Genomic DNA, 255,859 nt, shown 5'->3' with positions numbered 1-255,859 from the left:
GGTTTTGATATCAGGGTGATGGTGAATTCATAAAATGTCTTTGGGAATGTTTCTTCCTCTTCAATCTTTTGGAAGAGTTATAGAAGGATTGGTATGTTCTTCTTTGTATGTTTGTTAGATTTTGCCTGTGAAGCCATCCAGTCCTGGACTTTTGTGGGGAATATTGTTATTATTACAGATTCTATTTCATTTCTAGTGATTTGTCTGTTCAAATTATCTATTTCTTCTTGATTCAGTTTTGGTGGCCTGTATGTTTCTAGAGAGTTGTCCATTTCTTCTAGGTTGTCAAATTTGTTGGCATACAATTGCCCATGGTATTTTCTTATGGCTTTTTTTTTTTTCTTTTTTTTTGGATTTCTGTGGTATCTGTTGTGATTTCTCCTCTTTCATTTCTTACTTTGCTTATTTGGGTTTTCTCTCTTTTCCTCTTGATGAGCCTGGCCAGAGGTTTCTCAGTTTTGTTTACCCTTTCAAAGAACCAGCTCTTGGTTTTATTGATTTTTTTTCTATTTTTTAAATTCCTATTTTATTTACTTCTTCTCTGATCTTTATTATCTCCTTCCTTCTGCTGATTCAGGTTTTGTCCTTCTTTTTCTAATTCTTTTAGGTAGTGGATTAGGTTGTTTGAGATTTTTTTTTTTTAAAGAAGGCCTGTGTCATTATGAACTTCACTCTAAGACCAGCTTTTGTTGCATCCCATAGATTTTTGTATTGTGTTTTCATTGTCATTTGCCTCATGGTATTTTTTTAAATTTCTTCCTCGATTTCATTGTTGATCTATTGGTTTTTTGGTAGCATGTTGTTTAGTCTCCATGTAATTGTTTTTTTCTCATTTCTTTTTCTGTGATTGCTACCTAGTTTCATGCCATTGTGATTTAAAAAAAAAGATGCTTGAAATAATTTCTATATTCTCAATTTGAGGCTTGTTTTGTATTTTAGTATGTGGTCAACCCTTGAGAATGTTCCATGTGCACTTGAAAAGAATGTGTATTCTGCTTTTTGAGGATGTAATACCCTGAAGATATCAGTTAAGTCTAACTGTCCTGTTGTATCATTTAGGATTTCTGGTGCCTTATAGATTTTCTGTCTTGAAGATCTATCTGTCCCTTGATGTGAATGGGCTATTATAAGTCTCCTATTATTCTTGTATTCCTGTCAATTTCTCCTTTTATGTCTGTTAGTATTTGTTTTATATATTTGGGTGCTCCTATATTGGGTACATATACGTTGACCAGTGTAATATCCTCTCCTTGTATTGATCCTTTTACCATTATATAGTGTCCTTTATCTTTACAGCCTTTGTTTTAAAGTCTATTTTGTCTGATATGAGTATTGCGACCCTCACTTTCTTGTCATTTCTGTTTGCATGAACTATCTTTTTCCATTGCCTCACTTTCAATTTATGTGTGTCCTTTGCCTTTAAAATGGATCTCTTATAGGCAGCATATTGTAAGCTCTTGTTTTTCAATCCATTTTGCCACTCTATGTCTTTTGATTGGAGCTTTTGGTTCATTGACATTTAAGGTAATTAATGATATGTATTTATTGCCATTTTAAACCTTGTTTTCTGATTTTTAAAAATATTTCTTCTTTGCCCTTTTTTGTTTTTGTTTTTCCTTTTGTGGTTTGACTTTTTTTTGTATTACACTTATTGTGTTTTAATTTTTTTTTTGTGAATCTATTGAATGTTGATTTGTGGTTGCCATTTTTCAAGTATGTTAACCCCTTCCTATATCTACTTGCTTTGTGGGCCCAGCACACTCCTGCTGTGTGACTCTGCTTGCTATCTACTTGCTTTAGACTGACAGTCATATAGGTTCAAACACATTACAGAAAAAAAAAATCTACATTTTTTTTATTCTCCTCCCCAGGTTTTATGAGCTTGCTGCCCTCTTTTGCATCTTCATGTTCATCCTTTTTCTGTTCATGGTGGTTAAGATCACTTTCACAGAAATTTTCTGATTTTTTTTTTTTAATCCGTGTACTGGCTTTTTAAAGTGATTTTACTTTCCAGTTGTGATTTTCTTTCTTATAGATTCTTTGTTTCTATTTAGAGAAGACTTTTCAATATTTCCTTTTAGGATAGGTTTAATGTTATTGTATTCTTTTAGTTTGTGCTTGTCTGAGAAATTCTTCTTCTTTTTGGTATTTTTTTTCTTTTTACAGCAGCACCCTAGGCATATGGAAGTTTCCAGGCTAGGGGTCAAATCAGAGCTGCAGCTGCCATCCTATGCCACAGCCACAGCAATGTGGGATCCAAGCTGCATCTGTGACCTACACCACAGCTCATGTCAACACCATATCTATAACCCAATGAGTGGGGCCAGGGATTGAATCTGTGTCCTCATGGATACCAGTTGGGTTCATTACCTTTGAGCCATGATAGGAACTCCCTAAGAAATTCTTCTTTTCTCCTATTCTAAAGGATGGTCTGTTGAGTAGATTGCAGATTGTAGGATTGCTGGATTGCAGTATCCTAGGTTGCAGATCTTTCCCTTTCAGGATGTTGTCTATATCTTGCCACTCTTTTCGGGCCCATAGAGATTGTTTCATTAGGAAAATTAGCTGATAGGCTTATGGGGATTCCTTTGCAATTAACTCTTTGTTTTCTTCTTGTTGCCTTAAGAACCCTCTCTTTTTATCATTTGTCATTTTTAAGATAATATGTCTTGGTGTAAGTCTGGGTTTATCTCATTGAGGACTCTCTGTGCTTTCTGTGGATATGTATTCTTCTTTAGGTTTGGAAAGTTTTCAGCCATTATTTCTTCAAATATATTTTCAATCCCCTTTTCTCCTTTCTCTCCTCCTGGGATCCCTATTATGAATAGGTTGGCACACTTTATATTTTCCCAGAGTTCTCTTATATTGCTTTTATTTTTTTCATTTGGGTTTTGTCTGCTGTTCTAATTGGGTGACTTCTATTGCTCTGTCTTCCAGATTATTTATTAGTTCTTCGGCGTTATTCATTCTGCCTTTAGTTCAGCTTTTGTCTTTTCAAATGAATTTTCTAATTTTTCTTGCCTCCTTCTTCTAGTTTCTAGTTCTTTTTACAGTAATCTGCATCTCTATTGATAGCCTTTCTTAAATCCTTCAGTACTTACCTGCTTTTTGAACTCGGTGTCCAGTAGACTGAAGAGGTCTCTTTCATTGTTGTTCTTTCAGGGGAATTCTGTCCATCCTTTAACTGGAAGTGATTCCTCTGCTGCTTCATTTTACTTATCACTCTTGCTCTATAATTATAGGAGAAACAATTATCAACTGTGGTCTTGGAGGGCTATTTTTATATGGGAACATCCCAGTGTAGCCTGTGTGGGTTTAATATTTTTTGGTGTGAGGGCTATTTTTAGTATGGATGTTTGCCACCTCTTTTCTCAGTGTATGTTGGCCATTATCTCCTTGATAGGAGGTATAACTCCTGTTGTGGTGATCAGAGCCTGCCCTGGATATTGAGCAGGGCCTCCTCTTTGCTCTGCGGTTGTCATAGCCCTGCTGGGGTAGGGTCTGCTTCCTAATTGTTGGAGTAGAAGACCCTAGATCTATTTTTGAGCTATGCTTCTGAGTTGTGGTGCAAGGTAGGTGGGATTGGAGCACTCCCTCTGAGAGACATACCATGGAGTACTCCTCCACTGGAGGTTTTCACCCGTGAATGTGCTCTGTCACCTTTTACTCTTTATGGGGGTTCACAAAGTACACTATTGTTGGCACTTCCCTCAGCCCCACCTTGACGGAGGATATGCCAGCAATTTGCCCTGGTATCTCTCAGGTGTTGTTTTCACAGGGCTACCAATGCAGCCAATACCAGTCCTCTCCCTGGGGTCTGTCCTCTAACCCCCACGTTCTAGCACCCAACCTGGCCAATACCAGTGCATGTGCATCTCAGGCTGGGGTGCACAGGGTGATGGCACAGACTGTCTGTAAATGTCCCTCTCTGTTCTGTCTGCCAAAAATTGGCTGTTGTGTCTCCTCTGGGCCTCTGAAGCTCCCTTTCTCTCCTGGCTGATTTCCCTGCAGGTGATGGGCTTCCTAGGGAGCAAGAACTTCGCTCCTTCAGCTCCCTCCCAGTGGTGCAGGTACAGTCCTGCTTCCTCTTTTTTTTCTTTTTCTTTTCTTTTGTCCTACCTGGTTATGTGAAGATCTTTCTTGTCCTTTCAGGTGTTTGAGGTCTGCTAGTGTTCAGTAGGTGTTCTGTGAGGATTGTTCCATTTGTAGATGTATTCTTGATGCACTTGTGGGAAGAGGTGAGTTCTATAACCTACTACTCTGCTATCCAGATTCTGAGTTCTTTTTTTTAGGGCTACACCTGCAGCATTTGGAAGTTCCCAGGCTAGGGAACTGGAGTTGCCAAATTGGAGTTGCAACTGCGAGCCTATGTCACAAGCCACAGCAACAAGGGATCCAGATCTTGACTGTGAACTTCACTGCACCTCACAAAAACACCAGATCCTTAACCCACTAAGTGAGGCCAGGGGTTGAACCTGAGTCCTCATGGATACTAGTCAGGTTCTTAACCTGCTGAGCTACAACAGGAACTCCCTGAGCTCTTATATTTTACTCTTAAGGATGATGTTGGAGTTCCCACTGTGGTGCAATGGATTGGCAGTGTCTCTACAGCACCAGGATACAGGTTTGATCCCCAGCCCAGCACAGTGGGTTAAAAGATTGCAGCTGCAGCATAGGTTGCAACCATGGCTCATATCTGAGCGCTGGCCTGGGAATTTCATATGCCATAGGGTGGCAAAAAAAAAAAAAAATAGTGTTGGCTATTGCCTTGAGATAGTCTATTTTTTTAATGTGTTTTTATCACAAAAGAAAAATATGGTCAGGGAAAAAACTTAGAAAATACTGTTAAGCACAGAGATGGAGAGGGAAATGAAAGGCCATTCATTATTTCATTATCTCTAGGTCAATGTTTTGTTAACACCTTGGTATATATTCTTGATAATTAAGATTTTATTAGAATAATTATTGCTCCCAGAGCAGGCAGCATTTATTTATTATGTGTCAGGAACTCTGCTTAGTATAGGGGTGACGAGCCGTATTTTAGCAAATCCTTATGGAAGACCTCTCTGTCATGTAGATACTGGTATCCCCACTTTACAGTCAAGGAAACTAAGATTCTGAGAGGACTTTCCCAATTTACCTGTAGATCATGAGCTAATCCACAGCCATTAAGACTGAAACTGAAGGAGTTCCTGTCATGGTTCAGTGGTTAATGAATCCGACTAGGAACCATGAGGTTGCAGGTTCAATCCCTGACCTTGCTCAGTGGGTTAAGGATCCGGCATTGCCATGAGCTGTGGTGTAGGACGCAGACACGGCTTGAATCCCGTGTTGCTGTGGCTCTGGTGTACACCAGTGGCTACAGCTACGATTAGACCCCTAGCCTGGGAACCTACATGTGCTGCAGGAAGCAGCCCTAGAAAAGGCAAAAAGACAAAAAAAAAAAAAAAAAAAAAAGACTGAAACCGGGGTTCCCATTGGGTTCAGCTGTCTGACTAGTATCCATGAGGACGTGGGTTTGATCCCTGGCCTCGATCAGTGGGTTAAGGATCCAGCATTGCCATGAGCTGCGGTGTAATTCGCAGAAGCAGCTCAGACCTGGTGTAACTGTGGCATAGGCAGGCAGCTGTAGCTCCTATTCGACCCCTAGCCTGGGAACATCCATGTGCCACAGGTGCAACCCTAAAAAGCAAAAAAAAAAAAAAAAAAAAAAAAAAAAAAGAGAGAGAGAGAGAGAAGAAAGAAAAGGAAGACAAGACTAAAACCCAGGTCTCCCTCATGCCCAAGCTCTGGCTATTATACTCTATACTATCTCCTAATCCAGACCCACTTTTGCAAATAGATTTTAAAAAACTAAGAATCCTTCTGAACATATGATTCTGTTATCAGCTTTTATACCTAATATATTATTAACATCTTCCAATGTCATTTATTATTCTTCTACAAATTTAATGGCCACATAGTGTTTCAATATATGGAAATGTTTTATTTATTCTTAAATGGCTCTATATCAAAACAAGAAATAAAAACTGGTCATAAAATATTCAAACAATAATAGGAATATAAAGCAGAAAGTGCAAGCCCTCCTTTCTGTCCTGCTGAGCCTCACTCCTCAAAGGAAGTTGCCACTAATGGTGTGTGTTTGCTTCCTTATGGTTCTTCAGTGTAACTTAATATATGTGATATAGTTTATTTTCCTTAAAGGAATGGGCACACAAATCTCGTGCTTACCTTTCATACACAATACGTCGTGACCATCATTCCACATTTATCCATCCTTTTTTGTACATGATTTTTTAAATTGACCTTCAGTTGATTTATAATATTGTTAATTTCAGGTGTACTGCGAAGATTCAGTTATGCATATATATTCTTTTTCAGATTCTTTTCCATCATTTGTTAGTACAAGATATTGAATATTGTTCCCTGTGCTATAAGCAGGTCCTTATTTATCTATTTTACATATAGTGGTGTGTATCTTTAATTCCCGACTCCTAATTTATCCCTTCGCCCTCTCCTTTAGTAACTATGAGTTTGTTTTCTTTTTTTTTTTTTTTGTCTTTTTGTTGTTGTTGCTATTTCTTGGGCCGCTCCCGCGGCATATGGAGGTTCCCAGGCTAGGGGTCGAATCGGAGCTGTAGCCACCGGCCTACGCCAGAGCCACAGCAACGCGGGATCCGAGTCGTGTCTGCAACCTACACCACAGCTCACGGCGACGCCGGATCCTTAACCCACTGAGCAAGGGCAGGGACCGAACCCGCAACCTCATGGTTCCTAGTCGGATTTGTTAACCACTGAGCCACGACAGGAACTCCCCTATGAGTTTGTTTTCTATGTCCGTATGTCTGTTTCATAAATAAGTTCATCTGTATTATTTTTTAGATGCCATATAAGTGATATCTTATGATATCGATCTGGTTTATTTACTATGATAATCTCTAAGTCCATCCATGGTGATATAAACAGCATTGTTTCATTCTTTTTTATGGCTCAGTAATATTCCAATGTGTATGTGTGTGTGTGTACAGCACATCTTCTTTACCCATTCATCTGTTGATGGACATTTAGGTTACTTTCATGTCTTGGCTGTTGTGAATAGTGCTGCTATGACCACTGAGTGCATATATCTTGTCAAATTAGAATTTTTGTCTTTTCTGAAAATATGCTGAGGAGTGGGATTGCTGGATCATATGGTAACCTATTATAGTTTTTGAAGGAATCTTCAGACTGTATTCCTGTGGCTGTACCATTTTACATTCCTACCAACAGTTTGGGAAGGTTCCCTTTTCTCAACACCCTCTCATGCATTTATTATTTGTAGATTTTTTGGTGATCATTATTCTGACTGGTGTGAGGTAATACCTCATGGTAATTTTGATTTGCATCTCTCTAATTATTAATGATACCGAGCAGCTTTTCGTGTGATTTTTGGCCATCTGTCTGTCTTCTTTGGAGAAATGTCTATTTAGGTCTTCTGCTCATTTTTTCAATTGGGTTGTTGTTTTTCTGTTGAGGTGTATGAGTTGGTTGTATATTTTGGAGATGAAGCCCTTGTCGGTTGCAAATTATTCTCTCCCAGTCCATAGGCTGTCTTTTCATTTTGTTTATGATCTGCTTTGTTATTCTCCATTCTTCTAAATGCTCAAGAATTAAGAATTCACATTTCACCCTTGGCTTGAGAAACTGGGAGGATGGCAGAGCCATTTGGGGCGGGGGGGTTAGGAAGTAAAGGGAGGAACAGGTTTTGTGGTCAGATCAAACCTAATGCCAGGTGGACCTGTAGCCCCGTGAGGGGCTCTGGGAGCAGTGGAGATGGGTGTAAAAATGTGGGAGTCAGTGAGCAGAGGATGGATGGTATGGAAATCCATGGCAACCGTCCCTGCTACTGCCGGGGGAGCCACACCTTGACAAAGGGTGTGTGCTCTTCAGGTCCTCCCAATCCCCACTGCTCTCTCTGTTGTTTCTCAACACTGGGTCTGAGTGTCTTCAGAAGCTAGGCCTGCTTTCATCACTCACGTTGCAGCCTGGTCACTGATGATGATTCATGCTTTGCATTGGCAGGGGGTATTCAGAAAAATACCCAAACTTCAAATTAAGGCAAAAGGAGGCCAGCTTGTCATCCTAGCAGCCCCCTGGAGCCTTGCCAAGAGGATGGCCCTGGAACTATTCCATCATCTGGGGAATACATCTTTATTTGACTTGTCATTCACTATGTATGTATGTAGGCTGTGAATTACTTGCTCACTTGTGGATTTTGGGGCACCATTGCTTACGGTTTTATAGCCCTGTAGAGTATTAACCAGTCTTGCCTGTGGCCAGAGAATGACACACAGTCACACTGATTGGTCTCACCGTAACCCCACTCTTTCTTACTGGGATCTCTCACGAGACTGCCCACCAGGAAGTCTCAGGAATATCGGTCTCTCTGCTCTCCAGGGCCATGGCGCCCCGTCTCCTCCCTCAGTTCCATGTACTCAGCTGCCCCTTCCTGTTACTGCGCTCCTGGTTATGGCCAACCTGGATCCACACAGCACTGGCCACATTTGGGCATTTTCACGATGCTGTGCCCTGGAGGTTCTCTTTCCATCCAGTGTGTTGGGTTCTTTCATCTTGGATACCTCAGATCTTCCTTCAACTCTGGAAAATACGCTTTTTATTCCTTTGATTATTTTCTCCTTTTTCTTCTCTTCTTTTCCCCCCTTTAGAAATTGCTAATAGTTAGACATTGGGCCTCCCAGATTGAGCTTTTACATTTTTTTCTCTCTCACTCTCATTTTCTATTTGTGTATTTTGCTCTATTTTCTGGAAGAATACTTCAACTTTGTAGTCCATCAATTTTGTTGGATACTTTATTTTTGTAGAAAAAAAATCCAATAGCAACTATTTCATGATCTGAGTTTTTTTTTTTTAATAGCATCCTATTCTTGTTTTATATGCCTGAGGATATTATAGTTTGGTTTTTTGTTTTTGTTTTTGTTTTCTCTGTGTGTGTGGTTTTGTTGTTTTGTTTTAATGCTCTGCTCTTTCCCAGATTATCTCTAGTTCCTATTTCCTTTCATGGGCTGGTTGATTTGGCTTCTTTTAGAAGCTTGCTTGCTTTTTTTTAGCTGTTATATTTGCAAATGGGGGAATTATTGCCATTAATGAAGCACAGGTTGGGGAAATTCATATCTAGTTTCCTTTATTCACTGGAAGCTTCCTTAGCTGCCTGGGGAGTCTTGGCTGTGCTCTTTGCACATGTGTGTGCACGGGCCTAGGTCACATTCATTGCTGGATGTTGTTATAGTGATGCAGTCGTTGTATTGGGAAGTATCTGGAGGTCTTTTCTCTGAAGCCAGTTTTTCCAAAGAATGTTCCAGTCAGCTAACCTGGGGGACATGGTCATTCTGGGAGCCCTGAAGGCACCTGTGGGCTGGGCAATATTCAGGGCAGAAGTTCACTTTGTCCTTTCCCCTGCTTTCAGACCTATACCCCATAGAGCCCTCGGCTCTGCCAGAGCTTACCTGGTTCGATTCCTCCAGAGAATACATGTCTAGCTTCTTGCAAGGAGGTGAGGTATTCCAGAGGAGTTTCCTGGCTGAGCAGAACAGGGGGAGGAGGCTGGGGTCTGGTTCCCCTCTTTCCAACCTGGTGCCCTTGCTCTGCCTCCCCTCGTGCTGCCCCCATCCACCCCCAAGCCTCTCAGGGCCTCGTAGGGCTGATGGGCTGGTTTTCGGTTCATCTCTCCCTCTGCTCTGCTAATTCAGTCGGCATGCCTTCATCAACCTCCATCTGCCAAAGCTTTTCAAGTTCTCTTATACACTGATACCTCTTCCCACACTAATTCTGTCCTTAGGAGTGATCATCTTTTTAGTTCTTTCCTGTCAGTATCATGGTGTTTGCAGAGGAAAAGAGATAAATGCATGTCATCAACATACCCTATTTAATTAGAAGACTCCTTCTCTTAAAGAGCTAATCCGACTGATTCAATATTTATTTTTGAAACTTCCTGATAGTTTTTCTTCTTAGTAAATGTCTATCAGTGGGCTCTGGTTTTACTGCTTTAAGGTGCAGAATGTGACCCAAACTGTTTTTCTGGCCAACTTTTTGAGGTTTTGGTATCTCGATGTGTACAGTCAACTCTGGGTACTGTTCCAAGTATCCTCGAAAAGAAGGTGCGTTCTCTCTAGGGTAAGAGCTTGATGCATCCCTGCTTGTTAAACCTTATTAATTGTTAAAACCCTCTGGGTTCTTATTGTCTTCTTGATCTGTCATAAACCATTACTGGGGGTGTGCGTGTCTCAAATGCAACTGTATTTTTGCCAATTTTTTTTTCCCGTTGCCTTTCCAGCAGTTTCTTGCATTCTATTTGATGCTACTTAATCCACATTTGAAGGTTCGTGACTTTTGTACCTTCATGAGAAATGCCTCTGTCAACATGAAGTGATTTTTTTCTTCTGTTCCATTCATCGCTATTTCCTTGAATTCTATGTTTCTGTGGCATTGTCCAGATAGAAGGACCTGCTTGGGGACCAGGGTCAGTGGTAACAGAAGCATGGATTTAGAATGGACAAACAAGGTCCTGCTGTACAGCACAAGGAACTACACCCAATCTCCTGGGATAGACCATGATGGAAAATAATATTAAAAAAAGAGTGGGTGGGTGTTCCATCGTGGCTCAGCGGAAATGAATCTGACTAGCATCCATAAGGGCCCAGGTTTGATCCCTGGCCTCGCGCAGTGGGTTAAGGATCCAGCTATAGTGTGAGCTATGGTGTAGGTCACAGATGTGGCTCGGATTCTGCGTTGCTGTGGCTGTGGTGTAGGCTGGCGGCTACAGCTCTGATTCGACCCCTAGCCTGGGAACCTCCATATGCCATGGATGTGGCCCTAAAAAAAAATGTGTATATTTACACACACACACACATATGTATATATATATACACACACACAGTTATATAACCATATATATATATATGTCACTTTGCTGTACAGCAGGGATGAGCACATTGTAAATCAACTATACTTTAAATAAAAAATAATTAAAGCAGCATGGAGGGGGCCCAGGGTTTGGCAATAAGGTGTGATGGTGTGAGAGACAAGCCAGATTACAGAGGGCTGGGGCAAGAATGAGAGGTGGAGATGGCAGGTCCCTGCAGGCAGTACATTTTTAAAATGTTATCTGAAGGGAAGAAAACCCAGTCTGGAGCAGGTGGAGACTAGGTATTCTTTTTTGAATTTATTTGGCTGTGCCCACAGCATGCAGTTCCTGAAGCTCTAAGGCACCAGGGAATGCAAAGACCTGGTATTTTCAATGCTGTGCAAAGGAACGGTAGGGGCTGAAGAGTTAGGAGTCATGACAGCAGGGGTGGGAGTAGAATGCTGGCCAGGGGCTGACTGGGGAGGGATAGGGGCCAATTGCTCTCCTGCGGCTGCTATGCAGAGGAAGTGAGGGTGCGGTGGGGCGCCTGGCTGGTGGGGAGCCGGGGAAGGGTCAGAGGGTCATGGCTGGCATCTTCGCCTAGTGTGGTAGGCAGGTGACTCTAGGAGCAGGGAGTGCGTCTGGCTGGGTGGCCTGAGCAGAGGTCCCGGTTTGGCTGAGCTTTGGGGGAGGGGAGAAGGGCACCCACAAGGGCAGAGTCAGAGATGTTTTGTTGTCCTGCAGTGCTCAGCCATCCTGAGAGCCTGGGCTGGACCCAGGGCTGACATGGTCAGAGTATATTGTTGCGAGAAGGGCCGAGGGAGGAGAGACCACAGGGGCTAAGCATGATGGTTACGAAGACACAATGGTTTGGGAGGAAAGGACCTGTCTGAGGACGGTGATGCTGTGAGGCGGATGCAGGAGGGCTTGATGGGGAGGGGTCCTCACTGGAGATTGATAGTCTGCGGGGCCAGGATGCTGGGCGGGTGGGGGGGATGGAGGAGCAGAGTCAGAGGGGCAAGGGGCGGGCCGGCGCGAAATCAGTGTTTCCTATTGGCTGAGTGTTGAGGAGGGCCTGGGGAGCAGAATGCAGCCCTGGCACAGAAAAGGGGCAGACTTGGCCAGTGGCAGCCAGCAGCCGGCCCTGGCACATGGCTCCCTTATATCCCACCCCATACTATCAGCCTCCCCCTGGCTTCATGGGAAAGCACAGGAGCAGCCCAGGGCCTTCTCTGTGGGGATGCTGATGGTGCCACCCTGATAGGAGCCAGAGGCACCTATGCAAATGATAGAGCAGTGTCTCCAACAATTTGACCAGGTGTATCCCTGGCCGCTTGTCTGTGTCGTTTCTGAGGAGATACGCTGTGGCCTATACTTGTCCCCCCATGAGTAAAAAGGGGCTGCTTTAACCTTGAGGGGTTACTATGGTACCAGGGGTATGGCACCTAGGGGTGCAGCTGAAGGAGCTCAGGGGCTGGCCTGTTCCCAGCAAAGGCCTGGGTTCAGCCTTACAGTTGCCTCTGGTGCATGTGTTGGGGCTCCCCAGGTATCAGAAGTTTGGGTTTTAAGTCTAGTTCAGCCAGGACCTCCCTGGACCAACCTCTCTTCCCTCCTGGAGTCAGATTTCAGGGGATGGGAAAGTGCTTGGAGCAGGGTCTGGCAGCAGCTGGCATCCGCTGCACGGAGGAGGTGGAGGGGCAGGCCCCTGCCCAGAGCAGCCGCCAGGGTCAACCAAGGGCTGGGTCCCTGGGTAAAGAACTCAAGAGTCACCCCTGGAGAAGCTCCTGAGACAGGTGAAGGGAGAGGCGAGTCAGGCTTAAAATAGCTAAATAAATCTTTAATATTTCTAATTGCAAATGTACAGAAATTGCACAGCCACACAGTCTTAGAACACCAACAACTTTCTCTGTACATTATTACATAGAGTCACAGCTGGAGGGAGGAGCTCCGGCCAGGACTCCGTTTGCATTTTTTCCTTTTCACATACTTACAAAAGGGGGGGCAGGGAGGTGGAGTGGGGGCGGGGGGCAGCTTGGGGCCGAGTGTGTAGAAAAGAGGGGCTGTTTCCCTGGACAGTCTGCCTGCTGCAGACAGACGGGGTGTGGGGGGCGGGGGCGCACCCGGGGCAGATGCCCTGCCGGGTGGGGGCTCCTGGAGCTCTGGCCTTGGCTCCCCACCCCCCTCTGGGCAGTCAGAAAGAGTCTTCGCTTATAGGAAGTTTGGCAGTTTTCCTTCACCCTAAACATGAAAGTCAAGCAAAAAAAGTCAGGCCTCTGTTGGTAGGAGAGGGGAGGGGAGAGCCTTCTCCAGCAAGGCTGGGCCTGGGGCCTGGGGCCCCCCAACAGGGACTTGTCTTCCCTCGCCCACCTGCCCTCTGGGACGTGGGTACACGTCCCCACCTCACCCCGACAGCGTGCCGCAAAGCCAACAAATCAATGTCACATGCAGGGACGAACCCCCATGCCCAAATCCCCAACCTCTGCCTCCTGCCCAATACTGTTCTCTAGATTAAAAATAAAATAAAAACCATCGGAGAGCAGCGGTCCCGGGCAGCCCTCGGCAGCACCAGGACTAAAGGACTATGTACAACCATTAGGTTTTGAAATAGTTACATTACAGTCAAACACCAAGAACATTTACAAAAATTGTCAGACTTGCAATTCAGATAAAAATCTGTGGAGAGTCTGTACACTTTTACAGTTTTTGCACTAAGTAAGGCTCTTGGCCTGAGAACTCACAACCCAGGCCAAGGGCCGCCAGCACCGGCCCCAGCTGGCCTCCTGAGCCCGAGGGCCAGGCCCTGGGAACCTCCCCCTGTATTGCTAAGAGGCGCTGGGTCCGAGGTCTCGCGACGAGGCAGCGGTGGGGGAGGGGGGAGGGAGGAGGGGCGGGCGCACTGGGTAGCAGGGGCGAGACTGAACCAGAGGAGGGCGTCGCTGGGCCAGGCCCTGCCCCTGCGGCCGGAGGAGTGGGGCCGGGCCTCAGCCCCAAGGCCCTCCTTCCTGAGGTCTGACCCCAGGGGGTCCTGCCCTCTCCCCACCAGCAGGGCTCTGGCCTAAGGGACCTGCGGGCTTCATCTAAGAGCCCTGCCCAGAGCACAGGCCCAGGATGGGGTGCACGTGGGCCACTCCGCCCGCGCCCCTCTTCCAGTGGAGTCTCCAACCCCAGGAGCAGAAAGCGCCTCCTCAGCTTCGTAGGGCTGAGGCAAAAGGGGCAGCTCCCACAGCGGACCCAGCCCAGCTCCCCTGTGGGGCAAGCGCCCCAGCTCTTGCCGGGGGGTTCCCCAGGGCCAGGGGTGGGACCCAGGAGGGACAAGAGAGACCCAAGCTCCTGCCCACTTATGTCCCACAAGGGGGGCGGGGAGGGCTGACCAGCTACAGAATAGCCTAGCGCTGAGGGGGTGGGCCCCGCGCTGGGGTGTGCCCCTCCCCTGTCTGCAGCGCCTGGGTCCGAGGCTGGGCCCGGGAGGGGTGAGGCAGAGGCCGCCGCACACGCGGGCGGGTGCAGGCTGCTGCTGTCTTGGAGAGGGAGCAAGTCTAACATCCTCCAGGGCCGCTATTTCCCATGCAGTGCGCACGCTCAATTTAAAAGGCCCCTGTGTTCCAGCAAGCGAGCAAGCGGGCTTTTGTTTCTAATGCATACTGTGAAAGGAAAAAAAATCACAGTTATCCACCTTCTCAGGGCCTGTGGGTGTTAGAATTTTTTTTTAACCATCAATCAGGACAGCTCAGCCTGTCTCTCGGGGGCAGCACCAGCTGGCCACTCCCTGCGGGGCCACTGCACCCTGGTACACTAGCTCCAAGAGAAGGGCAGGCACCACGCGGTGCCTCCGGCACCAACTCTGCCCAGATCTTTGGCTGGGGGAGCCCCAGAGCATCAGCCCGCGCCCACATAGCAAATGACGGAGGCTCTGGAGCTGCCCGCAGGTACGAGGGCCCAGAATAAAAAAGGGCTGCGATCCCCAGCGGGTTTGTGTGGCAGAACAGGTTAGGAAGGGAGGGCAGAAGGGGGAAGGTGGAGAGTCTGGGACAGGTATGGGGGTGAATCCTTGGTTTCTCACGGCCAGGGAGGGTCCCCGCGCATGCAGTGACAGGTGCTCAGGGTGGAGACGGGTGGGGACCCAGAACTCTGGCGGCTCCATCCCCCGCACCCTCTCCCTGCCTGCAGACAGTCAGCTCCTGGAACTGAGGGGCAGGCCCACAGGGCAGGAGGCACGGGGAAGCCACGGGAACACGCCACGCGAACAGGCCCTGGGCTCTTCCACCCGCCACCTCTCCGGGCAGCTCCCTCCCTGGGGAGGAGGGGTTGGTGAACTCGGCCAGGTGATGCACGCCACGCCACATTCAACGCCAACAGAGACACGCTGCGGCAGGCCCCTGCTCCCCCCAGGCTGTCCCCACTCCCCAGCCTGCAGTCTCTTTGGCCTGCACCGAACTCGCTTCTCGGGGAGCGGGCCGGTGCCCCCGCTCTCGCTGCTCAGTCTCTCGAGGCTCCCTCTGCGGCCGCCTCCTGGACCTTGGGTGGAGGGGGAGGCGAGCCTCGGCCTCTCGCCCCCTGCGCTGGGGCTGCTCCTCCCCAGGCCGAGACCCCGCCCTGGGCCACCACAGTCCTCCCTCTCCTCGGGCAGGTTAACAATTGCTGCTGTTTCGGAACTCGCCGTTCTCGGTAATCTGCAATTTGGTGGGGTTGGTGGGGGAGATGCCGTTACGGGCTTGCATGCTGTACCTCTCTTTCAGCTGTGTCAGGGCGCTCATGAGGCGGGCGTTGGCTGCGTCCAGTGAGGCGATGCGCTTCTCCTGTGGACAAAAGGGGCGTTAGCTGGGGTCATGGGATGGGCTCCTGGGCCAAAGGGATCTCCCTGGGGCTGTGTACGCCTTTAAGAAGTGCTGGGACGGGGGAAGAAGGTGGCCTGGGGGACCCCGGTGGGAGAGGCACCGAGGTCCTGCTAGGGAGGAGGTGGCATGGCCATCACAGACCAAGACCTCCTCGAGCCTGCCCTCCTCCTGCTTCTACCTCGTCACCTGCTTCTCACACAAATGGAGCAGCCCAAGCGGTGTCAGGCACCAGCTCCTCGAGGCCCCGAGAGCAGGTGTGTGTGTGTGTCTGAATGTAACACAGAGGTCACAGCTCCTGGTCAGCCCACACAGTTTCTGGACTGAGCAAGGCCTGGCCCTTGAGAGGACAAGGGTGCAATGTGGGTGTAGAAAACTGGAGACCAGCGTCTCTTATGTTGGGAAGCCACAGCTCTGAATAAGAGCTGCCCAGCCTGCTGTCCCTGGGCTGTCCCCCAGCCCTCCGTGTTCCCCTCCCAACAGCTTCCAGTCTTTGGTCAGAATTCCCAGTGAAAGGCAGTACCCACCTAACTGCCCCCTCTCTTTTCACAGCCTATCCTAGTGAGCTTGTGGTCCACTGAGACCCTCAGCTCTGACTTCCTGGAGCAGAGATCCTGGTCTCCTATCCTTAGCTTTTGCGGTGGGGTGTGACTGAGGATGTGAAGAAGCCAAAGTCACCCCCTCCTTATCTCAGTCCTTTAACACCTGACCGAAAGGCCAGAGCCCCACACCTGGGCATCGATGATCTTCTGTTTGGAGTCTACGGCTGCTTGCATCTCCGCGTGATCCTTCTTCAGCTCCTCCTCTACTGACATCAACCTGCCACCAGAGACAATGAGTCAGCCTGGCATTTGAGGGAGCAAGCGGGGAGGTGGTGTGGGGCCTGGAGGACCCAAAAACTGAGGTGGGCTAAGCCTGCTCCTGCCTTATATTCCACCCCGCACCAGATTCTGTCCCCAGATCCCCAGACGGCCCTGGGGCTGCCCCTTTCCTGATGTTCTTTCAGGAGCCAAGGGGGTGGGGGTGGGTGTTAGATGCTCACCACACTCCAGAGCCAGGCAGGAGGTGTAACATGCTAAGGCCTGTGGTTTGATTGGGAAATGAAGGCCCTGAAGGCTCTAGAGCTCCCTCCACCCACTCTGCACTCAGGGAGGCCGTGACGGGCATGGGAAGATGAAGTTGCACGGAGCAGGGGCACAGGCAGGGCGACAGGGGCTGCACCCTGCACTGGAAGCTGGGGTTTGTGGGAAGAGAACAGGAAGTAGCTGCCTTGGGGAGGGGCGCACACTGAACTGGACAAGCGAGGGGTGCTGGTGGGGTGACGGGCAGAGAAGACGGGAGGACCACCATCTAGAGAGACCCTTCCGGGCCGCCTCGTTCTCGTCCCTCGTGTATGCTTCAGCCACGCTGATCGCTGCCCTCTTCCCCCCCCTTCCTTTTGCTTTTAGACCCCACACCCTCTGGGTCTGCACCCTAATGCCCAGACTCTGCAGACGCCTTGTCTCCTCTGCCCCAAAGACATCAGGGCTCCACGGGCCTCCCTCAGCCCTCCATTCTTCCTGCTCTACCTTCTTCTCAGACGGGCTCGCCTCCTGCTCTATTTCCATCTCCACCTGCGCAACTTGAGCAGCGCAGTGGAGCATCTAACCCTCAGGCGAGCTCTTAGATCGTCTCACACCAGATGCGCAGGGAGGTCAGTGGTGCAGGTACCACCCAGGGCTGTCATGAAAAGGCAATGGGAGTGGGGGTTGAGGAAGAAGGGGTGTGGGGTCATGCCAAGGGGTTCCCTGTCACAGAAAGGTAAGACACTGAACAAAGCCTCTAAGAAGGGGGCTGGAGATGTGGAGGAAGAGGGAGAAACTTCTGCTTCCAGCTATGGTGGAATAACAAGCACTTGATAATAACCTCCTGTCATTAAAAAACAAAACAGGAGTTCCCGTGGTGGCGCAGTGGTTAACGAATCCGACTAAGAACCATGAGGTTGCAGGTTCGGTCCCTGCCCTTGCTCAGTGGGTTAACGATCTGGCGTTGCCGTGAGCTGTGGTGTAGGTTGCAGACGCGGCTCGGATCCCGCGTTGCTGTGGCTATGGCGTAGGCCGGTGGCTAAAGCTCCGATTCAACCCCTAGCCTGGGAACCTCTATATGCCGCGGGAGCGGCCCGAGAAATAGCAAAAAGACAAAAAAAAACCAAACCAAACCAAACCAAAACAAAACAAAAAAACACAACTCAAAAACTGGACAAAGTGTGTGAAGTAAAGGTCTCTAGACACTGGACAGCAGGCAGTATAGTACAGTGACTCCTAAGGGAAGAGAACACACTAGGTGAGCCCTGCCCACTGCTGGGGGTGTCCAGGCAAGCAAAGGAAGGAAGTGACCATATGGGGTCAAGGAGGCCCTGGGAGAACCAGGCGGGGTAGGGCCAGGACTCCACTTAGCTCCTAAGGGGTCCTGGTGGGCTTGGGCTGAGGACTGGTCTGCACATTTGTGAGAAAATAGCCAGGCTGGGGCAAAAACCATTGGAAAGGAGTACAGAGAACAACCCCAAGGACAGTTATGATCCTTCCAGGCCGTAGGGAAAAAATGTACTAACAAAGGAGGCATCAAGTGGACCCCCCGGATTTCCCCACGAAACTGCTCTACAGTGGCGCCAGAATAGGCCTAAAGACCAGCCAGGACCCACCCCAGCAAAGCTTAAAGGCAAGCCTCAGAAGAATCAAACGGATTCTTTTAACCTCATTGTGTCCCAGAACGAAGCCCCCAACTACTGAAAGGAACACAAAAAAACATCCAGCAGCTGTGGAAAAGTGACAATGTCTGGCGTCCAACCCAAAATCACTGAGCACGTAAAGAAGTAGGAAAACATAACCCACAACCAGGAAGAAAATCAATAAAAACAGATTCAGAAATATCAGAGGATATAGCATCAGTAGACAAGGACCTTAAAACAACTGCTATAAATATATGCAAAATAGTCAAGAAAATACAGGAAAGCGTGAGCACCATGAGAAGAAAAATGGATGGGATTTAAACCAGACTGACAGCTTAGAGGCCAAAGGGAAAAAAAAAATCTTTAATGAAAATTTACTGGATAGGATTAATAGATTAGACACTGAAGAAGGAACAATTAGTGAATGTGAAGAGACTGTAACCTAAGATAAAACACAAAAAATGAAAGAAAACAACACAGCATCAGCAGAATATGGGACAACATAAAGCAGCCTAACACACGTGCAATAAGAGTCCCAGAAAACAGACTGGGGAAGCAGAACTGTATTCCACAGATCCAGGAGCTTAACAAGTCCAAAAAACAGGAAGAAAATATGCCAAGGCACATCATAATCGAACTTGCTGACAATCAATGATAAAGGAAAAAAAAAATCTTTAAATCAGCCAGAGAAAAAAGATACATGAAGTTCAGAGGAACAAAGACAATATCCGAGTCCCTCCTGTTACAGCTAGGATAAGGGCTAGAGTGGGCCAACTGCTAGTTTCAGTAATAGTCACACCACACACATACGCCTGCTAAAAGAGGAGATTTTCATAGCTGTGATAGACTCTGTATGGCCTGCAAAGCCTAAAATATTTATTATCTGTCCCTCTACAGCAAGTTTCCAATCCCTGCCCTAAGGTGACAACAAGATATAGCTAATATGCCAATAAAGGAGATAAAATGGAATCATAATATTCAATCCAAAAGAGGACAGGAAAAGGAACAGATGACAGTACAGAGATAGAAAACAAGTAGCGAAGTAACGGGTTCAAATATAATTATATTGACAATTACATTTAATGTAAAATCATCTACACTTTCCAATTAAAAGGTAGAAACTGTCAGATTAGATAAAAAGCAAGAACAAGAAGGTATCTGGAACAGAAACTCACTTTACATAGAAGGACAGAATTGGGTTAAAAGGGAAGGATGAAAAGGATATACCAAGCTAATACTAATCAAAAGAAAGGGCAGCTGTATTAATATCCAACAAAGTAGACTTCAGACCAAGGAGTATTATGAGGGATAGAGAAGGTGATTTTATAGTGATAAAGAGGTCAGTTCCTCAATTGCACATAACAAGCCTACGTGCATCTAAAAATAGAGTTTCTGTGCACATAAAGCAAAACCAACAGAAATGAATCCATCGTTATGATTAGAAACTTCAACGCCCCTTTCTCAACAACTGATACAAGTACAGTAAATGTACACAGAAAAGCCACTCTGGCTACACAAGACACAAACAACACTATCAACCAAATAGGCCCAATTGACATTGATAGTAGGGAGGAAATACACAGGATTGGTTAGTGAAAATAAATGTTAAGCCATGAAATTCAGGAGAGCATGTACCTCTCAAGAGAATAGACAGAATGAGAGGAGTTCCCGTCGTGGCGCAGTGGTTAACAAATCCGACTAGGAACCATGAGGTTGTGGGTTCGATCCCTGGCCTTGCTCAGTGGGTTAACGATCCGGCGTGGCCGTGAGCTGTGGTGTAGGTCGCAGATGCGGCTCGGATGCCATGTTGCTGTGGCTCTGGCGTAGGCCGGTGTGTACAGCTCTGCTTGGACCCCTAGCCTGGGAACCTCCATATGCCGCAGGGGTGGCCCTAGAAAAGGCAAAAAGACAAAAAAAAAAAAAAAAAAAAAAAAAAGGGAAAGAAAAGAATAAACAGAATGAGGAGGAGGAGGTCCTCAGGTTGAAAAATGTTTCCTTTCTTGGAACCACAAAGTGAGCCAAGAGCAGAGCTGGCAGTCAAGTGAACAGTGGGTTTCTAGTCACCCTGGTTATAGGCCCTCTGCTCATGCTAACCGTTTTATAAAGAACCAACCCGTAAGTAAATCAAGCAAACAATAATTAGGAGCAGAGAAACAGGTGGTCTAAATAAGAGGCATTAAGGAAGGATTTTTACAGTGGACAAAGCAGGAAGCCAGGTGGAGGAACATTCTGGCTTGGCATACCTGCCAAATCTAGCCTGATGACAGGCTCTTGCCCTGTGTAAACAAACTAGCTGTAAATCCACACTGTCTCCTCTTGCACCTGGTATCACTGTCATAGGAAGTAAACTCCACAAGCGGGACCTGGATGCTCCACCTTGACTATGCTCCGTGTTTGCAGACATGCAGGAGGGGGTATCCTCTACCCGTGGGCAGAGAGAGAGAGGAATCAACACAGAAATAAAGATAAGCCACCAATAAAGGTGAGAGTCGGCACTCAAGTCAGTGGTCCCCACGGAAATCTTCCTGCACAACCCACAGGCACCTTAAAACTCAACATATCCAAAACCAGCATCCTCTCGCTCCCTCTCCATCCAGCGATCTTCTTCCAAAGTCCCCCACCTCAGTTAACTGGCACCATGACCCATCTGGATGCTCCCGGTAAAAACCCACAGGTTATTCCGTCTACTTCTCTCTCACCTCCCACCTTCGCCCAACTGCATGTGACTGACATTCTTTCCTACTTTTCCTGCCCCGGACTGGGTCCTTGGTGTTTTTACTGGCACTCCCATCAGGCTCCCAAGCTCACCAAGGAAACTCCTACCTCCAGTGGCCCCAGGCCCTCTGCGAGCTCCTTGGCTGAGCTCCCTTCTTCCAGGCCACCTTCACACTCTACCTCCAACACACTGTCCTGTGTGGGCTCCAGGCCTGTGCCATGCTGTCCCCACTGCCTGGGACACCTTCTCTCTCCACGCCTGGCTCATCCTCCACCCTTGAGGCCTCCTGGAGGACAGGGTGCAGGCCTGCCCCTCTGTGCCTGCGGGGCCAGAACTGGGCCCGGAGCAGGACAGGCCACCCCACCTGCTGATGATGCCCTTCATCTGGATGTCCTTGTCCTCCTGCTGCCGTCGTAGCCGCTCCTCGCCCTCCTCCAGCCGTGCCTGATACTCTAGCACTAGCTTCTGGGTGGTCTCCTCCTGGCACTTGAAAAGGGTCTCATACTCCTCCAGCTTCTTGGTGGAGATTCGTAGCTTGTCCTGCAGCACTGCCAGGTCCTGCCAGGAGGGCAGCGTGCCATGGGCACAGCACCCAGGACAGAGAGCACAGCGTCGTGAGCCCGAGCAGGGGCACAGGGTTGGGGGTGGGGTGGGGGGGGAAGCCCAGCTCGGGATGCCCCAGGGGCCGTCACCAGCCTGGCCCACCTCACACATTGGGGAGATGCCCACAGAGCATCTCCTGTGCCCCTGGTCGGGGCTCTCCCACCCTGCAACCTGACCCTACAGGTATGAGGGAGAAAAGGACGCACACCCAGATCTCTGAATAAGGCTCTTGGGCTTTTCGTTATCAACAGAGGTTAAAAACCTCTTGAGTACATGAAGGCGATCTGCCGGTACTGAGAGGCGGGGGCTCTACTGGAGGGGAAACCGAGGCCCAGAAAGTGAGTGACCCAATCACGAGGGGAGGAGAGCGACTGACTCATGGGGGCGAGATCCTCCCAGCCTCGTCTGCTGTGGCAAGTTGCATGGGAGTGGTCCCGGGCTTTCTGGGTCTGGCTCGGCCCAGCACTCGGTCTTTGGGGAAGAGGAGGGGTGTGTAAAGTGGCAAGAGAAGCAGTGAGCTGGGAGGCTGTGCTGGACAGAGGGTGAGGCAGGGTCAACACTGGAATCAAGGCGTTGGGGGCCGGGAACCGTGAGAATACGCGGATGGGGGAGGCAGGAGAGCCTCTCCTGGAGTCTCGGGCAGTGGGAGCCCAAGTCACTCATGAGCAAGCGACTGCCCAAGGGTCAGGGGGCAGCAAGTCTAATTTCTGAAGCAAAGCGGACCCCAGAGCAGAGCCCAGCTCCAGGGGGACAGCCCCATCCTGGGTCTTCTGCTTGGAGAGGGCTTGGGAGGGCCCTCCCGGACAGAGGCGGGATGACTGAGGCAGGACCAGGGAACTCCAGGATTTGCCGTGAGGGTTAATAGCAAAAAGAGCAGAGAAACAGCAGCTCATCTGCCCAAGGAACAAGGAAAGAAGACACCCCAGCTGCAGCCTGACCCTTGAAATTGTTTAGAAAATCCTTGCAATTCTATAGATGGAACATAGGGTCAAAGGCGCAGAGGCTGGGTGAGGCTGGCCCTCCTTGCTCCCAGCCGAACTCCAGCCCTTGGAGGAGCATGCCCACGTCCCCTGGTCCCCTTCCCGTAATAATGGCGAAAGCAGGTGGAGGCAGTGGACCCAGGGGATGGTAGAGAAGGCAGGATGCAGCATGGACATGGACCTGGCCCCAGGCTCGGGGGAGGGAGGGGAGATACCCTGATCTCCGTGCCCTCGCCTGAGAGGCGGCCACGGGCTTTCCTGGGGCCAAGAGAGGTGAGGGCACCCACGGTGACGGAAGGAGGTGGCAGCTGTTCTGGGGGGGCCTTGCACTGGTCCTGTGTCAACTGGGGCTTTGGCCTCCAGGAGGAGATAAGAACCAGCCGTGGGGCAAGGGCAGCTGCCGTAGTAACAAAAGGACTTTGGAGAGTGAAGCATGCCATTGCCCACCAAGTGCTAGCTGTATAGCGAGGGTGGGATTTGGATGTTTTAGAACCAGTATTTTTCTCCTGGCAGGAAGAAAACATCTCAGCAGCAATCTGACATCACCCCTCCCTGGCCTCCTCCCAGACCTGGTGGAGACAGGGACTGGAGGAGAGCCGGGCCATGGGCAGGCACGATCTCCAGGGGCCTGGCTGGGGTGCCTTGCCCTGCTGCCTCGGGCACCCGTGCCTCTGCCTCTTTGTGCATGAAGCTCTTCCAAGCCCTGCATTCTCCTCAGGTCCCAGGTTCCATACAATTCCTAGGTGAATCACAGAGGCAGCCCATAGAGGAAACCTGAGGTTTAAGCTAAATCCTCCAAATTCCACTGACTCCCGTCCTCGTGTGGGACCAGGTGCAGAGAGGGAACTGGCCACTTTCAGGAACAAGCAGTGCCCCAGAGTCTGGGCTCCAGGGGGGGAGGAATTCTGCCAGCAACCTCGGGGAGGCAGCCCCAACTGCCAGGGTCTGGCGTTACCTTTTCGGCTTGGCTGAGCTCCTCCTTACTCCTTAGCCTATCCCTGTGGGGGGGGTCTGGGCCCAGGGCCTCGTCTTCTAACAACTGCGCGTTCATGGTCAAGAGCCAGGCGGCCGTGCGGTCCAGGGCATTGGGGCTCACGGGTGAAGGGCCCTGCGATGAAACAGAGCTGTGAGGGGCTGGAGAGGGGTGGGGAGTGGTCCCGGGTGAGCCACAGGGATGCGTGGCTCAGAGGGGGGTCTTTGGCCTACTGGGCACCTCTGAGGCAGCCCCGGCCCAGGGAATTCCAAACTCCTGGGCAGCAGCCCGTGGCAGAGTCAAGAGTCCGGGTGGCCTCCCGGGGGGGGGTGGGGGGGGGCTCTCTGCCACCCAGGTGAGAGCAGGGGAGCTTGGCCCAGTGGGCCGGCATCCAGCCCACAGCACATCTGTCATCCGCACTGCATGCAGAACCTGGAGGCCAGCTCAGAAGAGGAGGGGAGACAGGGGGGCCAAGTCAACTCCTACCCTGGGCGGGGCTTTAACAGGCTTGGAACTGGAGATGGACTCCTCCACCTTTGTCCCTGACCCCAGCTTTCTCTAAGGGAACTGGCAGAGGGATCTTCGGGTCGAAGTGTCCCTGGTTCAGAGGACTTAGGCCGGGGCCAGTAAGGCCGGGGGCAGAGGGTGGGATGGGGCCGAGTGTGACATCATTCAGCATGGGATGGCAGCTGGGTGTGGGTGGCGATGACATGACCGGGAGGAACAGCACGACAAGGGGTCCGACCACCCCCCAGGCGGCAGAACCCAGCCTACCCTCCACTGGCAGCACTGACCTGCTTGTGCACCGCACGAGGCTTCAGCTCGGGGCTGTCGCCCTTGGAGGAGGAGGACTGCTGCCGCAGCCGGGCTCCGGGGCCAGCCCAGTCGGGCGAGGCCGACGCCAGGGTCCCGCTTGAGGGCCGTGGGTACTGCAGGGTGCTCAGCAGGGTGGGTGGCGTCCGGCCTCTGGGGGCAGGAGGTGGTGGTGGGGGCGGGGGTGGCGGCTGGTCGATCCGCCGCTGCGGGCCGGCGCTGTTCTGCCGGGGCACCGTGGGCTGCCCGCCCTTCTCAGTCAGCGACATCTGCCTCCGTGCCAGCTCCCCAGGGCGCCGTCCGAGGTCCTCAGCAGCAGCGGCGGTGGCACTGCTGAAACTTCCCAGTTTGGCGGCAGCCGCCAGCTCCTCGCTGTTGCTATGGGAGCTCAGGGAGCTGTGGCCCTCGGAGCCCGAGTCGCCGAGGCCGCGGGGAGACAGCGGCAGGCCGGCCGCCATCTGGTACACAGGGTTCTGGAAGGAGAGCGGTGCCAACAGCTGGGGCCGGCCTGGTGCACCCTCCGAGGTGCCCGGTGTGGTCGGCGTCTGGCCTGCCCGCCGCACAGTGGCCAGCCCTGCCAGGCTCACTGGTGCTGCCCGGGCCGGCCACCCAGCCACCAGCTGAGCGGTGGGCGCCTGCCCATCGGCGGCGAGGGCGTCGGGGCCTGCTGGGGAGCCCGCCTCCCCGTCCAGCGCGCGGGCATCTTGGAGGTCCACCATGGACAGGCTCTTGCCACCGTTGGCCATCTGAAGATCGGGCTCGTTGGCTTCCGAGTAACTCGAGCTGCGGGCAGGTGAGGGCTGGACCCCGGAGGACCTTGTGACAAAAAACAAGTCCTTGTTTTCGGGGGTTGGAGACGGTAACCGGGTGAAATCTATCAGACTGCAGGGAGACAAGCACACACAGGGAAAGAAGGGGGAAGAGAAAAACTGTGAATGTGGCCGAGGCGGTCCCGACTGACAGCCCCCACCAACCTGCCGCCCAGCAGCCTGAGCCAGGGTTGGGGGAGCGGGGGGAGGGGAGGGAAAGCGGGGGAGGGGAGGTGCAGAGGTGGCAAGAGTGGGAGAGTCCTGGGGACCAGTGGCCCGGCCGCAGAACCAAACCACAGCTGGGGCAGCTGACCCTGGAAGAAGCCACCACGAGGGCCGAGGCAGCTCCTCCACAGAACCTCTGCTCTAGGAGCCAGTGCTGCCAGCGCCAGGCCAAGCTGCTTGGCAGGCCTGTCCCCTGCTCGGCTGCATCTTGGGGCCGTGAGTTCTGGGGCCTGGAGTGTTCTGGAAAATTCCCCTTAGCTAAACCCAAACCCAAAACGCAGTGGCTCTCTGCCCTCCAAGCATCCTGCACTGAGAACCCCAACTTCAAAGCCACAAAGGTTCTGCCTCTTCTCTCTTGTTCCTAATCAGACTGATAACCTGAGTGGGGGCCTGCACTGAGCAAAGCCTCTTGCTGAAGCCTCCTGCTGCCACCCCTTGTCTGACTGGCAGGCGGGGGCTGGAGCTTCTGGCAAAAACAAGGAGTCAGGAGGATCCTCCAGGAATGACTCAGGCAGGGAGGGTCTGCACCTGCAGTGGCCCCCCCCAAAGAGGTCTTCCGGCCCCACTCCGGACCCCACCTGGAAGCCAGCTCCTTGCAAGAAGGCACGTGGTGGGGCCAGGTGGGCTTTGGAGGGAGGGATGTGGGGGGAACAGGGCTCAGTGTGGGCGGGAGGCAGCAAGAACTTATGGGTTCGGCGTGGGCTTGGTATAGAGTATGGCTTAGCCTGGGCTGGAAGAGGAAGTGCCAGGCCCCAAGTGATGGGACTTAGGCAGGCAGGCTGCGACCACCAGGGCCAAAGCCCTGGTGGGCTGAGAAGTGGACAAGAGCAGCAGGCGGAGCTGGGAGAAACCCAGACCAACCATGAGCCTGGCCATCCTGCCACATGCCCGCGTCAGGTCTCTTAAGAACCCATGTGCCCAGCCACCTCTAGGGCAAAGCAGGTCCCCATCTGAACTCTTGCTTTGCTTCATTTGAAAGGCTGTATGAACAGCCCCCCTCAAGACTCAGAGGGATGCGGGAAGGGTGTCAGGTCTCCGCATCTCCGGCCTCCTGCTGGGCCTCCAGTCCCATGCGCCACACCCCAGGCCCTGACTCAATGCCCTTGCCTGCTAAAAGCCTGCTGCTGCTACTGCTGCCACCAGCCCAGCGTCAGACAGCTCCCACCTCTGCTGCTCCAGCCTCATGCCTGCTAGCGGGTCCCAGATGGCCCTGGGAGAGGAGCGGAAGGTATGATGGGGCATGACAGTCCAGTGTATATGCCAGGGCTTTTGAAGGAATGTCCTCATTTTGATGTCAACACTTGAGAACACTTGCCTTTCCCTCCACTGTGTGTACATGTGCTTGATTTATAGGCTCTTGCCCCAGGGCTGGGGGCTCAGGGGGCTGGGCCTCAGCATCTCTCTAGTTTCTGGGGCTCCCGGTCTCTAAGCCTTGCAGAGTCACCTGAGCACCTCCTGAAAACATATACCCTTGTGCACCACTTGTGGCGATTATGATTCACGTATAGGAAATATGAGGAAACAGGTATTTTTAACTCACAAACCAGTGATGCACAAGTGGTGGGGAACCGTAATTGTTCTTCAACAGAAGGTGTCGTTTCTCTAGGCTTTGTTTGTGCTGGTCCCTATACCTAGAATGTCTTTTCTACTAATGGAAATGTTACTTTTCCAAAAAAGCTCAAAACTGTAGCACCACCTCCTCCAGGAAGCCTTCTCTGATTTTTCCCAAATAGAAGTTCACTATTTGAACATCACTTAGGGCCTGCAGAACACAGTGAGTCTCATCCGGCTTGTTTTATAAACACCTGTGGAGGTATCCTCCTCCCCAAATGAGAACGCAGATGGGCTTACCGGTAAACCCCACAACTCGAGGCGTGCCTGACAATTCTTACCCAGAGAGATCGTTCTCAATCACCATCTTCTGAAGTCCAGCTGAGATGCTGCTGCTGCCAGAGCCAGGCGTGGAGGCCAAGTCGTTGGTCCCTGTGAGCTGCCCACTGCCTGGGGTGCTCAACGCTGTGTGGACGTCCCTTAGGATTCGTGGCAGAGGCCCCAGTTTGGATACAATGCTCTGCAAAGACAGAGCAACAGGCAGGTGTGATCCACTGCAGCCACTGTGTTCGAAAGTGCTGAGTCGTCAGAAATGCAGGCCCGCCGCCCCGCCCTGCAGTCAAATCCAGCAGGTCTGGGAAGCGGGGAATGAGCCTCAAATTACATTCCTACCAGTTCCTCAGACATTTCTGGGACAAGACGGGAGGTCCACGGGGAGAAATGCTCACCTTGTCCAAACCCTCCACCCTCACTGGTCCCAGAGAGGAAAGGCCACGGGGGACCCCAGAAGTTCCCCACCTACACCTCCCACTGGAGAGGCTTCTGGGACCCTGCCCCGTCAAGTCACCTACTCCACAGGGTGGGCTGGACCCACCTTAACACCTGAGCCCCCATGGCGATGGCCCAGGCATGGAGCAGGCACCACTAGACAGATTACAAATGGCTGGTCAGGCACAGCGTAGTGCCTGGGCTCATCTGAACCTCACTGCCCTGGTTCAGACTGTGGTGCTAAGGGTTCTAGGCCGGGGAAAAGGGACTCTGCCTTCACCTGCTTAACGCCCGGCTTCCACCTAGGGTTTTGTGCAAAAAGAAATAACTCACATGGTCAAAAGAGAAGAGACGTGAGCGGCCAACAGCTCAATTTTAAATCCTGCTTCAACGCTGTCAGCTGTGACGGCTGCTGACCGTCTTCCCTACCTCTTGCCTGGCCACACAGATATGGAGGACGGTGGCTGGCACAGGGGCTAAGTGGTGACAGCAGAGTGACCAGTGCTGGCAGCAGTGGAGGAAAGGGACTTGACCTCATTTCCATTTCTCCCTCCTGGGTCTCTTGCAGCCAAAGGGCAACAGACATAAAGGAACAGAAATGACTGCAACAGCATCTGTTTGTAGTGAAAAAGCTGGGACTGATCTGAGTGTCCAGAGACATAAACGGTGCAGTCATATGACTGGACAGCCTGTGGCCATTAGAAAGGTCACAGTGAAGATGCAGCAGGTACTGTGGTGGAAAGACGCCCACAACAGAGAAGTGAGAAATGCACATGGCACGCACAGTTCTCCCTTTAACAAAAAAGGGAAAGAACTCTGCCTATGTGTACTTAACATATGCACAGATATATCCAGAAGGCTGAACACCAGAGAGCCCTGAGTGGTCACCTGTAGGGATGGGACAGGAGCAGGGAGCCTTCCAGCCCTGCCTCAGCAGTAGCTACTTTTGTAAGATGATCTCAGAGCCCTGGGAAGCAACAGATGCTCTGGATGTGGATCCTGGGAGGCCCAGCCCTTGCTGCCAAGAACCTGTTAGCTGTGTGGGCTGGGGCCGCTGGGGGTAGTAGAGCCCCAGGCCACAGAGGCTCCCCTCCAGGTGGCTGCAGCAAGGTCGGGGGGTCTAGGAAATAACCATTTCAGCTGATGGTCAAGGGCAGTTCTGGAAAGGTTTGTAATATCCTGCCTGACATGTTGAGGGGCAGTATCTTCAGAGTCTATCTTTTTCATATCAGTGAACTTAAAACCCAGAGCAAAGACATTTTCGGAGAAGCAGCTAAATTCGATCACATTTCTTACAGGTAGGGAGCACACCTTCACCCGTGGACTCCACCCACGTGATGCAGTGTGCGTGCAGACACAGCTGCAGCCCCAGCACACAGAGTGGGCTCTCCGGGCGAGTGGACATAGCGCCCCCTCCAAGGAAGTGGCCCCGAGATCCCCTGGTGTCTGCCGACAGGGCTCGGGCAGGGCTGCTGATCCACGCCACACAGGTGACCCCTCTGACCTCTGTGGTTACGCTGTGGGAGGAGGCGCAGCCTCCAGCGCCCCCTCTGCCCTGTCTCGGCCCTGTGCGGATAGGCACCTGCTCCAGCTGGCTGACGGCCTCCCAGAGCAGCGAGTGCAGGCTGGAGAGCTCACGGCCCAGGTCGATGTAGCCCTCGAAGCCAGCTGTGTTGGAGATGGTCTCCGGGTTGGAGATCTCCAGCAGGAAGCGCTGCATGTTGGTCCACTCGTGCTCCAGGAACTGGTTCATGAACGACATGTACTCCTCCTTGCTGCCAAATCTGGAAGTGGAGCAGACAGGCTAAGCGCCCTGGGCCCCGCCCAGGAAGCCCCTTCTCTGAGACCCTCACCTCCTCAGCTCCCACCCCTCCCCGCCATTCGCGCCCCAGCCAACTAGTCCACTCTGACTTGGGGTCCTCCTTCCTCATGGGACCTGGAATGCTCCGCGGCCCTCGCTCCCCATTCGCTGCCGGTCACAGTCTCCATCCTCTTCCCCCGATGGTCAACGGCCTGGGGGCAGATGGCTCTCAATCCAGGCCTGGCCAGGTCTCTGCTCAGCTTTCAGACACGTACTCCGTGGGCACCTCCCTGTGTCCTCAGCTTGGGCAGGCCTGAGGTCGCCCCCGTCACCCCGCACTGGCCCCCTCCTCTAGGACTCGCTATCCCCAGTGTAGATGCTACAAGCCTGGCGGTGGTCAGTCAACTCCTCCTTCCTCCTCCCCCACAACTGGCCGAATTTATCTTCTAATCACCCTGACCCTGCGGCCACCCTGACCTAATACTGCCGCCACTGTGCTTTTACGGGAACCACAGCTTTGCTCTCCTCCCAGCCTCCTGGCTGCCAGTCCCGCTCCTTCTACCTCCCCTGCCCCACTGCTGCCAGGCTGACCTCTGCAGGACCCAGGACAGGTGAGGGTCATCTTCTCCCCTTGCTCAAAGCCCTCTGGCAGCTCCCAATGTCCTTCAAGTCCCTGCTGTCCCCTTGGGTCTCATCTGCCCCTCCCCCCAGCAGACACCTGACAATTCAGAACACGTATGGTGCCCAGTGCCTCCTGTACACAGCCCTCCCGGGCCTGCCTGCCTCTGTTCCTGCTGCCTTTCGCCCTAACACGCAGCTGGGGGAGCTCGTCTTCTAAGAGACCACCCTCTTTCCTCTCCGGGGAAGCTTAGGACCTCCTACGAGGCCGGGTCCCTCTCCGTCACGGCTCTCTCCTCTGTTGACATGCCGGCTCCAACAGGGAGGGGACCAGGTGTGAGTCACAGCCCAGCATGTCTCCACACCTCATGAGAGCGACTGGTTGACCCGGCCCTTCTGTTCTCACCCACTGGCTTCAAGGGGCAGTGGGAACACAGGTGCTTCATGAGCAAAGACGTCCTTGGCAGCATTGGACAAGGACAGTTGGAAACAAGCCGAGAGCCCGACCACAGGGGACGGGTTAGGGAGACAAGGGCCCTTCTCCCGGGAAGGGACGTTAGCCACTCACTTCAAAATGAAGCTTGTGAATGTTAAGTACATGGGAGAATCCTTATGATCAAATGTTCATGCAAAGAAGCAGAAGGAAAAAATATCTTGTCTTCTCACCTTTGAAAATTAAGGAAACATACCGAAATGAAAAGGACCGAGGGTGGCAGGGACTAAAGCCGGGCCTGTGGCACAGTCCAGCTCTGGGACAGACCCCACCATGGGCTCCAGTCTGTGCCCCGGCTCTGCCAAGGCGGCATGAGGCACTCACTTGGCGAAGTTGGCGAGGTTCTGGGTGACCTTGGCGATGAGGGTGAGGGTGCGGGCAGTGCGGTCGTCGGGGTACTCCTGCAGCAGGTGGAAGAGCGAGGGCGACATAATGGCCGGGCAGAGGAAGCGCAGAAACAGGGAGGCACTGATGAGCCGCTCGCTGATGTCGGGCCGGCCGCGGCTGCTGCATTCTTGTCTCCATGAGGCAAACACCTCCTTCAGCTCCCGCGGGAAGACGCTGCGCAGGAACAGATGAGGTATCAGGAGGGCGCCAGCACCACAGGGTGCAAAGCAGGGACCTGGTCCAGGTCCAATGGAACCCTGACGGCTGTGTGCCCTCGGCCTGCCACTGGAGTTCTGAGCCCACTGCACTCCTCCGGCCATCCTCAGGGCACAGGAAGAGCACAGGGCGGATGCTCGGCGAGTGCAGACACCCAGGCCAGTGGAGTGGGACACAGGCGCAGTGGAGCCAGAGGGGAAGCCAATCCCAGGGAGCTTCACCCTCCTCCCACAGGGCAGGCACCTGGATCTAGAGGAGAGTGAGGGAACCACGGCGGGAAGAGACCACTGCTCCTTGGTCCCCATCCCTGGCTTCTGAGACATACTCCCTTCAGGCAAATGATGTCACAGGAATCAGAGGTTTTCAGCAGAGCTCGCAGTGAGACCAGAAAGATGGGAGGATCCGAACCACCGAGTGAGACCACAGCTCTGCGCTTTCTCCACGGAGAGGGAAATAAGGCGGCGGCCTCCCACCGGCAGGTGTGGACAGGGTTCTCAGACCCGGCTGGGGGCCCTCTCCATGGGCACAACCCCACCCCCACCACAGTGAGGCCGACAGGGCAACCTTCCTATCTTTTCACCCTAGAGGATGTGTGCTCCCTGAACCCAGCCTATACCTGGCACTGTCACTAGCCCAGGGTGCTCGGTCCCAGGCCTGGCCACTCTCGGCTTCAGGTTCCTCACCCACAGGCTGAGAACGAGGAAGAGCTATCTTAAGGCCGAGACCCTTGGCCATGGTAACCCTGAAAAGCTTTTGTCCCACAAGCCGAGCACCCAGCCTGGCAGACTCAGGCCGTGAATGAGGCTGAACCAACAGTGACGTGGACTCGAGAGGAAGTGAGGGCAGGTGACCTTTAGTCCTGGCCCTGGAAGCACCTGGTGCAAGATTGGGCAGGGGTAGGCACTGAGCGATGACATCTACTGATGGCCTTGTTCAGAACTGAGAGGTGTCCCTGGGCCTGTGCAGACGTCACAAAGAGGAGATGGACGAGCACTGTGCGGGCACACGTCTCATTGCATGGCCACTGGCCGCCCCAGGAACATCAGGGCAGAGGGTGAGAGTGCTACCCAGCCCAGGGGGGAGTGTGTTCCAGAGTTCAGGCTCCCTGATTGCCTGATACCAGGGGTCATTTCTGGATCGGCCCAAGGGGCCACAATGGGGCAGAGGGACCTGGGCCGGGGGGCGCCGGCCCCACTGCCTGACTCTGGCCATTCCCTCTGCCCCCACTCAAGGCCGTCACTCCCCCAGAAGGCCTGCCTGGGCCTGTCCTTCGGGAGCAGCAAACCATTCCTAGGCCCTTTTGTGTGCCCAGCTCTGAGATGCTGCATCAGCTTGCCCCTAGGGTGCTTACAGTGTGTGCAGGAAGCAGACCTGGACACAGCACAACTCCATTCTCATGGAATCAGGGCTCCTGATGTGAGCAAGGGTGCCTGAGAGGGGTGAGCCGACCGCATCTGTGACGTGAAGGTGGCCACAGAGGGAAGCCAAACACAGGCCTAAGAGCAGGATGATGGGAAAGCACATGAGCAAAGAAACAAGGTATGGCTGGGGGTTGGGGTGGGAGTGGGGTCAGGAGAGTGACTTGGGTGGAGACGGGGAAGCAGGTATTAAGCTGGAGACTATCTGGGCAGCTCCGGTTGTGAAAATAAAGCCACTGCTTGGGACTGGCGGCACAGTCCCCTGGACAGTCAGGAGCAGCGGGTGCCTGGTTGTTACCTTCTGGCCCTGAGTACAGTCCTGTGTGAGCAGCCCACACTGCACACCTGTCTCCTTTCCGGGCCAGGGGCCTGCAGCCCTCTGCTCTATTTAAAGCGCCGTCCTCCTCCTTTGCTGTGTCCCAGCAGGACTCCTGCCCGGTGTCCAGGCACCCACACAAGCCCCTGCTGGGCCTGTTCCCGAGCCTGTAACATGAGCACCAGCTCCTTCGGACAGGTGAGCTGTCAGAGCAGGGCCTTGTCCCTCTGGCTCCCTGGCGCCTACAGCAGCGCAGTGCCAGCCAGGCCCACAGAGGGTGCCTGCTGTCAGGTTCAAATCCTCAACACTGTAGAAACCACATCCTGCAGATGGTCTCTGGCACACTCCTTATGTCTGAGCGCCCTAAAAGGACCAAGACATGGGCCTGGCAGCTCAGCAAGACCCAGTGGGGTCAGGCAGTTCCCAATCACAGGGCCACCGCCCCGAAGCTGTGAGAGGTGCAGGCGGCTCACCTATCCTGTCCTCATTAAATATCGGCCCTCCTGGCTGCTGGGTCAGGGCTGATGGAGTAGAGCCCCCTCGCTGAGCTGCCTGGAGGGACCAAGTGTACACGTGCCAGCACAGCGCAGGTGCCCTGACATCCACAGGAGGATGGGGAGATGCTGGGATGGGGGCCCTGGGCAGCTAAGCCGAGAAGGGTGTGCGGGCAGCACTGACCAGTAGGAGTTGATAATCTTGCAGAAGGCCAGCTCGCAGCACATCTTGAGGTTGCCCTGGTGCTCGGGGAGGTCAGCGGCCGAGCACTTGCTTGGGTCCACTTCACAGTTCTCGTCTGACTCATAGAGCGCTTTGATGAACTCGCCTGTGGCGGGGAGGGCAGAGAGGGGGCAGTGAGGACCCGGCGGCCACGGCCCACCCTCCGCCCCCGGCTGGCACACTCCCCCTACCTAGTGCGTCCTGCAGATACTTCTGGCCCACCAGCTTGAGGTACTCCTCGATGGCCTTGGTGGCCAGTGTGTTCTCCCGGAAGATGAGGTGCTCGTTTTCGCCGCAGCGGTCCACCTCGGACATCATCAGGTCAGTCAGGAAGTCCTGCGGAGCCGGGAGGGGAGGACAGTGGACCTGAGCAGACCCAGCCGGGAGGATCCTAGGATTCCAGCCCTGCTTCCTGGCCAGAAGCCCCTGCTCCTCCAGGCTGCTCTGTCACTGAGATGCCGGTACCCACCCTTAGGCACTGCCGGGGAGTGCAGGCAGGGCAGCCTAGTAAGGAAGATGCCTAGTGCTGGTGACATTAGGGCTGGGCCCAGGACTGGGGGCCGGGGGTGGAGCCAAGAGCATGCTACATGGAGCCTAGCCCCAGCATCACAGACAGACCCGAGGGACTCGTCCTTGTCCAGCCCTGCCCACGCCTGGCTGGGTGACCAGGGCCGAGCTCCCCTGCCCAGTGCCATTGGTGCTGACAGACTAGCTGCCACCACCCACCCCTTACTCCAAGGGATTCTCTCACACCAGACAGATTCGTTCTGAGCAGCCTCACAGGAAGGATGAGAGGAGGCGGAGGGGGGAAGGCGGGGCCCCATTCCCACTCACGGCAGCCCCTCACTGCCATGGGTTCCAGACTCAGTGTCTCAGTGCCATGTGCAGCTCTGTGGGGAGACCCAGGAGGGAGCCTGAGCCCACGCTTTCCCTCCTGACTGAGCTGCAGGGAACCTACCACGCAACCAGGTGGAAACTCCCTCCCAGGGCCCTGTGCCCACAGCCAGCCTTGTGACTTGGGGGAGGGGAGAGAACAGGAGGCAGGAAGTCGGAGACCCGGGGAGGGTGACCATCAGGGCAGGGTCACCCAGCACAGAGGCTGCAAATGGCCACCGTGGGCCAGGGTTTCTGGGGCTGTGGAAATTCCTCACTCCAACGTGCACAACTTTGGGGCCCTCTGAAACCACAAGCGGCCCTTGAAGTACAGAGCCTGAGTCCAGGCCCAACAGAGCCGGCTGGCCCACAGCGAGACAGGAAGGGGTGGAGGGAGGAGTGGCAGTGAGCCCTTCTGGGACCACAGAGCCCGAGGACCCCTCCCTGACAGCAGATGTCCTTGAGGGCCTCTAGGGCTTCTGAACACACGGCAGCAGAGACGAGCCCTGGGTGAACTGCTCTGCTCACGCCCATGGGCCTTCCCCAACTCCTGGGGTGGGGCGAGGCCCAGGCAGGGAAGTGAGGGGGGACAGTCACGGAATAGGAAGGTGACCTGTCCATGCCACACAGCTACCTAGGCCAGATCAGGCTAGAGTCTTGCTTCCCAGATCCCGTTCCTCCCAATGCATTGGGCGGGGGTGGGGTGGGGTGGGGGGGCAAGAGAAGCCCAGGAGAGCAGAGCCTGGAGAGGGGGCCGAAGGTGCCATATGCCCCCTTGCGCAGCCCTCCCCCAGGGCTGCAGGGCGCTGTCGAGTGAAAAGCGTCTCCCTCAGGGTTCAGAGCTCAGAGGCGGCAGCCTGCCTTCCAGTCTGTCCTTCCACCTGCTGCTCCCCATCCCCCGAGGGCCCTCTGGGGGGCTGGAGCCCACCTCCTTCACAATGAGCACCTCGATTCTGTTCCAGCCGTGAGCCTAGAGCAGAGGTCTCTTCAGCTTGGGGTCAGCCTCCCAGCCCAGGCCAGCCCTCGCGGGTGCTGGATGAACAGACACAGCGGCAGAAAGGATGCTGCTTGAGCCCTCGTTGGCTCCCTCACTCCCCCTCCAGGGCCAGGACTTCGAGTCACTCAGTTTCCAGCACCCCTCCCAGTGCTGACCAAGAAGTGAAGGACAGCACAGCCAGAGAGGGTCCTCCATGAAGCCTGGCCCGGTGGGAAGGCTGGGAGCAGGAAGGATGCAGTCCAGCAACACGGAGGACCGGGGCCCACACCGAGAAAGGGCCTCTCCTGGTCCCACACTGGTCACACACACCGTGGGCCCAACAGGCAGAGCCTTGAAGGGCATGGAGGAGACCAGGGCCTCCCGGGAACAGGTAGAAGGTAAGAGTCTTGGTGGAGCCGTGTGCCTGGGGCTCTGCCTGCGGACCCCCGACCCGTATCTCCCCGGACCCCAGGCCGAGGGCTCAGGACCTAGACCAAGGCAGGCCCTCCTCCCCACCGCAGGCCACAAAGCACACTATGTCCACAGGCAGAAGCCCACTCCCAGAGCCAGCACGGGGGGGGCTTCGGTGGCATGGATGGACCCCGCACCCAGCCTTTTCCCACTATACCCCCTTTGAACAGCTCCCCCAAGGGAGAGGGCAGGGCGGAGCACGCTCCACTGCGCTGGGCAGGCAGGCACGGGAACCTTCCAGAAGGAGACTCTTGTCTCCCAAACCAGGTGGGTGGGGCTGAGGCTTGGCTTGGCAGGTGGAAGGAGGTGGGGAGAGCAGGGCCTGCTGGAGGGCTTCAGACGAGCCCTGTTCCCGTGGCTGGCTGCCCTGTCATATGGCTGCGACAGTGACTATGCGACCCATGCGTGTGCATCTGGGAGTGGTAGGGGGCTGGGGCTCAGACAGCGGCTGCACCCTGGTGGTCACGTGGGGATGTCTGCCAAAGCCAGCGCCCCACTGGACACACGTGTCTGGGTCACGGGACCTGAGTGCTGGCAGAGGCGGGCCATGGGGGCCCCCAAACCCATCTCCTCACCCTAAGCCGCATGCCCATCCTCGGGCTCTGTGCCTGCCTCTGCCATCAGCTCCCACTGCGGAGGAGGAGCACGAAGGCTACCCCCACATCCAGCAGCTCTTAGGTTTAGGGAGCCCAGCTGGCTGTAGCCAGTGCCTCCAGGGGAGCTCAAGTCCAGGATGCAGACACGGAGACCGGCAGGTAACTGACTGTGTGTCGCCCAGCCTCCCCTGGGGCCCTGACACCTACCTTCACCTTGCCGGTGCTCTGCAGGATGTGCACCAGGGCTGAGGCCATCTCCTCCTTGGTCTTGGCGCTGAGGATGGGCTCGAGGGCGGCGCAGAGCCCCAGGTAGTGGTTGGTGATGTGCTCGGCGAACTCCTTGTACATCTCCATGGGCAGGATGGTGATGGTTTGGTAGCGCGCCTTGATGCGGATCATGGGCCCGGGGCCCTTGCCGCCCTTGGGGTTGGGCGTCACCACCGGGTACCACTTCTCCACGAACTGCCGCCCGGCCACCGAGGCGGCGGGCAGGCTCACCAGGCCCAGGTAGCTGTTGCGCTCCTTCTTCTTCTTCTTGTCGGTCTCCCGGTACAGGTGGACGGTGACGGTGCGCAGGGGCGGCAGGTTGTGGAACTCGAAGTGCTCGCCCCAGAAGACATTGTCTGTCTTGAGCTTGCCCGTGGTGCGTGCGTACAGCACGTCGTCCAGGCACAGCTCGCACAGGTACTTCTTCTTGGCCGGCAGGTCCTTGGCCTCGATGACCCACAGCTTCAGGATGTGCTCCACGCGCCGGCTGTTGTCCTGCACACGCACCAGGGGGGCCACGGTGATGGGGGGGCTCCAGCCGCCTGCCTGCCACCCACCCCCTGAGGGCCCAGGAAGGTGGTGGGGAGGACCAGGGATGGCCCTGGAGTCTGATGGACATGGGACTGGATCTCTGCTCAGCCTCAACCTGGCTCAATGACCTGGCTGAGTGAGGTCAGTGATCTTAGATCAACTGATCTAAGCCTCAACTCCTTTTTCTATCAAGAGAAAGCAAGTAGAGAGCGAGTAGGAGGCTAGCACAGTGCCTGGCACACGGCAGCTGTTAACTGGCTCTTCTGTAGTTTGCTGGTCTGTAAAGTCACTTCAGAGGTAACCACTGCTAAGGCCCTTCCTTAGTGAGGTCACGGTGACCAGGACTCAGCCCAGGCTGAGTCAGCCAAGGAGAGAATCACAGAAGCAGGTGGTTACAGCTGGGGCCCCAGGAACCTGCTAGGAGAGGTGCAGGGGCTGTGGGAACACAGGGGAGGGAAGCGGTTTGGGCTGGTACCTAGGCTGCAATGGGAGGGATGAGCAGGAATATGGTGGGGGTGGGGGAGGACACGAGAGTTCCAGGCAGGACACCGGCACCCAAAAGCTGGCCCTCAGCTCTCTGGCCAGCCTCCTCCATGTGCAGCTTCAAGGATGGCCGCTCGGGCCCTGGCTGCACACAGGCTGCCCCTCCAGAGACCGCTCCCTCATGCCAGAGTCCGAGCTCTGGCCCCCGGGGCGGGGGGGGACACAGGCCCACCTTGTTGGGATGCACTGCTCGCCGCAGGTTCTCCATCCACTTATCCCGCTCGGCCGCTGACCGGCAGGAGAAGCACTTGCTTCCCGACGACGTTGTCACCTGTGGGGGACCAGCAGGACAGCGTCACAGGGGAGGGGATAGCAGCAAGGAGGTATGCTGGAGGACCTCTGTGGCTTGGGGGACTTCAACAGCCAGGTCTGTCTGCATCACAGCCTCGGGGAGGAGGCAGAGCAAGACCCACAATGACCCCATATCACACGTTTGCAGGTGGTGCACTGAGACCTGTGGTCCCCAAGCAACACAGCGATAGGAGGGTGGTCCAGCCCTGCACCATCTGGTGCCTGCTCCTGTCTCCTCACCCTGCCGCAGTACCCTCCGTCCACAGGAAAGCATCCTTCTGACTCCAACATCTACCTTTCTCTCGGAGATGGAAGACAGAAGGCACGAGGCAGGGGGCAAGGTTTAACCTGAGTCTCCCCCTATTGGCGGAGCCACAGGCACCTGGGAAACAACCAGAGGAGGCACATGGGTCACCATGATCCTCAGCTGACACCTGCTGATGATGCTCCTCTTTTGCCAAGTGACAGTGACAACAATGTTGGTCACAGAAGCCCAACGTTTGGGGGTCAGACTAGAGAGCTGAGAACTGGCTGGCTGGGTGTGCTGGGCCGGAGGTGGGGGGTCCTGCCTGGAACCCCTCCCCTCTGCTGACTGATCTGCACTTCCTCCGGTTTCCTAGAGGTGAGGGAGCCTGTCCCAAGCTGCTCCTATTCCATTCCCCATCCCCAGCACCATGCCAAGGGCGCCACAGGAGGAAACCAGACTCCTTATCTAGCCATTCAAGGGCTTGCACGAGCCACAGCACCCCCTGCTGTGGACAAGAGGACAGGCACCATCTTCAGTCTGTCCCAGGCCAAGAAGTCGGAGCCCAGGAGTCCAGCTGAATCAGGAGTCCTGAACCAGAAAGAGCACCCGTGGGCACAAGGCGGGGCAGGTGCCAGGCACCACTCCACTCTTCCCCCGGAGGTGGGGGTGCCAGGAGGTTGCCACACTAGTCCCAAGCTCATTCCTCTATCAGAAAGCTCCCTTAATTATGCAAGACTGTTGGGGGTGGGAAGCTTCCCAGAAACAGAGGTGGGAAGAGAATATGCATGATGAAAGAAGCAATTAGGATGTCCCAGGAACACCTGAGACATTAGTTTCCTGGGCCGGGCATGGCGTCATGCTTGTTGGGTGACCTCTGCCAATTCCTTGCCTTCTCTGGGCCTCGGATTCCCCATCTACAGGAAGGTGCTGGACAGGGCATCCTGTAGATGGGTGGCCCTGTGTTCGCCAACTCTGAGTCACGGGATGCCGGGGCAAGAGAGATGCTGGCTCTCAACACAGAGAGATGGGGACGGGGCTGGAAAAGGGGACACTCCCCACTGTCCACCCCCTCTCCACCGCCCTGCACTGGAGGGGTTTTTGCAGGAGAGACACGAGCAGGCTTGAGATGGCCTCGACCCCTTTCCACCCCCCTCAGGCTGCTTGCCAGCAGGAGGGACGGTGCTGGTCCATGACACAGAGCCCACAGAGCAGGAATGAAGCCCCCCTCTCCCACCACCACCTGATTTCCTAGGAGCCAAAAGCTGTGACAAATTTCAGCCGCTGTCCCAGAGAACCTGGCCCGGCAGAGGCCACGGAGCACCCTGGGAGGAGAGCTGGCCTTGCTGGGCGAGGACACGGGTGCCAGCCCGGCCCTGGCGGACCCACCTCAAAGCAGTAGTCCTGGCCCAGGATGCTGCTGTGCACAGGCTTGATGACCACCTCCTCCTCCATGCTGAGGGCCAGCGCCTCCACCGCGCTGCTGGGGCTGAGCAGAGACTCGTGGGAGCGTGACTCCTTCAGCCTCGGCATCAGATGGGACCTGAGGGGCAGGTGGCAAGGGACGTCAGGCTGGGCCTGCCCTGTACCCCTCCCTCCCCCCCTCCTCAGGAAGCCCACCCACTCCCCTCGACCCCCACAGTTCTTTCCATCTTAAGGCAGACCTGGGGGTGGGGGCATCGCAGTGCTAGTGTCGCAGAGACCCGCCTTCTCCCCAAGGCAGAAGTCTGGGTGAGGGGCTCAGCCTCCAGGGCAGCAGGTGGCTGAGGATGAGGTCACTACCCAACCCAGGAGTTGAAAGTCAGCTTTGAGTGCAGGGGAGGGAGGAGTCTGGCTCCCGAGGAGCACGAGACCCACAGGTAAGAGCGGCCCTGACCCAGGCAGCCTTCTGGGTGTCCGGTGCCTTCCCCATGTCCCCTGCCCTCCACCCGGTCCCCATCGAAGACAGAAACAACATCCCAACAACTGTCCAGGACATCGCTGCCAACAGAGCCTCCTCTCACATACCGTCCCTCTCCATCCATCAGCCCCAGTGAGGCAGGAGCACCACAGGAACTCTGCTGCCCCTTCTTAGAGGCGAGGACCGGGAGGCTCAGAACAGAAAGGACACAGCTGTCTCTGCACAGCACCCAAGATGCCGAGACTCAGAGAAGGTCCACATGCTGGGGCTCAGGGGTACAGAGCACAGGTAGTCAACTGCACCTGGTGTCCAAGTGGAGCCCAGACCAGGACTGGCTCTGACTGACCTGGCCTTGGACCCAGGCCCAATGCTCACCTGCTGTGTGACCCTGAGCAAGTCACTTCACCCCCTCTGAGACTGTTCCCCTGGCACATTACACAGAAAGCACCTCAGACAGCACCTGTACCAATGCTTGGGAGAGTCCACCTCAGAGAGGTGAATGTCCCCTTCCAGAGCCAAGAGGACACAGCAGTGCCCCCTCCCACAGCCAAGGCAGAGGAAAAGCCAGAGGACCAGCCAGGCCTTGCCCTGGCCCAGCTTACCCACACCTCCTTTCAGCTCCTGGCTTCCAATGGTCCAAGGCTCAGTGTATCAGCTCTTCCTGTCTTGCCCAGCAAGAACCCTCCCTCAGGTCAGTGAGGCCCAGCAGGATCACCACATGCCTCCCTGCAGAGCACATACCCTGTGACCCATCTCCATGACCACCTGTGGTAAGGGGGCCGAGGCCCATGAGGTGTGGGCTCAGGAATCCAGAGCCGAGCTGGACGGGCCCTGCCTGGAGGGTTCACAGGCTGACAGAGGCTGCCCTCCAGCTCCTACCCTCTACATCTCTATGGAAACAGCCTCCTGAACAGAGTCCTGTGCTAGGCACTGCATGGGAGTCACAGCTGGAACTGGGACACCAGCCCTTGGGGATCTCACAGCCCGACCCAGGAGACCCAGCCAGGCCCCCAACTGCTCCTCAGGCACAAAGCTGGCACAGCGCAGGGCTCAGATCTCTGGAGCCAAATCGATACCCTCAGGCAGGAAAGCTGAGAGGAATGGACAGACCAGAGGGAAGCTGTAAGACAGGCTGACGTCAGGTTAAAGCCAGGCCGAACCTCCCCGACCCCTGCGAGGCCCAACGCCACTGGCGTGCACAGCTATGGCGCCTCTGCTCCTCCACCGCCCTCTCTGGAAGGCAGCATTTCACACACACACACACACACACACACGGGGGCCTGCCATCATTTTTCACACACACAAACGCGCGGGGGAGGGGGTACCCTGTCATGCCACTCTTGATAGGTACTGACTAGCCTTCCAGATCCTGCTGAATGGCTCGGCCCCCTTCCCCGCACAGCACTGACTGATGATGTGGGCGCGTCTGCCGTCCACTCAGGTGAGAGTCCTCCTTGGGCTTCCCTCCCAGGCTGAAGCTCCACACCTCAGAGCCTCGGATGCCAAGGATATTGCCCAGTCTCAGAAGGGCTGGGACCCAGAACCTCTAAGCCTGCTGTCCGGCGCTGAAAACCCAGCCTGCCAATCAAGATCAGGCTCCTTTCTGGCCCAGCCTGGAAACCCCTGCCAGGTTAAGATGCTGGGAGCCAGGGTAGTGGGCTGGGGCCGCCTCCCGCCTGAGGACTTGGCCTGCCCTGGGAGACCCAAGAGAGCCCTGGCCCTACAGCCCAGGAGCCCAGCAGGCCCAGGCCAGACGCCAAAGCAGCTAGAGCCTGGAACCTGTGCTGCAGAACCCTTCTCTTTCCCCACCATCCCGTCCCCCACAGCTTTCACCCACTCCCCAGCCGCACAGGAAAGGTTCCTGACCAAACAGAAGGCTGTGGGAAGCTCACGGCCAAGGCGTCCTGGCCTCCTGACAGCCCGGACTCTCCCCACCTCCCCAGGGATTCTCCGAGTGGGAGGACCTGGACCCACCTCTGCAGCACAGGCTTCCTGGGAAGAGAAGGAATGGAGGAGGGATGGGGCCCAGGGAGGCCCCGGGGCTGCTCCTGGATCTCCCAGGTACTTCTGGGAGGAGTGAAGGGCCAGGCTCTGACCACTGCCCAGCCTGGAGTCTACCCCTGCCCCTCATGAGGCTCCAGGGGGAGAGGAAGAGGCACCTGCTCATCAGGCCCTGACACAGCTCTGGGCCCAGAGGGGAGCTGGTCTGCTGTGACCCTGCAGGGTGGGACCTCTTGGGACAGGTGAGGTGCCTGATAAGGGGCTCAGGTAGGGAAAATGGTCACTTCCTGGACCCAGGAGGCCCACCTCATAGCCTAAGAACCACCTCTTCCAAGAAGCCAGCCAGCCCCATCCCAGGCCCATGGCATCCCTCACACTCACCCCAGGGGCCCTGCCCCATCAGTCACCTGGGAAAGGCTCAACCCTCCTGCCTCTGCCTCCTCAGAACTGTTAGACACTTCCTTTCTCACCTCCAACCCCTGCCTCTCTAGGCTGGGCCAGAAGCCCATCAGGGGAGGGAGGGAGCAGGGCACCTCTGACTGCCCAGGCTCCAAGGGAGCAGCCAGTGGGCATGTCTACCTACCCAGGAAGCTTGGGAAGGAGGTGAGCAGGTGCCAGCCTCTGCCCTGTTCCCTCATCTACCCATTTTACAGGGTCCTCAGTGGGACAGCACCAGGCAGGGCAAACTCTTTGCCCGGGGCCTCTGTGGGAGCAGTTACACCCAAGGCCCAGGGATGCCCTGTGACCACGCTGGCCTCCGAGAGGCTGGGTCTCTCCACTACGACAGAGTCAGGTCTCACAGCAGGGCTGAGGGCTCCAGATGCCTAGCCATCCTCATCAGAGCAGAGCTGGCACCCCTGGGCCCTGCCCACAGGAAACAAAACACCCTGCCCACCGGAAACAAAACACACAGCCCTCAACAGGCTGCCAGGCAGATACTGACACCACCCCAGCTTTCTGGGAGCAGCGGAGACCTGCTCAGAGAGGCAGGGGAGCTGCCCAGGGTCTCAGCTTCCTCCTCGTGTCACTCCCACACTCCAAGCCCACCCCGGGGGGCCCTTTCCTATGTGAAAAAGGACACTTGTGGAAATAAAGGGCACTGGGCACATGCTGCGGGCCTGGAGGGCTTTGGTGGAGAGGCGCTTGCGGGCATCTGAGTCATGAAGGGGGTTTCTGTCGAGACCACTTGGTTCAGCGGTAGCCCCCCCTGGCCCGGGGCCACCTGAGTCTTCCACCTCACCCTGAGCTCCTCTTCCCTGCTTCCCTCAGGGAGCCTCCAGGCACATGTGGTCCCCTCCGCCCACAAGGCCCCTTGTCCTATCCAACCTTGAACACCAGCATCCGCACCCCTTCTTCCAGGAAGCCTTCCCAAACTCTCCGGGGCGGATGGTGAACTTGCACGTGGTCCCTATGCTGGGAAGGCCCATCACTGAGCTGTGTCCCTGCCAGGCAGGGGCTCCTCATGGGCAGGGCAGTGCTAAGATTCAGAGCCCCGAAGTTCCTGGACCAAAGCCCCAACACCCCCGTAGCTGGGGTCAGCAAAGCCTGGGGGAGTGGGGGAGGTCGGTAGGGATGACGACACTCTTCCCTGAGCCCTCAGATGCTGGTGAGTGGGAGAAGGGACAAAATGACCCAAGCGCTGGTCCTCAGGGTAGCTGCTCATTCAAGGCCAAGTCCCGAGAGCAGCACCTTGGTGCTCGCCCAGAATCTCTGAGAAACACCCTGCTCTTGCTTTGTCCAGGTATGGGGAGCTCCCTCCATCTCTCCCAAGGTCAGGGCTTATCCTACCCTCCAAGGCTGCACCCTCCACCGTGGCCCCATTCCTCTCAGATCGGCCCAGACACAGCTGATTCTCTAGACCCTCAACAGCTCCCAGGGACTAGAGGCCCTGTGTCCCCTGCAGCCCCCCCCCACCCCACTCCAGGCCAGCTGCTCAGGAAGCTGTGTGCTCCATTCCAGGGAACCCTCACGCTTCCTCGGAAGGGGGTGCTGCACAGACAGGAGAGGCGAGGCCACAGGGAGTGAGGCCTGCCTTGAGCCTCCCTGCCTCTGAGAGCTGTCTTGGTCAGGGCCTGGGGGGCAGCAAAGGTGGGGAGCAGTGCCCTCCCACCGGAAGGGTCCTCTGCCCAACACAGTGTCACCCCCGCCCTCGGTTCTCCCCTCGCAGCCTATGGAGAACCAAGCCACAGTGTCTTAACCTGGGGTTGAGCCCTCCGCAAAACCAGCCCCTCACCCCACATCCTGGCAATCACCAAGACTCTCCTCCCCAGCTGGCCCCTGGCCCTCCCTCCCTCTGGGGGGCCTCCGCCCAGCTTCCCCTCCACGTCTCTGCCTGACCACAGCCTTTTTCCTCAGCCTCAAGTCCAGTCCGAATGCAGCCACCATCACGCTGGCCCTGATCTCTCCAGACAGATGAGCATTTACTACCAGGCCCGGGGGGCTGAACCCCACCCCACACCACCTTCCCACCTCTCTCCTCACCTAATTCTCACGGGAACCCAGCGGGACTGAGGTACTGTACCTCAGAGAGGCCAGGTGGCTTGTCCAAGATTGCACAGGTGGCAGGTGGCCAAATGGGATTTGAACCCCATTCAACAGACTCCAAGCTTGACTGCATTGGCCCAAGCCTTGCCTTCCCCACTGCCCACGGGCGGCGCACAGGGCCACAAGCCAGCTGACCTGCACACCGTGCCCGCTCATTCCAGGTCGGAGAGGAAGAGAAACGTGGGCACGCCAGAGGCAGGGCGGAGCTGCTGGTGGAGATACAGCCAGGCCCCAACAGCAGCTCATTGTGAGGCTGGAGCAGGAACAACGGGACATTGTCCCCGTCCCCCGGCTGCAGCCTTATCTGATAGCCTTCCAGCCAACCCATGAGCTGTTTTTCAACTCCATCCTTTTTTTCTCTTAAAAGGTTAGTGACACAGAGGTTGAGCAAATTCCCCATTATTTCAGGGAGGGAGGGGACCTGAAAATAAACTTCTGATAATTAAAACGCCCTATGTGACATGGGAAGGAGATTCCCAGCTAGGAGCTGGGTAAGCTGAGAGTGGGACAGGGACAGCCTGGGAAGTAAGAGGCTCAGAATCTTCCTCCAGAACTCAAGTGGGCAGAGGGAGCTGCTGAGCAGGCCCCAGAGGGCAGGGCTGAGACCAGGAGAGGCTGATTCCAGCTCAGTCACACTGTCCCCAAATGGGCCAGGCTGGTTCGATTCTAGAGAGGTGGACACCCCGCCTCTGGAAGCGTGCTAGCCAGAAGACCTCTTTCAGATCCACCACAGAGGGGCTGTCCCATGACAGGCAGGCTGCAGCGTATGCCCAGGAATAAACACACACCTGCAGCTGGGGACAGGCAGCAGGGCAGGAGGCCCTAATGACAAATCTAGCCCCCGCTTCCCTATAAAGCACACAACCTTAAGTACTTTAAACTCGTTCAAGTCTCCAGGCCTCCGCTTCCCCATCTATAAGTGGGGAGAAGTGACACACCTTCCTCACAGAGCTGCTGCGACAATCAACTGAGACGACGCAGGGGAGGTGCTCGGCAGAGCAGGGGTCAAGGCCACTCAGGACAGTCTGCTCTGTTCACTGCCTCATGGCCAGGCACCCCTAGAGGAGCGAGGGCACAGCTGTGAACCAGGCCGACGAAGGACTACATGCTGTTACCAAGGCTGATGTTTCTAGGATAGGTGACACCCCTCAAGTTTGGGGTGACGAGACAGGGACTTCACAGACCATTCTGTTCCTTTTTCCCCTGACCAAACCAATCTCTTACCTTTTCCAGGCCTCAGTTTGTCCCATCTGCAAACAAACTCTACCCAAATGCTCTGGGATGCTGCCTTCCCCCCACCCCCCCTCCAAAGACCCATAAAAGCCCTTAATTTCCTGAAGTGAAAGGAAAAGAGAAGAGGATGCCTGGGGGTGGGCGGGAGATCCTGCTGAGCGGCCACTTCAGCCCCTCTGTCTGTGACTACGAGAGAGCAGAATCCCCAGCCCCGCTTCCCACCCACACCCCCGTGTGGTCTCAGGCCCCTGCCCACGGCCACAACCATGCCTGGAGGGGGACAGAAATTCTGGACAAGGTTGGTCTCTACGGAGGAGGTGTCCACTGAGGGCTGGCAGGACCTGTGGTCTCTGGAGTCAGGTCAGAACATGCCAGCCATGCCTCCACCTGTCACAGCCAGGCAGGTCCAGGGAACTGTGCTGGAAACTTGTGGCCACAATATAAGGGGCCAGGTCCTGGGGCACAGTCAGGGTGAGGGCAACGACCTCCTGGGAATTAAGCAGCAGGAAACAAACAGCACAGCCTCCCCGCCCTGGAATATTCAGCAGAGCCACCTCTTCCCCAGGCCCAGCCTTGTCCCGCTGGCCTGGGAACCAGCTGCTGAGGCCAGTGCTCCCTCCTGGCCCCGCTGGGGTCCCAAGGGAGGGGAGAAGAATGTAGTAGCCTGGTGGCCCCCAGGGCCCTGGGGAGACAGAGCCTGTCCTTAAAAGGCAGGGAGGCTGGCCGCACTGCCTGGGAAGACAGAGCCTGGAGGCACGGTCCCTCTCGCCCTGGGTTCTGAGGCAAGGGGGCAAGTCCCAGCAGCCCCTAGAATTGGCGTGATCTGTCCCCATACTCCTACTGAGCCCCAGGAGCCTGTGCGTCCCAACACCAACAGGGCTGAGCTGGAAAAGGAGGGTCCACACCCTGGCAACCAGGACAAGATGGCTCCCCACGGGCCACGGTTACTGTGCAGCCCGAGGCCTGGCTCCTGGGGACCAGATATGCAGGATGGTCCATGCTGCGGCAGCCTGGACTTAGCAGGCAGTGCTGTGACAGGTGCTCTGACCAAGGCACCCACATCACTGCACAGCCCTGGACCAAAGGAGGCGCCGCCCCAGCAGAAACGGGGAGCATAGCTCCAGTAGGTCTGAGAGCCCTGGCTCATGGGGCGACCCTTCCCGAATACACCCAGTCAATCCCAAGGATTTGCTGAAGGAGGCTTTAGAAGCAGAGGAAACGGAGGTTTGGAGAGAGGAGTGGGTGGTCTGGGTCACAAGGTCCAGGAGTAAAAGCTGGGATCCTGAGGGGGATCGCTGTCCGCTGGGCTGCCCAGTATCCATCTCACGCTGGGCCAGGCCCGGGGCTGGGCATCCAGTCAACCCCATGCCCTCATGGAGATGTCCCTCTCACTGGGAGGGAGCAAGGAACCAGGCCAGCGAGTCCTGGGCTCCTGTCCTTGTCTGCCCTTGACCTGCCTGTGACCCTGGGCCCACAAGACCTGCTGCTCGGCCCTGAGCAAGCTTCCTGCCTCTCTCAAGGCTGCAGCTTCGGGACCTGCACAGCTACTTTCAAGAGTATGACATAACCCCCAACATGTCAACTCCCCATTAACATAAGGGACTCGTATACTAATAACCACCACAGTCACTTCCCTTCCTCCTCAAGGTAACAGCAGCCATACCTCCTTGCTGCCTGTGGTGACAGGGGCCACAGGCTTGGGGAGAGACTGGAGACGTGAGGAGTCCTGGTCCCGGCCTGTGAACAGGACAGGTACCCCTGGACGTCCTGACCACACCCCACCGCCATGCTTTCCAGTGCAACTGTACAGCCTAATGGAGCTTTCAAAGAACATTGAGGAACACATTTACTTCCCTGCACCCCCATGTGGGGGGGGGCAGGGCATAAGGGCACACTGAAAAGAAACAAAAAACTTTCCATCTAATCCCCCAAGTTATCCTGCAGCCTGAATAATTTCGGGTTTTTAATCAATAGCTGTCAGACTTGTCAAATTACTTTGGGGACCGCAAAGCAGTTTTTAAACATTCATAAACCTCAGTAGAACAGCGAAGTGCCCTGAATTTTAAAAGAAGAGAATCTGAGGAACCCTCACTGAATGAGGTGGGATTCGGGCCCATCGAAAGTGAGTTGAGGGCCAAGGGCTCCTCCTGCTTCTGAGGGGGGACAGCTCTCTGCTTCTCTCTGGTCCCCAGGAGAAACCTCCAAGTCAACCCAGGTGCTCCAAGATTGAGGAGAGTGACACCCCTCCGTCTCCTGAGTAAAGCAGCGCCCAGCCCAGGGGCACAGCATCAGCCCCAGTGACACCAGGCTTGGCACTCCCAGACCGCACCCCACGGCTCAGCGCCCCCCCCGCAGAGGACTGGAGAGGGGGCTGGTTCAAGGCCCTGGCAGTGCTGTCCCTCCCATGAGCACAGGCTGTGCCCATCTCCTCCACACACACGTGTGAGCACGCCCAGGCACCCCCTTGGTCCCACAGATCACACCACCCAGTGTGAGACTGGTTTCTGACTGGTTCCCCCACCCCGACCCGGGACCATAAATACCTCCAACAGCTGCCTCAGGCCCTGGGGACTCAGGACCCAAGTGGGGAAGGATGATGAAATTCAAAAAAAACAGAATGAACTGAAAACCAAGGACTTCCACTCCCCAAGGAAGCAACTTCCCCTCGGGCTTATCTAATTCCTCCCAGCTCTCCACCTCCAAGAAGCCCTCCTAGGTGAAGCTGACCCCTCTAGAGAATGCGCGAGCAGAGGCAGCAGCTTCTTCTCTCTCACCTCCTCCACCCCAGACCTGGGTGTCGTGCCAGGTGGCCTACTGGTGCTGTGAGAGCCATTCATGTTAGGGTGATAGGGTGATCTGAGGGCTGTCCTTCCCCCATCCCTGGGCACTAAGCTTCCTGCCCCAACCAAGGACCAATCACTTGTCAACACAGCCCCAGACCCTGGTGCCATGCTGGTTGGTGACTGGTCTAATGCGGGGAAGCTTCTTCCCTTAAAAACAAGCACATATATAAAATTCTGTGACTCTGGTCAAATTAATTAACCAGCACATCTCAGTTTTCTCATCTATAACATGGGGACAACCCCACCCCTGGTGCTACAGGTGTAACCTGACACACGTTGAGCCCTGGGATCAGCCCTGGCTCTGCCCTTCCTGCCCTGTAGCACTTCTGCTTCCAGGAGGCACCTCAAAGCCCCCACTTCAGAAGAGATGGACACATCTGGGAATATACGCTGGCACCCTAGATTCTGGCAGCAATGGTCATATCCTGTCCCGACACCATTTAGACTTAGGGAGACAAGAGGCAAAGACATGGGGGGAAGGGGCACTGTGCCAAGGGAGCAGAGACCTCGGCCTGGGCTCTCCTGCCCCTCAGTTTTCTCACATGACAAATGGGCTGCCCTTACCTCCTCCCAGAGCCTGCTGGAGGTCTGTTATGCTAATAGCCTCCTCCTCTTGGTCTGAGTTAATCAAGTGCCACAGTATACAGTTACTGAGCGCCTCCAGTAATGCCAGTGCTGAGCCTGGGGGCCTTGGGACCAGCTCCCCAGCCCCCCAAAGCCTGGAGCCTGGGAGTCCCAGCAGGGCATCAGAGCTCCGTTTCCCAGATTGCAACTTGCAGGAAATGGCAGGAACAGCTGGCTGCCAACAAGCCACAGGCTCCCAGGCCACCAGCAAAGGCAAAAATTCCTGTCAAAGAAAACCAGGGTGTGGCTGCCAAGCTCCTCCTGCTCCTAGTGACCGCGCTGCATCTAAGTCATCCGTGGCTCTCCAGTCCCAGCCTCACCCACGACAGCCGCACACCTGGGAAATGCACTGGCCAGGCCCTGGCTCCACGTTCAGCGACTCCACACGGCTGCTGCTCCTGCAGCCCAGCAGCCCAACTACAGTTAAGCAAACAGGCTCTGAGACCTTGAAGGGCTTCCCAAGGCCAGAGAATGTGCCAGACTCCCAGAGCCCACCCTCTTTCCCCACCCCAAGCTGGCTGACTCTGGGATAAGCTAGCCCTGTCTGTCATTTGCCACTGGCTCACGAGACTCCAATCAGTCATGGCATACACTTCAAATACAGTTTCCAAGGGGCTCCCCATCCCAGCCACTCAGGTCCTACTCAGCCGCATCTGGATCCAGCCACACTGGGCTGCCCACCTACACTGAGAACACCCCCAGCAGCAAGTCCACCTTACCCATCAAAGACCACCGCCTCCACGACGACTGCCTGGGCAGAACCAACACCTCCCTCCCTTTGCCCCTAGGTTCTCCACTCTGCCCAACCCCCCCCACCCCCCGAGGAAGTGGAGGCCCAGAGAGGTCAGCGGCTTTCCCAAGGTCACAGTTCAAGGCACCTGGGCAGGGCCAGAGGCCTGGCATCAGGGCTCCAACTCCAAACTCTCTTCACTACTGTCAACACCTCAGGCTTTCCCCAAACTCGCAGAAATCATGTGATCAAATGCACCAACTTTCAGGTAACCTAGACGAATCAGGGGTCACCAGAACTGTACTGAACTAAGACTGTGTCACCTCCTGTGTGACCCTGGGTAGATCATTTCCCCTTTCTCAAAAACGGTGATGGACACCCAGCTGGTAGGGAGTCTGCACCCCCCAGCAGTGGTCGTGAAGGTGGCCAGGACTAAGGCACATGGTGGGCCCGTCACAACCCCTCCACCAGAGAGAGTGTGGAACAAGCCAAACCCCAACTTCTCAGGAGATGGTACTTCCCCAGCAGAGGCTGCCGCATCTCAGGGGCCTGGCTCCTGACAACTGTTCCAAACATCTAAGCTGGAGCAAAACATACCCAGGCCCAGACACGGCCTCCCAGTCCTCCTGGCCGCCGGCCTGCACACCGGCCAGTCGTGGAACAGGCACAGGCAGGGAGAAGGAGAAGGAGAGAATCCGACTGGGGAGAGACGACACAGCCCCCAAACCCCGCGCAGCCCCACCCAGCGCAGCCTGGGCTGGGCGACTCTGACCAAAGGCCAAGCTCCTGGTTTCCCGGTTCTCAGTGCAGCCAAAGGGGCCACCGGGCCTGTTCATGGAAAGGAGCTGCTGACACTGGATTTCCTCTCGTTTTAAAAACTAAAAACAGCAACACTTGCCTATCTCGCTTTTTGGCGGGGTGATCCTAAATGCTTCCACATTCGGGGCAGTGGGAGATGTACACGGAGGAGGGGGCAGAACTCAACGCCAGGGAACAGCCGTGTCCCTGCCAAGGCTGGACACCTGCGAAGACCCCTCCCCGACTGGCCGCTCCCACCCAGCTCATGCAGCTCTCTCTGGAGCCTGGAGGCTGGTCAGGGGCCGAGGCTGGCAGCCTCCCTCCTTCCCTCCTTCCCAGCCTCCCTCATTCCAACCACCGCTCAGACCATCAGGTCACTCACCATCCCTCAGCGCAGCCAACAGGCTCACCAGGCCTGGGAAACTGAGGGCCCAGGCCAGCCACCCCGCTGCCCGCTGTTCCCCACTGGTCCTGGACATACCACCGCAGCTCTGTCTGCTGGGACTAATCATGGCTAGTTAAACAAAGGCTAAGTTCCAACTCTCCGTAATGTGCTTTTAAAGGGCCAGTGTCCCACTTGGGGCTGCTGGGGACTTAAAGGCACAGCTCCCTTTTTCAGTACAGGAAGCAAGACAGCAAAAAACCCCAAATCCCTCAAAAGTTATGATCTGATTAGAGGCCTTGGGCTCCTCAGAAAGAGTTTAGACAAAACGAACAAAAGTAAAAATCCAAATTGCACCTGAAGAATCCCCCCAAATCCCAAACCAAGAGGCGACATCTCAAGACTGAGAATAGGAAGGGCAGTGCTTAAGCACTCTGTGCCAGGCTCTCAGTGCGTGGTGATGCCCTCTCATTATTCCTCACAGCCCCGCCACGAGACAGGCAATCCCCTGACCCCGACACACAGCAGAGGAAGCTGTGGTGGGCAGAGGCCGCCGACTTAACCAGGATTGCACGAAGTCTGCAGCAAAGCCAGGGCATGGCGACGTGAGTTCGGCCAAAGCTGGGACTCTCTCCCCCACCAGCTCCCTGCGGAGGCCCCATGCACTCCGTGTCCGGCATCTTTCCTTCAGAAGGAAACAGGCGGGCGAGGACGAGGAATCATATGTTGTAGATGCCCAAACACCGGGCTTTCGACCTAGGCCTCCAAACCCTGTGAAGTCAGTTCTACCTCCCCCTTCTTACAGATGAGAAAACTGGAAATCGCGAGGCCAGGAAAAGCAGGGAGAGGGAGGAGAGACGAATGGGCCTGCAGCCCGACACCTAGGCCGCCATCGCTTCCCAAACAGGCTCTGTACTCAGAGGAGAGGCTAGACAAGGGAGCCGTCCCTCCAAGGCGCAGGGCTCAGACAAGCTGGCCGAGGTCCACAGGAATGGAAAAGGCCAAGCTGCAGAGATGGGGGCTCTCCTGGAGACCCTAGACTGGGCAGGGGGTAGGGCCTGCAAGCTGCTAGAACAGGAGTGGCCAGGGGAGAGGAAAGGAGGAGAGACTTGATGGCCTGGGCCTCAGTACCTGGTCTGGCGAAGCCCTCCAAGAAAGGTGGGCCACCTAGGCAGGTGGGCAGGCTGCACGTGCTGCACAGCCATCTCATAGGAAAGGCCGAGGCCAGGCAGGAGCCTCGGGCCTACCTCTGCTGGAGCCTCTGCCAGGTCATTCAAGCATTTACCACCCTCAGTCCGTTTCTTTTCTTTTTGTCTTTTTAGGGCCGCACCTACAGCTTATGGAGGTTCCCAGGCTAGGGGTTGAATTGGAGTTGCTGCTGCCAGCCTAAGCCACAGCCTCAGCAACGCCAGATCCAAGCCAAGTCTGAGACCTACACCAGAGCTCATGGCAACGCTGGATCCTTAACCCACAGAGCACCCGCGTCCTCATGGATACCAGTCAGGTATAACGACCGAGCCACACCGGGAACTCCCCCCCTCAGTCTGTTTCTGTGGAGGCTGGCAGTCAAATAAGTTCGAAGCCACAAAGCCTGGTGATCCAGAACATGGGCTCTGAAGCCAGACTGTCCAAATCTAGGGCCGTGCCTTTTGCAACCTTGTGTTCTTGGACAGTTGATTCACCTCTCTGGGAAAGTTTCTTCCTCCGCAATAATAATAGTACTAAGCCTTCAAGGGTTACTGTGAGGAGGTAACGAGTTACAGCCCAAAGCCTGGCTCCCATGAGCACTTAATAAAGACCAGCCTGCTGAGCCAGGTTGAAGGAGGCTGCTCCAGGACTCGCTGGGAGACACAAAGCTGGAAACTAGCTTTCTGTGTAGTGACCCTGGGCAAGTCACTTCTTTCTCTGAACCTCCGTTTATTTCCATAAAGAAGGGGTCCAATTGGGACCCTCAGTGAATACCAGGCAAGACCACCCTCTCTAGCATGTCCCAGTTGCCCACATCCTCCTGAAGCATCCAGATGCTAAGGCCACAGCCTACAGAAGACCGGACAGCCTGAAAACAGCCTGGCTCTGCCCCGCCCCACCCTCAGGCTAATTGGGATCCCCTGAGTAGGGAGAAGGAGCCAGGGTGCAAAGCAGCCAAAGGCATCACCTCTCCAGGTAGAACCCAGCCACTCACCCCCCCCCCCACCCCGCCACCTACCCACCCTGGACCTCAGTCTCCCCACTCCCCAGTGAGAGGCGGGCCCTCTCCTCCTCAGGTGTCTCCCATAGGAAATGCTGCAGCTGAGCTCACTCTCCAGTGCAGAGCTCAGCAGCCACAAAACCACCCCACACCTGCGACGCAAACAGCCTCCCAGAAGGTGGGGGCTTCCTTGGCCCTGAGAGCCCTTAAAGCTCGAATCAGTTAAGTTCAAGGTCTGCCCCTGTTTATCTTCCTGGAGCCAAAAGCAACTGGTGTCTATGCTTGGGGAGAGTGGAGTGGGGAGGGGGAAAGGGAGGGGCCTTGGGCAACCCAGCGCCTGACAGCCACCATTACCTCCTTACCCACAGGGTTAATCCATCAGTAAGGACTTGGAGGTCTGCAGGACTGAGTGGCAATTTGGTTGTGTATTTAGCAACTGTGGGACTTTACGCAAGACTTTTCACTTTTCTGAGCCTCAGTTTCTTCATGTGTAAAGTGGGGAAACACTATTCTCAGCAGTAACAGATGTAAAAACACTGCTTCACCAGGTGCAGAGAAAGCATTTGACAAAACAACCTGGGAGGAGTTCCCGTCATGGCGAAGTGGTTAATGAATCCCACTAGGAACCATGAGGTTGCGGGTTCAATCCCTGGCCTTGCTCAGTGGGTTAAGGATCCGACGTTGCTGTGAGCTGTGGTGTAGGTTGCAGATGTGGCTCGGATCCCGAATTGCTGTGGCTCTGGCGTAGGCAGCTACAGCTCTGATTAGACCCCTAGCCTGGGAACCTCCATGTGCTGTGGGAAGCGGCCCCAGAAAAAGGCAAAACAAAAACGAAAACAAAAAACACCAACAATCTGGGAACCCAAAGACTCAAAAATGTGGGTGTCATTCATTCAACACACACTCAGAACCTGGGGACCATCGGATCTTAGGTTGTCTCCAACCCTACACTGCACTCTGCACAAGCCAAACACTTGCAGGGTCAAGGTCCCATCCACCAAAATATCCTGAAAAAGACTTCAAACTTCTCTGGAAGCCAAACACGCGAAGGAGCATTTCAGCGCAAAACCACTAGTGCCAACAAAGTCTAGCTCTGCTCTGGGGAAGGTGGAAGGGCCCTCCAAGGAGAGCCAGGTCCACGGTGTTCTTCGGGAGCCCTGGACCCAGAGAGAGATGGGGCAGAAGTGGGTATGAGCAAAAAAAGTGAGATACTTCAGGGCGGCCAGCAAGCCCTCCAGAGGGCTGTTAAAGGTCGGGGGCGGGGGTGGGGGGATGCCACCCAGCAGTCAGATTCTGCTGGGAGGGGGTCCTGAGGCAGGCCCTAGGAGGAGGCCGTTGGTAACCCCAGACCCCTACAAGAAGCTGTCTGAGCCCTTCCCCTGACACATCCGTTTCCCCGAGGCCTGCTCTCCTGCGGCCTCCTCTTCACTCACCTCCCGTCTATTCAACACACCTGGCCTGGCCCCCAGTGCTTCTCCTGAAGTGCCCCATGGTCTGCATGTGGCCAAAGCCCACCACGGCGCCCGTCCCCCCAGACTCCACAGCCAGCCAGCTCCCTCCCTGAAAACCAGGCAGCACACTCCTGACGAACCTCCAGCCTCCCGGGCCGCTGTCTTCGTCCTGGTACTTTCCTGCCTTTGCTTCAAGTGTTGGAGTTTCTCAGGCTCTGATGTGGGCGCACCCTCGTTCCGCGAACTCATCCATACCTTCGCTTTAAACAGCCCCGCTGTGCTCAAGACTCCGAGGTTCCACCTCTGGCCCCGCCCTCCTCTGAGCTCCAGACTCACACCTAAAGGCTGCTCTGAAGTCGTCTCTAGGACGCCTCACAGAACCTCAAATCTCAATGTCCAAAGTGGAGCTCCGTCTCAGCAGCTGAAGCCAGGCGCCTCAAAAGCCAGGAACTCTCCCATTCCCAAGCCTTCAGAACCCAAACCATCAGCAAATCCCGCAGCTGCCTCTGTGAAAAGCGTTCCCACCCGTCCACGCCTCTTCACCTGCCTGACCCCGCCCCCCCAGCTGGGAGTCCGGGGACCCTTTAGAGATGCAAATCGGATTACTTAACTCCCGGGCTAGAGAACCTCCAATCACACCCTACAGCAATCTGAATCAATCCCAACTCCTCCCGGTGAAAGGAGTCCGCTGGAGTGACCAGCCTACCCTCCGAGCTCAGCCTGCAGCCCCCATCCCCCACAAGAAGCCTCGGCTTTCCCGCCTCGAGGACTTTGTCCTCGCAGCTCCCGGGGCGGGAGCTCTAAGTTCCACCCACTTCTCTCCTAGCCTGGCTTCAGGAGTCCGGAGGAATTCAGTCCTTCCCCGACCGCCGTCTACCACGGGTCTACCACGGGTCCTGCCCCACCCTCAATACTCCCCATGCAAACACTTGGCTGCTTCCTTCATCATACCCGTCTTGCTCATTCAGCCAGCAAATATTTATTAAGTGCAAACTATGTGCCAGGCACTATTTTAGGCACTGGGAATTCAGGTGCTGAACAAAGCAGACACAACTCCTGACTTGCATCACCCCACCTGGAATTACTTATTTTTTTCTCCACTCATGATTACCTGCCTCTGTGTGGCCAAGGGCTCTGTATTTCTGCATCCTAAGGGAGGGCCTGGCTTGGTGTAAGAGCTCAGCAAGTATTTATAAAATACGCAAAAAAAAAAAAAAAAAAAAAAAGACACAAAGAGCAAGGCAGCAAAGAGCACCAAATCCACAAAGACACAAAAGGTCCAGAGCCGAGCCCTTGCTGCCTCTAAGGCAGAAGCCTCTCCCACCGCCGCGGGGTCTCAGGTGAGCACGGGAAGCTTCTGTAACGCCCCAGCCCTTCTAGGGAACAGACTAGATGCACCGTGGCAGCTTCGGATTAACTGAAGCAGAAGAGGGACAAGTACAAGGTGTGCGCATGGAAGGCTCCCGAAGAGGTGAAATGTGAACAAGGCCAACCCCCAACGCTCCTCCCCCCAAATCTAAGGAGAGGGAGGAAAACAAATTTGTGTTTAGGGCTCTGATGTTCTTTGCTCTAGTAGAAAAAAAAAAAACAACCTTGCTCCAAAAAACCCTTTACTTTTTATTAGCGTCTGAATCAATAAAAGTTTTAGGAGTAAAGCTTCTCTCCAGCAATACTAACCACCAGAGAGACAGACTAGAATTATTAAATCTGTCTCTAAGAGGCAGCGGCTGTGAGCCCCAGCGGCTTCACCCTTCTCACCTGCGCTGGGAGCCCCAGGCTAAGGGAACGGCAGCCTGAGGGCTCTCACTGTCTCTCCAGCTCAGGGTCAAAGCCCCCTCCTCACAGCCCACCTTGCCAACCCCTTCAGCTCCCTGGACCTCCTCCTTCCCTACTGCTTGGCCTGCCGGCTTCCACCTCCTCCATCCTACACTCAGGGGCTTCTCTCCACCTCTTCTGAGGGGGTCTCCCTTTCATTCCTTCGGGCAGGGATGGACCACTGAGCTGCACAGGAGGGACCTGTGGGACACCAATGAGGCCCTGGCCAGAGGGCAGGTGGGGTACCAAGGTTCAGCCTGCTTGGAGAAACACCCCTACACCCTCCAGCCCCAACTCACAGCCATCTAGGTCGCCCACCCACCCAGCAGAATGTTTCCTGCACCCCTGTCCCCAGGCAGAGCCACCCACAGACCTTGGCATGGCACTAGGCCTCTGTGCTGACCTGGGACTGGGCACCAGCGGCCGGGGAGTCAGAGCTGGCTTTCGAGGGTGGCCAGGCCTCCACGGAGCAGCTCCTCCAGCCCGGCCCAGGATCTTGCTGAGGTTGTCACCGAGGAGTCCGAGGCCACAGAGGCCCATTCCTGAGGATGGCATGCAGCCACCAGGTGCCTCTCCAGGCCAGATCAGAGCGCTCAGCCCAGGCCGGCATCTAAGAGGTACGACCGAGAGGGCCTCCCCTTGCCACAAAGCACACGTTGGCTCTGTCTTCCGAGCTGAAATTTCAAAAGTGACTTAAAAAAACACAGCAGTGACAACAACTAGAGATTTCCGGGTCCTCCAGGGAACAAGTGGAAAATTACAGTCTTCTATACAGGTAACCACAAGTCACAACTCCAGGTCCATGAAAGACGGACTTCCAGCCACGAGCATGTCGCCTGTTCCAGGGCACCTGGGCGGGTGCAGACCAGGGGACCAAGCTCAGGGGCGGGGAAGCTGGAGCAGGCTTAGCAGAGGAACCTCAGGCTCCTCCCTCAAAGTGCTGACTCCACCCAGGGGTCACTTCCCGCCGGAATCCCGGCTCTGGGCCTTGGCACTTGCCATGGCCTCTGGTCGGCCTTTGCTCTAGGCCATGCTAGCTTCTCGTTCTGCTCTCAGATCAAATGTGGCGCGAGTCCAAAGAGACCGTTCTAATCAAAGGAGCACCTTCCACTCCCACCCCAAGTTATCAGCCAGCTGCATTTTCCTCATAGCACTGGGCTGAAACTATCTTGCTTGGGCCCCTTCCTCCTCCCACCGCGAGAATGCCCGGGCCTGTTCACCTGGTAGGCCCGGTACACCTTGGGCCAGGGCCGGGCACAAACTAGGCATTAAGAGATGTCCTGAATGAATCCTAGCGTCCTCCTGGCTGGGCTAAGGCAGGCCGGCCCAGGCTGTGTAATTGGGGGCCGGGGGGGTGACCAAAAGACGGGGCGCACGGAAACCACCTCTCCCCGCGGGCGGGCGGGCGGGCGAGGCTCCGGAGCGTTCCAGGCTCCAACCCCGCGGCGCCACGCCCCTCGCGCTCCAGGCCGGAAACGGCCGGCCCGCCCTTCCCCAGTCGCCCGCCCAGGCCCAGCGGCGGCGAGGGACATTCCGAGGCCAGCTGCCCCCAGCTGCAACGGCTTTCCGCCCCAAGCCGTTGCTGAGCTCCGGCCGCGGACACAGACGAGGCCCGGCCCACCCCTCCACCCCCTCGCCATCCCCGGGGGGCCTGCGCCTGGAGGAGTGCTTGGAGATGGGCTGTTTTGAAATTTTTATTTATTTAAAAATGCGAACAGAGATGCTGGTGCAGACCCGACCTGAGATTTGCCTCCCACCATCACCCCGTCAAGCGGGGCTCCCGACTCCCTGCCTGGACTTGGAACTAGACACCTCAACTAGTGGACAGTTCCCCAGCTGGGAAGAACCGGGTTCCCAGAGAGCACTCCTGGGTTCAAGTTCCCACTCCTGGGCTGGGCCAGCAGGACAGAGAGGGAGGGTTAAGTGCGGGAGCAGGTGGGCTGGGTGAGCTGCCCAGGTCTGTGAATGCTGCAGGGCTGTGCTGGCAGGCAGAGCCCAGGCACAAATGCTGGCCCACCCACTGGCCTGGAGGTTCATTCTTGGGTCACAACGACTTGGCCCTCACCAAACCAAAAATCTCTCTGGGAAAATCTCTCTGGGAAAGGCACACCCAGCCAACCTGACGTTTTTGCCTGGGGTCACCCCCTTTCCAGCCCACTTCAGAAGCCACAGCAACCTTTTCCAAGTACTCACACACACATACGGAATCACGCCTACTTTCCCAACAGCCACTAGAGTGGCTGCTGCATAACTTTCTGATGCAATGAGATTATGGACTCCAATCCCTCCATGTAAATATGGATGAAAAGGCTTGTGGGAGAATAGAGCTCCTGTCTGGAGTCCTACCTACTCACATCCTCTACATCCGGAGGCATCACAAGCCCCAGTTCAGTCCACAGTGGTTTCAGCCTGCTCCAGACTCTTAGCGACAACCGAGCTCCTATTAGGTGCCACTGTCAGGCACCTATTGTGTGCAGGCAGGTAGCACACAGTAGGTGCCTGGCTGGGGCACCTGCAGGGCTGGTGAAGAGATCTGTGACCCTATGGCACCCCCAACCTGGGAAGTAACTCGCTCTTTCCCCTGCTGTGTCCTTGCTTGGGCTCAGCTCTGTTCTGAGCTCAGATGATCCTGACCATAGGTCCTCCAATAATACTCGCCCCCTCCATCTGCCCACACCCCCAAAGCCCAGAGAACTCCTAGCCAGAGGTGCACATATGGTGGTTCCCTTCCTTTTAAGGAGAGATTTCTCCTCATAGCCTCATCTGGGTTTATCCAATGTCTTAAAAATTTTTTCAAAACAGAGAGATGAGCTTACAGTCACCGAGGGAGACCCTAGGGCAGAAGCAGCCTCTTGGGCCCCCAGAGGGTCCAGTGCACCAGAGATGGAGGGGCAGAGCCCATCTCCAAGCACTCCTCCAGGATGTAGGCCTCCCATTTGGACTCAATAATAGCAATAAACAGCTGAAACAGATACCGTAACCACTTTATAAGTGAAAAAATTAAGGCCAGAGAAGCTCAGTCACTTGCACAAGTTGGCCCAGCCACAGCTGACGGGAGATGTGCCTCACCCCAGACCAAACGGGTACCACCTCTGTACTCATTTACTGGTCCCCTCTTCTCTCCCTCTCCAGTTCTAACAACTCCCTCCTTCTGGAAGCCTTCCTAGATTTCCCCCAGGCAGGAGGCCACCCCTATGGATCCATACAGTTCTACAGTCTTTTTATAACAAAATAGGCCCCTGTGACAGGGCCTCTCCCTCTGTATGATGGCAGTCACAGGAAGGCGTCACAGCTAAAAAGAAATAAGCCCGTATCTGGGTGTCAGAAGATGTACTTGCCAGCTACTTGACCTTGAATAAGGTGCTTCCTCCACACCCTTCCAGCCTCAGCTCAGCATTCTGCAAAACCTCTAGTAAGCTCCGTTCAGAGCCCTCTTGAATAAGATGTAAAAGGGAGTACAGTGAGTGTCCTTGGAATTTCAGAGGCTACCCTCATCCAGTTACTCCTGGTTCCAGTACCGCTAGTGACCAGGCCTCCTGAATCATTAGGTCCCACCCACCCACAACAGCCACAGGCCCTCCTCTCCTACACCTCCCCATGCGGCCCTTTCTCAAGGCCACATCTTGGCTCCCACTGACCTCCCCTCCTGCCCCTGTATCCAATTCTCATTCACCTTCCAAGGCCCAGCTCACCTGCCCCACCTCAGGGCAGCATCTCCAGGTGTCCCCAGGCACAGGAACTGTACAATCTCTCTCTTTGAGAATTCCCTGTCTGCCTCTTTCTCCTGCTCCTGTCCTGTCAGGCCCTCCTTGGAGTCTATTCATCTTTGGGTGGTCCAGTGCCAGGTCTCACTAAAACCATGATAGACATCTTCTCCCCTGAGCCCAGAGCCCCGATGTCCCATCATCCTCAAATCTGAAGGTGTCTTGCCCACTGGGCCAGGCTCTCGGGCAGACTCTGGAACCCGCCTTCCTCCAGCAGATGCCCATTTCCCTGGTGTACAAGAGACCCAACCCAAGATGGCCAAGGAACACATCCAGGCAATGCCTGTCCATCCTCTTGGGGAGAGAGATGCCACATCCTGAGAGGGAGGACCCTTCTTGCGACCTGGGCTCTCTTCTTTCCAGCGTTCCTGGAGAGGAGAAGGCTCTCTGCTGCGCCTCTCTGCTGCGACTGCAGATGAGTCTGCAGAAGCCATAGGACAGGAGAGGGATGCCTGCCAGGAGGGTCAGCCCCGGGCCTGGCTGATCATGGACAAGGGTTTCTGAAAGGACAGACCACTGCTGTACTTAGCGGAAGGTGAGAAACACACTTGGTATCAGATTGAGGGCCAACCCTGGATAGCAGTTTCGGTGTGCCCCAGCTGTTAATTTATGTGAGCAGATCTATGCTGGTGTGGCTCTATCATCACTGACAAGCAACAAATGTGTCCTAGCACCTGCTCAGTGCCAAGCCCAGTGCTAGGTATTTTACATACATTATCTTGCTTAATCTTCCAGAGAGCCATACGCTACGGGTATCCACAGAGAGATTTTACTAGAATGCCGCTTAAGCACAGAGGGGCTGGAAAAGCTGCCCAAGGTCACACAGCTAGTTAGTTCCTGGTGGGAGCTAGGATTCCAGGCCCCTCAACCATCTGACCCCAGCCTGTCTTTCTGGCCTGAGCCGCCAGTGCTCACCCTTCCAGAGCTCTGTTCTCCATCCCCCACCCCTTAAGTTCCCCACTCCCTCTGTTATATGATGGGGAGGGGGGCTAATGTATATGCCCCCGGCCTGCAGCCTCCCACTCCCTTTCTCCACCTGCTCAGACCCCGCCTCCCTCCCAGCGGCCTGGCCAGGCCAGGCTCTTGCCCTTAGGCTGCCTGCTCCCCGCCCCACCAGCCTAGCTGCTCTGCCCCATCTGCCAGGCCCCCAACCAGTGTCTTTGGTAATGACTTCAGCTGGCAGAGAATCCTGGAACCTTTCCCCCCACAGTGATGTTGACACATGTTCACTCAAAACACGTAATGTTTCCATCGAAGCATTTAGGGGGAGTAAATTCCTACCCATGTGATGCCTCTTTGGAAAATAGAGAGAAAATTTACTCCAACAAGCAGTGAGATGGAGTCAGCATTTCTCTTTCTTGGCTGTCACGGTGCCAAGTCCTGAGCAACACCTGGCACAGTGTTCCAGGGTCTGGGCGCCATCAGGGGGCAAGTTCCAGCGGTGAGGCTGGAACTGCCGCCCCGGCTGGACAAGACGCGGGGTCAGTCTGTGGTCAGGCCCCCTCAACCCTAAGCCTCTTCCAGAGACTCTAGTGCTACTCACCCTGCTCCCGCCACAGCCTAGCCTCTGACTGTGTCACCTACTGCCCAGGCCCTAAGTCCTGTCCTCAGCCATCTGCCCTCAGAGCCATCACCACACCAGGTCTCCACCAGGCCAAGATCACACAGGCCCCCTACTTTCACAACCTTGAAAGGTCAGGGAATGCAAACCTCCCTGAACCGTCCCCTTATCCCCTTCCCGACCCCTAGAACCAGTGATGGGGATGCAGCCGGGAGGCCCTGCTCCACCTCCAGGTGCCAACTCTGCCAAACAGGGAGGGACAATGCCTGCAGAGCACCATGAGCCCAAGGATCAGCGGTGGCTGCCTAGGTCCTAACTCGTCCCAGCCCCATCACTGGGCAACTGGAGACACCAGCGAGGCCTGCGGCAGAGAGGATGGAGGGGTGAGAGGAGGCCTGCATGCCCCACCCTGTCCTCACTTCTCCACGTCAGCAGACAGCCAGGCCTCAACAAGGTGGCACTCACAACCCCTCCCAGGGTCCCCCAGCCCTACTCTGGGAGGTCCCCACTTCGGGAGAGTGGATCGGAAGCATCTGATTTAATTTCCCTGCATACTTTCCCAGAGTCCCTTGCAGCACTGCCCTGACAGTATTGGCCTCCTCTCCGTGACATGTCAAGGGGAGCCATCACTATTCCTATTTTACAGATGGAAAGACACCACCAAGGCCAAGGCCACAGAAAGGGAGTGACACCAGGCTACAGGCAGGTGGACGAGACACGTGGTCTCTGCCTTCAAGAAGCTGGCAGACCAGAGATGGGGGAGGCAGGGTTGCATACAGACATTAACGTCAAACAAAAACACACTTAACAGGCTGTGAGCCTAGAGGAAGCTGTGAAAGTGTTTAGCGCAGGGCCTGGCCCAGCAGAGCACCCATGAGCCATAGGAACAACAGTTCCAGTGTGGGTGCAAGGAATCAGGAAAGGCTCCATGGAGAGGAGGGCGTCCCAGGTACACCCTCCTTCTGAGATCCGGGTCCCCCACCAAGCTCTGCTGCGCCTGGCACACTGTGCCAAGGAGCAATGTGGACAGATGGGTTAATCGAGGGCAGGCCCCGGCACACTGTGTCACATTTACATCACGACAGCCCAGCCCCAGGAGGTGTGTCAAGTTCTTGTGCCTCATGTAGAGGCCGAGGAGACAGAGGCGGGGAGCCGTCAAATATTCCGCTCTGAGCAACACAGCTAGTAAGGGCGTTGCCGAGCCCGGCTCGAGGCCTGCCTTTCCAGCAAGTGCTTCACGTCTCTAGGTCTTGGTTTGCTCATCTGTGGAAACCCCACCATCAGAAACACCTCCCCTGGAGCTGGGCAGCCTGGGCTGGGAAGGTGGTGGCCGCGTGCCTCGGGACCCCACTCCTGCAGCCTGTTGGGCGAACGAGCAGAGGGGGCTCCTCTCCTTCCGAGTCAAGTTTGCCAAGGAATGGCCGGCGATCAGGAGTTCTAATTGGTGAGCCCGGCGGCACAGAGCCCGGCAACACAGCCGGTGGGTGATGTTGTTGCAGGGGAAACAGCTGAGCACAGCAAATATAGCCGTTGACCTAATTCAGCTCCGTTCTGTCTTCGAGAAAATAATTGAGTTTAAATGAATAGGTTTCCCGTGTCCCCTCCGGCCTCAGGGAGGGTGGAAAAGGAGAGGGGGAGACAGGACCCGTTCCCTGGGCTCACTGTTGGTTATTTTTGAGTCATTAGGCCTGTGAAAGGGTTCTTTCTTGCCTTGTTGGACAGTGGGGGTTGGACATGGCTGGGAGGCAGTGAGGCGGCATGAACACCACACAAGGTGGACCGTGAGGATGGAGGTTTAAGGTCAAGCTGACCACAGCCTTACGCAGTGGTCCAGCTGGGCCCCGGGCTCATCATCTCTAGAATGGGAACCTCCCTCATCCACCCCTCCCAGGATCACTGGGGAGAATGCAGGCTAAGCAAACTCAAAGGCCTTCCCAGGAGTAAAGGAGTCCAGGCTGATCTGCAAGGCCAATTCTCTGCCCTGCAGGAATATAAGCCCGATGCTGCCACATCTGTTCTTTCAAGAAAAGCCAAGAAATCTAGATTTTTCTAGTGAATGTTGAAGGTGAATGTTTTAGGAGTGTTTAAATATAAGGAACTGATGTTTTAAAAAACACCTTTCCACCCTCCCAGACCACATGAAACCTGCCTGTGGGCTACATGCGGGCACGAGCCACCCTGTGCAACCTCCAACTTAGTGACAAGGTGTGTAAAGCCATTTAGGACATGCTGGTGTCCTCCCACGTGTTTACTGCCTCGTATTTTCTTTGGCCATGAAGCCAAGACAGCCCTGCCTGAGTGGGAGAGGCGAGGGGAAGGAACAGGCAGGGCTGTCCCCACACACACTGTGGGCAGGGGGTGGGGATGCAGGGCCGGCTGCACCCTAGATGTTAGAGATCCTGGACTCGCCTCCTGCACTGCCCTCAACAACTTGTTAGGGTCTCCGCTTCCCCTTTAGCAGAAACGGGGCTGTGGGTGGGTCTCTTATTTTTAATTTTTGTCTTTTAAGGGCCTCACCCGCAGCATATGGAGGTTCCCAGGCTAGGGGTTGAATTGGAACTGTAGCTGCTGGCCTACACCACGGCTATAGCCACGCGCCAGATCTGAACTGCATCTACAACCTATACCACAGCTCACGGCAATGTCGGACCCTTAACCCACTGAGGGTGGCAGGGATGGAACCTGCATCCTCATAGATCCTAGTCAGGTTTATTACCGCTGAGCCAGGACAGGAACTCCCCGGAGTGGGTTTCTGAGAAGACCAAATAAGAAAGAGAAAGCTTCAAGACAGAGTCAGCAGGTGTGTCAGGTCTCGGCAGAGGAGTGCCACGGGGTAGAAGGAGTGAGAGAGCCGGGCCCTTTCCCCGACTGCCAGCTCTTAGCTGTCTGAGCCCAAGGAAGCTACCTAACCTCTGTGTACCTCAGTCTCAGCCTCTCTACACAAGAGATAAGATTCTCTGGGACACAGGGCTGTTGTGAAGATGAAACGAGATGACGACCGTCAAGTGCCCAGTAGGATGCCTGGCTCATAGCAAGGGAGCAAAAATGATAGGCATTATTATTATTGTTCTTGTTAACTAAAGTGAAAAGCATGCCAGAGACTTCTACTGTGTGGTCACAATAACATAGCACAGCCCGGCAAACCTGCTGTTAACAGATGAGGCCACCTATAATTAGCACCATCATTACGTATGCAAATGGTACGGCTGAGATGCTGGAGAAGGGTGTCCTTTGAAGTGTGCTTAAATACCCCCTCCCCGGCTGCCCGCCCTCCCCAGATCTTGTTTACACTAATAATTTCATTAGTAAACTTTTTTTTCCATAAAGTCGGACAGAAGGCCAAACTAGCATCTATTCAAATCAAGGAGGTGTAAAGCCATCTGACTCCTGCCACCACTGGGAGGGCTCTCTGTGGAGGCCTGAGCCCCACCCAGAACTGTTTGTGGGACCCATCCTTGGCCAGCTCAGCAGCACGCCTGGGGCTGCCAGTTACTGTCTCTCCAGCCTCTCTTCCCAGGAGGGCAGGCTCCTGAAGGCTCCCCTCTGATGTGTGGAGCTGGGAAGGGGAGAGGGGGGTCTCGGGGCGAGGGGTTGGCCTGGAGCAGGCGTTGTACATAGGGAGAAGAGCTTTAATATGACTGGGGAGTCCCCTGTGAGCCAGGACATGCCACATGTTTCACATCTGCGAAAACCCAGTCCTGAAGAGAGTTAGGAAGTAATTTATCCAAGAGCACATCAAACGTGGGTCAGGTCAGTCTACCACCTCTGGGGCCTGCTCTTCTGGCTCTGCCCTGGCTCTGCACTTGGCATCTACCTGGAGAGGACAGCATAAGTTAACAAACCAGAAATGATCACAGAGCCTTCCTACTGGGAGGGACCATCAGAGACCGACCTGGGTTCTGAGTTGAAGAAACTGAGGCTCAGAGGTCCTATAATTTGCCCAGAGACCCACAGGCAGAAAGGAGAAGAGCCTGGAACCCAGGATGGCTGTTACATTTAGATCTTTAAAGACAATTCAACAATCGTTCTCCCCCGTAACAGCTGGGTCAGTATCTTAACCATCCCTGTATCCCCTGGGCCCAGCACAGAACCATGAACACAAGAGATGCTCAGGAAATGTTTGCTGAGCCGACCTGTTTTCTCACCACAAGAGAAAACGCTGACCAGCCAGAAGAGGGAAGGCAGGAGAAGGAAGATGGGCCATGCTCAGGAGGCAAAGCAGAGGGGGACCATCCTGGGCCAGGGGGTTGGCCACCCTCAGCTTGGGAGGCACCCCTTGCAAAGCATTTCCCAGCTGGATGTCTGCTCAAGAGGCAGGCAGTTGACTCTCAACATTGAGAGAAATGAAAATAGAAGTCTTAACTGATGATGTCAGCCCCTCACCGTCCCTGCCAGCTCAGACCACCATCATGCCTTTTCTCACCCCTTCCCTGGCCCCTGCAACTGAGGTGTGGAGAGACCAGTGACTTGCCGGAGCTCTGGGAGCCCTGAGGAATGGGACCCACCTTCAACCAGGCTCTCCCCCGCCGCCTCCTGCAGGCTCACCCATCACCCCTCCTCCTTCCACCTGCTGGCTCTTCAGAACCTAAATGATAAGGGAGCCCTGATAATGGCGGGAACACAGTCGCCCTCGCCCCTGCCCCGCCCCACCCCACCCCACAGCCACTTCTGCCACAGCTAAGCAGACGGGGTACTTCCTATGTGTGGACACTCCGCTAAGCCCTTCCCCCTTTAAAAAACAAATAATCCTCACAAACATCCTGGGAAGTAGGTACCACGAGTGTCCCATTAACAGAGATGGAAAGTGACGTGCAGACAGGTTAAGTGCTCACGGCTGTGGGGCTGGGAAGTGGTGGAGCTGGATGCAGGCAGGCAGGCTCACTCAGGGGCTCAGGGAGCCCCCCAGATGGGGAGCTGGTAGGGGTCCCCCCACCTCCACATCCTGGCCAAGAGTGTGACCCAATGTATTACACCTCCCAGCACGATAGCCTGCCAGGGGTCATTCAGTCCATCCCCCTGCCTCCAGACAAGGCTATAAATAAGCCTAGAGGAGGGACGTGCTTTCCGGACCGAGGCTCAGGGGCCTCCCAGAGCAGCCCAAGCCCAGACAAAACACTTTACAGGAAACACCCTAAAGCCCTACTCCCACCCTCTCCCACCACCTCTGGTCCCTAGCCCAGCCACCTCCCAGGGGTGGGGACAGGAGCTCTGGGCAGCTCCTCGGGGAGGGGCAGCGGAAGAGCTGCTTCCCCTTGAGGATGAAGAGAAAGTAGGGTTGGGCCCTCACTGCCAGTTGGTTCCTTCCAGGCCCCCTCCCACACCCACCCTCAAACCCTCATGCAGGCAGGGAACTAACTTCCAAGCTGTCACTGATCTGACCAGGCTCTGGCCTCTCTTTAAGCCCTTCCCATGCCCAAGTCACCTTCAGGATCAAGTCCTGCACCCCCATCGTCTTCAACTCTACCCCCTGCCACTCCCAGGCCAACACACACCACACGTGGACAGTGACACACAGCTGCCAGGCCACCAGCAAGGCCTCCCCCTCCTCTCCACGGGGAAACCGTCCACCAGCCTCACTTTTACCCTGTGGCCCAACTGCTGAATCCATGGAGCCAGCCTTGAGCCCCAGTGGAGTCCCCATGCCCCTCTGTGCCCACCCACAGCCCCTCTACGTAGGCTCTGTTGACCCACCCGCCTCCTCCCGCCAGAAGGAGCCCCTGACAGCAGAGACTGGGTGTGACACCCCCTGCCCACACACAGCCTAGGCCCTGGCTGGCTAGAACCTGCTGCATGGGCTTGTGGGGGGCAAGGAGCCTAGATCTAAGGGGGACCTCTAGGAAGAGAGTCTCCCAGAGGGAGACCTGACCACAAGCCCCCCGACCGGGTCAGGGTAGGGCCCGCCAACTCGCTCGCCCAACCCGGCTCATTAGCGGAGTATGGACAGTGCCAGGCCCAAGCTTTCCATGGCCACCTGACAATGGCTGTGGCGAGAATCACAGGAGATGAAGTCATCGCTCCCAGAAATAGGCTGATTAAGGAGACGTGACGACAGCGCAAACAGTAAGGCCGGACACACACACACACACACACACACTCTCTCTCTCTCTCTCTCTCTCTCTCTCTCTCTCTCTCTCTCTCTCTCGCTCGCTCTCTCTCGCTCTCTCTCGCTCTCTCTCATTCTGTTTCTCTGCCCTGGGAAGCCGGGCCAGGCCTGAGCTTCTCTGGGAAGCAGAGATCATGCCAGTAACCAGAGCCAGCACAGGGGGAGCCTGGGCTCAGGGGACACAGTTGGTGTCCGGGGGCGCTCTCCTTAGGGGACTCCCTTGCAGAGTCTCCTGTCTGACCTGCACTGAAGTGCCTGACATGCCCCCGCCCCCCTACCCCAGCCCTCCCAGACCCCTCAGCTTCTTTTCTCACTCCCTCCTTGGCCCCACCCTTCATCTCTTCCCAGGGTCTTCCTCCCACCCGCCCTTTTTGGCCTCACAATTCTGTCCTCCCCTGCAGGCCAGGCCTACCCAGATTCTGGGGAGGCGGGAGCTTCTATTGGCTACGACAGGGCTCTGGCCTACAGACACCAGGCTCCAAGCCCGGCTGTCTTGCTGCAGCTGTATGGCCACGAGCTGGTCCATCCACCTCTCTGAGCCTACCTTTCTCATCTGCAAAAGCCAGATAGCAACGTGCCTACGTCATGGGCAAGATGAGGTAAAATGTGTTGATGTGCTCATTCACCTGACACCTGTTTCAGGCTCTATTCTGGGGGAGGCAGACACATTAGGACGCCAATTCTCTGTCCTCAGGGCCTACAGTCCAGCCTGGGAGAAGCACATAGACAGGAACTCAGGTGCTAAAAGGGACCTCCCAGGAAGGCCAGGCTAGAGGGGAGGAGGAGTTTGAAGGCGTAGCTGGATGAAGTGAGGGGGCAGGTCAGGGACATCTGAGCAGAAGAGAGCCAGGAAGAGGGGACGAGGATCCGGGGCTGGGGCATGCAGGGGTGCAGGACAGGGATAAGCGGGGCAGTCAAAGCAGCAAGGAGCTGCCCACGAGGGGGCCAAGGAAGGCTGAGGGGCCCCCAGAGGGGTGTGTGGTTTAAAGACTCCTCCAGCCACTGGTGGAGGATGGACTAAGGGAGAGATCAACCCAGGCATCGGCCGTGGGTCCAGGCGGGAGGTGACGGCGGCTTGGATTAGGTGGCGGTGGTGGCGGTAGGCGGGAGGCATTCAGTGCGTGCCTGGCACAAAATGAACCCTCAATATCTGTTCCTCTTGGCCCTTTCTTCGTCACCATCAACATCCTCGTCACCCCTAACCCTGGCCAGGACCCCACTGGTCCCAAGGCTGGAAGGCTGTCTGGCAGCACCCAGGGAGCCGGTGAGGTGGGCAGGCTCCGAAATCCACTCTGCAGATGACCGGCTCCTCGCTCAAGATCTGGCCCTCCCCCGCCCCACACAGACCCATCCTCAACCAGCGCTGCATCCCAATCCACACAGGGCCTCCCCCAGGAAAACACTAGACTCCCAACAACGGCAGCTCGGGCGTCTGCACATCACAGGCGTCTCAGTTCTTTCCCAGCTACGTTGGCACTTGCTGAGAGGGAGGTACTTCAGGCCCCGTCACATGAGGGACTAGGGCTGAGAAAAGCACCTTGGAGTTTTGGTTCAGGAGCTTTCCAGACAAACTCCTCCCTCGGCCAGGCTGTCTCCGAACCCACGCGGCCCAAGGCACTCCCTGAGGGCCGGGCTCCAGGGCCTCTGCATGGTAGCCACCCAAGCAAGAGTCCCAGGAAGAGGCCTGAATGCATCCCTCCCACCCCCGGCTGGGACCGCAGCTGACTCCTGTCCCTGTCCCCAGGGCCGGGCACAGGTGAGCAAAAACAAATACATCTCCACGATCCCTCAGGGGAGTGCTGTCTGCATGAGAAACCCCGAGCCAGCCAGCCAGCCTCCAGCCTCTTCCCTCTCTCGCCACCACCTCTGCTAGGAAACGATCATCCCTCTTCCCCTGCCCACCATGGAGCTACCTGGAGAGTGCCCCTCACTACCCCCTGAGCTGTGGGGCTGGGAGGGAGGGGGTGTGCAGTGGCGACAAGGCACCTCCCCTCCGGGGGGAACAGCCAGCCCTCCTCCCCTCCCCTCCCTACCAGCCACGGAGCTAAGACTCAGCTAGACAACATACTCAAGCACACAGACAGAACTTTTTTATAACCAACAGTCAGTGGTGGTTTGGGTGGGGTGGGGGTTCTGGGGTGGCAGTGATGTGGAAAGAGAAACGTTTTGCTTTATGCTCCTCAGGGGGCTGGAATCTGGTGCTCTATGCTGACATTTTTAACCACGTTTATGTTAAAAAGAAGACTTCAAAGTAAAGTTAGGAGAATGAGAGGACACTTGGTGAGGCATCTGGCAAATGCTGGCACCTGTCCCCCCGGAAGGCCAAGCGCCTGCCTTACATTTCGTTTCTCCTGCCCGGGCCTCACCCAGGCCAGCTGCCGCTGACTGCCCTGCTGGCTCAGAGAGGACAGAGCGAGGGTGGGAGGAGTCAGGCCTGGAAACCAGCCAAGAACACCCCCTACCCACTCAGACACACGTGGGGTCACCTCCCTTCTGCCCTGGCGGCTCCGCCCCCCTCTGCTGCCTCGCTCCCCTCAGCACAGACCCCAGGGCTGGACCCTGCCGCTGTCTTCCCCTGGCTACTCGGTCAGCCTCTGGCCACGCTGGGCTTCGATCCCTCGTGCATCTGGCCCAAGGCTCTGCGCACAGCAGGTGCTCAGTGAGAGTTTGCTAGACAAACGGCTGGTGAGCAGTTAGAAGGAAACTCTGAGGTGGCCATGGGGGAAGCAGCAGATGTCTGTACAGGAAGACACCCAGACAGACTTTTTGGCCAAAGCAGTTCCAACTCTGAAGAATACAGAACCCCTGCAAGGGGACTTGGGGTCGGGGGTGAGCCCCCTTTTGAAGGTTTAGAACTTCCTGTGCCTGAAGGAGCTGCAGAGCCAGCAGGAAAGCAATGCAAAGGATGAGGGCAGTTATAGCCCGCATGGACCCCCAGACAGATGGACAGCCCCCCGAAGCTGTGTCCTTGCTAAAGATCAGGATACCCTGTGTCCCTGGGCTTTCCCTGAAAACTTTTGACCTTTCCTCCCTGAGCTCTTTCCTGACCAAAGCCTCTCATTCACTGTGACAGCGCCAGGCAGGAGCGCCTGGCCAGCAGCAGGGGACACAGCTGAGCAGGCTCAGGGCAGGCTGGCTCAGGCCCACCGCACATCTGCTCATCCAGGGCATCACCTCACGCCATCGACTGGGACCAGTCCCTCAGCGAGGCATGTCCGGCCTCTGCAAAGGGCGCGGTCCCATCTGTCCTGCCGCTCCAGTCCCCTGATGATCCTAAAGAAAAACGGTCCTGCAGATTCCCGCAGCCACACCTCTGCCCAGGTGGCTCCCTCACCGGCAGGCTGCACCTACTCCCACTGCCCACCTGGGTTTCCCCAACCTTTAGGATAAAGATCTCTAACCAAAGAATGTGGGCTGTATTTGGTCAACATTCATGTTTTGTTTAGACCACACAGTGCTTGACATTTTTAGGTTTTGAATCAATTACCAGCATTTAAAGATGTGAAATTCCAAAATGTCACCAAAAACCCTCTAGATTTGTGGCCCATAGCAGGGACTTGCTTATTGTGCGTGGAGTAATGAACAAAGACGCGCTGCCGCAGCCTCACTGTGTCCAGATCTCCCGGCTGCTGTCTGCATGGGTGCAAGACCTGAGCAGGATGATGCTCCTCGGCCCTGGGTCCTCCCCCACAGCCGGGCACACCTGCAGTGGGACCCTGGGGCTGCCACCAGATGCTCACGTCAGTATCTGACCTCTGCTTCAGAAGTCGTGTCTTCTAGAGCCCAGCCGAAGTGAGAGCAGCGCTCCTGGCATCCCCCGCCTTCCATCAAAGCGGCAGGATTCCGAGCCGGCCCACGGACACTGATCCCTGGGACTTTTATTTAACTGAAAAGGAGAAATTCAGCGGCAAAAACTAGCAAAGTCAAGGCTTCCTCGATGCCCGCCTGCAGGAGGCCTGCCCCCCCCCCTGAAGTCAGTGGCCAGCTCTTCCCTTTTTCTGGGGTTTCAAGGTCGGAGTCACATTGGCAGGAAGGGTTCTCTTTGTTTTCCTGCCTCTGACTTACCCTAAACACAGCTGCCATCCCCTGGCGGCCAGGTCCTCAGCAGTGGCAGTGGTGCCCCTGCTCCTTCTGGGGGGAGGGGGCAGCAAGTCAGCCAGACGCTGGGCGTGGCCCCTGGGGCTCTGCTTCCCGGGAAAAGGAGTCTCTGTGGGCCTGGCTGCCCTGCCAGCCAAGGAGCACTGTCTCTGGTCCACAGTGCCATGCTTGATAAGGGCTGAAGGGAGAGGAACGGCGGACAGCCCATGGAGGGTGCTCCCAGCCGGGGGAGTGGGCTCTTCCCCTCACTGGGGGATGCTGTGACCTCAGGCTACCTGCTTCCTCTGAGCTTCAGTTTCCTCATTTGGAAAATAGGGAAATAAATACCTGATCCAAAACAATCGACCTGCTAATGGGACCCAGAGGAGCTTTGTGAATCATAAAGTGCCATGCCAAAGTTAATTATTCCAGCAGCTGGCACAGTGCCCAGCATGCAGTAGGTGCTCAATGTATTGTTCGCAGTGCAAACGCTTATTGGGCCCCTGCACTGTGCCAGGCTGCAAGCCAGGTGCTGGGCCCAGAATGTGCACAGGAGGTCTGTGCAGAGGAGGTCTGACCTTCAATGGGGCCTGCACACAACTGTCCCACCACGAGAACTGCCAGGTAGTAAGGATCGAGATGCTGTGAGACCCATGGGGGTGGCCCTGGGCTCCTCCAGGTGAGGAGGTCTTACAAGAGCCCCACCTCTTGGCTGCTGGGCAGCAGTAGCCAGAGTTGAGGCTGCCCAGCTATAGGCTGCCCGGCACCCTACCCATTTCCCAGGAGCCTAAAGAGGGAGTTGCCAGGCGGTGAGCAGCTCAATTCCATGTGCTTGTGCACATCAGTGCCTTACACACCTGGGCACGTGTGCCAGGGAACTAACGGTGACACAGCACCTATGTGGGCCAGACCCCCCTGCCACACTTTTTTACATCTGCTCTCTTAGTGGCCCCAACACCAGCTTGGGGAGTGGTTAAAATAATACAGACTCATGGGCCCCACCCCAAGAGAGGTGATGCCACCCCATCCCCCAAAGGCAGGGTTCAACAGAGCCTAGAGAGTCACAGTGCCTGGGTCCCTTCTGGCTGTGCTCCTTACCAGCCTATGAGACCTGGGCCAAGTCACCAAACTTCTCGGCACCTGGTTTCCCATCTCTCAGATCGCTGTGAGCATTAAGCAACGAAGCGCCTGGCAGAGAAGGAATGTTCATCTTCACGCCCATCTTCCTCCCAATCCAACCCCACCACACACACACACACACACACACACACACACACACACACACACACACACACACGGCCAGGGCCCAGCTCACCTCTGTCTCCTCTCCTAACCTGCTGCGTCTGCCCCTCTGAACCACTTTCCACTTGTCTGGTGCTCCGAGCCCATTCCCACCCCTCACCCCCCAGGGCAGCCTCAGGTCACAAGAGGGCATGAAGGTTCTAAGCCTTCAGCACTGGGCTCACTCACAGGGTGCCCTCTGCCAAGTGCCCTTCTCCCCTCTTTACCATCTGATGAACTCATCCTCTTTTAAGCCTCAGCTCCTGCCGCTTCAGTGAAGCCCTCCCTGATTCCTGGAGAGCAGACCCAACTCCTGCCCACCCCCCAAGCAGAGAAGTGCAGAGAGAAGAGGGCAAAGCCCTCAACTCCTTGCGTGCCCCAGGGTACATGCCTTCCTCAGCTTCCCTACCTGTACAGGGATCACCAAGACGTCTCATCCCAAGGCCCCAAGATAAGCACACACACGTTCTATCTGGGGGCGGCGGGGGGCATTTCCAAGTTCACCCCAAGGTTCTGGAAGGCTGGAAAGACCAGGACCCAGCCTTGTTCTTGGTCGGGAAGGCTACGTACAGTTCAAGAGACCCGCCTGCCGTGTCTGTGTGCGTAAACAGGGGTGACCGGGGCACAGAGGCTCAGGGGGGTGGGGAGGCAGTGAGGGTGAGAGTCTGGGGACTCCCAAGAGGCTTGTTAGGACTGCAAAGTCAGGCTTTGTTTTTTTTGCCGCCTGCTCCTGAATGGCACCCAACCGGGGCCAGTGCTGCTGGTGAAATCCCTTGAGGGTGACCCACCCACACACGGGGGGCGTGCAAGCCACACAGAGTCTGAGGACCCCAGCCATACACTTCCTTTGCACCATCTGCCTCAAGGATGCAGGGAGCGGCTGCTAAAGAGTGAGTGAGCTGCGAGAGCAGGGGAGGAGCCGGAGCGCCAGCCAGTCAGGAGCTGCGGCTGTCGGCGGCCACACCGACAGGCTGGCTCCGAGCTGTTGCCAGGGCAGCCCCAAGATTCTGCCTTTACAGGCAGAGTGATTTAGAACTAGTTGCTCTCGCCTGGGCCACCAGCTCAGCCGGTCAGGGGCTCCCCATCCAGTGCCTGACCCTTCCAAAGCCCCGGCACAAAATGTCAGGGCCCCGGAGGGAGGCATGAAAAGCCATCAAGACAAAAAGCACGCCTCGCACGATGGAAATAAGCCCCTTGTCACAATGGTTCCAAACAGGGGCTGGGGGCTTCCGGGCCAGGAGTTGCAACAACCCAGACCCATCTTGTAGGCCACTCTGCACTAAGTGGCACCTGCCCCCTCCCCAACAGGCCTGCAGCAGCAGGTGACCCACAAGACCAGAGGGGGCGGGGAGAAAGGAGGGTGATGGAGGAGGAGCTGAGCAGAGGGCTCAGGACCCTGCCGGGCACAGGTCTGCCACAGGTCTGCCACCGGTCTGCCACCGGCAGGGTCAGAATAACTGCGTGGGGAGGAGCAACCACGCCTGGTGACAGGGTGCCGGTCAGTTCTGCACGGCCAGCGTGTTGCGAGCAGTGTGTCGGCCACACTGAAGCCCGTTACAGTGGACCTATGTGTGACAAACACACGTGTGAAACTCCCGTGACTCTACCCGAGGGCAGGCCCGCAGGAGCCCCTGATCAGGACCCTGATGAGTCGGGAGGAGCTGCAGCAAGGCCATTAAATGGTTTTCTGTACAACTGGCCTGGATGGATGCGTGTTTCCTCTCATTTAGAAATGTGTTTCCGCTAACTAGTGTGATGAGTGGCTGTGAACGTGACCAGATCAAAATCCCACAGGGCATGGCTGCGCTACCCCTGCTCTTAAGATTCAGGCAAGCTCAGCAAACCAGCCCTTCACAAGCAGCCTCGTGGGGTCCAGAATCCTGGTTGTCCCCAAGTCCCACCGCTCAGTAGAAGACCCTGGCCCCCAAGCCAAGAGAAGGTTGGCAGTTCCTGCCGTGGGAACCCTGGCATCACCTGGGAGTGAACCAAGGGTGCAAGGTGCTTCTCCAGGCAGAAGGACAAGGTGGGGGCTCACCAGGGGCCACAGGGCTGCCCTTCTGAGAGCCGGGTGAACCACGTGTGCACAGGGTGGGGCCCAGGACAAGACTCGCCTTCACTAAAACTCTCTTCTGGCAGCTGCTGAGGGCAGAGTCCTATCCACCACTCACCACAAGAAGCTACAGAGATTTAGCCAAGGAGCCAGCTGGCTGAGAGGCCACCTGAACTTAAGAGGAGAGACAGCAGGGAAGACCAACTGGAAACGCGTGGTGACAAATCATTGGACTTGCTGCCGATTCCCTGGGCTCTCCAGGTTGGCCAAAGACCACGGTGGGAGCCATGGCATCAAGCTCAGAGGTCAGCCCACTGTCTCCCTGCAAATAACAGATCACCGTGCAAACAAGCAGGGGCCCATGGTGCCCAAGCTGGGGCAGAAATCCAGGGATCTAAGGTCTGGAATCCACTGGCAGTCTGGGTAGAAGAAAAAGCATGGACAAGCCTTGACTTGGCTCCTTCTTCCAATATGCCTGGGCCCAGGCTGGCCTGAATCTGCCACCATGGAGGGACGGGGGCTGCCCATGAGGAGACCCAAGATTTGGTACCCAGAGTCGGAGTGGTGACCCTGAAACATTACCACGAGCATGTATGGTCTGCCTGGCTTCCTCTCTGAAGGAGGAACTGGCTCCCTGAGAAGCAGAAGCAAGACCAGAAAGCAGACCTCGAGGCATGACTCCAGGATGCCACTGGTGTCCCCTCCCTGGCAGCACACCGGGCTGCTGGATTCCCTCCATACCCTCAGGGCCAGCCCCGGGCCTCCCTGGAACCCTGTACATGCCCTGCTGTTTATCTGAAGAACTCAGCAGATTTCTTCTGAAAGTGGAATCTGAACAGGACAAAGGGCCCTCGGCTGGGGCTCTTCAACCAGACCAAATAAACACTCAGCCTCCCACCAGCAGGGCTGCAGTTTATGTTTGGAGAGGGGCAGGGAAAAACCAATCTGAGCTGAGTTTGGGCTGAAACTGGCTTTCAGCCAACAGTGGTGGCAACGTCTGCATCTCAGCTGCCCACCTGGGCCCCAAGCTGGACCAGGCGGTAGTACCTCGGCCCTGAGGTTATCCTGCAACCTGATAACCCAGCACCTCAGCCACCAACATCCCTCAGACCTTTCCGGAGGAGGGAGAATCCAGAGCTGCTGGCTGGAAGTCTCAATCCTTGAGTGGGTCTCAGATTTACCTGGGGGCCTGTCATGCCTCCAGATCCTGGACCTGAGAATCTGACTCTCCCAGGAAGGGCTCTGGAATCATTTTGCAAAGTGCCCTGATGCTCCAGGAACCAAGAGAAGGTACACTGACCTCTGATGCCTCCCGAAGCCTCCTTCCCAGTGCCCGCAAAGAATGCCTGGCCTCTCCCTACCTGCTGCTGCCACTTCCTAAAACCCTGGGGAGTCTGCAGGTCTCAGAGCACCTTCAGCTGGCAAGCCTTCACCCCACCTTAGGGGGACAGGTAGGCCCCAATGAGCAGCTGAGATGAATCGCAGGGAATAAATCAACCCAATTCATGGGCTGGGGGGAGAAGTACATTGTTTACAGAGATTTTCTCAAACAAGGAGTCTTTGGTTGACCCGGCACTTTTTTTCTTTTTCTTTTTTTTGGTCTTTTTTGCCTTTTCTAGGGCTGCTCTTGCAGCATGTGGAGATTCCCAGGCTTGGGATCTAATTGGAGCAGTATCCACCGGCCTATGCCAGAGCCACAGCAACGCGGGATCCGAGCCACATCTGCAACCTACTCCACAGCTCACGGCAATGCCGAATCCTTAACCCACTGAGCAAGGCCAGGGATCGAACCCGAAACCTCATGGTTCCTAGTTGGATTTGCTACACTGCGCCACGTTGGGAACTCCTGACTTGGCATTTTTATCACCAGAAAATTACAAGTCATGTTGCCATTAAGAGGAAGCAAAGCCTAATAAGGCAGAGAAGCCTGGCCTGAGGCAGCAAGGGGCTCCCCCTCTGGAGTCCTGTACCTTCTCAGCTCAGGAGGTTCTTAGGCAGCCCTCTGTGGACCCCTGTCCCTGATACTGGCTGCAGAGGCTCCTGTAGGGCCACAGGTGCCCAGGCCAGCTCCCTGAAGCAGGTGACGTGCATGGAGTCACACAGGCCCAGGTTCAAGTCCAGATTCTGCCATTTAAAGGATCTATGATCTTTTAACCACCTTCAGCTTCAGATTCCTCACTTGTAAAATGAGATCTCCATTTCCTGGGACTGCTGTGAGGCCCTCCTTTAGCCCCTGCCTCCCAGGCCCACTGGATCTCCCCAAGCTCTTCCGTCTGCCCAGAGGGCTCTTCCCTGCCAGCTCAGCCCACCCCACCACCCGGACAGATCACACCCTCTAGTACACATGCCGCCACTGCAATTACACACTGACCTGTGGTACAATTTCACTGCGGGAGGAGGGCCCGGGGCTGGTTTTCCTCCCCACTGCCTCCCCCAACCCAGCACCAGGCCAGCGCTTGGCAGGCCCTAGCTGAACGGTACCCACTCTCCTTATCACCAGGCCGTCAGCCTCCCTGTCTCATCAGTGGCTCCAGACCTAGCAGCTCAGGGACTCCCGCCTTCAGCCCCTATGGTACTCTCATCAGTGCCTTGCCCTAAAGGGCCCTCTCAGACCACCCGGCACCTCTGGGGCCTCACAACACCAGGAACTGCCTTCTGAGACCTGGCCTTGCATGGCTCTCCAAACGTCTCGTGGTAACACCTTCTCAGAGTTTCAGAAGCAAACCAAGTCATTTGCCAACTATTTTCTCCCATTAATCTCACAATGCATTTGCTATTTTCCCTCCATAATGACTCATTTAGCAGCAACAGAGCAATTAGGCAGACCGCAGAATATTGATTTTCTAAGTGGGAGAAATGTCCGCACGAACGTCTCGATGCCTGTCTCAGGCTGTCTCCTGCCACATGATGGGGTAAACCTTAGGAGAGCCTGGCTGGATCTGTTGGCAGGATCCCGGGATCTCCATCGAAAGCTCAAAAGCATGTGTGTGCAAACGTGGGCGAGTGTGTGTGCATGACACACTTGATCCCATGGAGACCTCAGAACCCGAGGAGGTCGGCACCACTAGCACACCCATTTTAAAGAGGAGGAAACAGAGGTTCAGAGATTAGACAATTTGTCCTAAATCACACAGGAAGCTAGAGAGCTAGATCCAGACCTAGGCCTGCGTGTGTCAGCAGAGCAGAATTCTGTCCACTGAGGAGCCCTTGTGTGGCCTGTGCCCTGGGACAGCAAGGGGGATGTGGCACTGGAAGGCGACGCCATGGTGTGACCCACGGAGACGCCTGAGATGGAAAACAGTTGGTCCAGGTTCTGAGGCTGTACACCCAAGCCTCCCTGCTGTGAACAAGTTCACCCCTGGCTGCCCCAGGCCATCCACCAGGCCTGGGCAGTGGCCCTCAGAAAGGCCTGGAGAAAGAACGGCAGGACCCACCGCCCTCCTCTTCCTCTACTTCCCGACCACCACCACCTGCCCCAGACAAGTGCCCACCCAACTCATGGGGCACTTCAAACATTCCCACCTATAAACGGAGAGGCCAGAAGAAAAGGTGCGAGTCAGGAATGGTTTGCTGAGCTGCTGCATCTATGAGGAGCCATATCTGTACATTGGCTCCCAAGCCAGGCCCAAAAGCTGGGATCCTATCAAACAAGACTTTAGCTTTCCTCCTACCTCCCACTGCCAGAAACTCCCTCAACACAAGCTGGGATGGGGGCTACAGGGGCCACAGGTCCCCAAGGTCCCAGGGCCCAATGTCAGCCTACATGCTGACACTTACCTGGGGAGCCAATGGTTTCTTGGTGGCCAAGGGAAAGAGCTGAAGGTCCAGCTAGCAGCCATGGGCTTAAATGTCAACGCTGCCACCATTACTAGGGCTCTGGGTGGAATAATGTCCTTCTCTGAGACTCAGTTTCCTTACCTGCAAAAGGAATAATGCCTACCCTGCCACCTCCCTCGCTCTTATGAGGGCTGAATAAGTAAATGACAAAGTGGCACATACATGTTGGCTAGCGAAGCTCAACAGAAGGGAAGGTTTCCAAGAGCTGGCACTGCCCAGCAATGGCAGGGTGCCTCCCCACTATAGGAGATGCATGAGCAGACCCTAGACAGTCCATGAACAGGGGAGGCAGAGCATCCTTCACGCCCTCTCATACACCCAGATGCACATCAGCATATTAAAGGCACCCAGGGGTCCAGCACTGAAGAAACTGACTTGCTTTGGCTCATTGGATGCTTCCCTGACCTTCTGGACTATGGAAACCCCTCATCACAAATGCCCATTAACAGATGCAAGGATGTGGTGTTCCGTGGAACCCAGTTTGAGAAATGATCCTATGGCCACTTTGGACAGTGACTAGAGGAGGTAGGGAAGAAAGCAAGGCCTTTCGAGCACAAGCCTGACTGGAGAGACTATAGGACCTTCCGCAATGTCAACGACGAGTCAGGAGCAGACCGAGCCCTCGACCTCCCTTTCTAGCATCACAGGGAGACAAATTCAAGTGCCCAGAGAAAAAAATTCACTTCAATGAAATGACATGGAAAGGGACTAAAAAACCTCAAATAGGAGTCCCTCCCAGGCTGTCCCTGACCTTAACAAGCCCACAGACTCGGAGGGGCTGAAGAAGAAATCCCTCAAACAGAAATCCTCCTCCTTCCCTGCTCCTGCTTGAAAATTCACCACCACCGCCTTAGCCCTCGGGGTCAGCAGTGCCTCCTTCAGGGTTCCCGAAAGCGGGGCTGAGTCCCCAAAACAGCTGATCACATTTCAGAGAAGAAGAGCTTGCAGGACCACCGAAAGCAGGAGATGAGGGAATCCCACATCATTGCTATGTCCACACCCATCCGTGGAGCCTGGAAGAAGGCAGCCTGTGCGACCAGCCCCGCCCATTATGATGCTCTGGGCGCTGCGTGGACACACCCCCTTCAACCCAGTGCCCTCTCCTCTCTCTGGAGGGGCTGCGTGCCAGGAAAGGCCGAGGAGTCCGGGAACCACTAGCTCCCTGGAAGAGCTCCGGCAAACCCATCCATGGCAAACCCATCCATAATGGTGCAGACTTTGCTCCCAGCAAGGACAGAGCTTTATTAATTATTCAGGGGACAGTGCAATTATGCAAATCAGTGGGCAGCCTCTGCCCGACTGCTGCCTTCTGCAGGAGTCTGGGGGAGGGGGTGCCCAGAACCCAAGTGGCTGGGGACAAGAAGGGAGCCACTCAGCCCACAAAAGGGGAGTAGCACCCCCCCACACCCCATGCTGGGCCCACAGAGGGCTCTGCTCAGAGCCAGGCCCCATCCCACACACAGGAGAGCTAGTAGCTGCTTTGAAGAACAATCCTAAGAGCTGGGGATGCCTTTTGCCAAAAAAATACCCCCAAAGCTGTTGCCGGGCCAGCGGTGCCATCATTCAAGGCTTGCTCCTGCAGGTCCTAAAGGCAAGGAGTACGTCCAAGGTTTCCTCTAAAAAGCACACTTCTAAGGAGAGGTGCCACCTCAAATCAGTGTTTACCAATGGCACAGAGCACCACCGCTGCTGGGTGGGGGGAGTGGGGGACAGGAAACCCTGGATTAAACAGGTGAAACTGGATCCTTTACTGCAGGAGCTTGCAGGGCCTAGAGAAAGGCTCCCACGATGCCCATGGAGGAAGACATCCAGTTGCCACCTCCAGGAACCAGGAACCAAGTTTCTAAATTCTGGACAGACCTGCTCACTGCATCCCCTCAAAGGTCCGTCGTCATCCATTGACTCCAAAATCCCTTGCAGCAGGTTTCTGCTGCTCGCATCAACAACCACCAGCAAAAATGTGACCTTCACGTGCACTGGGCGGCTAGACAAGACCACCTCAGGCAGGCTGGACCTAGCTCCTGGCAGAAGCCCTGCCCATGGCTCCGCCACTGCCCCACACCCACCTCTGCCCCCTCCCCAAGGCCCAGCAGCTGTGCAGGTGCCCACACCACCTCAGCTCCACAGGGGTTGGGTCAGCTGAGAGCCTGGCTGCATAATCAGCAACCCCCTCAGCCAGTCTGGCTGGAGGGCTCGGTGCCAGATGCACCCATCTTCCCACAGGTGTGGAACAAAGGCTGATCTGGGGGTCTCTGCCCACCATCATCACTGTTTTCCCTTCATCCTCCAGGGCAGTGATGGAAGTGACCTCTGCATACTGCCCTGGGGAGGAAGGGGAGGTGCCTATGCAAGGACAGCAAGCTCACTCATAACCTCTGCCACCCCACCCACAACCTCTGCCACCCACCCACGACCTCTGCCAACCCATACCTCAGCCAAGATCATAAACCAACATATCCAAATGCAGCCATAGCTCATTAACGCTACCAAGAGGAAACAAGATGTAGAAGCCCAGACTCCTGGGGGAGCCCACAGGGAAAGACACGTACAACCACTGAGCAAGAGCAAGGGCAGAGGCAGCCCCCGAGCCGGCCCCAGGCTCGCGTCCTGGAGACTCCACCCACGGAGACCAGGGGGAAGCCCACCTCCACTGCCACCTGGTCACCTCAGGACTGCAGCTCCTCTAGTTGCCTCCTGTTGACCGGGGTGGCCCTGGGACTCTCCTTCAGTCCCCTCTGTTCTCTGTGTGGGAGACAGTACAACACTCTGGCAGCATCTAGGTGCAAATCCCACTTTTACCACCCACCCGCTGTCTGATCAGGGAAAGTGGCTTTTACCTGTAGGAGCCTCAGTTTCCTTATCTGTAAAATGGGGAGAGGGCAGTACTGTGCGGTAGTTAAGAGTACAGACTTAGGAGTGGGCTCCTTGGGTTTGAATCCTAGCTCCGCCTTTCCAGGTGTGCAACTCATGTTTTCTGGTTAAAAACCCGGGAAAATAACTGTGTATGTAGCTCACAGGCTGCCATGAGGATGGAGTGAGTTCCTCCCAGGGGATAGCTGAGAGCAGGCCTGGCCTATAGGATCTGTCCATCACATTCATTATCACACTGCAGAGGGCCCTGGCTTTGAGTCCAGAGACCTAGATTCTAAATCCATGGCAAGGGTAATCCCCGATAAGTGACTGTACCCCCGAGACCAGTTTCAGCACCTGTAAAATGGGGGGAGGATAAAGCGAGGGTTGTCAAGAGGATTAGAGAGGACGTCCACACAGCGCAGGTGCCTGGCACGCGGCAGACACTCCACAAATGGCAGGCAGGCTAGTGATGCTGTCACTGACTGAGCGGGTCTGGAAAACGGAGACCACGGGACAGTGGCTGACAGCGGGGCCTTCGACAGTAAAGCCAGACCGCCTGGGTTTGAGTCCCAGCTCTGCCACTTACAGCTGGATGATGCGGGCAAGTGGCTCAGTCCCTCTACACCTCAACCTTCCTCTCGGTAAAATGAAGACAGTAATATCCTTCCAAGAACCGGTGTAAGGATGGTGTGAGAAAATTCGGGAAAGGGGCTGGGCACAGAGTGGGGCCCTTCACGGCTGATGCTGATACGGCATCACCGAGAGAGGCTCGCCAGGAAGAGCGCAGAAGTGAAAGGCACCCTGCCCCACCCCACGATCGTATCACCTCCAGGAGCTTCTGGACGGTGTCTTCCGTCCAGGAGTCCCCGAGTCCTGGGCACTGAGACATTAGTGTTTGCTTTCGCTCTGCTGAGATGGGGAAACTGAGGCTCAGAGAGCAGCAGTCGGTGGAGGGGGGACCTGGGACCAGTTCTGGGTGGCTGACTCCAGCACACCTGCTGGCCTTCTGGAGAGCTGGCAGAGCAGGGGACTGGCTGTAAGGCAGTCATGGGTTCAAATTTCAGCTCCATTCCCCACAGGCCCAGATTCCCCTGCCCGCCCGCCCCCATCTTTCTCCCCCAAACTCAGAAGGACCTGGCCTTCTCAGTTGGGGGTACAGCCCACCCCACCTGGCCTGGCCTCTCCCAGGAGCCTTTGCACAGACAGCCATGCTCACCCCTCAGCTGGTTCTCGCCAGGCTGCGCTAAAGACCTCCACTCCCAAGTGGCGGCCAAGGGCATCCGGCCCAGCCCTGACACGTTGGCTAGTTCTGTCCTATGGCCTTTGACTCAGTGGAACTGGGCTTGAATCACATTACTGCCATTCACTTGATTCTGGTGACGCCAGACAGGAGAAGTGACTGCACCTCTCTGAACCTCAGTTTTCCCATCTGTTGCTGGGAAGTTGGCCAGTAACAAGAGTGGGCCTCTGGGGCTCAGGTGGGCTGAGCACTGGACCTGGAGTTAGGAGACAAGTCCCAGCTCCAGCTCTGCCCCTTCACCTCTCAGGGCCTCACCAAGCCCACCTGGGGCACGGGTGTGGAAGTGCTCTGGACAGCGGGAGCCCTGGGCCAGCACAGGAGGGGCCACTGGCTCTCCTGCAGGAAGGGCAAAATTCTCCCAAAAGGCATCACAACCTTAAAAAGAAAAGACGCCACGTGCTAGTGGGGGGATTCTAGGCATCAACCGGGGGACCGATCACCTGGGCAAGGGGTTTCTGGCACACACCTGGGACACTATCCTGTCCTCTGCAAAAGGAACTAGTTTTGGGCAGGGGCTCTCACATTTTGGGGAAACACAACGACTCCACCAAAGAGTCTAATTCAGGACGTCTAGGGTGGGATCCAAGAATCTGCATTTTTTTTTTTAAGGGCCGCACCCATGGCATATGGAGGTTCCCAGACTAGGGGTCCAATCGGAACTGTAGCTGCCGGCCTACACCAGAGCCACAACAACACCAGATCTGAGCCGTGTCTGCAATGTACACCACAGCTCACGGCAATGCTGGATCCTTAACCCACCAAGCAAGGCCGCAACCTCATGATTCCTAGTCGGATTCATTTCTGCTGCGCCACAATAGGAACTCCCCCAAGAATCTGCATTTTATCCGGGGGTCCTCCCAGAGATGGGCTAGTCAGTACTGCCCTGGAGCCAGGCCCTCAGCTTCTAAGATAAGAATGGAGTTTTACCAGAGCCAATTCTAGGACTGAGTTTCCGGGTGAAATCTGGGGAAGGGGGGAAAGAAGGGTGATGGGCGTGGAGGGGCGGGGCTGTGAACAACCAACCTATTAATCAATCTCCTCCCCAGCCCGGAAACTGTCATTGTTGAGGCGCACGCATCCTTCACGTGCTAGCAGTCTGCAGCTGCGACACGAAGCTTTGATTACGGATGTCAGAAAGACGGAGCACGAAATTAACTTCCCCTTAGTCAGTGGGCACAGGGAGATGCTGCGCTCACTCACTGCCCTCCGTCTGAAAACTCCCCACGACAATGTCGCATCAAATTAGAGCCTGCGCTACCAGGGTGGCATCTATATCTGCCCGAAGCTCTTTTACAACCAGGCCTGGCATACAAGGGCCCGAGGCAGGGAGAGAGGTCAGGGCAACAGGCAGGCAACAGGCCTGGGGTTAACTGGGCAGCAGCCAGAGCCAGCAGGGAGGGCCCCTTGGCTCCCCCACTGGGGGCTGCCACCAGAAAAGGGAGGCGGGGGTTCACCGACAAGGAGGGACCCACCCCTCAGAGCACCTGAGGTGGGGCAAAGTGCAAACCCAACCTTTTACTGGGACCAGTTCCTGCCCCACCAGCCCTACTGGAGAGCCGGGAGATAGACTTTTCCTGGGTTGATCACACTGAGTTCTCAGTGCAACCGGGCCCAGGAGCCTGGTTCCTGTGACTCCCACACCAGCCTGGCCCATGGCGATCCAGGTACATGTGGCAGCAGGAGGGGCAACAGGAGGTGAGGGCGACAAAGCCCTGCTCAGGTGCCTTTTGGAGCTGGGGGCTGCCCTCTGGCCCCTTCCCTCCTAGCAGTTACTCATCAGGCAGACCCCTCTGCACTTCCTCAAGACACAAAGAGCCTCCCAGCAGCAGCCCCCCAAGGCTGCCATCAGCCAGGGCCTTCAAGGGGACAACTCCAGCAGTCAGGTGCACAGCTACCGAAGCGGGTGTGAGCAGGAGAACCCGGGGACGACCTATTCTTGGCATGCCCACAGGAACAGGCTAGACCTCCCACCTTGGGGTCACTTCCTACCCTCCCCCAGGAAGGCACAGGGTATTCCCAGGAGGCTGCCAGGGACCCCTGCAGGTGGGATCCGTCTCCTCCTCCTTCCCCTGGATTCTCACCCCACCACCCGCCTGGCTCAGAGGGGACTTCTGGTGCTTCTGCAGGGACCTGGCTTTCATTTGCCAAGGAAGGTTCTCTCATGTGCACAGCTGGGGGCTATGGTGTAGCCTGTAGACTGGAGGTGGCCGGCAGGCAAGGACAGAGCTCCCTCTGTCTCAGGAGGGGTTGCTGACACAGGCCAGCCGTCCTGGTGCCCCAGCTGGGAGGGGCAACTTCTGCATCACTCCCATCGCAACCATCTCCTCTGCAGGTCTGTCCTTGAGGTGGGCAGGCAGAACTGACCCCAGGTGACCCTGCACTGAGCACTGAGGGGGAGCATGCCCCGGTGGAGATCTGCTCCCCCAGAAGCTCTCTCAGGCTCTGGAACCGGGCAGGGAGGGGGTCCTATAGGCAGCAGCCCAAAGGCCACTGGAGGGGTAGGAAAGGGGTGAGTTTCCCCGGAGAGTGGCCAGTGACAGTCCCATCCATAGCCCAGGCCTCAGGCATGTCACCTGGCTGCTCTGGGGCCTCAGAGGGTGGGGGTAGGTGTGGTGCAGCCTCACCCCAATCCAGACTTGCTCTCCACGGCCACTCATGCCCCCGTCTCCAGGCTGGGAACGTGGCCCAGGCTCACTCCTCGCAGGCGGTGGACTGGCGGCCAGTAGACACACAGCACGGTTCTTCATGCAACGGGCGCCTTTCCACTCGCCCACAGCCTATCACCCCAGGAGGGTGGGCAGGGAGGAGCTGAGGGTGCCCGGCCACCTAGGAGGGGCCACCATGCCTGCGGGGGGAGGTGGATGGTTTCCTTCTTGCCTCTTCGGGTTCCCTGTGATCTCCAACTCTCTTCTGTGGCCCTCTAAAATAGCCATTAATTAGAGCCTGGTAATTAACTTTCTGGTTCAAGTAATATTTTGCAAAGGAATTCCATTAAAGAGTCGATTTGCATACCCTCAGACGTGGGGCCTGGAAATAGGCAGGGTTACTCTAAGAGAATGCAGCTGGGCCCCATAGCACCCCTCGAGACTGGCACCCCGGCCTGGGCTCTGCTGGCAACTAAAGGCATACAGGGACTCCAAGGGTGGCTGTCCTGATGGCCTGGGGATATGCTGAGCCCTGGGAGGTCCTCTTCAAGAGGGCGGGCAGTTAGTTCACAGGCTGGCCAGCTCAGAGGCCACACGCCCAGACAGCAACCGCACACATGCACACAGGTGTGCACAGGTGAGAGCTCCAACACAGAACACACGACACACATGGTGCAGTGTCAACACACACACACCCGCTGGTAGACACATACACATACGAACACAAGACACAATGAGAACGCTGGCCAGCACTCACTGAGCACTTGGAATGGACCATATGTCCATAGCCGACCTACAAAAACAGCCACTTCATGTGGTCCAACCCAACATGAAGTGCCAGGCACTGTTCCAAATGCTGTACATGCGACTCCTCATTTCAGATGCACAGACATGTACAAGGACTTTTACGTATAATGTACGCACACCTTCCTGAGGGCAGCTGCGTGCTTGTAAGACATACAAAAACACGCACTCATGGATGTACACAGGCCTACAGACACGTGTACAGAGAAAGGCTTCTCCAGCCTTTAAAACCCCAGCCTGGGGATGATCACATTCTCCCTAGCTAATTTCCACCGTTCTGAAAAATACTGCGCGCCTCGGGTCTTCGGAAGATACTCAAGGGAGCTGCAGATCTAAAAGGAAGGCGATAAAAGTGAGGAAGCAAAAATAAATGGGTTCTTCTCTCTGTCGGGTCATGTTCTGGGGCTTGGCCCTCCCTCTCTGGAGGCGAGGCTCAAAGTCAGCCCTGCCCCAAAGGTGCCCATAGACTCCAAGTTCAAAGCTGCAGGTGGGCTGGGACGTGGTCCTGAGGCCTGGCTTCTGGGATGTGCCCACCTGCACACCTTTAACGGTGTGCCTCAGTTTTCCCAAATCTAACAGCCCCTACACCACCTACCTATTCTGTACGGCCAAGGCCTCTCAAAGTGCTGTGCAAATGCCAGGCCTCCTTATGATAATTATCGGATTAAGAATTAAATCTGATTCCCTTATGGAGAGCGGGGGGTGGGGTGGAGGGAGCCTTCCTTGCAGGTAATTAATGAATCCACCGCTATAACCGCTTGGAAGGCAGAGGCCCATTTAACAAAGATCCACCTACGTGGGAACTCTCAGAGGTGAGGAAGGCCAAACAGGACAACCAAGAATCCTGCAAGGGGCTTGTCAGAACGTCCAGAAGGCAAAGGACAGGAATAGACAAGATCCAAAAGCAGCATCACTGCTGGCCATTAAACTCAGGAAAACAAGGTTCAATCACTAACAAGCAAAGAAATGCAAGTAACAAAGAAATGCCATTTTTCTGCCTATACAAATGACAGAGATTGTTTTAATGATGACACCCACTGTTTCTAAAGGTGTAAGGAAAACAGGTGAGCACCTTCAAAAATCACTGAAGGAGACTCAACTGCTACAGGCTTTCCGTGGGAGGCATTTTTATCAAAAACCTGAAACTGTTTGTATTCTTTGACCTAGTAATGCTACAACTTTATCCCATAGAAACAATCACAGATGTAGACCAAGATGCATAGTCAAGGATTTAAATATCGGCCATCGTTTTTTTTTTTTTTTTTTGTCTTTTTGTCTTTTGTCGTTGTTGTTGCTATTTCTTGGGCCGCTCCCACGGCATATGGAGGTTCCCAGGCTAGGGGTGGAATCGGAGCTGTAGCCACCAGCCTACGCCAGAGCCACAGCAACGCGGGATCCGAGCTGCGTCTGCAACCTACACCACAGCTCATGGCAACGCCGGATCGTTAACCCACTGAGCAAGGGCAGGGACTGAACCCGCAACCTCATGGTTCCTAGTCGGATTCGTTAACCACTGTGCCACGATGGGAACTCCGGCCATCGTTTTTAACAAGGAAAAGCTAGACATAACCTAAATGTCTAAATTATTTTTTTAAAAGTATGGCCCGAACATCAGATGGAACAGTGAACTTTTAAGATCAATTTTTAAAACAGACATAGAAGAGATTTGCTTTCACAGGGGTAGACAAGAACAAGGGTCATTCTGATCTGCTGTTCCTTGTGTTCAAAGCAAAAATGATTCTCTGGAGTTCCTTTCATGGTTCTGCGGAAACAAACCTGACTAGGAACCATGAGGTTGCAGGTTCAATCCCTGGCTTTGCTCAGTGGGTTAAGGATCTGGTGTTGCCATGAGCTGTGGTGTAGGTCACGGACGTGGCTTGGATCTAATGTTGCTGTGGCTGTGGCTGTGGCCGGCAGCTACAGCTCTGATTGGACCCCTAGCCCGGGAACCTCCATATGACACAGGTGCAGCTCTAAACAGCAAAAAAAAAAAAAAGAATCATCACAAAGAAAGGAATGTGAAAAGTTGAAGAGTCATTCAGGATAGTAAATGATAAGATGATTTTTTTATTCTGGAGAAATGTGAAATCTACTAAAAACAGGAATTTTGAAAAATAAGGTTTGAAGAATAAAAATGAATGATTAAAAAAAAAATGATCCTCTGTCCAGCCCTTTTCACCATATGAGGGACAGAAACATCTGCCATCTCTCTTGAACTCACAACACTGCATCCCGATATGTAACTGTTCCCATACCACAGATGAGAAAGCCAAGTCTTACCAAGATGAAGGGACTTTGCTCTGCCAGTATTAACTGCCATGTCGTGACAACCTACAACATGCTAGTCTAACCCCTCTCACATGTTATTACGTACTTAATAAAATTTTAGAAACGTTTAAGAAATGTGCAAGACTCAGTGTTAGTTACTAAGGTAACAGCATTGAACAGGACAGACATTTTCTACCGAATACATGCTGAATATATTAACACTTGCAACAACATTATTATCATCGGGCCCATTCTGCCGATGTGCAAACTGAGGCTCAGAAAGGTTAAGTGGTTTGCCTCAGGAACACCAAGCTTCCCATGACTCCCAGAGACGTCTAAGCTGCACAATCATGTTGACGTCACCAAGGGAAGGCGGAAAGGACCAGGCACGCCCTGTCTACAGGAGGGAGGGAGAGAGTGGAGTAAACCCAGGCCTGGGTGCCCAGCCCTCCTGCACCTACTGTCAGCAGCCAAAGCAGGAAAACAGATCCCACCTTCCATTTTTTTCCCTGTTGCTCATCAAGCTTCCTCTCCCCGCTCCAAGGAACACCTCACCCGAAGGGGCAGAACGGATCCCTGCCTACCCACTGGAAGAGCCCCTGGAAGGCCCCGCCCCCACTTCCAAATACCCTCCCTGCCTAGTCTGACACCGCGTGGAATCCTACCATGAGTAACTTGCAGGTGTGGGAACTCCGGGCAACACACACATTCCCTGCAAGGGGTACTCGATCTCAGGGTGCACCCGGCAGCCTCGCACACCTGCACCTGGCTGCCTGCCTGTGTGGAGGGCCCGAGTCACCCAGAAACACTATGAGGAAGAAGATACTAGGAAAGCACATTACTGCCAGCTGACCCTCTTAGCTACTCAGGAACATTAATAAATAAATGAGTGACTCGGAAATTATCTTCTGGGAAGGCAGAAACACCACATCCGAGATCGCTTTTACCAACATTAAAACAGTCCTGTAAATGAAGCAGGAACATTTCCAGCCTGCAAAACAAAAATGCTTTCGCCAGCACACCTTTCACCTGGAAGTCTGAGCAGCATTCACGCCTGTTATCCAGGGGAAATGATTACCTGTCCTTGGTGCTTATTTCCAAACCCTCCAAAGAAGAAATGAATGTTGAGGGGCACAGCAATCTTGGAGACGGGCTGAGAACCTTCCCCAGGCTGTTCCCAGGGGAATATGTACAAAGGCTCAAACATGTCCTGTGGCCCTGGTGTGCCCACCGAGCCCCGGCTGGCTTGACCCCAGCCTCACAACTGCACAGCAGCCCTCTCCCTGCATCAGCCAAGCTCAGCATCTCCAACCTGGGGCAGACTCCTTTCCCAGGGAGCTGAAAGATCCCAGAACAGAACCAACTGGTTTCCCACCTCCAGATGAGAGAATCCCATCGCAAAAAATAACCTCCTCAACACAGCAGTTGGCAGAGCACGGCAGAAAGCATGCAACAAAGCCACTTCAGCAGCCATAAAGCAGACGGATTCATCCAGAGTCAGAACCCAAGTGGCCGCCCCCAGCCCCGAGTACCCTGTGCTCCTTCTCCACACGGGGATGCCACCAGAGAGGCTGCCACCCCCACTTCCCTTCACCCATCCCCTCGCTAAGGCTGCTGTCTCTGCACTTACCCGATTCCCAGGAAGAGGCATGGCAGCCCAGTGGGATCCCACGGAGCCAGGAATTCAACCCCCTCCTCACTGCCAAGCCAAGCCAAGCCAAAGATAGCCGGTTCAGTCCTTCCAGTTTTCACCAGCACCACCACCCCACGTCAGCCTCGGGGGAGGCGCCTCTCCACCCAGCCAGGTTTGACCATGAGCTTAGGGGTGGGGTGGGGTCTCCGTAGTTGGTTTTACTCACTCAGCTCCAAACAGGACACCTCTGGGGGCTGCCCGTCCTTCCCATCAGCAGCCCCAATCAATCTATTTCTAAGCAAAGTGGCAAATCAGGAGACCCCAGTCCGAGCAAAACCTAAGACTGGGTAGAAGGATTTCAAACTCAGTCTCTCTGCCTGTCTGTGGGAAATCCGGGCTCCCTTCCTCTGCCAGAGAAGCCACCAAGCCAGATTTTGTTTCTAGAAAATTAATAAGACAATTCCACACCACTGCCAGTGACTTTCTGCTCCAACTGCTACCGTTTACCACCGTTTCTAGAAACAGTCATCTACAGTCTTGTAGTTCTACTCTCTAACCCCGACTCCGCGCCCCTTCAGCATGTGGCAAAGCTGACCTGAGGCCAAGCTGGGCAGGACCCGCTTGAGGCCATCTCGGCCATGCCCCGACCTCCAGCCAAGGGTTGCCGGCTGAGCGCTCGCCCGCTTCTCAGTGCAGCCTTCCCGCTGGAGGGAGGTAAACACGGCAACACAGCACGCACGCTGTCTGCTCCCGGGAGGGCAGACACACTCAGAGGCCGGACCGCCTGCTGTCTCTCCTGCTCCCCAGACAACCAACATGCATGCACACAAAACGGGGTACGTACACAAGGCCCCGCATGCGGGTGCAGAGGGTCCTGACCCCCATCAAGGAGAGCGCAGAGAAAGGCATGTTCCTGGGGGAGAAAGCCGGAGGAAGGGGCCGGGCAGAGGGAGGAAGGCAGCGAACCGGGTGGCCTGCCGCCCAGACAATAACAAAGATGGGAATGGAGATTTTCAAAGACGCAGTGGCTGCACCCAGCGCTGAGCTCTGGCCTGGCTAAATCTTGCTGCCAGGGCACGCCTGGTCCCCTGGGGCACCAGGGCCATCAGAGAAAGGCTGAGGGTCCTGCCTCAAGCTGAGCTTGGCAGCTGGGGCAGGAAACCAGCTGCAGGCAGAGGTGAGGATGCCCTAGAGAGAGTAGTTCTGGGCTGATAAAAATTAAAGGTCTCGTAATTCTCCTGGAGGGTGGAAGGGGTACTCTTCCAGAAAATGCTGGGGGTCAGTTAAACAGTCACTCAACCTTGGGCGGGAGTTGGGCTATAACTTGTACTCCTCTGCCTGCCGGAACCAAGGGGGAGGGGAGAGACATTTTCATTCTACCTGTGCCTCCCCGACAGGGAGTGCCAACCTACCAATCATACACAGGGGCACAGCCCTATGAAGGAAGGCAGATGCCAGGGGCCTCAGATGTGGGGGCTGAATGCTGAAAAGGCTCCTTGGTGCCTGCCTGTTCCTTCACCTCCACTTAGCTGAGCAGGGACACGTTCTAACTGGCACCAGAATTCATCGCCATGCCTGTGCCCAAGTAGAAAGGTGCCGGGCTAGTACACCTGGAGAAGGAGGACCTGGGCCCGGAGAGGCTGTGTCCGCCCAGTGCCCCCGGACGCAGACAGGATGGCTTGCCCTTGCGAGCTGAAGCCTGCTCCTTGCCAGTGACTCCTGGCAGGCTGAACCATCTCCTCCCTCTGCTCTTCTGCCCCACAAGCCACCTCCCCTTGGAATTTCCACACCTGCTCCAGGCTTGCCCAAGAAAAGGAAACCGGGAATAGGAGACACCCCTGGGAGTGGAGAGGTGAGGGAGCGAAGCAGCTGCCCAGGCTGGAGAGGATGAGGCCCTTCTTCCTTGGCCTCAAGCAATGCCCCTGAGCTCAGGGCCCCAGCACTGCCCGCTCCGCTCGCCCCAGCCCCCAGCGGAGCACGCGCCCTACTTAGAGCAGATGTGCCCCCTAAGCGGCCCAGCCCCCTGCTGCTCCTCCCCTCCAGATGTTCACCCTTTTCCTCACCGCTGGGTCCCCGCAAAACCCAGCCAAAAATGCCTTTTGTATCGGACGCCCAAGGGCTCCAGAGGCAGGGGGATGGATCCTGGGGTGGAGGCGCCACTTCTTTCCCCAGCCCCGGGCACCGCACCGCCCTGGAAACAATGCCCACCTCGGCGAGGCGAGGACTTCTTGGTGAGGGCACTTCCCGCCCGGCCTCGCCCCGCGGCTGGGTCACCCAGTCCTCACCCTCGGGGGAGAGAGAGGAGGGTCCTCCCGTCGCGCCCTCCACCCCGTCCGAGGTGGCCCCACAAGTTGCCGGAGGGTGGCGTGGGGTGCCCTCACGCTTACAGCGCGCCCCAGCTGGGGCTCTCGCTTTGTCCCCGCGCCCTCCGGGGCGCATCCTGGGGCGGCGGCGCGCGGAGGCCGGGCCAGGCGGCGGCGGCGGCGGGCTCACCTCTCATTGTCCGCGGCGGAGGCGGCTGCGGCGGCGGCGGCGGCGCTCCGGAACCCCGGCAGGATGTGGCGGAAGCTGTGGTTGCGGTCCAGCTTGGGCTGGCTCTTGGTGCGCTTGATAGAGCCCTTGAGGCGGCGGCTGAGGAAGCCCTGCGCGCGGGGCGACAAGAGGGGGAAGGGGAGGCGGGGTTAGCGCGGCACCGGCGGGCCCGGGACCCGCGCGGGACCCGCGCCCTGGCTCGGGCGGCCGAGCGGCCGAGGGCGGGCGCGGGCTCGGGCTCGGCCCCAGCAGCTCGCTGCCCGCTCCGCCCGCCCGCCGACCGAGCGCCGACGGCCCGGCCCGCGCAGCGCGGCCCAGCCCACCCCACGCCGCCCGCCTGCCCGCCCGCCACGTCGCCCCCGCCCCCTAAGCCGCTGTTGCCATGGCGACGCCGAGCCGAGCCGCGCCGGCCGCGACCGAGGACGCCCGAGCCCCCCAGGCGCGGGGGCGGAGGGAGCCCCTCAGGGCCGAGGGGGGCGGGGCTGCGGAGGGGAGGGAACACCCCCCCCACCCCGGGCCTCCGCATCTGCAGCCCCCTCACCTCTCACTGTAAGGAGGTCACACCCCCATCCACCTGGAAGAATCCACGCCCCCTACCCACCCCGTCCAGGATTGCCAAAGCGCCTTCCTCCACCCAGGAGGTTGGTGTTCTCAGCCCTGGTTGCACAGATGGGGGAAACTAAGGCTCTTGGAGCAGGCGTTTGGTCCTCTGGGGAACGGCTGGCCAGCTCGGCACCTGGTAGTACCCTGCCCCCTGGACCCCTAACCTGGGCATCTTGCCTTTCGCTGGTGACTGTCACAGGCCCTCAGGGTGGAGCCCTTTGCCTGGAACCATTGTACCTCAGCAGGGGCAACCACCTTGGGGACAGAGTGACCTAGCTCAGACTGAGACCAAGGGACTGAAGGGTTTGCTGAGTATTCCCCCTGCATGCTTCCAGATTTGGAACCAGCTCTGAGGGAAGGCTGGACCTTCTCTGGAGGGACTGCTGCCTGGTTCATTTATGACCCATGGCAGGCAAGGGCCGCTTCTGGGAGGACTGTGGCAAACCTCAGCCTGGAGAGCCCGCATTCAAGCCATTCGTCCATTTGTCAGGCTGCGCTGATATGCCGGGCCCAGCCCCCAGAGCTCCCAGTCTAAGGAAGAGACAGCATGCAGTACAGCAGCTCGAACCAGTGCTCCCTTTACAGGTAATGGGATGGATTTGGGGGCTCAAGGAGCCACAGCCTGGGGTGTTCTGGACCTAGAACCTTCAGGTAGTTGGAGGGAGAGGAAAGCTAAGGGAAGGGAGATTCCCTTCCTGGTGGAGTTGCCTGAGAGGGATTCTGGGGACTCCCTCACCCCAGCCTCAATTCCAGGTAACATAAAGACAGAGGGAAATGGGAAAGTAACTCATTTGGAAGTTAATGTTGTACACAATCCGAACACTGCATTCATCCATCACACAATAAAGGGTTGGCTTGGCAGCCCTCTCTCTGGTCTGGGAAGAGAATTGGACATTTGCTATAGGCCACGCCCTTGTTGGATCTGACCTTGCTCTGGCCCTAGCACCCTAGACACGATGAGGGCAAACGCTGGCTGTACATGTCACCTCGTGTCACCCACACAAACAGAAATGACAGAGAAACATTATCTCTTTCTGCAAATGAAGAAACCTCGCTCAGAGAGGTGAAATGACTCACCCAAGGACACACAGCTTCCAGGCAGGCCTGTCTCATGCCAGAGCTTTTCCCATAAGACCTCCCTCTTCTGCCCACCCTCTTCAAGCTTTCCCTTTTCTCATTTTTCTGCCCTTACTCCCCTCCCCCCAACTCAATCTCTCCCATTCCTATGCTTGTGGCCAGCTGCCAGAATTCTGCACATCCTTCAAGGCCCAGCTGAAATGCCACTTCATTCAGAGGGCCTTCATTCAGACACCTCTCACCTCTGTAGCCTGGTATTACCCATCAATGCACTTTATTTATTTTTCATTTTTTTTTGGTTTTTTTAGGGCTGCACCTGCAGCCTATGTAGTTCCCAGGCTAGGGGTCGAGTTGGAGCTGTAGCAGCCAGCCTACACCCCAGCCACAGCAACACCATATCCGAGCCGCATCTGCAGCTTACACCACAGCTCACGGCAATGCTGGGTCCTTAACTCACTAAGCAAGGCCAGGAATCAAACCTGCGTCCTCATGGATGCTAGTCAGGTTCATTAACCACTGAGCCACGATGGGAACTTTCATCAGTGCACTTTAATCAGCTGCAGTTCAACACCTATCTCTTAGGGGGAGGGCTGCTCCAGAGGTGTGACCCACAGACAGGACAAGGCTTAATGCAGAGAGACCACAAAGGGTAGCAGGCCCAGGGAATGGTAGGCCCTCTGGGAGACACAGCTCAAAGGCAGGGACCTCCACTCCGAATAAGCTCTGGGCTCTCCCAATCTCGGCCTCTTGCCAGGTTTGCGGGTGGGGGTGGAGATGCACCTGGCTAAATTGGATGGGTTCTTCTCTCACAGGTATTATTGTCAAGCCAGTTCCCCCAATGGGCTTCTACTTTTTCTTGGCTTTTATTTTCTATACTGCTGAAGATTTCACAACTTTTACATTCTCGTGGTACAAAGAACCATGACGCACGTTTCACAATTTATGGAGCTTCTTATGCATCAATATGGACAGCTTCAGCCTACTCCTGAGTTTAAAAAACAAAAAAGTTTTCTTCCTTCGAGGAGGGTGAGTGGGACACGTATCCCCATCCCCACCCATCACTCAGTGCTCCTCTGTTAAGCATTACCTGTCATCCTGACCGTGACCTTGGGGACTCAAGCTCTCTATAACATTCACTCATTCACCATCCGTAAAGAGCCGACTATGCGCAAGACACAATGACCAAGACTGCCATGAACACTGTGAGGTGAGCAGTGTACAGAATAGCAAAAGGACAGGGAGCTCAGATTCACTGGGAGAGTAGGTCCTTAGAGCAATGGGGAAAACCCCTGTTAGCCCCCGGCCACATCACACATGTCCACCCTGAAGGACCCTGTGCACCCCAGCAGACCCAGCTCAGGGCTCTACGTATGGAGGCTCAACAAATGCTCCTGATCCCCCGAATGGGGACTCAGATTCCGAAAGACTATATTACAAGGATGAATAAGGCCCAGAGACGGGTAGGGTCTTTCCCAAGGTCACAGAGCAACGTTAATCAAAGACCCCAGACTCCAGTTCCCTGCCCTGCCCAGCCTCGCAGCTTGCTTACTGACCTCCTTCATGGGGTGGAGGGACAAGGGTGGCTCCTCACGCAGCCCTGGATGAAGGGAGACAAGCCTTTTCTCCTGTCCCTTCAGGGGGAGGTCCCAGGAAGTGATTTCTACAGGCAGCTTGCAGTCCTGAACTCAGGAAGAGGGACTGACCGACCTTCAGAAAATTTTGTTCTCGACCCAAGTCGATCTTTAGGGAGGGGCAGTGGACAAATCATATCTCTTCTTTGGGTAAAATGGGGTGCTCCATGCTCCTGGTGATGGAGCTCACTGCCAGCCCAGTGGCTGAGAGCTGGGAGCCGAAGGCAGGCAAACAGGACTCAAGTCCAGCTCCACACACCGCTGCTGAGATGGTAGGCACGGCCCCTCACCAATTTGTGAAATGGGTGGGGGAAGCAGTGATGACTAAGTAGGACAGAGAGGGCTCTGGGCAACCCCCACCCACCCACCCAGCCCCTTTCCACATCCCCAGGGCCTGGCTCTTTATCCATCTTCTCCAGGAAGCCACCCTTGACTACACACACCTATCACACCTCTCAGACCAGCTCAAGTCCTTGCATACCACTTGTGTTCAAATCTTAGTTCAGATAAGTTGTGGGCAAATTACTGGACCTCTCTGAGCCTCAGTGTCCCTATCTGTAAAATGGGCTAGGATGCTACTCTGTAGGCTTGCGGAAGGATTAAACGAGTTAAGATATCACGAGTAAAGCGGTAAATACTAAGAAACTAAACACAATAGTTGCCAGCTTTATTAGTATTTTTACCCTTGTTGGCTCTAATACAACCACTGATTTTTTGGCCGAGAAGGTATGTGACCCCCACAGGTAGGAGTCTGTCTAGGCTCTCAGAGGAGCTTGAAAGCAACTTGGCAGCAGGGACAGGGCTGGTGTCACACCTAGTGAATGAATGAACATGCTTGCAAAAGCATGCCGGAGCCACAGAATATATCATTCAGTTTGGTAGTTTTGAACTTTTAAACAGACGCTTTCTTCTAAAGCAACCTCACAGAGACTCGGGAGGTTCAAAGTGCTCGGGCGGGCGGGGCTCCTCAGGTGGAGGCCTCAGCTTTCATTCACTGGCTCAGGGACTGATGTCTAAAGCTCAGCACGGCGCCTGCACAGTCTGCGGGGACCAGGCCTGCCCCCTCCCCAGATGGGGTGCTCTGCCTTTGCTAACACAGCCCCATTCCCCTGCAGCTGTGCCACTGAGCTTAGGTCAACTAAGGCACCAGGAGCTTTTGCACAGGGCTGCTGCCTGGTGTCAACACCCCCAACCCTTGTAGGCTGTGCCCTGATCTGTGACAGCTCACTGCCCACGGGGACATCCTTCCTCCAGCTGATCCACAGGCCCCTTGGGCTTCTATCCACGTCAATGACCAAAGTGCAAGAAAGTCTCTCGCTGGAAGGACCCGAGTTCTTGGCTGCTCCCCCATTCCTGTTCCCGACACTCCAGTTCTCCCCCATGCTGACCTTGACCCAAAGCACTGCTTCTCTAGAAAGTCCTGGGTGACTTTCTCAAAGGCCTTTCAGAATTCCAGACATGTGATTTCTTTGTTTGCCATTTTTTTCTTTTTTCTTTTCTTTTCTTTCTTTCTTTTTTTTTTTTTTTTTTTGCTTTGCTTTTTAGGGCCCCACTTGGGGCATATGCAAGTTCCCAGGCTAGGGGTCAAATTGGAGCTGCAGCTGCCAGCCTACATCACAGCCACAGCAATGCCAGGTCTGAGGTGCATCTGCAACCTACACCAAAGCTCACAGCAATGCTGGATCCTTTAACGTACTGAGCAAGGCCAGGAATTGAACCCACAACCTCATGGATACTAGCCGGGCTTGTTACTGCTGAGCCACAATGGGAATTTCCTTCCTTCACCATTTCAATCAATTCCAAGTGATGATGCTGATAATAAATTACCAGTTATAGGGCTCTGTGGGGGGCACTCACTCACAGAATACCTCTCCAGCCCCAGAAGGGGAGGCCCAAGAGGGCCCCTTGCCTCTTCTTGGGAATCTTCTTGAGGACATATGTCTTACATTCAGGATGTTTGGGGTTTTCAAGTGGGGAAACAGAGAGGCTCAGAGAATTTAAGCCATCTGTTGAGAGTGGCAGAGCTGTTAGGTGGTAGAGCTGGGAAGGAAACCAAGAGAGTTCTAGCCCCTGGGGCAGGCAGGGTAGGGACCCCTTTACACCTGTATACTTTCACACACACACACACGCACACACACAGACACATCTAAGGCCAGAATGGGAGTAGTTCCCATTGTGGCTCAACAGCTTAGGAACCCAACTAGTATCCATGAGGATGCAGATTTGATCCCTGGCCTCACTCAGTGGGTTAAGGATCCAGCATTGCCACAAGCTGTGGCATAGGTCACAGATGCAGCTCAGATCCTGCATTGCTGTGGCTGTGGCTGTGGCCGGCAGCTGCAGCTCCAATTTGACCCCTAGCCCAGGAACCTCTATATGCCTTGGGTATGGCCCTAAAAAGACAAAAAAAAAAAAAAAAAAAAAAAGGCCAGAATGGGAACCTCTGCTCAGCCCATCCTCCCCGAGCCCCAGGCCCCGTGCTGAACCTGGTGAAGGGAGGAAAGAAGGGAAGATGGGCTTTCCCCTGAGCTCAGGGCTGTCACCTAGGACCACAGGTTAGGACCTGGAGGCCCAGGGAAGGGTGACTTGCCAGGTTCCATCCTCACATGAACCTCGCTCTCCCCCTAGGAGGTAGCATCTGGGGGGCCATGGGGTTGCATTCTAGCAACACCACTTGGGCACCTGGGAGTCACATGTCAGCACTGGCCTCTAAGCCACCTTCTCACCTGAGTGTAAAGCCCTCAGCACCATGAATGACACATAGTAGGTACGCAACCAGGACCCAATTCCATCATCTATTTGGTCCTGCCTCCTTAATCCTGCCTTCATCACCTTTGCCCTTTTAACAAAGTGACCCTAGGTCACTGCAGACAGGTGGGTGCACCTGACCTGTCTTTGACTCCTGCAGAGCCCTGGGCTGCCCACCCCGGGCCCCTGAGGCAGTGCTCAGGATGAAGGCAGAACCCCATGGTCCTCCCTCGGCCCAGGCCAGCTCTTCCTCTCATGGCCATTTCTAAGGCAGGTACCCCAACAGACATCCTGCAAAGAAGGAGGCTGTTTCAGCAGGCATGTCTCTCAATTTCTTTCTGAGGCTCTGTGCAAATGCCAGAAGCATACCTAAATAAACAGGAAAGGGAGGAGAAGATCCCATCAGCTACCACCACCTCTCTCAGCCCCAGGAGAGCAGATCTGCCAGGCCCAGAGGCTGGCAGACAGAGCCAACACCTCGGCAGGCTGAAAGGGATGCCTCACCCCATGCTGGCACAGCCTCTGGGAAAGGGCTGAGGTGGTGAGGAGTCCTGCTTCCAGAATCATGGGGTGAGAGCTGGGAGGGCCCACAGGGGGCAGCCAGGCCACTGCCCGCGTGATATAGACAATGCACCTGAAGCCCTGAGGACAGGGGGACGTTTGCAGAGTCACCAAGCAGGACAGCAGGAGAACCATGGCAGAACCTAGGTCCCCTTTCTCTTCGCCCAGTGCACTTTGCAATGTCAGCACACTTCCAGAACCTCCCAGGTTCCCCGTGTTTCTTCTTTGCAGGCCTCAGTTTTCCCATCTGTATTATGAGGGGCTAGATTGGGTGGTCAGCAAACTCTTTTCAGCCTTGCTATTTGGTGACCATAAAGCTAGAGCAGCTGCCTTCCACAGCTGGCCTCTCCCACACCGGGCACCAATGCTACCAGAAAATTCGGTGGCTTTGCCCAAGTCCTTCAGATGCACAATCCCTCCTGCCCTCTTTCCCTCTTCCTGGGGCTCTGCCCTCAGGAAGCTGCCAAGCACCCCTGGCCTCCTCCCCTGGGATGGATGGACCATCAAAGAGAGTCCGAGTAGGGGAATGACTCAATAATGGTGGAATGTCAGAAGCTGTGACAGGTGAAAGTGGGGAAGAATTTTAAGCCAGGATCAAGTTGGTGCCTTCCCGGTGGCCACCTACTCACAGGCCACCCTGTGCCCATTGAACCCTTCCTAAGCCCCTGCCAGCTCTCTTTTGAACGGAAGACCCCCACACTCCACCTTACCCAGAGAAGGCAGCCAGATGGCTCAGGTCGCACACAAAGAACCCACTCATTCAAGGGTCGTGAGAACCAGCAGAGGGCTGGAGCCTGACACTCAAAGATCACTCCTGCATTAAAATATTGCCTGGATAACCTCATCCAAACATGTTCACATGGAGAACCAGGGCTAGAAACACACCCAAGTTTAAGGACATGCATGGGGCACACAGAGGGCATAGCCACAAAGAAATGCATGTATAAACACAAGTCTCCCCAGCACCACCAGATACACACACATAGACACACAGGCACACACAAACACGGGTGCACACTGACTAGCACACGCACAAATATACACATACACAACCACAAAACACACCAATAAGCATACTGCTATACGAAGACAACAGGCTCACAAACACACACACATAGTCAGCTGTCACTGGGCACCGGCAGAATTATGCTGACACCAGGCCAAATACGCACTCAACGTTCACAGCCATGGCAGGAAGGCAGAGTGGCAGGTTAAGCTCACCAACCCGGGAGCCTGGATCTTGGGTCCAAGGGGAGAAAACAGCTCCACGCTGCTGCCACCACAATCCCGCCTGCTGTGGGCAGGGCCTCACTTTGTGCCCTGAGGACAACCAGGGACCTGGTGTCCAAGGACAACCTACTTGCTTCTCTCACCTCCTGAAAACTGTCTTCACAGCTCCCTGAACGTGTGGCTTTTGGGAGCCTGGAGGTCTGGCAGGTTGTTGTGTGGGGCCCCGCCCCTACCCAAACCTGGAGACCCCCACCCCAAACATCTCTCCCGCACATCACTGCACCTGAAATGCCACCATTTGCCACACCTCTTTAGGTCCTAGGGTCACCTCAATCTCCAGGAATCCCCAGGTCAAATGTCTTTCCTTTCCTCCCCCTCTCCCAAGGGGCATGGCAGTGGAGGGTTCCACACTTAACAGCTATGGGCCACAGGCCTGTGACCTGACTGTCAGAGTTTATTCCCTCTTCTGCAGAATGGGGACAACAGTGGCCACCTCACAGGTTGTTGTAACAAGTCAATGAGATCATGCATGGAAAGAACTTAGCTCATTTCCCGGCACATAGTAAAAATATTAGCTACTATCATCATCATTGTCATTGTTTTTATTGCTCAGACTTTGCTCAGTCACGGGGGCCAGCCCAGTGATTAGCCAGGAGAAACAGAGGGCAGGAGCTCACAGAAGCAATTTCTAGGACCCAAACTCCTTTGCTAGAGAAGGGGCTGGTCAAGGGCTCAGGGTGTATTTCCTGAGCCCTGCCATGTGCTGAGCCCAGAGGAAGGACTGGCTTTCTGCCCTCAAGGGTCCCGTGATGCAGCTGGAGAGGCAGCCCAGACTGTTTGCAGGCAGCTGCAGGTGCCTCCCCTCTGCTTTGGCTGCCTCCAACCCTGCCATCCTCCTCATTCATTCTCCAAGGGCATCCCAAGGGACCCTTGGAAAAGCAGATCAGATCTGCCACTGACCAGCTCTATCCCCATTAACAGTGCCCCAGGGCTCCTGGATGAGGGCCTAAGGCCCTTATCATCTACCCTCTGGGCTCCAGACCCAGGTGCTTCAGTGGCACTTTTGGAATTGCCAGCTCTTCCTGCCACAGGGCCTTTGCACAGGCTGTTGCCACTGCCTAGAATGGAAGCCCCCTTTGCCCAGTGGGCCCTGTACACCCATTCAGTCTCTCCTCAGTCTTCACCTCAGGGCCCTCCCCGGTACCCTTGGATTGGGCCAGATCTCCCTGTAGAGCTACTGCAGTCGTAGTTATGCAAGGATTTGTTTCATGCCTCCCTCCCCCACAGGAGTGTGGGGGTCCCTGGGGTCCCTGGTGTTAGACACCTAGCAGGTACTCCATAAATACTTCCTGAATGAGTGAACAAATATTTATTATACAAAAAAAAAAAAAAAAACAGGAGAAAGGCAGAGAATGTTCTCTGGGAGGATTTTCAGGAATTCCACTTGGGCTCAATCTCAGTGGGCTTACCAGAGGAGGCAGCTTTTGAGGGCATAATGGAAATACTGAAGGTGAGGCAGCGTGTGGGCTTGCGAGATTATCTGGGGCAGGGCAGCCATATACAGGCATTCCAGGCAGAATTACACCTCAAGCAACGGTGTGGAAGTAGGAGAGCAGGAGTGTGGTTGCCTGGGAGGGCCCCGGGGTGCTCACAGGCCCCTCCAATGTCCAAGTTACACACCCGAGTCCAGGCTCATAGCACAGGCCATAAGACCCTCTCCCCAAGGCAGTGGACACCCAGGGCAAGAGGGCCCCTTAGGAACCCTGAGGGTCTAGAGGAGGGAGGAGGGGGCCGCAGTTGGGAAGCAGGTGGGGGTGTGAAGGTGGGAGGGGGAAATCAGGACATCAGAGAGACCCTCCTGATTTCTGCCCATGCCCAGGACTGAGTGGCATCAGTGAACAGAAATCAGACACTCATTCCTAAGGTCTCAAGCAGGGATGTGATAATCCAGGGCAGCCAGGCAGTGACTCACTGCCCCATAAATCCTCTGGCTGGCCAACACTTGCCTGAGCATAATAAGCCCACCCCAGAGGTCTGCATGGCCACACACATTTCATCAGCTCTTTTTTCTTTTTCTTTTCTTTTTTTTTTTTTTTTTTTTTTTGCAGGGGGGGGATTCTTTTTAGGGCAGCATCCAGGGCACATGGAAGTTCCCCGGCTAGGGAGGGATTGAACTGGAGCTGCAGCCGCCAGCCTACATCACAGCCACAGCAACCTGGCATCTGAGCCGTGTCTGTGACCTACACCACAGCTCATGGAAACACCGGATCCTTAACCCACTGAGTGAGGCCAGGAATCAAACCCATGTCCTCATGGATACTAGTTGGGTTCGTTACCTCTGAGCCACGATGGGAACTCCTTCATCAGCTCTTTAAGCCCCCGTCAGCCCTGACCTAAGAGCAGGGAGTCCAGCTCCCAGGGCTGCCTGACTGCAAACCGACTTAATAGGGAGCTACGCCCCAGCAGCAGGCTCTCGACTTTCTCCCTCGGCCTCCCTCCAGGCCCTGTCTCTGTGCCAGGCCAGTCTTCCAGGGGTGACTCACTGCTTATTCCCCACCAGATCGTCCCTGTCCTGTGCTCCGTGCACTCTGTGTGAGTAAACGCTCTCAAAAGAAGCTGCCTGGCAGAAGGGGCAAGAACACCACGCACAGATTCCAGAAATCTGAGTTCGAGGCCCAGCTCTGTCATTAACAATAATGAGGAGTTCCCATCGTGGCACAGCAGAAATGAACCCAACTAGGAACCATGAGGCTTCAGATTCAATCCCTTGCCTCACTCAGTGGGTTAAGGATCCGGTGTTGCCGTGAGCTGTGGTGTAGGTCACAGAAGTGGCTCAGATCCTGCGTTGCTGTGGCTCTGGCATAGGCCAGCAGCTGTTGCTCCGATTTGACCCCTAGTCTGGGAACCTCCATAAGCCGTGGGTGCAGCCCTACAACACAAAAAATTAAAATTAAAATAAAAAAAGAAAACAAAAATGAGAACTATTCCAATGCATTAAAAAGGGTAAGCCAGATGTATTTGTTAAGCTCTAAGCTTCAGCACTTTAGTAGTGCTTTACATGACTTATCTTGTTTAATTCTTATAATCCGATGTGCAGGTGAGAGATTGGAGGCTCAGAGATGTTAAGCTACTTGCACAAGGCCACACAGCCAGGAAGTGGCAGAGCTAGGGTCAACCCCGGTAGTCTGCACCAGAGCCCAAACCCTTCCATGATTCCATCACCGCACTGTGAGACGCCGAGCGAGCACTGTAGCCTCTCTGGGACTCAGTTTCCCCATCTGCACAATGAGCGGATTGGGCTAGCTGATCTTTAAGCCCCTTTCCAGCTTGGGCATACCATCCTTCTCCTCCCTGGTGACCTGCTTGCAGGTGACAACAAGGAGACCCTCTGGAGACAGCTGGCCTGGAGGAAGGATGCTAATAGGGGGACTTCAGGCCCTGTGCTGGGCTGTAGGGAGCTTCTATTAGGCCAGCTTGGCCCGCCCTCCCAGGGCAGCAAGGCAGGGACGAGAAGCTATAGGGTTTCTCCCTAGACCAAGAGCCACCAGAAAGTACCAGGACCCCAGGGTGCTCCAGCCCCAGAAACCAGTGAACACTAGTGGGAGGGAGAGGCCAGAGGCGGGCGGCAGCCCCTAAATCCACCTGAATGAACAGTGCTTTTAAAAGCCCTTTTCACTACAGGATACAAAACGCACGGTTTGGGGAGAGGATTTTATAGGCTATTTCTCCTCCAGGGTGATTTACCATTGTCAGGCCAGGCTCTCCTGGGTGTCCTGCCCCTGCAGGATCATGGGAACCCATGGGGTGGAGTCAAGGTCAATTTCAAGGCAAGACTGTGGTGGTCCACGGGCTTGTCCTGACCTCCTTCTAGGCAGGTGGCCACTTGGCCTCAGAGACGCAGTGGGCTCTGTGGAGCCAGGAGGTGGATGCTCGCCCTTCCTCTCCTCTGCCCGCACTCACTCGCTGAAGGCATGCCCTCCCGGAGGCTGTCACACACCTTCATCCCACAAGCCCTCAGGTGCCCGCCACAGGTGAGGCCTTGCCCTGATGCCTGCGGCTCAGAGAAATCAGAAACAGTCGCTGCCCTTGAGAAAGTCACCATGTCAGGTGGTAAAGCCACAGCATCTGTGTTCGGGAGCCTGGGGAGGGGATGGCTGCAGAAATGTGGGTTGGGGGTGGCAGGGGGTGCACAGGGAGGGAAGGCGCTCTCAAGGATGGGAAATGGGGAGGAAGCGTGGGAAAAGGACCAGCCTGTACAAAGGCACAGAGGCTGGGCCTGGGGACCTCAACACCAGCTGGGGAGCTGGACCGCACCTCCTGGAAGCCATCTGAGGTGCTGGAGCGGGGCAGGGACAATCATGGCCCATTTTAGATGCTCTTTAAGCAATTCCACAGGAAAAGTTACCCATCCCAATGCAGGGCCTTGTGTGGGAAACAGATGCCACTGCTGCCACCTCCAAAGAGGGCCTCCTGGCTTTGGGAACAGTTCCCACATGAAGATTTAGATATAATTGTCTGCGATCCAACCCAAATGCCACTTGTTGTGACAGAGGCAGTCACTTCTTTTCACACAGGGGCGAGGGTGGGGGATGGGGGAGGGGGAGCACCTGAGCCTTGCCCCTGACACTCAGTTTCCTGGTTCCCCTGCGGGGGTCACAGGGTAGGGTGGGAAGAGGGGAGCAGTTCCCTCCCACCCCAGAGTGTCTGCCCTGCACAGACACCTTCTGACCTGTGGGAGCCAGGTGAGCTGGAGGCAGGGGCAGGACAGGATGAGGCAAAGAGATGGGGAGCCCCAGGTCCGAATGCCAGCTCTGTCCCCAATCTGTATGACCTACATGCACCTCTGCTCTCTGGGCCTCAGTGATCTCATCTATAAAATGGAGAGAATAACAACACTGGCCGGCAGTGACCTTCCCAATCCAGGCTCCTGAGCTCAGTGAGACTCCACGGGTTCTTCATGCTCCATCTGCCTTGGTTTTGTCACCTTAAAAAAGTGGGAATTGTGTTGTCTACCTCTTGGGTTGGGAGACCAAATGATATGAGACCTGGAGAGGGCTCAGTACAGGGCCTGACCCAGAGGAGTGTGCAAAACAGGTTTTATAACCCCCGCACAATTGTGCAGACAGTGTAGACAGCAGGGAGCCGGTAAAACTGGGATTCAAACCCAGGTCAGCTGGACTTCATCAGAGCACAACCATGATGGAGTGTTTATTGGTCCAGCCTGGTGACTACAGGACAGACACTGCCCTGCAGCCCGCACACTGGCCCGCCTCAGCCTGTGCCCCTCCTCTTGCTGGAAGGCTGCCTTGGGCCCCAGACCTTGTCTGCCCCTCCATGTCCCTGAGGGAGGTCCCCTTTCAGAGGCCCCCCCCCACCTCTCTGGTCAACCCAGCCCAGTCAGCTTGACCAATGGTGCCAGGCCCTGTTGCCCATAAGCACTCCTGATGTGAGCTGTTCCCTCCACCCGGAGCTCTCTCTTTGTGGACCCCCCCACTGACCCCCATGGCTCTGGGGTAGGGGCGGGGGGCGTACAAACCTTGGGATTTTCATGCTTCTCTGGGAGTTGCCACCCAGGCAGCCACTCGCTGCCCTCTGCTGCCCCCACCTGGGGAGAAACCACCCTGCACAAATACCTCCAGCTCCCTCCATCTGCACTTACCGCCTGGGAACTTGGTCTCTGGTCTCTTGGGGACCCCTTCCCTGCCCCCTCACCGTCCCCCACCTTCCAGTGTGAAGGCTGAGCCCTGGAAGCTCTGTCAGGGGCAATGTCATTCGGGGGAAGCAGATGAGGGGTGGGTGGGTGAGCCCCACCCACCAGAAAGTGGGCAGGGCGTGACCACTGGTTGATGCCTCCCTGTGCCAGGCACTGGACCCTCGCAGCCACCCAGTGCCCATTTCCAGATGGGGAAAGAGAGGCTCAGTGTTGGGCAACATGTCTGAGTGATCCCACAAAGGGTAGCTGTGGGGCGAGGACTCAAATCCTGCCACATCCCAGGTAGACTAGGGGATGAGCCAGTACCGTATCCCAGGGACCTGGGGGGATGTGAGGAGAGGGGGCAAGACCCCTGATAGTGTCCCACTTGCTAATCACAGAGCCTAACATCCCACTGCAACTCAAACTTCCAATTGATAAGGCTCCCTTTGTGAGAGGATTAACAGGGATTGGGGAGGTAGCCAGTGACCCCTTAATGGGGATCCAAATCATTGCTGCCCAACAGGCTCCAGGGCGGGGCCTCACAGGGATGTCCTCGAGATACCTGGGGAAGATCCCAGGGCAGAAAGGGCTGGGATGCAGAGGCTGCCCTTAATCCCCTCTCCATCCTCCCACCCAAGCTGCCACCTCCCTCGATGAGGCAGGAGTATCCAGGGCTCCTTGAAGTGGGCTCTTCCTTCCACCTCTGCCCTCAGGGACCCCCATAAGAGACATTCTAAGCTCAGATGCTGAGGGCAGGGATGGGATCCTAACAACCTTCTTAAGAAAAGCATCCCTTGTCCCCTTCCCGCCCCAGTCCTGGTCCCTGCCCACTGAAGGCGCTCCAGACCCTCTCAGCCTGGTCAGGCATGCTGCTCTGAAGGACACACAGCACTCCAGGTCTGCTCAGGCCAGCTCTGGGCCACCCTCACCTCCCTCTCTGGGAACTCCATACTCCTGTTGATACAACCTCTGATCCCATTGGCTCTAGGTGCTGCCATGGTCCTCCTTGTACTCCAGCCATTTCCTCACACTTCAGCCTCCCTCCCCCCAAATTGCTCCCAGTTCCCCCATCAGTTTCCCATCCCCCATCCCCCAGCCTCCATCCCCCAGCCTTTGCAGGGGCCCTCCGGGCTGCCTGGAATGTTCCTTCCGCCCCCTGCCTGGAAATTACTTCAAGAACCAGCTAACCCTGTTTTAATCCTCTTTGCACCAGTGCCCCGCACAGACCCTGACACATAGTTTGTGCTGATTAAAAATGCATCGAAAGAAAAAAAAGGAGGCAGAGAAGGGAGGAAGGAAAGTGAGTGAGTCCACACCCACAACAGGACTCCCAGACCAGAGCTTGACCCCACCTCTGCCACTCACAGGCTGGGGGACCCCGGGCCAGTTCCTTCTCCATGAGCCTTGATTTCCTAATCTGTAAAATGGAGCTAATGAAACCACCCTCCTATTTATTCACGGGCAGGCAGCTTCTCAGCTCCACCAGACACCACAGCCTGCTCGCAGTCCAGGCCTCAATTCAGGAGGCTCCAAAGAGCCCCTGGCCCCACCCTCCCATCCTGCACACCGTCCTGGCCAGCCCTGGCTACCCCGGGCAGCTTCTGCACTGGGCGGTCTGCCAGCGTTCCCATCTCCTACGTTCCTGCTGCAAGAAAGGGGAGTCTCCCTGCGGAGGGCGGACACAGACCAAAAGGACACAGGCCAAAATGATAGTAATTTTCCTCTGGGTTTGAACAGTTTGATAACAATTAGGATCCATAAAAGGCAGGGGAGGAGGAGGGATGAGGGTTCGGGACCCGGTCTCCACCAACCCTCTCATCAGCAGAACGATGGCCAAACACCGGGCTTGGGAGGCTTCAGCTCAGACAGTTCAACAGAGCAAAGGACGTGGGCCTCGTGGGGAAATTCCTGGTACCGCGAGGAGGAAACCCGGGCACCCAATCCGGCATCCAGCGCTACTGCCTGTCAGTCGGCCATGCTGAGAGGTTGGCATCCCTCCACCAGACTGTGGGCCACGGACACAGGTGTGTCCCACGTAAATATGTAAATGTGCATGGGCCAGAAGCAGCCTGCAGTGGTGAGGGGAGGCCCAGCAGGTGTTTCAGGCAAACCCACCTTCTCCTGGCCTCAGCTGTCCCACCTGTGCTGTGACAGGTGCATCTGACCTGGGAGCCTGCCCAGCTTTTCTGCCCCTGGCCCAACGGGAGTCACCTCAGCTGACAAGGGTCACTCGTGGGGGCAGAGAAACAGACCAGAAGGTGGCAGTGCGCCATGCGGATAGACCATCAGGGACCCCCAAGGGTAGCTGGACCCACGAATGTCCATTCCCTTCAGGCCCCTCCTCCCACGAGGGATGGGGCAGGGGGAAGGGTTCAGCTGCAGGGAAAAGAGAGCAAGAGGGGGTAAGGCGTGAAGAGCACAGGACAGGTAATGGAGCTCAGTTTCAGGCCCTGCTCCGGACTTGCTGTGTGACCTCGGGAAAGGACCCGCCCCTCTCTGAGCCTCAGTCCCTCCTCTGTAGAAGGAAGGGTTGGACCAGGTAATTTCCAACTGCGCTTCTATGGCAGTGCTGAGGAGGGTCGCCTGCAGGCCTGCACGTTTGTGTTCATGTTCCTGTTTCTGCGTGTGTGAGACAGAAAGAAAGGTGGCTGAAAATGGCGGGGGGGGGGGGTGTGCAGGGACACCACAGGAGCAGGAAGAGGGGCGAGCAGCTGGGGAAACCTGAAGTCCACATTCCAGAGATCTGCCCTCTTCACTCTCACTCACCATCCTCTCTGACTCCTGCATCCTGCAGGGGAAAGTCCAAAGGGTACACTCACTTGCTTTTCTCTCTAGGCTCCTCTCCACCATGCCTTACTCATCATCTAATCACAAAGGGCCATTGGCTTGTTCCTATCTAGTTAAATGCTGTTCTAACTGGAACACTCTTCTTCCTTTGTTCCTGACAAACTCCTACACATCCCTCAAAGCCCAGCCCCAAAGATCCCTCTTCTAGGAATTCTTCCCTACTGTCTCCAGTAAGAGGTAAGTGCCCCTCGTTCTGGGTTCTCACAGCACCCCAGGCACACCTCCAACACAGCTTCAAGACCATCTAGGGTGCACACGGCTGAGCATCCAGTAAAAGGGAGTGGTTGAAAAGAACCAAGACCTGCTGCTAGAAGCATCTGCAATCAACTAGTACTGAGTTTATCTGCAGCTTCCGCCAGCCCCTTGGGCCTTCCCCTCCCTGACACTTCTCCTTCTCCAACTCGCAAAAAATAGCCCTGAGACCTAATTTCAGCTAAACCTTCAAACACATCTCTTCACTTTCAACTTCCCGAGGAGGAATCAATTGGCTGTCAAGTTTCCCAGAGCCTCTGCCACCTCCCACACATGGGGCCCTGCCAGCTCTCCTCAAGGTCGATGCGAGGGGCTGGGGGCAGACGAAGGAGGGAGAAGGGACCCCACACCAGGATCTGGGGAGGACAGAGGGCTTAGGGGACTCATGGGGAGACTGGCAACAGTCACCATCCCCCGAACCCCCAAATCAAACTGTGAATTCCTCGAACACAGGGTGGCAGGTGAGAGGGGCAGCCTGCTGCAGCCAAGCGTCCCTGGGCTTCAGGAAGTGGGTGGATGCGTGCAGTCTGTGTGGGCCCAGCCCCCCAGCTTGCTGTCTGCCTGCCTCTGCCTCTGCCCCTTTCCCACTTCCAGGGTTCCCTACTGGTTGCAGAGAAGACAGACCTGGGTTTGAACCTTGGCTTTGCCATCTCTTTGGAGCCAGAGAGCTGAAGGCCAGAGATGGGCAGGAGGTCCCTTTGGTCACCTGCTCCCAGCTCCCTCCCTATCCCGCCCTCATCCAGGGCCCCCTACAGCTCTCAGGGAACACCTGCTAGACCTCCTAGCACCTTGTGGTCCTGGGGCACCATGCCCTCCACCTCCACCTGTGGGCAGAAGGAAGTTGTATCAGGTAGGCAAAAGGTCCCATATCTTGCCCAAGTCACAAACCTGGCATGAGGCTTAGCCCCAGGTCAGCTGACTTCATGACTCATTCTCTTAGTTACTGCATTGAAACATTTAAGTGACTACTGTATGCCCAAACCACAAAGTCCACTTCCCTCATTTAACTGAAGGGTAGGAATTCCTGTTGTGGCTCAGTGGAAACAAACCTAACTAGCATCCATGAGGACACAGGTTCAATCCCTGGCATCGACCAGTGGGTTAAGGATCTGGCGTTGCCATGAGCTGTGGTGTAGGTCACAGACAAGGCTCGGATACCGCCTTGCTATATAGCTGTATTGTAGGCCAGCGGCTATAGCTCCGGTTGGACCCCTAGCGTGGGAAACTCCATAAGCTGTGGGTGTGGCCCTGGAAAAAAAAAAAAAAAAAAAGACTGAAGGCTAAACTCCCAAGGTCCACACCCAAGGTCACATGGGTTCCAAGAGGCAGAAGTGGGACCCACACCAAGTCCCTGATGCCCTGTGGGGAGGCGGTGGTTCTAGACTGACTCACAAAAGCAGGTAAGGGACACGTGCAAGGGTGCAAGCATTTCAGATTCAGAAGTGCTCTCAGCTGGGTGGTGAGCTGGTCAAGTCCAGCCCATCTGGGGCCTTAGTTTGCATGAAGGAGGTGGAAGGAATGAGTCCTATAGATTCTGACATTGATTTTCCATTAGGCAACATCATTGCTGCTGTGAGAGGTGGTGACATCCCATCACCTGGGTTTGAAATGGCAGCGAAGATGGCAGTTCCTCAAGTATATCCTGTGGCATCTCCCCTGCCTCCCCCAGGCAAAACCATGTTCCCCGGGTTCCCTCAGGGGGCTACACGGAGCAGCAGTCAGCCACGTGCACACGAGGATGTGGCTGTGGCAGCAAGTGTGAGTTCAGGCTGCAAGGGAGAGAGTGTGCTTCTGGTCCCACACAGTGTCTGAGTCAAGTCTGTCCCTAAGGCCCAGGCCAGGTGCCACCTCTGAACTTCCCCCAAACACCCTGTCCCCTGCCCTCCACCGCGACCCTCCCAGATCTTTACAGTTCTGAAGCCAAAAGAGGAAACGCAATTTTGGATGATAATACTGGGTTTCATGGATTAAGCATCTTTCGTGGGTCCGACCTTGGCTGGCGTGTGCACGTGAGAGTCCACATTAGTCTTTCAAGGAAGGGCAATCATTGCATGTTACTGACAAGGACACGTGGCTAATGAAGTCACGGAAGAGCTAGGATTTGAACCCAGATCCCTACCTCTGAGCTCCCTCGTCTCTCCCAGCTCCGACCACCAGCCCAGGAGAGACACTCAACTCACACCACTTTCCTTAACTGCTGCACGCAGCAAAGAACCAAGGTGTTGAGGGAAAGGACACAAAAAGTAATGTCCTGCAGTCTTGGTAGCCATGCCTAGCTCTGTCACTCGGGGGCTGTGTGACACTAGGCAAATGACTTTACCTCTCTGAGCCATAGTTCCCTCATCTGAGAAATGTGGACACTGATGGTACCTCCCCTTGGGGTTGCTGTGAGAAGTGGGTAAAGTAATGGCTGAAGACACCTTGCATCCTGCAGACGCTAATCGTGCAGGTGGGACTGTGAGTTGAGGAGGAGCTGGTGGCTTACAAGGTAAGCCAAGCTCTGGCCTGAGCCACAGGTGGTTTCAGTACCAGGAAACAGCAAAGACGCCACTCTGGGGGAAAAAAGCCAGGCCCCACTGGCAATTAAAGAGCTGCAAATTATAGCAACTTCAAGGTGTGGTGATACCCCCATTAGAGCAGCAAAAGAAAGGGAAATGGGTAAAAAGGGATGCCAAGGGGGTTTTGGGGAGGGTGTCAGGGAAGGGTCCCCCCCTCTTCTGGTTCCACTCCAGCTGGAAAGCACTTGCTCTATCTCTGGGGTCAGGAAGACCTGGGTTCAAATCTTGGCTCCACCATTACAAGCGGTTGGAGCTGAAGTGAGTGACTTCACCTCTCTGAGCCTCAGTTTTCTCATCTGTAAAATAGGGTGATCAAAGTATCGGCTTCAGGGTTGTCTAAAGGATTAAAAGAGACTGCGTAGGTGGGACTGTGAACACTGTGCAAGTGGCTACCTTATGATTAATCACCATTTCCTAAGGTACCTTGAAGGCTTAGCCCTGGAGGCTGTGGCCTGGGAGTGCAGGACTTGGCCTCTGCTCTGGCTGACTCCATCAGGGTCTCCCAGGTACCAGCATCCCCTGCAGCTGAAGAATCATCTTTCAAAGGCGCTGGTCTAACCTAGGGAAGAACCTGGAATCCTTTCTCCGCACAGGTCCCCTCTCCTCCTCATTGCCTAAAGGCTGCTCTGATCCAGAGCCTGAGGCTCAGAACTACCTCTTAGAGGAAGCTGTTAAAAATGCAGATGTCCAGGTTCCACCTCTGGACCACTGCACTGAAATCTTGAGGGGGCGCAAAATTCTACTTTGAAACCATTTTTTTTTTTTTTTGTCTTTTTGCTATTTCTTGGGCCGCTCCCGTGGCATATGGAGGTTCCCAGGCTAGGAGTCTAATTGAAGCCGTAGCCACCAGCCTACACCAGAGCCACAGCAACACGGGATCCGAAGCCGCGTCTGCAACCTGCACCACAGCTCACGGTAATGCCGGATCGTCAACCCACTGAGCAAGGGCAGGGACCGAACCCGCAACCTCATGGTTCCTAGTCGGATTCGTTAACCACTGCGCCACGACGGGAACTCCTGAAACCATTATTATGACATGCAGACAGGTGGGGGGATCAGTGGCCCTGGAGAAAGCCCCATCCCTCAGACTGGCATTAGAGGCTCCACTTGACCCAGATCCAGCCCAGGTTCTCAGCCTCACCTCCTAACCTGACCTCCAGACCCCTCAACTCCAGTCCCACCAAGGCTTTCACCATTCCACAGATACGTCAATTTCCAGTGTGCCTCCATGCCTTTGCAACAGCTATGTCCCCTACCTGGAACTCATGTCCCTGCCTTCACACTTGCTAAGGACCCTTCAAGACCCGGCTCAAAAGTCAGCTCCGAGGCCGGGGGGGTGGAGTGGGGTGGGGGGAGGGCACCTTTCACAGTCCACTCCCAGGTCACCTGGAACCCCTGGACCACATCTTACAGCAACAGCCAGGCCTGTGCCTCTCTTTCCCCAGAAGGCCCGGTCCTGGTCTCTTGAACTTCAGCTCAAGTATCACCTCCCAACCACACCACCTCAAGGAAGCCCTCCTGCTTTTCCCTATCACAGCAGTTGACTTTTCTCCTTCACAGCACATAGCTCCAACACAAGATTAGGAACTCATAAGGTCAAGGGCTTTATCCATCCCTGCTCTCTTGGCCAGCTCCTCCCACTCAGCCCCAGTGTGTAGAAAGGTGCCTGGGACACGGCAGGCACACCATAAAAATGGTGAAGTGAATGAAGGAGTGGATGAACAAATGATCAAATATCCATTTCCCCCATAGACCATGAGCTCTCAGAGGAAAAGAACGTGCCTACTTCAACCTATTTCTCCAGTGGCCGCCGGAGCCGGGACAGAGGCGTTGTAGTACTGTGCTGGAAGGGGGAGCAAAGGGACATCGAGCTGCAGATGCGTGGGAGGACGGCCGGAACACAGAGGGACACGGAGAGTCAGATGCGAAGGGTCACTGGGTTCCGTTTCCGTAAAGTCCTCTAGGTTCAAAATCAAGGAGTATGCGCTTGGGGACTACTTTAATCAATAGCTAAGACAGATTGCGTTGTATCGATTCTAAGACATCAATTGTAAGATAATGGCATTATTTTATGCCACCAAGAAAGAAAAAACATGGCAATTAAATTGTGACGCACCACAGACTGCAATATGAGAGGCAATAAAACGTGGGGACCGAAAGGGTGCATCTTAGGGCAGCGAGGGGTGTGCGCGCATGCGTGAGGGCACCTTGCTCTGACTCTAGCACCTCTTTCTCCAGGTCAGCTGGGCTCTCGGCCTCTGTGGCCTGCAGGGCTGTCTGTCCTCCGTCTGCCCCCTCCCTCATAGGACGGGACCCCCGTGTGGCCCCCAGGGGTGGGGGTGAGCCACAGAGAGGGGAGCAGCTGAGCGATCGGATACCTAGAACAAGGGAGGCTGGATGGTCTCCCGGTCCGTGAGGCTCCAGGAAGGGGGGCCGCGGGGTCACAGAGCAGCACCCCGGGCCAGGTGGCGATGGTGACGCAGAGATAGTTACCGTGACCCGGAAGGGCGTGGCGGCTGAGGGCTCCATGCTGGGGCTCTTCTCCGACAGGCTGCCAGGCAGGCTGCGCCGGGAGCCCGGCCTTTCTTGGGGCGACTCTGTTAACAAAGGGAGAGAGAGAGAGAGGTGAGCATGGACAATCGAGGCCACCCAGTCAGGGCCTCCTGTCATTCCCATCAGGCTAGCAATACACAACTGGTGGCCATAAAGTGGAAAACAGTTTAGCAGTTCCCCCCAAAGTTAAAGACAGAATGACCACGTGACACAGCAATTCCACCCCTATACCCCCAGAGAACTGAAAACTGGAACACAGACAAATATCTGTATGCAAATATCCATAGCGGCATATTTCATAATAGCCAAAAAGGTACCCAGTGTCCATCAAGAGACAAAGGATAAACAACAGTCTGGTAGCTCCCTACAATGGAAGGTTAATTCCATCATTAAAAGAATGAAAGTTCTGGGAGTTCCCTTCATGGCTCAGGGGTTAATGAACCCGATTAGCATCCATGAGGATACAGGTTTGATCCCTGGCCTTGCTCACTGGGTTAAGGATCTGGTGTTGCTATGAGGTGTGGTGTAGGCTGCAGACATGGCTGGGATTCTGAGGTGCTGTAGGTCGGTGGCTATAGCCCTGTTTGGACCCCTAGCCTGGGAACCTCCGTATGACCAGGTGCGGCCCTAAAGAAAAAAAAAAATGAAATGAATGAAAGTTCTGATACAGACTGCAACCTGAATGAACCTTGAAAACACACTGAGTGACATAAACCAGACACAAAAGGACAAATACAGTACAATTCCACTCATGTAAAATACCTAATGGTAGAGAGTTTCCGTTTGGAATGATGGGAAAGATTTAGAAATGGATAGTGGTGATGGTTGCACAACCCTGTAATGTGCTTAATACCACTGAGTTGTCCCCTTAGAAATGATCAAAATGGCAAATCTCATGTGTATATTTCACATATATTTATCGCAATTTTTTTTAAAAAGTCTCCCCAAACCAGAATTCAAGCCATAGGTACTGTGATGTGTGATAATGAGCTCCCTGCTATTTAGAAGTTTACAAGCAGTCCCTTCAAATATGAGACTCCCTGACCTCTGGCTTCCAGTTTGGACCTTCTCCTCCTAAGGCTTTAAACTTGAGAGGAGTGCAGGGGCCAGGCAGGGAACAGAGTCAAGGGTAGGTAGTGGCCAGCTGCTCAGCTCCAGCTGGTTATTTTGGCAGAGCAGTGGGGGGCCTTGAGTTCCCTTTGTGGCTCAGTGGGTTGAGGATCCAGCACTGTCACTGCTATGGTTCGGTCACTGCTGCGGCACAGGTTCAATCCCTAGCCCAGGAACTTCTGTATGTGCAGCCAAAAAAATGGGGGGTGGGGGCATGTGTGGGCAGTGCAGCCAAAGCTTCTTATGGTTCAGGAGAACCTGGAAATCTGTGTGGGGGGGTGTTAATATGAAATATTCAGATTTTCAAATGGTGACAGCTCATTCAAAACTTTTAGCCATAGCCTGAGCACATACCCATTTAAACAGCCAGGGTCAGTCCACCTGACCACTCTTTGCTGGTTCCCCCACACCAGGCTTGGCATTGGCCACCTCTTTTCCACTGCTCCATCTGTGGCCCCCAGAGGCCTCCCTTCCTGCTCCCCCCAGCCTGACCCACCCAGCATGCCCTAGAGGAAACCCTACCCCCAGCTCTCAGCCCCCTTATGGCTCCTATAGCAACAGCCAAGCCGGGGGAGCCTATCAGCATTCTCACTTTGCACATACTGTGTATGTCTGTGTGTGTGTGTGTGTGTGTGTGTGTGTGTGTGTGTCCTCTGTTTGACGGTGGAACTCCTAATGCCCACGCCAAAGCTGGCTGCATCTCCGCATCCCCAGCGCCCTGCATGGAGCCTGGTGGGCGGGGGCTGCTGAGGAAAGACCTGTTGACTCACAAGGAAGAAACAGGATGGGGTGGAGATTTCCCTGGTTCACTCGAACACAACAGGTGCAGTCAGAGGCACATGCCCAGCAAACACACACACACACACACACACGCGTTCATAGCCACTTAGACACTTCAACGGGTACCTGGTCAGGTCCATCCCCGGTACACGTGCACGTGTGGACATCTGCACACACACACAGGACAGGTGAGGCAGGCAGGCTTTCCCAGAAGGCAGAAGATGCTGCCAGGGGCAGTGCTGCACTTTCTGGCCCATTCTCTCCATGCAGCCCGATTGGACAGGGGTCCTCAGATGCATAGAAGGACAGAGCTGAGCCCCCTTACCCCACTAGGGCAGGCCAGTGCTGAGCTCTGGCAGGCGGGCAAGCAGGCAGACCCACTCTGGGACTGGGGGAAGTGAGCCACCCACAGGGACGGGTTCAGGCCCGGCTGCCCACCAGGCAGAAGAGCTTCTAGAAGGGCTTCCCCTTCAGCCCAGTGACTGCCATTTCTCAGGGCCTCTCTGCTTCCCTTGTGGTGCTTTCTATCCAGAATCTTTCTCACTCCTTTGCCATGGTCTCTGCTTGTCACACTCCAGGGAAGGCCCACTCTTTCTGGAGGTTTCCCCAGGAAATCTCTTTCTGCACCAGCTTCCCCTACCCCCACCCCCCGCTGCCTTCATCTCTGCCTCCATCCCCAGCACCTCCCATCTCACTGTCACACCCACCTTGGGGTCCACCATAAGTAACCACTGTGTCCCAGCCATGTCTGAGGCACTGCCCTCAGCCTCCAGAAGCCTCTCTCCCTGATACACACACACCTGGCCACAGCGTCACTGTCCCTTCCTGGGCAGGAGACACTCGGAAGCCCCAGCAGGACACAAGGAGCCCGGTGAGGCTGCCTCTCCTCTAAGATCAAGACTGACGTCCCGAAAACCTGTGCAGAACACCACTCTTGTTGGCTGGGTCTGAGCCTGGAGTCTCTTACGGTTGCTTGGTCCAACCACCCATTTTTCAGATGAGGAAGCTAAGACCAGAGGACAGAACTTGTCCACTAGCCCCTAACCTGACAGATACACAGCAAGGACCCTCTTGAGTGCTCCCAAAGTAGACGTTAACTCCAATTCTGACACCCTGGGGAGATTTCTAAGTACTTCGGGTTTGACATGGTCAAATTAAAATCGATTTTTGCTCAAACGCTTCAAATTAAACAAACAAACAAAGCCCAGACTGCACCCCATCTACATAGAAAGGTAGAAACCCAGCGAAGAGGCTGCGGGGCAAGACCAGGTAGGTGTCCCTGCTCCCTCCTGTGCTCCAAAGGAAGGCAAACCTTGGTACCTTTCTGGTCAGCTTCCACGTGGCCTCAGTTCATTCTTCATCCTTCTCCACCCCGCCTCCTGCCCCAGGGGCCTGATCCATGTAGATCATACCAGCTAAGCTTCTGGGCCCTCCAGCTTTCATGGGGTTTGGCCAATGGGGACCCCCGGCAGGAGGTCAGGGGAGGGAGAAGAGTGGCCTGGGCTGGCTGCCTCCCTTCACCGAAGGCCCCGATACCATCAGGATGACCCGTCTCCTGGGCTCTTGCCTCCCAGTAACCATGCTGTCCTGCCTTCCTTTGGGCCTTGGTGGGCCAGCCCAGCTGTCACTAGCTCTGGGGTCCTGGGCTCCTCTTCCCCACACCCGCCCACAACTCAAGTCATCCTACTGAAAGTGCCATCTGCTTCCCGCTGGACTCCTGCTGACCCACCAGGCCTCACTCACAGAGCTGTCAGGACCTCTTTTACATGCAGATGGGGAAACCAGGCCCTGAGGGAAGCTGTGACCATCCAGGGGTCACACTGATGCTGAACCGCCAGGGCAGAGTCCCAGGCCCCTCTCTCTCCTGACCTGACACCCCAAACAGCTCCCCCCAACAAGGAGCCAGGAGCTGACATAAGCTCCAAACACAATAATAATAATAATAATAATAATAATAATAATGATAATAATAATAGCCACTACAAGGATTGCTGGGGTACGGATCACTGTTTCTCTACCTTTTATTTTATGTTATGGCCATACCTATGGCACATGGAAATTCTCAGGTCAGAGACTAAATCCAAGCCACAGCTGTGACCTATGCCACAGCTGAGGCAATACTGGGCTGGGCAATGCCACACCGGGGATTGCACTCACGCCACCCCAGCAACTTGACCTGCTGCAGTCAGATTCTTAACCCACTGCCCCACAGTGGGAACTCCTCTCTAACTTTTATTCATTATCATCCCCTCTAAGGAGTCTTTTTAGTTTCCTAGTTCACACACACACACACCCCAAAATTCTAATACTATAGGTATACAATAAGTACCTTTTAGGTACTATATGTATATTAGGCTTTATACCGAAAAGGTGAAGTTTCTTTCACCTCCCCTTCCAAATATAATCCCCACATAACAATTTGGACAGCTATGGTGAGCTCCACTTTCCAGGTGAATAAACTGAGGTTCTGAGAAGCAAAAGTGACTTTTTCTAAAGAAGCAAGAATATATGTTGAAAGTCTGAATTCTTGAATTCCCCTACAGAGTGTCCGTGAGGATGCAGCTTTGATCCCTGGGCTCATTCAGGGGGTTAAGGATCTGACGTTGCTGCAGACTGCAGCATAGGTCACAGATGTGGCTCAGATCTGGTGTGGCTATGGCTGTGGTGTAGGCCAGCAGCCACAGCTCCAATTCATCCCGAGCCTGGGAACTTCCATATGCCACAAGTGTGGCTGGAAAAAGAAAAAAAAAAAAAAGACTATATTCTGAAAATCCCTTAAACTGACCACCACCACAGCCCCCACCTGCCAAGCCCACACTTAGGAGCTTAGAGAAAGCTGAGGGTGCCTGGAGCGTGGGATAGGGAGAGGAGGGCCAGGCTGGAACTAGGAGGCTGGATTTAACCTTGACTCTGCTGTGTGACTCCAGGCCAGTCTCTTTCCATCCCTGAGCTCATGACTCATCATCAATCCAGTGATTCTGGGAATAAGAGCAGTGACCATCTCTCTTCCCAACCACAAGAAAAGAAAAGAAAAGGAAAGAGAAAGGAATGGAAGGGAAGGGAAGAGAAAAAAAGAAAAGGAAAAGAAAGAGGGAAAAAAAAAAGATAAGAAAAGAAAGGAGAAAAGAAAAGAAAAAACCCACTCTTTATTTTACACAGGCAAAGAAGGCAGAAAGCTGACCTGAGTTCTAAATCAGCTTCTAAAAACACAGCTGCCTCTGGCCTTTGATTTAGCAGCAAGCCTCTTCTGATCTGAGGAAGGAGACCCTCGGTGCTTTGGCTCATGCCCCCCAAACACGAAGCAACACACAGCTGGTACGAGCGGGACCCCAGAGAAGTTGAATGAGTTTGCTAACATCTTGCAGAATGAAGGTGGAGCCCCCCCCCCGGCCCCGTCACCCCCCGCCGCCGCCGCCGCCAGGGACAGACCCCAGGAAGGGAGAACAGGCTGCCTTCCTGGTCTCCCCCAGACCTTGGAGCACTGGTTCAGGAGTCTTCCCTCAGCTCAGACTCACTGGGTAACCTCCACATGACCTCTAGGGCTTCCCGTCTACAAAATCAGGTCACAAAACCAGCTGATCTAGCATCCTTCTCTCCTCTAGGAGGTCAAAAGAGTCTGTTACAGCAGGCAGACCAGGCTGCCTTCCCATTCTTGGAAGCCACAGTCAGAGAAATGCATTTTAACCTTCATGTGTTCGCAAAAAAAATAAAATAAAATAAAATTGGTTTCATTCAAATGCTGCTGGCTTGGTTGCCATGGATACCTCCTAATCATGAAGGATGACTGTTGTTCCCATGGAAACACGGAGGCCTGAGGAACATCCTGTAATTTCAGACAAGACACCAAATTTCAGTTGTCGGGTTGCACTGCCCAGATCTTAATGCTGAAAAACAGGTAGAGGCAGCAACCTCTAATACTGGCAGTGGGAGAAAGGAATTCAGCACCGTAGAAAGAGGACGTGAGAGATGGGGTGGGGGGGTGTATGTGTGTGCTGGACCTCAACAGTGATCAGAAACATGCACATTAAAACTACTGGATACCATTTTGCACCTTTTGGGTAGGCAAAAAGTGAAAAAACACAAATGACTCCAAATGTTGACAGGAACGTAGGGAACGCTTTCATCCCTGCTGGTGGCGGAGAAGGAACTTGAGAACAATTAGAAAATAAAGAGCCAGTTGAAACTGACACACACACATATACTCTAGGACCAGAAATTCCCCTCCTACATGTCCAGTCTAGAAAATTGCTTCAGCCTCTCATGCGGATACCTGCAGAGAAATGTCTAGTGCAGCGCTGTCTGTAGTAGCAGATGTGGGAAGCAACCTAAGTGTCCACCAGTGGGGGAATGGGTGACTGCTCCTTGGGGCAGCCATTCTGTGGAATAGGATTCCAGGAGACAAGGTCCCCACAGAACACAGTGACACTACCAAGGACCCAGCTCTATAAGATCAGCATGAATCAAATTCAGGAACATGAGGTTGAGTGAAAAAAGTAAGATGCCAAAGGAAACAGAGTGCAATCCATTTATCCCCCCCCCCTTTTTTTTTAACGAGAATGTTCATTAACAGCTTCATTTGTTATAGCCCCAAACTGGAAATAACTAAAACGTCCTTCAATAGGGGAAGAGTTAAACCATGCTACATCCATAGCGTATGGGGCAGAATAATGTTCTCTCCAAAGAAGTCTACCCTAATTCCCAGAACCTGGGTATATGTTACTTGATATGGCGAAAGGAACACTGCAAATGTGATTAAGGCTAAAGACTTTGAGACGGGAGTGTATGCTGGATTATCCAGACGGGGATCAGCTTAAATGTGGAAGAGGAAGGCAGAAGGATGGGTTTGAGGGATTCGATGGTGAAAGAAGAGGCAGGAGAGATTTTAAGCATGAGAAGAACAATGGAAGAAGGGGGTCACGAGCCAAGAAATGTGGGTGACTTCTATTTAGAAACTGGGAACATCCCTCAGCTGATAGCCAGCAAGAAAGTAGGAATCTCAGTCTAACAGCCAGAGGGAACTGAATTCTGCCAACAAGGAGTAGGCAATGAAATGGATTTTTCTCTAGAACCTTCAGAAAGCAACCCAGCCTACTCATTTCTTGATTTTAGTGCCACAAGACCCCTGCTAGACTTCTGTCCTACAGAACTGTAAGACAACAAGTTTGTGTTGTTTAAGTTGCTATGTTTTAACTTATTACAGCAGCAAAAGGAAACGAAAACACATGTTGTAGAATACTACTCAGCAAGGAAAAGGGAACTCACTATTGAAATATACAACTTGCACAGATCTCCAGAGCATGATGCTTGGTGGAAAAGCTGATGTCAAAAGGTCACAAGGTGCATGTGCCCACTTGTACGGCCTTCTCAAAGTGGTAAAGTTATGGAGATGGAAAATAGATTAATGGTTGCCAGGGATTAGGAATGGTGGGGGGCAGGTAGGTGGGTATAACTATAAAAGGGCAGCACGAGAGAGATCTTTGTGGTGATGGAATAGTCTTATATCTTGATTGCAGTGGTGGTTACACAGATCTACACATCTGCTAAAACAGCACAGAATTAAACACACACACCATACCAACATGCAGAAAAGATGAGAGAGGAAAGATGAAAGCAGACACTGACATCCAGAAACTGACATGCCATCCACAGCTTTTCCATGTTATTGAGACAAACAATCTTACAGGTACCAACCTCAGACAAGACTACTACGATAAAGTGAGGCCAAAACAAGGCCACTTCATCATCTTGTCTAAACAACCGACAAAAGCCAAGTCACTATGCCACCCATTGTGACCCAAGTCACAGTGCCACCCACTATGCCACCCAAACATCCCCCCACTTTGGCTACAATGAGTGTCTGCTGCTTCTTTATGAATGACCGCTTTATCCTCATGCAGCCTCCTCTCCCTGGAGGTAAGATTCGAGATATGCCATCATAGAACCGCTCCCACTTTCCGAGAGCAGCCAATTAAGAGTGAACCCCACGTCCTTAGACTTCCCGCAAGTCACCTGAGCAAAGCCCAAATCCTAGAGAAGGTTCTTTCCGCCACACTCTCACTGAGATGTCCTGTGGTTCTCTGAAGTGCATCTTCTCCAACAATAAATAATAAACCCAATTTGTTCAGCTGGAGGTATGTTCCTGGTGGGTCTTTGGCTGGAGGGCACTGATGCCGGAGGATCTTGTATCAGAGTTACAAGAGCTGTCACTATCAGAGGAAACTCCATGAAGAACACATGGAAACCTCCCTGTACTGTTGTTGCAACTGTCTAGACACCTATAAAACTTTCTAAATAAAAAGTTAATAAGGACCTTATTAGAACTACATGGAATTGTATCTGTGTGGACAACTGGGGTTGTCCAGCCCAAGAAACTAACTGCAGAAATGTATTCGTATCCAGTGTCACCCAAGCAGAGAGAGTGGCCAAGCAATCTACAGGCAAGAGACACAGAAATATCAACCCGACTGCAAAGGCTACAAGGACTCTCTAGGCTCAAATACATTTGCCTTCTATGTGATTAAATTAATATGATGTTTTACTTTCTCTCTCTCTGTGTGTGTGTGTGTGTGTGTGTGTGTGTGTGTGTGTGTGTGTGTATGTGTACTTCCTCACATAGAAAAACAGCATAGGAGTTCCATCGTGGTTCAGCAGTTAACGAGGATGTGGGTTCAATCCCTGGTCTCACTCAGTGGGTTAAGGATCCGGTGTTGCCGTGAGCTATAGTATAGGTCATAGATGCAGCTCAGATCCTGCATTGCTGTGGCTCTGGTGTAGGCCGGTGGCTACAGCTCCAAATGGACACCTAGCCTGGGAACCTCCATATGGCACAGGTGCGGCCCTAAAAGACAAAAAGACCAAAAAAAAAAAAAAAGAAAGAAAGAAAGAAAGAAAAATAGCATAAATAGTACTCAAAAACTTATTATCAGAGGTTCTCTTTGGAGAATGGGATGGGCTACAGGTGGGAACTATGCCATATACTGAATGAAGACTAATTCAGCCTTCCAAAAACCTAAGAGTAAAATTAAAATAGAAATAGGTGCTCTAATGAGTCAGTACCACTTGTACTCTCTAAATACAGCTGAAGAGAAAAAAGGAAAAGAAGCATGAGAAAAGACAAAAATAAGCAAACAAATGACATCAAAAGCAAAAGCAGCCTGGAGTTCCCACGGTGGCACAGTGGGTTAAGAATCCAACCACAGCGGCTCAGGGAGCTGGAGAGGTGCAGGTTCCAACCCCAGACCGGCAGAGTGGGTTAAAGGATCCAGCATTGCTGCAACTGTGGCGTCGGTCAAAGCTGTGGCTTGGATTCAATCCCTGGCCCAGGAACTTCCATGTGCCATGGGTTCAGCCATAAAGAAAAAAAATTAAAAAGCAACAGCCACTCAAATGACCAGTTAGAGAAAGTGGATCAGGAATATCCACAAAGTAGATTTAGAAACAAACTTGTGGGTAAGGAAATCCAGCTCCCCAAGCCTGGAACTGCCAATGGACTAGTGTCCCAGCCCCCTGCTGCAGGAGTGGCCAGATGAACTGCACCAGGAGCCAAGGTCAAGTCACTCTGGCAGCAGGTCGTGGAACCTTCAGGTTGTTAGAACTTTTCAGACATGGCCGTCCAGCTGGTGCCCCTGGGTATCTGTGAATCTGTGTGTGTGTGTGTGTGTGTGAATGAAGCACACCTGTACTGTTCTTATCTGACCTTCGCAGTTGGCCAAATGAAGAGTTTGCCGGAATATTGCACTGATCAACTGGCAGGTCTCAGAAGCTGTGAATACACCACCTTCAATGGCGAAAGGGACTTGGAAGATGTGATTAAGGATCTCGAGATGAGGGGTGACCTTGGGTTCCCTGGGAGGGCCCAAAGCGATCACTAGAGTCCTTATAAAATAGGAGGGTCAGCAAAGACAAGGCAGGCAATGTGGTGATGAACACAGGGGTGCAAGTGAGATCGAACCACAAGTCAAGGATGGCAGGCAGCTTCTAGAAACTGGAAACAGCCACAAAACTGATTTCCTCCCCAGAGCCTCCAGGAAGAATGTGGGCAGTCCTGACAACTCCTTGGTTTTAGCCCAGGAAAACTGTTCTCAGACTTCTGACCTCCAGAACTGTGAGATATGAAGTCTAGGAGTTCCCACTGTGGCTCATTGGGTTAAGAACTTGACGTGTCCGTGAGGATGTGGGTTTGATCCCTGGCCTCAATGAGTGGATTAAGGATCTGGAGTTGCCACAAGCTACCATGTAGGTCACAGATGCAGCTTGGATCTGGTGTTGCTGTGGCTGTGGTATAGCCAGCAGCTGCAGTGCCAATTCAACCCCTAGCCTGGCAACTTCCATATACTGCATGTGCAGCCGTAGAAAGGAAAAAACAAAAGTCTGTGTGTTCCCAGACACTAAATTTGTGGTGGTTTGTTCCAGTAGTAATAGGAAGGCAATACATCCACTGATCAAGGTTCAAATTATTCTAATAAAAACGAAGGGACAGTGACATTAGACCACTGGCTGATCCAGGGCTGTGGACTCACAAGGTCTCTCACCTCTCCTTTTCCAAACCTACAGCTGCCCTACAAGGAGAAAAGCTTCCTTTTAGAAATATAATTTTCATCATCAAATATCTATAAACATCTTTCTCTCTCCACAAAGCACCTGCTATCAACTGACATATGTGAAAGGGTTTGAAAGCCACCAAAGAATAACAGTACCTTTCTTGGTTATTTTATAATGCAGTTTAGAGATGTTTTCACATATCTGTATAAAGAATATCTTATCTTTTTTTTTTTTTTCTTTTTAAGGCTGCACTTATGGCACATGGAGGTTCCCAGGCTAGGGGTCAAATCAGAGCTGTAAGTGGGATCCAAACCACGCCTGCGACCTACACCACAGCTCACAGCAACACCAGATCCTTAACCCACTGAGCAAGGCCAGGGATCGAACCTGTGTCTTCATGGTTCCTAGTCGGATCCGTCTCTGCTGAGCCACGATGGGAACTCCTCTTGTCTTTCAATAGTCACTCCTCATCCTGTGTATTTATCCTTAGTATAGACACTAATTACATTAATAAGACTTCTTTAGCGTATAAGCTCTAACAATAGCACTCCAGAGAAAACCATGATTATCAAAACCTAATATTCAGGTGTAGAATTAAATTCATCCCATTTTTCATGTCATTCAGGAAACAAACTATTTATTTTTCCCCCCAAAATTCCACCTCAGGACGTTGTGTTCTGCATTTTGATTAAAAACTATATTATTAAATGAGAACAACAATGGCTATATAACAGGCTTACAGTTTTCCAACAAATTAAAATGGACATAAAGTTTTAAGGGTGTACATATTGATTTTTTTTTACATGTAAGTTTCAAATTCTCTTTACCTTTCTGTATTTGACAACTTGGAATTCAAATTTTAAATTATGTCTAACCTGCACAGCACAGGGAATTATATTCAATATCCTGTAATAAACCATAATAAAGGGAGTTCCCTTGTGGTGCAGTGGGTTAAACATCTGGCATTGTCACTGCAGTGGCCTGGGCCAATGAAGTGGTACAGGTTCAATCCCTGGCCTGGGAACTTCCATATACCCACAGGCACGGCCTCAAAACACACACACAAAAACAAAACCCATAAAGAATATGAAAAAGAATATATACATATTATATGTATATTTATAACTGAATGACTTTGCTGTGCACAAGAAACTGACACAACATTGTAAATCAACAATATTTCAATAAATAAATAAATTCTCTCAAAGTTTCTAATTTAATGATTTAATACTAAAGCAAACTGAATTTCAGCTCTTTGTGTAAATTTTTTTTTGTAAATCAACAATATTTCAATAAATAAATAAATTCTCTCAAAGTTTCTAATTTAATGATTTAATACTAAAGCAAACTGAATTTCAGCTCTTTGTGTAAATTTTTTTTTTTTTTTTTTGGCCTTTTTGCCATTTCTTGGGCCGCTCCCTCAGCATATGGAGGTTCCCAGGCTAGGGGTCTAATCGGAGCTGTAGCTGCCAGCCTATGCCAGAGCCACAGCAACGCGGGATCCGAGCCACGTCTGCGACCTACACCACAGCTCACGGCAACGCGGGATCCTTAACCCACTGAGCAAGGACAGGGATCGAACCCTCAACCTCACGGTTCCTAGTTGGATTCGTTAACCACTGCGCCACGACGGGATCTCCCTCTTTGTGTAAATTTTTTTGTTTAAAGTTGTACCTGCAGCATATGGAAGTTCTCAGGCTAAAGGGTCGAATCAGCTGCAGCCGCTGGCCTATGCCACAGTCACAGCACCGCTAAATCCAAGCTGCCTCTGTGACCTATGCAGCAGCTGCGGCAACGCCAAATCCTAAACCCACTGAGCGAGGTTCAGGAATCGAACCCATGTGCTCACAGACGACATGTCGGTTCTTAACACACTGGGCTACAATGGGAACTCCTCCTTGTGTAATTTTTAGCTTAAGGAGCAACCTATAGATTGTACAACAGATCCCACAAGGGACATGAAGTTATAATTTGGAAAAACAAAAGAGCAGATCATTTTATGTTCTACAAAAACATCGTGACTGCCTTAGGAACTTGAGGGGAAAAAAAATCGATGCGAACATGAAATTCACACCATGGGCTGAGTCATAGAGTCCTTTGCCTCTGACCCACAAGTCTCGTGTCTCCTGCCGGCACCCAGGAAACGGTGTTCGTTGGCAAGTAGGCTAAAATCTCTACCCTCCATAGTAATTAACAAAGGGTATCGAAAATCCTTAGGAATAAGGTGAACAAAACAAGACTGGTAACCAAAAACTTAGTGCTGAGAGACATTAAAGAAAATCTAAATAAATGGAGAGACACACCGCCTTCAAGGATTGGAAGACTCAGTCTTGTTAAGACAGCATTTCTCCCCAAGCTGATCTATAGATTCAATGCAGTCCTAATCACAATCCTAGCGGGCGTTTTAAGGTCACCAACAGGCTCAATTTTACATGTAAATGGCAAAGCAAAGGATCCAGAATAGCCAAACAATCTGGAGAAGGCAGAAACAGGTTGGGGGCGCTTATATTACTTGGTTTCAAGACATAGTCTTGAAATGCAACTACAGCAATCAAGACAGTGTAATATTAGCATAAGGATAGACATATTGATCAATGCAACAGAATAAAGAGTCCAGAAATATAAGTCCATACCTATATGATCAATCAATTTTTGCAAAAAAGTATAAAGATAAATTGATGGTACAAAATAAAGCTTTCTTTTTTTTTTTTTTTTTCTTTTTAAGGCTGCACCCGTAGCATATGGAGGTTCCCAGGCTAGGGTATGAATCAGAGCTACAGCTGCCAGCCACAGCCACGCCAGATCTGAGCCATGTTTTCAACCTATACCATAGCTCACAACAATGCCAGATCCTTAACCCATTGAGCGAGGCCCAGAATCGAACCCACAACCTCATGGTTCCTAGTTGGATTCGTTTCCACTGCGCCACAACGGAACTCCAGGGTTTAAAAAAAAAAAAAAAAAATTTAGTGCCAGAACAACTGGATTTCTGTAGGCAATAAAAATGGACCAGCAGGAAATGTGGAGACACAGATGTAAAAGAGACAGGGACTAGGGTTCCTGCTGTGGCGAAAAGGGATCTGCATCATCTCTACAGCGCCAGGACACAGATTCGATCCCCAGCCCACAAGGATTCAGCATTGTCACAGCTGTAACATAGGTTGAAGCCACAGATTGGATCTGATACCTAGCCCGGGAACTCCATATGCTCCAAAAAAAAAAAAAAAAAAAAAGAGAGAGAGAGACAAGGACTGCATAGTTTGTGTATCTTTATCCTAAAAATGACTCCTAAAATAGGAAACATCAGCTCCAACTTTCACAGGAAGAAACTGAGGTTCAGCAACACCAAGTGAAAGGACCACGCCCACACAGCTAGGAAATGCGGAAGGCAGGATGCAAGCCAGGCGATCTCTGAATCTAAGGGTTACCCCGGGATGGGAAAAAGCCTCCACAGAGAGATAAGTGAGAATATAACAACTCCCAAGTCCCCCAGGAAGGTGAGCATCCTTCCTGCCCTTGACCTCTCTCCACATCAGGACCCAGCCCAGCCCAGCCTCACAGCAGCAAGAGATGAGGGAGGGCTCGTTGACACTTTGCTCCCCTGATGTTGGGTGTGCGCATGTGCCTGCACAACTGTGATGGCCCACTGTCTGTCTAACAGAACTGGGATCAGAACTCAATCTGTCTTTTAAGTTCAGGACGTGGTTCAGAGTCACGGAGGTGGCCCACTGTTTCGGGGGTGGGGTCTGCTGGGAGAGAGGGATGGAGATGACCATGGAGGGCTGGGGTCCAGGGCATCCCCCTGCCCTGGGAATCCTCAACATAGAGCATTTGGTGGAGACACAGCAGCTCCTCAGAGGGGACATGGAGGGGTCAGGCTGCCGGTACTCAGGAGGCGGGAGGGAAGCGCCAGGAAGATGTGTGCCCCACGGCTATGTCCCAGGAGCCCAGGGAGAGCCTCTCCAAAAGGACAACACAAGGTGCTCCCTGGCCCCTGGTTGGCCTTATGAATAATAGTCCAGTCAAGTGCTGCAAATTTTTCAGCATCTGTAGGCACTGTCACCAGGCCTTCTCCATGCCCGTCTACTTGAGCCCCTTAACTGTCATCAGTCCTTACCCTCACTCACGTGCTCCTCACTTTCAAAGATTTTCCAGTTACTCCAAGGATTAATTACCAGGCCTGAAGCTTTCTCTCTCCCTGACTCTCTCTCTCTTCTTTTTTTTCTTTTTAGGGCTGCACCTGTGGCTTATGCAGGTTCCCAGGCTAGGGGCTGACTCAGGGCTGCAGCTGCCAGTCTACGCCACAGCCACAGCAATGCAGGATCCAATTCGAATCTGTGGCAACACCCGAGCGAGGCCAGAGGTCAAACCCACATCCTCACGGACATGCGTCACGTTCTTAACCCACTGAGCCTCCACAGTAACTCCCTCGTCCCTGCCTCTCTTTGTCGCTCCGTTGCTTTCCAAGGCTCTCTAGGAATTTTAGCCTGCAGTGTCACCTTCTCTGTTTTTATTCCTGAGTTTTTCTCTCTGTAGCCGCAGGGCCTGTTCCAGGCCCGGCAGAGAGCTGGCATGTATTCTGTGCTGCTAGAATTCGGGCTAGTACGGCGGTCCCAGTGTGGAGACCTGTATATGCTCTGCTGGGCGCAATTTACCTCTAACAATTTTTGAAACCTACAAGGCAATACTACACATTGTGAAGCAGTTGCAAATGTAGTAAAAGCATAAACGCACGTGTGGGAAGAACACACCCCGCCTTCAGAAAGCTGGTTGTCCCTGGGGAGAGTGTGGGAGGCTTTTAGCTCTATCACAGGGGTCAGCAAATTTTTTTCATAAAGGGCCAGAGAACAAATATTTCAGGCTTGTCTCATCTTCTCAACTCTGCCAGTGTAGCATGCAAACTGCCGTGGAGAGTACGGAGATGAACAGACAGGGCTGGGGGCCAATAAACTTGACTTGGGGACACGGACATTTGAGTTTCATATAATTTGCACACTGGAAAACATTACTCCTTTTTTGATTTTTGTTTCAATCCTGGAAAAATGTAACTGCTATTCTTAGCTCGCAGGTCATAAAAAAAACAGGTGGTGGGCTGTACATAAGCACAGGTGGGATTTCGCCTATGAGCTCTACTTTGCCGACCCCTGCTGTACCTGAATCATTTTATTTCTAAGAAAAAGAAAAAAGAAGAAAATAGAAGCAATCATGGCAATGATAACACTGGCTAAATCAGAGAGGTGAGCATGTGGGTGTCTGCAATATATGCTTTTTTCTTTTTACGGCCGCACCTGCAGCATATGGCAGTTCCTGGGCCAGTGGTCGAATCAGAGCCGAAGCTGTGACCTACACGGCAGCCACAGCAACATGGGATCCTTAACTCACTGAGTGAGGCCAGGGATCAAACCCGCATCCTCACAGACACTACGTTGGGTTCTTCACCAGCTGAGCCACAGTGGGAACTCCCATGGTGTTGGCAATATTATTGTCTAAACTCTTCTATACTTTCAAATATTTTAGAATTTTCCAAAAATTCGAGAAAGGAAAAAGTCTGAAAATAACCTCCCAAATGCTCCCAGAGCTTATCACTAGATGATGAAATTACAGGTAATTTTTAATTTTCTTCTCTTAATGGATATTTATTTCTTTTGTAATCCTAGGGGTTGGGGGAAGAGGAGGGAAATACCAACATCAACATATATTTTTTAAAAAGAGGAGATGGAGGGGGGTGACCCCCAGCTGCCGAGGTCTCCTCTGGGAACCACTGGTGACCCAGGAGCTTCTTCCATAACATCCCCATGAAGGGCTGCCCTGGCCCCCAGCCTCAGTGCTCCCAACCCTTGAAGCTGGCCACTCCCTCAGCAGATAGCGCTGCCTCTGGGGGTGGCACTAGGGGGCTGCCTCCTGGGTCCTCTGAGGCTCAGGGCGCCAGCCCAGGAGGACTCAGAAGCTGCTGCTGTGGGGGAGGGTGCTCAGGCCCCAACCTGCTTGCTGCTAAACAGGCAAAACTGAACAGGTTCCCAGGTATCAGGTGGAAGAGTGACTACACAGACCATTAACAGGAAATCCAAGCTTCTCTCAGACCTCTATAGCCACCACACTTTTCCTGCGATGTCCAGGTCTGTCCCCCGCTCCCCCCTGCCCCCCACTAATTGACCTCCTGCAGCCTCCAGCACCTGGTTCACCACTTTCCTGAAGCTGCTCCCTCAAGGCCCTCCCTGCCCAGGCTGGGGCCACCCCCACCCCTGTAGCATCCAGAGCCGGAGCAGCCCTGTTAGCCATGCTCACAGCTCTGTGGGCCCCCTTCCCTACCCCCAAACCCTCCCCACCTGCCTGGGCCTTTCCAAGGGCCTTATCCCACCACCAGCTCCCATCTCTCGCTGTGAGAACAACCCCTGACCTCTCTCTCCCAGATCAGACCCATTGCCTCTTACACCAGGATGGTCGCCTTAGTCACCTGTGGTCACTGGTACCCACTCTCCCCGCCTCCCTTCTCCCTGGACCACATGAGTCTAGCTTGCTGGTCCCTTAAAATCATTTTCTTACATCGCAGCTCGGGAGGGACAGTGAGACCTCAACACCTTAGACTCTGCCACTCCATGGCGGGGTGACACTGAGCAAGTCACGTAACCAGTCTGAACCTCAGTTTTCTCATCTGCACAATGGAACTGACTAGCTGTGAGAACGAGGACTTAATGAAATGACCCATGTAAAAGACTCAGAAGAGCACCTGCATTGTGTACGTGCTCAAAAAACAGACGTCAGTGTTGTTATGATGACTGTTACTTGCAGGATTCGTTCCTCAATGCCCTGTGGCCTGCCAGGGGGGGTTCCAACCTTGGCTCACTCTTCAGGGCCCTGCCTACCCTTCCAGTCACACCATCTGCTCACCTGCTTCCAGGACTCCCCTCCCCTCAAGCCCGGCTCCCTGAGGGTGGGGGCCGACTGCACGACAGCCCCTGGCACAGGGCGTGCAAACAGTAGGTGGCTCACTAAAGCTCTGCTGCTCTGAACAAGTACAAGTGACACTTGTAGCAGCCTCTGGGGGAAGGGGATGCCAAGGAACCATCTGGAGAGTTCCGATCCCCACAGGCATCGCATTTTATTTCTAGATCAGCCCTAACAGAGCTGCAATTAACCCGTCAGGTTTTGGATAAACAGATAACGACAACTCACCCAGCCTATAATGATACCCTGTGTCATTTCTCATCAATTTGTTAAAATTGCTTCCTGGGGCCAGAGATGTTTAGTGACTTATTTGAGGGCACACAGCATTGATGGTGCCGTTGGGAGGACTCTCCCTCTAGCCACACTCCTGAGCCAAACTCAGTCCCCGGGATAGAGGTATAAATGGATAGAAAACCACCTTTCCCTAAGACTATCCCAGATTGCCCGTTCCCCATCTCCACATCCAAGTTCAACAAACCCTCAAGCCAAGCGGGAGACCAAGACAAGCTCCATCCCTGGCTGTCTGGGTCCCTCTGGCCCTGCTCCCTTCCTCTCCTCTCGTTCCCTCAGCCACAGAGGGGACAGAGCCTCACAGTCCCCCACCCCTTCCTCTCCATGCTCTGCCTTTCTCATTTCACAGCCGTGTCAACACATCACCTCTAAGGGCCAAGAAAAAAGAAATAACGCAGCCCAGATGCCGACAGTGCTCTCCTGTCTGTCAAGGAGAAGAGAGGAGGGAAATAAAAGCTAACAAGACTTCCAAAGGCAAAAATCTCCAAACCTCCTCTCGGGTACCTGGCAGCTGTCAAAGTCAACACAGGAGACTGGTGGAGGGGGGAAAACCCATCCCCAGTAAAACACAGGCAGCTGTGGAGTCTGGGATTCACAGACCAACACGGCTGCATTTCCAAGGGCGTGATCGACGTCCTCCCGGGCTTCTCAGCTAACGTACAGGTGGTCTGTCTAGACTGTGTCTCTTCTGAGTACCGTGTCTACTCTTTTTTTTTTTATTAGTATTATTTGGAGAGCTATTGAGATTCCCCTCACTTCCTTATTTATGCAATCAGAGGAAATCACAGCACCGAGAGCCGCTTCCAAACTCAAGGCCACGTGGGCCAATTTCAGATGGATAATTAAATATTGAACAAACGCTGAAATGCCTCTACTGGATCAGGATGGCTAAAAATAACCACCCTGCCACTCCACGCACGCGGGCATCTCGGCTGTTCCCTCTCAAATCCCTCCTCCCCAGCAACTGTCAAACACAACCTTCCCAGGGAACAGCAGGCGGGGGCGGCGGGGGGTGGGTGGAGGGCTGGGAACCGACTCCCCAAACACCTACTCAACGGAAACAAAACTTCAGCTCCCAGCAAGCTCCAAATGTTCCTGACCAGGAAATACTCTCCCTTTCCTGATATTTAACCAAGTGGCCTCAAGAGGAAGGTGCAGGGGAAATATCGCAGCCATTGCTTTTCTTTTAAAAATAGTCAAAAGGCTTCATGTCATTTCGAGGCAAAACACATATGCGGTCCGGGAGGCGAGCATGTTGTGTCAAGTTATTCACAGGAATCCAACCCCTATTCCTTCCCGGTGGCAGGAAGACCCAACCAGGAGGCCAACTGCCTCGGTGCCCCTGTCTGGGCGAATCTTAGGGAAAGCCACAAAGTCCGCACAGATAAAGGACGATGCAAAGGGATGTGGATTTCAGACCTGGGTCTCTCATTAGCATCTTTACATAACCTCGGCCAAGTGGCCTTGGCTCTGTGGGTCTCGGTTTCCCCACCTGTCAAGTGGAAGAGTTGGTCCCCAGGACTGGAGCTGCGAGTGATGCCAAAGATGAATCTCTGCAATGTCCCGCATCAGCAGCAGAGCAAAGGGGGCTCCGGCCATCTCTGTACCACTCGGTTTCAGGAAATTCAGAAGCACTGGGGCAAAGAGCACCCAGGAATCAGAGCTTTAGACCTGACCCGTTGAAGCACCCTCTTCCTTCACACCCTGAACTGTTTCCTCCCCCTGGCAAAGGGAAGTGATGGCAATGACCCCTACATTTGCGGGGGTGGAGTGTTAAAAGGAGACACGAGACAGTCAGGGGAAGCTCTTGGCACAAGGCCTGGCAAGCTGGGTAAAAGGAAGCGCTCATCTCCCTTATTCTTAAAGGTGTTGAGGATGGGCCAGAAAGACCAGGACCAAGAGGCGGACATTCCAAGCAGATGAATCAGGGCCTCTGGCCTCCCGCAAGGACCTAGGCAGCTCCGGGAAGTGGGCCTCAAGCTGTCTCCTGGGACCTCATGTCAGAGGACACTGAATCCTCGGCACAAAGGAATTTGGCGGGAAAACAGGGCTGAGGCTGTAAGAGCTGTCACCAGCCCAGGGAAAGGACCTGATTGGCGGGCTTAAATGGGAGCAGAATACAGGGGGTGGGGGGAAAAGCCTGGGCCTGGGGGGGGGGTCACCTGAGCCATCCCAAACAGGTGGAGGGGCCAACCAGGAGCGCTCACCCCCCAACCCCAGATGCCAGTGGGGTCATTCCCTGGCCCCTCTCCTGAATTACGGCCAGGACTGTGGGAGCAGGTGGCTACAAACAGGTAGTAGAGTTGTTGACTGTGCAAATCAGCTCAGAAGAGGAGGTGGCCTTCCCAAAGCCAAAGCCTAACCTCAGAAGGATCTGCCTGCGCACAGGATGGAGAGGTGGTACATTCACAAGCTCAGGATGTGGAGTCAGGAGGGGCTGGGTGACATTGGATAAGGTCTTTGGGACATAGTTTCCTCACCTATAAAATGACAATAATGTCAATATCTATCTCACTGTGTTGCTGTGAGCATCAAAGGAGAAAAGGCAGAGTTAAGCTCACTCACTGCCAAAGACTGAGCAGGCACTCAACAAACAGCAGTCACTTCAACTTGATTACGCACCAGGAGAAGGAGGGAGACGTGCAAAGGCAGGGGGTGGCAGGAGGAGCTGAGGCCGATCCCCCTTGCGGATCATGTCTCGGCAGGAACAAAGGAAGAAGCAAAGCAGAAAAGGATATATGTACAATTTCAGAGGTCAGCCAAGTTGGGGGCAGAGATCCAGGCCTAGGCCCTTGGAAGGACATTTAAAGCCTGGGAGGACCACAAGGTACAACTAGGCCCCACCCTCAGGGCTGTTTTCAGGCTTATCCAGCCCCTGGGGCCCAGGCTGCCATCCAGAGGCCTCTCCGCAGGTCTCTTTGGAGCCAGGGTCCCCAGGGAGCAGTCCCAGCCCCCACCCTTCCCTGACCACTGCTCTCAGTTAGGAAGCAGCTGTGGCAAACCAGCACCCTCCCCAACCATGGTGCCATCTTCCTGGGGGCCAGAAGCCCTGGGTTCCATACCCTGTTCTGTCAAGGTGGCCCCTCTGTGCCTCAGTGTCACCTTCTGGACACCATGGACACCAAGGGTTGGATCACTCAGCTGCCAGTTCTTTTTTTTTTTTTTTTTTGTCTTTTTTTGTCTTTTTGCCATTTCTTGGGCCACTTCCGTGGCATACGGAGGTTCCCAGGCTAGGGGTCGAATCGGAGCTACAGCCGCCGGCCTACACCAGAGCCACAGCAACTCGGGATCCGAGCCACATCTGCAACCTACACCACAGCTCATGGCAACACTGGATCCTTAACCCACTGAGCAAGGCCAGGGATCGAACCTGCAACCTCATGGTTCCTAGTCAGATTTGTTAATCACTGCGCCACGATGGGAACTCCTCAGCTACCAGTTCTAAGCCATGGTAGGCGGGCCACCACGACAGGTCAGCCCCACCTGCCCCACTAGGGGACCACTGTGAGGCCTTCCTGCCTGCATTTCTCAGAGTCTGCTGGGTCATTCCCAAGAGCACCCCCACCCCCCGCAAGACTCCCACACACCTGGAGGGGAGGGAGACCACCCAGCAGCCAAGATACAGGGCCACGCAATGGGGAACGTGGGGGCAAGGAGAAGGAACTGACCATCTCAGGAGAAAACATCCGCCAAGTCCCTAGCACACAGGCAGGAAAACTCAGGGAAAAGACTCGAGGGGAAGAATCAAAACCTCCCCTGAGTACAGGGATGGGGACCCCAAGAGGTCTCCCAGCATAGGAGGCATCAGAACAGAATGAGCCCCAATTGACAGATGGGGAAACTGAGGCCCAGGGATGTGCCCAGAGTCATACAACCAGCTTGTGGCTGAGCTGGGACTAGAGCCTGTTTCCCACTAACAGGGAAGTGGGAAAGATGGAAGGAAGGAGGGAAGGCCCTGGACCCCCAAAAGGACTCTCTGCCCCAGGACAGATCAACCAGCCAGCCTCCCCAGGAGACTGGGGGCTTGTCAAGGGCTAGGAGCCTGAGAACTTCAGTCCCCTGGGCCCCCGTGCCCAGACACAGTATGTGCTCAACACGTGTATGCTTGCTGAAGGAATGGATGAACTTTATCAGGGGTGAAAGAAAGGAAAACTCGCATTTCCCCAGCAGCCCTGGAGTACAGGAGGATCAGACAGACAGAGCTTTTCTTGACCCTGGTGGGGATAGGTGAGAAGGTACCCAGGCTGGTGATGCACTTTTGGGTACAGGAGGACCCCCCCCCTTAAATCCATGGGCCATGCCCAGACTTTGAGCAGACTCAGAGTCCCAAGGCACAATGTAAGATGGCCAGACGAACTTTGCCATCCAAAAGTCATTGCTGCCACCCTGCCTCTGGCCATTGTCAAGCTCCGCGACCCCCTCCACCAATGACAGATCACTCTGCTCATTTTTCAGATGGAGAAATCAGGGCCCAGAGAAGGGCAGAGAGTTGCTTGATGTCCCACTTTGGTCACACCTGGGGAGCAGGAGACACTCTCTCGCGAGCAGCCCCACCAGGGACAAAGTCTTACCCTCAAGTCTGCGGACAGCCCCCTCCCACCACTCCAGATGGACAGTGGGGACAGTAAGCAGGAAGCCTCCTTACAGGTGACAGTCTGGTCGTGACCCTATCCCCACCACCAGCCAACCCTTCCCTGCACTCTCTTGTTGCTGAACAAACACAGCTCTGACTTCTTGGTCACTGTCCTTCCTTGCTGGTGGCAGAGGCCAGAATGGGTGTGAAGCAAGGGCCCGATCGGGGCTGGGGGCAGCTGGGTACCACTGCCTCTGCAGGGGTCTGATGATGTCCTTGACCATGGGACCAGACCTGAGGGCAGAAGGGACGAGCTCAAGGTCATGGGGTGGCTCCCCCAGCATGAGTGAGCACCTGGGTGGGCAGGGGGCCTCCAGCCTCCATCTCTCACCCTGCCAGACAGCTCCACCCACCACGCACGACGTCCCATGACCCAAGAGCCTTTATCAGGCCCGGACTTACTGTTCCCCCCATTCCCTTCCACCAACACACTCCCTCTGCCACCCTAGGATGAACCCTGCCCACAATGCCAAAGACATTTTCCAACTCCCTGTTTTTGCACAGCCTGCTGCTTCGTCCAGAGCACAGACATCACCAGCTCACACTTAACTGCGGCCCGAGTCCCAGGCAGCACAGGCCTCTAGCTTTCCATGCATCTGCTCTCATTCCCTAAACAATCCTGCTGCCATGACCCCCATTCACCACACACGGTCATTGAGGCTTGGGGAGGTAAATGGCCAAAGGATGGCTCTGTGCAGAACTGGGGCTTGAACTCGGGTCTGAATCCCTCAGCCAAAGGAAATTCTGTCCATCTGATGAGACCAGTACAAAAGTCACCTACTCTCTGAAGCCCTCCCTGATTTCCTCAGATGTAACTTCTGTTCAGGGACAAGTCTCCTCCTGGCTCCCTGCAGGCCCGGTGCTCCCTCAAGGCTGGCATGCAAAGCAGGGGCTTCTGCACAAGCAGTCGCTCAGGCTACAGGCAGTCAACCTATTGATGTGGTCTCCAGCCCAATCAGCAGGGCAGGAGGGGGACTTCCGGTCCTCTCCATGTGGGCAGGGATGGAGCTGGGCTGAGCAGTGGAGAGAAGGGAAGGTCACGCAGGACACGGAAGCAGGGACTCAGAAAAGGGAAGCGACTTGTCCAAAGTCACCATGCTTGAGCCCAGATCTCTGGGGGCCCAGGCCTAGCCCCGATGGAGGGAGGAAGGGAGGGAGTGCCCAGAGGCCTCTTCAAGGACGGCAAAGGGCAGGGGATCACAGTCCTTGAGAGACCCTTGAAGACCGAACTCCCAGCACACCTGCTTGAATTCCCAGCCTCAGCCTGAACCCTTCCACGCGTGGGGAACTCACTCCTTCAGGAACTCACTATTTCCTGAGGAAGCCCTGTACATTGTTGTTCAGCCCTGACTGTGGGAAAAGCCTTTTCCATTCTGGGGGAAGCAAATGAACAGTTACTGACTGCCTGCTTCATTTATCCTCAGACTGATGCGACACACAGACACATAACCAGTGCCCAGAGGGGTATTTGACCAGATTCCAAACACAGATTTGCTCTAACCCCTCTGGGTCAGGCTGGGCACCGGGCCAGTATTCCAGACTCCCAAGATAACCCAAGACTGTGTAAACTCAGCCCAGGTCCGGGCTAGGTACTCCCAAAGCACTGTCCCCCCGTCCACCCATGGCACCTCAGTGGGCCTGAGCCATTGCAGGGATCCTGGCCTTTCCAAGGGCCCCTTTAAAGGCCTCCTCCTTCCAGGGAGCCTCCCCCCTCCCTCCTACCGGCTGTGGAAGGAAGTGCCGGCCCCCACCCAGCCCAGAAGGCAGCCCCCTGGATCGCACGTGTTTCCAGCTGAGGATCCTGTTACTGGAAAAAGAAAATGCTGCCTGCACCTCCCCCTCCAGGTCCTGCCTCCTGGGCTTGAGACACACTCTGTTGAAAGGAGTTGGCGCCCACCCACTCCAAGAGATTCTGGACAGATGTTACAAGCCACTGATCCTTTGGAGCCACCCACCCCTGGGATAGGACCCCCTGATGTCCACCCACGTGTCTGCCCAAGAGGTGGGGGGGTGGTCCCGTAAGGTCCCAGTGGATTAGAAAGGGATTGGGGGAGGGGAAGCTGAGAGGCCGGGGCAATGCAGGCGAGGTGAGGAAAGCCAGATCCAGGCAGGAAGAAGTGATCCGCCCCCTTTACAGAGTAAACTGAGGCACAGTGGGGGGAGAAAACTGAGAGGTGGAAGAAAGAAGCTGAACTTTCAATTCGTGTTTCCCTGCCCTCGCCAAGAGGAGACACCGGAGCCCCAGTTTCCCCACGGGGGGGCGGAGGTAGGGCGGGGAAGGATGAGGGAGAAGCTGGGGGAACCCGGATCATGGGCAGCCAGCTGGGGCAGTATGGGGGTCCCCGGTAAATAGACAGCCGGAGGGTCCAGAGTCCCTGGCATCCCAGGGCATCAGGTGGTGACCGGGAGGTATGGAGGGCCTGGGGTCAGGGGTCAGGGTGGCGCCTACCCCTGGCGGGCCGGGTCCGGCTGCGGGAGCGGCTCCTCTGTCGCTGCAGCCGGGGCCGCCTCAGCAGCCGGTAGTAGTAGGAGGGCCTCCCGGTGCTCTTCCTGGCGCTGCCGCCCGCGGACATGCTGCCGCCCGCCGGGCACCGGGCTGGGCCTGGGCGCGCTCACACGGGCCCCATCGCCCGCTCCGGCTGGCCCGGCGGGCGTCCCCGCGTTCTCCCGCGTGCCTCTCTGGCCGCCGCTGAGGCCAAGGCTGCCCCACAAAGTCGCTCAAACTCCTCCTCCTGCTCCCGCCCTCCCCGGAGCAGCCGGCCCCGCTGCGGGGGCCGGGGACCAGGAGGCCGGGCTGGCACCGGCCCGGAAAGTCAGTGCGGGAGAAATCCCGGCCTGGAGTCGGCGAGGCCAGGCGGGCCGGAGTGCCCGGGACCCCAGGCAGGTCCGCTGGAGGGTCACCGCCCTCACCTCCGCGCCTGAGAGCCCCAGGCCGGACCTCTGGGCGCTCCCGGCGCCCCACCCCTCTGGCGGGTATAGAGGGTGCACCGCCACGTGCGTGCGTTCCTCGCCACCCGGCAGCGCGCTCGCAAGGCGACCAGTTGGGGTCCGTGCTCCTGAACAGGTCACTTTAAATTAGAGTCCTAATGAGGCCGGTGCCCCCGGGCGATTTCTACCCCACCCTCTCTGAGCGGAGTATTTCCCGCCCCCCCCTCCCCGCAAACACCCGGCCAGGAACGCCCCCCGCCCCCGCGCCAGGTGGAAAGCCTTCCCTTTTACTCAGGATACTCACCTGTTCTTGAATAAAGCGTCCTGTTTGATACACATATTGTTTTTATATTTCTTTACAATTCGGGTATATATTTCAAGCACAAAAAAAGTAGAGAGAATATGACAAACACCCACTTATCCCTCGGCCCTTTGCCAAATCTGAACCTTTAGCTCCTTTGATTTAGACCCTCCCCAAAATAAACACCACAGACGCTGTGAGGTCTTCCTCCCACTGGGCACTTGCAGCAGCTCTGGCAGGGCTTCCGGAAGGGCAGAACTATCCTATCTGGGAAACTGAGGCGGAGAAGGGAGAGTACCAGCTCCCTCTATTGCAGCCTGCTGAACGCTTTCTCCAAGTTACCACAGTCCCCAGATCAGAACCTTCCACGGCTCCCCAAAGTCCACAAGCAATAAGTCCAAAGAACAGTCTTTGCCATTTGATGCTCCAAAGGTCAAATCACTCTCCAGCCTCACCTCCACTTCTCCCCTACTTCTCACTTGTTTTTGCTCTGCTCCCAGCAGGGACTGACTCCCTATCGACTCTTCTCTGCCTGGCCAAAGCCCATTGCCATGGGCCCACCTCCTCCAGGCTTCCCTGACCACCATGGCTGATTGTCGGCAGGTATCCCTCTCCATCCTCCCTGCAGCAGCATTTATTTTTAACATTATTCTGACAACCACCTGCCTAAACTCCCCCCCTCAAGCACAGAAGGGGAAACTGAGACCCTGGCAGGAGGCCTGACTTGCTCCGTGGCAGAGGCAAAGGGCCTCAGCCACGGCTCGGACAAGTGGTCTTAGGGCTGTGTTGGTGGAAGAGTCACACGTGGGGCCTGAGGGAGTTGGCTGTCCTCCTCCATCGCTGCGGAAAAGGTGGGGCCCTGGAGCGGGTGGGGCAGTCTGGGCAGGAATCCAGACCAGGTTTTGCACCTCACAAAGTGGACCCCCCTCCCTGGCTCCCTCAGCCAGGGGGGTAGGGCCCCCAGGTCTGAAGAAGCCTGGATCACAGCTGGAAGCCAGGCGCCTTCTCAGGACCGGGAGGGAAGGGCGGGAGGGGCAGTGCTCTTCCAAACCCTGTCTGGGTCATCAGAAGTTAGTGACTCCCTTGGCCACGCCCCCAGAGCTCTGGCCAATCCCTGGGGACCATGGAAAACCACAGGGCCTGCAAGGACCCTATTAGCCTCCTCTGGGTCAAGCTTTGCTCTAGCTCATTTTCAGTAGCAGGCATTACCCATTACCGGGAGCCTCTTTTACAAGGGCAGAGGCTCCTGTGCAGAACAAGAGGGACCCTGTCCCTCCATCCAGGGGCAAGTTGTGGGCCTCTTTGGCCAGCCTCCTCCAGGACACCAGAACCCAGCTGCCCCCACCCCTGCTCAGCTGGGGCTTCTGAAACCACCTACCCGCACCTTGGCACCTCCAGAAAGAATAACATCTGAAGCCAGGTCCACCAGTTCTGGGGTGAGGAGGGCTTCCAGGAAACCCAGCTCACAGTGGGGCAAGAGCCCCCTGTTCCCAAGGCCTGGACTTCATCTGGGCCAGTTTCCTTCCCAAGCAGGAATTCTCTGATCAGCCAGGTTCTAGACCCCTCTGAAGGAGACAAGAAAGAGTGATCAAGTGATCAGGCTGATTACGGCTGGGACAAGGAGTCTAGGCCTGGGACCCCCAACCAGCAGATTTAGGTGAGTGTGTGTAGCGGGAGGGGAAAGTAGCCAGGACCTCAGCATCTCATCTGTAAACACAGCTGGGCTCCTAAGGTCTGGCATAGACCCTGCTTATGCTTGGGCTTCTTAGCCAGTCTCTGTGACTCAGTTTCCCCTCCTACAAGGAGAAGTTGCAGACTCCCACCCTATCTGCCTGGTGGGTCAGCTAATAAAAAAGAAGAAGCTTTTGCATTGGGGGCTTTGGGATGGAGTGGGCATTGCCAACCACCATCTCCACAGGTGGGCTTCAGGTGGGTACTGAGTAGGTGCCAGCTGGGGGGCTGAGTAGGTAAGGGGCAGGGCGGGAGGTAGAAGAGGAGGGCCAGGACCCTCAGGATGGGTAGGCAGACAAAGGCAGCTCCCTGCACACCCAGCAGAGCATCTGGAATCAATCCTACTGTGCAGCAAGCCACCCACCCCCTCCTGCTGCCCCCGTTGCCTCCTCCTTTCAAACAGAAGCAGCTCCCCTTTCTTCCAGAGGCTGCCCAGATTGGAGGAGGGGCACCCGAAAATGTCCCCCACCCAACACACAACCACTTTCTGCCGCAGACCCCTCCAAGGAGAAGCCCCAGCCAGCAAGGGCTCCCCAGGCCCTGCTGCTCTGTGAGCCTGGGGCCCTGCGAGGCCAATAGTCTGGTCAGTGGTCTTTTTTTCCCACCTCAGTCTTGCCTCCAGAGGGTCCCCTGAGGAGGCCCAGCTCCCACCTCCCCTACAAGCCACTTTGGGTGTAGGGTCAAGGCTGTAGCTGCCTCACCTCTGGCCACTGAGTTGAGCCTACGTATGACCTCAGCTCATTAAATATGCATATTTCTAGGGCTCCTCCAAGACTCTTGATTCAGTGGGTCTGTGTGGGGCCTGGAAATATGCATGTTTAGTAAGTGCCAGGGGATGGGGACCAGCTAAACCAGATCCAACCTAACTCCACCACCACCTTCACCGTCCCTCAAAAGCTCCCAAAGGAAGGAGTTCCTGCTGTGGCTCAATGGTAATGAACCCAACTAGTATCCATGAGGATGTGAGTTCCATCCCTGGCCCCGCTCAGTGGGTTGAGGACCAGTGTTGCTGTGAGGTCGCAGTTATGGCTCAGATCTGGCATTACCATGGCTGTGGCATGGGCCTACAGCTGCAGCTTCAATTCAACCCCTAGCCTGGGAACTTCCAGATGCTGTGGGTGCGGCCATAAAAAGGAAAAAAAGAAAAGTTCCCAAAAGTGAACTCCCAGAGTACCAGAAAGCAAAAAGGACCAAGCCCTGTCACAAAGCAGCCCCCATCCACCCCATGCGCCCTGATCAATCTGTTTTCAACCTCCAAAGGCTCCACCCTTTGCCTGATGGTCAGATGGATTCCTTTTGCACCCACCCAGTGAACTCCTCTTTATCCCTCAGGACCCAGCTCAAACATCATCTCATTAAAGAAGTCCAAGCCCCCCACCCCCACCCCATGAGAGACATTCCCCATCCCCCCCAGTCACGTTTGAAATATGAAGACACAGGAGAAGACCAGAGACGGACGGCTCCAAAGAATCCCACACCCCCACTCCCCCCCGCAACCCCTGCCGGGCAGAGGACCAAAAGCATCCAGGGGCCTGGAAGAGAATTACTCCATGCTGGGCCAGATGTCCAGGTAAAGCAGAGGCCAGGGCTGGGTCAGGAGGGGTCAGATGCAGGGAGGGGGCCAGCCCAGTGAAGTCTTACATCTTACTGGGCTGTCTGAAGGTGAAGTTTGGATTTAGCAGCAATAAACTGTATTCGACATTTACTGTCTGCATTATCTATGCACATTATCCCATTTAACTTATGAACCAGATGGTCACCACCTTCATTTTACAGAAAATTCTGGAGGCACAGAGAGGGTAAGTAAGTTTCCCAGGGTCACACAGCTTGCACTAAGAGTCAGGATATGAACTCAGGCAGGTGGAAAGAACAAAAGCCTTAAGGCTGTGCGGGACTTAATGCAGTGACGGAGGCAGGGCAACAGCCTGGAAACTTTCCTTAAAGGCCAGCTTTGACAAGGAACAGGAGGGGGCCAGAAGGGATGGAGTCCTGGCAGGGGAAACACTGGAGCCCACGCCAGGCCCCACACAATGGTGTCTGGAGGGCTCAGACCTGTCAGGTTTCCTGTTGGGACGAGGGTGGGCAGTGGTGGCCAGGGGAAGTCCCCAGCCAGGCAGCCCTGCACACATCCGCCTCCTAGGCCAGTCTCAACCTTTGAGTCACTGGGGCCCTGGACAGGGTGGGGGTGGGGGTGCTGCGGGGGACATTTGTGGTTCAGGTCATGGGCCTCTGCCCTGGGAGGCAGCCCGTCTGGCCGACAATGACAGCTTCCTGTGTCCACTGTTCATCCGGGAATGAGGCTGGACCATGATGAGGACCTTCATTCTTACAGGCTGGGGGGGAGGCTGGACAGGGGGAGCACCCCACACGGTGGAGGGTACAGACAAGCCTGAGAGGTCACACTCAAGCCAGGGGTCTTCAAGTGCCTAAAGACCACCTCCGACGGTCCCCGGACTCCCTCCCTAAAGCCACTAATGATTTTAATGACATCTTTCACAGAAAATGCCCCAGTCCTCAATGATCCCCAAACCTAGATGGCCCTGCCCCTCTCAACACAGGCGGAACTGGGGGACCAATCAACCGTGGACCCTGGAACGCACACAAACAGAGCCTCTGGGAACGTGAGCGGTTGTTTTGTTTTGTTTTGTTTTTTAATCAAGTCACCCAAAACTGGGCTGAGGGTGAGCCCTTTGGAGAGGCAGGGCTCTCACAGGATGGAAGGCCAGTGGGCAGGGTGATTGTGTGTCTTTGGGTGCTGTGTGACTCAAAGAAAGCCCCTTGACATCTCTGGGCCTCAGGTTTCTATGTGTTAAGTAAGGATGAGCTACCTCTGCCCAACCCACCTCCACGGATCCCATCAGGATCTAGACATTTCCTCCAGGCCCAAACCACCATCTAGATGTTCCCTTCTGTCCTCCAGAAGCCCCAACAGGGGATGAATCTCCCTCGTACATGTCAACAACCTGTCATAAAATCCTGGAAGGTCAGGGTTAGAAGGAACCTTCGGAGTAAGTGATAGAACCAGGGAAGCTGGGGCCCTGCAGGACAGCCACTTGCCTGGAGGATGCTGCCTAATTCATCCCAGACAGGGATCTGGCATCATTTCCTCAGTCACCAAGGGTCTGCCCATCCCGCCCTGGCACAGGGCAGTGAGTATGAGCCACCATCATGCCCTGCAGATGGGGCAGTCAGGGCACCCGGGGCAGGGGCGGCGGGGGGGCCCTCCCCTGACATCACACATGAGCGCTGGGGGTGAGCTGCCCTTGGGCCTTCAACAGGGATGCCGAGGTCCCCTTTCCCTTTCAGGTATCTGGACCACCCTTCCCAGATGCCTGATGCCTTCTGCCCACAGGTGCCTGGCCCCTCCTCTAGGCTCCAGTCCTGGGCTGGGGGAGGCGGGGATCCACTCTCCAGGCCCTCGCCCTGGCCCCTCCTTCCCATAAGCAGCCAGCATTTCAGCCCAGATGGCCAGGCCTGGAGCGACTCTCTCTGTGTACTTCCTCTCCTGCCCTGACCCAGAAACACTGCCAAGCTCCAGGTGGGCCCATGGCTCCTCTCTCTCCCAGCCCAGCCTGGGGCCGAGGCTCCAGGTCTCCGGCCTCTTTCCCCCTGCTTCTAGTTGATGGGCCCAGACAGCTCCACACCCGACAGGGTGACAGGAGGGGGTGGCATATGGTCCCAGTGTGAGGTCAGAGAGCCCCTCCCTCCCCAGGCAGGCCTGCCTGGTCATCTGTGAACCACTTCGAGGCTGGCACTGGCGTGGTTCCAGCGGGGAGGGGCCTCACTCAATCCCCACAGATCCCATGGAGGAGGACAGATGAACCACCGGCTCTTGGGAAGCTCCCATCTGAGAGAGAAGCTGAGAGTATGGGATGTGGAGTGAGGAACCAGCTGTGTGACCTCAGATTAGTGCCTTCACCTCTCTGTGCCTCTGTTTCCTCAACTATGGCATGGGTGTGATGAGATCTCTACTTTGTGAGGTTGTGAAAAGTCAAATAGCACAGTGAATCAAGGCCCTGTGTATATCACAACCTTGTAAATCAACTCTACCTCAATAAAACTTAAAAAAAAAAAAAATCCCTGTGTGCAAACTGATTGATATCTGCCTCTCTGGACTATTTATTTTCTCATCAATCAGTGGGCTCCTTGAGAGCAGGACAGCCAGAGCTGGTCAGCACAGTTACTGGCCCAGAGCAGACTCTTGGTTACACTGAGATGGTGACAGCATTTAGGAAAAGTGGCTGAGTCCATTTGATCTGGAGTCAGCACTGAGGGAATGTGGAGGAGGGAGAAATCCTGGAAGACTGCCTGGAAGAAGAGTGGTTGGCACTGAGCTAGAAGGCTGAGCAGGAGTTGACTGAGTAGAGAACAGAGGCCTGTATTCTTGGAGGGGGAGACAGCATAAGCAAAGCCCCAGAGGTGGAAACCAGCAGGGCATGTACTGGGGGCAGTGTACAGAACTGCGAGGCTGGAACAGAGGATGAAGTGGAGACTGGGGTGAAATCAGGTAGAAGAGGTGGGGAGATAGATCCAAGCAGGGGTGAGGCCTAGGCAGCCCCTCCAAAAGGAGAGAAGTGAAGTAGTAAGAAAGGAACCATGGCTGAGAAGGCAGAGGATCAGGGCTCCAGGCCTAGCTCTGCTGCTATGTAGCTGTGTGACTCTGAATAAGTCACAGCCCACTCTGATCCTCATTCTGCAAGTGAAAGGAGCGGCTGGCTCCAGGAGGCAGGCCTGCAGGGGTGGAGCTAAGCTAGATGCCCGTGAACTACACTGGGAACATTTAGGGTTTTCTAGCAGCTTTCTGGGCAGCCACTGGCTAAGATGGTTCTAGACGAGCTGGCTGTCTTTCCAGTCCTTGAATGTGACACACGCAACCCACCTCAGGGCCTTTGCACGTGCTGTTTTTCTACCTCATGCACTAATCCAGACCTTCAGATGTCAGCTCCTTCCTGCCATTCAGGCTGCAGCTCAAATCTCACATCCTCCGAGGCCTTCCTTAGCCATCTTATCTCAAGAACCTCTGCCCCAATCTCCACACCCCATTCCACTGCCCTGTTTAATTTTCTTCAACTTATCACTTCCTGAAACTCTCTTATCTGTGCATTGGGCTGTTCACTAATTGTCTTTCCCCAAAACTTTAATAAGGGCAGGGGCCTTGTTAGTCCTGTCTCAGGCCTGCCACGTTGCCCATGCACACAGTCTCGCTCAGTAAACATCTGATGAATGAGATGAACAAAAGGAATTGGGCTCAAAGCCCCCATTCTTCAAGAAGGGAGCCAGGGGCAAGGGACTTCACCTCTTCTGGGCTTGGGTTTCCTCCGTGTGACATGTGGATGACAGTCTGAGAGTTTACTTTTAAGCAGCACCTGGAGCTGGTCGGGAGGCCGGGAGGTAAATCCTAACTTTATGCAGGAGCTGGCCCGGAATAAATGAATGGATGAATAAATGCCTTTGCTTTGCTGTGTGCCTTGGAGCAAGTCCCCTCCTGTTCATAGGCCCCGCTTCCCCTCCCGTAAAATGGAGTCACCTGGGCGGTCTTTCCGAAGGCTCGCAAACTGACGCTCAGAGCCTCTGCGCCCAGTCCAGAACATAAGCAGGAGCCACAGCAGGTGTTAGAGCCACAGCAGGTGTGCCAGAGCCAGGGTTTCTCTCACTTACTGGCTTTTCCTAGAGATCCCACCCAGCCCATAGCTGGCATCCTAAGGCTGTGTAAGTGAGAATTAAATGTAGCTTCTGCAACCTGTCACCCCTCGACTCCCCTTGAGAGTGAGAACAATGCCGGCCCTGCCCCCACCCTAGGAACAGCATTTTGTGCCAGCGGGGAGGAGGAAGGGCTGGGGCCCTAGAATGTCTGGCCTGCTCAAACAGGAAGTAGCTGAAAGTTTGGGGTCAAGGAAAATAAGTTCAAGGTCATTCTGGAAATCAGTGCCCCATTCCCCCTCATGGCTAGGGACTTGCCCCTCTCCCCAGGTGGGGCTCTCTTGGTGATTAATGATTAATACAGACAGACAGATGGGGTGTAGAGAGGGGATGGTCCAGGACTACAGGCAAAGGCCGAAGAGGAAGTAAAATTCACCCAGCCTCTTGGGACATGAGGAGCTCACCACTGAACTAGCCCCCTGCAGTCAATGAGTCTGAAAATAAACATACTTCCCACCACTACACTTGCGGAAGATTTTAGGGATCTGGTGATCAGTCCACTCTCAACTCATGGCTCAGAGGGCTTGGGACGTCCCCGGGGTCACCCAGACACCCCCAGGTACTCCTTCAGTTCCCAGCAGCAGATGAAGCTGTAACAGGCACAGTGAGGAGGAGCCAGCAGGAGAGCTGGGGCTGGAGTCTGGGCTTCAGCCCCACCCCCATGTGCCGCCTGGCCAAAAGGCCAGGACTGGGGGAAAGGGGGTAACCTCCGGTTGGCCTTTATTAAAAGGCCCAGAGGACACATGTGGAGGAGCCTTGAGTTGATCCCAGTTCCACTGAAAGCCTTGGGGAGGCAGCCTCGGTTTACAGAGGACACGACACAGCCCCTCTGATGCGGAGACCTTCTCTTCCCCTCTGCCCCAGGCAAGGTCGCTTCGGAATTTTCTGGGCTTGCTTTCTCTGACCTCGTGTTTCTGGTGCCCTCCTGGTGCGTGCTCTCTCTCTCACCCCCACCCCCACCCCCACCCCCTGATACAGCCTCCTGTCCCCTGCCTTTCCACTCAAGCCCTGCCATGGGCTCCTTCCAGGCCCTGCCGGACCAGGCCTACAGAGCAACCTGGAGCCCTCAGGAGGCGCTGGCTGGTGCTGCCCTCTGCTGGGCTGCCGAGCCCTGGAAGAAATCCTTGGCCCTGGCCCAGCCCAGGACTTCAGGCCTCCCAGAACGTGGTATGGCCCAGGGTCCCAATTTGCTGAGTGATTAGACAAGCCTTCCCTACCCTCTCTGAGCCTCGTTCCCACCGGTGCAAAGGGAGTGGTGCAGAACCTCAGTTCTCAGACTTGAAGGCACTTCAGTCCCCTGGGAGCGGGTTAAAAGGCAGATGCTCAGGCCCACCCAGGAGAGTCTGATTTAGCTGTACTGGAAAGAGCTCAGCAATCCTCATTTTAACCAGCAGGGGGTGGGCTGACTCTGCCCACACTGGCCCACCTACTGCCCTTTCTCAGGCCACCCCCCACCCCCACCCCCTCCAGCTCTATACGGAGGCTTCTGGGACCCCAGCCCCTGACAGCATTACCAGCCGTGTACACACTGCAGCCCGCTGCCCTTCCCGGCCCCTGTGTGTGGCAGGCAGGCAGGGATTCCCAGCCTCCCAGGACAGACGGGCAAACTGAGGATCAGAACAGAGGACACCCCGTCTGCCCACGGTCCCGGTCCCGCAGAGAAGTGCCCAGTTTCCACCTCCCTCTCCAGGCTCCCCAGATGTGGGCCTAGCAGGTCAGCTCAGGCCAGGCAGCAGCCCTGACTCCCCCGATCCCTGTGTCCTCTGACCTCACCAGGTCCTGGGCTGATTAAAATATCCCCTTACAGCCCCGATCCTCCTGGTGTCTGCTTACAGGTCAGAAGGGACGCGGTCCCATCAGAGGCAACACTGCCAGCTTGGAGCTCTGGCCATTCTAAGAAGCTGGATGCTGCCGGCCAAATGTGATTAGAGAACCTTTGCCCAAAGTGTTTGCAAAGACCCGCCTGGAGAAACCCAGGCCCAGAGAGGGGAGAGCCTTGCTCAAAGCCCCATGGGACACAGTTCTTAAGCCCATTACAGTAACTTACTCTCTGTGGGGCAATATTAATTCAGCAAGCCCTTATCTCAGTCCTAAGAGGTGGAACTGTTACTCTCCCATTTTACAGGTACAGAAAGGTGCCAGGACTGGCTCATGCAGCATGGCTCCTGATGGTGACCCGATGCTGCCACTGTCTCCTCTTACCTGGCCCCCAGTAATTCACCTGCCAGCCCCTTGCCGGATGCCAAGAAGACAGAGCTATTTGTAAAAAGTGGACCTGTAGCAATGGGGGGGTGGGCTTGGCTTCTAGTCCAGTGCGGGTGGTGGGCAGCGGTTGCTGCCCCAGCCCCTCCCCCACCTCACGTCTCAGCACTCCCCACACCTACCCTCCTCAGCTACACTGGTCCCCAGCACCCCCACCCACCCCAACACTTCTCTCCTTCATGTCTTATTCCTACTCCACAGGACATGGGGCTCCCAGCTCCTCTGTGAAGCGGGTTATTGCTGGCTCCAAATTCAAGCTTGACCCTGTCTACTGCCACTACCTGTATCCAGGTCACCACCATCTCTAGGTGGCTTTGGGGACCTCCATGGCCCCTAACTGGTCTCCCCAAATCTCCTGCTCCGGAGACCATTTTCCACAAAGCAGACAGAGGGAGGTTTTTTTTTTTTGGTTTTTTTTGTTTTTTTTTTAGTCTTTAGGGCCTCACCCGCGGCATATGGAAGTTCCTAGGCTAGGGTTCGAATCGGAGATACAGCTGCTGGCCACAGCCACAGCCACAGCAATGTGGGATCCGAGCCCCGTCTGCTCACAGCACCACCGGATCCTTAACCCACTGATGGAGGCCAGCGATCAAACCCGCATCTTCATGGATCCTAGTCGGGTTTGTTACTGCGAAGCCACAACGGGAACTCCAGAGGGAGCATTTTGAAAACAGCCCTCTGTCCCAGCCACCGGCCTTTCGAGGACACCACACTCTTTCTGGCTCGCTCACCCCTCTTATCCCTCCCCCGTCCCCGTCCCCGTTCCCCACCCGGGCTTTCCTCAGCCATCTGGCTTCCACCCACTCTTCCTTTCCAGAGAAACCATCCCTCTTCTCTCTCCAAACTGCTTCTCAAGTTATTTTCTCCAGGCCCCTGCACCTTTCTTCCAGGGAGCCCATCGCGCTGTGCCAAGATATCTAATTTTTAATGATTCATTTCACATCTGTCTCTCCTGACACATTGTTCCCCATAGGGTCGGTCTATCTGCCTGGCTCACCATCATAACCCCGGTGCCTAGGCCCGCACTGTCACGTGGCTGCTGCCAATCAAGAGGAGGGCGGGGTCCTCAAAGTCATGTTTTGGGGACATTCATGTACACACGAATGTACGCCGGCGCCCCCAGACCTTAGGGCCTGCATCAGAGGCTCCCTGGCTCACAGCGAAAAAGGGCTACATGTCCTCTGCCTCCACGCAAACAAGTCCCAGCTCAAGACTTAACACATTTTCCTCCCTGTAGGTTTGGTGCTTTTCATTCTGTGATTTATAGCCCATCCAATAAATTTCCCCCATTATCTTTCACATGCAGCGCACAGCCTTTCTGCCATTTAATATTGCGTTTGGCTCACTGGGCCTCTCCCCAGGGAAATCTCAGGCTTGGTTCCAATTCAGGAGCAGGCCCACAAGGCCACGTGCGATTCCGAGGGCTCCTTATCGGACCCAAAGCTGGAGCAGGTCTGAGCCTCACACGCAGGGCTAACAGGGCAGGGGCCCAACTCCCCTCTCTCCTCCCTCTAGTAGGGAAGCCTGGCAGCGAGAATATAGGCGCAGGGAGCCCCTAGCAGCCTGTTTTAGGGCTGGGCTGGAGACTCTGGTGTGTCACCCTGCCACCCTCCATGGCTTCCAGAGGCTCCGCAAGCTGTGATCTTCATCTCTGTCTCCAGCTTCCCAGGCAAGGCAGAAACCCATCAGACCCGTTTCACAGATGAAGAAACTTCTCTGAAATACAGGGAGACGGCAGCCCAGCCTTGCCTACCCCACTGGGCACTTGCCACGTTCAGATGCGGCCAGTGGAGATCCCTAAGGGTCGCCTCTGTGCTGGCACTGTTGCCAGGGCCTGACTTGAACTGTCTCACCCACAGCCACCCTGAGAGGCAGAAGGAACTGTTGTACCCATTTTGCAGATGGGAAATCAAGCCTCAGAGAGAAGCAGCCTCCCTAGAGTAGTACAGGAAGAAAATGGCAGTGCCCTGGAGGATGTCCTCCTGGAATGAGGGGTAAGAAAGCTCTAGAGGCTCCAGCCAGAGCTACGTACCAAAAACACAGAGTGGCAGAGAGGCAGGGAGAACTCTGGGGCTGCAAGGTCTGACAGCACAGGGGTGGCCATCCCACCCCTATGGGTTCTCGGCTGTGTGACCTAGGGTAAGTCCCTTAACCTCTCTGGTCTGTAGGTGAATACCATCCTCCCAGGACTGTCACGGGACTTACAGGAGGCAACACGTGGGAAGCTGCCTTGTAAACTGTCCGGTTCTGGGCCACGTCAGTTCTGCGTGTTAGGGCAGTAGCCAGAGACATCATGCAAAGACCTGCAGGGAATCTCTGTGCTGCTGCAGGCGAAGTGTGACCCGGAGTTCTGAACCTTGCAGAAGACATGGGCTCCTGCTCACGCCACAAGCCACCTCCCTCCGTCTGGTCCCAGGCACCTCACGCCCAGGCCTGGGAGCCACCGGGAGGCCCTCCTGCTCCCGGCGCACAGGCCCAGCACTGCCCAGCTGGCTGGCGGGGGGGTGATGGCAGAGGGGCATCCCGGGCTGTCCTGGGCCAGGCCTCCCCTCCACGCCCCCACCCCCGGTCCTCAGTCACCAGGTCTGCTTTCCTCAGCCCTCCTGCTCCTGAAAGTTTCTGCTTCTACTTTCTAGTTTCCGTGGCAACCACTTCTCTTGCTTTGTTTCCCTCACCTCAGTCACTTCACCCTCCTAACGGAGCCAGTTTCTCTCTTCTTTATGCTAAAGGGAGAATCAAAGTGGGTTGAGGCGGGGGGTCTGGCCAGGAGAAAGAGGACAGAGAGGGACAGGGCTGGATGGGGAGAGGGGACCTCTGGGGTGCAGCCAGGGGGCTGGTGCAGCCACGGTTTGCCCCCCCATGACCCCTGTCCCCAAGACTGCCCACAGGGTCCTCCACAGTGGACTTCTTTAAGGGTGTCTCTTCTTTTGGGGGTGTGGGGGGGTAAACCCTAGATGTTAGTTTATTTGTTCGTTTGTTTGTTTTCTTTTTACACCTGCAGCATATGGAGGCTCCCAGGCTAGAAGTCAAATCGGAGCTGTAGCCACCGGCCTACACCACAGCCACAGCAATGCCAGATCGGAGCCATATCTGTGACCTACACCACAGCTCAAGGCAACGCTGGATCCTTAACCCACTGAGCAAGGCCAGGGATCGAACCCACATCCTCATGGATACTAGTTAGGTTCTTAACCTGCAGAGCCACAATGGGAACTCCAAGGGTGACTCTTCTGCTCAGAGGGCCTGCCCAGCCCTCCAGGGGATGCTGAGGCTGGGCAGTTGAGGCTTTACAAGCTGGCTGGGCTTCGGTCTGCCTCCCACTGCCTTGCCTTCACTCACAAGTGTCTTGTGTGAACAGCCACCACCCCCAGGCCCCACTCTCTCTGCTTTAGGGCACCCTTCCTTTCCCAGGGCCTGGCTCCAAAGCACACCCAGAGCGAGGCCTCGCTAATGCCCTCCTACACCCCCACTCTTCAGAGCTCCCCTCTCCTCCGTGGCATCTGTTCTCATCTTAACCTTTCTCCCAGGCAGCCTTTGCCCTGCAGGCAGGGCGTCTGGACGGCAAAGCCATTGCCTTCCTCACTCCATTTCCCAGTGGGTCTACAGGAGGCCATGCTAAACCTGCAGCCAGAGAGACGGGGACTCCAGTCCAGGGTCCGACTACCAGCTAGGCCCTTCACAAGCACGCTTAGAACTTGATGTTCCCTGCGGTCAAACATGGATGGAATTCACTTCCTCCCAGACTGCTGGAGACCGAAATGAGCCTGTGGGTCTAAAAGAGCTTGGAAAATTCTGAAGAGCTGTGCCGTGTCCAGGATTATTTTTAGGCACGGAATTAGTGCCGTCTGATGAATAGCCCAGAGGCCTCCTTGATCCTGTGGGTCTCATGGCTCGCTTTCTCCACCTGCTGAGCTCCCGAGGCTCGCACTGCCCATGTCTGGCCAGCTCCATGCCAAGGCCCTGCCCCTCCAGCCGTGCTCCACACCATAGTCATCTGCCACCAGCTTCCCTCACACACGCACGCACACACACACACACACACACACACACACGGCCACTGTGTCTGAGGTTGACTACCCTGGCTGAGGAGGCTGAGGGGCCCTCTGAGGCCCAAGTCAGCAGGCAGCAGCCGAGCCCATGTGGTAGGTGCAGGGCTGGGGACAGGGCAGGAGGCAGCCCCAGAAAGGGCTCCCCAGCCAACCGGGCATCCACTGCCTTCACCCATTCCACCACCTGACTCCTTTCCACGCCTGCCCCTGGGGCTAGACCACCAAGACCCACCCCCTTTCCTCATGGTCTGAGGGGCTCCCCAGGAACACCTCCCAGCAGCCCTCTCCCCACAGGAAGTGCTCCCCGCCCCCATCCCTCAGGGCCTCCCCCTCCTTCTTCCTGCTGACAGTGAACTTCACCCCCACTGCCCGCCCAGCCTCAGACCTACACGTCACCCCTTCCAAACTGCTCACCTAGACTGCACCTGCCCAGGCTTGTGCTAGGATCAGGCTGGTTTCCATGTGCAAGGGGCTGCCTGGGGCCACGGGAGGGGCTCCTGTATATACTTGAGGGCCATTTCACCTCCCTCCAAAGCCCCGCAGAATCAGAGGGCTTTACATAGGCTCAGAGAATCAAGAATAAAACACATAAAATGTCAGAAGTGAGTGGATAAGACAGGGCCAGCTGGGGCCAGCCCGGGACTCTCTCCTGGGCCTCCCCTTCTGTCCCCAGTCTGCTCCCAATTCAAGCGTCCAGGATTCCCACAGCTGACATGGGGAAGCCAGGTCATCCAGCTGCCACACTGGGCTGCCTGGGGGACGCATCCCAGGAGCTGGCACTTGAAAAACCCACGTAAGTACTGGTACAGTTCTAGGAGGGACTCTCTGTCCCTTGCTAAGGGGGCTCCAACACAGTCCCTGTCCTCAGGGGCCTGACCATCTGCTGGGACACATGAACTCCCATGGGGACCCACTAACCAGGGCCCAAGGCAGAAGAAGCATGATGAGGGGAATAACTCATTCTGACTGGCAGGGCAGGGAGAAATCAAGGAAGGCTTCACAGAGGAGGTGGCATCTAGGCCAAGCCTTTGAGAAGATGTCCAACAGGCAGATAGTGTTGGCGAAGGGAGGGAACCCACTGAGGTTTAGCGGCAGCCTAGGAACCAAAGAGAGCCTTAACTTGACTTTCCTTTTCCAAATACCATGTGGTTAGACCACGGCGAGGGTTTGGGCTAAGAGGATGCTGGCCCATGTGGAATTAATCGGTCCTCTTAGGTCAGGCACGTGGCCCAGAAAGAGGCAATTTCCAGGCTGGTTCCTGAGACCAGACCCTAGAGCTATGTCTGTTCTGGTCACTGCTGTCACAGGGCAGTGGCCCCAGAGCGTAGAAGGGGAGGCAGACCCTGCCAGGTCTTCAAAGAAAAGAGTCTCCTCAAGTTTCCCGAGCAGCCCATTCCGGGATTTCACACGGCCCCACAGTCAGCCAGGAAGTCCTTCCCCCTATCTAACCTACATCTCTCTTGCTGAAATGGACACCCACCTTGCTTTGGTGACACAGGAATAACAAAGCACAGAGGATGAAATGCCTCACCAGAGCCAGGCGCTCTGTTTGCAGCCGAGGTGGGAGTGGGGTGGAGGGGGGTCAGTGGGCACAGACGCAACTCAAGCTCTGACAAGAGGGGACAGGGATCTGTTTGTGCGCATAATTAATTTACAGGCCTGGGGAGGGCCAGGCCAGCGAGAGCAAGCAGGAATGTCCTTTCTCTGGGCCTGGGAGGCTTCCCTGACCCAATTTAGAAGCTGCGTTTATTGTGTTGTTCATGTCAAACCTTCCCGAGGAGGTCTCTATTCCCAGCATGCTCATGAATTTTCTGGGGGTTTAAGAGTGTACAATCTGAGAACGATTTATTAAGAAGATTAACCCCCTCCCCTGAATATGCTTCCGCCTGCTCTAGGAAACACGGCAAATTTATTCTCTGGCGTCAGCGGGCTCCCAACTGCCCAGAGCGGCGCAATCACTCAGAAGGGTGAAAGCTGGAACCCTGAGACCCACGAGGGAGGGAAGCCACTTGGGGTGTGGGAGACCCCATGAAGGTCTGGGAGGAGTCCTGGAAAGTGCATATGGAATTCCAGGACCCTAAGGCTCAGCACAGTAAGCAGGGCCGGTGTTCTAAGACCCTGCCTTCCTCCCCAGCATTCCTGCTGGAAGGGGTGGGAGGTGAGGATGAGGGGGGTGGGGTGAAGGTGGGTGGGGTATGAGGATGAGGGAGTGGGGAGATGGGGTGAGGGGGTGAGGTGGAGGGTGAGATGAGGGGGTTGGGGGGGACGATGAGGATGGGGGGGTGGGGATGAGGGAGTGGGGTGGAGGGGTGGTGGTAGTGAGAATGAGGGGGTGAGGTTAGGGGGTGAGATGAGGGGGTGGGGTGAGATGAGGGGGTGGGGAGTGGAGGGTGAGGATGGGGGGTTGGGGTAAAGGAGGGGTGGGGATGAGGGGGTGGGGTGGAGGGGGGATGAAGGAGGTGGGGGGGAGGGGTGGTGATAGTGAAGATGAAGGGGTGGGATGGAGGGGGGTAGGGGTGGGGTGTGTGTGGGAGGTGGGGGTGGGATGGGGTCCCAGGCTCCCAGCCGAACAGTGGTGTAGAGGCTTCCTGCTCTGGGACTTGCTCAGCACCCACGTCTTGCTCACCACATCTTCCTGATACCAGGAATTTCCGGATGGAAAGAACTCAGTCAGGCACACCAGAGGTGTCAGGAATACAGAACGTGTGCTTGATCCCTCCTGGGAGGCTTTACTTGAGGGGTCAGAGCAGGCTTTGCTGAGGGAAAGCTGGGCAGACAAGGTGAAGGCAGGGGAAGGGACAGCCACCCCAGCTCTTTGGGACAATAGGGAAGATGGCACCGGAGACCAGGGTCAGGGGTGGACCAGTCGGGGGACAGGGCAGATCTGAAACCTCAGACTTGGCATCTCCTCTCCCTGCAGCCCCTCCTGTCCAGTGGATGCTCAGGAGGGTGATGAGAACAATCACAGCAATCATCAGAGGACTGGATAAAGAAAACATGCTACATAAATACAATGGAATATTACTCAGCCATAAAAAGGAACAAAATAATGCCATTTGCAGCAACATGGATGATCCTAGAGATGATCATACTAAGTGAGGCACAGACAATGACAAATATCATATGAGATCACTAATAGGCAGAACCTAATAAAAGTGATACGAAAGAACCCATTCACAAAACAAGAAACAAAGATTTCAAAACCAAATTTACGGTTACCAAAGGGGAAATATTGTGGGGAGGGATAAATTGGGAGGTTGGGACTGGCACAGACACACTACTATATACAAAAATCAATAAGTAATAAGGACCTACTGTATTCAATACACTGCAATAACCTATATGGGAAAAGAATTTGAAAAACTAATTCATTTTGCTGTTCACCTGAAACTAACACAGCACTGTAAGTCAACCATACTCCAATAAAATTTATTAAAAAAAGAAAAAAAAAACCGTCACAGCAACGGCATGCCCACCACCCACGCTGTGCCAGGCACTGTGCTGAGCTTTAAACGCATGCTCTCAACGCTCACAACAGCCCTGCCAGACGGGCTCACAACAGCCCTGCCAGGCAGGTAGGATGATCACAGCAAGTCTCAGATGAGGAAACGAACCTTAGAGGGTGTAACCCATGTGACTGAGGCCACGCAGCTAATAAGGGACAGAACCAGGATTCAAACTCAGACTTCCGACTTCCCGACCCCAGTGCCTGAGATCTCAAGGACCTTAAGCCTGTCTCCTCCCACAGCCGGACAACTCTCTCTCTGCCGCCATGAGAACCCTCAGTTGGGGCTCATCCAGGTCTCCACACCCCCCACCAGATGACTGCCCAGTATCCCTGCTGGCCACCCAGCCCCCAGCCCCATCTCCTCCAGTCTTCCCCCCACCAGCAGCCAGAGGGACTGTCCCAGACCACAAACTTGATTGTGTCACTCGCTGCTAACCTTGCCAAGGCTCCCCGGGCCAACAGCACAGGCATGAGTCTCTCCATCTTGCATTCAGGGCCCCAAACCATGCTCCCGTCAGCCTCCTCTCCCCACTCCCTCCTCCAGCTCCACTGCAGGGGCCCAGCCTCCCGGGCTCCACGCCTCAGCTCCTGCTGGTCCTTTGCTCGACGTGCTCTTCCCCACGTTTCTCACTTCCGAATGCTCAAGGACCATATCCAACGGCACCTTCTCCACGAAGCCGTCCTGGGATCGAGTCCCTCCAGCAGAAGTGCCTTCTCCCTCCTTGGAACCACAACAGCACAGGGTCTCTCGGGCCCCTGGTACAGCCTGTATGGGCACAGGTCTTGCTCCTCTCTCTCCCTCCCCCACCAGAAGCCCAGGAGCTCCTGCAGGGCAGAGTCTCCCCTCACTAGGCGCTCCCTTCCCCGGGGTCCACACTGCAGGCTGGTTCAGTGCCATAGTCCACTTGGCTGAACAGGACACCTTGACCTGTAAGTGGAGGCATGCAAGAGTGGCCTGAATGCCTAGTTTGGGAGCCTGTCACCTTTCTGGTGCCACAGACCTCATGGCCTCTAGCCAGGCCTAAGGCCCTTTCTCAGAAAAATGTTTGTAAATGCATAAAATAAAATACCAAGGATTACAAAGGAAACCAATTATATTGAAATATGGCTATCAAAATATTATTAAAAATGATAGCCGCGTAGATGCTTTTTAATGAACGCTTCAATAACAAGATCCAGTTCTAACAACTGCTGCCATTTTGACACAGGAGAAACTATATGATGACATGATTGTTTCTGTGATTTCTATGATTTCTACAAACTCATAGAAGAGCTAATACCAGTGTGATTTATCATCCTCATTTGTAAGGAAAAGAATGACCATTGGGAATTGCAATTAGAGGTTAGAGAAAATGAAGGTGATTTTTTTTTGCCTGTCCAAAGTCATGGACACTCCAGATTCCACCCAGAGACTCCTGGGGTCCCTGGTTAAGAACCCACGGCTTAGAGGCGAGGACTGAAGGGAAAAGAGCAAGGCTTGTCCTAGAACCCAGATTCTGGTTGTGCGTGATGCTAACTGCCCCTGACCTTCTCGGGGCTCCGTCTCCACCCACCTGCACGGTCAGATTGGGGAGGAACCAAGTCCCATGCCCACAGTCTGTTTGTTCTGGCTTATCCTGAAGCCCCTTGGCGTGGGGGAGGCTAGAGAACTGACCCCTCGGAGCTGCTGTGCCCCAGACAACCCAGCTCAGGGCCTTAGGACTCCTGGCTACCTCCCAGGGAATTTGTTTTATGTCCCAAAAGAGCAGGGTTGACAGGCAATAAATCGCCAAAGAGGGCTTGAATGGGCTCAGACTGTCTGCCCGGCACCCATCCAGCCACCCCACTGTACCCACCACCACCATGCTCTCAGCAGGGATGAGAGGACCATTAATTACCCAGGAAGAAATGGCGCCATGATGACGCAGCCAAAGGCTGCTTGGAGATCATCTCTGGCCACATTTTCTTTTTTTTTCTTTCTTTCTTTTTTTTTTTTTTTGTCTTTTTGTCCTTTTTTAGGGCCACTCCCTCGGCATATGGAGGTTCCCAGGCTAGGGGTCGAATCAGAGCTGTAGCCGCCAGCCTATGCCACAGCCACTGCAACGCCAGATCCGAGCTGTGTCTGCAACCTACACCACAGCCCATGGCAACACCAGATCCTTAACCCACTGAGCGAAGCCAGGGATCAAACCTGCAACCTCATGGTTCCTAGTCAGATTTGTTTCCGCTGCGCCATGATGGGAACATCTCTGGCCACATTTTCTGAGTGTAGTGCCAAGTCGAGGGGCCACTGTCACCTCCCTCTGTCACCACCCCTCTTCCTGGAAGCCCTCAGGGCCGCCTTTCAGCCTGGACCTGCCCTCAAGGCTCCTGACCCACCCACCAGAGACTCACAAATGGATGGTGCTTTGTAGACAGGGCTCCCCAAACAGTGCTCCTCAAGATGGGGTGGGACCTGAGAAGGAAAGGGGCCCTCTGTCGCCTTCACCAGCACGAGTCCATTACTGTGTCCTATGGGCTCCACTCGGGAGGTCTCTGGCCTCACCTAGACCCCACCACCAACTCTAGTCATCATCTCAGGCCCAGGTGAGTGGTTTGCCCATGTGGTACCCAATACCAGCTACCTGGTACAGGTCTGGGCCAACCCCTGTCCAGGCAAGAGCTCCGACAACCCTACTGCCAGCGCTGTGAGCAAGGCACTATTATCATCCCATCTTACAGGAAAGGTAGCTAAGGCTCAGAGAGGTTAGGTGACCATGCAAGGAGTCACAGCTGGAAACTGACAGAGCCAGGGTTTGAGCTCTAGTCGTCTGGCTCCAAATCCCCCTTCATCAGCTCACCCACCTCCACATGGTCCCCTCACTCTCTGTAAAGGGGGTTTGCCAGGCCCCTTCCACACACCCCTCCCTTCCTTTCCTGCTCCTCCAGAGGCCAGAGACTCATCTGCAAGCCCCCCTAGCCCCAGTCCCACCTCCTCCAGGGAGCCTTCCCTGATTGTCCACCCTCTGCAGAGTCAGAAGCCTTCCAGTGCCTCCTAGCCCTTAGAAGCTGCCAGGGAGGGCCGAGAGCACCTCCTACTGGTAGGGGCTGACCGAGTCTTCCCCCTCACCACCCCCGCCACCAAACCCTCAGCTTGGTCCAGACACACACGGGGCTCTTGCAAGAGGAAAGATGAAGAAAGTCATGCTGGCAAATGAATGAATGAGCTCCTGGCTTGATGCTTATGTCAACCTCTCACCAGAGGCAGGTCTCTTCATCCACAGGCAGAGGGTGGCTGCCCCATGATCACTGGAATGGGGGGCCCACCTGACCAGTCAACCAGGGTGGCTGAGGGGGTAGGAACTGGCATTGCAGCAACTTCCTGCGTAGAGAGGAGCCCTGGGCTGAAGGATCAAAGTCAGCAGATGCACTGGACCTGAACATTGTTCAAGAAGAACCCAGAGAAAGGTCAGACCCAAGTTCAAGGCCAAGGTAGAGCCGTGACTTCTGCTCCGAACTTATAGCGGGAAAAACAGCAGTGCCATTCCCGGCAACGACCACTTCCCTAACAAATGCACTTCCTCTAGACAGAGGGACACTGGCATGTGAGCCCAATGAGGTCCACAGAGGATGCTCCGTGAAACACCCAGGGGGCCTCAGACACTGGCAGGGGGTGCCTAAACTGCCTCTTCTGGACTACAGAATGTTCTATGCAGAACAAGAAATAGTGAGGAAGAGGCTCATGTCCTAACTAGGAAAATCCTTCCAAAATATCTTAGGAAAAAAAGCAAGTTTCAGATTTATAGATGATATTTTTTTCTTTTTATGGCTGCACCTCCAGCATATAGAAGCTTCCAAGATAGGGGCTGAATCAGAGCCATAGCTGAAGCCTACTCCAACAGACACTGCAACACCAGATCCAAGCCACATCTGCAAACTATGCTGCATCTTGTAGCAATGCTATATCCTTAACCCACTCAGTGAGGCCAGGGATCAAACCCGCATCCTCACGGAGACAAGGTCAGGTCCTTAACCTATTGAGCCACCACGGGAACTCCTAAAGTTTTTAAACTGTTGAGCAGAATCAGATTTTCCATGGATACATGTGTGTATATGAAAGCTCAAAAGATCACTGAGAAAAACACATTCCAGAGCCCACCCAAACACCCCAGCCCCAGCCCAGCCCTGCTCCTGATGCAGGAGAAGCTCATGACCACATCACCTCTTGCTCATGAAAGGCAGGGTGTAAATGATCCCAGCCTTTGCAGAGAGCACCTTGGCCTCATGCATCAAAAATTAAAATCCATAAAATGTCCATTTTCAGTTTACCTATGTTCCTCCTCCCTCCTTTCCCTCAGATAAATGCTCGCAGGCATGCAAGAACAGATGTGCAAGAATGTGTCCATACCCCTGTTTGCAACAGAAAAAAAACTGAAAACAACATCCACGTCCATCATCGGAGGCCTGGCTGCATAAATTACAGTCCCCTCTGAAGAAGGAATTCTGTGCGGCCCTTCTGCAGCAGGAGGCAGAGATGCGTGTGCTGACACGGGCACCGCAGGTGAAGATGCAGGACACATGAGAAGACCCCAGGGGTGGGCAGGTCTGGGGAAGCGTGGAAACAGATTCCTGAATATTCTTCCAAAACTAAACAGTAGTTACTTTGGAGAATGTGTGGGGGGTGGGGGTGTTGAGTGGGAGGCAAGGAAAGGGAGAGATTTAGTTTTCACTTTAGACCCTTCTGGAATGATTTTAGATCATGGAATAGGCTGATTTTAGATCGTGGAATAGGCTGTTTTTACATATTAAAAAACAGACCCTGCATGGGATGTTGATAGGAGGAGGCTGTGCCTGTGGGAAGTAGGAGGTATATGGAACTTTCTGCGCTTCCTGCTCAATCTTGCTATGAGCTTAAAACTACTCTAAAAAGTAAAGTCAATTAAAAAAAAAAAAGAATTAGAGATCAAACTCCTCAACATTTAAGGAGTTCCTGCTGTGGCGCAAGGGGATCAGCAGTTTCTCTAGAGCACCTGGACGCAGGTTGGATCCCCAGCCCCAATACAGTGGGTTAAGGATCAGGCATTGCTGAAGCTGCGGTGTAGGTTGCAACTGCAGCTCAGATCTGATCCCTAGCCTGGGAACTCCATATGCCACAAGGTGGCCAAAAAGGAAAGAAAAAAAGCCTTTAGACATTTAAAAACACCCAGAACTTTGTCTTCCTAAGTCAGCGCTGCCCCCAGGCTCTTGTGCCTTCACCATCCTTGGGGAAGCCCTAAGCTCTAGCCTGGCTCCCACGTGGGAGGGGCTGGAAGGTGGACCCACCCAACTCAAGCTCAAACTGAGGAGTCCTGCTGAGGTCCCAGGACCTCTGCTCATGCCACTTCCTCCGCCTAGAATACCTCTGCACTTTCTTTCTTTCTTTCTTTTTTTTTTTTTTTTTTTTTTTTTTTTTTTTTTTTTTTTTGTCTTTTTGCCATTTCTTGGGCCGCTCCTGCGGCATATGGAGGTTCCCAGGCTAGGGGTTGAATCGGAGCTGTACCCACTGGCCTACGCCAGAGCCACAGCAACGCGGGATCCGAGCCGCGTCTGCGACCTACACCACAGCTCACGGCAATGCCAGATCGTTAACCCACCGAGCAAGGGCAGGGATGGAACCTGCAACCTCATGGTTCCTAGTCGGATTTGTTAACCACTGCGCCACGACGGGAACTCCGAATACCTCTGCACTTTCATCGTGCCAGTTCAGACACCATCCTCCCCCAAAACCCATTCCAGGTACCCTCACCCCCTGAAATGCAAACCCTCCAAGGACCAAGGACCGTCTATGTCCCCAGCATTTCTCCGCAGCCTCCAGGGATGGCCAGTGCCTGGCACAGAGCTCATTAAACATGTGCCTCCAGGACACACTGACATTTCTAAAGGCCCCAAGCACTGCCTAGAGAGCTCTCCACGCCCACTCATTTTGCTTGAATTAGGATTCTGTATGACTTTAGCAGCAGGGAGCTCCCCAGAGGGGTTCCTGGACCCACACCCTCAATGTCCCCCCCATCCCTGTAGCTCCCCCAGCTCAGGAATCTCCAAGGCTGATGGTGGGAGCCAGGAAGGGAAGAGAATGAGGGAAGCAGGCCGGCCAGGCTCAAAGAGGCATGCTTGCCCCACTCACAGGGAGACTACTGGAAAGAAGGCCCAGGATGGTCCAATGATGTGATTCCAAGAGCAGCTTCTAAACTTTAATGTAAAAACTTCCTGATGATTATATGCAAGTGACTAATTCACATTTAAAAACAAAATACCATACAGGTCATATCAAATAGGGCTGCAGGCCAGATTCAGCCCAGTTCCCCTCCCTCCAGCGGCCTTGGGAGCAGCAGCTCAGAATTCATAGCAGCTGCAATTAAAAACAGAAAAAGAAAAAAAAAAAAAAAAGTCCTCCTTGATCCTGCTGTCCCGGCAGTGCAAACAGCCCTAGAGCCCACACCAAAAGCTTAGCACCAAGGGGACTTAGGGACCAGCCAATCTGAAGGCACCCAGTCAGCTCTGTAGCCACCGGCTGTGTGACCTGGAGCAAATGACTTTACCTCTCTGAGCCTCTGCTTCCTCCTCTTCCTCCTCTGCAAAACGGGGTGGGGGCGGGGGGGAAATAATAGCAGTAGCTGCCTCCCAGGGTGTTGTATGGTTACTGGGCTGTCATAAGGGAGAGGACTGGGGACTTGGGAAGGGACCACAGCCTATAAGGGCTCATACTTATTGTGACTGACAGGGACAGTTAAGCATAGAAGACAGTTAAGCACAGGCATGTCACAGAAGGGCTGGATGGCAAAGCAAAGGCCCCCTCTCCCTGTCCCCTCGATGGGGCAGGGAATGACAAGCCTCAGAGCTGCCTGGGAAGGCATGTGACAGAAGCACACTCTTGGCCCAACCCGCTAGGTCCCCACATAACAGAAATTAACACTCACAGGGCAGTGAGTACAAGGTTAGCATCCTCTGAAAGGCTTCAAGTGAGTTCCTGGTATTTCATTTTCACGACAACCCCAGCGGTGGTAATTACTGCCACCCCATTTTATAGATGAGTAAACTGGAGCTCAGAGAAGGGACCTGATTTGTCCGAAGTCACCTAGGAAGCGGTACAGCCTGGAATTGGCTGTAGTCAGAGTTCTCAGCAGCCACCCCCTGCCTGCTCCTCAGGTAACTTCCTTCCTCTTTTCCACAAACTCTGTTATTGCTACGGAGTGCCAGGCATTGACTTAGTCCTGGGACTGCCAGGATCAGGGCTCCTGCTGTGGGCAGCCTGGCCAGGACTGGGGTACAGAGGCAGGGACTTGTGGACTCAGTCTGGAAGAGCCGCTTCAGGGAGGATGCAATGCTGAGCCAGGGCCCAGAGGTGCACAGGTGAGCAGGGAGCTGGCTGCACCAAGAGGGAACCCCTAAGCTTTGAGGCTGGGCACTGGGACTGCAGTCCAGACAAAACCCACCAGACCTGGCCCAAGGCAGGGGAGAGACCCATAGAAGTTCCTCTTGAGAGAATACGCAAATCTGGAAGGAACAGAAAGAGGTGAACCTTGTGGAGGGGAAGAAAAGAGAACCATGGGAGTTCCTATTGTGGTACAGCAGAAATGAATCTGACTAGTGTCTGTGAGGATGTGGGTTCGATCCCTGGCCTCTCTCAGTGAGTTAAGGATCCGGCGTTGTCGTGAGCTGGGGTGTAGGTCACAGATGTGGCTTGGATCCCCTGTTGCTGTGGCTGTGGTGTAGGCCAGCAGCAGTAGCTCCAATTCTACCCATAACCTGGGAACTTCCATATGCTGCAGGTGTGGCCCTAAAAACCAGAAAAAAAAAAAAAAAAAAGAATCTTGAAGCTGAAAACCTCCATTGGGGTCCTCCAGCCCCCAAGAAGAGGAGGCCTCTTGCCCTGGGTGAAGCTCTACTGGCCTGGCACCATCACCCTCCAGCTCATATTTGGGGGTGGTTCCCTCGGGCCCAGCATGGTCTTATGTGCTAGTATGTGTTCCCCGAAAATTCACAGGTTGAAGTTTCCATCCCCAGTACCTCCAAATGTAACTGTATTTGGAAATAAGGTCTTTAAAAAGGTGATTGAGTTAAATGAGGCCATTGAGGTAGGGCCTTAGTCCAATCTGACTGGTGTCCTTAGAAGAGGAAATTGGACACACACAAGGGTGCCAGGGGTCCAAGTGCACACGTGAAGAGGCAGCAAGAGGGCATCCATCTGCAAGCTGAGGAGAGGATTCAGCCAACAACTTGATCTTGGCCTTCCAGCCTCCAGAACTATGAGAAAATAAATTTCTATTGTTTAAGTCACCTTGGTTTTTCTTTTTTCTTTTTTTAACATTTTTTGGCCACGCCCACAACATATGGAAGTTCTCAGGCCAGGGATCAAACTCACACCACAACAATGACCTGGGCCACATCAGTGACAATGCCAGGCCCTTAACTCACTGATCTGCCAGGGAACTCCAGTCTTTGGTATTGTTTATGGCAGCCCTAGCAAACTAACATACATAGGGTCTATCATGCTGTGCTGTAGCAAGGCCCCTGGCTTGGTCATCTGGAGCTGATTTTGGGGGGTGTCGAGTCAATCTCATCTGCAAAGATGAGATGAGAGGAGCTGGCCACTAGCTTAACAGGGGTGCAGGAGGCTCAGGGATGCAGGAGGCTCAGATTAGGCTGAGAGCAGCCAGGTGGAGAGTGGCAGCCCACTTGCCCAGCACCCCCTGTGCATACCCCCAGCCAACCACACATCCTTAGGAATGCATTCTGTCTAGGACTCTTTCTAGAGGCTGTAACATTAAAAACCATCTTGACCTTGAAAAACCCAGTCCTCCAGGGACTCAGGCAGGTGCAGGGTATCAGCTCTTCCTGGTTTCCTGACAACTGTTTGGGTTTTAAAACTGAAAATCCCGGGGAGTTCCCATTGTGGTGCAGGGGTTAACAAATCCGACTAGGAACCATGAGGTTGCAGGTTCCATCCCTGGCCTTGCTCAGTGGGTTGAGAATCTGGCGTTGCCAGGAGCTGTGGTGTAGGTCACAGACGCGGCTCAGATCCCGTGTTGCTGTGGCTCTGGCATAGGCCGGTGGCTACAGCTCCGATTCAACCCCTAATCTGGGAACCTCCATATGCTGAGGGAGCAGCCCTAAAAAAGACAAAAAGACAAAAAAAAAAAGAAAAAAAGAAAGAAAAATAAAACTGAAAATCCCACATCCTGGGAATCCACCCCCTCCCCCAAGTCCTGGGCAAACTGAGATGTTTGGTTACTTTAGCAAAGGGAGGGTCTGCCTCTCTTGAAGTCTTCATTTATTCATCCATGCATTCATCTGACAAATATTTTCTAAGGACCTACCATGTACCAGAAACTGTCAGATGCTAATGGTGAAAAGCCAGAAAGAGAGCCTGTGCTCAAGGGCTGTCCCTCCCGTGAAACACATAAAAACAAGCATCAAAAAACCCTACCTGAGAAAACTACCATATGATCCACAATCCCACTCCTGGGCATATATCCGGAACAAAACTTTCATTCAAAAAGACATGCGCCTGTATGTTCCCTGAAGCACTATTCATAATAGCCAAGACAGGGAAACAACCTAAATGTCCACCAACAGATGAATGGATTAAGAAGATGTGGTACATACGTACAATGGAATACTACTCAGCCATAAAAAAGAACAAAATAATGCCATTTGCAGCAACACGGATGAAACTAGAGATTCTCATACTAAGTGAAGTAAGTCAGAAAGAGAAAGACAAATACCGTATGATATCGCTTATATCTGGAATCCAATATATGACACAAATGAACCTATCTACAGAAAAAAAAAAAAATTCATGGGCATGGAGAACAGACTTCTGGTTGCCAAGGGGGAGGGAGTGGGATGGACTGGGAGTTTGGGGTTGGTAGATGCAAACTATTGCACTTGGAGAGGATAAGCAATGAGACCCTGCTATATAGCACAGGGAACTATATATCTAATCACTTGTGGTAGAACATGATGGAGGATAATGTGAAAAAAAGGATATATATAAATGCATGGCTGGGTCACTTTGCTGTACAGCAGAAATTGACAGAACATTGTAAACAATAAAAAAAAATTTTTAAAAACCTAAATTCACCCACATATGTGTATACACATGTGTAAGTTAAAACTGTGATGCGTGCTAGAGAGGAAAAAACAAGTATGCAGGCAGAGGCTAACTGGCCAATGAGACACGTGGTCCCGGAGGAGGGTCATTTCAGCTAAGAGCTGAAGCAGGACAGTCCAAGGAGGCCGGGGGTCCAGAGGTGGACAAAACCGAAGGAAAGGCCAGTGTGGCTGAAATGCAGTGAGGACAGGGAAGGGGAAGTGAGCGGAGACAGAGGAGACAGACCAGCCAGACCTCGGGGCCAAGGTCAGGCTACATATGGCTCCCAGAGCAGTGGGAGCCAGGAGCAACTTGAACCAATCCACGTTACATTAAAAAACCACATGCACACTGGCTACCAAATAAAGAACAAACTGTAAGGGAATAAATATAGGAGTGAGTCCAGTTAGAAGCACCCTGAGGTCACCGAGGAGAGAGGACAACAGCCCAGATCCAGATGAAACCGGGGAGTGGGGACATGGGGCAGAATGGAGGTTCTCTTCCTTTTTAACTCAGCAGCCTCTGTCCTTATCCCATGAAAACCCCTGGGAATCAAAGTCAGTCAAAGCCCAGCGGCCTTGGCAATGGCACTGACTCCGCCCCCCTTTCCCACGCACACAGTACCTGTCACTCTCTCCGCCAAACCTGTCCTGAGCTGGCTAGGGATCAATCTCCACCTAGAAGTTAAGGGACCACGTGCTTTCCCCCCCGAGGGGGGCGGGGGTGGGGTGCTGATGGTATTTCTATGCTATTAACAATTGACATCTGTTAATTATTAGTTTGTCCACCTCTGTTTTGCTCTCACCCACACCCGTTGCTCAATCCTCCGGCAGCTCCGGCCCTGAGAAGTGGAAATACTACCTCCCAACAGAGAGACGAAGAAGCAGGGGCCCCTACACGGAAGGAGTGACCCCATCAGGCCAAGGCGTAGAAAGGTCCCCCCCTGGAGGCAGGGCGCAGGGGTGTTGGGAAGCAGGGGACAGGAGGCTGGGATGTCCCCTAGTGGAGAGTGGGGGCAGGGATGGAGGCAGGAGCTGGTGGCCAAGGGAACTCTTAGTCACCAAGGAGGCAGGTGGGGAAGCAGCAGGCAGGACTCCCAGGCCCAGGGGACTGGCCAGTGCAGCCTTCCCTGAAAGAGGGAAGTCGGGGGCAGAGAGGAAGGGGTGGTTAGAGTGGGAGGAAGTGGTTTTAGTGGGGAAAAAAAGACTTCCATGTTGGACCGGTCCATGTGCCTTCGGAGCTCCTGGTGAAAATCACTTCTCCATCTGGAACTCAGCAGAGAGGATTCGAATAAGAGACTTACTACGGGGATTGCAAGGAGTCCAGGTTCAAGGGTGACTGACACCCTGGGTATGAATGGGGCTCCTGGGTATGAATGAGAGCTGGTAGGTGAGAAGAGGCCCATGCCTGGGTAGGACCCTTGGAGGGTCAGAAGACATCAACAAGCAAGGGGCCGGGAAGGTGCCGTGTCTGAGATGGCAGCTGGAGGCTGGTACCCACCCTGAGGCCCTGAGCAATAATGACTTTATACACATCAAAGATCCCATGTATCGAGTTTCTTTTTCATGCCAGGCCTGGAACTAGGACATGATATAAGTCTTCTACCTCACTGACGCCTCTATAAATGTCCAGGGTTAGTGATGTTGTCCCGTTTCACAGATGGGTAAGTCAGCCAACAGTGGCCCAGTCACCCAGCTGGTCCGGAACTTAGACTCCAGAGCCTGCACAAACTGCAAACCACTATACAGGGTGGGTCAGCGATGCTGGTAGGTTGGTGGCAGATATTTTCACTGGGGAAGGGGTCCCTAGGGTCCAGAAGGTGACCATGTAGGCGACTGTTCTTCCAGCTGGGAAGAGTGGGAGGGCAGCTCCGGCGACTTCCTCTAGCTGCTGACCCTGGCGGCCACAATTGGAGCCGCCTATCTGAGCGGAAGGATCTAGAAGCCTGCAGCAGGGGGACGGAGGCGGGAAGAACCTTTAGTTCTTGTTCTGCCTTTAGGATCCAATCTTGGAAAACAATGACCTCTAAAAACGATTTGATGACTACAATTTTTGACTGTTGCTAAGTTTAGTGCCCAGGGTGGGGTAGGCACAGTGACGTACAGGCGCAAATCTTGAGTCCCACCACCAGCCAGATGTCACATCCTGGCCCCCTGTTTAACTCCTCTATTTCCACATTTCCAAATAATTGTTTCCAACCCAAACAGGAATGAGATCCCCATTCAGTATCCCATTAGCACCTAACATCTAAGCTAGAAAGGGCAATGTTTAACCCAAAGAAATCAACCACTAATGGTGGAATTTCAGGCACCAGAGGTGGTTCACAGGAGTTCCTGAGATCATACCAGTTCTCAATCTGGTAAACAGTGGTAAACAGTAGGCACTCAAATTACAACACTGCCTGGCATGCAGTAGGCACTCAATAAGCACGTGGCCCTCCAGGCAGGGGCTGTGCAGCTCACAGTCCAAGGTCAAGAAGGCCTCCCTGGGAGTTCCTGCTGTGGCACAGTGGGTTAAGAATCTGACTGCAGCGGCCTGGGTCACCACAGAGGAGGAGGTTTGATCCTCATCCCAGCACAGTGGGTTGAAAGGATCCGGCATTGCTGCAGCTGCAACTCAAATTCCATCCCTGGCCCAGGAACTTCCATATGCTGAGTTCAGCCATTAAAGAAAAAAAAAAAAAAAAAAAAGAGTTCCCATTGTGGCTCAGCAATTAACCAATCTGACTAGCATCCATGAGGACACAGGTTCAATCCCTGCCCTCTCTCAGTGGGTTAGGGATCTGGCGTTGCCATGAGCTGTGGCATAGGTCACAGATGTGGCTTGGATCCTGTGTTGCTGTGGCTATGGTGTAGGCAGGCAGCTGTAGCTGCAACCTCCATACGCCGGGAGTGCAGCCAAAAGGCCTCTCTGGAAGCTTGAAGTGCTAGGAGCTACACCCTCCGACAATCACCCTTCATCACATCCCATCCCATTATAACGTATCCGTTGGTTCCACCGATAAGAGATCTGGCCAGAAAGGGCATCCAAGCACAGGTGTTTGGCCCTTTAAAGTTTGGGGGAGTCTTCAACATTATTTAGGTTCAACCCAATTGTTCTTAAAAGCACTTCTAGGGAATTCCTTAGTGGCTCAGTGGGTTAAGGATCCAGTGTTTTCACTACAGCAGCTCCAGTCCTGTTGTGGTGCGGGTTCGATCCCTGGTCCAGGATCTTCCAGGATCTTTTGGCCATGGGTGTGGCCAAAAGGAAAAAATAAGTACTTCTCCAGCACCAATCCTTAGACCCAACAAGGGATGGCACACAGGCCCTCAGAGCATCCCCCGCCCCCGTGAGGTGTGGGCCCCTCTCACTAATGGATTAGGCCAGTCTTTTCTGCTGAGCATAGTTGCAGCTTCGGATCCTTCTCAGCGCCCAGGGTCTGCTTCCTTTGGTTACAGGAGATGATGGGCCTCAGGCGCAAATTCTTTCTTTGGAGGAAAAAAAATGTGTCTACGAAAATCCACTGAATGTACCAACCATTCATGACATATGCATTGTGTTTCGGGTTTTTTTGTTTTGTTTTATTTTTTGCAGCTTTTGCCTCTGCTTGCTCCTGGTTCTTCTGGGGACAATGCCTCAATTTTCCCTGAGGACCCACTTGCCCTACTCTCATTGCAGTAGGGGGTGGGGAAATAGAGTTTAGAACCAAGGGGATTGGGAGGAGAGCAACAGATATCACATCCTCACTCATTCACTCAGTTGCGGCCCCTTGGGGCTCCCTGGGTTCTGCAGATACCCGAGCCCATAAAGGCCTTTTAACTCTGGCCAGGTAGAGGGGGTCTTTGGCCTTCTGTACCTGAAAGGCCCTGGCTGTCCCCCATGTAAGCACTGAGCTGGGCACTGAGGGGTGGTCCCAGGGTGACAAAGGGTCCCTGTCCCTCTGGAGCTTCCCAGTCTAGACAGACTCAGGTCACCAGCCACAGCACCAACTCCAGCTAAGACCACGAAGGAACCAGAGAAACTACTTCTCTCCCCTGCCCTTCCCCCCAGGGCCCATCCCCTCCTCTGCGGGGCTGCAGCTGAGCTCCTAACCCCTCACTAGACACCCACACCCCCCGGCCCCGAGGGTCCTGGACCCAGAGTCAGGAGACTGGGAGGGCGATGGGAGCATAGATCACCCTGGTCCTCAACTTCCTCATCTGTGAAATGGGGAGATAAATGCCACCTGATGTCCCCCCCAAGCCAAAGGCTACAGAATGGAGTTGCAGTGTCCAGACCTCACAGGGGAGGGTGGTGGTTATGACAAAGGTCAGGCTGCCTCTGGGGCTGGACCCAAACCTGTGCTCCAGGGGTCTGGAGGTTCCTTCCCCTTGGGTGAGGCAGGGGAGCGGGGTGTGGAGTCCACTGAAGTCCCTGTACCCTGCTGCCCTCCCATACAAACCCGAGGAATCTTCCAGTCCAGGCTTTTCCTCCCACATCTATAGCACTCACTCATTTGAACTTGGGCCTTTTCTGTAGCCTACGGCCTATGCCAGAGCCATAGCAACTCCAGATCCTAGCTGCATCTGCGACCTACACCACAGCTCACGGCAACGCCAGATCTTTAACCCACTGAGCAAGGCCAGGGATCAAACTTGCATCCTCATGGGTATCAGTGGGGTTCTTAACCTGCTGAACCACAATGGGAACTCCCTCCACTGCCTTTTTATCCACTGAGTAGAAAACCACCCCCCACTCCAGTCCCACTGACATCCTCTTTTCATGCTGCTCTCAGCATCCCCACTAAGCCAGGCACTCTGCCCTCCCCTACCAGGGGAGAGTGGTGCCCCCCCCAGGGGGCAGGGTCCAGAAACAATACCTTGGGCTGCTCAGAGGAAAGGTCAAGACAATTCACAGCAGCTGCTCTTTCTAAAGACTCTCTGAGGGAGTTCCCTTTGTGGCTCAGAGGAAATGAATCTGACTAGCATCCATGAGGACACAGGTTAGATCCCTGGCCTCGCTCAGTGGGTTAAGGATCCGGCATTGCCATGAGCTGTGGTGTAGGTCACAGATGAGGCTTGGATCTGGCATTGCTGTGGCTGTGGTGTAGGCCAGCAGCTGTAGCCCCGATTCGACCCCTGGCCTGGGAACTTCCACATGCTGTGGGTGCGGCCCTCCAAAGACAAAAAAAAAAGATAAATTAAAAAATAAAATGTTGAAAAAAATAATAATAACAAAAATAAATAAATAAAGACTCTCTGAGGAGTTTCCATGGCCCTGGCTCTCTCCAGGAGGCCAGAGGACACCCGCCAAGGTCAGGGTCAGGCTGTACTAAACTGCCTATGTTGAGGGGTGACCAAACCCATCAGACTTGATACTTGTCTTTCAGCTCTTCATTTTCCTACAGTAAACCTGCCCCAGTTCCACAGTCAGGCGAGCTCCCAGGCAACCCACGCACTTTCCACACAAGAGGGGACAAATTCGAAGGCAAGGACCACATTATCTATCTTCTTTGCCCCACCCCCACCATAACCATCACCAGCAGTGCCCGCCCGCTGGCCGCCTACACCTTTGCAAATGCCTTTGTGGGCATCCCCCTGCCTCCGCACTGGCACCCTCTTTTAAAACAATATTCAGCAGCTCTGAATTACCAATTACTCCAAGCAGGAATTCCGGCAGACAGGCACTAGAATAAAGACAGCAGATAATTCCCACTGTCAGGTAATTGCTCCCCTGAGAATTTCCAGTAATAAAAGAATGGAAAAGAAAGCATTTGCCCCCCGCAAAAGGAAGGGGAGGTGGTGCACGGATAAACACAAGGCTCTTCTCTTCCGGGCGGCCTTCCCTCCCCCGCCTTGGCTGTGCCCCTGCAGGACTAGACCAGAGGGGGTCACAGGAATCCATGGGGATTGGGATGGGAGGCAGATGGGGCTGAGTTCCTGGGTCCCAGGCTCTGGGGACAGTGCTAGGTTCCCAGAGGACATTGGACCCTCCTGTCCTACCCTGGGCAGGGCTGCTGTTACATGCAGGCTCTGGGAGGCATGAGTTGGCAATTAGTGTCTCTCTGTTTCATGTGTCCATCTCATGCCTCAATAAGATCAAAAGCCCTTTGGGAGGAGGTCACCACCAGCCCGTCCTTGCCACGTGGCCCTGAACACCCACCTAAAGGACCTGCCCATTGATCCAGGATGTCATGGACGGCTCACTTGGAGTGGGGCCTGTTATTTGGTTTCCTTGCTTGCAAAAGGGGCAGAAGGCCTCAAACCAGTATATAAATATCTACAACACCACATTCCCCCCGAGATGGTCACAGAGCCTCGTCCATAGGTATTCCAAGAAGAAAGTGTCTTGAGATCAGATGTTTCAAGAGTTGGGGGGAAGCCAAGGTTTCTGTGTTGCAGAACTTCTCAGAGCCTTTAAAATTGCTAGTGTGGCTTGGTACTGGATGTAGAGGCATAGAGTCTGTAGCCTTTTCCAAAACTCCTTTTCTACAGTTTCTTTCAGACTGCCACTCCACAGAATAGACCTGGCCGACAGTAGTTGCAAACAAAAGGCATAACGAGGATGTAACAAGGCGTTTGAGGGGGACTGGTGGAGGGGCTACAGAAGAACCTCATGGAGGGCACAGCACTCGAGATAAGTTCTGAGGGAACAAGGAAGTGCAAAGACAGAAGACAGGGACACTGTCTTCTGTGTCAAAGAGGGCTCTGCCCAAGCAGTAGCCAGGAGGTGGGGGAGCCCTGGGCACGCTGGTCCTGGTTGTTCTCTGGATCGAAAGAGCTAAGACAGGAGTTCCCATTGTGGCTCAGAAGCAACGAACCCAATTAGTATTCATAAGGACGTGGGTTCAATCCCTGGCCCCATTCAGTGGGTTAAGAATCTGGCTTTGCTGTGAGCTTCAGTGTAGATCGCAGATGCATCTTGGATCTTGTGTGGCTATGGCTGTGGTGTAGGCCAGCAGCTGCAGCTCCAATTCGACCCCTAGCCTGGGAACCTCCATATGTCACAGGTGTGGCCCTAAGTAATAATAAAAAAAGAGGTACAACAAATAGGGAGGGTCTTGGGGTAAAGAACAGAGTAAGGGTTTTCTGGTTTTGGTCACGCCTACCGCGTGGGGAAGTTCCTGGGCCAGGGATCGCCATAGCAGTGACCTGAGCCACAGCAGTGACAACGCCGGATATTTAACTTGCTAGGCCACCAGGGAACTCCAGGTTTTTTGTTTTTTGTTTTTGTTTTTTTTAAGGTCCTTGAGTAAAAATAATGGCTTACTTGTCTGAGTACTTGCCACGTGCCTGCACTGCATGTAGAACAATTCTCACAACTCCAAGAATCAGGTTCCAGTGTGCCCCTCATTTTACAGCCAAGGACAAGTTATGTGGCTGTGCCAATCCACGCAGCTACTGAGTGGCGGGGCGGGGATTGGAAGCCCCCAGCAGATCAATCTCAGAACCCATGCCCTTAACCACTGCACATCCCTGCCCCAGACAGGCCCCACGAGGGGCGGGGCCAAACCCCATGCCACCACCAGCAGCATCAAGATGTGAAGACCCCCCCCCTTCCTTGCCATGTGACGCCTTCTCTCTCTCTTGGTTTTGATTTAGTCTCCATCGGCCAGTCCTCCCCAAATATCTAGAGGTCATTCATTCTGAATACTTCGAATATGTCTTTTCCGTCATCCCTCTGGGCACGGGCAAGAAGGTACCAAAACGGCACGTCGGCCCGCAAAGAAACAGCAGCCAAACCCATCAACGTCCTCAGCAAGATCTCTGCTTCCAAGCACGTGGCTGCAACTGGACTTAAGGGGCCCATGAAGCTCCTCTAGGGGGGAGGCGCGTCATCATCAAATATTTCAAAGATCATCTGGATCATAGAAAAGGAGGCACCCGGCCGCTTCCTGCGCTTCCACAGGGAAGGAAGTGAAATTGTTTGCCTTCATTCAGTTAGGTCATCAACTAGACAATGCAAAGAGAAATTCCAGCAAGGATATAAATACTTAAAATCCCTGCGCTAGATGCTGAGGAGGAAGTCAACAACAGGAACTCGGTGGAGGGGAGAGGCGAGGGCGGAGAGGTGTGTCCCAGGCTGAAAACTACAGCAGGCAGACAGCAGCTTTTAATGACAGGCACTCACCCCGCATTACCTCACTTGCGCCTCAAGACAACTCAGTGATAGGAGAGTCACTATTATCTTCATGTGGCAGGAGAGGCAACAGAGGCACAGGCAGCGAAATGACTTGCCCGAGGGCGCACAATGGAAGCCACAGACTCAGCTCTGATTTCAGACCCAGATCTTCATCCAGACCCCTCTGCCCCGTCTCCAAAGGGGCCCTGGGGCTGTACAGGTCTAAATGGGGAAACTGAGGCAGGACTGGACATCTCCCCTGCTCTCCAAGGGTCCTGACTGCCAGGCCTGGGGCCTTCTCACAGAGAACCAGGCAAGATTGAGAGAAGGGAATTTGCAATCTTGTTTGTAGAAACCCAGGCAGCCGCCTCCAGCCCCACTTCCTCCAGGGAGCCCCCCAGGATATCTCTGGCCCTCTCCACACCAACCTACGGCCTCTCCAAAGACTGGGCATGCTCTCTCCCTAGAAGCGGACCCCAGAGGTTCTCAGGAGGAATTGGGGAGCCGAACTTCACACCCCACCTTCACCCAGCAGGACTGCTTCAACAAACACTCACCTCAGTGAATTAAGCAGCAGAAACACGCTCTAGTGGAATGTAAGTACCTTGCAAAAGATAAACTTCCAGAACCTTAAAGAAATCTTTTCCTCTATTATTGCCTTGCTCTATTCATCACTGTAGCTCACTCACAAATCCATATTTGAAAACCTTTTTGTTTGGCTGATTTGAATCACTATGTATCCTTACAAGAAAAAATAAATAATTCATACAGTGTCTTTGATATAAAGAACTACCTTCACCAGAGGCAATAAGTTCTGGAAAGGGGCTTTGGCCAAACATCCCAAGACCAAGACCAATGCAAAGTTGACTGAGAAGGCCCTCAGGAATAATATTGCAAGAGTGATAGGTAACAAGAAAAAACTAGCATTTATTGAGTGTTTACAGCATGCAGACATTGCACCGTGTTCTCTAGCTCCATGTCTAATTTTAGCCTAACCATAACCCTAGGACATAGGGATTCAAATTATTCCAAATTTACAGATGAGAATGTTGAGGATCAGAGAAGTAAGGTAACTTTGTCTAAGGCCACACAGCTGGAAGGTGGACTAGCCAGGACTCCAATCCAGGTCTGTCTGATGGACCCCAAACTACCTCTACCCTTAGCCTCTCCACAATACCAGGCCCCTCGGGGGGGGGGGGGGGACTGCTTGGCTCTTCCCCCACCTCCCACCCCAAGTCCAGGATTCAGCAGCCAACAATAGACCCCTGTGCCAAATCTGAATCAACACAGCATTGGCCACTCCACTCAATGGAAATGCCCCCAGCAACCATCCTGCCTTAAAGGTGCCATCTGAGGAAGGATGGGAAAGGAATTGATATCAACATCAAAAAAGCCAACAGCCACAGGGATTGAAAAGAGACAGGCCCAGCACTGGCTTGCTGTGAGACCATGACTTCTAATGTGCCCTTCCCACCTGGAGCCTGGATACAGCTGTACCTGCTCTCCTATCTCCCCCACCTCTGAATGTTCAAGGCCAGTGCTGGAGGGGGAATATGGGGGATGATGTCAATCTAAGACTCTACATTCACCTCCTTCCTTCTCTTTACTGCTTAGTCACACCTAATTTCTCTGTATTTATACTTTCACAACCCCCAGGTGTTAGCCCAGCAGCTGGAGTGCAAAGATGCACAGTGACTGACACCTTGTGCTGGGGTGTGAGGAAGAGTTTCATTCAACCTCTAGCTCTGCCCCTTCTCAGCTGGGTGACACTTCTCTGGACTTCAGTTTCCTCATCTGCAAAATGGGGATGATAAGAGAACCTCACAAGTATGTGGTGAGAATCAAAGGGACTGATACTCCAAAAGCCTTCAGCCTAAATCATGGCTCACAGGAAGTACTCAAAGCGTGAGCCTCTAGGAATTATTATTACAGCTCAGGGAGGTCCTGTTCCTTGCACAGAGCCAGGACACAGCAGAACAAACATTAACACCGGGTTCAAGCTCCTTCTCAACACAGAGCCACTCTCTTGGAATCTGAGAGATGGCACAACCTGGGATTTGTCACGGCCCATCAGCTTCCAGGTCTGCAGCTCACAGGCCAAGTCCAAAGTCCCAACCCACAGGTTTGTTTTTCCTATACACACATACACACAATTGACAAGTGGCTCAGAGTGAAAGTTCCCAAACCTCGGCATCCTCCCCCATCCCGGGGTGAGTAGTGATCTCATTGCTGTGACTCAGCTGACGCCGCCGACGCCAAGAGCCCTCTCCGGGAACCCGCAGGCTTGGCACTGCTGGCTCCCAGCCCCCAGAGGAGTCAAGGCTGCAAAACCAGGACTCCTGCAGTGCTGGGGATCCCTGCACTTGGAGCTGAGAAGCAAAGTGGCTCTGAGAAGCAGGATGGTGTTGTAGCCAAAGACCAGGATGGGGCTGGAGATCTAGGTTTGAGTTCTAGCTCATGAACTTCTCACAAGGTTTTAAGCAAACCCAGGCTTCCATCTGTTCCACTCCAGTGACAGATTTTTTTTTTTTTTTTGTCTTTTGTCTTTTTAGGGTCGCACCCATGGCGTACGGAGGTTCCCAGGCTAGGGGTCTAATCGGAGCTGTAGCCGCCAGCCTACATCAGAGCCACAGACATGCGGGATCTGAGCCACATCTGCGACCTACACCACAGATCACAGCAACGCCGAATCCTTAACCCACTGAGTGAGGCGAGGGATCAAACCCGCAACCTCATGGTTCCTAGTTGGATTCATTTGCGCAGTGCCACCATGGGAACTCCCCAGTGATAGATTTTCAATGGTCTGTCTCTCAGATCTGGTTTAGCTCCCATCCTGCCCACCAGGGTCTCTGCCCTAGCTGGGGAAGGAGCAAAGAGCAATCAAAGGTATGGATTAGAGGACAATGAGCACTAAAAAGTGCCAAAGGAGAGCCTGGTAGTCTGGAGCTTGCCAGGGTCAAGGAGAGAGAAGAGTATACACTCCCCCTGCCCCCGTCAACCACAGCCTCCTCCCACTCGATTGATTCTCTGACTCTGGTGGTAAGAACAGACAGACAACCAGGAGAACCTAGATTAAAAGCCAAGGGAGTTCCCTGGTAGCTCAGTGGGTTAAGGATCTGGTGTTGTCACTCCTGTGGCTCAAGTTGCTGCTGTGGTGCAAGTTCAGTCCCTGGCCAGGGAAATTCTACCTGCCTCAGGTGTGGGCAAAAAACATTTGTAAAAAAGCCAAGAAGCCAAGATACAGACTTTGCCCCAGAACTGGCTCCTTTCAGAACCCAGAAGCAGCAGAAAAGGGTTCTCCCTCCTCTTTGATGCCAGGTTCCAGAAGGAGAGGTGGGGGAGGGATAAAAGGTCTTCTGAGGATTTGAATAAAAATGAGCTCTACCAAATAGCATGATAGGACACTTGTAGCAAAGCCAGGGGAGGCCATCATTGCACTGCGCTTTTGATGAAGCAGGTAGCTGCTGTGCTCTGGAACCCTCAATGACTCCCCACTGCCCAGAGCATCATGTTTCTTATTTTGGCATTCAAGGAATTCAGTTTGGGGTCCTAGTGGTACTTTTCTGCTCCTCTCCCATCACACCCCCTCTCCCGTCACGGCCCTGCCCTTGCTTTTTCTCCACCCTTGAGCCTTGATCCATCCTGAGTCTTCTTGCAGCCCTTGCTGCTTTGCCTAGGAATCTACCCCAATTGTTTCAACCAACCCCCTTTCCCTCCCAAAGCCTGTTGACTTTAGACTTGAATTTGGCTCCTCACAAGAATAAAGAATGCAGGATGCAGGCATGGGGGGGGGGGGGAAGGAACAGACCCAGGTTGGACCACCAAATACCCGGTACAGGCTCAAGCAGAAGCAGGGCACACACCTCCACGTGCTCTTTTATAAAGCGAGCAGCGCGGCCTCCACCTACGTCAGCAACTGCCAAGCCACTCAAGTGAGATAATGGAGCCAAAGGGCCCTGCACAGCCTCAAGTCTGACACGAACCCAAGGGATAAGGAGGCCTATTTTTAGCTCCCCACATCCTGGCCGAAAAAACAAATCCCTCACACACCCTGCAGATCCCTATCAGGGGGGCCGGCAGAGCCTTTTGGGAATTCTCTCCTCCCGGAAGCAGCGCCAGCTTTGATGGATGGGAAAGGCTCCGCGATCCCGGCTCCAGCCAGCGCCAGCTTCCATTACGTCTGGCTGGGCCCTCGCTGCCCCTGTCAAACAGCCATTTCCTGGTGGACTCAGTTGTCACATATTCTCCAGCTGGTGGCAGCCAGACAGGGTCACCAAAGATGCTGAGAAGGGGCATTCATTCACTTACTTATTCATTTACCCTACCACCACCTCCCCCTCCCTCCCCTCCCCCTCTGAGGAGGCGGGGCCTGCTCTAGGGTCACCCAGAGGGGTCAACCACGAGGCACCAGGGCTAGGATGCTCAGTCTGGGGACAGAGGCAGGGGTAGAGGCAGATAAACTGAGAAAACCAAAGGGAGCAGGACATCCAGTAACAAAGGCATCCTGGGAGGTGACAGGACTTCAAGGGCAAGGGGCTTGGGCAGCACCTGCTAACTGATTGATAGCCAGTTCACTATCAATCTCACTTCTCTCCCTCCAGCACCCTCGGCATCCCTCGTGTGGGTCTTTAATAGCCACTGTGACCTACAGGAAGATGGGAGCTTCCTACTTTGGGACCAAGAGCTCTTCTCTGGTCACCTGGTCCAGCTGGGTGGGTGTTGACGAAAGCCTGTTCTCCTTGGTCCCCCCTTCCCCACCTGCCACCACCTAAGTTCACTCTTTTTCGTTTTTTTTTCTTCTTTTTAGGGCTGTACCCATGGCACATGGAAGTTCCCAGGCTTGGGGTTGAATCAGAGCTGCAGCTGCCACCCTGCACCACAGCCACAGCAACATGAGATTGGAGCTGCGCCTGCAACCTCCATCACACCTTGTGGCAACACCAGATCCTTAACTCACTGAGTGAGGCCAGGGATTGAACCCACATCCTCATGGATACTAAGTCAGGTTCTTAACCTGCTGAGCCACAACAGGAACTCTTGCCTAAGTTCACTCTTATCAAATGATATGAGCCGGGCAAATGACTCCAACACGAGTTTCAAAGGAAAAAAGCCTCATTACGAATGGGGAGCTATGGTCATGGAGCGCCTCTTCCTGAACACAGAGCTGGATGGTTTTCTAGAGCATCTGACTGCAAAAACCTGTGCAAGCCTACAAAAGTCATGGGCCCCTGACACAATCCCTATTACCTTGCAGACCCTTCATGAGTACTTGACAAACTCTCTTATGAATTCTAAGGAATCAGATAAATAAATCTGAGCTCTGTTCCTTTGAGACCTAAAGTTCAGCCTGCAGGCGGGGGTGCTGATGGGGCCCTTTTCAGACCTGGTTCCAGGCCTCTCTGTCTTGGATGCCACAAAGCCAGAACAAACTTTCTTTTCTTTTTTCTTTTCTTTTTCTTTTCTTTCTTTCTTTCTTTCTTTCTTTCTTTCTTTCTTTCTTTCTTTCTTTCTTTCTTTCTTTCTTTTTCTTTCTTTCTTTCTTTCTTTCTTTCTTTCTTTCTTTTTTTTTTTTTTAGAGCTATACCCACAGCATATGGAAGTTCCCAAGCTAGGGGTCGATTCAGAGCTACAGCTGGTGGCCTACACCACAGCCACAGCAACAGGGGATCTGAGCCACATCTGCCACCTGCCCCAGAGCTCGCGGCAATGCCGTATCCTAACCCACGGAGTTAGGCCAGGGATTGAACCCAAATCGTCATAGATACTAGTCGGGCTCATTTCCGCTACACCACAACGGGAACTGCAGAACAGACGTTCTTAAAAAGCAGATCAAGGAGTTTCCGCCACTTCACAGTGTGTGAAGAATCCCAGTGCAGCAGCTTGGGTTGTTGAGGAGGTGCAGGTTCAATCCCCAGCCCAGCACAGCGGATTAAAAGGATCCAGTGTTGCCTTGGCTGCCGTAGAGGTGGCAGCTATGGCTCAGATTCAATCCCTGGCCCGGGAACTTCCATATGCCACAGGTGCAGTCATAAAATTTAAATAAAATAGCATAGCAGGAACAAGAAAAAGGAGGCAGAAAAGTCTTCCCAAAACCCAAAGGCATCCCTCTGTCCATCCCTTGGCTGGAAGTAGCCTGGTCCAGCACACAGAGAGGGCTTCCCAGAGTGGGGAAGCGGTATGCAGGCAAAAGGCTCTGAGCCAAGAGCTGAAGAACCAAGCCCAATTACAAGCCAGTCCGACTCTACAAGGCTTTACAAGTATTTACCAGACCAAGGAAGGCCCTTGCCAGGCCCCACCCATTCCGTGGGCACCTAAGTGAGACAGAAAGCCGGGCCTTGTCCTCGAGAAGTTCAGAGCCCATCTCGGGAGACAGACGAGCCAATGACAAAGTGTAAAGCGAGGAGCTGATAAGAGCTACAAGCCAGGCCCGCACAGCGGAACAGCTCACCCTTAGTGATGAGACTGAGTGGAAGTAACATTTGTGCCAGACCCGGAGGGGCAGTTAGAATTTGGGCAATGAAGAAGCAGCAGAGAGAGGCACAGACAGAGTCACAGGCAGAGGCTGGGGAACAGACAGCTTGAAGAGCAGGGGAAGAACATGCAGGCACAGGGCCCTGATGGCCAGGCCAGGCCAGGCAGCATGGGTTTCATCCCATGAGTGAGTGACAGGGAGCCCATCCCCAGGGAGGGAAGAAGAGGCATGATGGAGGGCCCGAAGGCAGGGAGATGGCAGAGGATGCAGTTAACAAGGGCTGGCTTTAGGAAGCCAGGCTGCTCAGGGCCCACCCTGGGCATGGGGAATAGCAACTGGATCCCCTAAGATCCTTGGCTCAGGAGTTCCTGCTGTGGTGCAGTTGGATTGGCGGCATCTTAGGAGGGCAGGGATGCAGGTTCAATCCCTGGCCAGACACAGTGCATTAAGGATCCTGCGTTGCTGCAGCTGGGGCTCAGGTTGTGACTGCAGCTGAGATCTGATCCCTGGCCCAGAAAGTCCATGTGCCAAAAAAAGAAAAAAATAACAAATAAATAAGATCCCCAGCACAGACTCTACAGAGGAGGGGCCAGACTCAAGGAAGGCTGGGGACACCCCTGTGGAGGGACTTGAAGTAGCTCAAGAAGTAGGTAAGAGATGATGACACATGTGTCTGGTCTCTCGGCCAGGGTTGGCCTGGGCTGAGAGAGGGGTTCTGCTGGGTTGGTCTCGGAGCACTACACTCCCCCTCAGCTCCCACCCACAGCCCCAGGCATTCCCACCATCCCCCTCCTGCAGTGTTCAGAGTTAGCAACCTCACCCCGCCCTGAGCATCCTCCTGCTGCCCCCACTCTCAGCTCCTAGAGCCCCCTGGACACTGAACCCACAAAAGCCCTCCTGACTGGCTTCATAACAAGCCCCAAGGCAGCACTCTGTCCCCCAACCCCACCCAACAACCCACACAGGCCCTGAGCCTGTCACGAACCCCCCCCCCTTGCCCTTGGAAATGCAAAAAAAAAAAAAAGTGTAACCTGTAAATGTCAAGGTTGGAAGGAATCTCAGAGATCTAAGAAAATAAGTTTTGGAAGTTCCATCATGGCTCAGCAGTAAGGAGCCCGATTAGGATCCACGAGGATGTGGGTTCAATCCCTGGCCTTGCTCAGTGGGTTAAGGATCCCATGTTGCCATGAGCTGTGATGTAGGTCACAGACGAGGCTCGGATCTTGTGTTGCTGTGGTGTAGGCTGGCAGCTGTAGCTCCGATTCGACCCATAGTCTGGGGACTTCCATATTCCACAGGTACAACCCTAACAAGCAAGCAAAAAAAAAAAAAAAAAAAAAAAAAAAAGCAAAGTAAAGTTTTAAGAGATGACCAGCCCTGCCCAGGATCACACAGCCCAGTGGTGGCCCAGTCAGAACCCAGATCTTCCAGTGTTCAGGTAAGAACTCAGGCTGGCACTAAAGCCACAATCAGGTGGGGCAGAAAACAATGAAGTATGGGAGGCAGTGCTAAAAAGGCCTGTGCTTATTGTCAAGGAGCCTGGGTTCAAGTTATGACTTTACCACCTCCCCCGCACACGCAGACATTAGAGCTTTGGACGTGTCACTGCAGGTACCTGGACTCCAGCAACCTCTTCTATAAACTGGGTGTCTACTAATTCAGTGCTTTCAGGAGATCAAACAGGATAAAGGTGAAACAAGGCCTCTGTGTACAGCAGAGCTAGGAGGTCAGGGTTGGGACACAGCCGAGGCCCATGCTGGCAGTCCCTTTACCCCCCACCCCTCCTGGCACCAGCCCTGCCCAGCCAGCCTCAGGTCAGCCATTTCCCTAGAGCTGCCCTTGGACCAGCCGAGCAGCCCTCCTATGGAAGGATGCATTTCTACTGGATTTAAAACACCAATGCAAAGAAAATATGGTATACATACACAATGGACTATTACTCAGTCATAAAAAAGAATGAAATAATGACATTTGCAGCTACATGGATGGACTAAAAATTATCATACTAAAATGAAGTTAGACAGTGAAAGACAAACATCATACGATATCACCTGTATGTGGAATCCCCCAAAAATGAACTTATTTGTAGAAAAGAAACAGACTCACAGACTTTGAAAAACTTATGGTTACCAAAGGGGACAGGTAGGGGTGGATGTGAGGCATGGACTCAGGGTTTGGAACTGGCATATGCACAGTGAGTTATACAGAATGAATGGCCAACAGGGGCCTGCTGTATAGCACAAAGAATTCTCCCCAGTTTTCTGTGATAATCTATCTGGGAAAAGAATCTGAGAGAGAATAGACATGTGTATATGTATGGCTGGGTCACTTTGTTGTACAACAGAAATTATCACACCCTTGAAATTAACTATACTTCAATAAAACTGAAAATAATAATAATAATAATAATTTTTTAAAAAAAAACACCAATGCACACACAGTGGACCCACCCCTATTCCCCCCTCAAGAAGCTGGAACTGGGCACCACCTGTCTGGGAGATCAGAGGCCATCATGGGACCACGGAGGAGGAAGAGGGTGTGTGGAGGGGAGTCCTACCTACCTGGCCTGGGTCCCCACCACCTGGGCTATGAAGTCTGAGCACAAAGTGCTTATTGAAGGTGCACCAATCCTTCTAGAAAGCAGAGGGCAGATGTCTAGAGGGATGGGGGTGGGGCATGGGGGGGGGGTGAGCAGGGCCTCCTGGGAGCCACAGGCTGGCGGCCATGAACACCCACTATGGCAGGAGAGGTCTCACCAGGGCACTTCTGTCCTCCTAGGACCTGCCCTATAAGGCAGGACAGCCACCCAGGAGACTTCCATACCCCAGCCACAGACAGCAGGCACCCCCGGCCCCCATGGGTATAACATCATGACACAGGAAGACAAAACGACCGGCTGTGAGGCCAAGACTCGAACTCAGATCTCTTGGAACCCATAGGTCACATTCCCTCCTTCGGCATACCTTCAGGCTGTGGTTCTCAGACTGCTGTGCATGACAGTGGTCTGGGGAATTTTTTAAAAAATGCAGATTCCTAGGTCTGGAGTAGAGGTGAAGGATCTGTATTTTGACAGGTGTGACTGTGAGAAAATCACTGCCAGCAAACCCCATAGACCGAGACATGCACACGCACATACGCATGCGCACACACACACGTTCATGGGCACACATGCCAGCACTGGACAGAATTACCAATCAAGGAGTTCCCATCGAACAGAAATGAATCTGACTAGTATCCGTGAGGATGCAGGTTCGATCCCTGGCCTCGCTCAGTGGGTTAAAGATCCAGCATTGTCGTGAGCTGTGGTGTAGGCTGGCAGCTATGCCTCTGATTGGACCCCTAGCCTGGAAGCTCCATGTGCCCCACAGGTGCAGCCCTAAAAAGATTAAAAACAAACAAACAAAAAGTACCAATCAAAGGCATGGGCTCTAAAGGCAGATGCTAGCTTTGGGATGCAGCCCAGCTCCTTATGGGTTGTATGACCTTGGGTACATCCCTTAGCCTCTCTAAACCTCTTTCTTCATCGGGAAAATGAGAAGAAAGAATCCTCTACATGGGGCTGTCTTCAGGATGCACGGAAATAGTATGTGTAAAGCTCCCAGCACAGGACCCAGCATATAATAAACCCTCAATAAATGGTGCTCTGGTCATTGCCAGACTGAGTTCAGTGTGTTGAACGCCTCTGGGAAGGAACAGAATGCCAGGCACCAGGGGACCACAGTGAATAATTGAGTCAGTAAGAGATGCCTGAAGGGTTGTACTAGAACCAGTGGGTAGAAGTAACAGGCACACAGATTTCTACTCTAAACAGGAAGAATTTTTTAACAGACTAGAGTTGCCCAATCATGTAACCAGCTGCCTAGTGGGCTGCCACCAGAGGATCCCAGCAAAAAAGACAAGATGTTCACCAGGTGGAGATGTGGCTTCGGGGAAGGAAGAATGGGGATGGGGTGGCTGGATGAGCTTGAAGGTGACTTTGGTCAGGTTCAGCAGGTCAGCTTCTCTCCCTGTCATGCTGGTTAATTAGTGCACTTGCACTTCCCTGACATTTACAACCTTTACCTCCCAGCATCCAAAAGAGAAGGGAAGAAATCGGTGGTAGACAGAAGGCCTTCTATCTTCCGAATAATTCATGACAAGGAGGAGGAGGATGGATGGGGCTCTCTGAAATCCAGGGCCTATGAACCCACTGAAACCATATGCCTTGGAGGGCACATGCACCTGTGCACTTTTCTTAAAAGGGCTGGTTAACAGGGGCTGGTCCACACCAATTTTTCAGGAGAGAAAACTGAGGCACAAAGGGTCTGGGTCCCTCAGGCAGCAAGAAAGCCCAAGCTCCAGGATGCAGGCTGTTCTCTGAGCCAGATGCCTTCCATGCTTAACCTCACAAATGTCTCAGCACATTAGCCTGGGGTGGGAACTTTGAGCTCAGAGAGGTTAGGATACCTGCCCAAAGATACACAGCTAGTGAACAGCAGGGCTGGAGTTTGAACCCAGGTTCTCTGGGCTCCAAAGCTGGCGGTGTTTAGTATGGTTTTTAACTCTCGGGTGGACTGTCTGCTTTCGGTCAGGAAAACAGAAAGGTGTTTGGCTTTGACATTGAGGGGAAACAATGACAATCATTAAAAATGATGGTTCTCAGAGGTGACAAACTACCTATCTATCCACCCTCAATCAAAATTAAATTCAAATCAAAATTAAATTCAAATCAAAATTAATTTTCCACCTAAATAGCACAAGCGGGCAGGAGAGGAGGAGCGCAGTTTCCATACCACTCATATCAGACAGCTCGAAAGAATGGACCATTTAGAAACCAGAAAACCCCACAGTGATCGCATTGGAACCTAGACGGCTTTGGTTCCCATTCCCACTGGGCTTGCTCAAGATGTGTTTCTGGAGGGTAGGGTTCAAGGCAGCCTAGGAAGCAGAAAAGAGCTCTCACTTCAATAACTCCGCCCCCTGAAAATTGAGGCGTGGCTACCGGTAGAACAAAACAACACTCAAAACTTGACTACCTGGCTCTGGACAGAAAGCTCGACCCCCACGGTGAGCTGAGAAAGGTCTGAGGTTTGGGGAGACCACTAAGAAGCGTGGGGGTTGGGAGGCTGGAGGAACCCCCACGCCCACCCCCAGCCAACCTCCACCCGCTGCTGCCGCCCTCCGGTAACACGGTTCTGTCCCAAGGACCCAGCGGTCTAGGCAGGCGCACAGCAAGTTTAAAGGGTCAACGCACCAAGCAAAGACCCTCGCGGCGGAGGGGGCTGAGGATGGAAGAGAGTAAGGAAAGCAAAGTCGCCGCCCACTCCTCATCCAGGCACCACCGTACTTCGCATCTGGGCCCCAGGTTGGGACCCCTGCCAGCCCCCGGAGCCCCCTCACACCGACTAGGGGACTCTAGCTCTTACCTCTACCCACCCGGCGGGCCGCCAGGCGCTGCCATCCCAAAGGCACCGGAGCCCAAGCAGCACAGGGCCAGAGTCACGAGGTGGCGGGGGGTCGCGGGGCGCAGGAAAGTTTCCGTAGCGCCAGCCAGGCGGAGCGGGTCAAACAAGCAGCGGACCGGGCAGAAGCGCGCTCCGACCGGCTCCGTGCCTCTGTCTGCGCCGCGGCGCTCGGGCTCCCGGGCTCCCTGGCCACTCGGCCTTCCCGGCCCCGCCAATCGCCTGCCCCGCCACGCGCAGCTCCGCCCGCCCGGCCTGGACCGGGCGGAGGCGGGGAGGAGAGGGGCGGGAGCGCACCTGTTTGGCCAATGGACCCCACTACTACCTCCCAGCCCCGGCGGACTGGGCAGGGCCGATCTCCTCAGCTCGCGGCACACGCCCCCCGTCCCCACTTTGGCCCCGGATCCAGGCCAGGTCACAAGACCCCTCCCATCCCACATCACCCCCTGCCCCCCCATCTGGGCCGGGCCACACCCCCGCTCCGCTTCCCCGGGCTCAGCTAGCCTGCCGAGGCCCTCTGAGTGGTCGGATTTCGCTCTTTTCCGGGGCCCCAGGATCGCAAAGATAAAATCCCAGCTTTAGCCTGCGGGTACTGGACTGAGGAGTGGACTGCGACGCTGCCTTGCTCACCCCTCTTCTACTCAACACCCTCCTCCCCAGTGAGGATCTTCGCCCGTCCGCTGACCCTTTAAATTTTACTGTGCGCCTCGCCTCGATCTCTGCCCGCGGGGGCCGAGGGCTGATGCTAGGTTGCCAGCTCTGGGAGAGGACCTGGGTGGGGGTGGGGGTGGGGGGGTTGCAAGGACGGGAGATGGTGGGGGAGGGGTCACAAGGAAGGCACGTCCAGCACTTCCACCATCAAAAACTTTCCGACCCCCCATTCTGGGCCAACCTCTCCAGAATGCTTGTGATCCGTTTCAGTAGGTTCCCCAACTTCTCTTGTGGTCACAACCAAAATTAAAGCTGGACGATTTTATAGTCCCATTTTCCAGATGTGAAGACTGGGGCCAAAAGGAAGCAAATGCTTCTCAAACGTGGTGGTGAGGCTGCGACTTTTTGTCAAACCAAAGATGGTTTTGCAGAGAGCGCCTGGCTCTTCTCTCCAGCCCTGCCTGGGTTCGATACCTGGGTTCTCCTTCCCTCCAGCGCCATCCACCCACACTCCCGCCGGGGACCTGGGATAGGGAAGGAGAAAGCGGCGACAGCAAGTGCTTGGGAAGAGCGAGGGGCGCGCCCGCAGCCAGCCTGGTCTTACCTCGGCAGCAAAGCGTGTCCTCGCAGAACGCGCGGGCGGGAGGCCCCAGCAGCGGCAGGGAGGCCCAGGCAAGCGCGCGGGAGGCCACGCTGCCGGCTCCCATCCCGGACGGCCTCGGCCGCTCCTCGGCCCGAAGGCCTTCCACCCTCCGCGGCACCTGTGGGGACAGCGCTGTGCCCGCGGCCTCGGCCTCGAATTTGGGACCTGGGCCAGGCCCGGGGTGGGGAAGCGCCGGGCTCCCTGGGCTCCTGAGACTCGCAGCCCCGGCTCCCGGCAGGCGCAGGTCGCACTGGGCAGGGCGCTATTTTTAGCAAGAGCTGCTCTCCCAGTTGGACAGACAGAACCAGTTAATTCGACAGCTCAGGAAGGGCCTGCACCGGGAGCTCCCCGGAACGGCAGCCGCAGCTCTGCTGAAAGCTGATCCTTCGCATTCCTGCCTCGAGAGGCGGGAGGGCGGGAGGCTCTAATTCCTGGGGGAAGCTGGCGTCCTCTCTCAAGACAGCGCTGGGGCCCCACGTGCACGCCCAGGATACCGCTCTCTAAGTAGACTCTGAAACCCCACCGGTCTTCCTCCTGGCCACCCAGGTCCCAGACTTACCACAGAGTGCCCACTCTCCCTACTGATCTCCAGGACTGGAAAGAATTCCCCAGAAATGGGATCTGGGTGACAAAAACTAGCGCACACACACATCCCTTGGAAGCTACTTGCTGAGAGAAGGAAGGAAAAGTGACAATCCTGCACCAGATGAGCTGGAGGACCAGGTAGAGGTCTCCAGAGCCTGGGCAAAATGGGATTGATGGACAGCTTGGCTTTCCAATCCTATGGAAATCCTCTAAGAACCCCTAAAGCAGCACCTTCTGGCTGTGTGATCTTGGCAGATCATCTCACCTGTATGCCTCAATCTCTTTTTCTGCATGAGGGAGTCTTAGGAACCGAAGAGATAGAGTGTGGTGAAGCCTTTGTAAACAACACGTGACATGGATGTAATTCATGTAGTAAGTGATGAGAGGGAGACAGGGATGCATAAGACCTGGATCTGCCCTCAGGAAGCCACTAGCTCTTCCAATTCAAGGTGGCGGTGTTAAGGTCCATGTTAAGGTCCTAAGAAGATACAACTAGACCATAGGATAGTAGCCCAAGGATAGATAAATAGGCCAATGATCTATTTAGCAGCTGCAACAATAGACCCACACATCTATGAAAACTTCACATGCAGCAGAGATGGTGCTGCAGGTCACTGGGGAAATGGTGGGCTTTTTTTTTTTTTTTTTTTTTTTTTTTTGTCTTTTCAGGGCTGCATCCACGGCATATGGAGGTTCCCAGGCTAGGAGACGAATCAGAGCGACAGCTTCTGGCCTATGCCACAGCCACAGAAATGCGGGATGCAAGTTGCATCTGGGACCTACACCACAGCTCATGGCAACACCAGATCCTTAGCCCACTGAGCGAGCCCGGGGATCGAACCTGCATCCTTATGCATACTAGTTGGGTTTGTTAACCACTGAGCCATGATGGGAACTGCTGGGCTTTTCTATAATTGTACTTTTATGGAGCAATTGGATCTCTACGTCGGAAAAAAAATGAGATGGAACCCCTGCCTCACATGCCTATAACAAAATCAATTATAGGTGGATTAAAGACTTAAACACAAAAGCCTTTTAAGAAGGAAAAGTTTCGGAGTTCCCATTGTGGCTCAGCGGTTAACGAACCTGACTAGGAATGATGAGGTTGCAGGTTCAATCTCTGCCCTTGCTCAGTGGGTTAAGGATCTGGCGTTGCCGTGACCTGTGGTGTAGGTCACAGATGCGGCTCGAATCCCCCACGGCTGTGCACAGCTCCGATTAGACCCCTAGCCTGGGAACCTCCATATGCCATGGGTACGGCCCTAGAAAAGACAAAAAAAAAAAAAAAAGAAAAAGAAAAGAAAAGGGTTCTTAAAGACCCCAAAAGCACAAACCATCAAGAAAAAGATTAAATTTATCACTTAATACCTTAAATGTATCATTTAGTTAAAGGGCATAACTCCTGTTTATCCAAAGAAGACACTTGAAACACGATAGGCAAAGATCTCCTACAAATCAATTTTCAAAAGAAACAAGAGAAATCAGGACAAAAAAACATGAACAGGCAATTTGAAGAATGGGACATATGCATGTCTGATAAACATATCAAAAGAGATTGTCTCACTTTTTTTTTTTTTTTTGTCTTTTTGTCTTTTTGTCTTTTTGCTATTTCTTGGGCCGCTCCTGCGGCATATGGAGGTTCCCAGGCTAGGGGTCTAATCGGAGCTGTAGCCGCTGGCCTATGCCAGAGCCGCAGCAACGTGGGATCTGAGCCGCATCTGCAACCTACACCACAGCTCATGGCAATGCCGGATCGTTAACCCACTGAGCAAGGCCAGGGATCGAACCCGCAACTTCATGGTTCCTAGTTGGAATCGTTAACCACCGCGCCACGATGGGAACTCCTCAGTCTCACTCTTAATCAAGAAAATGCAAAATAAAACTGTGGGAAGGTGCCGCTTTACATCTGTGGGATTGGCAAAAAGTGATGGGGTGGCACGCAGAGAGTATTGATGAAAATGTGGAGCCCAGAGGACTCTCATACACTGCTGGGGGAGAGGAAATTGGGTACCACCACCCTGGAGGACAATCTGACAGCATTCTGAAAGGATGCGCACACCTCAGTGAGCCAGAGACTCGGCTTCTGGGGTAGATGTAGAGGCCATCTTGCTCATTGCAACCGTGTTCCTAGCAAAGAAGTAAAGGGGCCTCGATGTTCCTTAGCGGACAAAATGCATAAGCAAATTGTGGATAGGACAGTGAAAATCCACACTAGAGATTTTCTAGTACAGCAGTGGAAATAGAGATTCTTTATGAATCTTAAGGGCGGGGGATAGGGAGCAAGTTGCAGAAGATCAAGTTGTATGTCATCATTCATGTAGACTTCTAAAACATGCAAGACAAAATAATTCCAGATGATTGCTAGGAATGCATATATGTAGCGAAAGTATAAAGAAATTTCAAGGAATGATAAATACACCATTCGGGAAGTGTTTACCTCTTGAGGGGGAGAGGGACATGTGAAAGAAGGCGGGAAAGGGCTTCACCTAGATTAGTAAGGTCTTTCTTTCTCTTTTCTTTCTTTCTTTCTCTTTCTTTTCTTTCTTTCTTTCTTTCTTTCTTTCTTTCTTTCTTTCTTTCTTTCTTTCTTTCTTTCTTTCTTTCCTTTCTTTCTCCTTCCTTCCTTCTTTTCTTCCTTCCTTCCTTCCTTCTTTCCTTTCCTTCTTTCCTTCTTTCTTTCGCTGAAGGTCTCGTCTGCAACCTACACCACAGCTCGCAGCAACACCAGATCCTTAACCCACTGAACGAGCCCAGGGATCGAACCCCGGTCCTCATGGATACTGATCGTGTTGGTTACTACTGTGCCACCCTGGGAACTCTGTAAGGTTTTATTTCTTGACTTGGGGGAGAAGTACCTGGGTGTGTCTTTGACTTTTCAGAACATTTTTAAAGGTGCAGAGCAAGCACGGTGGTGTAAAAGATAGAGTCCACATAAAAATCCAGTCCAACTCTAAACTTCAGCTTCCTTATTTAAAGGATGCAGTTGTCATGTCTGTGAAGGGCTCGACATGAAGCCTGACTCATGGTGAGGTGCTCAGTAAATCTTAAGAACACAAATAGCCTGCTCCCCAGTTTCCACGGGGCCCTTCACATCCTCGTGCCAGCCAGCTGAGACTCTGCCACCCAAGCCCCACCATGCAGCCAGGTCTTCCAAACCCCCCACCTCTGACATGTCTTCAGAAACCGTTCACTCTTCCTGTCCCTTCCTCGCCATCTCTGTGGGTCCAAATCCAGCTCTGATATTTCAGCCCATGAGAAGGTCCTGCTAGGTCTTCATGACTCTCAAGCAGAGGGTTCCCATGGCACCGGCCCACCCCACTGTCCTTGTTTATCACATCGTGGATTGTGGCACCTGACAATGGGTCTATCTCTTCCCTGAGCTGACTGTGAGTTCCTCTGGGTCACTAACCTTGTCTGAGCCACCATGGCAGCCCCATCTGCATAGGGCCTGGCTTGGGGAAGGTTTGTTGAATGAATAAAGGGGATGATTGGACCCAAATACTCAGAAAAAAAGGGGTCATGCTGAACCCACAAAAGAGGTGCAGTCCCAATACACGTATTGCCTGCTTGGTCTTCACTGAGTGTTCTTAGAAGATAATGTGACCAGGGGGTCAGAGAGACTTGGGTTCAAATCTAGGCTGGGGAGTTCCCTTCATGGCTCAACAGTTAACAAACCCAACTAGGATTCAACAAACCCAACTCTCATACACTGCTGGGGAGAGGAAATTGGGTACCACCACCCTAAGGGACAATTTGACAGGATGCAGGTTCGACCCCTGGCCTTGCTCAGTGGGTTAAGGATCTGGCATTGCCATGAGCTGTGGTGTAGGTTGCAGATGCCGCTTGGATCCTGAGTTGCTGCGGCTGTGGCACAGGCTGGCAGATTATTTGACCCCTAGCCTGGGAACTTCCATATGCCACAAATGTGGCCCTAAAAAGCAAAACAAACAAACAAAACAAAACAAACAAAAACACTAGGCTAGGCTACTTGCCAGCTATGTGACCTAAGGCATGCTATGACATCCCTCTGAGCTCAGTTTCTGTGTCTCTAACACCAAGGTGTGACTGGGGCTTATTGCAAGAGGTTCTTGCAAGGATTTGGTGAGATAAATAGAGGCAAAATGCATGGCCCCATTTTTGGAACAGGTAGCAATTATGTGAATATTGGCCAAGAGGAAGATGTTTGCAAGGGAGGGTGGAAGGAACCCAACTGGGTTACTATGAAGGTGGGAAGCTGATTTAAAAATGCCAGAGGATGCACCTGGAGGCTGGCCAGAAGACAGAAGAGTCAGAAGTGTGCTCGGAGTCAGGGCTTCTCATGGTCCTTCCTCCTCTCCTTGGGTAAGGGGCTGCACCGCATTTCAGAAGCACAGACCCTTCTCCTTACCACCCCACATCCACTCAGGCCCCCTCCCATCTGTTTTCACACGTAGCCCAGGGAGCCCAATCTGGATCCATCTTTTCCTCACCAGCTTCCATCTGTGGGGGCGACAGAGCCTGTGGCACCTTCCCCGGAGACGCGTCTGAGACGCTTTACCAAATGCATCCTCCGCACATATGCAAAACCCACATATGTCCACTTGTTGGGACTCCCATCGAGGCAAAGTACAGGATGGCAAATCGCTTATAGTCCAGACCCTGGAAGATGAGTTGGCCGGTGTTACATGTTGTGCAAGCAAACAAATATATGAAGTCGACAAGGTTTTGTGGTCACTGGAAAAGAACAATACTGTGTGCTTTATGGGCTCGGATGAGATTTTCTGAACGAATGAGCTGATAGTCTTTGACCAGATCACATTAGACAATGTAATATTATCCTGGTGACAAGGTCCTTGGTGACCTTCCCGAGAAGGCTTGAGATGGCAGGTCTTAAGCTGGATGGGATTCCTCCCTCGCATGGCCATTTTCATGGGACAAAGAGCCCATGGTAGCTAACCCAGATCCCCCTTCCAGAATAAAGGATGCAACCCCCCTACCCAGGTGGGGTGCGGGAGCTGCTGCAAGATGACACTCAGTTGTCAGCCCTCGTGGGACGGGGCAGCAGGGTGGGGGGTCGGCTCACTGCTGCTAAAGTGAGCCACCACACTGGAGGTGACATCCCCTTCCCGGGGTGTCCTACAATCTGTGACAATCACCCAGGGACATAAAGTCCCAGCCCCTTGACACTACTCAGGACAACTCTGGAGGGACACCCCTGCTCTACAGCCCTCCCAGGCCCTACCTAGGTGGTGCTGAGACCTGCACTCAGACTGCACGGCAGCCCAAATTCTGCCTCCTGCCCTTCCCTGCCATGAGTGCTGAGCCCTCAAGCAGGCCCCAGAGGACCTCCTGCACCCTAATACATCCCAGAGCCTGCTTCCTGGGGACCCACTCTGTGCCTGGGAGCACTTGCTGCATGGCCTGTCTGGTGGGAACAACACAAGAGAAAGTGTGACTTTGAATCGGCCAGCGAGAGAGGTGAGCCCGACTCAAGGGAACAGACAAGGTTTCAGGAGCAGTGGAGAGGCCAGCTCATCCTGAGACAGAAGCAGAAGTTGAAGGCAATTTAGGGTGGGAAGCAGGATACAGAGTCATTGCCTTAACTTTTTTTCTCTCTCCGACGCAGCCAGAAGTAAGGTTGGCTGCTGAAAGATAGATATTAGAACATTGCATGAGAAAGTAATGACACTAGCACGTGATGAATGTTGCCATGGCAGTAGGAAAGAGTGTAGGGCCTCAAAGGATGGATAGGAGTTTGCCAGGCTGCCTGCCCAGTGGGGAAACTCATACCAGGAAGAGGAAATAGCTGGTGCCCAGAGCCCAGCTGGAGATGATGTGAGGGACTAGAGTAGGGTTGCCAGGTGAAATACAAGATAGCCGTTTAAATGTGAATTTCAAATAAACAATGAATAGTGTTAAGTCTAAGCATGTCCTGTGCTATGTCGGGGACATACTTATACTAAAAAAATTAGCTGTTATTGACCTCATCCCCTGCCAGCAGCCCACTAGAGGGTCCCCCATGCTGTGGCCCAGGTACTTCTCCGAGTCCATCTTATCCTTCCCTTGCTTAAACATCTGCAGAGGCTCCCCATTGCGCAAGCCCTCAGTTGGGCATTTGAGACCCTCTATTGTCTAAACTTTAGCCACTCTCCCATCCCTATCTCTCATCCTTGAACCCTGCTCCCTTTAATCTCCTGCCTCTGAGTCTTTGCTCAGCTCTTTCCTCTGCCTGCAGCGCCTCCCCGCTGGCTATGCTTCCAGGAAGCCCCCCAGGTCCCTCTGGGTGGATAGAAGTGGTTTCCTCCTCTGATTAGTAGCAGTAGCACCTTGGGCATGTCATTTTCATCTCTAAGTTTCCATTTCCTTGTCTTTATTTATTTACTTTTTTTGTCTTTTTGCCTTTTCTTTGGCCGCTCCTTCGGCATATGGAGGTTCCCAGGCTAGGGGTCTAATCGGAGCTGCAGCCACCGGCCTACACCAGAGCCACAGCAATGCGGGATCCGAGCCGCGTCTGCCACCCACACCACAGCTCATGGCAATGCCGGATCCTTAACCCACTGAGCAAGGCCAGGGATGGAACTCTCAACCTCGTGGTTCCTAGTCAGATTCGTTAACCACTGCGCCACGACGGGAACTCTCCATTTCCTTGTCTTTAAAATGGGGACAATACTGCCTCTCTTCGGTGGCTGATGGGACCAGAGACGTGTTCAGAAAACACCAGACACACTCTGGAATGTTGCCACTCCCCCCGCCAGTGCCTAGATCAGTGCCAGGCACCCAGTGGACACAAATGCCAAAATGAACTGACACAAAGGTCCTGAGCTTTCCCAATTTAACTTGCTTCTTGGAATTATCATGTCCACCAGTGGAACTCAGACAAAGTCAATTTCTGATATGAAGATGATCTGAAGAGATGAATAATGAAACCACTGCCATCTGACTGCATAACGGGTTTCTCTCTCAGTCAACAGGGAGCCAAACCAGCTCCCCAGGAAGGCTGCCTTTAAGGACCAAGCATGACGCCCAGTGTCTTGGGCTCGGAGGAGGGAATATCCACCACACGTTTCTCTCTGAAGCCCTCCCAGTCCCAGATCACGGAAGGTGATTTCTTATAACTATTAGCATAATTGCCCGACTGCAACGCTACAGAGAAGCGATTAGATGAGCCTGTGATTTTTGCACAGTTATTTGTCGCGAGTAAGTCACCTGAAGTTCATCTGCCATCAGGATTCATGGCTGCAGTCTGTAATCGTAGGGAATTATTTTGCTAATAACAGAGGCTCCTTGATCTAATTTAGTTTTAATGCCGGGAGGTGCCCTCCCAGAATAATCAGCTCCAGGGCAATTCCAATTTCCAGGTTTGTTACACATTCTGGAGAGAAGATTCAATTCAAGGAGCCTGAAGTTACTTCTTTATCACCCAAAGTCATCTGGGGCGAAACGCAATCCTACCTCTGTGTGCTTGCAGAAAAATGCAGGGAGAGGCTGAAGGATAGGGAGCTGAGTAGGGGGTTCCCAGCCAAGAGAAACCGCTGGAAGACGTCACTAATGAGTAGGGACGGGGTTAAGTTAGGGCCACAAGACCTCCCCTGGGAGAAGCCTAAGTTTCCTTGCATTCATTCATTATCTCATTCATTCTTTTATTCCTCTTCCAGAGTCTCTTCTCTGCAAGACCTAGTCTCTGCGGTTATTTGAGTACAAATATTGATAACAATCCCTTAGGCAGCCCTGTTCTAGGTGCTTTATGTGTAGTAACTCATCACACCCTGTGAGGCAGGTGGGTGCCACTATTATCTCCATTTTATGGATGGGAAAGCTGAGGCAGAGAAGAAACTTGCCTCAGGTCATCCAGCAGGTAAGGGGGATAGCTGGGGTTTGAACCATAGGCCATGAACTTCCTTTAGTTCACATACAAGGAAGAACCTGAGGCGTTCCTGTTGTGTTAGCGAACCCGACTGGCATCCATGAGGATGCAGGTTCGATCCCTGGCCTCACTCAGTGGGTTAAGGATCCAGCATTGCCATGGGCTGCGGTGTAGGTTGCAGACACGGCCTGGATCCTGCATGGATGTGGCTCTGGCGTAGGTCAGCGTCTACAGCTCCGATTGGACCCCTAGCCTGGGAACCTCCGTATGCCGCAGGTGCGGCCCTAAAAAGACGAAAAGACCATAAATACATAAATAAATAAATAAAGGAAGGAAGGAAAGAAGGAAGAATCTGAGCCCGCCAGGAATTGTTCAACCTTACTCTATGCTCTCATTTACCCCTCACAACAGCTCTGGCACAGAGGTGTTGTTAGTCCCATTTTATTGAGGAAGAAACCGAGTCCCAAGAGGGGGTTGAGCTGGCCAAGGACAACAGAATGAGTAAGAGGAGGAGTTGGGGCTTAAACCCTGAGATTCTGATTCTGTACACACTGTGAGTCTGGCTAAAGCCGGGACATCACGCAGTGTCTTTGTGCAGCTCCAGAAGCAAGCCGGGGAGAATGTAATTAAATGACAGCCACCCAGCTCAGCTCTTTCCACTTTGGGGCCATTCCTCTTCCCCATCCCCCTCTCCTTGCTCCAGAAACCGAGTATCCTTTGGTTTTACTGTCATTCCATGTTACCAAACAAAGCTAACTTCCAGATTCCTATTCATTCACTCATCTGTTTATACTTTCAGCAGAGGGCTGTGTGGTTCAGCAGAAGGGCCAGGAAGACGACATGGCTCTGCAACTCGATTCTGCGCCTTCGTCGTCTTATCTGTTTGAGAAGGAGGTGGGTTCTCTGTAAAGTGATGGGCCACAGAACCCGCCTTTCTTTTTTCTTTTCTTTCCTTCCAGCCTCCTCTCTTTCTCTCCCTTTCTTTCCCTCCCTCCCTCCCTTTCCTTCTTTCACCATGCCCAAGACATATGGAAGCTCCTAGGCTAAGGATCGAACCCATGCCACAGCAGTGACCCAAACTGCTGCAGTGACAATGCCAGATCCTTAACCCGCTGCACCATAAGAGAACTCCAAATCCTTATTTCAAATGAAAAACTTCAGGCAAGCTGCAAGTTTACGTCCAGGTGAAAGCGGGCTGCTCTGGGCAGAGCTGTGTTGGGGGCAGTGGGGCATCTCCTCTGACACAGTGGGGAAACCACTGGCCTGAACAGAGTGTCTTAGCCCTTGAGGTTCTTGGAGTCAAGGAATCTGGGATCTCCTGATGCCCGGTGCTGGGTGGGCAGCAAAATGCCCTCCTGACAGCTCCCCCCTGCCCCTGCAGAACACGTCTCCTGCCTTATTGGTGGCATCAGGGCCAAATCTGAGAGGGACCTATCCACCAGGCCAGGCTGTGCCCAGGCTCCCGTCCCAGGAGGCGGGCCTTTCTGGGAGTCTCAGTACAGAGAAATGCTCCCTGCTTCTCCCCGCAGGCCTGTGGGGTCAGTCTGTCCTGGCACATCAGCTAGAAGGACAGGCTCCCCCTCTCACCCCAACTCTGCCCATTTATTTTCTCTCTTCTCTTTTCCTTTTCTAAAAACATAGTTTGTATCCCTCCCCCACTCCCTCCTTCCTTCAACAAATGCTCCCTAGTCACCAGCTGGCTTGTTCTAGGCCTGAGGCTTCAGGCGGAATGAGCTGACTTCACACTCACAGAGACAGCTGCATCCTGGAGTGACTGGTGCTCCTGGGGCTGGGAAGGCTTCCTGGAGGCAGTGGTGACCAAAGGGGCACTGACGCATGAATAGGAGTTAGTCCGGTTTGGGGGCTATGGCAGGTGGGAGGAGACATTCTAGGCTCGGAGGAGAGGTGGAGCTGGGAACTGTGGCAGGTGGGGTGAGATAAGGGTCCCTGAAGGGCTGGCCAAGGGCTTTGGACTTGATCTCGAGGGTCATGGGGAGTCAGTGGAGAGTTGAAGCAGGCCAGAGAGGGAGGCCAGACATGCACTTTAGAAACTCATCTGGCTGCGCACAGTTAGGGGTGGGGGGACCATGAAATGGGGCTTCCCTTCCCCTTTTGCCTCCCCTCCCCCACCCTCCCCCCCAACACTCCCCACAGCCCTGATTCCCTCTGAGTCACAACATGTGGAGAGGAGGGCGGAGAGGCTTTGGGCTGCCAACTGTTCCCACCCTGGTCTGGCCCCCAGCCAGGAGGGCAGCCCTTGACCTCTTCACCCCCAGGATCAAGGGTCAGGATGAGTTCAAATCTCCATTCCCCACTGCCTGTGAGGCTTTGATTTCAGGGCCTCCGAAAAGGGCCTGTTTGTGAACAGGAACTCAGGCAGGTTAGCTTCCCTGCACCTCCTTCCAGCACCTTCTCTCCAAACCCTGACTCTGATAAGCCCCGGCCCCGCCTAGCAGCCCCTTTCGGCCCTGGATCACTGCCTCTCCTCCGCGCAGAGGTGGGGGAGGGGGCGGTTCCATCCCCAAACACAAGCTCTTTTGTTCCACCACTCAGCTCAGCCCTCAGCCCTGCATCGCACTGATGGAGGTTTTCCTGGCACTCAGGGAGCCCCAGGTCAGCTGAAGGATGAGGGGTTGGGGACAGAGGCTGGAGGACAGATTTCTGGCTACAGCTTTGACCTTGTCCCTCCCCTCCTTGGTTCAAATCCCCTTCCTTGGCTCCTGCTTACTCTGGGACGGTAAACCTTTTTTTTTTTTTTTTTTTTTTTTTTTTTTTTGCTTTTTAGGGCAGCACCTGGGGCTCATGGAAGTTTCCAGGCCAGGGAAGCTGCAGCTGCCGGACTGCACTGCAGCCTCGGCCACACAGGATCTGAGCCGTGTCTGCGACCCACACCACAGCTCAAGAAAACACTAGATCCTTAACCCGCTGAGTGAGGCCAGGGATCAAACTCACATCCTCATGGATATTAGTCAGGTTCGTAACCACCGAGCCACAACGGGAATTCCCTGGGAAAGTGATTCTTAGTCGGGTGCAATTTTATCCCAAAGGAAACATTTTGCAGCATCTGGAAACATTTTTGGTTAGGCTGGGGGTTGGGGGCAGTTAAGATACTGGCATCTAGTGGGCAGAGGCTGGGGATGCTGCTAAACACCCTCCAGTGACAGCTGGGTCCCCACAACGGAATTATCCAGCTCCAAGTGGCAACAGAGCCAAGGCTGAGACACCCCACCTGAGGGTACAGCCCCCTCACCCTGTGTCCTCAGCCGCTACAAAGTCAGTCACCCCCAAGCCTCAGGCTGGGAAGCCCCAGACACTCGTTCCCACTCTGCACCCTTGCTCTGGCTGTTTCCCTGGCTGGAGTGCCCTCCACCCCCCAGAAGTCATCCCTGACTCCCTGATACCAACTGCTCCCTTCCCTGATCTGCGCTGCCAGCTTTGGCCCTCAGGTGAGCAGAGGCCCCAGGCCCCTCCCGCAGGACTAGGCACTTGGAGCAACCACCGCAGAATCACAGGAACGCCACGTGGGATGCATACTGGCTTTGGAGCCAGCAGGACCAGGGTTCAAATCCTGCTCTACCACTTCTGAGCATTTGGCCAGGGGCAGATCGCCACATGTCTCTGTGACTCAGTTTCCTCCTCTGTGAGGTGGGGACAGGCCTTCTAGAGAGAGTTCTGTGAGCTGTGCCTTCTCCCTCCCCTACCCTCATTCCCTGTCTGCCTGATTCGTCTCGTCCCCATCCCTCCATCCCCCCCACCTCTGGCCAATCGCAGGTGGTGAACCTTCTACTCTTGGGGCCAAGAAGAGGAGAATGAGAGCGGCCCTCCTACTTCTCCCTAGAAACTGAGCTTTGCCCTGAGCTGCTGAGGACCCTGGAGAAAGACCTTGGACACCAGAGGTGAGGCAGGCCTGGGTGGGCTGCGGTGGCTCAGGGGCGCTGCTGCCCTCTTGGCTCCCCGCCTTCTTGGCCTCCGCCTCCATGCGCTGATCTCAGCTTTCCAGCCCCCTTCTGTCTGGGCTGAGCTTCTGCTGCTGTCAGGTGAGCTGGCTCCTGGGGGCAGCTTCCAACATCTTTAATACCACCCCTCCCCCTCCATCCCCATGTTGCATGGGTCAGAGGAGCCCTTTCCAGTTTGCGTGGGGTCATTCATTCCACAGACGTCAGCAAAAAGTGAGGCTCAGAAACAGGCTGACAATCCCTCCTGCCCGACACCCATATGAGACGGGGCTGCCCCCCGACCCCCAGGCCTGAGTGGGGAGCAGAGGAGGATGAGGGGTGTTGTTAGAGAGTCCCCTGGTCTGGGGTGGGGACTGCAGGCAGAGGGTGAGACAGGAGGCCCAGTGGGGGCTGGGAACTGGGGGGAGGGGTGGGTGGAGTGTGAACCAGGCAGGGGTGGGGGAGATGGGGACTGAAGGTGTGAGGACGTGGTGGGGGGAGGGGGCTGAGGGGGAGGGAGTCGTGGTTGGTCTTGGTTAGAAGAGGAGGACGAGGAGCCCGCTGAATGAGGCTACAACTGAATGAGGAGGGGAAGCTTGGCAGGAGGGGGCGGGGCGGGGGGTGGGCCGAGCAGGAGGGAGGCAGAGAGACCCAGAGGGAAACAGAGATACTGTGGCACTGTCCATCTCCAAGCTGTCAGAGGCCCAGGCTAGGAGAAGAGCCCCAGAAAATGGGGCACAGCCACCCCAGGAAAGATTAAAAGGTCTCGGAGCGGGCACCTTCCTGGGCACCCTGGCTTCCAGGCCATGGAGTTGGCACAGCCACCTGGTCAAGGACAGTCTCACAGGAGAGAAGGGTCTCTACTGTGCCTTTCCTGGGAGGGGGCAGGGGTGGGGTGGGGGCGCACAGATACCAGGTCCTAGGAGGGAAAGCAGGGATAAACAGCCCCACTCCTGAGTCAGACCCTGAACTTGGCAACCTGGGCTTCGGGAGGCCAGACCCCACCCCCCACACCCCCTCCTTCCCTCCAGACCTGTCTGGCTGCCTTCTGGTTCAACCTCACTCTGTGTTCCAGGTCTGCTCCCTCCACTGCCACGGCTCAAAGCTGCGACCTGGAGTTCCCGTCGTGGCGCAGTGGTTAACAAATCCGACTAGGAACCATGAGGTTGCGGGTTCAGTCCCTGCCCTTGCTCAGTGGGTTAACGATCCGGCATTGCTGTGAGCTGTGGTCGGATCCTGCGTTGCTGTGGCTCTGGCGTAGGCCAGTGGCTACAGCTCCGATTCGACCCCTAGCCTGGGAACCTCCATATGCCGTAGGAGCGGCCCAAGAAATAGCAAAAAAAAAAAAAAAAAAAAAAAAAAAAAAAAAAAAAAAAAGCTGCGACCTGCCCTCGTTCTCAATGCTTAATGTTCAACCATTAGGAGAGGTGGGGAAGGCCATTTCTCTGAGACTTGGGTCAAGGGAGAGAGAGACCTGGGCAGAGGTGGGGTCGGGGCCGGAGGACAGTCACCCCAGCCATTTCAGGATCTATGGCCCCCAGAGCTGGCTTTTCTGGCACAACCCCCCTCCCCTTGTTCTGAGGCTAATGCTGGGGTACCCCAGGTAGGAGGGTGGGACCCTCACATCCCCACAAGCTCTCTCACGGGCTTTTGCAGGCACAGGCAGCCGAGACAGAACCACCCCCGCAGGCCTTCCATCCTACAGGGGAGGTGCTCGTGCCCTCAACACGCGTTCGTGTGCGTGCGCACACAGGCACAGAGACACACTGGGATGTAGGTCACCGGCTGGAGAGCCTGGGGCTGGGCTTGTGAGGACCCAGCCATCCAGGCAGCCACGTCCAGATTGGACAGAAGTACACCCCTCCCTGAGCCTGCCTCTCCCCGCTGCCCGCCTGTGTCAGTCTGACCAGAAGCCTCTCTAGGCTGCGCTTGGTTTTTGCCAGAGTCCCACTGGCAGAGACTGCAGAACCTGACCCCGGCCAGGGCATTTGCTCTGTGGGTGTGGACCCTGGCTGGTGGCAACGTAGAGCCTACAAGAGATAGAGGGGTGTCGCCCCACCATGAGGACCTCCAAGGTGTAGCGCGTGGGATGTCCTAGGACTAGAGGTGGGAGCAATCGAGAGGGTCCAGTCAAGGAGAGAACAGAGCAGCCTCAGCCTGGCTGATCAGGGCTGGCTTCCTGGGGGAGGTGGCCTTGGCGGGGGAGGTGCATGAAGGTTTCAAAAAGCCTAGGAAAGGGAGTGATACTGGCGGGGAAGGCCTCAGACACTCCCATCCTCCACTCTGCAATCGGGGCCTCTCTGGAGGTCACATCTGGAAGGACCATCCCAGACTCTTCAACAGAAAACCCCTGGATGGCCCTGTTGGCCCTTCGGACACAGCAAGTCCAGAATATCAATCCCCTTCCAGCCCAGAATCTGCTCTTCCACCCACATCCCTCTCTCAGTGTGGACACTGGCCTGCCTGCCACGCAGACCAGCAACCAGGTCACCCTGACCTCACCTCACCCCACTCCCTCAGCCTCCACCTGTTCAGTCTGGTGCATAGAGCAGCTCTCAGCCCCAAGGTGAAGACCAGCAAGGAAGACAATGCACTGGATCCACCGGCATGTGGCAGGATAGCAGGAGACCCAGGGTGCCTGGGAGCTCAAAGGAGGTAGTCAGGGAAGGCTTCCTGGAGGAGGTGACACCCAAGCTGAGACCTCAGGATGAACAGGAGTGGCCAGGTTGGGAGAGGAGCAGCGGGGGGAGCTGAGATGGGGAAGTGGTCCAGGCAGGGCGAATAGCAAGTGCAGAGGTGAGAGAAGGGAGGGAGGGGGGCACATCCAAGGCAGAGATTAATGGATCACAATGGAGTGGAGTGAACCAAAGGGCGTGCTGGAGCCAAGGACGGAGGTGTCAGCCAGGGGTCAGATGGTGGATGACCTTGATGCTGTGGCAATGAGTTCAGACTCTCTCCTGCTGCAAGGGGGCACCCTGGGGGACCTTAAGATGCCTGTGAGTGGCCCTTTGGCTGCACATAGAGGATGAATTTGGGGGACGGGTGGAGACAGGGATCTCCAGGTGGGAGTGAGGCAGCTGCCTAGGCGTCCAAGGTGGGCCATGGCCTCAGAGGGAGGCTGGGAGGTTGGAGAGTCAGGGCAGAGCTCAGGACCACTCAGGATGCAGAATGGACCTTGAATGGTTCTGCTTACTCCTCTCTCAGGGCCTATCTTCCCCTCCTCTAATGAGGGATGGACAGGAAGACCCCCAAGTCCCCTCTCCCTTGGGCCTCCTCACTCTTGGGGTCATTTTCTATTTTCTCCAGTCTGCCCAGCCTTCTGAGGTGTCTCTTGGGGGGAACCCCAGCTGGGAGGGGCATAACTCTAATTTCCAGAGGAAGGAATGGGCTGGCCAGTGAGAACAAAGGACTGGACTCAAGCACCCAGCAATCAGCTCAGGGAGGCCAGCCAGTGAGATGGTGCTGGGCCCCATGAGAAGGGCCCACTGGCCTTCTTGGTATAAGGTGGGGGTTGGGGGGGAGGCACACCAGCAGTCCAGGAGCCTGGGTGTAATTTAGGCCCCATCATCATAGGACTGAGGCTCAGACTAGTGACCTCACCTTCTTGGGCCTCAGTTTCTTCATCTATAAAATGGGGATTCACTTGTGCCAGGAAATACATCAGGTAGTAGGAAAGCTGCCGGGAACCTGGCCCCACTATTAAGCCATTCAGCAAAGATTTGCTACTCGGTCCTGTGAGGCAGCCACCCTCCAGACCAATATGAGAAGGAATGATCTAGGGGGCCACTACTGTGGTCCCCACTCCCCTAATGAGGAAGTCGGGGCTCAGAGAGTCACATGCTCCGGATCCCAGTGGGGAGGTGCAGCAGGATGCAAGCCCAGGCCTGGGCATAAGGATGGGAGCAAAGTGTCTTTGCTTCCTAAACACCAGGAACTCCTGTGTCAGCTGCTCCCTCCTGCTCGCACCAAAAGCCCCTCTCTTTAGGGGACACTTACTCCTCCCCCGGAGCCCTCTCTGGCTCTGCCTGGCCCAGCTCCAGCCACAGGGACTGCCCTGCCCCCATCCCCAGGCCTCACCCCCTGGCCTTGTGCAGCCAGCTGCTCAGGCTTGGGAGCATCAGCGACTTAAGCCCCTCCCTGTCCGGCCTCATTGTTCTTCTTTATTGACTCTTTTTCCTGATTTCGCCTCTTCCCAGAGTCCCATGGGGCAAGAAGTGGGGCTCCACCACTGGTCCACTGGCCCAGCTGGGGAAGGTCAGAGGGCCCGGCGAGGCCAGTCAGCAGGAAGGATTGTGGACTGGCGGCCAGGATACCCAGGGGAAGCCCAGAGTGGTGGGCAGAAGTCTGGGAGTCCTGGGTTTGAATCATGGGCACCCCACTAGGTGCCCTTCTAAGCCTTGGGCCCTTCTAAGTCTCAATTGTCTCATCTGAGCAGTGGGGCTGTTCCTGCCTCTGGGAGGAGCCAGTGACTCCACGGGGAACACTTAACACAAGGCCGGGCACATAGTAAGAGCTCAGTAAGTGGGGTCCCCGCTCTGCCTCTCTGGCCCAATTCCTTCACCTGTGAAAGGACCTCGGGTTGAGGGTGTGGCTTCTCCTGTTCCTTCTGTCCCCTGAGGCCCAGCCAGCTGGTCCAGGCAGGGCCCTAGAGCAACATGGAAAGAATCTGGATTTAGCCTCCCTTCCCCCTCCCAGGTAGGCAAGGCTGCTGTCATTAGCTCGGTTTCACAGGCAGAGAAACTGAGGTTTGCTGTTGAGTTAGCCAAGTGGCAGAGCCAGGACGAGGTCACAGGCTCTTGTTCTTGAGAGGTACAGCAGGCTTGAACAGCATCCATCCTCCCTGATCCAGCCACACGGACACACAGCAAAGGGCCTGGGGGCCACTGGTTCAAAGCATGGGCTCTGGGGTGAGGCAAACCGACAGGATTCTCGGCTCTGCCATTCACTCACTGTGTGACTTTGGGTAAGTCACTCAGCCTCTCTGAACTTGTTTCCTCATCTCAAACAGGAGGATGAGAACAGCCGCCTCACCGGGTGGGGGAAAGGGGAAGCCAGATGATGCATGTAAAGCACGTGGCTGGCCACATAGCTGCTGTTTTATGGTTATTTTCCACTTGCAACCAGCGGAGGCAAACCGCTTATGACATCTTCAAATTCCCCCTCTCACGAGGGAAGGGCCAGGGCGTGGTGACATCAGGCCCGCTGACAACTTCCAGCCCAAAATAGCCCTCTCTTTAGACTGACCCTCCTGTTACAGCAGCTTCTGCACTCGCTGTCCCCAGGTGAGCTGACAAGCTCAGCGGTGCCTCCTGCCCCATCGAGTTCGGCCTCTGAACGGTTCCAACAAATGCTCCTAGGGAGACAGAATTTTAGGTGGCAGCTTTGGCACACGGCTGGCTCTCAGAAGGTGCAACCAAACCAAGCCCCTGGGCTCAGTAGCCACCTGGGTTAAATCACTGACCTCGCCGGAAGGTCTCGATGTCACTTACCTTCCTGGAGCCTCAGTTTCCTCATCTGGAAAATGGAGCCATGACAGCAGCCTACCAGGTTTGTTGTGAAGATTCAAGTAGGCAATGAACATGAAGGACCTTGCCCAGGGCCTGGCCTGCAGAAGGGACTCAATAAATACCACTAGTTGTTATACCTGCAGCACCTGGAAGTTTACAAAATCACCTCCATCTGCCTCCCTACAGGGCCCCCAGCTGGAGCCAATGTCCCTTGCTGCTTATCAAGAAACTGAAGGTTCTGAGCTGCCTGTGCCGCTCCCAGAATTTCCAAAGCAACCAGCCCCTTCCAGAGCTTTTATCCTGGCCCAGCTCCCTCGTCTACGAATCATGAACTCCCCCCAACAGGTGTCCAGCCTCCCATGGTTTCATCGCATCGCTCCTCTGAGACCCCAGCCGACCCCTGCAGGCAAGGCAGGGCTGAGTCTGCCCATTTATTGGACAAAGAAGCTGAGTCTGAGCGAGGAGTGGGGATGTGGTCCAGGCCGCTGGATGGCAGAGGGAGCCCGGATGAGGCTCAGGCCACAGAGAGGGAAAAGGGTGCCAAGTGCTGAGTCGGATTTAGAATCTTAGATGGCCAGAGCTGGAACATTCGGGCGTGTGGAGTGCAGTGGCCTCAGCGGACAGCTAAGGATATAGAAGCCCAGAGGGGAGAAGGTTGCCCGAGGGCTCAGGGCAAGTTAAGGGCAGGATCTGGCTGGTGCCACTCGCCATGCACTCATTCACTCATTCATTCATCCAGTGAATGTGTATTGAGTCTCTTCTCAGGGCCAGAGGCTGGCAGGACCTGGAGATATGGCAGCAAATAAGACAGAGCCCCTGCCTTCTAGGATCTCATAGTCTTGAGTGGGAGTCAGGTCAGGGACGGGGGATCCTCTTGTCCCCTTCCTCACAATCGCAGGCACACAGGAAGGAGGTGCTTCTCCGGGCTGGACTTTCCATGCAGCTCTGAAGGGCACAGTCAGATCTTGTCTGGCCTTCACCCCAATCTATACAGAGGAAAACTGAGGCCCCTTCAGGAAGAGCTCTGCTAGGGTTAGGGCACAGTCTCCAAACTCCCTCCTCCTTGCCTTTCTGCCCCTGATGGCTGTCCCTGTGTTTGCCCCTCCCCCAGCTGTGGTCTGAGCCCTCACCAGCCTGGCTTGTAGGGACCCCCCCCCCGCCACTAAGGGGCACTGCTCAGCCCTGTCTGCTAAGATGCCCTGAATGTGGCTGAGGCCTCCAGAACATAAGTGTCAGCGGCTGGGGACCTGGCCAAACTCCTTCCAGCCCCTGAGCATCTGGTAAATGGAATCAGCTCAGGCTATGCACCCGGTGGAAGGGAGTCTTGCTCTGCTTAAAGTGGGGAAGGGGCCCAGAGCTCCCCCCCCACAGCTGTGCTTCTCCCAGCCCTGTCCCCACTGAGGCTTTGGAGCCCCCTAAGGAGCTCAGCTCACCAACCCCTGACCAGAAGCATCACCCTCCCTGGCAGCGTCAGAAAACCCTCCGCAGTTTTTCCTGCTGCTGTGCTTTTGCACGCGCTTTTTCTCCCCTCCTGGAAGGGCCTTTCCTCACATCCTTGGCTGGACCAACCGAATTGTTCACTTCACGATTCGCAAGGATTTCTTGGACACTTACTACAGGCCAGGCAGAGAGCTACGCCCTGGGGATAACAGCTGCCAGGGAGCTTAGAGAACAGTGCGGGGTGCGGAGGTTAAACACATGCACAGATGACCTCGAGTGGCGCAACCAGCAACAGGTCCTATAAAAGGAAAAGAGAGACTAGGAGAGGGGGAATCTAATTTGATGGCCTGGGGGAGCATGATCTAAAGTAGGCTCCTCTGAGGGAGTGGCTTTCTGTGGCGCCTGAGAGGAGGAGAAGAAGGAATTAGCTCAGTGAAGAGCAAGAGGAAGAGCATTCCAGGCAAAGGGAACAGCATGTGCAAAGGCCCTGGGGTGATAACTAGTTTGGTGAGTGTGAGGAAGATCAGATGAGTATGGCTGGAGCCTACAGAGTGAGAGGGTGAGGGCAGAAGCGTCGGATCATGGAGGGAGGCACAAGAGGCCAACCTTAGTGAAGGGACCTTGTGGGTAACAGGGAGAGGGAAGGGTCCAAGAGAAAGAACCAGAAAAAAGAGAATGAGAAATAGATGGGAAAAAATCAGAAGAGCAGCCTATCCTGGAAGCCAAGTGAAGAAATCATTTCACATAAGAGAGAGCAATCTGCTTCTTCAGTGGAGTAGTCGCCTCCTCCAGGAAGCCTTCCTGGGTTCCATACCTGGCATTAGAGGTTCCACAGGGCCTTGGCCTTCCCCATCAGAGGGCTTACCTCACTCCCAGACCAGCCTGGGAATGTCACAAAGGCAGAGACAAGGTCTGACTTGTCTCTCCAACCCCCAAACTTAGTCTGGGATGTGAAAATAGTATTTGTTAGATAAATAAAGGTAGGACCTGTGCTCAGAAAGGAAGTGACTCTGAGGCCACAGTTTGCCCTTACTGCCCTGGCAGAATGACCCCTTCAGCTTTGGCACTCCAAGGCTGAGGCTAGACATCTCTTGGCTGGACCTGGGACCACTGCCAAGGGCAGCCTGGGCTCCCCTCCAGTCCTGCCTGCTCCTTTCTTGTCCCTTTGCCTCTTCATCTCAGATCCCAGGCATCTCCCTTCCTGACCAGCTTCAGGTCAAGACCAGCCACAGGTGAAGAGAGGGAGCTGGCTGTGGGTGGCCCTTCAGTGAGAGCACCATCAGCCTCCATTTCCAGGACCCCAGGCTCACCCAGCCCCTAGGCTGTCACTTGCAAACCCAGAGGACAGCAGGTTGGGGCTGTGGGCTCACAAGATGCCACCGGGTTCCAGGTGGGGAGATGGAGCCCCGAGGGATATGGAGCCTTGCCTGGCTATGGGCTGGTCCCCAGGCAAGGGTCTGGGCCCTCCATGGGTAGCATCCAAGTGTCCCTGGGCCAAGCTCCAGGTGGACACATCTAGAGACAGGCAGGTCTGTCACACAAGCCCAGACTGTCTGCCCCACCTCCCCTGAGGACTCTTCACTCCAAATGCAGCCTCCTCTGTACCATTTGTCTGTCCCCCATTGGAGGCTGGGAGCTCTTCCACAGCCAGGGCCTCCGTCTCCCTCTCCCCCTCCCTCTCATTCTTGCCTCCCTCCATTCACCAAACACAAACTGTTTCTTGGGTTTGAGTTCTTTATTCCTGCACCCCTGACCCTGCTACAGAGCCTGGCACGTGATGGGGGGGGGTCACTCAATGTGTGTCCACTGGCCACCCACCTGCCCAAAGATGCCAGGCCTGCAGGCAGGGCTGTGCCAAACTCCCCTGAGGGGTTCAGCTCCAAACTGTGGCAAAGGGCCCCTCTCCCTGGAAAGAGCCGAGGCCGGCAGGAGGGAGGGAGTTTGGCCTTGAGTCTGTGCCTGGCAGCCAGGCCTGGCTGGGGGTGGGAGTGCAGGGGTCCAGAGGGAGAAGAATGGTTTTCTTGGCCCACAATTTTGGGGACCCGGCAAGGCCCCGACCTCAGCTAGCCCTCCTCTCTGAGGCCAACAGGGCCCTCTCCCTACCGAGCCCTCAAACCTGCTGTCCCCCAGTTGCCCCTCAGTCCCTCATCCACCCTTCTGCCCTCCTCCTCCTCTCCCTCACACACGGTGGAGGCAGCCAGAGGGCCGGGGCATCCTAGCCAAAGGTGCACAGCCTGGCCAGGCTGAGCAATCGGTCTTAGTTCTCTGCACCCCTGGAGCCCCCAAGTCCAGCCATGGTGGAGCCACTTGGAGACTTAAAAGTCTAACGGGGGTCTGTCCCAAGCAACTTTCCCCCAACAAGCTGCCCAGGGTTAGCAAGGAGACTGCGGCAGGGGGGAAGCTCCCCGGTGGCAGCCCCCTGGGGCCCTGCAAATCAGGGAGGGCTTTCAGCCTGGCTTTAATTACAGGCTGCGTTCTGTTGCCTGGTCCATCTATATTTATCTGCAGGATCTCACTAATTAAATTCCCCACAGCACCGGCAGGGCCTGGGGACAGCGAATGAGGCAGACAGGCAGGGGGGCTGCAAACTTCCTTCCTTTCCTTCTCGGCCAAGAGCAAAACAGAAGCCAAAACTCCTTCTCCCTCCCCTCCACCCTGCCAAGGTCCAAGTTCAAGGGGTTGCCCAAGACCCCCACTCCGGGGACCCTTTGGTTCTGTGCCCGGTAATCCCGGGCGCCCCCGACCCACAGGTCCCAAGACCAGGCAGTGCCCAGCTTCCTCCCCCCTTCAACTCGGATTCCTGCAGCAAACAGAAAAGTCTGCCTGAGCAGCAACTGAATCCCCAACTCTTGCCACTTTGCCGGCGCCTGTCTTACCGAAGGAGTCGTCTTGGTCCAGGAGGGAGTCGGGCTCCATGGCGTATGGGCCCCCAGCCCCTGGCCCCACCTGATTTATGAACCGAGGCTGTCTCCATGAGCGGCTGGGTTTCTCCTTTTGTATTCCATCTGGCGGCTTTTCCAACTAGATGACTGGGTATTCCTGCAAGCAGGCCCCTTTCCAGCCCTCGCCTTCATACAGTACATTTAAAGTAGCAGTAACCTCTTTTTCCTCCCCCCGCAGCCTGGCTGGAAACATTAGAAGGGACCGAGGCAGCTAGATGTCTAAAATAGGAAGACGCCGGGGACGACTGGCCTGGCTGCCCGCGACGCTGGCTGCGGGGATCTGGCCCGGCTGTGCAGATGGAAAAGCTAGGAGGTAAAGCTGAGCCTGAGCCGAGCATCTGGAAGCTGGCTCTGGGGCCCTGGGGGTCTGTGGGAACTGGGGGGAGGGGGGAGGCTGACCCACCCGTGGGAGGGGCTGGGGGTCCACTCTGCTCACCACCAAGCGCCTAAACCCCAGGGGCTTCTCCCAGGCCCTGCTGGAACCTCCCACTCAAATCTGTTCTACAGACATTTCCTGCAGTGTGGGGGATGCAGAAATTGACTCATCCATCCATTCAGTCAGACACAAAATTTTTTTCTTTGAGCATCTACTCCGCGCCAGACACCATGCCAGGTGCTGGGTGCAGCGGGGAGCAAGTCACAGCGTCGCTGGAGCTCACGGCTAAACGGGTCAGTGCAATGCAGTGTGTGTGGTAAGGGCTGCCAGGGCATAGAGAAGGGCTGCCTCCCGTGGATGGGGGAGGTGGTCAGGGAAGCCTTCCTGGAAGAGTGGGCACTTAGGCTGGGGCTTTATGGATGAGTAGGAGTTGACCAGGTGAAGAAGGAGGGAACGATGGGGAGGGTGTGCCAGGTGGAAGGAATGCCCTGTGCAGAAACCTCGAATTGAGAGGGTACTTGGGGGTGTTCAGTGCCCCCCCCCAATAAGTTCCAGGTAGTTGGGGCAGCAGTGGAGGCAGAAGTGGTGCAGAGACTGGAACCCTATAAACACAGGGGAGGGTCAGGCACGGGCTCATGGGGATGGTCCAGGGAGTGACACATGCTGGGGCATCCTTTAGAAAGGCATCTCTGGCTACTGTGAAAGAGGGAGGACCTGGGGCAGGACAGGACTGTGAAGGCTGTCAAGTCCCCAAGGGAGAGGGACGCGTGGCCTCTACAGGAACAGCTATAATAACCTGGGTCCTGCTCACTAAGCAGCCACCAGAGCCGGGCAGCATTCCTAGCATTGCCCACAACATTTCACTCACTCCTCAGTGACCCCCCCTGCTCCCCCTGCAGCAGACGTTCTGCCTGTTCTGTTTTACAGATGAGGGTGAAGCAGCTTAGAGAGGGGAAGTGACTTGTTCGAGGCTTGTAAGTAGCCTCCAGGCCAGGCCTAGACCTTAGAGAGGTCACAGCCTTGGTGTTAGGGGCCTGGGGGAAGACAAAGATGCGGTAATTCAATCTGTATCAGACCCAGAAAACAGACCATGGCCCCGGGCTTGAGGGAGAAGTATGTCATTTGGACCCAATCAGGGAAGACTACCTGGATGAGGAGGCATCTGAACTGGAGAGAAGAGCAGAATTTGGACGAGTGAGCAGGGGAAGGTGAGGGCCTCCCAGGAGGTGGGGATGGCACAGGCAAAGGCACAGAGACAGGAAGGCAGGACTCAGTGGGAATGACAAATTGCCTGGAGGCTGTCCAGGCAGATGAGCTGGAGCCTGGGAGTGTTGGCTTGGTCCAGGGACACTACAAGCACCCTCAGAAGCCCTTTATCCCAGTGGAGACCTGGGTATCCCTACAAATGGCCCCGTCCCAGGATGCTCCTTAATGCTTTTACAGCAGGAGAAAATTTCTGCCCCTACAAAATCACTGGACCATTAGAAGCCAGGCCTGAGTGAGCAAGTCTTTGGAGACCTGGCTCTGGTACAGAGAAGACATCAAAAGAAGGGAGAAGGAGGAGTTGCCGTCGTGGCGCAGCGGAAACGAATCCGACTGGGAACCGTGAGGTTTCGGGTTTGATCCCTGGCCTCGCTCAGTGGGTTGCAGTGAGCTGTGGTGTAGGTCACAGATGCGGCTCGGATCCTACGTTGCTTGTGGCTGTGGTGCAGGCAAACAGTTGTAGCCCCAATTCAACCCCTAGCCTGGGAACTTCCATATGCTGTGGGTGTAGCCCTAAAAAAAAAAAAAAAAAAAAAGAAGGGAGAAGGGTGACAGGGAGACAAGCTGGGATGCTGGCAGGTTGAGCCCAGACCAGGGCTGGCAGGGAGGGAAATACCCACCTGGGCCCCTCCCAGCCGCCCGCTGCTGCCCAGCTGCTCCCAGAGCAGCCAGTGGCTGCTGACGTGGTTGGCCTAGCCTGGGGAAGCTCCTTCTGTCACCCTTCACTGCCCCTCCTTGGATGACGGCAAGCCCAGATCCCAGCCTCCCGCTGCCTTAATTACAGGGAGGTCAGGCCCTACCCAGGCAGCTGTAGTCACCAGGCTCCCTGGATCTCTGACTCAGTGGGTGTGGGGAGCAAGCTGCAGTGGGGGAAGGGGGTTTAGGAGTGGTGGATGGGGCCCCCTGGACCACCAGGCAACAGATGAGTTCAAGTCCTGCCCCCACCTCCACCCGGCCCCACCAGCTAGAAGAGGGTAAAGTGGGGCTGAAGGAGGGAGCCATCTGCTCAGCACAATCAGAAAAGCCTTTGCACAGGAAGGGCCACATGAGCTGGACCGGGAGGGATGAAGAGGAGTTTGCCTGGCAGACACTAGGAGGAAGGGCAGGCAGCATTATCCTACATACCAAGCTTTGAAGTTCTCCTCTGCTCGGGGTTCTGATTTTCTTTCTTTCTTTCTTTTTTTTTTTTTTTTTTTTTTTTTTTTTTGTCTTTTGTCTTTTTTGAGGGCCACACCCACGGCATATGGAGGTTCCCAGGATAGGGGTCTAATCAGAGCTGTAGCTGCTGGCCTATGCCACAGACGCACCAGTGCCAGATTCGAGCCCCGTCTGCGACCTACACCACAGCTCATGGCAACACTGAATCCTTAATCCACTGAGGGAGGCCAGGGATCGAACCCGAAACTTCATGGTTCCTAGATGGATTCGTTTCTGCTGTGCCACGATGGGAACTCCTGATTTTCGAGTTAAAACTTGCTGTCTGGGGCCAAAGAGAGCTGGTGGTGGTGTTGGGGGAGTGGGGGAGGGGGGGAGGGGAGGAAGTGCCCAGTGCCTTGCTCCTCCTGGGGCTCTGCACCAGGGTGGAGCCTGAACCCCAGGCTCAGGTACTCTCCAGAACACAGACCAACTTGGGCTCGAGTCCACTTCAGAGCATCCTGGCTGGTTTCTCAGGTGAGGACAGGTAAGCCTGCCTGGATCCAGATCCCAGCTCTCCATGTACCAGCTAGGTGAACCTTGGCAAGGGGTTTTCCTTTTAGGCACCTCATCTGCAATTGGAAGATAAGGATGGTCCCTGGGGCGCTGGTGGGAGAATGAATGAGTTCATTCAGGTAGAACTTAGGGCTGGAGGCTCGGTAAAGCTAAAATCTCAGCCCTCAGCACAGCCTTCAGGGCCCTGCGTGGTCTGGCCCCCTCATCCCATCTCCCTCCCTACCCCTCCTCCCTTTCTCCTCCCTCTCTCCATTCGGGCTCCCCTCCCCCCAGCCCCCAGTCCTACTGACCTTGCTTTTCTTCCGGGCTGGCCACCTCCTCTGCTTGGAGAGAATTTCTCCCCAGTCCTCACCCACTCCTTGTTCAGCTCTCCCTGACCTAAGCTAGCATGTCCCCCTCCACCCACCCTGCCCCTGGCTTGACGTTTCTTCCTGTTCCTTTGGGTAGATAGGCATTTATTTGGTATTTATTTGCATACTGTCTGCCAGCCTCTGCTTTCACACAAGCTCCCTGCCATACCCTCTGCACGTAGAAGTGTCCCCAGCTGGCCCAAGTGGAGTAGGCCCCAATGACTGCATGTGGAATGAAATATCTGTGGAAGGACCAAGTGTGAGCTGTCACCATCCTTTTCCCCACTGCCTCCCACCCTGACATAGCAGCGCACAATCCAGGAGCTCTCGCTGAGCACCGGGGCCGTATATCCGGATACTCCTGCGTCTCAATGCTAATCTGCCTGGACGGGGTCCTCCCTTCTCATCAGGGCTGGGCCCCCAGGGGCCAGCCATGTGGAGAGAGACCAGAAGCTCTTTGACTTGGGGGTGAGGGTAGGCTGTACTGTGAGCCTGGGACCCTCTCGGGACCTCCGTACCAACGTTCCCCCCAAATGTTTCCTGAGTCCCATTTCACTGATGAGAAAACTGAGAGTCTACCTTGAGTCCCTGAGAAGCATCAGAGCGGGGACTGGAGACCTGTCTGTCCAATGGGAAGGCCCTGCTGGCCCCACTGGGGCACCCAGCAGGGCCTCCCAGATGAAGGAAGAATAAGCATGTCTGGATGGAGGAGGCAGGGAGGCTCAGGTGGGACAGGATCAGCCAGAGGACATGGCTGGACCAGCCTTGCGGCTGCTCCCCAGTGGCCCCACTTTACACCCTGTGACCCCCAAGCAGTTGTCCTTTGTACCTCCTGTGTTTAAGGAGAGGATCACTCTGCTTTTTGGACCCAAAGGCCATGAAATGGACGCTTGGCGCCTTTGAATAAGTTCTGAGCCAGGCAGCGGCAGACAAGGGCGCATCACAGGCCTGTCCCTGTCCTGGGCTTCACGGGGTCCAAGAGGGTCGCCTTGGTGTTTCTGTGCCCGCTCCCGGAATCCTAGCTACATCGCGGGCCTGAGGAAACCAGGACTCAGGGGAAGGAAACGCTCATTACCCTTCCAGCCAGGAAGCGGCGGGAGCAGGGCGCAAAGCCCAGCCCCGCACCGCATGGCTGGACCGGATTGGAAATTTGAGTCCTTCATGGCGCTGCTGGGAAGGTTAAGTCACTTGCCCCCGTGGTCACACAGTGGATTCCAAGGCCCAGGCGCTCAACCACAAGGCGCTGTGGGCTCCTCATCCTGCAAATGTGAAGTGGAATTATCATTAAAGAACCTCAGACCTTTCCAGGAAGAAGCAGGCTCTAAATAAACGCCAGGAGTCAGGGGATTTCCAGGCTGAGGGGACAGGGCTCCTCAAAGTTCCTGACGTCATGGGTTTTGTGATGAGCCATGGGGCACAGGGGACATCCTGGCTCCCGGGTCCCAGGGCCCTGCCTTGGGTTCCAGGAAACCCTGGAGACACGGTCACGCCCTGCGTCCCAGCGGCCGGGAGCCAGGCTGGCATGATGTCACGCCCTGCGTCCCAGCGGCGGGGGTGGCGGGGGGGTGCTCTTCAGTGTCTGGTGGGGATAATGCTCTCTCTCCTCCCCCAAACCCCCAGAACTTGGTCTTGGTGCTGCCCCCAAGCACCCAGTCATGATCCTAAGAGAACCCCAGGCTCCCCAGAGCCCCAGCTTCACCCAGGGCACCTCCCACAGGGCAGGAATCTCCTCCATGATATCCTTGCTCCAAACTCTGCTTGCTTACCTCTCAGGATGGGGAGCTCCATCCCTCCCAGGAAGTCAGTTGCCTCTGATTCCAAGTAAGGTCCTTTCCCAGCGGCATCAGGCTGTGGCCTCCTTGGGGCTGCATCAGAACCGGTCCTCACTATTTTTCTTGGTGGCCACAGAGCGACTCTGCTTCGGGAGATGCCCCTGGGACCTTCAGAACTTCCCCCCACACACCCATGAACACAGCCCTCTGCATTCCACCTGACCCACACCCCTCCCCAGGCTCCCTGGCTGGTTTTCAGGTTTTGTGGCGAGGCAGGATAAAACCCAAGAAAGCCTGGAAGCGGTTTACCACCACGGCAATGACGGCAGTCATGCAATTCAGCAAACTTTAGCCAGACACAGTGCCAAGCGCTGGAGACACAGAAATGAATCAGAGTCCCTACCAGGGCGGTTCTTCACTAGGATGGAGGGTGGGAGGGTGGCAGGCACACTCAAGGCCTCAGCCAGGAGCCAGTGGGTCAGCAGAGTGAGCATGCCCCACTGGGAGGGTAGGAAAGCATCTTTTAGGATGGCTAGTTTTCCTTAGCTGAAAATAAGAGGAGGGGCAGAGAGAGAGAGAGCAGGTAGGATTGAGGGACCTGAGAAAACAAAGGCCAAGTAGGGGGACCGCAGAGCTGATTGATTTGCTTGGGATAGATGGTACCTCGTATCAGGGCTCAGCAAACTTTTTCTTTTTTTTTTTTTTTCTTTTCTTCTGTCTTTTCGCCTTTTCTGGGGCTGCTCCCGTGGCATATGGAGGTTCCCAGGCTAGGGGTCTAATCAGAGCTGTAGCTGCAGGCCTACACCACAGCTCACAGCAACGCCGGATCCTTAACCCACTGAGTGAGGCCAGGGATCAAACCTGCAACCTCATGGTTCCTAGTCGGATTTGTTAACCACTGAGCCACAATGAGAACTCCTCAGCAAACTTTTTGTGTAAAAGACCGAACAGTCAGAAGTTCCCTTTGTGGCACAGTGGAAACAATTCGACTAGGAACCATGAGGATGTGGGTCACTCCCTGCTTCACTCAGTGGGTTAAGGATCTGGTGTTGCCATGAGCTGTGGTGTAGGTCACAGATGTGGCTTGGATCCCGAGTTGCCATGGCTGTAGCATAGGCCGGCTGCTGCAGCTATGATTCGACCCCTAGCCTGGGAACCTCCATGTGCCACATGTGCAGCCTTTAAAAAAATAAAAATTAGGAGTTCCTGTCGTGACGCAGTGGTTAACGAATCCGACTAGGAACCATGAGGTTGCGGGTTCGGTCCCTGCCCTTGCTCAGTGGGTTAACGATCTGGCGTTGCTGTGAGCTGTGGTGTAGGTTGCAGACGCGGCTCGGATCCTGCGTTGCTGTAGCTCTGGCGTAGGCCAGTGGCTACAGCTCCGATTGGACCCCTAGCCTGGGAACCTCCATATGCTGCGGGAGCGGCCCAAAGAATAGCCAAAAGACCAAAAAATAAATAAAAAATAAAATAAAATTCCTAAAATAAATAAATAAATAAATAAATAAAAATAAAAATTAAAAAAAAAAAAAAAGAACCAGATGGTCAGTATTTTCGGCTTTGGAGTTTCTACTGTGGCTCAGTGGGTTAAAAACCCGACAAAGTGTCTATAAGGATGGGTATTCGATCCCTGGCCTCACTTACTGGGTTAAGGATCTGATGTTGCTGCAAGCTATGGCATAGGTCACAGATGCAGCTCAAATCTGGTGTTGCCATGGCTGTGGTGTAGGCCTAAGCTGCAGCTCCTATTTGACCCCTAGCCTAGGAATTTCCGTATGTCAGAGGTATGGCCTTTAAAAAAAAAAAATTCAGCTTTGTGGGCCACACAGCCTCTGCTGTAACAACCCAACCCAACTGTTGCAGCCTTGAAGCAGCCCTGAACAACACAGCAATGAACGATCGTGGCCCTGTTCCAATCACAACTTTATCTGTGGACCCGGAAATTTGAATTTCATATAATTTTCTTGTGTCATGAAATAGCATCTTTCCTTTGATTATTTCACAGCCATTAAAAATGTAAAATGTATTCTTAGTCCATAGGCTGTACAAAAACAGATGATGGGCTGGATTTGGTCGGCTGACCATAGTCAGCCAACCCCTGCTGTATGTGGAATGCTGGGAGATAGGGCTCAAAAGTTGGGTAGAAGAGGGCCTTGAATGCCAGGGTGAGGCTTTTGGGGTTGGTTTGATTAAAGCCTGGTGACAGATCCCACACCCACCACCCTGGGTGATGAACTTGCCACTAACCCAGCAACCTACCCTCCACCCAAGCCAACTGCCATCAAGCCAATGCCTGACATCAAGAAGCCAGAAAGGAGTTCTCATTGTAGCTCAGCAGGTTAAGAACCCAACTAGTATCCATGAGGATGTGGATTCGATCCCTGGCCTTACTCAGTGGGTTAAGGATCCAGCATTGCCATAAGCTGCAACTTAGGGTGCAGATGCAGCTTGGATCCAGTGTTGCTGGGGTTTAGGCTGGTAGCTGCAGCTCTGATTCAGACCCTAGCCTGGAAACTTCCATATGCTGCAGGTGTGGCCATAACAAGAAAAAAAGCTCGAAAGATGTGTTTAGATCAAGTGCTGAAACATACATAGGGACAACTGTCCAATTATGTACAAGCTTATAGATAAAAGTTGATAAAGAAGCATACAGACTCATAAGGAAATTTCCCCTCCAGTCCTACCCGGTCCCCAGGGGTGACTGTGGTTAGGAGGGGGGTAAGCGTGAGCCCAACCACTTTCCTAGGCACACAGATGTGGTCACACACACACATACACACAGAGTACCTGTTCATTCACAACACACATGGCTCATTCTATATGATGGTCCTATGATGTGCCTGTCCCTTAGCGACTCAACCCTGAATCTTAGCACATGGATCCATCCTCTTTGATTTTTGCATTGGCCACCAAGTGCCATGTGGTAGGCGGTGCCACCATCCACCAGTGGTCCTCTGATAAGGGTCATCTATGCTGGCCCCTGTTTTACATGATTATAAGCACACATTTCTCTGTTCACTAATTCTAGTATTTTTCTGAGAGATGCTCAGAAGCAGAATTGCTGTGTCAAAAGGCGTGAGAACTTAAAATGTAAATTAAAAAAAAATGTGAATAAGGGTGGCATACTGCAGCTGTTTCTCCTCACTGCTGGTAGTAAGCATTGCAAATTCTCTGGGGGCTGGGGAAGCCCTACAGGGGCCTGTCAAGATTTGGGACCTCAGCATCTCAGGGGCTCCCCAATGACTCTGGGGCTCAGGTGTCTCCAGGTAGACAGATCTGCATCTTCCTGCTAAGTCAGACCCAGGACAAGACTGATCAACCCACATCTTGATCCATCCCTCTTTCCACTAATCCACATATCCGTCTACCCATCCATGCGTCCATGCAGGCATCCATCCATCCATCCACCCACTCACCCATCCACCCACTCACCCATCCATCCACCCATCCATCCAGCCACCCACCCATATCTATCCATCATCCATCCACCTACTCATCCATCCATCCATTCAGCCACTAATCACACTCATCCATCCATCCATCCATCCATTCATCCATTAATCACCCACCCATCCATCCATTCATCACTCACCCATCCATTCACCCATCCACCCACCCTCCCATCCTCCATCAACCACCCATCCACCCCCCACCATCTGTCCATTTGTCCATCCACCCACCCACATCCCCATCCTCCCGCCTATCCATCCATGCATTCAGTATTTGTTGAACACTTATGATGGCTTGACTGCCCTGGCACTGGTGGTGAATACAATCATTCCTGCTGTTTTAGTCTTCACTGTGTGCTGAACAAGGGTCTACCCAGGCCAGATGCTGAGAACACAGCAGGAAACACAAGAGGGGGGAAAAAATCCCTGCTTTCCAGGATTTCCATTCTAGTGGAGGAGACAGATAATAAACATATAAACAAATATGGTCTGTGGGGTGATGATAAGGGCTAGTGAGGAAGATAAGGCAGAGAGAAGGGGCCAGGAGGCCGTGGAAGTCATATTGTGTGGAGACTGGTCAGGGGAGGCCTCTTTGAGCAGAGATCCAGAGCAGTGAGGAGGGGGCTGCGCAGATGTGGGAGGTGGGCGTGTCAAAGGCAGAGGGAACAGCCAATGCAAAGGCTCTGAGGCAGGATGTACAGGAACAGCCAAGGAGGCCGGCAAGGAGGTGGTGGGAGAGCAGGCCAGCTCCCCAAGGTCCTGAAGGCAGAGAAGGGCTTGGCTGGCACTCCGAGTATGGGGGCTGGCTGCTGGGTTGGGAACAGATGGAAGAGGGCCAGGGTTGAAGCAGGGAGAAGGATCAGGAGGCCACTGAACTTGATCCAACAAGACATCTTAGACCAGGTAGTGGTGGTGAGGAAGGGCAGACAGGGCTTAATTCAAAGGTAGCCACCAGCTTTCCTCGTGGATTTGATGTGTGGTGATAAAAAAGGAGGGAAGGAGGACTCAGGTTTTTGGCCTCGTGCACCAGAAGAATGGGGATGGCAGAAGAGTAGTAGGTAGAGGAAGGCAGTTTGAATGAGAGCTTGATGTGAATGAGGTAGTAAGTTGGGGGCGGAGGGGGGGGGCGCACCATCACATGGAGAGGTGAGGTCCAGCTTATGGGGTGGAGCCTGGTGTCCAGGGCCAGGTCCAGGCTGGAGTCAGAAACATGGGGCCATCTGTATGCAGATGGGATTTAAAGCCTGGATGCCAGTCCAAAGGGAGAGAGGAGATGGAAGAGAGAGGTCTGAGGCCCAATCGTGGGGTGTCCCAACATTAGAGGGTGGGGAGGTGGAAGGAACAGTCAGGAGAACTGAGAAGGAGCAGCCAGTGCACAGGAGGAGGAGGGCTTTAGGCAAGGAGGCTGTGAGATGATGCTGAGCAGCCGAGTGAGCTGGGGACACAACACTGCCCACCGGGTTTAGCCACACAGTGCAACCCAGGGAGAGAGAGGAGAAGCCCAGGTGACTGTGGGAGCCCCAAGAAAGGGCACTGGATCTGGGAGGACTTCCTGGAGGAAGGGGTGTCTAAGTGGGAGCCTGAGGGACACCTGCTGTTCACCAGGTAGCAATGGGCTGCCTAAGCCATGGAATCAGCACAAGGCCAGGAGGAGAAAAGAGTCAGAGCTCATTTGGGGTACGGAAGATAAGTCTGGCTGTAATATGGGGTGCTGGGTGGGGGGGAGGGGCAGATGGGGAGCGGCGCTACCCTCACAGGGCCCTAGAGAGGTCAGCAAGGCAGATGGTGGGGTCCATGACGAGAGACCAGTCTTTGGTGATGAGGAGAGTGGGTGGGAGAGGGATGGAGGGGGCGTGGATTGGAGAAGCAATTTGGGGAAGCATGATAAACTCAGATAAGTTTAGGGTGCTGAGGGCATTCAGGGGGCAATGGCCAACATCCACGGGGCACGTGGGCTCTGCGAGTTGACCCCATGTGTAGGGAGCATGCTGGGTGGAGATGAGCCATACACCCACCTATATCCTGCTACTGCTTGAGATCAGCGTGTGTCCACCACCCTCTGTGTGCAGGGGAGGGGCTGAGGCAGCCTCCAGCCACGGCAGCTTATTTCCCCAAGCAGCAGAGCCCGGTGGGGGGGCACAGTTGTACCGTGCCCTGCCCACCCACAGAGCACCTCTGCCATGTCCTCAGGCACCCCAAAAGGAAGGGGCCAGCGAATTCCTGCTGTGGCTCAGCGGAAACAAACCCAACTAGTATCCATGAGGATGTGGGTTTGATCCCTGGCGTTGTTCAGTGGGTTAAGGATCTGGCATTGCCATGAGCAGTGGTGTAGGTCGCAGACGCTGCTCAGATCCCGTATTGCTGTAGCATAGGCCAGCAGCTACAGCTCCAATTGGACCCCTAGCCTGGGAAATTCCATGTGCCACAGGTGTGGCCCTAAAAAGCAAAAAAAAAAAAAAAAAAAAAAAAAAAAAAAAAAAAAAAAAGGGCTGAATCACTTTGCCATACACCTGAAACTAATAAAATTTTGTCAATTAACTATACTACAATTTTTTTAAGTGGTTAAAATATAAACAAAAAGGAAGGGCCCTCACCATTCGATGCACATTCAGGAACATTGGTTCACACAACAAGAATTCATAAAGCACCTATGAAGTGCCACCCTGGCCCTGAGAAAGCAATGATGATCCAGGCAGACAAGCCTCTGCCCTCCAGAGACCCACCATCCAAAGGGAGAAGCAGGCAATCAGCGTGTCATTAGAGTCAAGTGTGGCATTAGGTCAGAGGGGCTTCTAAATGAGGCAATATTTACATAGGTCTGAAGGATGAGTCAGAGTTAGTCAAGTAAAAAGGGGGGTGGAAAAGTGTTTGAACAAATGGGAACAGCATGCCGAGGGCTCAGAGGTGAGAGAGAGCATGATTGGTAGGAGGGCAATGAAGGATTCAGTGTGATGGAGCTCTTGGGGTACCAGGTGGTGGTGGGTTGGGGGTGTGGTGGTGGTGAAGAACCTCAGGAGGCAGACTTAGGAATGTGGACCTTCTCCTGAGGGCAATGGGAAGCCATGGAGTGTCTTAAGCAGGTAGTGACTTGCTCAGATTTACATGTGGGAGACTTCAGAGATAGAGATGAGAAACACCCATTCACAACCCAGAGAGACCCAGGATTAATCAGTCACCCAAGGCGAGACCCCCCTCCACCCTCCTGTAGCTCCCTTGACAGGTGAGGTGGGTCAACACGGCTTGCACCCCTCCAGGGACTGAGAACTCACTACCTCTGGAGACAGGTCCATGATTTAGCAGGCTCCGTGAGAGCGCCACAGGCCTGCTCTGGGAATCCGGTCAGGGCACTGGGATACCTGAGGGCATTTAACTCAGCGCGAGGTGGGTCGGGCGGCAGCACGGCGGCGCGGATAATAGCCCGGCAGCTGGCGCTGAAAGGCTCCCGAGCCACCTACGGGGGAGACTGGCTCGTTGCGTGCGAGCGCTCCGGATGCCACCTGGTAAGGCTGTCGGCAGGATGCTGAAGAAATAAATCTGTTCCTGAAGATGCGCCGCCCCCTCCCCACCGCGACAGCACCGCACTCCCTCCCACCCCCACTCCTGCCTCTTCCGGGAGCGGCTGAACCTGCCCCGCAGCGCCACCGTGTGGGCAACGCGGGTCAGGACAGCAGGAGGTCGGTCAGCTCCTGGTACTAAGCGCTGGGTGACGAGCCCACATCCTATAAGGCCTTTCAGGGCTGCGAGCCACACCAGGTCCTATTCTCATTACATTTAAAAAATGTATTTCTTCAGAATGGAAATATATTTGTGGATTATTATTTGTACTTATTTAAGTAATACATGATTACTGAAAAAAAAATGAACTCTGTAGACTTCATATAAAGCAGAAACTGAGTTTCCTCCCCACATTCAACCCGCCCCCCCCCAGCCCCAGACATCCACTGATTGCATTTTGGCAAATAGACTTCTAGATTTTTCTCTATAGAGAAAATATATGTATATATTTCTATTTGTCTCACTTATTTTGTTTCCTTTTCTTTATTTTTAATATACATATACATGTATGCAAATGAGATCATATTACATGTGCCTATTTTATTACTTGCTTTGGTTTATTTTATTTTTGGTCACATTTGTGGCACCTGGAAGTTCCCCATCCAGGAATCAAATCCAAGCCGCAGCTGTAAACTATGCCACAGCTTAACCCACTATGCCGCAGTGGGAATTCCCCACTTGCATTGTTTTTAAAATTTTTTTTGTTAACTATAGAGATAAAAGAATATTTATCTAATGTACGTACAGTATATGAATCAAATTGAAACAAACCCTGCGTGACCATCACCCAATTTAAGAATATTTGGAGTTTCCATCGTGGCGCAGCAGAAATGAATCTGACTAGGAAAAATGAAGTTGCAGGTTCGATCCCTGGCCTTGCTCAGTGGGTAGAGGATCCGTCATTGCAGTGAGCTGTGGTGTAGGTCACAGACACAGCTCAGATTCTGCATTGCTTCGGCTGTGGTGTAGACAGACCTGCAGCTGTAGCTCCGATTTGACCCCTAGCCTGGGAACCTCCATATGCCTCGGGAGCGGCCCAAGAAATGGCAAAAAGACAAAAAAAAAAAAAAAAAAAAAAAAAAGAAAGAAAGAAAGAAAGAAAAATTTCTCTCCTTTCTCATCCCACTCTGGATTGATTCGTGTGTGTGTGTGTGTGTGTGCGCACGCGCTTTTTAGGGCTACACACGAGGTGTGTGGACGTTCTTAGGCTAGGAGTCCAATTGGAGATGCAGCTGCCAGCCTACGCCACAGCCACAGCAACGCTGTGGGAATAAGACCACATCTGTGACCACAGCTCATGCAAACCCTGATACTTAACCCACTGAGCGGATTGAACCTGTGTCCTCATGGAAACTGGTTGTGTTCGTTACCACTGAACTCCTGATTTGGTATTTTTTATTAACCCATGTCATCTTTTCATTCACGTGTTAGTTTCTCATTCTTTTAGTGCTTGCTCTAGAGATTACAACACGTATCCTTGACTTATTAAAATCTAATATAAATTAGCACTCTTACCACCTGTGGGAAAATGCAGGAACCTTAGGCCACTATAAACTCCATTTACCCCCTCCTGACTTATACGTTATTATCATCTGTTACCATCTGGCATTTTAATTCTTTATCTGTTTCAAACTCCACAAGAGGATATTGTTATTGTTTTACACAGATAATATTTGTTTAGCTTCACCACATATTTTCTCTCTCCATTTCCCTTTATTTCTTCTTGCATTTTCAAGTTTCCATCTGGGGCTCATTTTTCTCCTGCCCGAAAACCATCCTTTACTAATTCCTTTGATGGGCTGAACTGGTGATGAGTTATTACAGTTTTTATTTGCCCAAAATTGCTCTGTTTCACCTTCATTTTCAAAGTTTTTTGTTTGCTTGTTTGTTTGCTGAGTATGTAATTTCAGGTTGGCAAGACAGGATAAGAAAGGAGAGGAAAATAACAGAGAAAAATTGGGACAAACAGAAAGTAAACAGAAAGGAGTTCCCATCATGGCTCAGTGGTTAATGAACCTGACTAGCATCCATGAGGACGCAGGTTTGATCCCTGGCCTTTCTCAGTGGGTTAAAGATCTGGCACCTCCCCACCACCGTGAGCTGTGGTGTAGGTAGCAGACACAGCTTGGAGCCCACATTGCTTGTTGCTGTGGCTGTGGAGTAGTCGGGCAGCTGCAGCATTGATTCAGCCCCTAGCTTGGAAACATCCATATGCCTTGGGTGTGGCCCTAAAAAGACAAAAAAAAAAAAAAGAAAAGAAAAGAAAAGAAAAGAAAGGGAGTTCCTGTCGTCGTGCAGAGGAAAGGAATCCAAGTAGGAACCATGAGGTTGTGGGTTCCATCTCTGGCCTCGCTCAGTGGGTTAAGGATCCAGCGTTGCCGTGAGCTGTGGTGTAGGCTGAAGGCTACAATTCTGATTCGACCCCTAGCCTGTGAACCTCCACATGCCATGAGTGTGGCCCTAGAAAAGACAAGAAAGAAAGAAAGAGAGAAAGAAAGAAAGAAAGAAAGAAAGAAAGAAAGAAAGAAAGAAAGAAAGAAAGAAAGAAAGAAAATAAACTGCAAGATGGGAGACTTACAGCTGACTATATCAGCAAAGCAGACCAAATGTAAGTAGACCAAATACTCCAAAGGAAAGTCAAACATTAACACGTTGGCTAAAAAAAATAAATAACACCAAATCGTGTGCTGGTTACGAGAAGGATGTTTGATGTAAAGATATAGAAATAAAGAGAGTAAAGGGATGGAAAAAGTTATACCATGCAAATAGTAACCGAAAGTAAACTGGTGTGACTACATTAATATCAGCAAAAGTAGAGTTTTATGGGGGGGATGCTAAAAAGAGCTATTCACAGCAGGGAGGGGGGAGTTCAATGCTGCAAATACCACAATTCTAAATTTGCATGCTGCTGGTGATGTCGCTTCAAAATATATAAAGCTGAACTCAAAAGAACTAAAAGGAGAAACAGACAAATTCACAATCCCTCTTGCAGTAATTGACAGCCCAAGCAGACAAAAAAATTAGTTAAAACTTCAACTAGGTTTAGGGAACATTGCAGAAGTGATGCTACGTTCTTTTCATGGCATCGTCTCAGGTGTCTTAGGCTTTTTATTTGCCTCATTTCTGAAAGCTTGATTCTGATGGTAGAGGGAGGGAGGGAAAGGAGGGAGGGAGGGAGAAAGGGAGGAGAAAAAAAAAGACGAAAGTTGCAGCAAAATTTAAAAAGAAGAAAACAAATCAGTAAGAACTTCAAGTCGTTGCAAGCTGTTAGCAGAAGGGCCAGTTTAATGCCTCGCGGTTCTCTCCATAGGGCTGCTTGAGGGTCCTGACAGCATGGCAGTGGGCTTTCCCAGAGTGAGGGATCCAAGAGAGAACAAGGGGACACAAGCCCGCAAGTGGGGGTTTCAGTTCGCAGATACCCTCCCTCTCAGCTTTTTGTCCCCCGACAGTGGAACCAGAAGTGGGGAGAACCCACATGCCCAGGAACACCCAAGGGCCTCAGTGTGTTCATTCACTGTTTTGTTCAGAATCTTTCTCCCCAATAGATGGTGAGCCCCTGGGCCTAGGTCTGCCTCCCTGGGGCCTGGCCCAGGGCCAGGTACCCAGGAGATGCTCAGGAGACAAGAACGGATGGGATGAGTGAATGACTGCTCTGGCCTTGGGGGGGAGCCCCGGGAAAAGGGAGTCTGAGACCTTGACCTTGTGTAGACAGTACTTCCCTTCCCGTCCCTGTCCCAGATGGAAAGATTCAAACTTGGGTGCTCTCTGAGCTTCAGTTACCTCCAAAGTAGGTAAGCAGAACTGCCTCCGAGTTGCTGGGGGCGGGGGCAGCATGGGGCCAAGGGTGCAAAAGAGCGGGCAGGTGTGACAGGACACCCTATGGGCTTCGATTCTCCTGGACCTGGGGGCCCAGAGCCAGGAGTGGGGGAGGTGAGGGGGAAAGGACACAGGAGATTGGCGGCTGGAGGAGCCTTGGCCAAGGAGTTGAGGGAGTCTTGGAAGCCATCCTTGCTGTGTCTTGGGGAAAGAAAGCAACAAGTTACCATGGAAACCGTCTGACAACAATCCAGTCCAATTGGAGCTCAGAGGAGTTTTTCTGAATAAGGACCCTCATTTCTTTTTCTTTTCTTTTTTTTTTTTTTTTTTTTTTTTTTGCTTTTTAGGGCTATACCTGTGCACTGAGCGAGGCCAGGGATTGAACCCGCATCCTCATGGATCCTAGTCAGGTTCGTTAACTGCTGAGCCACGAAGGGAACTCTCAGAATCTGCCTTTTTAAAAGATGCGCAGGTGATAAACATGGACACGACAGGGTGAGAGAGAGGCTTGCTCAATGGACCCCAATTCCCATGTCATATACAGGGAAATAGCCTTGCGAGACAGTGGCAGGGTTGGAACTTCAAGCCAGGTGGCCTCCCAGGAGCCAGGCTCCTGTCCTTCCCCCCATCTTCAGCCCACCCCCAACTGGCAGGCACCCCCCTTTCTGGTTAGCTTGATGCCAGACCCTTCCCTTGTCACCTCTTGAGGTCTTTTCAAGGAGCTTGCATGCCCCCTGGTGGACGTAGGAAGAGATGTGTTGACTTAAGTGGCTTGGTCACCGGCCTCCTGGTTTACAGTAAGGAAGGGAGATGGGGACTGCAGGGAGGGGAACATGCTGGGGGTGTGGGAGGGTGGGCAGCAGAGCCTAAGAGTTTGGGGCCAGGGCTGGGCTGAGACACTTGCTTTGGAGAAGGCTGAGTTCCGCATGCTACGTGTGCGGTCTGGGGTCAACTGATCACCTTCTCTGAGCCTCTGTTTCCTCATCTGCGAAATGGGGAGAGAGATAATGGTGCCTACCTCAGGGGCCCTTGTGAGGATTCCAAGGGATGGTGCTGGAAATCTCTTAGAACAGTGTTAGGGGACTAAGGTGACAGGGCACCACCTTGCTGTAGAACCCCTGAGAGCCTCTCCATCTCTTGCCCCCACCCAGGCCCCAACTAAGTCCTGTACCTCAGCCCCTCTCACCTTCCCAGCCCTGCAAGGAGGCTCTTAGAGACCACCGGGGCGTGGAGGCCTGGTGAAGGGCAGCTATGAGAACATCCCCTCCCAGTGGTACTGTCCTCTGTCCCCTCCCAGGCCTTGTCCCTGATGCCTGGGATCCAAAAGGCTGAATTCTGGAGGGGGAGTGACTTTAGTGGACAGGAAGCCAGGAAAAACACATGCTCTGGAGTCAGATAGATCAAGTTTAAATCTGGCTCAGCCAGTTGGATGAACTTGAGCCAGTGACCTTGCAGCACTGGGCTTCAGTTTCCTCACCTGGAACATCCTTCTAGGGCTGTTGTGAGGTTTACAGATGACGTTAAACACTCAGCTCCTAGAAGGCCCTGGGGTCCCTGTTGTAACTGATGTAGACCAGCTGGGAGGTCAAGGGAAGGTACCCACCACACACCACAGCAGCCAACATGCCCAGCACAAGGTGGTGGGATCTCTGGGTCCTACCTGGGCAAGGTTGTGGCATCAGGGTGAGGGAGTGTGGGGGCAAAGACCAGTAACCAGGATGGAGCATGGTCTTGGGCTAAGAGAGAGTGCCCTGGGCTGGGGTCTGCTTTGAAAAGTGGCAGCTTTCAGGAGGTCCCATGGTGGCTCAGCGGTAACCAACCCAACTAGTATCCATAAGGATGCAGGTTCAATTCCTGGCCTCACTCAGTGGGTTAAGGATCCAACGTTGCCATGAGCTGTGAGGTAGGTCACAAATATGGCTCAGATCTGCTGTTGCTGTGGCTGTGTTGTAGGACGGCAGCTACAGCTCCGATTCGACCCCTAGCCTGGGAGCTTCCATATGCTGTGGGTGTGGCCCTAAAAAGCCAAAAAAAAAAAAAAAAAAAAGTGTCAGCTTCCAAGGCTGGTCATCTGAAGGTTAGGCTGGCCCAGGTCAGAAGCTGCCAACTTCCCCAAGTGGGTCTTAACCAGGAGCAATTCTGACATGTGCCTCACCTACATGCCCAACAAATGGAAGTCCCCCCAGGTGACCGAGAGCGAGCCCTGGCTCCAAGGATACCCTCTGCAGGTTTGTCAGTGACCTGGGCATCTTGGCTTGAAAAGATAAGCCGACCAAACGAATTGCCCCCTCTACATTCTGGAATTGGCAGAGGAAAGAGGGAGTTAGCAGGTAAGCAGACCAACCCTTCTGGCTTGCCCAGAAGTTTTTTGGATTGAGCACTGAAAGTCCTGCCTCCCAGGAAATCGACATAGTGGGTCAACAACAGAGCAGTGAAAGCAAATGCTAAAGAAATGTGAACGTCGCTATGAAGATTGAGCTTTGATACTGCTTCTTGAGTGTATACTATATACCAGATGCTGTGCCAAGAAGTTTTTTTTATTTTTTATTTATTTATTTATTTATTTATTTTGGTCTTTTGTCTTTTTGTTGTTGTTGTTGTTGCTATTTCTTGGGCCGCTCCCGCAGCATATGGAGGCTCCCAGGCTAGGGGTCGAATCGGAGCTGTAGCCTCCGGCCTATGCCAGAGCCACAGCAACGCGGGATCCGAGCCGCGTCTGCAACCTACACCACAGCTCACGGCAACGCCGGATCGTTAACCCACTGAGCAAGGGCAGGGACCGAACCCGCAACCTCATGGTTCCTAGTCGGATTCGTTAACCACTGCGCCACGACGGGAACTCCTTTTTTATTTTTTAAGATTTTTAAAAATTTAATTTAGGAGTTCCCATGGTGGCTCAGCAGAAACAAATCTGACTAGTATCCATGAGGACGCAGTTTCGATCCCTGGCCTCTCAGTGGGGTAAGGATCTGGTTTGACCATGAACTGTGATAAAGATCACAGATGCGGCTCAGATCCCAAGTTGCTGTGGCTGTGGTGTAGGCCAGCAGCTGCAGGTCTAGTTCGACCCCTAGCCTGGGAAACCCCATATGCCGAGGGTCTGGCCCTAAAAAAAAAGACAAAAATAAATAAATAAATACATACATACATACATACATACATAAAATGTAATTTAAATTTGTCATTTTTAAGAATTTTTAAATTATTTTCATTTTTTTTCCATTATAGCTGGTTTGCAGTGTTCTTTCAATTTTCCACTGTACAGCAAGGTGACCTAGTCACACATACATCTATACATTCTTTTTTCTCACATTATCATGCTCCATCATAAGTGACCAGATATAGTTCCCAGTGCTGCACAGCAGGATCTCATTGCTTATCCACTCCAAATGCAATAGTTTGCATCAACTAACTCCAAACTCCCAGTCCATCCCTCTCCCTTCCCCTTCCCCTTGGCAACCACAAGTTTGTTTCCATAGATATTTATTAAATACATACATTAAGGTATCATATTAGGTATTATCTAGATTTAATTAGCCAGCTAAAGTCTGTGAAGGACTTTTTGCTCTTATTCCTAGTGACATGGTAAGCTACATGATTAGAAGAATGAATATGAGGAGTTCCCGTCGTGGCTCAGTGGTAAATGAATCCGACTAGGACCCATGAGGTTGCGGGTTCGATCCCTGGCCTTGCTCAGTGGGTTAAGGATCCGGTATAGCCGTGAGCTGTGGTGTGGGTTGCAGACGCGGCTCGGATCCCTTGTTGCTGTGGCTGTGGTGTAGGCCAGTGACTACAGCTCCGATTGGACCCCTGGCCTGGAAACCTCCATATGCCGTGGGAGTGGCCCTAGAAAAGGCAAAAAGACAAAAAATAAAAATAAAAAATAATGAATATGAAAAGAATCATTTATCTATATACACACAAACCTATGATATTATATATATTTGATTCTGGAAAGCAATGGAGCTTGTCTAAGTAATTAATAACAAAATGTCAAGTGGTGTCATTTTAACCATTTTTAAATGTATAATGCAGAGGCACTAAGTACTTTCAGGGAGTTGTGCAACCATAACCACTATCAGCCTCCAGAACTTTTTCATCCTTCCAAGAAGAAACTCTGTATTCACTCAACAATAACTCATTTCCTCTTCCTCCCATCCCCATAACCTTCAGTCGGCTTCCTGTCTTATTTGCCTATTCCAGGCGCCTCACATGAGTGGAGTCATACAATATTCGTCCTTCTGTGTCTGGCTTGTTTCACTCAGCATAGTGTTTCCAAGGTTCATCCATTCCATGCCTTTTTAATTAGGGCTGAATAATATTCCATCCTATGGATATACCACATTTTGTCCATCCATTCAACAGCCGGTGGATACTTGGGTTGTTTTTGCCTTTTGACTATCGTGACTAATGCTGTGAAGGCTGGTGTACAAACATCTGTCTTTGCTTTCAATTGTTCTGGATACATCCTTAGGAGTGGAATTTCTGGGTCATAGGGTGATTCTATATTTACCCTTTTGAAGGATTGCCAGCCTGTTTTCCACAGCAGCTTGTGCAGAGTATTCTTAGTTCATTAGTTCAGGAAGTCCTGGTAGCACCATTCAGGACGCTGGCCCTGCTAGTGGCCCAGGTTCCAATGGGAGGACGTTGAGATTCAGACAGATGCAGTAACGTGTCCCACGTCCTTTAGCTAATAAGCGCAGAATCAGGACTGATTAAACCCAGACTGACTGACTCGGTGAGCCCCTGTGGCCTGCCCTGGGTTGGCCTGCATCTCCAGATCATCAATGAAGGGGTCGCCACAGATGGGAGACAGAAGGTGCCAGGAGGATGGGGGACCCACAGCCCTGCAGGGTCCACCCTAGCCCCCATGAGCTCCCTGGCTCTAGCTCCTGGAAGGCCACTGATATTGGGGATCCTGGATGGAACATATCTGTCTTTGCCCAGCATTCTTTTTCTAGCCATTAGGCACCCCATCCCCACCCCCACATTTTCTTTAAATAACTCCTAAAATTTCAGTCTGAGTGATTGGATTGACTAGAAGTGGGTGTGAGACCCAGATATAGCCAATCAGTGTAAATCTTCTTCTTGGCTGTCATGATTGGCTTAAAGGTGGTCATGTGATCGATGCTGGCCCAATGAGACTTGAAGTTGGTTGGATCTATGGTTAGGGCCCATGGGAAGAGAGAAGTTTTCTGGGGTTTTGGAGGGGTATTTTATTTATTTTATTTTATTTGCTACACTGCAGCATATGGAAGTTCCCAGGCTAGGGGTCTAATCGGAGCTACAGCTGCCTGCCTACACCACATCCACAGCAACAGGGGATCCAAGCCACGTCTGAGACCTACACCACAGCTCACGGCAATGCTGGATCCTTAACCCACTGAGAAAGGCCAGGGATGGAACCCACAACTTCATGGTTCCTAGTCGGATTCGCTTCTGCTGCGCCACGACAGGAACTCCCCTGGGGTTATTTTGAAAGCGTACTGTCTTTTCAGAATGTATAGCTGAATCTTTTTTCATGTGAATAAATGATTTTGTTTATGGTGACTCTCCTTGTTTTCAAAATGTGCCCCTTAGATGCAAACTATTACATTTAGAACGGATAAGCATTGAGGTCCTACGGTACAGCACAGAGAACTATAGCCAATCTTGGGATAGAACAGGATGGGAAATAATATGAGAAAAAGAATGTATATTCTGGGGTCGTTTTGCTGTAGAGCAGAAATTAACACGACATTGTAAATCAGTTATACTTTAGTAAAAACTTTGTAAAATATGTACCTTGAATTACTTCTCAAATCTATATTATAAGGGTCTCCCTCCCCTGTGCATCCCAATGAGATGCAGTGATGGTGCATGTGTGTCTGGTGTATGTGTTCTGTGCATGAAATCATGCCTTTTATCTGTGTATAAAGAACCTGTAGGGGAAGATCTTGTTTGGCTCAGCAGTAATGAGCCCAACTAGTATCCATGAAGATTCGGATTCAATCCCTGGCCTTGATCAGTGGGTTAAGGTCCGACGTTGCCGTGAGCTGTGGTGTAAGTTGAAGATGTGGCTCAGATCCCATCTTGCTGTGGCTGTGGTGCAGGCCAGTAGCTGCAGCTCCGATTTGACGCCTAACTTCCGTATGCTGCAGGTGTGGCCCTAAGAAAATAAAAAGAAAAAAGAAAAAAGAAAGAAGAAACTGTCAAGCTGATGGGGTGAGAAATTAAAGTGATTGATCACTCATTCTTGGCTGGAGGAGGCTCCCTCATTGCTTTGTATCCTGAGTAGGTGACAAAAGCCATCTTCAAAATTTCCTGAGTCTGTGGTCTTACTGCCACAACAGTAAATCCTTATGGTCTATATTTTAACTTCGTTGCTGCCTCCTTTGTGTTTCTTTCTTCTTTCCCCACACTTTTATTTTCTGCTCTGGTTGTATATGACACACCCTTGGAAGCTGCCCAAAATCATTTCTGCAGCAAGGCCGTGTGTGAATCAATCAGCCAGCCCAGCTACAACCAGGTTGCTGGACTCCTGAACCTGTCCCCTTGTTCTTCCAGCACCAGCCAGCAGGCGGCACTAAGGTGCTCCGAAACATCATACCAGGGTTGGGGCAGGGCAATCTCAGGTGCTGTGTGGACAGTGGCTGCAGGTGGAGGACTTGGGGACTGTAGGGGGCAAAAGGCAACTCAGAAACATCAGCATTCGCTGCATTAACTGGCAGGCTGGGCCAATAAATGGCAGGTAGGCATTCTAGGTCAATGTCAGGAGTAAAGAGGAGACTAAGTGGAATGTGCTCAGTGCTTGGCACAGAGTAGGTGCTCAGGAAGTGCTGGGACCCTCCTACAGCATATTGTCCTGGAGGGATAAGTGGTTTTGTTCCTTCATGGGTCTGAGGCCCACCCAGGAGCTTGCTGCCACCACAGCATTGCTCCCGTCACTGTGAGCCCCTCTCTCTGCAGGAGAGACCTCTGCTGGACAGGGCCAATCCTTCTGCTCTAGCTCTTCTCTGCGTGATGCGATTCCAGGGGTGGAAAGAGGTAGAACAGCTGCAGCTGGTCCCACTTCCCCGTGTCCTCTGGTTCTTCTTCCAAAAGAGGAAGCGGGTGGCAAGGCCACTTGGCCAGGAGCCTGCACTGTCCCCAGCCATGATCCTCAGTGGAAAGAACAGCAGACAGAACCTGAAAACATGTGTTGGCAGCTGCTGCTCTGATGAAGAGCCAGGATTTTTTTGTTGTTTTTTTTTAGGGCTGCACCCGTGGCATATGGAGTCGAATAGGAGCTGTAGCTGCCGGCCTACGCCACAGCCACAGCAATGCCAGATATGAGCTCATCCGCGCAACATATACTATAGCTCACGGCAATGCCACATTCTCAACCCACTGAGCGAGGCCAGGGATGGAACCTGTGTCCTCATGGATATTAGTCAGATTCATTTCCACTGAGCCACGACAGCAACTCCAAGAGCCTGGATTTTGATGTCAGGCAGATCTCAAACCAGAATTGCCATCTGGATGCTGCTTACTGACGTTCTAACCTTGAGCAAATTACTTAATCTCTCCGAGCCTCAGTTTCCTCATCTGTAAAATGGGGAGAGTAATACCTACCTTGTAGAATAATTGAGGAGTCAATGAATTCATGCATGTAAGATGCCCAGCCAGGTGCCCGGTTCCAGCAAGTGGGGTCTATCACTAGGGCTACCTTTTTTGATGTTACCTGGGACAAACAACTCAATCCCACTGAGCCTTGGTTTCCTTTTTTGCAAAATGGGCTTATGGATAACCTCTTCCCTGGGTTGTTGGGAGGATTAAGGGAGTCAGGAAGTTTATCGCCCCTTAGACAGTGGCCAGCACCCAGGTGGTGCCCTGTTGCTATAGGGTGAAGTGGAATCCTAAGACTCCAGGGTTAGAAGGAAGCACTCATTTAATCCCTTTACAATATCCCCTCTAAGTAGGCACCTTAGGTCTGCTTGAATTCTCCCAGTGATGGGAGACTTACCACCTCTGAGTCCCACCACTTTCTCTGTTCAGCCCTGGCTATGGCAACACCCTTCTGTATGTAGGGCCAAGATTCATCTCCCAGTAGTTTTCCAGCCAGGGTTTGAATATATTCCAAACCTTGATCTCCTGGGGGCCATCGCTAACTCCCCACTTCCCTTCCCCGTGACTTCTGCTAAATAGATTAGTCCTCCAGCCTTTGCAAAATTAGATTCTGGATCTGGCAAGCTGGGGTGGGGGGGAGGGGTGCAGCTGAAGTTTTCTGCCCAATTAACCGTTTCCACGCCAGGGCCGGAAGAATCCTGTGAAGTTGGAGATCGGTGTGAGAGGTTGATTATGCTGGGAACTGGTGATGTCCACACTCAGTGCTTGTGTTCAGGAAGCTACTGTCCTGGCTGCCTGACATGGCTGCTTTGTCATGGGCAGAGCAGCACCCACTGGCAGCAGATGGAGAAACAGGCTCAGAGGACAAGTGGCCAAATGCTAAGCCCTGCCTGTAGATGAGCTCATTCATTCATTCAAATCTTCTCTGAGCTCTGCCAGGTCCTTTGCTGGGTGCTGGGGGTATTGCAGTGAACAAGACAAGGTTATGATTTTGTGCAAGACTAGCAGTAAAGGTAAATAAAGAAGGAGAAACAGAGGAGGAAATAATTTATTCTCCCCTCAAGGTGGAATAATGTCTTATTCACCCATCCATCTGTCCACCCATCCATCCATCTATCCCACCAACATGTACTGAGTGTCTAAAATCAGGGGTCCCCAGGATCCAGGGGATTCTAGACATCAGTTATTGTTTGCTGTGCTACATTCTTCTCTTTTCTTGGGGCACAATATCTTGGTTTGGCTTTGGGGGACCTTGGGCCCCAGCCCACGGGTTTCATAGTAGCAAACTCCATCTCCCATCTCCGGGGTGGAACACATGACCGAGGCTAAGTCCAGTGGTGCTTTCCATGATTCTCGCCATGATAAGCAGTTCTGCGGTGGCCCTGAGACCTGCGTCAGGCTCATCTGGACCAAGAGGTCTCCATCCCAGGGTTTTGGGGTCAGACATGGAGGAAGGGCACTATCCCTTCCACCAGACTTGGTGCTGAGATGATGGCAGCTGCTGGGGGTCACACTGGAGAAAAGAGCTAACCCAGGTGAGGCAGGCAGGAGCCAGCCACACTGTTCGAGTCCTGAATTCATTTAGGTCTGAATCCAGATCTATCCATGATGTGAACCATGTTTTGGTTTAAGGCAATGTGGGCTTTGTGTCATTTTCAGTAGAAGAGGCTGCTGGATTCCAGGCAGTCCTCTGCCTCTGGGCTGACCCCAGGGGAGGGGGCTTCATGGTTCTTGGCTTCTGGTGCCGCCCACCCCGCCCCCCCTGCCACACCAGCTCCTAATTCCAACTTCCTACTCTCCAAGAATGAAAGATACATTTTGCCACCAGCCTCAAAGAGTTGGGCTTCTCAATTAAGTTTTAGTTCTTCCTGGGGTCCCTTATGGCAGCTTAGCTTCATCCTCTGGTCTCATCTCTACCTCAGAACTTGGACACGCCCCCTGTCACTGCAGGACCCTTCCTTGGGCTGTCCCCTGAGGATCCTGCCAACTGAAGATGCTTCCTGTGTTGGGAAATGGCCCCTCCATCCCCACAAGTCCATCTCGATAGAAGCCAGGTCACCAGCTTCTCCCTGCACAAAATTTGCCTCCTAAATACCTCCAGAATCCAGCCCTCCTCTTCCTGCTGAGGGTACACTGGTCCAGGTTCCATCCTTGTCAGCTGGACTCTTGCGTCAGCCTCCTCCTGCTGGTGTCCTGGCTCCAGGTGTCATCAGTGGAGGTCCATCTTTGGGACTTCGTAGCTCAGGATAAAATTCCTCCACTTTCTTGCTTGGGGTGGGGCATGGGGGAGTACTTCCAGCTGTTGGCATTCTGAGAGCAGGGTCGGGGAGAGGGCTAGAAATCCCATCATTCAGGATGTGGATCCCTTAATCCTTGTTTGGGTCTTGCTCTCTGCTGTGCCTGATATTTACAAGCCTTTGCGGTTCAATTCCTCCAAGAAGAAACTAACACTCTTACGCCTGTGGGTATCCATACCTACAACACCTGAGGAACAGCTGTTCTGTGTCCAGGCCTCCCCCCAGACCTGGTGCCTCTAATACCTGAGCCTCTGGGATGTGATGCTTCAGGATAAACTGGCTCCTCCACCTCTCCTCTGCAGGCACTTCAGGTTGCAGCCGGGAAATCCGTTAGCATCCCATCTTCCGAAGATGAAGATTTATTGAAATCTTTCTCTCTGCTAGAGCTCCCTCTCCCAGCCTCTTTGCTATCACGGGCTGGCTTATGCTTGCCTTTTCCCTTAATTGCGAGTTTGGTGGTTTGAGGCGGAACCAGAGATGGATGCCTGGGCGAGGCCACCACGTCTGGGGGGCTGTTAATCAAAGGTCTCCCTCCCACTCTCTCCTCATCTCTTCCCGCCTGGCTTCTGCCCACCCCTCCTCCATTGAAACACCCCTCACTGGGTGTCCAGGACCAAATCCATGGGACCGCTGTGACTTGATGTTTTGGGAGCATTTGTTTCTTTCAAACTTGTTCTCCTGCCTTAGCTCCCAGAGGGCAGAAAGCACCATGAAGACCCTTGCTGCGTGTCTCCAAACCTCTGCCTCAGCCTCTGCATCTAATTTGCCAGCTTTTCTTCCTCTAAACTGTTAAGATATCTCAGCCTCCTTCCCTTCTCTGCTTATGTGGTTTCCCTGAGTGTTGCTTCCATTTCTGTGGTTTCAATGGTTTTGCTCCAAAAGCTGATTTCTTCCAAATGCTCATCTCCAGCCCTGGACTCCAGATCCCCTCTCCAGCCTGGACCCCTCTTCTTGGATGGCCTCACTTTGAAAGCTGGACTTGGCTTCTCTCTCCTCCCAAACCTGCCTCTTTTCGTAGAAAAGGCCACCATCATGTGTTTAGCTGCCCGGAAAACTCGGGTGACAGTCTTCAGCATCTTGTTTTGTCAATGTCCATACTCAGTTGTGCACCAAGACCCACTGACTTTACTTCTTTAATAAATCCCTGTCTGTCCACCCTCTCTTCAGCCCTAAAGCCTCTTTTGGCTGGTCTCCCTGTGCCCTGCATTCCACAGTGCTGCCCAGCTCCTGTTAAAATCCAAATTTCACTGTGTCACCCCTGTCAACTAAAAAAAATACAACCTGCAAATTGAAAGTTTTATTTGGGGTGAAATTAGCACTTAAGCCCTGGAGATGGCATCTCAGGGAGCCCTGAGAAACTGCTCAGAGCAGGCAAGGGATGGGGCGGCGGGGGGTCAGGATATATAAGTTTTGCAACAAAGGGAAGGTAGTGGGAACAAAAGATTTACAGATAACCAGATTTACAGAAAACCAGTTTCTATGGGACCTGATGCCTCTACCACCTGGGCCTCTGGGATGTGATGCTTCAGGATAAACTGGCTCCTACACCTCTCCTCTGCAGGCACTTCAGGTTGCAGTGGGAAATCCGTTAGCATCCCATCTTCCGAAGATGAAGATTTATTGAAATCTTTCTCTCTGCTAGCGCTCCCTCTCCCAGCCTCTTTGCTATCACGGGCTGGCTTATGTTTGCCAGATGTAACGGTCTGGCTTATTGGAGTCACTCCTTTGATACGCACCTCAGCTGTAGTCCTGGCTTCTTTGTTTCTTCCCTGAGTTCCTTCGGGCTCACTGGCCCACCCTTGGGAGTGGTGGTTGTCACAGAGGACCAAGACATGCTTTTTTTTTTTTTTTTTTTTTGGTCTTTTTAGGGCCTCACTTGGGGACATGGAGGTTCCCAAGCTAGGGGTCTAATTGGAGTTGTGGTTGCTGGCCCACGTCACAGCCACAGCCACACAGGATCTGAGCTGTGTCTGTGACCTCCACCACAGCTCATGGCAACGCCAGATCCTTAACCCATTGAATGAGGCCAGGGATCGAACCGGCAACCTCATGGTTGCTAGTCTGTTTCGTTAACCGCTGAGCCACGAAGGGCACGCCAACCAGGACGTCTTTTGTTTTATCCAATAACTACAGCCCAAATAGCTCTGAAATACTGCCCTAAAGAGGAAAGGGGGAACAGGATATAAGTGATAAAGCTGAAATGAGCCGGGGGACGCAGTCAGGCACACATTTTACAAGAGTTCGATGCTGCTCTCGTGAAGGTTGACGTGTCACAGATATTAGTCGTCATTGACAGAGTTTAGTGTCTTTCTAGATATGAGGAGATGCAAGAACTGGGCTCATAAAATCTTCTCCTGAAAATATCTGACTACCTGCAGGCCTGTTTTCCATTTTCCCAGAGCACAGAGTGCCTCTCTCCTGGTCTCCCCCCAAAGCTCCACTCAGGGGGGGCTGTGGGTCGGCAGCTGCAGGGGCTCATGTTTTACGCCATGTACAGTCTGATGGCAAGTGCCACACTTCAGGTCACACCCGCCTCCTGAAAAGCCTCTGATGGCTTCCCACTACTTAGGGATTAAGTCCAAATTGTCCTCAGGCTGGAATTGCCAGATTTAGCGAATAAAATACAGGATATCCAGTTAAATTTGAATTTCAGGGAAACAATCTTTTTTTTTTTTTTCTTTTTAGGCCCACCCCCATGGTATACGGAAGTTCCCAGGCTAGGGGTCAAATCAGAGCCACAGCCACTGGCCTATGCCACAGCCATGCCAGATCCAAGCTGCGTCTGCGACCTACACCACAGCTCATGGCAACACTGCCGCATCCTTAAACCGCTGAGCAAGGCCAGGGATCAAACCCACATCCTCATGGATACCAGTTGGGTTCTTAATCTGCTGAGCCACAAATGGGAGGTTTTTGTTTTGTTTGTTTGTTTGTTTTTTAAGGTGTGTTCCATGCAATATCTGGCATCTGGACCCCTTCCATACCCCAGCCTCATTTCTTGCTATGCTGTGTTTCACATCTGATATTTAGGACACGGTGAATTCTTTGGAGCTGAACTGCTCCAATGGGTCAGATGTTTCCTTATCCACAGGCTCTACTTACCTGCTGCTCCACCTGACACAAAGTCCAGGTCCCCTTCTTGCCCTGACCAAACTCTGCTCAACCCTATGGTCCCCTCCTGCAAGAAGCCTCACTGCTCCTCATAATGGATCTGGCCCCTTCCTGGGTAATCAGAGGCCCCCGTTTCCCGGGACGGCAGCACTAAGTCCATTGGTTTGTCCTGACTGTTTGCTCTTTGTCTCTCTCCCCTGCAGACAAAGAGTTGCCAGCAACTCGACGACTTTCCCCGGCCCACACATGGCCCGGCCCGCAAGGCCCCATCCAGCTGGAGGCTCCCGTGGGCCTGGAGCCTTGGCCAGGACCCCAGCTTTCTTCTCGTTCTCTTGGCCTGGGTCCCAGTCGAATGGTTCACACTCCTTCCTTGCCTGAGTTCCCATGAAAAGTGGCCTCCACCCCGAGCCCCCTGCCCAGGGCCAGATGACAAAATGCTGAGACAATGGCGGCTCCAAGCCAAATTTCCAACAGGCCTGCCACGACATCCCCCACAGCATTTGCCTGTACGTCTGGGGGCAGATGCTGGCAGCATGGCTGTCTCGCACTGGCTGTGCCCAGGACCTGATGGGGGAACCGGAAGAGAGCGCAGACTTAAATAACTTTTTTTTTTTGGTCTTTTTAGCTATTTCTTGGGCCGCTCCTGCGGCATATGGAGGTTCCCAGGCTAGGAGTCGAATCGGAGCCATAACCACCGGCCTACGCCAGAGCCACAGCAACACGGGATCTGAGCCGCGTCTGCAACCTACACCACAGCTCATGGCAACGCCGGATCCTTAACCCACTGAGCAAGGGCAGGGTCAGAACCTGCAACCTCATGGTTCCTAGTCGGATTCGTTAACCACTGCGCCATGACGGGAACTCCTTAAATAACTTTAAGAGCAGGACACAGGTTTGAATCCCAGCCCCACACCTTTCCAGCTGCCTAGAGACGGAGCAAAGGAATACCCCCTCCACTCTTCCACCTCATTTTAAAGTGGAGATAATAATGTTTATCTCACAGGATGTGCTATCAAAGAAGCACAAAGAATACACGCAAGGACAGGCGGCAGCAAACAGGATGCTGCTCAGGACACTGCTCTGACTTTTGCTGGCCTTGCTCAAGGCTGGTGGTAGCAAGGCCCAGGGCCCAGAGCTCTCCCAGCAACTTTCTTCCCCAGCATCACTAACTGGGCATCACTAACGGGTCTCAAGTGGCTTTATTCAGGAAAAGTAGGAGAGGAGTTCCTGGTGTGGCTCAGAGTAAGGAACCTGACTAGTATCCATGAGGATGCACGTTCAATCCCTGGCCTCACTCAGTGGTTTAAGTGTCCAGTCTTGCCATGAGCTGTGGTGTAGGTCACAGACGAGGCTCGGATCCTGCGTTGCTGTGGCTGTGGTATAGGCTGCAGCTCCAATTTGACCTGTCACCTGGGAACCTCCATATGTCGCCAGTGTGGCCTTAAAAAGAAAAAAAGAAAAAAAAAATTATATAGACTTTTAAAAATTATACACACACACTTTCAGTTCCAATTCCAACAAGTGAAGATTTCAGAAGGCCTCTATCCTCACAGGAAAGCCAACCTGAACAAACTGCAGATTTTATCTATCTCAGAATTGAGTTCGCAGGGCAAACTCCACCCTTGAAACTGGAGAGACGGAAAACAGGGACTCACAACTGGATCAGCCTCCCTGGAGCCTCTGGAGCCATAAATGGGCAGGAGGACTTCTGATGATCACTGATGGATGGCTGGAGGCTCAGTGTGGATGAGACAGACAGTTATAAACTCCTAGTTCAGAGTTCCCCGGGTGGCCCCATGGGTTAAGAATCTGACGGCAGCAGCTTTGGTTGCTGCAGAGGCAGCAGTTCCATCCTGGGGTTGGCCATAAACAAAATGAAGCAAAACAAAAAAACTCTTTGATAAAATGTTTGTAGGTTTTATCTCCAGGAGCCTCCCAGCTTCTCACAGCAAAGACTGGAGAGAAGTCCCCTCGTGCTTCTGGAGGGGGCAGAGGAAGAGTCACCATTTTCAGAAACACTCAGATCTTTGTAACAAATGTCTGCCCCTAGGGAAAACTGCTTTCCCGGAGGCGGATCTGATCTGGGTAAAGGGTGGTCAGACAGCTCCAGTCTCTTCCAGCCTTCTTGTGTCACGTAGGGGGGTGGGGGAGGAGCTAAGAAGGTCACAGCCCAGGTATTTGGGCCCGCTGGGAAAACAAAACAGACAACTGAGGAGTTCCCATTGTGGCGCAGCAGAAATGAATCTGACTAGTATCCATGACGTTGCAGGTTTGATCCCTGCCCTCGATCAGTGGGTTAAGGATCCAGCATTGCCATGAGCTGTGGTGTAGGTTGCAGACGCAGCTCGGATCTGGCATTGCTGTGGCTGTGGCATAAGCTGGTGGCTACAGCTCCAATTTGACCCCTAGCCTAGAAACCTCCATATGCTACTAGTACAGCCCTAAAAAGACCAAAAAAACACAAAACCCTCAGAGTTCCCATCACGAGGGAAAACATTTTTTTTCTATTTCTTTGATCTTGCATTCATATGTGATAACGGATGTTCACTAAGCCTATTGTGGTCTATTATTTCATGATGTATATAAACCAAATCATTGTTATACATAAATTTATAGTGTTATATGTCAATTACACCTCAATAAAAATATAAGAAGGATTTCCTGCTTATATTTGTATTGGTCCAACAGGATCAGCAGCGTCTTGGGAGCACCGGGATGAGGGTTCGATCCTCGGCCTGGCACATTAGATTAAGGATCTGGCATTGCCACAGCTTTGGCTTATTTTTTTTATTTTTTTGTCTTTTCGGGCCGGACTGGTGGCATATGGAGGTTTCCTAGGCTAGGGGTTGAATTGGAGCTGTGGCCACCAGCCTACGCCAGAGCCACAGCAACACAGGATCTGAGCTGCGTCTGCAACCTACACCACAGCTCACGGCAACACCAGATCCTTAACCCACTGAGGGAGGTCAGGGATCAAACCCGTGTCCTCACGGATGCTAGTCGAGTTCGTCAACCACTGAACCACAATGGGAACTCCACCACAGCTTCAGCTTAGATTGCAGCTGTGGCTTGGATGTGAATCCTAATCCGGGAACTCCTTAGGCTTCAGGGCAACCAAAAAAGGGGGAAAAAAATGGAAAAAAAAAGGGGGGGGGGACCAGAATATCCAAAAACTGTGAGACAATCACAAAAGATGTAACACATGAGTAATGGGAATACCAGAAGAAGAGAGAAAGGAGGAGAAGAAATTTTGGAAGTAATACTGGCTGAGAATATTTCAAAATTCATGACAGCACCCAAAGCACAGATCCAGGAAGCTCAGAGACTATCATGCAAATAAATGCCCCCAAATCAATCCTTGGCCTTGCTTAGTGGGTTAAGGATCCAGTATTGCTGTAAGCTATGGTGCAGGCTGGCAGCTGCAGCTCCAATTCACCCTCTAGCCTGGGAACAGTCATATGCCACATGTGCAGCCCTAAAAGGCAAAAAAAAAAAAAAAAAAAAAATGCAGAGCCTCCTTGTCTTCCCACTTGCATCTCTCACAAGTGTCTCATCTTAATAAATCATTTCTCGCCTAAAAAAAAAAAAAAAAAAGATGCTGGAATTCCCATAGTGGTGCAGCAGAAACGAACCCGACTAGGAACCATGAGGTTGTGGGTTCGATCCCTTGGTGGGTTAAGAGTCTGGTGTTGCCGTGAGCTGTGGTGTAGGTCGAAGACAGGGCTCCGATCTGGCGTTGCTATGGCTCTGGCGTAGGCCGGCAGCTGGAGCTCTGATTCAGCCCCTAGTCTGGGAGCCTCCATATGTCATGGCTGGGCCCTAAAAAAAAAATAATAATAAAAAATAATAAAAACTGCTGAAAGTGAGAGTAACCATTTTTTTAAAAGATGCTAAAAGATAATAATAATAAAGAGGAGTTCACTTGCAGTGCAGCAGGTTGATGCTGTGGCTCGTGGTTTCATCTCTGGCCCAGGAACTTCCACATGACACCATGGGCACAGGCAAAAAGAAAAGAAAAAGCTGTCCTCTCTCCCTCATCTATTTATTCAATCATTAACACCATGAACTTATGAACATTTTCTTTATTCTATGAGTTGTAATCTACTAGCATCATTATTTATTTTGTTGCCCGAACTGTCTCAAACTTGGAGTCCTTTGCTTTCTGGCACAACAAAATATTGCAGGCTTATCTTGTATTTTCCCTGTCCCCACCCTGGAATCAACCCTTTCTCCAAGGAGACTTGATTTCTTGGCGGGAGGGGGGAATAGTACTTAGAAACTAAAATCTGGGTACCAAGCATCCTCATTGTTATTACAGGTTGCTATGGTCTGAATGTTTGTGTCACCCCAAAATTCATATGCTGAGATCCACATGTCTTTTTTTTTTTTTTTTTTTTTTTGTGTGTGTGTCTTCAGGGCCACACCCACAGCATATGGAGGTTCTCAGACTAGGGGTCTAATCGGAGCTGTAGCCACTGGCCTACACCACAGCCAGAGCAACTAGGGATCCGAGCCGCACCTTATACCACAGCTCACTGAAATGCCAGATCCTTAACTCACTGAGCGAGGCCAGGGATCGAACCCGTAACCTCATAGTTCCTGGTTGGATTTGTTTTCACTGTGCCACGACGGGAACTCCCATGTGTCTTTTTTAAGGGCCACACCTGCAGCATGTGAAGGTTCCCAGCCTAAAGGTTGAATCAGAGCTGCAGTTGCCGGCCTGCACCACAGTCACAGCAACAGCAGATCCTTAACCCACTGAGCGAGGCCAGGGATCAAACCCGAGTCCTCAGGGATACCAGTCATATTTGTTTCCAAATCTCGTCCTGCTCTCTTCTACCGTGTGAGGACCCAGTGAGAAGGCCCCACCTAGGAATCATGAAGTGGGTCCTCACCAGACATCAGATCTGCTGGTGCCTTGATCTTGGACTTCCCAGATCTAAGAACTGTGAGAAATAAATTTCCGCTGTTTATAAGCAACAGATATTGCAAAATGTTCTCCATTTTTTGTCTACAATATTTTGTTACAGCATTCCAAATGGACTAAGAATATCATCGTTTTAGTCCCTCTCAGGAGACAGAGCCAGGAAATATGTTTACATACATGCATACACGGGGCACATATCTCTGTTTATTTCTGTATCCTGATAGATAGATAGATAGATAGATAGATAGATGATAGATAGCCAAGAGTTCATAAAGATACCTCTTTTTTAAAAATTGTATTTATGTTGGAGTTCCCATCATGGCTCAGTGGTTACGAATCTGACTAGGAACCATGAGGTTGTGGGTTTGATTCCTGGCCTAGCTCAATGGGTTAAGGATCCGGCATAGCTGTGAGCTGAGGTGTAGGACAATGGCTACAGCTCTGATTAGACCCCTAGCCTGGGAACCTCCGTATGCCGTGGGAGCGGCCCTAGAAATGGCAAAAAGACCAAAAAAAATATTTGTATTTACGTATGTATGTATTTTGCTTTTTTAGGGCCACACCCAAGGCATATGGAGATTCCCAGGCTAGGGGTCCAATCAGAGCTACAGCTGCCGGCCTACACCACAGCAATGCCGGATCCGAGACACATCTGCGAACTACACCACAGCTCAAGGCAATGCCAGATCCTTAACCCACTGAGCGAGGCCAGGGATTGAACCCTCATCCTCATGGTTCCTAGTCACATTCGTTTCTGCTGCGCCATGGCAGGAACTCCCATAACGATACCTCCAATTCCACAGAACTCATCTAACGTTCCCCCTTTACTTATTTCCAACTCCTTTCTCCAATGGTGTGAAATCTGGCCCCACACATATACCTAATTGCTCAGTCCTTGTATATGCATTAAGCAGATTCAGAATTGCTAACTCCTACTCCTGTGAAAAACCGATTCACCAACTAGAATACCATTTCTAGTTGAATACAATAGTTCTTTCTGTCTTCGTCTGCATAGCCTTTTTGTGTATCTCCAGTCCAAATAATTCTTTCCTTACGTTGCTTCACTGAGTTTTTTTTCCTTCCTTATTGCCTTTAGTGTGATGACATTATTTGTTCATACCGTTGGGTTCATCTGCTACTGTTTGTATAACTTTGAGTGTCCAAAGTTACACAATCTATTGCTTCTATTTAGTTAGCTTTGGGGTGTGTGAAATACTGTCATGGTCCTATGAGTCGGGACTGAACAAAACGTCAGAGAAATGCCACCTCCTTGTTTCCATTTTCCCTTCTTGCTACTTTGATGACACTTACACCCTATAGATAACCAATCCTATTAACTTCTGGTTTAGCCTTACCATATTTCTTTTGCTCAAAGGAGGAGATACATGTGCGTTTTCTCATGTCCCTTTAAAAAAATACTTATCTTGAAAACTTTTTTTTTTTTTCTTTTTTTTAGGGTCTTACCCACGGCATAGGGAAGTTCCCAGGCTAGGAGTCGAACTGGAGCAACCGCTGCCAGACTATGCCACAGCCACGCAGGATCCAAGCCGTGCCTGTGACCTACCCCACAGTTCATGGCAACGCCAGATCCCTGACCCACTGACCGAGGCTGGTATCAAACTCGCATCCTCATGGATACTGGTCGGATTCGTTTCTGCTGCACCATGACGGGAACGCCTTGAAGACATTTTTGCAAAAGTTTCTATTGGGTAAATTCCAAGCCTGAGATCTCTGGTGTGTGCTGCATGCTTCTTGAATTATGTAAATTGCTTCCCCTAGTGGAGTAGGTGCTCCGTGAATAGCAGAGGAATGAACGAATTCTCAGCTTGAGACCAACTAACTCACTGTGTGATTTGGAGAAAGTCTCTTCCCGTCTCTGGACTTGAGTTGCTCCAATGTTATAGGCAAGAAAAGGCTCTTCCAGCTCCGGCGTTATAGCACAGGATCACCACTATATATAAGGCAGCAGAATGAACAGGCACATCTCACTTTATGGGGCTTTGCAGATTTTGCATTTTTTTGTAGATTGAAGGTTTGTGACAACCCTGCATTGAGCAAGTCTATGGTGTCATTTTTCCAACAGCCTTGGCTCACTTCATGTCTCTGTGTCGAGTTTCGGTTATTTGCCCAAAATTTCAAACTTTTTCATGATTTTTAGATTTGTTATGGTGACCTGTGATCAGTGACCTTTTTTTTTTTATGGCCGCTCCTGTGGCATATGGAAATTCCCAGGCTAGGGTTTGAACAACTGCAGGCCTACACCGAAGCCACGGTAACCCAGGATCTGAGCCTCATCTTCGAATTACGCTGCAGCTTGTGGCAATATCAGATCTTTAACCCACTGAGCTAGGCCAGGGATTGAACCTGCATCTTCACAAGGACTATGTCAGGTTCTTAACCCACTGAGCCACAATGGGAATTCCAGAGATCTTTGATGTTACTGCCACGACTTGCTGAAGGCTCAGATGATGGTTAGAATTTTTTTTTTTCAGCAATAAAAAACTTTTTTTCTCTTTTTGGGGCCACACCCTCGGCATATGGAGTCTCCCAGGTTAAGTGTTTAATCAGAGCTGTAGCCGCTGGCCTATGCCACAGCCACAGCAACTCGGGATCCAAGCTGCATCTGTGACCTACACCAAAGCTCACGGCAACGCGGGATCCTTAACCCACTGAGTGAGGCCAGGGATGGAACCCACAACCCCGTGGTTCCTAGTCGGATTCCTTAACCACTGAGCCACGATGGGGACGCCAATAAAGCATTTTTAAATTAAAGTATACATTGTTGTTTTTGTTGTTGTTTGTTTGTTTTTTGTTTGAGGCTCTGTCTATGGTATATGGAAGTTCCTGAGCCAGGGATCAAACCTACACCACAGCAGCACCCTGAGTCACTACAGTGACAAGGCTGCCTACTGTGCCACAAGGAACTCCTACATTTCTTTTTTTTTTTGTCTTTTTGCCTTTTCTAGGGCCCCTCCCACAGCATATGGAGGTTCCCAGGCTAGGGGTCTAATCGGAGCTGTAGACGCCGGCCTACGCCAGAGCCATAGCAACATGGGATCCGAGCCGCATCTGCAACCTACACCACAGCTCACAGCAATGCCAGATCCTTAACCCACTGAGCAAGGGCAGGGATCGAACCCACAACCTCACGGTTCCTAGTTGGATTCATTTACCACTGAGCCACAACAGGAACTCCTACTTTTTTTTTTTTTTTTTCAAAGACGTAATGCTATTGCTCACTATACTGTAAGGTAACCTAACTTTTATATGCACTGGGAAACCAAAAATTCATGTGACTTTATTGCTACTTTGGCTTTACTGTGATACTGGTTTTACTCCAGTGGTCTGGAACCCAACCCAAAAGAAATATCTACATGATGTGTCTGTGTTTGGCCTCTTCCCTCTGTACTTTTCACGACACTTCCCACTTCCTGTTACCTAACCCCTCCATTCCATCTCCATAAACATAATAAAAAAAAAAAAAAACAGCAACAACCAGGCTTGAAGGCTAAACTATTAATGGACACTTGTCTTGAGTACCATCTCCTTCAACCCTCATGAAACCCACCTGCAGTAGCAATTCTTATGATGATTCCTATTTTACAGACGAGGAATTCAAAGCCAGGGAGGTTCAGTCACTTGCCCAAGGCTGCATCGTTCTAAATTGGGGAGCAAGACCTGAACTCTTATCTGTCTTATATCTGAGTCCATGTGGTCACACACTTGGCAGAACTTTCTCCCTGTCCCCATGGCACATCCCTGTAAGCCTGGTCCTTAACACATTGTTGACCAAATCTCCCGTGCCTGGGGAGTATAAATAGTGATTCTACACACAGATACGTCAAAGCCTTTCTCCCTCATAGTTCCTCAGCTCTGTACTGGCCTCTGTGACTTTTCAGAGGCTGCCGAGTTGCCTGGTTACGAGGGTGCTTCCGAAAGCACGCAACTCCTTTTTTCTTGCAACATTCCATGTATTAATTCTTTGGGCCACATCTTAACTAACATCACGCTTGGGGTTTCAGAAACAACGTGACCCCTTTCTTGGGGGCAAAGAGGCTCACAGCCTGGAAACCACGCATGGGATAAAGGATGACTCTGACATTCAGGACTTCAGGTCCTGGAAGAGCTGTCAGGGCAGAAGGTCAGAGCAGCAGGACTTGCCTGGCCTGCTGTGTGTCAGACGCTGTTAATGTTGCTTCCGATTGTTGGTTTGAGAGCCAAGATCGTGCTCCTTCCTCTTTTATCTGGGGTGAGGGCGTTTGGCCTTGGCTGCACTTCCTTTGACTCATGAGGCAAGTGCTAAATATGGTTTCTCTTGTGCCTGCTATTAGAAAATGTCCCCTGCCAGGCAGGACAAAAAATATACAAAGCCCCCTGAGACAAGGAGGCTCTCTCAGAACAGCTCTTTTTGATGATAAATTCTGCCCAGGGCTGCAACCTTGCACAACTCCAGGAGGTGCTGTTTACATAGAAAGTACATGAAACACTAAGAATGCTCCTCCACTGGCCTCCAACCTAGTGGCAACCCTAAAACCTTGCAGTGCAGTGGCCTTGATGCTGTCTCCTTCCAGTTCCCAGGTCAAAAATTAAGGTTAGTTCTGCTGAAAATGAGGAAAAGGGAGAATTTTAAGAAACACTGTGCCTCCAAATTCTTGCAATTCCAGCATTTTTGAAAAGGTCTTAATGAAAATTAGTACCAGAGTTCCTATCGTGGCGCAGCGGAAAGGAATCTGATTAGGAACCATGAGGTTGCATGTTCAATCCCTGGCCTCACTCAGTGGGTTAAGGAGCCAGTGTTGCTGTGAGCTCTGGTGTAGGTTGAAGATGCGGCTCAGATCCTGCTTTGCTGTGGCTGTGGTATAGGCCGGCAGCTGTAGCTCCGATTACACCCCTAGCCTGGGAACCTCCATATGCCATGAGTGCAGCCCTAAAAATCCCCCCCCAAAAAAAAGTACCAAAAAAATTATTTTAGGAGTTCCCTGGTGGCCTAGTGTTTAAGGATTCTGTGTTGTCACTGCTGTGGCTTGAGTTTGATCCCTGGCCCTGAAAGTTCCACATGACTCGAGTGTTTCCCTGCCTCCCCCCCCCAAAAAGTGAGAGAGAAATGCCCTGATCAGGTATATTCAGAAAATTCCAGGTTAAGTAAAATGAAACAGATTGCTTTGCGACAGGACTTATCAGAGACTTTCATACACTAAAGAATCTTTAAATCCAAGAGGAAGAAGGAAGACATGGGCTGTGGCATTTCTCAAACTTATTTCACTGTAGAATCCGCCCTCCCCACCCTTTTTAGGGCCACACCTGGAAGTTCCCAGGCTAGGGATCGAGTCGGAGCTGCAGCTGCCAGCCTACACCACAGCCACAGCTACACCAGATCCGAGCTGCATCTGTGACCTACACCACAGTCTTTGGCAATGCCAGAACCTTAACCCACTGAGCAAGGCCAGGGCTCAACCCCCCATCCTCATGAATAAGCTGAGCCACAACGGAACTCCCTCCTTTTCCCCTTTTTGAAAACTAATGTTTCAGGAAACACAATGTGAAACTCTGGGGCAAGAATGTGTTTCCCAAAAAATCAACTTTCCTCAAGGACGTACCGAAAACATCATTTCCCCCCTCCTGCCCCTCCCAGCTTGAATAACTGTGTTCGATCCCTGAAACTGCTGAGAAGCCCACCAGTCCACAGGCCCCAGTCCACAGGCCACCAGTCCACAGGCCCCAGAATCAACTGTGGTATCTGTTGAACTCTAGGATGTGTGCTTGTCGAGCTGGTCCAGTGTGTGTGGCTGAGAAGCCTCAGCTTCCCACTCAGGGCTGCAGCTCCCAGACTGAATGGGACTATCAGGAAACCACTATAAGGGCTAGGACTCCCTGGAATTCTGTTCTGAGCTGGGCTCTGCCCCACCCTCTCACCCCACCCCATCCCCTATGACCTCCTACCCTTTTTTGCTCCAGCTTTGGCATTAAACAAAACTGGGTTCTCGTTTTGACTCTGCCCCTCACCAGCTATGTAAACCTGGGTGTTACAGCACCCCCCCCTTAGGGTTAATTATGCCCAAATCACAAAACTTGTACTAATCCAGACAAAACTCTAATTCGAAAAGATACATGTGCCCGTATGTTCATAGCAGCACTATTCACAATAGCCAAGACATGGAAACAACCTTAATATCCGTTGACAGATGAATGGATAAAGAAGAATGGTACATATATATGGTAGAATATTACTCAGCCATAAAAAATAATGAAATAATGCTATTTGCAACTCCATGAATGGACCTAAATATTATTATACTAAGTGAAGATAAGTCAAAAAGAGAAAGGAAAATACCATATATCGCTTATATGTGAAATCAAAAATACAATACAAATGAACTTACCTATGGAACAGAAACGACTCACAGACATAGAGGACAGACTTGTGGTTGCTGGGGTGGTAAGACCTCTTTGGTTGAGTGATCCCAGCTATGCCACTTACTGGCTGTGTGTCCTTGTGCAATGTACTTCTTGACCCTGAACTTCAGTCTTCTAACTCTTAAGGTAAGAATAATCATGTCAATGAGTTAGTGAGAAATTGAATAAGATAATGAATGTAAATGCTCTTTGGAAGCTGTGCAGTCTTGTGTACTTATAGTAACCATGGTAACAACAAATGCATTGGTGAAGTGTAAAGTTGCTACACCACCAGGAACCCATTCTAAATCCCTGAGGAATTCTGTGTACTTGGCAGCAATGCCTGTGGATTGACAACCATTCATCCCACAGATGCTTGGGGCTGCCAATCTAGCCCAGATTTCAAGCTTATACCCACAAGGACTGGGAAAAGTGTGAGATTTTGCCTTACCGTGAGCTAACTTAGGTGCCAGCAGAAAACAGAGACAAAGGACTTCATTCCTGGTGGCATGGCAAGTGGCACAAGCCTCAGCATACTGGCCCCAGTTCCTCTTTCCCCCAAGTCCCATGAGGGTAGGTAGGACTGCCTAAGCTATTTTTTATTTTTTATTCTTTTTGGCCATGCCCATGGCATGCAGAAGTTCTGGGACCAGGGATCAAACTTGCACCACAGCAGTAACCTGAGCCACAGCAGTGACAATGCCAGATCCTTAATCTCCTGAGCCACCAGGGAACTCTCAGGGCTACTTGATTTAAAAAATAAACAGAGAGGGCACACGGTTAAATTTGAATTTCAGGTAAACAATAAATACCTTTCTTCAGCATGTCTCAAATATTGCACAGGGCATACCTATGCTAAAATAAGTAGTCATCGTTTATTTGAAACTCAAATTTAAATGGGTGTATTATTCCCCCCCCCCTTTTTTTGGCTATACTCATGGCATATGGAAATTCCCCAGGCCAGGGATCAAATCTGAGCAGGAGCTGCAACCTACACCACAGCTGCAGCAATGCCAGATCCTTAATCCACTACACCAGAGCGGGAACTCCCTCCTTTATTATAATAGGTAAGTCTGCACAGGGTTGACGCAGATGAGTCCAGCTGGATGCCTCACAGGCAGTGGGTTGTAATACAAGAGAGGAACCCTGAACTTAGAGAATCAAAACTTTTATAGTGGGCAGTAAACATACCTGCCCTTTGATTCAGAGAGAAAGAGAGTCTCTCCATCTTCCAAGGCTGTTGGCTGTACCAACTTTTCGTTTTCTTTTTAGGGCCGCACCTGAGTTATATAGAAGTTGCGAGGGGAGGGACTGAATTGGACCTACAGGTGCCAGCCTACACCACAGTCACAGCAATGCCAGATCCGAGCCACATCTGTAACCTACAGCACAGCTCACAGCAACACCAGATCCTTAATACACTGAGTGAAGCTAGGGATCGAAACTGCATCCTCATGGATACTAGTCAGATTTGTTTCTGCTAAGCCACGATGGGAACTCTTACAAACATTCTTGAAAACATAGAAGGTGCAGCCCTTTAAAAAAAAAAAAAAAAAAAGTGCAGGGAGGGACCCACAGCCTGGACTCTGAGGTCACACAGGCTGGACTTCAGGCCAGGCTCAGCCACTTTTTAATTTTATTTTATTACTTTATTTTTAGGGCTGTACCAGCAGCATATGGAAGTCCCAGGCTAGGGATCAAATTGAAGCTGCAGGTGCCAGCCTGCGCCACAGCCACATCAATGCCAGATCCAAGCTGTGTCTGTGACCTACACCACAGCTCGAAGCAACACGGGATACTTAACCCACTGAGTGAGGCCAGGAATTGACTGCTCATCCTCATGGATATTAGATGGGTTCTTAACCCTCTGAGCCACCATGGGAACTCCCTGCCTTCTATTTCTATCGATTTCCCACAACAACCCTAGCTGGAAAGTATCATAAGCTCTCTTTTACGAGATGGGGAAACTGAGGCTCAGAGACACGAAGGGATTTGCCCGGCAAGGCTAGCAAGCGCTGGAGCAGGGACTCAAACCCTGGCTGGCCTGACTCCAGAGTCCATTTTTTTCCAGCAACAGACAACCTATAGGGCCTGGAAACCAAGGGCACTGAGAACACTGTGTGAACTGAAGTGTGGCACTTGCCATCAGCCTCTCCATGGAGTAAAACGTGAACCCCTGCAGCTGCCAACCCACAGTCCCCCCTGATTGGAGCTTTGGGGGGAGACCAGGAAGGAGGCACTCTGTGCTCTGGGAAAACGGAGAACAGGGCTGCAGATAGTTAGATATTTTCAGGACAAGTTTTTTTTTTTTTTGGTCTTTTTGTCTTTTTAGAGCCACGCCCACGGCATATGGAGGTTCCCAGGCTAGGGGTCTAATCAGAGTGACAGCTGCTGGCCTACACCACAGTCACAGCCATGCCAGATCCAAGCCGCGTCTGTGACCTACCCCACAGCTCACGGCAACACCGGATCCTTAACGCACTGAGCAAGGCCGGGGATCGAACCTGCAACCTCATGGTTCCTAGTTGGATTCGTTTCCACTGCGCCACGACGGGAACTCCCAGAAGAAGATTTTATGAGCCCAATTCTTGCATCTCCTCATATCAAGAAAAACACTAAACTCCATCAATGATGACTAATGTCTGTGACGAATAGCAACCTTCACAAGACCAGCACCAAACTTCTTTAAATGTGTGCATGGCTGCATTCACCTCCCCCTTCAGCTTTACGACTTATATCTTGATATCCCCCCTCTCGTCTTTGGGTCAGTATTTCAGACAGCTCTTGGCTAGAGTTAGTGGGCAAAATGAAAGCTGTCAGAATCACCTATCAGAACAGCCTCTTCCCAAGGGTGAGCCAATGATCCCTGACGGAACTCAGGAAAGCAAATCAAAGCAGTGATTCCAGTAAGCCCATGTCTTCCCACAGAAATGGGTTTCTGTACATTTTCTGTATATCTGGTTCTCTGTGAATCTTTGGTTCCTACTACCTTCCCATTGTTGCAAAACCTCAAATATCCTAGCTTCTTCCCTCGCTTCCTCGGAGCACTTTCTCAGGGCTCCCTGAGTTGCTGTCTCCCGGGCTTACGTCCTAATTTTACCCCAAATAAATCTCTCAACTTTCAGGTGGTATTTTTCTTTTTTTTAGTCGACAGCTGGCTGTGGCTTCTGGAAGGCAAGGAACCATGAACCCAGGAGGTGACGATTTTCTGTTCTAAAAGTTTCTCTGTACAGAACCCT

At 53.5% G+C, this 255,859-nt stretch overlaps 1 protein-coding gene and 1 long non-coding RNA gene across 47 annotated transcripts; both read right to left on the bottom strand.

Moving 5' to 3' along the window:
• Window positions 1-12,716: 12,716 nt before the first annotated feature.
• DAB2IP (DAB2 interacting protein) lies at window positions 12,717-212,296 on the bottom strand. Of its 46 annotated transcripts, none has more exons than XM_084994544.1 (17): window positions 211,949-212,296; window positions 115,548-115,651; window positions 93,814-93,962; window positions 40,025-40,178; window positions 38,273-38,371; window positions 36,967-37,521; window positions 34,035-34,179; window positions 33,805-33,949; window positions 31,114-31,350; window positions 29,460-29,661; window positions 27,451-27,629; window positions 24,506-25,406; window positions 23,694-23,846; window positions 21,520-21,713; window positions 16,464-16,551; window positions 15,626-15,696; window positions 12,717-14,541 (listed from the first exon to the last, which is right to left on the bottom strand). In XM_084994544.1, exons 1-17 carry the CDS (start codon window positions 211,986-211,988, stop codon window positions 14,532-14,534), a joined length of 3,426 nt encoding a protein of 1,141 aa, XP_084850670.1. In that variant the 5' UTR covers window positions 211,989-212,296; the 3' UTR covers window positions 12,717-14,531. The 46 variants fall into 46 exon arrangements, with proteins under 46 accessions (XP_084850670.1, XP_084850707.1, XP_084850794.1 ...); XM_084994581.1 differs by having other exon boundaries at window positions 24,506-25,340; XM_084994668.1 differs by having other exon boundaries at window positions 115,433-115,651; window positions 211,949-212,168.
• Window positions 171,941-177,019, bottom strand: LOC146407190 (uncharacterized). Its single transcript, XR_014826526.1, has 2 exons — window positions 173,504-177,019; window positions 171,941-173,038 (listed from the first exon to the last, which is right to left on the bottom strand). It is a non-coding gene; the product is annotated as an uncharacterized LOC146407190 (long non-coding RNA).
• Window positions 212,297-255,859: the final 43,563 nt, after the last annotated feature.

This window comes from Sus scrofa, chromosome 1 (assembly GCF_054392235.1).
Source record: "Sus scrofa isolate SSC_HxYL_T2T_F1_AM1 chromosome 1, Sscrofa_HxYL_maternal_Yorkshire_Landrace_v2.0, whole genome shotgun sequence".
Lineage (NCBI taxonomy): Eukaryota > Metazoa > Chordata > Mammalia > Artiodactyla > Suidae > Sus > Sus scrofa.
The sequence above is the reverse complement of the archived record's forward strand: the minus strand, read 5'-3'. Positions and strand labels throughout refer to the sequence as shown.

Coding starts and splice junctions, on each gene's coding strand:
- DAB2IP (XM_003353636.6), bottom strand. CDS start 140,480: ATGTCCGCGGGCGGCAGCGCCAGGAAGAGCACCGGGAGGCCCTCCTAC. Junction 115,652..140,356: donor CCGGACCCGGCCCGCCAGGG/GTAGGCGCCACC, acceptor CTTTGTTAACAG/AGTCGCCCCAAGAAAGGCCG. Junction 27,630..29,459: donor CCGTCAGCCAGCTGGAGCAG/GTGCCTATCCGC, acceptor CTGTCTTTGCAG/AGCATTGTATCCAAACTGGG.